Raw genomic sequence first — 241,975 nt, forward strand, 5'->3', positions numbered from 1 at the left:
AAAATACAGCTAGAATTAAAGAACCGCTGTTTCCTAGTTGGTGATAGAATTAATCTCTGTCTTTGGTGATTCTGGCCCCACAGGGGGTAATCTGCAGGATGCACACGAGAGTTGAAATCAGAATTCTGTAAAGATTTGGAAGGGAGCGTGAATCTTAGTATTTCCATGAATTCAGCTGTGCTATTTAGTTCCTATTCTATTTTAGATATCAGATATTTGGTTTGGATCCAACTTATTTATTTAAACTGGAACATTATCAACAACTATCCTTTTATTTCCACATTTGACTAGTAGTACCACAATTAAAAGCAGATTGTTTCCCCAGGTCATGCCCAGCAAAGTTTATGAAAACCTCAGGGATCAAATGTTCTGTTGTGAATCTGTCAAAATCCATGGTGTTCTGAACTGACTTTGATCAATGAAATAAAAGACAAAGACAAATGGACCATTAATCATTGTTAGTTTTATACAGCTTTTTTCCTGAATTCAAGATTCAGTGCCAATCCCATGACTCCAAGGAGGCACAAATTATACGATTTTTTGTCGGATTTACTCTTTCTGATATGCTTAGGAAGCAATCCATTAAAAGATGCCATCAGAATAAGAACATTGAAAGGATAAGTGACTGTCTGGCCACTGGATATCATCACCTCCTATTAGTATAATTCTAAATATTTTTACTCCATTATCAAACTTGCATTGTATTTTACAACCCAGCTAAAAAATTGATTATATACTTGACAGATAAACCTTCTAAACTTTAGTTTACCTAAATTAACTGTACCTCACAAAGACAGTCTACTTGTTTCATGGAACAGCCCAGAAATAGACTGGAAAAATCTGAAGAGCTCGTGTTATCAGTCACACAGATGGACTCAGAATATTATGCAGACAAATTACATGCTGCCTGCTCAGGTCAACAGATTGCCCATTAAGGATAGATAATCTGATAATGATTTAGTATGCATTTGTGGGCAGTTGGTAGCAGAAGTTCTGGCCAAAGTTGTTCGCACTGAGTTGGAATAATACCAGTGGACAGTAATTTATCACCTAGAGCTCATAGTACTGAACTGCAGCTAGCTGGTTGGATATACTACCTCAACCTACCATGCCAGAAATAGGCAACTGTATAAAAGCCACTGTTGAATTATACTCTGAGGATGCTTTGTGTTGGCTCTTTTCCACAGAGAGAATTGTGAAGGGCATGCAGTAAGTGTACCACACCCCTGTAAAGTTAGATTTGTACTTCTTTTAACTTTTCACTTTGACCTCTATTTTTTTCTGCAAACTAAAAACTAGCACTGATGCTGATGATGCTTGCATTCCGCTCCAGGTGGCTAATTTTTGGTTATTTCATGTTAGAGCCAAATAAAATATTGCCTTTTAAACACAGAAGGCACAAAACAAGGGAGCATTCCACTCTCTAGCTTTAAAATACAGTTCCAATTCTTACTCCAGCATCCTGACTTTAATCTGCATTCTTGATATTTAGCACTCGATCACATGGTTAGTAGGTTGCAATGAGCTAAGTAATTAAGTAGTAAAGGACTTCTCTTCAGCTCACTTTATTTTAGTGAATATCCTTATTTCTATTTTCTCTGCTTATTTCATTCTTATCTGAACTGACAAATGGAGATATGGTACTTTATGTTGTGTATTTCTAATGCGTGTAAGACCTTTGCACTAAACGAACTTATTTATGCATAATTATTTAATATGAATAGCTATTAAAGTCCTTTTCTGTGTCGATACTTCAGTTTCAACTGTATTTAGTTAAGTCATCATCCCAGAATGCTGTGCACCAACAGGTTTGCTACCATCATGGTGTTAGCTGTTGCTCACAGCATGTATTTAAAAAGACTATTAAACATGAATCCTGAAGGTGTTCCCCAAGCATGTACTCTATACCAGGGACAAAAGATGGTTTGGAAACTGCATTTCCTTTTGGTAAGCTATCTTGAAAAGGAAATAGGAAACTGCCAGAAATATTTTGATTTATATGCTATGACAGAAATGGGATGTATATTTGAGGTGTTTGAACAGGAGTTATGAACTGCAATAGGAATGCTGCACCACTGAACTATGCTAGGATTGGTAATAGATCAATGGGTCCTTTATTCTCTTTACTAATGACACTAAAATAACTGGGTCTGGTCAGTTTGGCCTTCTAAGACTGTTATCCTTTATACAAATTAACTAATAGTCAGCAGTTCCAAAATTTCAAAAAGATTCAGACATTATTTTATTATTCGTACAGCAATAATGCTTAAAAACCTCTGATTAGATCCAGATCCCTATGGGCTTGGTACTAGACTTCCTTCTTGCCTGTTAAGCTGGCAACTTAAATAAGAACAAAAATAGAAAAATATTGCCCTCTCATACTGTTCCATTGGTATAATCTGAAATATTTTAAAGTATTTCATATGCAAAAACATTTTAAAAACCCTATAAATCAAACAGGCATTAACATCTTAGTCTAGCTTGGAGACAATGAAACAAAGAGTGAAAGTAAAAAAGACTTTCTGGCAGCCAAGGAGTTGTGACCATCCTATGCAAAGATTCACTTGTCTAGACCTACTCTGGGTGTCTGGATCCTGTAAACATCCAGTGTAATTTAGATAAGAGAGCTGAACTAACACAGCTTCCTTTGTTTCTTAGGCTGTATTCAGATTCTGAGCAGGAGCAATTAGCCTGTGTCAAGCTCTGACTTACTATGGCTTGACACTTTCTGGAGGCAAGATAAGTTGTTTTCTGTACACTCAGTGGTGGAGTGCAGTGCAGATGTGATGCTGAGACCACAGGAATCCTTACCTCAAAATTCGTGCCAAGATTCTTGAGAGTCTAGTCGTACAATTAAAAATGATTGGTTCTGTTGTGGTTTCTACCTGCCTGCTGAAGGGTGCTGATGGACTTGATAACCAGCGTTAGGTGTCTGCAAGTGAGGAGTAAATTGCCATAATTTTATGACTAACAAGCCATAAACTGTTATGCTGCAGGAAAAAAAAATCACTGTTGTATATATAGCTTTAGCCAAGCTGTTATTTTTGCACATTGTATTTTTTTCAATATACACAATATGTCTGAGCAGAGCACACGATATAAGTGCCTATTTTTCAAAGTAGCACCTGTCCTCATTTTTTTAAAGTATTGATGCTTTAGAAAAAAAAATTAAAAAAATATAATGGTAACAGTTGCAGGGTTCTTTATAATGCATGAGACAAATCAGAAAATCTGTACAAGAGCCAGGTACATTCAGCCAGGAGACGCTCTTAGAAGCTTTGGGACTGGAAATTTAAGACACTAAACAGTTTCACATGAATTGTTTCTCTAAAGAAATCCCATCTTTGAGAATAAGGCAGACAGAAGACAGCATTTAGGCTGACCTTTCAAGAAAACAAATTTTGTTTTTATTATTTGAACAAGAGCTACAGATGTTTATCTGAACAACTGCTAAATTTACCCTGATTTTGAAGTTGGATACAACAAATGAATGCTCAGTACATTAATATGAATTATTAATAGGTTTTGAAAAATGAAAGGGCTGTTTTGACCCATCCTGGGTGGGCAGAGGCTGTAAACCCCTGACCTATGCTTCATCACATTGTGAATCCAAGAAAGCATTATTGTAATGTTAATGGAATTGCCTCAGTTTAAAATGGTAGTGCCTTGGTGATTTGGTTACTTATTTCATATTAGTGTAAAATTTGTAAATTGTGGCACCTTTCAAAAGCTCCATAAAAGTTAATCAGTGGCCTGGGGAATCATGCAGATGCTTGTAAATATGAGTCATTCTGGATCATAGTAACTGAGGCTATGAATAAATGAATGTTAACCATTTTTTTACAAAATGTGCCTGTTTAAAAAGGAAAAGGCCCTTCTGATTGCAGTCACAGCATTCCAGTCACCTTATAAATAAAATCCCAATCTACAATTACATTAAAATGCTACATATATTTTCTATAAAGCCATGCATTAGCTGGATGCATTTAGTTGTGAAACCCTGTGACTTGTTTTATCCAGAGCAAACATATTAATGAAATTCAGATGCCTTAGACATTTCTGTGTATGGTTTCCCTTGACTGTCCATGAACCTACTGAAAACTGCACAGGTCCCCAAGGGAGCAAGTACAGCAATGCTTGGGACAACTAATGAAATTATTGCCTCCAGTTGTCCTTCTGTCCCTGCTGCACAGAGGATGGGGCTGTTCACGGATTATCTCTGTCACTCTGTGTACTTTAAAGGTAAATCGGCTTCTTAATGCATGAGGCCAAGGAGCCTTCTCGCTGATGGAAGGGGCAATGAAGCTGGAAGCACTGACCTGGTCAATGCTGTTGTTCCTGCTTTCACCTCATCAGCTGGAGAACAAGGAATAATTTACCAGACCAGCATGGGGCTCATCTTTGTACAAGCAAACAGCCTCAGTACTTATCATGCTTCATGGTTGAGACTGTAACCTTCCTGATCTTACAGCCATTGTAGCATTTAGAAACATCTCTCATATATTTTTAAAATTGTACTCATCCTGTTGTACAAAGTGCATACTAATAGGCTCAGTGTCAGTTTTGTGGTTTTGTTTGTTTGCTTGTTTTGGATTTTGTTTGGTTGGTTTTTTTACTTTGATTTACCACTGGGAGTTTAGAGACTGTATAATTTCTTTTAAAAAAGGAAAAAGGGAGCAAAATAAAAAAATACACGTATGCCTAAAAATTCTATGGTTCGCACAGAAATGAATGGGAGTTCAAGGTCCCCGTCACTGTGGCCACTTGGTTCTGTCCTGAATGAATTCTGTCTCAGAAAAGTCTCAGATTCCAGAAACATGTGCAATTAGCACTCATAAAAGAGCATTCCAACAGTAGGAAAAGGCATAAGGGCAGATCGCCAGGTGACTAGTTGATGTATTCCTGCTCAGAATCTGCTGCAGGAACAGATCAACAGATCAACTCCATTTTTCTGTAAGAAAGGCTTTTGTTAATACCTATGTGAACAGTAGTCTTATAGTACTTTTCATGTGTAAGGGCTATACTGATTAGCTTTGTTTCTTTGTTTAGGAAAAATTTCTTCACATAAAGGGTTGTCAGGCATTGGAACAGGCTGCCCAGGGAAGTGATTGAGTCACCATCCCTGGAGGTGTTTAAAAGATGCGTAGATGAGGTTCTTAGAGACATGGTTTAGTGCCAGAGTTAGGTTATGGTTGGACTTGATCATCTTGAGGGTCTCATCCACCCAAAATGATTCTATGATTCTATGATTTGTTTCTGATTTTCCCTAGTTCAGAGCAAGGACTTTATAGCATCTGACAAGTGGTAGAGCACCATCTGGGTTGGGGTGGACGATGGAGGGCAACTGGTCAGCTTCCAGTGGACCTGAGCTATTGCACACATAGTTGGATAACATACTATATTTGTTGCTGAAGCTGAAGTTAAACTATTATTAATATGGGTCAGGAAATGTCTGCTCCTTCCCTGCTAAAAGACAGAAGTATTTAATTTGGGGATATGTTTGTTAGCTTCCCCCTTCCAAGGGATTTGTGATGGCTTTAGTGAAATACTAAATGTCTTGATTTATCCTCTGGGGTTAATTAAACTTAATTTCAAACACAGGTTTGAAGATGACAGGCCAGATCTCTGAAGGACACATGCCTTCCGTTCCCTTAGTTTGAATACATGTTAATTGGCATTTTGGTAATACCTCCTAGAACTGCTATTTTAAGGTGAAGCATAGAATTGTCTTTGCAATGTTGCCTGACAGGCCCTTTCAGCTTATCAACTCAATGTGTCTATTCCTGAGCTAGAACTTTGGGTTTTTTTCTTTATGGCACTTAGTGGCTGAACCTTAAAAATACGGATTAAGGATGGTAAAAATAGAATATTACTCAATTATTATATAACAAATATGACAAGTTCCAACTTCAGAGGATTCCAAAAAAGGGTGGGAACAAGCAGAAGAAAAATAAAGAATTTCAAGGAAATATAGTTTGGTTCACATCAGGCTTCTTCTTAAAAGCAAGGGAGATATTGAGAAGGAACGATTTCTGATTTTTAAATACCACAGGATAACCAGCCATAACTCTTAATTTAGAACCAAAGAAAAGTATTCATGTGTTAGTATGTCTGCGCACTGTAGGTTTATTAATCTGATTCATCAGTAGTTGTAGGAGCTAGTTTGAATTTCAAGGAACAAGTAAGATCAGAGGAGGCTTGGATGAGGTAGAATTTTTTCTCCTTTGCTGGGAAAGTTTTACTTTACAAATATGATGGGAGACCATGAATGTGCCTTGAACCAAAACAACTGTTGAAGCAATTTTTCCTTCTAGTCCCTTCTACTAGGTGACTTTGCAATATTAACAACATCCAGTTTTTAGTGAAATAAATTAAATTAAAAAAAAAAAAAATCCAGCCTGTCTCTCTGGAAAGAGTTCTGAAAGAAGTAAGCAAAGGAAAACATGAGAAATGCCTTCCAGAACCATGGGGTGCCAAACAGGCATACGTGGGCTTGTTTTTAAGACTGTTATTGACTTTTAAGGCCTGATAACTTCTGAAGGTTCCCCCTTGTATCTGAAAAAGAGTCACATTTACTGACCCTGTGCTCCTTATCTGAAAACTGAATCATTTGTGGGGATGTCTGCTTGGACAGAGGGGAGGTTTAGCCGATAAGGCCGAGATAGGACACGAGGAGTCTCACTGTGACCAGTCCAGAGGTGACATTCCCTGTTCCACCCCACACCAGCTCCCTGGAAATGTCCTCCTGCTGTTCACTATGTGCCGTTTTGAGAGCTCATCAGACTGAGCAAGGTCTGCTCTATAACTCCAGCATTTCGTGCGGGTCGATGTCATTTTTCCTGCCTTTAGTGAGTACCACCAGCTCATGGAGGACTCAGAAACGCGTGAGCACAAGGCAGCACTTGAGCGTAGAGGAGATGGGAGCCCTGACTGCTTCTTTCAACAGTCTCTGAGATTTGACTAGATGAGCTGTAGCACAATTCTGACTTTATAAATTAGCATATTCAAACAGCTACTGTATTTTCTTTAAAACCAAAACAATTTTGGAAAGCGATCAACAGAAGAGATGCGTCAGCTAGTCCAAATGTGAAAGTAATAATGACAAAACTGCATTTTTTCTACAGTCACCTTCATGTCTCTCTCATATTAATTAAGACTTCAACACTCTTGCCAGGTAACTGAGGTCTGAGAATATGAAGAATCTTGCCCAAGGTCACATAGCAAGGAACTACTGTCTTCCAGGAGTCTCTGCCTTGCAACAACAAACTTCCCTGCTGGAGTTAGAGGAAACAACAGTGCTGCTTAATTGACTTGGCATTCCGTGCCCCATTCTGTTCCCTGAAAGCTGCAGAAGTCTAGTATCGGTAAAGGCAAAATATTCCTGCTCTCTCATCCAGGATTTGATTTGTACCAGATGCCCCTTTTGGTCCCTAATGAAGGCTCATTCCCTTCACGAGTAACTCCTTGGCATATCAAAAATTCTTCTGGAGGAAAGGCTACTGTGCTTGGCTGGTCCCAAGAGGAAGCTAAAAAAGATAGAGAGTGCAAGGTGACGTTTCAAAGCAGAGCCAGAATATCTTGGGAACCTTTTCTACCCTGCTGCTGAAGCCTCCATCATCTGAAATTTGGCATCCTTGGGTACTGTTGCTGGTGTTTATTTATTTTTGATTGCTATTTTATGCTATAAATTGCAGAAATGGGGAGTACTTTGAAGATTATTCATGAGAAATTGCCTCTTTTCCCAGGCATTGCCCAAGAAGCAGGTTTGTTGTTCTGTTTTCTTTTTTGATGTGACTGTTGGCTGTCATTGTTGATTTTTCATTGGCGACCTTTCAGTCCCAGTACTCCCTCCAATCTGCAGTTAGTTAACTGTGAATATATTTAATTAAAGCTGTGTCTCACAGCAGGAGAATTATTAGCAGACTGTATATCATTAGAGGTTTTTTATTTTTATTAGTCTTAGAGTGTTTTTGGACTCTCACTATGAAAATATCATGACATCCCCATCTGCTTTCTCTTGACAAAGGCTGTAGCTAGCTACAAAATGTAAACTTTGTGCAGACTGTGAGCTGAAAGAAAACTGTTCTGTCATCAACCTTGTTTTAATTGTAAAGCACTGTGACTGCAGTCATACTTTTGGTTCACATTACCAGATTTTGTACTTCCTCACATAAAATACTTCAGTGATGAAAGTTACAGTAACACCTGTCAATGACTTGTGCCAGGGCAGTCAACAGAAACTGGGAAAGAGGGATTATGGAATAGAGAAAAAGACATATAGAGATACAGAGGCATCAATCAAAAAATGTCAAAGTTACTATATAAGCTAATAAGGAGAAAAAAGATTTTCTTTGGAGAGGTAATTACCTGACAGGACTTCATTTGCTTCTGACTCCTCTGCCCCTTTCTTTTCCGAACACACTCAAGCAGTTGTCATCTGCGTTACCTGGCTAGGAGTTGAATATCTACCCACTGGTTCAGGCCATGCTCTTCCACTTAAAAATCCCAGAATCCTTCAAAACCCAATATTCACTAACTGAGCCATTTTCTCTGATAAGATTTCTGAGTTTTTCTAAAGAAAGAAGATGCAATAAATTTCCCTTATCTGGGTTTCAGTAGAGAATTTCAAAACAACAAACACAATCCAATGATATATTGGACAACATATTTCCACCAGAGAGAAGAAACTATTAATGCTATTGACCCAGGCCCTGGAAACCTGTCTCTGATTGTGGTCTCTTCTCAGCAAGGAGTCATAACCCAGCCGTAGTATATATCTGAAATACAAGACTTCAGACCACCCCAGATAATAGCCCTGTTCCATGTTTGGCCTAGCAAAGCAGAGCTTCAGTGGGTAGGTCACAGCTCCTTGTAAATGAGCTGGGAAGGAATAACTGAGAAAAAGAGAAATTTCAGCTAAAAAGAACATTGGAACATTTTTAAAAATTATTTTTACATGAAAGTTTGGACCAGATGATTCTTGAGGTCCCTTCCAAGCTGGTATTCAATGATTCTACAAATCTATGAAATTCAGGGTTGATTTCAGAGAATGTAAATACATTTGTAAGGCTGGATAACAGTAGCAAGTACCTATGTATTTGAAGAATGAAGCTGTGTGATGATCATTCCATAGTAACAGGAGGATCAGAACTGAAATAGGAATACATTTTTAAGACAGACCTTAATCAGTTTATGAAATAAACCTCCCTGAGTGGTTCCTCAAAAGCCTGAGTACACTGACTGAAGAGGTTCCTCCCAACCATGTTATGACTTTTTCCAGTGGAGTAAGAATGGATTGATTTTGACAAAGAACAGGACTACTCAGCAACTCTGACAAGTGTCATTTCCACTTTATACTTGGATACTGTCTATTGCTTACTACCCCGTGCTTCACTTTCTCACAGAACATTTCAGATTCTTTAATCTTCTTCTGAATAACAAGAAAAAAAAAAAGTTATGCTGAATTAGCTGGTCCTGTATTGTTGGTTACTGGATGGCTTACAGAGACAGAGATCTCTTTCCATTATTGAGTGGTGGTAAGACTGTCCGCTCTGATATACAGAAAGTCAACACCAAGCAAAACAATATTCTCTTCTCCAAATAGATGATTGCACCTATTGTCACAGATGTTTATCTTAAAAATTCTTTCCTGCTTGCCACCTTCCTAGAAGGTTACAACTTGTGGTGCCTTCTTGCAGCCTGTGAAGAATTAGAGCAGCAATATACAGCCAAGACAATGATTTACTAAGAGCAAAACACTAACAGGCCCAAACGTCTCCTTTAAATACATATGCAAAGAAAAAAAAATTAACTTATGCTTTTCTACTAATGAGAACAACACCTCTTCAAGTACTAATACGAGCTATGATGGAGTGTGTCATAAACAAATCATCACAGGACAGATAAATGTTTCAAACCCTGAATGATCTGCTAAGTAGTTGCAGTTTTTCATGTTCAAGGACCTGACCTTTCTTTAAAAGTAAAGCCAAAAATATTTTTTTTTATTTCCATGTAATGAACAAATTAAGATCCACAAAACTGAAATAAGTTGTTTCACTGTCATACCAAGAATTAATGTCAGTATGTTGTGGTATATAGAGTTTTGACTAGTAAGCCTTGTGCTTAAGGAAGTTTTGCTTATCAACAGAACTTTCTGCATTTGAACTACTGTAAAGAAACAAACTTTAAAAGGTGTTTGAGATCTTTCCACTTACATTTTTTAGCCTATACTTGAACTGAACCGACAAACCAGTGATAGAGAGGATACCACAGAAATATCACTGCTCACAGGAATATTTCTTTTATTGTTAAGCCCTTAAAAGCAAATATAAACCCCCAGAGGGCTGCCAAGAACAGACCTATTAAATGTCCAATATTAACAAACTGACGTTTGTTTTGCTGAAGGGAAAGTAGAACCATGTTCATAGTCTCTAAAGCCTGAAAATGTAACAAAGGAAAGCTGAAGTACAGGAAAGTACCACATGAATTTACATGAAAACGTACATCACAGGCCCAAGGCGTCATTTTTTTGTAAATCCTGAGGATCTTACAGTTCTCCCAGAGTTGAGAAAATGTAGCTTGAACTCTCAGGACAACTTAGAGTTCATTATATCTTCCGGGGAGAAGAGTTATATTGAGGACAATGCAAAAGTGTCCTTTGGTATGTGTGAGGGAGTATCAGGGATGCAGAACAAGAGCGTTAATGGCCACGGGATCTGCCTGGTGGAGAAGGAGCAGTGGGGCTGGGAGCTGGAGCAGCGAGGGAAAGGCAAATTAACATCCTGCCCTAAGCACTAAAATGCCTTGGAATGGCTTTGCCAACTCTAAACTGAGGTATGATGCCTCCTTCTGAGGTATGATGCCACCTCCACAGAGAGGTGGAAATGATGCCATGCCCACTCTTACACCTTTGCAAGATGAGGGAGAGAGGGGAGCATCTCTGTGAAGCAACTGCTTATGATACAGAAATTCCTGGAAGGGTGTATCAAGGTGCCTGGCACTCTGCTGCTGAGGAGTGTATAGGAAGCAACAATCTCCCTCGCATTATACAATTAACTAATTATACTTCTCAGTAGAATTAATTATATATATAATTCACTCATTCATATTCACAATACTTGTGTCTCAACACGGTAGCTATGATTTTCCTCCATTACAGTTTGAATTATAGCAGACTAAATCTGCTCATTTTTCCACTTTTGAACACTTTTCATCCCTTCATGTCTTTGGCACAGCTGCTATTTCTGAAGCAAAGGCAAAAGGGAATGAAACACTTTCCTCCCTTCTGTGACTGCTCAGAACTGCTTTATTGCCCCATTGGGAAAAACATTTTAACAACGCTACACATTATGCATAAACTGTTCTGTCTTCTCTGGAGGAAACCATTGTGCTTTCTGCTTTATGGTCTAGCAGGTGATTCACTGTCGTTACTGAGCTCATGTAACTTAGAAACCTTATGTATAATGTAAACCTCTTCCATTACACACAGTATCTCATGGCTAAAGACCAGTTTTCACTATTAGATATGAGGATGTGCTGAAAAAGGTACTTAAAACTCTCAGGGAAAAAAAGCTTATAATTTGTCAGCTAGTTATGCAAGTACACTGAGGATTTGTCACATAAACTTTGGATCAGATTATGCAGCCTTTTTACCTTGAACTCAACTACTACCTTGTGGTAATCATAAGCCCTTTTTGCAAGAGGAAAGACATTTGGTTGTGCAAGTGTCTGTGTACGCTGCAAACATCACTTAGACATTTGAAACGAAGCTGAATTTCATTTACACTGCAGTAATCTAGAGAAACATGACTGAGTTTAATGAAATTGTTTTGGATTAGGCTTGAAGAATTGTCATCAGAATTTAGCTCCAATCTTCCAAATTTTTTCCCTAAATTTCTAACATTTTTTTCATTTGTAAAGAGACCACAAGATATTGTCTTGATTAAAAACAAACAAACAAACAAACCCCACAAAAAACAAACAACCAAAACCCCACAACCCAAAGCCCACAAATAAATCCCTCCAGGAACATAACTAAATTTTCATTTGTCTATTTGACAGAAAGTATGAACTGCAAACCTGAAATATTTTTGGGAACTATGTTTTGTTTGTTAGTGTTTTCTCTCAAAACATTGGAGAGAGATTATCTCTGTGTATGTGTACCTACGCCTCACTGCAACAAAGAGAGAGACGAGTAACCCCGTTGCAGTCTGGAATGCCTGTAGCTCTCGTTTCCTTTAAAAAACAAGAAATATATGTCCCCGCTTGGTGGGGAAAGAGATTTGTGCTGGAATCAACATGTGTGGGCAGATGAATTAGTTCTGGATGTGCATAACTACAACTTAGAAATCTGTTTCAGCTATTAATAGTATACTGTGTGGACTTCTCACAGTGTGCTTGAGAGGTACGCCTGATTAATCTGAGAAGGTTTTTACTGCGAAGCAGGAGAAGGATACAGCTTTTTTGCTAAAACTGAAGAAAGAGAAGGCCGATACATAAGCTAAGGCTTGGACCAATGTGACAAGATTGACTGTCAAGATATAACCAGTAAAGCTGAATGCTGTGTCGAGTTTCATGGATCTGGGATACCTATCTAAGCATGCTGGAGGACAAAAACCAAGAATATGAAGAGAGAACTTGCAGAGACACTCCCACCAGAAAATAACTTTTAGATTAGATCCTTTTCATTTTAGTTTCATTTTCTAAGTGAAAGCAGGTTTTTGTTTTGTTTTTCTTAGAAGAGAAATTAAAAGCACTATCCTTGCTAAACAGAGCCTTAAGAAGACTATGGCCATTCAGGAGTGGATTTATTTGATCTAATTAGTTCATAATTTTCCCTACTGCAAAAAAATGTCTTGGATAATTTATCTTACTGCTTACGGTACACACTGTGATACATTCCTTTATGATGTGGTTAATGTTTCTATGGAAAGACTAACTTTATAGTTAACTTTTGTGCATTTTAAACTTCCAAAATATCCATTATATTAACGTGGAGGAAGAGGAACTGCATTACACCTCTTAATGGTGTACCTGAGTCCTCCAAAGAATTACTGGAACAGATTCATGGCCGGCTCACTTCTTACAACCAGCCAAATCAGGCGAAAATAGGATGAGGTCATTTCTTTCCAGTGTCTGAACATTTTATGCTGTGCTACTGTTTTAAGTACATCTTCTTTTCCCCTAGGTTCATATGCATCTCTTTCCAGACAGGCAAATATTAAAAAAAATCAAAAAAAAAAATCAACAAGTTGGTCTAGCAAATTAAAAACAGAGAATCTTGCCAGGAAAAAAAGATACTAAAACTTAGTTATGCAGTCTCTGTTTATCTCAGCTGCAATGACCGATGGCTGTTTTTCTTCTGCTCTTTGGCTGTTTCCTCCTCTCCAACTTGAGTTTAAAAACTTCATAACAATATTTAAACTTCAAGTAATAGTAATATCTAAACATCCTAAATCTTGAAGTGCAGATACCTAAGTACTTAACTTAGTCTTCAAAATTGCTCAGTGGACAAGTTTATTAACTTCCAAAGACTGTCTCCAGGAAAGCAGTAATATTAGATATGTATAATCTATTAAAAAATTTTAATTGCTTAAGGGCTAGTTAAGAGACTACACTCATATGTGTATAAGTGTAGCATATATTGAATGATAAAAACATTACTCTTATTTTCCTAAAACAAAATAGCAAACATCTGATATTTCCTCTTGATGGTCTTGGCTTGATGCTTCTGAGCTGGTTATTAATTAATTCAAAAGAAAACATAAAATGAACACACTCAACATGCAAGTTGGAGGACAGGACAAATATAGGTTTCTACAGCTTGATAAGGAGCATATCGAATAATTTACTTCTTAATAAAGCCATAGGGAATGCCAAAGAAAAAAAGTCTATGCATGGGGTGATGAACTGTCTCCTGGAAAAATGATTCTGAGGTAAGAGCTGGGACATGATCCATAGCAAATCAAGTGCAAACCTCAAATGTGGTGGTGTAGTTGAAGGTAAAGAAAGTACTTGGATCTACCATCAGAGGAATTTCACCTGAAGAGGCAGTTTTTATAGTAATATGCAGAACAGAGAAGACCACTGCTGGAATATTTTGTCTAGATCTGGCTACTGTTTTCAAACAGAAGTATCAAGCAATTCGTAAGCATTCTGAAAATAAGTGAGAGAATTAAAGTTTGGCTTCAGGTGTGATACTTGAGCCTAATTAGTTACTGTTACCAATGGCTGTGGAAGATGTTTTTATCACTTGAATGTTTAAATGACAGTGGGTATCTTTAAGAAAAATAGCTTCGTCATAAAGTATTTCTTCTATATGCTCGCTGCAGAAATTGCTGGATAAAGTCCTTTAACCTGTGATGCTCAGAAAGTAAGGCAGGATGACCTTCTTTATATGTTGTCTTTAAAATTCTAACTGTGTTTGAAACCCCAAATTTATTGTATATCAGGTTTGACAGAATTTCTTAATTCGATCCCTGTAAATCATGATAGGCCAACTCATGGCATCTTCCTTTGGAGACTGGAATTTAAGATTTAAGCCTTCTCTCCTTCCAATTAAAAGCAAAGAATTCCAATACGTCACAGCAACTCCAAAAAGAATGGAGCTAGCTGTGGAAACAGAGTTGGAAAAGATCATTGAAACCCACCTCTTGAAGAATGTGAAAAAACAAATAATGATAGGAGTTTCCTCAAAAGCATGTTGTTGGGAAAAAAAAATGATGTGTCATAATTTGTAAGAATCTCCATTGACACCAAGAGTACTGATACGCAGCCAGTATCATTATCTGCCAAGTTTTTCTGAGTGTAAAGTGCATTATAACATCTTGAGGTGAGCATTATGGACAGTGTAAATGACGGTTGTTTGCTGGGTCTCCCTTAATGCATTCTATTTTAAAAAATGTTGTCACTTGCCTTCTGCCATATCCTGGCTCTATTCCTGCCACTTGTGCATTGATCATTTCCTCTGTCATCAAAAGAAAGATGTGACACACAGAGAGGATTACACAAAGTAGAGGAAGACTACACCTGTATTAATATTTTATCGCAATTGGTTGACCCATAAAAAGTAAGATGTCTTTTACTGCTCAGATTCATCCAAATTCACTTTAAAATTATCAAAATGCAAAGACTAAGTTGGATTTGTAGCAGAGCAAGAGATTCATTTCTTGGCTATGAAATTTCAAAAGAAAACCGCAGAAACAAGAAGGCATAGAATCACATGATAGAATCATAGAATAGTTTTGGTTGGAAAGGATCTTCAAAGCTCATCTAGCCCAGCCCCCAGCCATGAGCAGGGACATCTTCACCAGCTCAGGTTGCTCAGAGCCCCGTCCAGCCTGGCCTGGGATGTCTCCAGGGATGGGGCATCCACCACCTCTCTGGGCAACCTGGGCCAGGGTTTCACCACCCTCAGCATAAAGAATTTTTTCCTCATGTCCAGCCTGACTCTCCCCTCTTAGTTTAAAACCACTACCCCTTGTCCTATCACAACAGGCCCTGCTAAAATGTCTGTCCCCATCTTTCTTATAGGCCCCGTTTAAGTACTAAAAAGCTGCAATAAGGTCTCACAGCAGAGATGTGAGGACAAACCCGGTCTTTTTGTCTGGATCTGAACTGCATTTTGAAATACAGTGAGGCTTGGTTGTATTGCTTTCCAGCTCAGGTTGACCTTCCTGTTATGAATTAAATTGCATTACAGTCTTATCTGATTGTTTCCCATCCCAATGTGATTTGCTCTGTGAAACTTTGTATGGCTTCATAACGGCAGATCATAACACAAATATTTATCTGTAGACTTTGATAGTCTTACAATCCTTGACATATCTCTGGCTTTGCAAGAACCCTCATTCCAAGTTACTGATACAGAAGTCCAAGGCAGTCTTTAGGGCAGTTTTGCTGAAGTGTTTTAAAGTTTTTTCCTCCTGTCTCCAACATTTGGTTGATTTTAGGGGCCAGGCATCATGACGCACGTTATGAGCTTCTGCAGCAGTCTGATCCTTGTTTTCACAATTTCTGTGGATTGCTTGTTATGTTTGAATGTCTTACAGAATTAGACTTGACAAAATCCCATTTAATAAGGACAAGGACTGGGAGTTCTTCCTTTCTTTATTCCCATTCCTCATTTTTTAAAATGTTGTTTACCATTTTCCTTTGCTTCTTAGCAGCTTCACTTTTTTTTTTTTTTGTTAGATGACCTTTCTTCTATTTTTCTTCAGATGTGGCTAAAGTCAGCTCTGTTGAGATAATTAAATCATATCCATTTTCCTCTCTTTCCCAGTCCGCATGTAATTATCTTTCTTCTGTACAACTATGTGATTGGAGGTTGTCATACCGCAGCTTCTTCCAAGCTGGCAGTAACATTTCTTTCCCTGCTATCTTCTCACAAACTGTTTCTTCAGCATCTTCCAGGAGATCCTCAATGTACCAACCTTACTCAGTAATGTCTCTTTTCGCAGTTTGTTTATACTTTCAGATGCTTTTTGACACTGCTCATTATTTCTAAGGCTTCATTTTCTTTAGTTTTTCTTTAGTTTCTCCTTCTCTTAGAACACACTGTACCACCACTTAGTAAGTAGGATTTTTGATTGGATTTAGTAGGTAGCGAAGTGGCTCAGCACCATCCAAAATGTTTGTAACTTAGGACGCGGAATCTTTTAACAATTCTAAATCAGCTTTGTTCCATCACATCTAGTTCTTTGATGTTACTTAAATGTTGATGCAGTTTAGTCACCATTAAAAACATAAAAGCTTTTATTTTTTTTACTTCCAGTTCTTCGTTTTGTTTCATAACTTCAAGCTGGATTGTGACCACAAGACAGGGACTGAGAGGAGCAAAGTTCCTCCCACTGGAGGAGAAGATCAGGTTTGTGACCACTTGAGGAACCTGAACATACGTAAATCTATGGGACCTGATGAGATGCATCCCGGACTCCTGAGGGAATTTGCTGATGTAGTTGCCAAGCCACTCTCCATGATACTTGAGAAGTCATGGCAGTCAGGTGAATCCCCTGGTGGCTGGGAAAGAGGGAACATCACACCCGTTTTTAAGAAGGGTAGAAAAGAGGACCGTGGAAACAAGTGACCTGTCAGCCTCACATCTGTGCCTGGGAAGATCATGGAATAGATCCTCCTACAAGCTATGCTTCTACAGGAAAGACAAAATTGGTAGGTAAGTGGCCTTATGCAGGAGAATAAAATATTTGTTCATCTATAGTTCAGCCGTGGAATTTTCTACCAGTGGAGGTAGTGGACACTGAAAGTCTATGTGGTTCTTAAAGTGACGGACAACCAATGGAAGGAAAAATACCTCAAAAAAAAAAAAAAAAAGACTAACTCTCGGGTCCCTGGACCATGAATAGTGAGATGCTGGAAGATTATTCTGCAGAGGCATCCCTAAGACTCTCACTGTTTTCTTCTCTTTTTTTCTTAGGCATCTGACCCTAACTGCCCTCAGTGTATGAGGCCGTTTGCCTGACCCAGAATGGATATTGCACGCTAAAGCATTTTTTCAGGCTTTTATACTCCGAACTTGGATGTTTGGAATACAATAAATAATAATACAAACGACATGTTGTCTTTCTGCATTTTGGATCACTTAACATCGCACAGAGACTGGAGCCTCCAGGACAGTCAACTTTGAAAACTGAACTGGCTTTGCAGTGCTAGAGAGACATATCTCTTATGTTTAGACTACAGAAATACATGTATTTGTGGGCTGGAGAGCTGATAGTCCCTAAAGCAATTCCCTTATGAACTGAATCTGCCTGTGTGTTACATGGCCTGGACTGCGGAACTGTTTTGAAAAAGTGGAGGCAAAGAAAAGGTCCAAACTTTCTCTCTTCCCCAAACCATTGTTTAACTAACTAATACTTGACATGTGCCTGGCAAGATGGCCAGAACTGCAAATTCTTTCTCAATCTGTGTGGGAAAATATTGTCTTCTATCATTCTGCTTTGTTTATTGAGCACTGACAAGGCACAAAGCTGAGGAGGGCTATTGGTCTTGTAAAGTAACAAGCGGAACGTGAACATAAATGGAGATCAGAAGAGGGAAAAACCAAAGTATGTAGGAACTGTAGAACCTCAACCACTCAGAATCATTAAGCATTTTAGGGACAAATTACTCTAGTTTCTCATCTGTCAAATGAGGACATCTCGCAAGGCTGCACACAAATTTGTGGAAGTTAGAGGTGTTTATTTTCTGCAGTAATGAACACAATAAAAAAGCTCGCAAGGAAACAGAATATCCTGTGTACCATACAGCGCAGACAAGTGTGGGCCCACACACCAGGTGAAGAGGATAAGAAAAAAAGAAAAAAATGAATAAAAAGAAAATTCTGAATGGCAAGATGCTTCATTTGCTGAGCATTTTCCATCAAAGGATTTATGAAAAAAAAAAAAAAAACAAACAACAAAACAACAGCTAAAGAACAAGATTTATTAAGAGTAGGGAGACAGTCTTCTGAAGACAGGAGAAGCAGCCTGATTAGCACATCTTGTCCTATGGCAGGTCTGGGTTAATATGATAGGATGGCATGGTCAGTTTTGTTGTTGTTGTTGGTTTGGGGGATTTTTTCGGGGTTTTGTTTTTGTTTTGTGCAGGTTTTTTGGTTTCTTGGGATTTTTTCCTGAGAGACGAGAATTTTTTTTCCTTTTTCCCCCTTTTAAACTCTCTTAACTAGTCAGTCTGCCACCATATTTTTCCGACTCTCTGTCCTCTACAACCTTGTGAGGTTTCTAAAGTCTTTCTGGACCTTGTCACACAAATGTCTGTTCCCTGGAGCTGTCCCCAAACCACTAATTTTGTTGGTACTGTGTCAGTTTGCTCAGTCTTTGTGGTTATGGTTCTGGATGCCAAAGGTATTCACATGGCCCCAGTTAGCATGGTTCCTGACTCCTTCCCTGCACATTAACATGAATCTCCTATTTATCTGAGCTCAGTCACTACTTCATGCTCTTTTAGATGCATCATTTTAACACTGGCAATTCTCAAGCATCTTAAAGGTTGTGCTTCTACCTGGGCCTAGGCATCTCTTGCTCCCAGCAGCTATCAGGCTGCCCACTACATGTTCTCACCCAAGTCCTGTTCTCATCTGAAAATTTTAATTACAGTTGGGCTACAGTTGGTAGGTCTTCTCAGAACTCTTGACAAACCGGGAACTTTGTTAAATGCTACTGGATTTTTTTTTTTTTTCTTACAGAGCAAGTTGATATCTGTTTTCATTCAGTATCTTGATAGAGAGAGCATATGGGCAAGATGCAGGAAGATTAATGATGAATATACTCCTCAGCCTCAGGGAGGGCACACCGACCATAAGGCTGTCATGCAGGTCTGGGCTGGAGGCAAATTCTTCCCTTTGATGATGGCATGACACTCTGCTCTTCTACACACAGATTCATTGTAGGATTCTATAGGGTTGAAAACACTTCTCTGAGCAGAGGGGAAAAATACAGCAACCTGGTTTCCGGTCACTGCTCCAAAGTCTTTGAAGTCTAGACATCTGACTCGAAAAACGAGATTGAGGTTGTTGATTTTTGTTTAATAATTTTCTCTTTTAGTCAAAGTAGTGTTGTTTTTTTTAACTGTCTTTGACTGATAAATTAGTGAGATAAAGAACCAGAGTATTAATCTCATAGAAAAAAAAAACTTCTCAACTATCTTTTGCCTGTTTATCTATGTTTCCATGGCTCTGATCACTTCAGGAATAGTAAAAACAGTAATACTTCCCAGCGTAACATGAACGTTGAAATATTAGGGAATCTATCGCTGATCTCCCTTTACAGACAGCATGTGAAGATACTGCAGCTTGTCCCTGACACCTGTACTGAAGGTTTTGACAATAATTTGTGAACTGACCTTCTTCATTTGGAAAATTCCTCTTTAATTTTACTGGTCACGCCTTTCCAGTGACACATCAAACATAAAATACTTAGGCTATGAAGTACCTTGGTTATTAGCTCTCATTTGCTATCACAATGTTAATCACCAACCTTAATCAGCCAGTACTGTTGACCTTTCTGCTCCACTTACTAAATTAATCAGCAAACATAATCTGGAATTTTTCCCTTTTTGCTTTTTTTGCTAAAAGGAGCTTGCTGTAAAACTCTTGAAAACCACTTCATTGACCTCCTTCAAATTCATCAGCATCATGCTTACAAAAAAAACTTGACCATGCTGGTGGGCTTGTACCACCTATTATAGTTATTAATATCCTTGATATTAATTGCCTTGACTTCACTCCATCTTCTTGTGTCTGTCCCATCTTTGGAAAAGATGAAAAGTCACAGTCAAGGATGATATTAGCCAGTGGTGGTGATGTTCTTAACATGAGTAGTTACCTAGATATATAAAAAACACTTCTGTCATTCTCCTCGTGTATTCACTCATTGAAGATGTTTATTTTCAGTGTGTTTTTTAAACATAAACATGTGAATCTTGTTGTAAACCCATGATGCCTTTTTAGATACAATATTGCCCGACCTTTTCCGTATCATCTTAATTATCTCTGGAATGAAACCAATGCAAAAGCAAACTTTCCAGCCTCCAGGCTAGGTTACCCCAAGGAACTGACATTTCTAGGAAGTTTATTGTACTGTTCAGAATTACTTCATTTTAGTTCATTGAAATAACAGGAAGACAATTTTTAATGTAACAAACAGGTTAAATAACAGCTTTAAAAGTTATATTACAAAATGGTTTTGGTTTCTTTTCTTTTTTTATACGGCATGTTAAAGGCACTCATTCACCAGCTTATGACTCCCTTAGGTTTCCTTCATTTATATATATCGATAATCAAAGCATGAGAAATGTCCAGCTAAATTAGAATTGCACTGGTCACAGTTCAGTATGCATCTGATACTCCTTTGGAACATCACTATCTAGGCTAGCTTAAAATAATGCAAGTGATGGAAGTTGTGATTAGAAATATTATATAATGCCAATACTTTGTCAATTTTTCTTGCTTTCAGAAAGTACATGTACTATACAAGTTGTGTGAACTAATGTGGAGCAGTGTTGCAAATCTCCAAGTGTTTGGTATGGTGTTTGTTTTGTTTTGTTGTTTTGGTTTGGTTTTGTTTTTTTTTTAATTTTTGCGATTCTGCACAAGTCCGTCATTCTTGCTGCCTTTGTTCCTGCAGAAGGAAAGTCGTGGGAGCAAGCATGGTTCCTCAAAACACATGGCTATTTACGTTCTTTGAACAACAGGGTTTCCAAAGACAAGTTCTTCATTTCTACAGCAAAGACAAAGAATAAAGTTCAATGGGAAAGCTAAATTCAAATGTTGTCTTCACATTCAAAGGCAATTGTGAATTCTATCACTTAGAATTTATATGGAACAACAGGTAAACAATCAAAGCATTCCCCAGCAAGAATGACAGTTTCTCTGTAGTAGGTACAGATTCTTTGTTTGATGAGAACAACTTTATTCCAAAGCACTGGCAGTTCTTTATTTAAAAAGATGAACTGTACATATTTTTATAGCTACAGCAATGATAAAAAAGGAAATGGATGCAAAAAGTGTTCCTATTAAGTACTTAAAATTGAAAATAATGATGCTTACAAATATTGTGTAATACAAAACAAATGGATACAAATATAAAATGCTATCAGGCTCTTTAAGACGCATTTTCCAATTTATCATCACAATGGTTGTGGCTATAACAAAGAGATGTTACTTTCAGTAAATATATATTTGTTTTTAAACATATACAGGCACAAGTACTGTGGAATTTAGTTAAAAGGGACTGAAGTTTAGGATTGTGGCTGTACAAACAGCACCTATATCATGCACAAGTTTGCCTGCAAGATGAGATGAATTGTTGTATCACTCTTGTATTACCAGTGCTCAGTGAGTGATGTCTATTTTTGTGTCTTGCGGGGTGCGGTGACCACCCAGGGGCTCGGCACTCCCGTCCAGGTGTGACTGTTGCCCTTGCAGTGTATCTTACCTAACACCTGGCTGACTGGTGCATTGCAGATGATGATAACAAGCTAGTGGAATTCCAGCTTTCAGCTAAAGAGGTAAATAGTGCAACAGATGACAGTGTTCAAACTCCTTTGAGAGAGACACATATACTTATGTATTTACTAATCCTACTAAACCTCTTGGAAACAGTTCCATAGATTTTGAGGTCACTCTGGCTGTGGGCACTGTTCCCCTTCTCCTTCCTTTCTTCCTTCCCTGCCCAAACTTGCTGAGACACCAAAATCACAGAATCACAGAATGTCAGGGATTGGAAGGGACCTCGAAAGATCATCCAGTCCAATCCCCCTGCCAGGGCAGGAACACCCAGATGAGGTTACACAGGAAGGCGTCCAGGTGGGTTTGGAATGTCTCCAGAGAAGGAGAATCCACAGCCTCCCTGGGCAGCCTGTTCCAGTGTCTGTTACCCTCACTGTGAAGAAGTTTCTTCTCATATTTAAGTGGAACCTCCTATGTTCCAGTTTGTATCCATTGCCCCTTGTCCTATCATTGGTTGTCACCGAGAAGAGCCTGGCTCCATCCTCGTGACACCCACCCTTTATATATTTATAAACATTAATGAGGTCACCCCTCAGTCTCCTCTTCTCCAAGCTAAAGAGACTGAGCTCCCTCAGCCTTCAGAACTTTATCTCAGGGTAAGGGCTGCAGAAGCTTGCTGGACTCCCTGTTCCTCATCCACTTTCTTCATTTTCAGGACTGTCCCTGCTCTGCAAGCCTCTACCTTCCTCACTCACCTTCTGAGATTGCTCATCCCCAGTGCTCAGCAGTGCTGCTCTGGGGTGTGTTATCCCTCAGGGAGGAGAGAAGGGGTGTGTGGTTTGCTTCTAGTGCCATCTTCCTTCAGCTGCAGGATGAGGAAGCCTATGCAGAAACCAGAGAAGAATGGAAGGAGACAGACATGAAGCAAGGGCACTTGGTACAAACATGGGTTGGAAGTCATGGATTCTGCAGTAGACTTGGAACTTAGCTACATTGGTACAGGATCTACTACCAGTGCAGTGTTAACTTTATTGCCCATCACTGTGTTTTTTTGGAGGGAAGGGAAGGGAAGGGAAGGGAAGGGAAGAAAAGGGGAAAGGAAAGGAAAGGAAAGGAAAGGAAAGGAAAGGAAAGGAAAGGAAAGGAAAGGAAAGGAAAGGAAGGGAAAGGAAAGGAAAGGAAAGGAAAGGAAAGGAAAGGAAAGGAAAGGAAAGGAAAGGAAAGGAAAGGAAAGGAAGGGAAAGGAAAGGAAAGGAAGGGAAAGGAAAGGAAAGGAAAGGAAAGGAAAGGAAAGGAAAGGAAAGGAAAGGAAAGGAAAGGAAAGGAAAGGAAAGGAAAGGAAAGGAAGGGAAAGGGGAAAGGAAAGGTCTGTTTCACAGGAAACACTGGCATTTTGAATCACAATGAAAACTGTCTTCCAGATTTGTTCCAAAGTGGAAATTACAAAAATCTTTGTTTGGAAAAACATACAGGTGGTTTTAATTTTCATGGTTACAAATTGTAATGCCTTGTTAACATTTATCACATCTTCTTGAAACATAGCACAGCATGTCAGAAGAAACACTGTGAAATTCTGTATCTCAAATTACAACAGTCATTGAATACTAATACAAATATCTGATTTTCTGGATCCATCTGTTTCTACTGTAATAGTGTGACATGTCACACGAAAGAAGGTGGCAAGCACCTGGTGAACTAATTCAAGGAGCAGCTGTTTTCAACAAGTTGTATTAGTTTGTTAATGTGCTACTCAGCAGCAGTGCTAGGAGCTTGGACTGCAACTGCAAATTTATACTTTCTATTTGTGCTTTTCCACTTGTGGCAGAGTCAAGATGTGACTTGTGCTCTTCTTCCATTTTACTGCCTGATTTTTGTATAATTTAGCACACTGGATAGCATTTCAGTGGCTTATCCACACTCCAGCCTACCCTGGAAACTGGTGGTAGGGAAATAATGGTCTAAATCTCCTTGGACTGGGGACAAAATGTAAAAATTCAGTATCAGATGCCACTTGACAAACACCAGATCTAATGGCCATCCCCAGTGATCTGGGATTCATTCAATTATTTTCTTACTTGCTCCACTATCAACATGGACTACATTTTTGTTTCTTGGGGCAAACTGATAATCTGTTTCCAAAAAGAACCCTTCATGAAGGACCTACTTCCAAAAAGAGGTGAAATCTTTTACTGAGATCAGCCATTACAAACTGATCAAGTTGCTGCATGTCTGTAAATTTTAGATGGGTAGCTAAAGTCCTCAGTTTCCCACAAGAGAGCATGTCTTGGTAGAAGATGATGTATCCAGGACAGTCTAGATGACAGGTAGCTCAGCTTGCAGAGAAACCTGATGAGAATGCCTCTGTGCTTTTATTTACCAATGTGTAGTAAAACAAGGAAAGGAGAGAAATGTTGCGGATGAAAGTGAGCAGCAACCAGCTAATAAAAATAATTTTATGCTGAACTAGCTTTTTCCTATTAAAAGCATTAATACTCGTCAAATAAAATCTTAGAGATTTATGTACTTAAAAATGCCAGTACCTTAGTGTTCCAGCAATCTCCTTGTAGATGCTGGGGAATGTTATCTGATGAAAGACTCTGGCATTGAGCTGAAAAATTTATTTCCTTTGGGAAGCAATTTAATTACAGAAAAATGTTTTTCATTTTCACAGAGAATTGACTATATCCTGTTTGTTTATTTCTTTTTGTCTCTGATGTCAGTGGATTACCTTTACTGGCAGGAAAATGTAAATGCATTTCATTCCTGGCAAGCGTATTTCACCTTCCCCTCATGTCTCTTAATCAAATAGCAAAATTTGCTTTGTATTAAATTATTGAAAAATGATGCTTTTTACTGACCTTTAACCTTAACTAACCTTTACCTTTAACATCTTTATAAATCTCTCTGCTCTAAATTATTTAAAATTAATTAATAGTAAATGTTTAGTTGATACTGCAAATCATGTTTTTGGCTTCCAAAGCAGATGATGATAGCTTAAATTCCACTAAGGCTACAGGGCAATAAAAAGCACATCCAAAAAATATGCTTAAGAGTACTTGGTATATCATTCATCATTTAAATGATTTAATGTGCTCCAAATTATGTATGTGAGAGAAAAAACTTTTGCTTTTTAATAACATTCAAAGAGTGAAACTGCTTTTAGGCAACAAATTATCAACTAAGGAGGAATTACTGCAGTAATTCTAAAAGCCCAGCATAATTGAAAATAGATGTTATTCACCTATTCTAGTTTATAAAGCGTTCATAATACTTTAAACAAACAAGAAGGAATAACGATAGAAGAATTCTTACTTGGGGGGAACAAAAGCTTTTTTTTTTCCAAGTTAGTTATATCTTAATACTTTCCCTGAGATGGAAATTGGAATTACTGAACAATTAATTTTGAATATACATGAATTGAAGAAACCATGTCTTTATTCTCTACACTATTCCTTTATTTTTTTAATCAATCGAGCTAGACTTGCAGAAAGAAAAAATGGTTGAAGAAAATATGCATGAAGAACCCAAGCACTTCCTGATAGAATAAATATTTGCAAAAACTCTTGGTTCATAAAGAATGCACATTTCTATTTTCCTAGCAAGGGTCCTCATAAGAAAACAGATTATTTTTGTATGCACTCCATGTTTTTTTCATCAGCTACACATCTTGATATTCTTATTCAAGGTGCCGCATCTCTTTTATTTCTTCCATTTATTTCTTTTGTTTTTAATTTGCAATACTTTCACGTGAAAATGTAAACTTTGGTCCTCTTAAATCAATAAATAGCAAACTCTGCCCTGTAATAAACTCAGCTTTGGCACACTTGCCTTTTGGAGTAGTAAAGTGCCTCTTTTCTGGGGATATTTCTTTTCAACAACCTTTTTCATTGGTGGACCTGAGTGACTTCTTCTTATGGTTCTCTTAAATGAGAGAAATGATGGATGTGAGTTTGGTTACAACCCTTAGTTTCAATGAGGCTTAAACATAATCCACAGTGGCACTGCTCGCAGGGGGAGGCCTTTGGCAAACATATTTTGGACATGCAATACAGAAAGGTGAGTGCGGCAAATTTTTCAGAGGCACCACATAAATAAGGAAAAAGAGAATGGTGCTGTCATAAAAAACGGTCAGAGGATACTAAATTGTTGTGGAAATTGTTCACTTACTGCATAGCTGAGAGGTGTGACTGCCATCCAAGAGTATTTATTTCTGAGTTGTGGAATTGGTTGCACACAAACTCCAGACCCAGCTTTCATGATGCTCTTGGTTCAGTTTAAGTAGCCTCACCAGAAACTGTTTCATTAATTTTCAGGGGTTTGTGTAACGCTTGCGGCTCCAGAGGAAAGAAAAGCATTAACTCTAATATGTCCTTATTATACAATGAGGACACCTTCAGCTTCTCCCAGAAGACTGTCTAGTAAGAAAGCCCAAAATAGTTTCAGATAACTAAAGTCCTAACTTTCTACCTAGATACTTTGCAAAAGAATGACATGGTCTGAAAAAAAAAGTCATAGCATCAGTTACAAGCACATCTATCCACGCAAGCAAATCCTCTAGATATTCAATAACATTTAAATGTGTTATTAAACTTTAGATGCATTTAAAATGAAGGTTCTCAAGCCAGCAGCATTTTGTGTCAAGGGTCGTCAGAAAGGCTGTCTCAATAAAACTGGCTCTGCTTACTCTGAATACTGAGGGGAGAACAAGGAGAAATACCAGCCATATTTTATTCCTAGTCTAACTGACATAATTCCATGCACTTCCATGTTGCTTTACTCCTGTGCAAACCTTCGATTCAACAAAGCACTTAGATATATCCTGAAAGCTCTCACTGAGCAAAGAAATCCCTTTACTTCACTGTAAGCAGAGTCAGACTAGACCTCAGTGCTTGGTTTTTTTTCAAGTTAAATGCATGCCTAAGACCTTTACTGGATGAGAGCCTAATTGAATAAAATAGGGGATTCAAGTCTATCCCCTCCATAATGTTCACAATCTTTCTTCTCTAAACTATCTTACCTGATACTATTTACCTTGTCTTAGCACTAAATGCAACATGATCCGCAGAAAGTTCCCCATGTCGTTGGGCTTCATCAAACTGAACAGGGAGTGGGGATCCTCTGACATTGTGAGATTGGCTCTGTAAGTTGTATGAGTTGAGGAATGTGAGTTAAATTTGCAGTGCAGTTAATTGCCAAGTAAGAATGTTAAGCATTACTTCTGCAAAAATAGCTGAATTCTGGAGTAAGGCACAGTATTTGTGACAATAACAGGCACACCCTCAAGAAAGTTCAAGAGGATTTTAATTAAAAGAGAGAGAAACATTATACTAAATATTAAACTGAAAATAAATTTCTGACACCAAAAAAAATGCTACTAAAAAAGGAAGGAGTGGTGAAGTCAGGGCAGCGCCTGAATGTTGGGACTCCTGGGTGGCAGCCCCCAGTCACAGTAATGATTGCTGGAAAGTATGTTTGAACTGGAAGACATTTTCTGAAACTGGATCATTTAACAGTCTTCCACTTACTCTGGAACATATTATACAGTCCTTTTCATAAAACAATAGAGCCCTAACGTTTAACAAGTTCTCTTTTTTTCCCCACTGCTCTTACTGGAAAGCTGTTCCAGCACTTTGCTGCACCTCATCTAGTTTCCTGGCTAAATTTAATCACGAACAGGGTATAAATATTTATTCACATGCTGGTGTTCCCCTTTATTTAAAGAGTGGTAGAGTGCTTTCCCTCATTAGTGTTTACTCTTTTACTGCCAACTGTGGTTGCTTTGTCTGACTGAATCCCACACCACCATTTCTCTCCAAGCTAAGCAGACCTTGCTCTTTCACTATATTTGCATTACTCTTCAACCCCCTGGCCAGTGCTGCTGTATGGCATGGTCAACTTTTCTGCCTGAAGTTTGTACTGCTGGCCTGGTATGTTCCAGTCATTGCGTATGTGTTTTTGTGGTGGTGTTTTTTTCTGGTGCTGTCACAATGTCTCCAGCAACAGCATGTGTTGCACTTCATATTCCCTATCTGTGCAGGCAGCAAGACACATCTTGAAGGCAGCCTAAAGGCATCTTTCAGAAGGCAAACTTTTTGAGACAGAGTAATTAGGGAAGAAATATCCAAATAGCTCTTTTCTGCCTTCCCATGTGAATTTGTTTCTCAAGTGTGGAGACAGCAGTGAACTTCCATAGAAATAGACTACGTGAGTGATTTGAGCAAGGTTTACAAAGACAAATGTAACCCCAGATTAAATAAGAGTAATAAAGTTGGCCAAGGCACCTTTTTAAAGAGGATTCTGAGGTATGGCAATGTGAACAGACAAAGAATGAACTCTTCATCAGGTGGGAATTTCTAGTATCTTGGATATCTGACCAAAATTTGTTCACTTCTTATCTTGCTGTCTCTAAAGTGTTTTCCTGATTTTTCTTTTTTTTTTTTTTTCTCTTTGATCATGGATAAAAGTCAGCTTTAGTTCTCAGAGCTCCTTTGTTAACTTCATGCCCTCCTTTGCCCTTGCCTTTCCAATTTTCTTCCTGCTCCACTAACTTTGTAGTAAGAGCGCAAACAACAGTTTGGCAGAGTTACTGCAGAAGAACGTGCCAATCTCTCACATCTGCAGTCTTGAGGCTTTTAACTCTCCACTCTTCTGAGGAAAAAGTTTTCCAAGAATTGGGGAATTATGAGTGTTTACTCAATGTTGATATTTATGATGCTTGCATAAGTATGTTGTTGGATGTTGTACTGTAGAGTTTAAGAGTTTCTGTAAACTGTGCTCTGTAAACTGTAAGAGCTGTAGTTTGTACTGTAATTGTTTAAAATTTTTCAGTTAACTGGGACAGATGTATTCACGACGAGCCCCCTGGGAAACTTGGATACTGCAGGTTATTTGGCACTGACCTTTGCCTCCTGGCACCAAATCAGGATGCCCTGGCACAATGTTACCATGAGCTATGTCACTTTGGGATGCAGCTACCAGAGATGTAAAATAATGGTTTATTTCTTGTCTGAAATTGTTGCTGCACACTCTTAACCAGCTCTCCCTTTCTGCCTAAGAAGTGACTGTGCTGATATGAAGCATTTTATGCCCAGTTTTTGCTTATTTCATGGATTGTTCCAAGACTCAGTTATTAATGCTTTCGCTAAAGCTCTGGCCTCTCTTTGAAGGATATCACTTTTTTATTAAGTGCATATCACAAGGGAGTGTTATTCAGTCATAGTGTGTTAGTGTGATTGTTCAGTAACTTTTTTTCCACACCAGCTCCATTCACTAGCTTTTATTCATGGTTTGGAAGCGTTAATAATCTTCAGTGCAGTGCTATAGCTAAATTGGAAAACACAGTAACTTGACATATGAGCAGAGGAGTATCCTGTAATGTATTAAGATACTTGTACTCCTACCTACAAGATTAGTGAGCCTGTTTTTGGACTGTTGGATAAAGTGAAGGGGTTTCCTCTTTAGAAAGGAAGATTAAATACCTCCTAAAATGCCTGCAACTCTGGAAACCTTGTATTGGAAGGAAGAATTAAGAACAAAATGCACAGTCTGTTCAGTTAACCAGGAAAAGGGTACAAAGGTTATATGAAACTGAAAAGGAATTTCTGAGGGTAGATTCACTTCTGCGTAACAGCAAAATACATGATAATACCAGTGCTCCCAAAAATGGTTTTAGTCCTGTTTGGTCTAAAAATACAGTGCATCCACAAAGAAAAGAAAGCAAAGAATAATGTATTAAGGGATCATTTAGCTTGGTAGATTGTGTTTGTTTCCCTCTTCAAAAGTTTTAAAAAAAGGCTAGCAATATTTTTTTTATTTTTAATTGCTCAAGCTCAAACAGTTGATTGGCCCAATACAGAAATAATTGGTTGAGAATCTCTGGAATGCCAGTTTGGGGGAACATAATACTTCCTTTAACCTCTAAAATCAATGCAAGATATATTTTAACCCTTGTACTAGTCTCAGACGTGAATCCCACTCATAGGAAAATCAAGGAAAGGCCCATAAATTCTGTGGAAGGTGGACTGGACTTAAAACCTTTTGAAAGGTAGACAATGCTACGTGTTAATGATCCATAGATATGTGGTTCAATTCTGTAATAAGTGTTCAAGAAAATCTTACAAACAGTTGGAAAAATAAATATAACTGACATTTCTCTCAAATTGTCATGGAATGCACTCCAGCTGTATTTATTATACACATTTTCCCCGTGTGCTATGTGCTTGCATTCTTTCATGATAAACGATGTTGTCATGTGTTGGACTTGTCATGTTATCTTTCTTGTTTGAATCAAGATTGTGTAGGAGGTTATTTGAGGACAAAGTACTGTAGGATCTCCTGTCATATTCTTGAACTTGTAGCAGGGGCCAAATGGCTTGGTTTAGGAGAGACTTTCAGTGGAAGCAAAACACAGACCGCTCATTCTACCAGTGTATTCGTACCTCACTGCTCGTTTTGCTGTGCCTACAAGAACCGAGGATCAGATCTCCATCTGTTGTTGTCTGACTTTTCATTTGAAATCAGTGGCCATAAGTTTTACTTCTCTGGTAAGGTAAAGTGTGGGCCTGGGCCATGCCAAATGCTCCTAGACACTACAGCAGCAGTAAATAATGCATCACCATGAATCACTGCAGCTTCATTGAAATTAATAAACTTGGCTCTCACCCAAATCTCGAGAAGCATTTCACCCTAGGGAGGCCTCCGAGTCCATCAGGGAGCATAAAAGAAAGCAAGCTGATCTTGTGGTATGCAGCAAATGTAAAGATCCAGTTTCAAAAAGGAAAGAAAGGACACAACATGTAATGCCATAAAAGCCATATGCCATCGCACAGGATATTACTCACATGGCACAGATCTTAAGAGTGACATACATTGTGATTGCTATTTTACCCTTATATTGTGACTACAAGCTAGAGTTATAGATAAAAAGGCAAACAGCACACAGCTTAAGTTTAATGAGCAAGTTTCTAAGAAATACGAGAAGTTTGTTTGTGGGGAAACCTTTCTGTTTCTGATTTCTTCCGTGATTGCAGTTTTTTCCTGAATGTTTTGAATATTGAATTTTGCTCTGCATTTTTTCTTCCAATAGAAACAAAAAATGAACTAGCATCCCAAATCTCCTTTCTCTAGATGATCCTCCCCCTTCCTTCAATGCATGCTGTTACCGCTTGGCCAACATCCCTTTCTGATTTTCTTTGACCTCTCTCTCTTGCATTCCTGGCTGCACAGTGGCTCACTTGGAGATTGCTTCCTCTCTTGACCCCAGTGAAGGGCAGCAGTTAGGAAACTTTCTTGGGATGTGAATGCAATGGCTTCAGTTCTTTGAGAAAGGTCCAGCTCTCCCACTGTTGGGCAAATGCTCTAATCACTCAGCTATCGTGCAGCAACTCCACTTTTCCCATTCTCTGTAATGAAATTGGTGCCAATATTTCCTTTTCCTTCCATAAGCTCTGTGTTACGGGTAAATACTCCAAGAAGCAGACTAGATCAACTCCCTTAGCAATGCAGGCAGAATTTAAGGTCCTGTCTGCCTAAATCTAGATTGCGACAGAAGAGAAAACAAGGTAACCAGGTTGCTCTCCTGACTGTAAGGACACAGTGTTGTGCTCACAACATGTGTGGTCACCGCGGGAACTTGCAGGATGATCACAATATGCTGAGAGATGGAGACACCTAGGAGTGTTGGTGATTTGACTCTGGATCATTCTCTGGTATATAAGCAAAATTTAGGCACCAGAAACCTTTGAAGCTATGTATGTAACATTAACTACAACACTAAGCAAGCTGTTGTAAAGTACCTGAACAAGTTCCGGGAGAGTAGATTTGAGTGTAGCGGATGTCAATGGGAAGTAGACTTGGAAGGCGATTGTGCAGTCAGGGTGACTTTGCCGATGGAGTAGCAGCAACCTCATCAGAGAAAGTACGTGCTCAGTCCCTAAGAGGGACTGCCTGCCTTGACAGTGATCTGTCCAGCTGGTAGGATGAAGCACAAAGATTGTCATAATTGGAGGATGGATGTTCAGGAAGCAAAGAAGAGATGAGCTGGTGCTCAAATGATGTTTGAGAGTCATGTTATAACTGTTCTAATTATGCAGGTTATAACTAGCACCTACGGCCATTTCTGAGTGCTCTTACCAAGCAGTTTAAAACACACATTCACATACATATGGGATAATTTAAAACAGAGAAGGAAGACTGAAAAATTCCAGAGACCCCTGGGAAAACACAATTTAGTTGCCTGCAAACTCAGCCTTTTCTGCGGAGGAAGGATGCAATTGTATGAGTGCGGCACTGGTCTCTGCCAGCCTCTTCTTAGGATATTGATTCAAAACCCTCGCTAGTTTACAGGGAGAAAGAAAAAGGGAATGTTTTCTACAAAAACACACTCCTTGCTCTGTACCTAGATATGATGTAGGATCCGATGTCGACTGGAGCATGAGTCACGCACTCCACATGCATTATGGCGCTTGGTAAGTGGGCAGGGAAGAACAGTCGCTAGTGTGTGAGTCATCAGCTTCATGGGAGTGGGCAGCCAAATCCTGCATAAGCTGATTTTTCAGAGACATTTCTAAGGGTATTTTGAAGTACAGCATATGGCATGGGCAAATTATTTTGGTTTTGTTTGTGCTTGCTGCGGCTCCAGCTTTGGCCGAGGCCCCATATTATTAGGCATGACATACCCTACAAGTTTTATTTTCTGTCATTCCAGCTTTGACATTCTTGTCTAGAGAAGTTTCATCATCTGGTTCTCTGTAAGCGGCTTCCATTTCTCTTTACATTCCAACAGAAATGAGGAAATGAACGGAAACTGCAAACAAGATGAATAAACTATACTATTCCTTCTGCTGTTAGAGCTGCTTTGGCACCAAACTATGGTTCTGGAGAGTTTTAAATTCAAAATATGTATTTTTCCTTTCACTAGTTCTCCTTTTAGTGTCATTTGATGATATAAAATAGCTGCAAACTTCTGTCTTGCTGTTCCAAAACTTCACCTGGCACCTCATATAGCTGCTGAAATCTTGCCACTTTCTGAGACAGGGCTCCTGCCACAGCAAAAATACCCACACTGAGCTTCACAGGAGCCACGCCCTACTCATACTCTTTACATTTAGGGCCACATAATGGGTCATACACTCCCCCCATCTCTATATGGAACTGGAGAAAGATGGTAATTAGCTTCTACCTAATTTTCTCTGAACCCTTGGTATGTGGCTCATGAAGAACACAAAAAAATGGCAACTTTCTGAGTTGTAAGAGAAAGACATCCAGGTCAAGCTGGATTGGATGAGACTTCTTGGCACTGCACCTTGGACTTGGCATCTCCTGGAAAATCAGCCTTGCTCTGCTGCCAGCTGTCATTGCCGCTATCTCAAGGCACAGGCGTGTGCACCACAATGCCTGGTTTAGAGTGGAAGCTCCCCTGGTGACTCACGAGGGGGTTATATTTAAAAGCTGCTAGCAACAAGGGGTTTTAAGCTTTTTCTTAATATAAAAATCAGTATCTGGTGAAACTCTGCCGCCCCAAAAACTAAAAAAACAACACAACCCCAACCCAAATATGAAGACCGCCACAAAAAGTGGAGACGCTCTGGATGTGGAGGTGCCCATAGCACCTTTATCATGGCTGCAGTATCGTTACATACCCACTGTGCCTGCATCCTTGGTTGCTTTGTGCCGGGCACAGGACCCTGCCTCTTCCAGTGCCCCCCATGGCCACCTGATGGAGAAGGACCAAACTCCTAATGGCACAATCTCACCCTTCCTGGCTTCCGAGGACCTCACGTACAGGCCAACAGTAGTTTCTTGGACAGCCTCTTTGTTTTCCCCCCGAATTGCACTACACTTGCACACACGCCTGCTCCCCCGCTCCCTCCTGCTTTTTGTATCACATTTCAAAGCGGTGGGGAGAGGGGAGGTTGGCGCGGGGGGAACCCCACGGGCGGGTTTCTCCCAAGGGGAAAAGCGCTTTTCAAGGTGGGGGGATGCGAAGAGCCGGCCACATCGCTCCGCGACAGAGGCGCTGGCGACTCAAAGCCCCTTCGGGGGTGGCCCCTGCCGAACCCCCCCTGCTGCTCCGGCCGGCTCGGCTGTGGGTCCCGGGGGAGCCTCCGGGGCAGCGCGGCCGGCGGCAGACAAAGGGGCAGCGCCTGGTGGCCGCGGCGGAGCCCGGGGGGTGGCTGGAACCGGGGGGGGCGGGTGGCTGGAACTCGGCGCTACGGGGCCGGAAGACAGGGCGGGGGGTGAGGGGTGGGGAGAGGGGAGGACCGGCGCAGCCCAGCTGAAAAGGAGGGCTCGCCCGGCCGTCTCCCCCCCCACAACCCCCCCGAGTCCTGCCCCGCAGGCGTCCCGCACCATGGCTCCGTCCTGGAGGAGCTGGCTGGCCAATGAGGGGAGCAAACACCTCTTTCTGGTAGGGGGGTCCTGCGGGGGAGGCTTGGGAGGTGGCTGTAGGGGTGCTGATAGGCGGCCGGGGCCGGCCCGGGTGGCGGCTGGCTCGGGGGGGGACACACACACCGAGGAGCCCCGGAGGTCGGGGCGGTTCGCACGGTGCAGGAGGTGCTCGGCGTGCTCGGCGCAGGGCGCCGCTGGGGATGTCGGTGCACGGGTGGCGGGATGTGCCCCGATGTCCGCCGTGCCGGTGTGCGGTACACGCGTGTGCCACGGCCCGGGGACAGTGCGGGTCGGCGTCCCGCTGGGGCTCGGCGCACCTGGTACGTGTGTCCGCTCTCTGTTAGACCCTCTCTGGGAAAGTTTGGGGGAGAAGATGCATCTTCTTGGAGGTCAAGTTCTTCCTGCCTTTGTCTCTTTGTTGCTAGTTTCGATTCTCTGAGTCTTTAACTGCGATATCTGACTAAAGATTTGGAGGAGCGTTTTGTATGTGGCAGGTTTTGCCAGCTCTCAGTAGTCTAAAGTCACAAAAGTAAAGTTTCGTGAGGTTCAATGAAAGTGAAAACTGCTCACATAGGAGTTATTCCTTTTACTATTGTAAAGTATTTTATGCTGAATGCTTGAAGTTTGTTTTCCCATGCCATTTCCATATGTTTATGAAACTACAGGCATACAGGTTTTATGAATGAAGTTAACACTGAAAAATTTGCACGTGTAACTTTCACTTCCAATCTCTTGTTTCTGTTTCATTTTAGGTTTTCTGGCTCTCCCTCAATGTATGGTTCTTCTGGAAAACCTTCCTGCTCTATTATCAAGGGCCGCAGTATTATTATTTGCATCAGATGTTAGGGGTGAGTGACCCGGACATTACTTTTTGCCCTGGGAATTGGGATGCTGGGAGATGGGAAAAGGATAGAATGCAATTGCTAATCTGGGATGACACAAACTGCCTGTTAACTCTGCAAAGTGGGGAAAGATCAAGTAGGAAATTACTGAGATACTGGTGACAGTTATTTAGGAGTAGAAAGTGAACAGTGTTGAGAAGAAAAAGAGCCGGTGAAGTGTGAGACAGCGGTCCTTCCCGCTCCTCTCCCCACTCTGGGTGTTCCCGGCTGCAGACAGACTCACAAAAACACAAACATGCTCAACAGGTGACAGGAGCCTAAGTGTTTGTCATCAAAATGTTAGCCAAGTTCATGGGCTCTCAATGGCAAATCCTTTCTAATCCAGTTATTGTGATACATATTTGCTGAAGGAATTATTTTGGCATGCCTTAGTTCTTTTCAGTCTTTGTCATCCTCACAGATCCCGTGTTCTGTGTAAATCCTTGTGGCCTATGTATTTTTGGTTTTGTTTTCTGACAACGAATTCTTGGAATCTGAATGTTTTAATGAAGATTTTACTATTTTGATTTAACAAGGGTAACATCCACCATCACCAGAAGAATCCAAAAAAATGGTCTGCGCAAGTGCGATACGGGTCTGTCTTGTGAAGTTATCCACAGCTACACGATTGCAGTTGTTTGAAATGACTTCTAGCCAAAGGTATAGATTAAGGGTTAACAGTTTTCTGGAAAACACTCTAGGGCTGGTCAAAATTTGAGAATCCAGGAAAAAGTTAATGAATAACATGATGCTTTGTCATACTCTGAAATAGTTTTCAACGGAAAGCTGACATGGGACTAAAGCACAGGTGATGCACATCCTAACCTGCTGTAGAGCCTTGGGGTTTTATCTTTGTTAGATCCAGGATATATTTTTTCATATGGTTAGTATCATTGCCTTAACTAGCCAGTTCCATAAGCTTTTGTGAACTTGCTTGAAAGTAAGTTGACCTGATATTCTTTTCTCTTTTTTTTTTCTTCTTATGGCTGATTCAGATGCATTCAAGAAGCGAATCTTAGAAAAGGTAGTGCAAAAAGGAGGCAATGAAAATACTTAGATCCTTCATGATGATGACTTTCATGACAGAAAAAGCATAAAAACATGTTTAATTTTACCGTAATCTTTAATGGCTTTGCAGCCCAGTGCATCCATTTGAAAGTTGTGCTTGTTCCTAGCAGAACAAGTGGGTTTTTCATAAAGCAAATGTTCTTGGGTCAACATGTTGGGCCAGACTGTCAGCTGGTATCAATCAGCAAAGTTCCTCTCAATTCAGAAGACATATCTGCCTTGTACCAGCTCATCGTCTGGTCTTGCTTTGGTTTTCTTATACTTCAAAATGAAAGGCACATACAAAGTAATATAATGTGTGTTCAGAACCTGTGAGATAATTCAAGCAACGGATTCCTTGTCTTGGTCAGGAGATGAGAACCAGGAGGCCATGTGTTTGAGTTTGTCTAACTGTGTCTGCAACTATGGGAAAAATACCAAAGGAGTTTAGAGATTTTCTAAAATGAGGAGGAAAGTGAAGAGATAAGTCCAAAAGATACTTTTGGTCAAAGCTCTGAAACTAATTTAAAAATTTTGAGAGCATTAAAGACTGTAAAACATTCTTCCACAGTTTGTCTAAATATCATCCTTAGATGCCAAAGTTAGCTTTCTCCCTTCTGTTCAGTATATTTGTGTACGTGTGTAAATCATACAGATTGTTTTGCAAGGGTTGGGAAAACGGAAACCAGTTTTAGTCTCTTGAGGAAACAGGGAGTAAGCACATCCATAGTACTGCTGCTGTTACCTTCCATGGGGATTTTTGCTCCTCTCCTTTTTCTACTTTGTTTTGTGTAGCCACTGGCCACCTCATGGCCCATCTCCATGACGAGTCTCCTCTCTGTTCCATACATGGGTACCTCTGTGTGCCATTTCTTGATGTTGGAAAATTTTGAGGTTTAGATGAGAAGTCCTCATTGACTTTTATTTTGTCTTAACAGAAAGAACTTTTTAACGTCTGCTTTCACGAAAATCAATTCCCTTTTCCAGCCAGTTGTCAATAATAGCAAAAAGGAGTAGCATTTTTTGAATGAAAAAAAAATTCTCTTGTTTTTCAGTGACATCTCCTAAGGAGTTTTGTTCTCTCTCTGTATGCTACAATAGCCTCAAATCTCCTTAAAAACTTTTGCACTTGCAGCACTGAAAGATTTACCACAGGTAATTTTTGTTGTTTACCAAGTAACAGGACGGAAGGCAAGAAGAGTTGCTATAGGAAATCAGATTGTGATATGAAACAAAATCTTTGACTGGATATGCTAAATATATTCAGCTCTGCCACGCTTTCTTGCCATGTCTCTTCTTTCTGATGTGAAGGAGAAGGAATGAGGTTAGTTTTTCCTTCAGTGGTCACTGCAGTGGTTCACTTTCCTTAAGCCTTCTATGGAAGAAGGAGGCTCAGTTTTATTCTTTGCTGATTTCATCCTCCAGGACCTTGAACAAGATACTTAGCACAGGATTTTAAAATTATTTAAGTATCTAACTCTCACTCAGTCTTTCAATAACGATCTTTCTGATCCTTAATTCTATAAAAATTCTGTAAAAAAGCACTGAGCATGATGATGTCCTGGAAGTGCAAAGAGTCAAAGGCACTGATGAGCTGGGAGGAGGTTAATCACCCTATTTTGTGCTACAAAATTTAGTGGATAAATTTATGTTGTGTAAAATGTCACTGCTTTGCTCAGTTTGAGTCCTGTTGATGAGACCACGAACTCTTCACTGTGGAATCTCCATCCCTGGAGATTTTCAAAAACTAATTGGGTAAAGTCCTGAGCAAACATAGTCTGAGTTTGGTGTTGAACCTGCTTAGGGCAGAACGTTGGAATAGAGACAACCCAAGGTCCCTTCCAAAGAGAATAATTCTCTGATTATATGATTCCTGTGGTGTAAGTTCAACCAGAACCTAGTGGATGTAAACCCCTTTCTTTTTTTTTTTTTTTGCTTTTGCCTTGCTGAACCGTCCTTTTAGATACGTAATTGCTTGTAACACTGCAGATCATAATCTTGGCACATGAATACATTCATTCCCACTGGTTCAAGAACATGATCCAGATAAACAGTCTTCATTTTTCATAATTTAATAAATGTTAACTTGTGGCCTTATATTACTTAAAGAAGAGAAGCCTGGGAAACATCCAACAGGCACAGATTTCTTGTAAAAGAGTGTGACAAAGAGAAAAGGATTATTTTCATCTTCATAATAGATACTACAAGATGTAGTAGGCATGAATTACAGAAAGGAAGATTCATAAATTACTTGGCATGACTCCAAAACCTTCACTGTTGGAGTTTTCATGTCTGCTCAGTCAGATAAATTGTCCAATAGATTAATTTCTTTGCAGACTTCAAGATTCCTCCCTTGATATTAGCTTGGCTGTGTTTTTTTCCAACAAGTTTGCTTGCATCTCACCAACAAATTCAGTCCTAAAATCAGTACTGACCTTATTGTAGAACTCTGATATTGCTTTGAACAGCATTAAATGAAATACTTGTTTCTTGTTGCTTGAGTTCCCCATGAACAGAAAGAACATTGGGCTCAATTCGTTGTCACATAAAAGGCCTCTCTTTCCCTATTCCCTCTCTAGTCCCTGCTCAAATAGCTCTAATGTAGTCAAATGGATGTTAATGTAAGAGATAAGCTTCTGGGTTTCACACCAAAGTGGAGAAGATGGATTCTCAGAAGAGTGTCTATGGGAAAAGATTGAATAACTGAAAATGGGACTGCAAAGGAAAAGTGCTGCCTTACTTTTTTTAATCTATACTGTACTGCCTCCCTTGCAGTACTGTGCATCACATTTATGTAATCTTTATTCACTGCTTGAAAAATATTCCAGATGTTCCAGTAACTTACATATCTCTCCTTGTTAGTTTATCGTAATGATAGCCATTTTACTAATTCAAGCCAAATTCTACTTTCATTGATCCTTAGGTAACTGCGCTGTAGCCTGTGTCCCCCACACATCTAAGCACTGGAGCTGTGTATCTTGGCCCTTTATTTTCCTTAATGGAGTATGTTTTTGCTGTTTAATTGTCTTGTAACCAGGCTATTTGGGATTTGCTCTTTAAGGTATTACATGCAACAATAATAAGATTTATGTTGCTATGGAAGCTATACATATAGATGTATCTGCAGGATTCCCTAATGAAGACTGAGGGTGTTAATCCACAAGACTTTATTTTGATAGTCCCCTTGAATTAGCAAGTAAATCTCTTCTTGTATTCTCTATGCCTCATTCTTGATTTTTCTTTTGCCAAAACATTTTTTTCCTTCAACCCTTTGTCCTTCCTGGGCAGCCCACAGTTCAGCATCATTGCTGAGATTGTTCTCAGTTATGAGACATTGAGGAACTTGGGTTTTGCGCCATGTAGCTCTTTTGTTCCTTTTTTTTTTTTGTCTTCTTTCAAATGGCAGTAATCCTGTGAAGGACATCTATTTTATTAACTTTTATGGGAGAACTTCCACCTTTTCAGAACTTCCTGTGAAACTGTCAAAAGTGGAGGTTCAATTAGTAGAGGTACATATCAAATGATAAACTGAAATTTTTACTGTTGTATCATGTAGACTTGTATTAAAAATGGTCTTGTCATCATTGCTCCTCATTATAAGATGATTATGGCATAATACTCTGTGTCTAACAGAACTGAATTATGGCCAGAATATTTCTTTGGTTGATTATTCGTTATATTATGTATTATTGCAGGGTTCCCATGGTAGTCCAACAGTGGCAGGTATTAAAATAAAAATAGCACCATTACACTCTAGAAGACCAGTTTTACAGACCATATTACCTACCGTGTTGTGATAAGGGGAAATAATTCAACATAAAGGAAGCCCTTAGTAGCAGACATTGCATCACTTCTGTGGGACTGTGATTCAAATACGGAAATAAATAAATTCCTGCTATGGCCATGAGTTGCAGTGTGTTGTGAATCTCTTGGGGAGAGTTGGGTACCATTAATTCCTTGATTAATGACCAACCTTGTGGAGTTTAAATCACACTGCATTTTGTAGGTTCAACTGTTCAAGCTCTAATTGTTAATGAATATAAGATTCTGTCATGCTTTGATGTTGCTACAGAAGAAGGATGAGTCTGGAACACTCAAATCTGGAAGATAACTTGAGATCTCCTCCAGTCTGTGTGTGTTATCATTCTGCCCGGCACAAAAAGGAACTCGTAACTTATCAACAATGACAAAAGTATTTTTTACCATTGTATTTCTTGAGATCAGGATTATAACAGCTTAAATTAACTGATGTATAAATGAATGAAGATGAACATTTGATCTGAAATATTGTAAGTGAATATACTTTGTTTGGAGATTATCAGAGAAATTGGGAGCTAATACTGAATTTCAGATTAAGATAGTTGCTCTCTTCAGCTTGCATGACTCAGTCAACCAGGAGGAGTACATCAAACACAAAGGGACCGCATATAAAATAATAACACATAACCTAAGTATATGGACAGACAGACACTTCTTTTTTTTCTTTCTTAAGACAATGATAATCTTAGGAAGAAAAAAGGATTATATTTATCTCATTTCTTAGCTAGTTAATAAGGTTATGTATTCCCTTCTTGAACCAGCAAGTTGCCTTGGAGCAAAAATCATCTTTTATTCTACTATTGTTTAAAAACCCAACAATACACTGTGTTAATTTGTTACTATGCCACCCAGGCAATGCAAAGGAAGTCAAGAAGGAGACCACTTGGAAACCATTTGGAAGGGATTAGTTTCATGGAGATATTTTTAGCCTTTAGATATATGTTATCTTTCTGGGTCGTGAATGAATTGTGATTCTAAGCATTGCTAAATGTATTACTTTACCATTGTTTTCAAATTGGTCAGGGGCTTGTTGCAGCAAACATTGCCCAACTTTATTTATTCAGAATAAAACCTTAACTGAACCATTGGTGGAACTGTTTGAATCACACTTTTCTAGAAGTGTACTGCATATTTGGAGAAGTCATTTCTTCCTCCTTTTTTTTTTTTTCTCCTTTGTACACATGCTGGAAGCATTGCATTAGAATTAACGTAAGAGCATTCTTCCATAGTAATTGCATTATGAGTGAATATCTGCTGTTTGTTAAATAGTGGCATGGAAAAATACAATACAAGGTTAGTTGGGTAGCTTTTTCTACTCGTCATAGCTGACTCATATTTTTTATACCAGTTAAATTGTTTGTCATTTTACTTATTTCTCAGAATAAATTATTTCATTTATTTAGCATGATACAGTGTAGAATTAACTTTATTCTAGACTATTCCAAAATAAACTGCTTTATTGAAGTTTTGCAAAAAGAATAATTGTGCCTGATAGAGGAACTTCTGGATAACTGGTATCATGCCTGATTTATGTTTTAAACTCAAACACCACATAAATTCTTGAGAAACTAATGTTGTATCACATAGAATCATAGAATCATAGAATAGTTTGGTTTTGAAGGGACCTTCAAAGCTCACCCAGTGCCCCCCCTGCCATGAGCAGGGACATCTTTACCAGCTCAGGTTGCTCAGAGCCCCGTCCAGCCTGGCCTGGGATGTCTCCAGGGATGGGGCATCCACCACCTCTCTGGGCAACCTGGGCCAGGGTTTCACCACCCTCACTGTAAAAAAATTTCTTCCTCATGTCCAGCCTGAATCTCCCCTTCTTTAGTTTAAAACCATTACCCCTACTTTTATCATAAAGTAAAGTCTGCCCCCATCTTTCTTATAGGCCCATGTAATAGAAATTATTACAGTTCTCAAATTGCTTTACTTACTAGTTGTATTGCAAATTTTTTTCAGCTTTAGGCAATTAGTCAAGAGCTACAAAAATTGTTCTGTTTACTTCTGGGTTTTGTGGAATGTTAGTTCTACATAATTGTGTTTTTCAAATCACACTCGTTTAATCACTGAGATACTGTAGCACATCAGCAAGCTTTAATAAAAATAAAAAATAAACACATAAAAATATGTGTTTAATGACCATGTTTTTGAAGTTCTTGCTTTTATGAGGTGTATAGCTCATTTTTAATTTCCCTTTAGCAGAATAATAATTAATGAAAAGAGACACAATCTTGTATATGCAAACAACACATTATAGAGACATTTTACTTGCCATTAAGTCCAATCATTTCAAGGGTATTGCCATTTAATCTGATAGTCCAAAAATATTTTACGATGTTCTGAAGTCCCTTTAAGCTACTGTGGACAAGCATAGAGAAATATTTAGTGTGGTTGTTCACGTCCTTTTTTTTATCCTACCTCGAAGTGGAAAGTGTCATCAGCGTTCGGGAAAATCTGAGTTGCTGAGGTTGTGGTCATTGTAGCTGGTGCTCAGTCGTAGAACTTGCACTTGGGCTCTGAACCAACATGTAGGAGGAGATGATCTAAAGTCTGAAGCACATGACTTGTGAGGGAGAAGTAGCAAGAATAATCTCTCATTTTGCATGTGAACAGAGTGTGAAACAGCAGAAGAAATAGAAGCAAGGGAGGTTTTATGTAAGGAAAAAAAGGCCTAAGAGTGCATTGGAAGAAGTAGTGGGTGAGGTCTGGAGAGTGGGAAAGAACTAGCTGATGTGGTTTGTTCTAGTCTCATTTCCTATAATTCATAGAATCATTTTGGTTGGAAGAGACCCTCAGGATTGTCAAGTCCAACCACAACCTAACCTAACTCTAGTACTAATCCACGTCCCTAAGAGCCTCATCTATGTGTCTTTTAAACCACTCCAGAAACGGTGACTCCACCACTGCCCTGGGCAGCCTGTTCCAATGCCTGACAACCCTTTCTGTGAAGAAATTTTTCCTAATATCCAATATAAACCTCCCTTGGTGCAGCTTGAGGCCATTTCCTCTTGTCCTATCACTTGCTACTTGGGAGAAGAGACCAACCCCCTCCATGCTCCAACCTCCTTTCAGGCAGTTGCAGACAGCGATCAGCTCTCCCCTCAGCTCCTGTTCTCCAGGCTGAACAGCCCCAGTTTCTTCAGCCACTCCTCATTCGGTAGATTAGAGGTACCTCTGTTGAAAGTGTCCGACTCAGCGTAACTTCTGTGAGATCTGCTCCCGGGACATTTGCCAGGGATCCCTCATTTACATGGCAGAGGACAAAGCAGAGCACATTTTGTGGAGTGATGGCTCCCACTCCTCATGAGCAGCTTTGGAGAGAAGGTGCCTTATGATGCTTTGTTCTGTGGAAGCTGGGAATGTCTGGTGAGGAGGTCCCTAGTACTCAGATCTGACTATATAACGAAAAGTAGCCAGCAGAGAGGCAGGATTTAGGTGGAGAGCTTGATGCTTCAGGTAGATTGAACATCTTTACCCTCTGGAGAAGTCATTTCTTCCTCCTTTTTTTTTTTTTTTCTCCTTTGTACACATGCTGGAAGCATTGCATTAGAATTAACATAAGAGCATTCTTCCACAGTAATTGCATTATGAATGAATATCTGCTGTTTGTTAAATAGTGGCATGGAAAAATAAAATACAAGGTTAGTTGGGTAGCTTTTTCTACTCGTCATAGCTGACTCATATTTTTTATACCAGTTAAATTGTTTGTCATTTTACTTATTTCTCAGAATAAATTATTTCATTTATTTAACATGATACAGTGTAGAACTAACTTTATTCTAGACTATTCCAAAATAAACTGCTTTATTGAAGTTTTGCCTATGGGTTTGTGCCCAGAGGTACCACAGAGAAGGTGGGGTACGTAGGTGTTACTGACTATGGGAGTGGGGAGTTCTGACGTTTTGCGGTACTGAGGAGCTCCTGTCGTGTCATTGTGCTTGTGATCTTACTAGACACACTGAAGTCCAGTTATTTTGTTTATTTTTCCTAGTTTATATATTTGTCCATTTCTGTGACACATAAGTTTGTAAAAAAAACAACTAATACCAATTACAAGGTTTGAAATTACAAGGCTTTTCTGATAATTTTTGTAAAAAAATATTTTTCCAAATAAATTATCTTTGTTTCTCTCCAATTTTGTTTCTTCTTCTTGATAAGAAAGATATGAAAACAGTAAATGTTTCACTGATAAGATTTTTTTGACTGAGAAATAACAAATGTTATTTTTTAACAGAAATTTCATTTTTAAAAATAATAAATCTGTAGTAATTCTTATTGAATAATTTGTACCTGTTCAAGTCATTCACATACCTCTGCAGTACTTGAGTTATCTTAGAATAGTTTTTTATTAATTTCTTCAGGAGCTGAAAAACTTGGGGTTTAAAGAACATTGTAAGAAAAATCCTCCCAGAAATCTGTTGACAGTCTAAAAGTATCTTTTATATAAGTGAGTAAAATGGTAATTCAACCTAATAACTGGGAGAACAATGGCATTTTGTGAACTTTTTAAAAAATCATAAATGAATTAGAGAATATAATAAGATTAAAAAATACAGGGTTATGACATTAATGTGTGCTTTGTTCATTTATTTGACAAGTGTTTTTGTTCTAATTATGTAAGTTCCAAATATACCAGCGAAAGCATTAGTGAAATTAGATTTCATTATGATTCTCAGCTATTGAGTAGTTAAAATGAAGAAAACCTACTTTCTTTAGGTCCAAATATGGCACTGCATAGTGTGAATGGATAGGAAGTTCTGTGACAATTTCGTAATAGTCCTTGAAACAATATTATCGTTGCAGTTTAATTGAATCAATAATTTTTTACATATGTTTCTGGCTTGTTTACTAGAAAATCATTACACTTTACTTAAGTGGCTGTCTAGTATCTTCATATTATTTATCTCTCTTATTTAATTATGTCCGTTGAAGCTTTCAGGTAATTTCTCAGTGGACGCTTATTGTTGTCTGAGATACGTTTTGTTTCATGTGGCTTTGAGCACTGATGAAGATATTGGTTCAGTAGAAAGTTGTTGTTTGCTGACATTGTTGCGGACAAAAATAATTTTTCATAATTTTTTGATGCAAAGGTAAGAGCTGTTTCCATCAGAACAGGACAGCACGCTGTGTGTACAATACATGTGGAAAATCATGAAACTCTATTGTTCTGATGAGTTAAGAGAGCGTGGGAACCGTTCAGGTTCACAGCAAAGAAATGGAGGTTGAATACTGACACCTGAGCCATTAGAGCATCCTTTCTCCTTGTAATCTAACTCTTGCTGTATTTGTTCAGCTAGGATTGTGTGTTAGCAGAGCTTCAGCATCTGTCCTCAATCTCAACTGCTGCCTGGTCCTTCTACCAATGTGCCGTGTTCTCTTGGCCTTCCTGCGAGGATCTCAGAAGGTAAGTACTGTCCTCAGAGTGCAGCAGTTGAGATGAAGAGGGCCCTGGTCTCTCTTCAGTCTAAAATCAATAGGAGAAAACATCTTAAATCCCTGTTTATTATACATTATGTGCCTGCATTATGCAAGTATTGGACATTCAGCCTAAATTTCATGACCCCTGTGAAGAAAATGCCTTGGCTGGCATTGTCTAGTTTGATTGGACCTGTTGGGAGGAAGGTTTCTTCGATGCATTTTTGAAGGACAGGGACTTGCTGTGTAACTGTAACCAGATAAAATCTCCTCTTTCTTTCCCAACTCGAATATAAAATACGTCTGTGTTCTCTCTACTGCTTCCTGGTAGAATTCAACAAAGCAAAAAGAACTTCATCTCTGCATGGCCAGCACTGTCCTACTGGAGATGACAGAACTTTAAATACCCAACCTGATATATTTGTTATATCGGGTTTATCAGAAAAAGAAATTCTGGCAAAGCTTAGAGGGTTTGTTTTCTGTAGCAGTATTCAGTAAACAGTAGCTTAGCTTGTTTGTGATTCACCAGTTGCTTTAACAGAAATATAAGTAATGCTTTTGTGGAACATCTGTGTTTTCTAGATGGTTGCAAATTGAACCTATGAGTTCTGTTCATCACGTGACAGTACCTATAAGATCTGATCCCTGTGTGTGCATATATGTATGCAAATATATATAGATCTCTTTCCCACTGGTCCTGCTCACTAGTCAGTGATTCCTACAACAATTAGTGCTGGAATTCCTAAATTTTAAAGCCAGAGTGGCACTACTTTATGCTCTCTTGACATCTATCTAATACAGATCCAACTGTAATTTCTTCCTTAACACCTTAAAATTGGCTTGCTGACATAATCCTGTAGTTTTTAAATTTGGGTACTGTGCTTGCAAGGATGTTAAACCTAGTAAAAGCTGAAATTGCTATTAATTCATCCCAGTTGCTCTTAGTATTTTTCTTCTGTGCTTTGTTTTGGAAGAGATTGCTTGAATTCTTCTCTTATTAGGTTGCCAGCAAGAAAACCAGAAGGCTGTTAGATAAAAGCAAAACTTTCCATGTGACGTGCGGTGTTACAATATGTGTCTTTTCAGGTGAGATCTTACCGTGCTGAGCAGCAGCTTGTTTGGGAAACCCATTAAAGCAGTATTTTGTGGTTTTTCTCATGCAGTACATTTGGGGGTAGTCTTGCTCTGTGATTCCCTGCCTCAAATTGTGAATGCTTTCTCAGATGTGTGTGGGTTTTGGTTTATTTTTCATTTAAACATGTGCTTACGTTCTAATGTTTAGCCTTTCCTTAAAATTCCAGTTTCTTAAAGGACAGATATATGAGATCAGTTCAAAATCTGCCATTGTAAGTGACCTTTGATTTGATTGTGCCTGAGGAATTTGAGCGCAGAAGTGGGATGCTACAGGGTTATCTGCAGGAGAGGGAGAAGTTGAGGCAAATACCCAGTTCACTGAAGAAGAAACGTTCTTTGATGGACACCTTTGAATGTTGTCTCCCAGCTGAAGCATCGCAGTGTGGAAATGATTGCTGTAGTGTTGAAAGAAACTTAAAATGCATACTGCCTTTTGCCATGAATATCTATATCCTGATTTACTCTAGAAAAATAGCTTCCTAGTCCCTGGTGCATCTCATGCAGGTGATGTGATTAGAGCTTGACATTTGGGTAGCCACTTTACTTTAGAGGAACATCTACCTCTTTGTGGGTCTCAGCTTTACTCTGTTCTTTTCAGTCTTACATGTTGCTGCTCATCTGGTGAACGCTCTTAATTTTTCTGAGAACTTCAATGAAGACTTTCTGGCATTAAATGCAGCGAACTATCGCGGTGAGGTGAGCCAGCTGTGCTTGTATATTTTACTTTTTTAATAAAGTTTAAATATATGATTATTTATGTATTCAATTCCATTTTGTGATCCATCCGATGATCTATACAGTGCTGCTGATTTTGCGCCTTGAAAACTCACCATCTTGTGGATTTTTCTCTGGACAAAGCACATATCAAGCACTTTGTTTAAGCCAGCAGGATTCAGACATTTTTGATTATGAGGTGGAGAATGCTGTTGTCGAGTCCTTTCACCTTGCACCCTGTTCTGCTTCTCTATATCATGCTTAAACTTTTAGTCAGCCTTGAACTGGTCAGGCACTTGGACTAGATGGTCATTGTATGTTCCTTCCAACTGAAATAATCTATTCTGTTCTTCTGCTTCTCTCTGTTCCTTGGGTAGGCCTGGTTGAGATACCGCTGCTGCTGTTTAGAGAAAACACATTCTGCATTTGCAATGTTTAGAATATAGTACTACGTGACATGTACTGGGGATTTGAGAATAGTGAGATTCGAGCCTGATTTTTGGTTTTTTAAACTGCAGTGGGAACTTCAGTACATAAGCTAAGAGTGGAATTAGTTGTCTGCATGAATTGGGCTGGGAGCTGATTTCAACTTAGGAAATACTTTGTTTACATGACTTTTCTGACCGTGGGGCAGGTCTCCTGAAGTCATACCACAGTCCTAGTCCCTCCTCCAGGTGCTTCCTTGTGCATTTGGCGCTGGAGAGATGTTTGCAGATTGTAGGAGTAAGACCAGAGTCCAGGACTCTTTTGGGCTACAGTCAAGTTCTCTCTTGTTTATACTCATTCTAGTCTCAAGTCTGCATTTCTTTTCTACCAGCTTCATTAGGAAATATTTAGAATGACCCTGTCCCAGCTGTATCCTTTCCTGGAAAAAGAGAGCCTGACTCAGTGCAGGCTCATAAGGACCAACAACCAAGGTCTTCCACTCCCTGGGTGAATGATCTAATCACAGAGCTATTCTGTGGCAGCCAGACATGCCAATACCAACTACTGCGCAGAGGTTCTGGGTTGAGCTGAGTTCATGGGTCTGCATGTGTAAGGAGTGGGCTAATAGGTGTAACCTCATCAGCCCCGTTAGCAGGAGCTTGCTTCAGGTGAGAACGTGCCAGGGTGTGCATGGCAGCCTGTACTAAGCAGACTTGGGAATTTTGCAGTAGAAAATGGAGATAACAGAAAGTTTTTTTGTAATTCTAGGATCATAACCTTCCAGATTTTAGGTACGTCAGTAGTGCTTGAACCTTCGTGCTTGAATTCCACTTAGACTTGTTTTTTAGACACAATGGGCAGTCTGGATGCTACTGTCATCTTCTGTCCATGGGTGCGCACGTTTCGATGCAGACAAGATCACGGAAAGGGACACCTGATTTTTCCTGAACTGTATGAAAACTGCTCACCTCCTCTCACTGCATTTTACTGCAAGTTTAAAAAAAAAATGTTTTGCTCTGCAATGACAAGAAGACCTCACAAGGCATAGGGCTCAGGGGAGGTGAGGCAGTTTCCTGTGAGATTGAAATATCCCCTCTTCCTTTCACATGTGGTGAAGGACACAGGAACATCTGGCCTTGTATTGTCAGCTCCTTTCTGTTCAGTCCTGCTTCACTGGAGTTCACTGCAAATCTCTTGGTGATGTAACTGGCAGTAAAATGCTCACTGCTGGTCTTTGATTTAAATTCAAAATCTCTCTCTCTTCTGCTCCTCTCTGTCCTCTCAAAGGTATGAGGTAACTGAGTCAGACATTCAAAAAATAATTATTTGTAAAATTATCTGTATCCTAATTTTTCATAGCAGATCAGAACTATCTTCACTGGGAGAACGCAAAGGCTAAAGGTTTAGTTTATGTTGAATTGCAGTCACTGTAAACTGCTACCAAATACCAAAACCATTCCTGCATGCAGATTTAGAGACTGCCCATGCCATCGAGCACATCAGCTTTATGAGCTACTTATTATTATTACATTATTCATATCAATACAAAATCACATATCTTGACTTTTTTTTTTTTTTTGGCTTCTCTGTTTTTCAGGACCCAAGAAAACTTCTTTTTGCTACTGGTAAGTCTGTTGCAAAACTGAATGAGAAACCTTGCTTCTTCTCATCATCACTCTCCAGACAAGACATTTTGATCCTTTGTTTGCATGCTGCATTTGTTGTATCTCAGCTAGGTCGAGTTGTGTTATTTGTGTTAATATAACCTGGGTTTGCTTATCCAATAGTCAGGAGGGAGGAGTTACATAAGTCCTGTAGTAGGATAAGCAGCATCTTCAAAGCTGTTGTACAGATGAGTCAGTGGAAAATCATCAGTTTCAAACAGAGCTTCTGCATAATATTAAAATCAAATTCCTAAATGATCCAATTTCTAGAAAAAAAAGCTGTCTTCTTGCTTCAGCTAGTTTATTTAAAGGTTGGTTTGACTTCAGAGCCATCTAAACTGTTACACAGGAATCGGGCTTCAGCACTCATAAAGAATAAATAAGCAAAGACATTTTTGGCGCAGGGATTTAGAAGGGAGCAATGTTTGGATATGGAGGGCTAGGCACAAGCCTGAGCTATAGTGCCTCACAGGCAGGTAAAGGTCCTTTCTGAGGTCATCTCTCTTTCACTTTTGCAAAAATCCCACGTCGGTAACATTTAGGACAAGGTCCAAAGGAATTGGTCTGGACAGCAATAAATGGGGTTCTAGACCTGCCAATCCCAACACATTTACTAGAATTGGTAACCTGTGGGAAAGGACTTTCCAAAAACCCTCAGCAAAGTTTAGGTCAGTTGAGAAGTGAGAAAGTGACATGTTAGAAGTTGAGGTAGAAGGTAACTGTTAACTGGAAATGGGTTGGGTGCTGGTGTTGTTAGTGAATCAGTGGTAGAGGCTTGAAAGAAGGTAACTCGCAAAGGAGGAAATTAAAGACAGGGAGGGAGAATCAGAACAAGGAGCTAGTATATTTAATATTTTGGATAAAAGAGAAGGATTTGGGAAGAATGAGCATAGAGGCCCCATCAAATATTGTCCCAGCTTCTGGGGACACCTTGAGACCTCTCTGGTTGAGCAGAGGATGTGCAAGGTGGAAGTCCTTTTAGCCTCCAACAGCCAGGAAAAGATTGCATTTTCAAAAGTTTGAGCACATTGTTGCAAAAAGCAGTGATTCTAAGTCATCTTAAATTTAAAGTTACTCAGATCACTCCCCATCCTTACAAGTGGTAATTAACATTTTTTATTTGTGCCGTGGGAATGTCTAGACATGGACCAAGATTTTGCTCCACTGGGAGATGTACAAATATGCAAAAAAATGGTCTGTTCCCAAACATTCCAAAACTAGACTTACTGGCTGATTTTTTTAACATAATGAAGAGAAGGAATCAGGAGTTAGAAGGATTTACAGTGTGATGGCTTTTCAGATCAGTCCAGGAAAGAACCTCCTTGCTTAAGGGTGTGAGGCTAGCTCTGGGATGAGCAAGTATTCAAGATTACAGCTAGTGGAGGAAAACGCGCTGATGGATTGAGGGAAGGTTGTGAGTGATTTCATGTTTGCAGTTTGATGGAGAAGAGAATTGAAGAATTGGGTGTAAATGGTGACCTGTGACTTGAGTGACAGTGTAGGAAGCTGGATCAAGTGTTGTAGTGCAATTGGGTTGGAAGTATTTGTGTCAGAGGGGAGACTGATTGCACACTACCTATCGTGTTAGATTAAGAAAGAAGAAATGAAGGAGGAGGCAATGGAAAGCATGCAGATTTTTTATTGCAACTGCTTTTAATTGTAACCCTGACATGAAGGAGTGAAATTATGTTTCTTATGCAGTCCGTGACAAAACTTCCATTGGTTGCAGGACCAGGATTTTCCTACAGTTTGTAAAACTGAGGAGTGATTTGGGATGTACCAGATTTTGGGTATCAGGCTTTTCAACAAGTGGATATTGAGAATTTTATAAAAAGATAAGATTTGAAATTCTCTATCGCTGAAGAGTCCAAAATCACAATTATTTAAAAAGTTAGCTTGTTCTTATCATTAGAAAGTGATCCTGTTAAATATCTGAACCATTAAAATCTGTGGTTTGGCCATTTACATCCATGAAAGCTGGTTGAGATGCTTATATTCTGACACTGAACCAACACTTATTTAGCTTTGTCCTTGGTGACTGGCTTTGTTTAAACCCAAACACGTGGCTTTTAGAGTGACTAGAGACTATACTTAAAAACTATCATTCTTCAAGAAGTAAAAGGTTTTGAAGTAATGCTTCATGGATTTTAGGTTCTTCATTCAGATTTTTAATTCCCAGCATGGCAATTTTGAAGATAAGGTGCGCAGAAAAAGTGTTAACTTTGGTTGGGATTTTTCTAATCTATCTTTAGGTTGATGATTTACTGTACTTTATGGGCAGGATTCTACTTTAGGATGCGATGAATCATACTGTAGAAATACTTGTTTCACTCCTCTGACTTAAAAAAGAGCTGAGGATAGACTAGTCCTGACATGAGTCTGCATTTGAGTAGATGAATCCTATCTTAATGTTTTTAACTCTTCCTTCTCAAATGCTGGCTGTAGATCACCATCACAGGCCTTGCTCTATGGGCAACAATTTCAAGCATGATACAATGCCATGGAGAGTAATTTCAGGCTGTTTCTCATTCCAGGATGAAATGGATTGGCAAGCAATTGTAGTGACAGCTTGCACAGAAATTGATTTGCTTGAAATTCTGTCCCTGACCAGGTTTTTAATTGTCATGTTCAACAGAGTTTAGGGTTTGGAATAAAAAAGAGATATAGAAACTTATACAGTCAGTCTTACAGATAAACAAACAGACAGGATTTGTTCTTGATTACCTGCTTAGAGACAAATGTCATGAGCAAATGATTACAGGAGCAAAGATTAATAGGAAATTAGTGATGCATAGTGAAATGGAAGGAAAAGGGTCATTTTCTCTGAGAAGGTGGGAAATAACTCAACACCTCTTTTTTCCTGTCTAGTTTGATACAGGAATTGTCTTCAAGAGATAAATACATGGAAGAGTTTGATTGAATCATGATTTGTATGTCTAATAACTTCTACTTGCTTTAAAAGTCATAGAAGAAAAGTGTAAGTTATCTTATGTCTGTTTTAGTTCCAGGTCTGACTGGAGTAATTATGGTGTTAGTATTATTCCTAATGTGTACAGCTTCTACGTATGCCATCAGGTAAGACATAATCTGGTCATTATGTTGAAAAATCCCATTTGAGTGATCATATTCTCATACTGATGAGAGGGAATGAAGAGTAAATGCAGTATGAGGCAAGAAGTATTTAAGTTAGTGTTTAAAAAAATGCTGGTTTTCTTGCCCTATTTTTTTACTACCTTGCAGGTAATTTAGCACAGTGAATTTTGTATTCTGAAATTGCAAAACTTGATTAAATTACCTTCAGAGAAAATTATTGTGTGAGGAATTTGCTCAGTTAAAAATCTAGACCTTTAGAAATTCAGTTTTTTTCCTGTTTATACAGGGAGGCAGTAATCTAAGCATATGGTACGTTCTGTCCAATGCATAAATTAAATCCACTGGTAGTAAAATAGGATGACATCTTTATCTTAATTATTTTCACCAATTAATTGTAATGATAAACTGTAAAAAGACAGCAACAACAACAAAAAACCCCACCAGCAACCAAGCAAACTGAAACAGAATTGCGCTGCTTAAGTAGAATGTTGCTTTTTTAAGCTCTATTTCTGGTTGTCAGATATATTCTTTTTAACATCAATTATAATTTTGAAACAGCAACACAGTTTTGGCTCAGAGTAGCTCCTGGGATTTCTAAAGGTTTGGTTCTCCAATGGGTTCACATTCTGCACCAACATTATTGAACATATTATAGCAGGTTTGAGTGACCAGTGCCTTGGAGGATGTAGCTCAACATTGTAGCCATTTTAAGGCTTGGATTCTGCAATTGAAACATATTAAAAAAACCCTTGATTTTTTTATATCAGTCTCTGGTTAATTCAAATACTGATTATGTAACTACATCATCTCAATTCAGCACACACAGAAGGATATTTTAATTCCATGTCTTCAAACATTAATGGTGCTCCACTGATGTGAGCTAGATAAGTGAACTTTGTTGAACTAATCTGTCTTTCCTGAGTAACAATGTTGTCAGCTGCTGATTCAAAAAGGTAGTTCACCGAATACTTGTGCACTTTTTGTAGACAAAGATACTTATAGGGTTGAGACCTTTGTGATGCACCGTAGGCTACAGAAGTGCAGAACAAGTCTGCTACACACGATGTCAGACACGGCTGCACACGACATAGTCCATACAGATGGCTCTACTTGCAAAAGAAAGCCGGTTTGGGGAAGATGGAAAAATAAAACAATTACTTCACTCTGCAGCAGTGAGCCAGAACACAGTCCTGTTTTCTCCAAGGCTGTGATAAATTAGAAAGAAACCCCAACATTTTTTAATGATTGGGAAACTTAGGAAAATATACATAGTTGTAAACATATTTTTGGAAATAATAATTTTGGGGTTCATGCAAGAAAGATTTCCATGGTTTGAAGTTAAACGCTTGTTATGTCCTTCAGTTGCTGTAAGTGCAAGTGCTTTGCTGTCTTTCTGCCATCTAGCCAGCAAAATCGAAGCCCTCAAGAGATCCCCTGCATCTCCTGTTACTCTAGCAATAATTCCTATCTATAAATTTTATCCTGGCTTCTCCCTCAGGCATATGGCTCAAGCTTGTCTTTATAGTATGTTTTCCTAAGGAAACAAGCTTCCCTGTGCATCTTTCTGTCCTTTTTCCATCTTTTTCCTTGTGGATTCTCATGTGCCTTATGATGGCTAAGCTCATGTGATAGTCTTAGGAGAAGTAATTGTAAATGTTGACTGCTTATCAGAAACTAGGCTTTCTAAAAAGTATTTCAGAGACTACTATACTCTCTTGGATTTCAGCCTTAATCTGCTCTTGCACACTGACCTGCTTATTCATTTCTTCCTTCATATGTTCTTCCTGAATTTTTTCTGTGCATGATTATCATGCTATTTTCGTGCCTTTACTTATTCAGTAAACTGTGTGAATAAGTATTAGGTGGATTGAATTAACTCCTTGTGGTTTAAAGGAGGAAAGTGAATATTGTTTGAAAAATTTTCTAAATTTTTGCTGTGTCATACCTGAGAACTAGACCAATGTTTTCTGTTCAGTAGTTGTTTGTTGGAAGGCTTATGAAGTTATTAGAAAATGCAATAAATCCTGTGAATAAATGTTGATGTTTCTGCTAACTTTCAAATCAATATTGTTCAAGAATATTTCCATTGAACACAATTACTAGTGACTTTGGAAATCATGTATTTAAAGGAACATTATAATACAGGCTACTCCAATGTCATATCTTTTTGTAACGAAATATTCCAGTCCTTAATTTCATCTTCCAAACTACCACATATATGTTCTTTTTCAAAACTAGCTGTAACAGGGTTAAAAATATTTTTCCAAAACTGTGCTGCTTGCTGTGTGCCTTTAGAGCATGACAATCTCCCCTTACATTTCTCAGTATGTTAACTCTTGCAGGCCTTCACCTGCAAAATTATGAAGTAGGTTAACCAAAATTAAAATTAGATATTCAACTTGATCTCAAATTGTCAGGACTTTGAGTTCCTAAGAAATGCATTCATTCTGTGAATAGTGTCTATTTTAAGCCCTAAAAAGAAGATAAAGAAAGTAATAAATGTTCTGCAGAACTATAAAATATATATGTATCAGCAGGAAGAGTATTGAGTGTATTAGAATATTGTATATATCTGTAGGACACACAGTTTTAAAAGGATACAAGTCAGAAATATGTGATTATCAAAATGTTGGAAAATATGCTTTATGATAAGAGGTTAAAGGATCTCCATCCCTTTAGTTTAAGGAGGTGAAGCTGGGAGGATGTGATTACCTTTAGAGAAACTTGATATACGTGAGGAAGCAGGATTTCGTACTAGAAGTATCTGCAGGAATGCTGAAAGAAGAATAAATGTTCAGCTGAGTGGAAGCTGACGTTTAGACATATTCAAACAAGAAGTGTACAGTAATTTTAAACAGTAATAATAATTAGCTGTTGAAAAAAACACATCAGAAGCTGGGATTGACTTTCCATCACTGACATTTTGAAAAATTGGTGCATTCTGAAAAAAAATTGAATTAAAACCAGAACTCCAAGACCTGTTTTGGGTCTGGGGGTAAATGTTATTCTCTTTGTTTCCACTCACCACAGCATCATCCTTTACTTTCCTCTTACTGATGTTTACTCCCACAGCTCCTTAGAGATATTGATGAGTGGCTGCATGGACATGCCTACCAGGGTGTGGGTGGTTAGAAATGGTTTGAGGAGCCTCAAGGAGGAAAAAGTGTTCACGTGGAGATGAATGGGATGAAGGATGGCAGGATGAAGAAGAGTTTTCATAGGCACTTGCTCTCGTTGGTTCCTTAGAACTGTCCTTGCGTGGGTTTTCTTCTTGGTGGACCTCAGATCATCAAAATTATTTTTTTCTGTCTTGAGAAAGAAAACAAATAAATCCTGTATTGACAGAACCAAATGCAGTGTGCCTTTCAGATGTATCGAAGCAAGGGTGGTTAGCTGTTTATATAAAAGACTGTAGGAGGGGAGGAAATTCTGAAAAAAGTATTATCTGAGGAGTAACTTCTTAAAGTATGTTCTCAGAGTTTTTTATTTAATAATTATTTTGGCTTATGAATGGGGGTAGCTTTTTCAGTTTTGCAAGAGACTCTGCTACATGCTGTGTAGTGTGAGAGGTGTATTTGTGTGCTATGAAGTAGAATATTTTCTTAACCATTTGATTGTTGTTTTTTGGTGGCTGTTTTACTCAAGAAAAAACAAAGAAGCTGCTTGTATTTTCTTTGGTCTTGGTTCTTTTTACATTACCTAACAAATTACTGATGAAAGGAAGTCTTCTTTCCACTTCATCTCTTCTGATCCTCACAGTGGTAATGTTCTTCTTGTTCCTTCCAAGACTATCATTCCTAAAGCCCCACTGTATGTGGTCTCCTGCCCTGAAAGTTCTCCTACCTGTCCTCTTGTTGCCTCCTTGCTCTTGTTCCCCTTCCTTCTGTATCTCCTTCCACTCCACACCCTCAAAAGTTTATTTTACCTTTCCCGGCAGCCCTTCTGCTACTGTATGTGTTACCTGTTTGTATGTTATACCAGAAGTGACACATTAAAGACCTCATCCCTGTGTTGGGGCAGGGAGAACACAAGGAGGCACTCACTATAAAGAGGTTGAGTTTTGAGCCTGGAGACCGAAGAGTTGTTCTAGGTATGAGGCTCTGATAGGGGTTAAGTGGGACCTATGAAGGCAGTGAAGTTTCCTAATTTAGGAAGAGTTCTTCAGCTGACTCTGTACTTCTGTGTCCTTCATCTGTCTTTCTCAGCTTTTTACTTCTGTGCCAGTCGCCCGTTCTTCTCAGCACTTAATTGCTTGCAAGTGCAGTGTACCTGCAGGAATACATACTGGGCTTTAACTATTCTACATGACTATGGCATGTGTAACAATGTCCTATGTGCACAGCTCTGCTTTTAATTAGGAGTAATTCCATCTGAGTGATACAGCATTGAACCATGGTTTATTCTTTTCAGGGTTTCAAACTATGACATCTTCTGGTATACACACAACCTTTTCTTTGTCTTCTATATGCTGCTGATGCTGCACGTTTCTGGGTAAGTAAATGGAAAACACTGTCCCTTTTCCTGAAGCACGACCAGAAAGAGCAGCTCCCTTGATTGTGCTGTTCCTGAGCTCACTTGTTCACAGTGGGCTAACTTCTTGACAAGATGCTATCCTCCTCAGTTTTTCAACAAGTTATTGTTTAAATAAAGTCCAGACTGTACTTTGAAGAATTGTGAGTTACTACAGCCAGCTAACACATACTTCTTCACTTTCAAGTTTATTCCTTGTCCATGTTACCAATTTCTAGTGGGAAATCAAGAAAACATTACTGTTTCTTTTCTGTCCCCTTTTACCTAGCTGCTGAGATAAGAATGTGAAGCAAAGTTGCTCATCCCTTTCTCTTTCCTCTCTGCCTTCTGTTTTGACTCCTAAGGAGAGGGAACGAATAGTCTCTCCCTAATTATCTCTTTCTCACTGCTATTATACAAAATTTACTAGATTTTCTCCTGTTTTCGCAATATCAGACCAGTGTTCATGTGCTGTGAAGCTTATGGTCAGGTCTGTATCTGGCACAAACAAGCCCAGCTCTACGACAAGGTAAAGCAGCTTCTACAAGTTATGCTGCGTGAGAATCTGGTCCATTAATGTCTCTGAATTGTCCTTTGTGGATGTAGGTGAAGAGATCGGTGTAGGGAAGGGAAGGTGTTTTTGAATGAGGTTTGTTTCTCCATGTCATCAAGCATCTGAAACACGTGGTGCTGGAATGTCTGCACAACACTGAGCACCACTGCTTAAAGTAAACAGTGAAAGGTAATTAGGCTTAGCAAGATACGGTAGGAATATGTTGTTGAACAAAACAAACGCAGCTTGAGATCTGGTGAATTGAAATAATGAGTTCAAAACAATTTAAACTCTTGGACTCAATTCCAGTTCTCTGTGGCTTTTTGTTGTTTGAATCTTTTTTTTTTTTTTCTTTGACATAGCTCTTGTGCATAGCCAGGGAAGATGGATCTAACCTACTATCCCTGTCCTGGGACAGGATGAACTTTTGCTAAATTATTCTTGACAGGTGTTTGTCTAACTTCTTGAAAACATCTGGTGACTGAGATCCTCTAACCTCCCTAGGCAATCTGTTCCAGTGGTTGCCTTTGGAGTATTTTTCATGTCCATTTTAATTCATCTTCTTCACTGTATTGTCTTTTGCCCATTGTCTTAACAATGTTGCCACTTCATGAAGGAAGAAGTCTAGTTGGAGAAGTTTGCAAACCAAGGCTGCAGGAAAATAGCAAGCATTAAACAGGCTTCTTGTACACAGCCTCCTTAATATTGAATTGGAAAGCCTTTCAGTGTGAATCTAAAAGAACTGAGTGTCAGTTAAAAGTGGGAGAAGAATGAGTCATGGAGAGTGGGAGTCAGTGCAAGTTTAAGATGCTTAAATGTAGGTTTCTACATGTTTTCTAAGTGTTTATCTTCCATTATAGTCTAATGCGTTCTAAAATATACAGTCAATGGAGCCTTAAAAATGCTTCAGCTCACCTGCTGCTACAAAGACCTACATTCAAGTGAGCTGGATTGACTTCTGGGCTCCATTAGTGATATTGATTAGAAGATCTGAGAATAAAGTAAGCTTAGACACCCACGCTTAGGTGCCCAAGTTACTCCTACATGGCATGTCTTGGAGATTTTCAGACACAATGCCCTCACTGAGTGAGGCATTTCTTGTGGCTGGACTATGCAGACAGGTTGGGTGAGCATTTGTCTTGCTTGGGAGTCTCCTTTTGAGTATTTCCACAGTATTCCTGGATTCTTGTTTTGTTTCAAACTATCACAGGTATGTTCTTACTGTACCCTCTTCTTCAGGTTAGCCAAGCACTTCTCAGCAGTATATAAAGTGACATGGTTCATCTGCTATATGTTATTGGTTTGTTCTTTCATCTCTTCCCTAAGGGAGAGGAGAATCTTTCAGGGAATTATCCTTAAAGACTTTCGTTGCTCTTGTACTTATTGCAACGTGACTTTCAAATATTTTAGTGGATTAAGGCTTGATGCCTATCTACATTAATTTATTTATATTTTAAGTCAGTGATAGTGACAAAAAATAGTTTATGTAAAAACAGGAGCTTGATGTTTCTAGTACTAATGTAAGGAGCTATAAAACATACGAAACATTTGGAGCCAGATTCTCAGCTGATTCGAATTTGATATTACTGTGGAGTTAGATGGGTTATACTGGTTCATTGAAGCTGAGAATAAGAGTCACTTAGAGTTACCCAAGGGTTTGTCTTCTGAAAATTCTTAAGATTCTGCCCACAGATCGACCTTTAGCAGACCCCTCAAACAACTCACCTTGAGCAGAGCAGTGAAAGATGGACGAGAAAATAGGAGCAGTGTAGTTCCCTATGAAAACATTGAGAACCATTGACCTCAAGCTTATCATCATAAAAATCTGAAGAAACAGTGATATTTATTTTCCAGCTCCAGCCAGAAGTGATTGTTTTCTCTATTTTGGGAGTGAAAAATTGGGGCAGAGGTTGATGTATGCCCACACAAATAGACTGCATGCTGTGTTGCGCAGCCAGTAGGACACTTTCTTGTCCTTTTTGTCTCTGTTATGGTGTAACCCCAGCCGGCAACTAGGACCACACAGCTGCTCGCTCATTCCCCTCAACCCCAAGTTGGACAGGGGAGAGAATCGCAAAGGAAAACAAAAACTTGTGGGTTGAGACAAGACTAGTTTAATAGGACGTCAAAGGAAGATAAAATAATCAGAAGAATAGAATATACAAAACAAGCAATGCACACTGCAATTGCTCACCACCTGCGACACCAATAGCCTGTCTGTTCCCGAGCAGCAGTATTTGCCCCCTGACCAACTCCGCTTTTTATACTGAACATGACATCAAATGGTAAGGAATATCCCTTTGGCCAGCTTGGGTCAGCTGTCCTGGCTTTGCTCCCTCCCAGATTTTTGTGCACCTGGTAGAGCATGAGAAGCCAAAAAGTCCTTGACTTGACTACCCAGCAACAACCAAAACATCAGTGTATTATCGGCATTCTTCTTATGCTAAATTGGAAGCACAGCACTATACCACCTACTAGGAAGAAAATTAATGCTATCCCAGCTGAAGTCAGGACAGTCTCTCCCGTTTTTGTTTGCTAAAGATGTCTGTCTCCTACTTACTGACATCCACACATCGATTTTTATGCATTCAAGTGTTGTACTGAATAAATATATGACGATATATCTTGGGCTTCTTAGGAATAAGAATGGTGTAGCACTCAGCCTTTCTGGGAACAGATCTTGGGTGTGTAAGACAACTTGCCTTTCCCTGACAGCTTCAGAAATGGGAATCATTGCAGCTGCTGTTAACAGGCAGCTTTGTCATCCCAGTTTGCCGCTCAGCTAGCACGTTTGCAATAGTTTAAACAAACCAGAGATCACTGGAGGGGATGCTCATGTTTGCGGTTCAGCTCTTCATGTCTCAAGGAAAACTTTGAATCCTCTTTTGGGATGTTCTGAGAACAGAGAAGCTGTGAGAGCAGCTGGCAGTCATGCACACAAGGTCGATTGAAAAAATGTCACATGTGCTGCAACTTCCAGCTAAATCCATGAGGCACCATAATATTTATGGAGCAAGGAACTAGCCTAATGCTGGGGATATCTGTCACTTTGCAAATATGCGATGACCAACAGTGATGCCAGATGCCAGCGATAGGCACGATTGAGCAATAAATACAAACAAGCATGGGTGTGGACGCATGGACACTTCCCAAGTGATTCTCCCAGGGTCAGATGTGGAGTTTAGAGTGAGCAGGTTTAACTTCCAAGCTGTATATTATTCACTGGAACACATGGGAAACTTGTTACTATCCGTCAGGACTACATTTCAGTAGGGAAGATTACCAGTAGCCTGTCGGAGCCAGTTTAAGTTGGGAATATTGCATATGTCCTATTTCTCTCTTATGAATTAAACTCCGTGACTGCTGCTCCTGTCTGTGTGTGTTGGGGAGAGGAGAGGGGAGCGTGTGTCCTTATGTTTGATCATACACTTGAGATGAGCCTTCACTACATAGCCTAACACTCAGAGGGCATGTCTTACCAGACATGGTGTCGTGTGCCTTATTTCTCATCCAGCACAATTCTAGATAGCTGTCATGCAGCCCTTTGTATTTTCAGTAGTCCTCATTGTGGTTTTACTCTCATCAAACTCAGATTTGGAGGCAAGTAGTACTTCTGAGGAATTGTATTACTTGTATTATTGGTTCTTCCCTATTTTCAATTATTCATTCATGTGTTCAGATACCCCAGAGTGTTTCAGGTTTCTAGCTGCAGCTGCAAAGTTCTCACTTCATTTTACTATAAATTTAACTTTATCTTAAAACACAAGCATGGAACCCACAAAATAATTTGCCAAACAGGTTCCTTGGCTATTTCCTTTTGTCTGTTTGACAGGATGATTTTCAAAGGAGCAAATTATACTGTTGTTTGCAAACCTGATAAACACAAAGTAGTGGGAAAATTCCTGCAGTTTATGACTTGGCAACTCAGGCCACTTCTGCTACAGATTGCCTTAAAAAATGGGGCTTGCTGACTGTAGGGAGGATGAGTGAAAACAGCCTGGGTGTGATTGAACTGGAAATATGATTATTTAATTTTTTTTCAATAACTCCTCCTTTCAAGCAGTATTAATTTTTAGGTTGTTCAGTAGGGGAGTGCCAAGTGAGCTGGAAAAGTTAAACCTTCCTTCTAGTGACAGAGGGCTCTATTGTTGCAAAGCTTCAATTGCACTGAAAGTCCTGAAAACAAACGGAATAAGAATTCTTACAGAAGATGAGCTTGGTGACTGCTTTCTAAAACACTCTCCGAATTAAGATAAGTTGCTTGGTTTTGACTGTTAGTTCAATGTCTTCACTATTTTTTTTTTCCTTTAGGGGAGTGCTCAAGTACCAGATGAACTTAGAGGAACACCCTCCTGGTTGCTTTAATCCTAACAAAACACTCCGAGAGAATATGACAGTGCCAAAGGCTTTTGAAGAGACGTTTCCTGACTATGCTACTGAGCCTTTCCCAGAGGACTTATCAGTACCAGAACCCTTTGTACAAAATAACTTTATGAGAATTTGTTCTGAGGAACCCAAGTTCCAGTCACACTTCCCAGAGGTCTGTATGATCCGACATTTCAGGTATTACAAGCCAAGCCAAGTCTTTCAGTCAGCCATAACCACTAATTATTGCTTTTCCAGACCAGATGTTTTAATAATGGAAAATATTATTAAAACCTTTTCAGGCATTCAAAGATTTGGTGGGGAAAAAACAATCTGTATTAAACCTTGAACTGCATTACAATGCGATGCATAGAATAGGGTGGAAAACAGTCAAGAGATTGGCTGTAATGTTCTTTTTTTTGTATGGCATGATAAGAGATGTATTGGTCTTGCTATAAATGTGACTTTAAATTACACTTCAGAGCAAACATTTATCTAACATATTCATAAGGTCCCTTTGTAAGCATTGTGTGGCAGTAGTTAATTGAAATAATCAAACTCCATTTGTTCTCTTTTTCACTATGTGGACGCAAGTCCTAATACTAATTTCTGGGTTGCAGTTGGTTGTGGTTTGGATTTGTATAGTCTGTTTTTTGCAGATAGGCTTGTTTTGTATGTGGCATGGGTAAATGAGTATGACGACAGTGGGGTCAGAAAAGCCTTTTTATGTTTTCCATTTTCCTTTTGTTTCTTTATGTTTTGTGGCAGCAGTTTTTTCTTCATCCAAATTTTCTCTTTTCTCTTGAGAAAAGATGAGCTGGGCTATATTGGCAAGTAGCCTGATGAAGTTTGGGAATACAGAGTTCACAAGCCCAAGGCCCATCATTCAAGGTGGTCCCATAATAGACCTCACAGGACTTTCTTATTATTATTATAATTGTTTTCTGTAGAACACATGTGTCCCTTACTAGCTGCAGTGGGAACCCATTTTGCTATGGAGCATGTGATCATAATAAGAAACAGTCAATTCTACATTGAAGGTCTCCAACAAAGTTCTTCGGATTTGTATTTTGTTGTGGTAATAATCCTGAATTACAAGCATCAATGTATATCTGGCTCCATATGACCCACAGGACATCAAACAGTCTTCTTTGGGGCATAACGTGTCTGCTTTAGAGCCATTAATGGGAAAAAAAGAGCCATGGAAAGAAATGGCCAGTCAGTGTTCTCCTGGCAGCTCGTGACATTATTTTAGGACTTGTTTGGATTTGAAACTGGTTTATGCACTTAGTGATACCAAGTCTAAAAGAGGAAAAAAAAAAAGAGCCTTGGGTGTTGTGAGCTACTGAAGTTTTTATGGCCAAAGGTGTTTGAGGAAATTAAATACTCTGCTAGTTGCAAGAGATGCTGATGTATAACTTCAAAAATTGTGAAGAGAAGATGGATGAGGGTTGAGGGCACTTCAGTGCCATGGCTTGAATGACTGAGCAGATGTGGAATTAGTAGTTAGCTCTGCCATAAGCTGTTAGTAATTGACTCATAGGATGGGATTTAGCTGAGCAGCTGTAAATGTCTCTATCTGAGGTAGTCAGCCAGGCCTCCCATATAAACAGTGCAGAGAAATGCGCATTTCCAGGGCATTATTTGTCTAGCATACATGTCTTCCACAGGAGCAAATGAATCATGATTCAAAAGTGCCCATTTCTCTCCCTTGTCTATGATTTTACACTAGCTTAATATAAGCAAAAATTCTGTAGTACAAGAATCCTTCTTTCTTAGTTTTTTGCTTGTTCCTGAGATGATTAAAAGAAGGTAATAGTCAAATAATATTGCAAATCAGACAGTGTTTTTCTGTAAAGGTTATCCAGTTTCAGAATACTCTGGTATTTAGATTTTGAAACAGTGTATGTATTTATGTCATTAACTGCGGAAACCAATCTAACTACATAAAAGCAGAGTAACATGGTTGCAAATGAGGTCATTAGCATTTTGCTCCTGATGGGTTTTATGATTGAAATTATTTGTGCTTGTGGATGCTGCTGCTGGTTGGACTGATTAAGCCCCCATAATGCGCTTGGATTTCTGCACGTAGAGAGATGTGGAGGTCACTTGTGACCGAACCACTGTTCCACAAAAGATGTTAAATGAGATCCTGCAAGTACTCACATAGGTTTGAAATTAGAAAACAGAAAATGAGAAGTCCTTGAGGTAACGTGTTGCTGTTCTCCTGCAGACTTGGTTTTGGATTTCGGGACCTCTGTGCTTGTACTGTGTGGAAAGGCTGTACCGCTACATCCGCAGCAATAAGCCGGTCACAATAACTTCAGTGATAAGCCATCCCTCCAATGTCCTGGAAGTAAGGATGGTGAAAGATGACTTTAAAGCAAGGCCTGGTCAGGTGAGTTAATGTGCCCCTAAAAATATCCCTACTGTTCACATACCATTGCATATAGGGATGACTTTAACTTTGTATGTACTAACCCATCACTGAATGTTTTTAACATCTCTTTTCTCTCATTTTATTTTGTCTGGCTGATTTTTTTTCAGTATGTTATTCTACACTGTCCAAGAGTATCTGCACTGGAAAGCCATCCATTCACCCTTACAATGGTAAGAAATATGATTTCTTTACTGTACTTTTCCTTTTATATATATTTGGTAAACAAATGGACTTTATTGCCTTCAAGGTGAAAATTCCCTCCAGAAAAACTTATGTTTCATTTATGAGGATACCAATGAATATGAAATGAGTTGATTATTATGTATGACAGTACTCAATACATATTTAATTTTCTCCACTGTTGAGAAAATGATAATGGGAACTTTCTTCAAAGTCTTCCATAAGGGAAAACCAATAATAAATAAATAAATAAATAAATAAATAAACGTGATTTTGATCATTGTTTCATGAAAGAGGTTTCAGCCATTTTTGTAGGCCTTAATGCAGAATAAGCACAAATTATAATAAATTTTCTGTCATCTTTCCTATTCAATGAAAAAAACCCCAAACCCTGCAACTGCCTTTTCCAAAGAAAAATATCAAGTTTGAAAAAAGAAGTTTCTAAAATAGTCTTCTGCTTTATTTTTATATTAAGAGATATACGGATGACTTAATATTATACACCAGTGAAGTCATACAACATTGGGACTATTACTTACTCAGCTCAAGTGGTTTAGAATGGGAACTGGACCTGCTGGAGACAAACTGGAATAAAATGAAATTGTATATAAACATATCTGAAGTTCTCCAGGAGTGAGCAGTACAGAGGCTTGGGAGATGCCACCAAAAAAATCACTGTACTGCACTGGCTATTTTGTTGCAAAAAGCAGCGTCTAAGGTTGAATGTTAGTGGCAGCCTTTTCTTTCCCAAGATAATAATTTAGGATTGCCTGAAACTGGTATTCTTCTTCAAGAAGACCATGGAGATAAATATTTTATTCTTTTCTTTGGACGGATAACTGATACTTTATCTCCACTGAATTGTGCCTTGTTCTGTGGAACAGCTGAGATGTTTTACTGTTACCTGAGATTCAGAGGGCAGAACCAGGTCCTGTCCACTCCCAGCTCTTCAGTTTTGTGGGGTGTGTTGGGTTTTGTTTGTTTGTTTGTTTGTTTTTTAATTTATTTATCTATATGCTGAGCCAGGAGGCAAGTACTGTCACAGGGCAAGCCGTGCTGAATTCTACTCAAAATAAATTTTGTGCTATAAATCAGGGAGTGAATCTCACTTAGGGAAGCTGCCTCTGTATAGGTTGGTGAAGCAATGTTGCTACTTGCATAGCCTGATTTTTGGAAAGTTTTCTCGGCTATTCACTTTACCAATAGAAAGCAGACGCGTGTATTATTTATCTGTAGTTAACTCCAGTAGGCAATTCTTAAGGCTTTCCTCTGTATAGTGCGTGAAGATAACTAGATATGCACTGAGAAAAAATTATGTGCATTGCAGTACTGATGGAATGGTGGCTGGTTTTTTTTGTGCGGAATGATTCAGTCAGTATTTGTTTATATTTTTATTAGTTTAGTGATCAGAAGATAAATTTAAAGAACTCAGCACTTCTCAGATTGTTCTTTGCACTCATTTGGCCCTAGCATAGCTATATTTAATCAAGTTACACCTGTTCTATACCAGTGGACACATCTTATTTAAACATTAATCGCAAAACATCATGTTCTTGATTTCTGACTCTCCATCTCAGAGGAAATTAAAATAATGGCAGTAATTTGATCATTAGTAGTAATTGCACAGCTCAGAAGCTATCAAACTGCTATAAAGATTTATTGTTCTTATATTAGGACACTGCTAAAATAATGAATTGTGTGATTCTAATTTCCAGAAATAATGTCTTCAAAGAATATTAGGCCTGGTTCTGTAGCCTTTTCTTTGACAAGACTTCTTATTTGTTATGATGAGAGATTTGTCTGAAAAGAGACTGCTGAGGTGGGCCTACTGGATTAGATCATAGGTAAAGCTGAGTAGGATGCTTTATTGAAGTCGAATTCTTTATATAAGTTGAGGATTCCATCCAATATTTAGAATGACATACTATAATAATGCATGTTATGAAAAATGATTTTTGCATGAAAACTTCTAGAACTAGGCGCTATGGAAAACAGATCTCTTGTTGTGAGTCAGTTTTATTAGTGACTATAACTCATATATATTGAGATAATGCACAGTATATTTCAGATAAGTGTCTAGGTGATAAACTACAGTTTGTGTAATTTTTACAGTCACATATTAAATATGTAACATTAGAACTAACCATTTCCAGTCCTGCACAATGCGTTATATTTTAAGTATGTAGTACTAGACCAGGCAATTTCTGTTAATGCTCAGTGCTTTACGCTTTGAAGTACAGTGATATCCTTCAGCATAACAGCAAGATCGCATATGTGTTTTAGCTATTACAAGTTATAACGTTACCACTGAGTTACTGAGCTTCATTTTTATTGCCAGAAACATATTTCAGTAGAATGTTATCTGTGCTGGAGAAATGCTGTTATTGGGTAAATGGCCGTCTTACAGCGTAATGAGGCTTTGAAATGTCTAAGTTTATGACAATCTTTTTGCCCAGCCTAAGCAGGGGACAGTCATTTCCACATGTCTTTCTAGGTCACAGAATATGCCTTAGGCTGCTGTCCTGCTTAGAAAGCTTTTTGTTGTTGTTGTTTAATATGATGCCAGACATGGGACTGTGCTTACAGAGTGTGTAGGCAAGAGCTTAACTCAGTATTTTTTCCGCTCCCATCTGACCTACTTGTAGTTACCAAGCAAGCTGGAACACTGCTGCTGCTTCTTTTGTTGGATGGTGATAATCCCTGGCTTATTTTTCTAGACTGGTGTAGGAGTGTGGGGCCCAGAGCCACAGCACGAGAAGCACGAGGGGGAAAGGGGCTTGGGGTGCTGGAAGCGCAGCGATGGCTGCGGCAGAGCTGAGGGGAAGGCTACAGCCTTCTTCCTGCTGCTCTTAAAATCGTGGAACCATTTAGGTTGGAAGAGATCCTCAGGATCATTGAGTCCAACCGTTAACCTAGCACTGGCACTAAACCATGTCCCTAAGAACCTCATCTACACATCTTTTAAACCCCTCCAGGGATGGTGACTCAGCCACTTCCCTGGGCAGCCTGTTCCAATGCCTGACAACCCTTTCCGCCAAGACATTTTTCCTAATATCCAATCTAAACCTCCCCTGGTACAATTTTAGTCCACTTCCTCTTGTCCTATCGCTTGTTACTTGGAAGAAGAGACCAACACCCTCCATGCTACAACCTCCTTTCAGGTAATTGTAGAGGGTGATCAGGTCTTCCCTCAGCCTCTTCTACTCCAGGCTGAACAGCCCATATGATTCTATGATTCTATGACTGGTGCAGCAGAGCTGGGGAGAAGGCTGCAGCCTTCCTCCTGGTGCTCTTCTCCTGCTTAGACTCTGTGTGATGTGATGTCCTGTCTAAGCTGATGAAACATCTCACTGTGCCTGCAATATGCTTAAAAGACAAGAAGTGACCCGTTCAGGCGTATCGTTCTACTCCAAGCAAGGACTGTAAGCAAAAACGCAAAGGAAGGGGTGAGTCAGCGTGAAGGAGTCATGCGGATATTTTACTAGTCCCTTCCCTTTTCAAGGTTGTGTAATATTTACAGTTTAGCTCAGTTTCTTACATAATGCTGGGGTGGAGGAAAACACTAGGAGGCTGTGTAAAGAGCCTGAACCCACTCCCATTGCACTCTGGCAAAGCTCCCACATGTTTTACTGGGAGCCAGAGAGAGCTCTGAATTGTAACCAAGTGAGCATAAAGAGGTAGGCATTGTTCAGAAATGTGTGCGGTGATGTTTCTTCTATTTTCCTTTTCTATCTTTTGAAAGTGTACTTCCCCCTGCTGATGGAAGGAACGAGCAGAAGTAATTGGTGCAAAATGCACACGGGAATCTGGAGAGGCAAAACTCAATGTCGCTCTGAACTCTGACAGTCTGGTTTCTTTGCTAACGTGTCACCTGACTCTTCCATCAAAGGCTTCATGACACAGAATCACACACTGGCTGAGGTCAAAAGGGACCTTGGGAGGCCATCAGATCCAACATCCCTGCTCAAGCAGGGCCACCTAGACCCAGTTGCTAAGCATCAAGTCCAAACAGTTTCTGAATATCTCCAAGGATGTAGACCTCATAACCTCTCTTGGCAACCTGTGCCAGTGTTAGGTCACCCTCACAATAAAAATGTGTTTCCTGATGTTCAGAGGAAACCTCCTGTTTCGGTTTGTACCCATGGCCTCTGGTCCAGTCACGGGGCACCACTGAAAAGAGCCTGGCTCCATCCTCTTTGCACCCTCCCTTCAGGTATATATAAAGTATATATAAGGTCCCCTCAAGCCTTCTCTTCTGCATGCTGAACAGTCTCAGATCTCTCAGCCTTTCCTCACAGGAGAGGTGCTCCAGACGCTTAATCATCTTCATGACTCTCTCCAGAATATCCATGTCCCTCTTGTACTGGGGAGCCCAGAACTGGACACAGCAGTCCAGGTGTGGCCTCACCAGTGCTGAATAAATGGGACACCATCACCTGTCTTGACCTACTGACAATGTCATTTGTACACTCTGAAATTCAGGCACTCGGAGATACCAATTTTCTCTCATGGTCAATGTGAAAGCTGGCATTTTTAACTTTGTTTTTGATGCGTGCTTCCACTGTTTTTTATTCAGTGGTGTGACTTTGTATTTACTAGTGTGACTCCTTGACTTTGTAATCCATTGGAAATTCTGGAAATGGTAATGAAGGGATGACCCAACATTTGGGATTCCTGCAAGTGAGCTGCTGGCCAGTTCTAGGTAGTTCATAGTGGCCTACTGCCTTCATATTGTCTTCATTGCCCCATTATCTTTTATTTCACTTTAGCAAAATATTTTCTTTTTAATGTGTTTTACTGTGCTTTTTTCACTGGTTATGTACCCAACTGTTACTATGCTGTGTAAAACGGTGTCAGTAACATTTTCAGTCCTGAATGCCCTTGAGTCCAATTTACTTATTTTAGATACGATATTATTGCATCTTACAATTGAATCTGAGCAGAATACAGTCAGCTGCAAGGTATTTTGGTCTGTAATGAGATTAAATATTTTCGGTAAATAAATACCTTAGTTGAGGGTTTGTAAAGGGACAAATTATTTTCGTGTGTTTCCTCTTGATGAACTCTTGTAAGGAGATTTGTCTTTCAGACCAAGCACACAATGTGGTCTGGAGATCAGACCATCCAAAGAAACATCAGAAATCTTCTCTTTAGTGCTTTGCTTCCCAAGACTGACATTTCTTTACACTTCTGCGAAAGAAAGCATGGAACTCATCTGCTGTGAAGTACAGTTCAAATACCATTGTCTATAGCAATCTTTAAATCCCTTGGCAAAGAAAACAAGTGTCACCAATAGTAGCAATTTCTAGTAGTGGGGATGGTCCTTCATTACAATTCCTATATGCAAAACGTTACTTCCACTTTCTTTAGTATTGTGGTTGCTCTTCATTTTAACCTGTATGAACAAGAAGAAACTCAGGCTTGCAGCTTATGGTAGCATTGGCTTTCCTTCCATCTCCATCTTACATTTTCCACTTAGTGTTGATTTCTCTTCTCAGACACTTAATGATACTACTGATTATTTGCAGCATCATGAAAGCTTAGTACTGACCATTTATGGCTGTGCACTTACTTTTATTGCTAATGAATCACTTCAGAAGTAGATTCCCATTTAGAAAATATATTAGTGTCTTACAAGAGAATTCACCTTTTCTGCTATGTTTTTGGAATTTCTTGCATTGGCATGCAGTGATTGGCAGTAAACCTCATGGAAATAACCTTGCGTTTTGCAGATGTTAAGTTCTTCAGAAGATGTGCTGGGTCCTTTTATGTGGTCTCTGCTGAATCTACTACAGAGCCAATGCAAGCCACAAACTCCTTCAAGCTGCAATTCAGACAGTTTGGCTACCAAAACACTGGTGTCTACTCCTAACACCTCATAAAGCTTGGTAACCTTGTTGTTTTACTAGTGTTGATTCACTGGTGGCAGAAGAAGGTAGGAAACAATTACATCACTTTGTATGGAACTTAGATTGTGACAGACCTTCAAATAAGGACTAGACCAAGAGGTGAATTCTTCTAAATTTGGAGATGGCTCACACCTGAGGGTTGGTGGAAACTTCTGCTCTGCAACAAACATCCACAAATGCAGGATCAAATGATCTGTTATGTCAAATTTGTGACAGTTTTGGTTGTTACTGCCTGCTGTCATGCCCTTGTTTCCCCTTGGAACTGAAATCTATGTTGCACAAAGATAGGAGATACTGTTCTGCTTTTGTGGTGTGAATTCAGAGCTCACTTAAACTGCAGGCTGAATAGCTTGAAGTTTAAAATCCCCCTTTCTGGTGCATGCAAGGAACAGTGCAAACCATTCTAAACTGTTCTTCCAGTGGGTGCCACCTCTAAACTAGAAGTAGCACCTCTGAGAAGAGGAGAAAATTAGTCCCAGTGGTACATGCAGTTGAGAACGGAATCTTTCATCAAAGCTTCTTTACCGCTGCCCTTTACAGTGGTGGCCTTGGAGAAAAGCATAGCAGGTGCTGTGATGATTGAATGAGTTAGTTTACAGTATACTCTTTGTTGAAGGTGAACTGCTGATGGAAAAGCTTCATTAAGTTTTGTTTTATGGCAACAACAGAGATCTGATATTTGGAAGAATAATTTTTTCTTTTTTTTCAGCTAAAATGTTTGGTCTCAAGGGATTTTCCTCTTTCATTTCTGACAATTGTGTGTGTGTATAGCAGATTATCTTGTCAGGTATTTTGACACTTCACCATAACAAGATATCTGAAATATTACTTTAGCACTCAAGACATGAGACTTTAGAGTTTCATGCATTACATGTAGACACCGAGACAACACCTCCTCTGCACGGGCACTCTTGTCGTGCAAAACAGACAAAGGGGAGTGCTTTCGGCTAATCTGTACTTCTGTAGTATGAGGGCGAGGGACTCTTCCAAGAGACACTCAGGACAGGAGCCAAACTTAAATCCCCTGAATCGCATTATTGCATTGACTAGAGAAGGTGCTAGAGTCAGCCCTGGGGAATTGCTCTCTGGATGTTGTGGGTGCTGGAGAGGCGGGAGGCTTTAGGAGTTTCTGGGAACTGAATTCTGCACTCTCTAGTTCTTGTCTAGTGATTTCGGTCACTCAGGCAAATAATCCATATTGAATTTCTCTGAGGTTCAGGAAATCATTTTGTTGGAAGGGATGAAACGATAAATCTTTGCTCACTAAGATCAGGCTCTTCAAGCAGAGAAAAAGCATTGCCTGGTCTGCATAGGTCAACTGTCACTGACTGACTTTATGTAGAGGTTTCATTCCTTTCTCCATCATTCCTCCTGTCCCAGCACCATTGGTAGGATGTCCCCTCCCCTCTCGCAGTTCCCCTTTAAGCATCCAGAATACCTTTTGGAAACAGTTAAAACCCCACCTGTTATTAAGATAAAAGACTTAATGTGAAGATGTTAATCTGCATTGTCAGAAGTTGACTGTCAATGTAGAAGGAATATCACCTCTTCTGCTCCTGTGAACAGTGCAACCTTAAATATTTTGGATAAGTGCCTTCGTACTATACTCATATCTCTAAAGCTGTCCAGGGCCTCATTTGTCATTCCAAGAGAATATATCCTGAACTTGATGCTGTCTTTTCAGATCAATACTGTTTTAGCATCGAATTTGTCCCTCTTTGACTTTTTTTGATTAACACATACATGTATCCAGGATGCTCTTGTTGATACTCAGAGGGAACTTGCATAAATGCTCGTTGAGCTTTCTCTGCCTCGCTGTTTAAGACATACGCTGCATATCCACTGATTAGTAACTTCACGAGATAGAATTAATAGAGGCAGATGGCACTGAATTGGCAGATACAAAACAAAAAACCAAAGCAAACCCAAAGCAAAGATCTCAGCTTTATATTAGTATTAGTGGCTGCTTCTTCAGATCCTCCAAAGAGTTTTGGCTCTTCATTCAATGTCTAGATTCTAGTTCTGGCAGCAGCTAAGCAGAGATCAACTGCCCACAACAGGTAATTTGAAACTTTCTTTGAAACCAGAAACTTTCTCCTGTGTTATAATGTGCTCTGACCTTCCCTGCTTCGGTGCTGCATAACAAATCTGCTTTTAGATCCCATTGAAGTAGAAGCTGAATGACTATGTTAATAAAAAGCTCCAAAAAGTTCTGCCCTTTTGGTGGCTCTCCATCTTGTTGCATAGGTGGTTAATTTGAAGCAGATCACATCATGAAGAATTGTAGTGCGATGGAATCTTTTTATAGATTCGGTTTTCCTTGTTACATCCACACCTCTATTAAGTCCACTTGGTATCTGGATTTAAGCATGACAGGACTACAGGCTGATGGCCCTGACCTGTACATTTGAATTTTTGGGCTTGATGTCACATCAGAAAGGTCTCAGCAAATAATACACGAGTCTAAACAATGTCACAAGTAACGCATTTACTTTTGTAAGGGAGAACCAGTGTTTTGTAGAGCGAACGTTGTCTTTATCCCTGGATAATCCAGAGTTCATTTAAAATCAATGAGAGTATTAACAGTCTAGCAGTAAAATTTTAGCTCTGAGCTTATTTTAAGCAAGAAATTTTGTACTGCGCAAGGAGCATAACTGGAGATGATGGAGAAACACATGTCCTGTACTGTAAACTTGAGAAATAAACTATCCACAACTGGAGAAGCCTAGGGGCCAAATTCTGAAATACTTCATTAAAAAAAAAATTGAAAAGTTGTTGGAAGTTTGCCTGAGTAAAAAGTATCTAAGGACATCAAGAGCTAAGTTCATACTGACAGATAAATACAATAAAAACAAAATCTACTATGATGACATTCTAATAAGATTTGTAAATAACTTGTGCAAATGGTTATGAAACTTGGCTTTATGAAATGATTTACAGAGCATTTAGGGGAATGGAGATATTGTGAAGTATCTTGCTGGCAAACTGAAGAAATCCCTAGAGCTTGTCTGCTCTTCATAGAAGTAGAAAATCTAGCAGCTGGTTGACAAAGAATTTAAGTAAAACAAAAATGAATAGATTAATATTTCAGATGCCTTCAAGTACTTCCTTAGACTTGTTTGTTTGGTTTGGTCTTGGGCATGATAGTTTTGAGGTCTGTATAAAAACCTTAAGTAAACTTTCATTTTCATTTAAACTTATAAATCTGACTCTTCTGGATCAAGGGAACACAGACATTTAAGTTCAATAAATCCTGAGTCCTTCAGGAGATACTTTAAACAGAAACTGTCTCCCTCTCATGAACAGGTTTTTTTCTGATATTATGAAAGTAAATTTACAATATATAAAAAGTATCTACTTAGTTTTGCAGAGAAGGGTGTTTTCTCCCATCAGAGATAGTGCTTCTAGGTTAACTGCTAGGTCAGGTTAGGGAAAGGTCTAAAAAGTATAGGAGAAACTTCAAGATGAAAAAAACAGTCACCACTTTTAAGCATAAGTACAATTAAGACACAGACACAGTATTAAAGCAAATGAAGTGTCATGCTTCTTGCTATCTTAAAATTAAAACCAGCTGACTGGCTGGGATCTGTGCTTTAGCCTGGTAAAATACGGTGTGTGCTGGTAGGGTAGTTTGGAGAGACACGGCATTCCTTGAGATGTTGGTGATCCAACTAGAAAATCTATTGATCCTTTGATGGCCTTTTCCACCAGTGCCACACACCACTGGGAGAGAGTCTGTAGTTTCTGCTCAGGGATGATGGAGAAGGAGCCTTTTGTGCCCTTCAGTTTCCTTGGTTGTGCATTTGTCAACTCAGGGCAGTGTTGTTTGCCAACAACAGCCTGGCATGTATCAAGGGCAGTGTGGTCAGCAGGACTATGGAAGTGATCGTCCCCTGTACATGGTGCTGGTGAGGCCCCATCTCGAACACTGTGTTCAGTTTTGGGCCCCTCACTATAGGAAAAACAATGAGGTGCTGGAGAGAGTTCAGAGGAGGGCAACAAGGCTGGTGAGGGGTCTGGAGCACAAGTGTGATGGAAGCGGCTGAGGGAGCTGGGGCTGTTCAGCCTGGAGAACAGGAGCTGAGGGGAGAACTGATCGCTGTCTGCAACTGCCTGAAAGGAGGTTGTAGCATGGAGGGGTTGGTCTCTTCTCCCAAGTAACAAGGGATAGGACAAGAGGAAATGGCCTCAAGTTGCACCAAGGGAAGTTTAGATTAGATATTAGGAAAAACTTATTCACAGAAAGGGTTATTGGGCATTGGAACAGGCTGCCCAGGGAAGTGGTGGAGTCACCATCCCTGGAGATATTTAAAAGGCATTTAGACGAAGTTCTTAGGGACATGGTCTACTGCTAGATTTAGATTATGGTTGGACTCAATGATCTTGAGGGTCTCTTCCAAGCAAAATGATTCTATGATTATGTGTCTGCACACCTGCATGCCCTTGGAAGACTTGGAGAGGCAACCTTGGGCAGAAATATAGCTCTACTGACATTCACTCCTTCAGGGATGAAGGCTTGCATCCTGAGCATCCCATAAGGCTTTTTCCATCTAGCTAGCAACCTGAAATGCATAAATTATATGGACTGATTGTTGCTAGGATGCAACCATTTTTTCTATGTTATAGGGAATTGGATTCTATGATTCTTATGAGTGTCTTTCAACTTGAGTTATTCTATGATTCTATGAAACGTAATGTGTCTGCTGGGAATGAAAGGGTAGGCAGTAAGTTTTTTACCTTGGTTAAGGTGCAGAAGCAATGACATACTGACTAGTCTGTAGAAGTGTATCTTTGTAGTGCATCTGTTGCTGCAAAATTTTGTGGGATCAGGCTATTCCAGACTTACTAAAAACCAATGAAGTTATTTCATATTATTTGTTCAATATAAGCAACATTGTATGCATTCTATATTTGCAACTATTGGTTTATTTACAATCTTAAGGGACCTATTACAGTAAAGAGTCATGTTGTGGTGCAAGAGTGAAATCAAGGAACTTGATTGAGACTTTAAGAAAAAAGTTTTGAACACTGAGAGTAATTGAACAACTGAAGACTACAAGGAGTGAGGTACCAAGTGCTGAACTATGGACTCACGGGAGTTGATGGGTGTGGGTTTGTGGTTTATATTACAGAAGTTAGACCCCAGATGACCAGGATGACCCATCTTGTCACTGCAGCTGACCAGTGATGCATCTTGAGCATCTCACAGTGTTATGGTGTGTTTTTTTCCACTAGCAAGACTGCAGGTGTTTGGGGTTTTACAACAAGGAGTATAAGGGGCTGGAAAGTGAAAGGGAAAAGTGTTTGGCATATGTTTCTGCAGCTGGGCTGCTGGCGAGGAATTAGCACTGCAATGGGAGGGCTCTGGCTGAAGCAATGAATATTCAAGGCATGATGGCCTCAATTTGTTCATCCAGACACTCTTGATGCTTAAATTATGTTCCATGGTTAGGATTTCCCCACATTCAGAGATGTTATGATGTCTGCTGATGTCTGCCAGTTAAATTAGGATGGCTGTAAGGTCAAGTCTCTAACAGGGAAGGATTTTAGGCAAAATCCAATCTGTAAAGTAACCCAAAACAGAAAAATGAGTAGAGCCTTTTTAGACAATCTCCTATCCTTTGAGGCAGAGATGTGTTCAAAAGAGGAACTCCTCAGATCAACTTTTTTCCTCTGAAATTTGCTTCTGATGGGATTCATTAAGTTAAAAAGGGTGGCCCAGTGTAACAAAGTTCACCTCCTATGAGTAAGACTGAAGTCTAGCTACTACTTTTTGGCTACATTTATATAGCATGCCTATGTTTGTCATCACTCCTCTTCATTTTCTAATGTCAGGATGAATCATTTTAGGAATGTTTATATCAATTCTGTATGAAACCAGACAAGCTACAGCTTACCAAGCTTCTGAGGTTCACAATTTCTTGTCAGTTGACAAAGCTGAAAACCATTTTCTCTTTTTCATTTTCTTTTTCATTTTCTTTTTCCTTTTTCTTTTTCCTTTTTCTTTTTCATTTTCTTTTTCTATTTCTTTTTCTATTTCTTTTTCTTTTTCCTTTTTCTTTTTCCTTTTTCTTTTTCTTTTTCATTTTCTTTTTCTATTTATTTTTCTTTTTCCTTTTTCTTTTTCCTTTTTCTTTTTATTTTTCATTTTCTTTTTCTATTTCTTTTTCTTTTTCTTTCCCTTTCCCTTTTCCTTTTTTCCTTTTCCTTTTTTCCTTTTCCTTTTTTCCTTTTCTTGTTTTTCCTTTCTTTTTTATCTTTTTCTTCCCCTTTCTCCTCTTCCTCATCCCTTTTTTCTCTCTTTTCTCCCTTTTCTCTCTTCTTTCTCCATTCTCTTTTTTCTCTTTCCTTTCCTCTTTCTCTTTCCCTTCCCCTTTCTCTTTTCTTTTTTTTCTCTTTTCCTTTTCCCTTTTTGCTTTTTTCCCTCTACAGGAGGGTTAATAAGTTGCTTATGTTTAATTCTTTCCCCCTTTCCCCAGCTCTGTGTCTTTCCCACACCTGCTAAGTCTTCAATGTGTTTTTCTTGATCTGTGTAAGGGCTCATCTGAATCTGGATCAAGGCTGGGCTGACCAACTGGGTTCACGGTGCAGCTGGTTCATCCTGGCAGACTGGCAGGCATGCCTCATATCATGGTTTTTCCCCCAAAATGAAAGTCTTCTTTGAAGAAGTTTCTCTTTAAGCAAACTCCACAATGAGCTTTTAATTCATAAAATCAGACAATGGATGAGATTCGACTTTGTTCTTCCAGCTGTGGCACAGATCTTTGTAAGTTTGGGCACTATTCAGACCACCGAGTACAGCACCAACACAGATGTTGGTGTTTACTGTGGTGCATCAGCTGGAGAGCAATATCTCCACAGGAACTTGTAAGGAGCTTTACTTGCAGAGCCACATGGGAGCACGTAACTTGGGCATCCCTTTCATCTCATTTTTTCTGATAACAGATATTCTGCAGTGTTATCGTGGTGTATGCATCAGCGCTGTAGTCAAAACCCGACATCTCTCTAAAGATTCTTCACAGTTCTTATGGTCGAGATGTACAGAAGAACTGGAAACTTTCAGGAATTAACTATTTTCTTGCTAGTTTGCTGTGGACTCACCCCAGCTCCCTGCACCCCAAGGTCTAAAAAGAGCATTGCACAATATTTCAATAGTATTTAATAACATTAAAATTATTTCAATAAGGTTTGTCCTGTTTCTTGTTCTGGGCAGCATTCTTGACTGTAAGTAGGTACCAGTGATGCTAAATATTTGCAGTATTCTGAGCTGGAAACACAGATGCTGATAACATAATTTTCATTTTCTGTATGTTGTGCTCTCATATACACAGACTTCTCCACTGCTCATCACTTGCAGTAGATTTTTATACCATATAAAGTGGGTGTAAAAGATTACCACTATGATCTAACAGTAATTAGTTCACTCACTTTGTGTTCATATAAAAGCAAAGGATAGAGAACCATGGAAAATCACGTTCACTATGTAAAACTGATAAATAAAGTACATTTCAAGTATGTATTAATCTAGTAATGCATTAAACATTAATTAAAATATTTGGATTATTAAAATTATAATCTATATTTTATCTCATATAGAGATAAATAATAGACCTACAGCTATTGATGAGTAATTAATTTGATGGTTTATAAGCAGAAAGTTCTCCAGGGATATCTGCAAATTCCCTATGTGATAATTTGAATTTGTTCTTCAAGTTAGCTTGAAAAAAAGGAAAAAAATATAAGGAAAGGTGTTTTTTCATTAAGATATAGAATGATCTGTATTTCCTAAGTTTTATCTCTGTATAAAATACTATTCGCACTGCTTTGAATGTGAAAATACATACAAAAATAAGATAAAAATAGGCATTGTAAACTTGCTCACATGTGATTAACAGCTCTGAGGAAATCTTACAATCTTTCAAATGCTAAGAACATAGTTTTGTTTCTCCAGGGGTGTAAATCTGCACAGCTCTGTTAAATTTAACAGAATTCCTTTGGTTTTCAGTTGTTTTTGGAGGATGGCCAAATGCTGGCAGATAACCTTACTAGCATAGACAGCCCAACCTGTAAAATCTTTCACTTTTAAAGGTATAGATAGCTTCACATAATTACAATATCTGCCACAGTTAATTTGCATGCCATAGTATTTTAGTCAAATGAGTGTTGCAAATGGGATTCATTTAACTCTTCAAAATGCGGAAAGAACTACTGAAAAATTTACCACGTGTGAAATTTGTTTAACAAGACTAATGTGCCTTCTCATTACAGGCTATTCAAGTTAGTGATTTACCTGTTTGGAAAACATTATTTAAGGAAAAGGAACTAAGAAAAAGTATTTTTTTTATTTCAAGATTGGCTAATCTTTCAATTTGTACTTGGGCAGTGTACTGGACAATATGGAAAAAAAAAAAACAAAGGGCAGCATGCGTAGTACAGTTAATAGTCACTGGATTGTTTCTTAGGGCTCTCAGATCAAAAGGAGCAGAGGGAAATCCAAGTACTATTTGCCAAAACACATTCTAAAATCAGTTTTAATTGGTTTTGGTCACAGCTTCAGAGAGGACACCCTGCGTTGCTGAGGCCACTTTCACAGAATCACAGAATCACAGAATGTTAGGGACTGGAAGGGACCTCGAAAGATCATCCAGTCCAATCCCCCTGCCAGAGCAGGAACACCCAGATGAGGTCACACAGGAAGGTGTCCAGGTGGGTTTTGAATGTCTCCAGAGAAGGAGACTCCACAACCTCCCTGGGCAGCCTGGTCCAGGCTCTGGCACCCTCACCGTGAAGAAGTTTCTTCTCAAATTTAAGTGGAACCTCCTGTGTTGCAGTTTGTCCCCATTGCCCCTTGTCCTATCATTGGTTGTCACCGAGAAGAGCCTGGCTCCATCCTCCTGACACCCACCCTTTACATATTTATAAATATTAGTGAGGTCGCCCCTCAGTCTCCTCCAAGCTAAAGAGACCCAGCTCCTTTAGCCTTTCCTCATAAGGGAGATCCTCCACTTCCTTAATCATCTTCATGGCTCTGATATGCATTTAGTTGACCAAGGCTTATGTACTTATTGCCTTTCTTTCCAATTCAAGAGGGTGCTTCAGCGTGTTCTTGACTTCACAGAACATAAACATATATTAGTTTAAATGTGTGTATGAGCTGACTGTAAGAAAGATCGTAGAATCATAGTATCATAGAATCATTTTGGTCAGAAGAGACCCTCAAGATCGTTGAGTCCAACCATTAACCTAACTCAAGCAGTGAACCATGTCCCTAAGAACCTCATCTATATGTCTTTTAAACACCTCCAGGGATGATGACTCAGCCACTTCTCTGGGCAGATCTCAAAGCAGTTATTTAGCTGTATGGTGTTTTAAATATGAGTTATGGCAAATTGAAAGTAAAATAGATGATCAGAGACTTAGATATGTAAAATGGAAAAGAGTGTCATAATTCACAAGATTTTTGATACTGTTTCTCATAAAATCCTCATAGAGCAGTTGGTGAAGTACAGAGTAGATGAATGGGCAGCGAGGTGGGTGGAAAACTGGCTGAATTGATGGGCTGAAAGGATTGTGATCAGTAGCATAATGTCCAGCTGGCATAGTACCTCAGGGTTCAACAGTGCAAATGAAACAGAACTGGGAAGAGTGGTTGATACACTAGGTGTTTGTGCTGCCATTGGAGGGACCTTGAGAGGCTGGAAAAGTGGGCTGACAGTAACCTCCTGAAGATCGTGAAAGGGAATTGCCAAATCCTACCTCTGGTAAGGAATAACCCCAGGTACTAATACATGATGGAACTAACTGGCTGGAAAGCAGCACAGCACAGAATGACCTGGGATTCCTGGTGGACGCCAAGTTGACCATGAGCCAGCAATGTGCCCTTGCAGCAAAGAAGGCCAACTGTATCCTGGACTGTATTAGGCAGGGCATTGCCAGCAGGTTGAAGGAGGTCACTCTTCGCCTCTGCTCCACACTGGTGAAATACATCTGGAGCTGCATGTCCAGTTCTGGGTTCAAGAGAAATGTGGGTGTACTGGAGCACGAAGGGCCATGAAGATGATTGAGGAACTGGAGCATCTCTCAGATGAGGAGAGGCTGAGAGAGCTGGAACTGTTGGAGGAGCGAAGAAGTCAGAGCCAGACTCTTCTCAGTAGCGCCCAGTGATGAGACAACACAAACTGAAATACAGGAGATTCCATCTGAACTTAAGGAAAAAACCACTTTTTCTATGAGGGTGGTACAGGTTGCCCAGAAAGTCTGTGGAGTCTCCATCCTTGGAGATATTCAAAACTCAACTAGACACTGTCCTGGGCTACCTGCTCTTGCAGACCCCACTTGAGCAGGAGGATTGAAGTAGCCAGTCTCTAGAGATGCTTTCTAGTCTCAGCTATCCTACAGTTGTGTGATTTCATGAAGAAAGTTAAATATATAAGAGGATAATTTCTTTGCACTTCATTGCATGTGCCCAGTGGTCTGTTAATAACATGGGAAAATTTACTCACCTTTGTGATTAAACTTCTGAAAAACTGTCTTAGAATATTTCCTTAAGTTTCTGGAATATATTCTCTAACAGTCTGGAAAAAGCTACAATTCGGAGACTAAATTGTGTTTAGAGAGCTGAGATAAAATAAGTGTTTTGTGCAGTAAAAATGTAAATTCAATTTTCGAAGTTAAAATTACAAGTTCATAGGAGGGTCTTAAGTAGGAAGAGGCCTCTGGAGATCATCTGGTTCAAACTTCTGATGCAAGGGCTGTAGATTAGGTTATCTGAGGACCTGTGAAGCTGAGTTAGCAAGAGAAATTGCACCATTTCTCTCTCTACTTATTCCATGATGAAGAATATTTTCTTATGTCCAGATGAAATTTCTCCTGAAGCAGCTTGTGCCTCTGTCTCTTGTCCTGTCGCTATGCATGGTGGGGAAGAGAGCATCTTCATTTTCTCTATAGCTATTGTTTAGGTATTGGAAGACACCGATCTCCCTGAGCCTTCTCTTTTGTGGGTTACGCAAACACATTCCCTTTTGACTTCTCTTGTATGTCAAGTTCTCCAATCCTCTCATCATCTTCATGGCCTTTTGCTGGACCATCTACACTGTAGATTCTACAGTCTTTCTTTCTGCTGAACTGGGAGTAATTCACTTTGTGTAGCCTAGATGATGGGCATGTTTCTTCTGGTAAGACTTAGCAACACAATAAGATTTTTCCAGAACTCTCTGAGGAACTCTCATGCCCAGTTATAGGTATCAAAGTAGGCTTCCCAAATTCCAGAGAGAAGTAAAAGTCTTTGTTATTGGACAGTTTTTTAAAGTAGAGCAGAAAGGAGCTAGTCACAAGGGTAATGTGAAGGATAACAGGTTTAAACCTATTCTGACAGGAGACAATGTATATTCTGCCATTAACTTTAATGGAAGAAGGGAATGACAGACAATTTTATAGATGTGCTGAACTGGGACTGTGCATAGTTGGACTAAGGAAATCACTCAACTTCCTGTGAATCACAGAAAGGCCTGGGGCATCCCAGACTGATAAATAAACTCTGCTAAGGGCCCTTACAGAAGCCCACAGGAGAACAGATCTTTTTGCTGCCAGTATGCAACTTTCTAGCTGAGGGGCCACTTAGCTGCTCTTGTATGAAGAATTGGTCTTGATACCTTTGTTGGAAGACACTGCAACTAGCCGTGGCAAATACTGGCCTCGTTGTGTGAGGTTTGCCTCCCTTTATGCCTTTTTTCAGAAGGCTAAGACTTGCTGAAATAGTTCTGACTGTAAAGTTTATGTACCAAAATTTATAGGAAAACTTGAAAGGTGACAAGGAATTAAATACGAGTCTGTCGAGTAATCAGTACTCTTAGCAAGAATGCTCTTCCCCTTCAGGAAAGTGGAGTGGCTATCTAGGACATTGTATTTCCTCTTCTAGTTTTGCCAAGATGTAGTGAATACCAACCTTTTATCTGTGTCTGCTGCTACATAAGAAACTGATGGGAAATGATCCTTAGTCTTGAGGCCAATGGTTTCCCACTTCACTACAGACTATCTTGGGAACGCTAATGACAATGGTCCAGAACAGAGCCAAGAAGTGTCCTCACAAGCATTGTGGATGATTGAGTGTTTGGTGCTTGGATTCACTGCCTGGACCTCTTTTATTTATAATATAGATGTGCTCCTTGAATTTAAGCACTCTCCTCAGAATTCATATTGGTCTGTAGCAGTAGAAAAAAGAAAGACAGGAGTGTCATCTGTTGGATGTTGGATTTATGATGAAGCTTGGATCAATCATTAACAGGTTCTAAGAAAGGCGTCAAAACTCAGTAGTAATATATTCTATCAAAAAGAAACCAAAGGTGTTGGTTTATAGAAGGAAAGTGAAGAATCATTTTTCGAGGGATAGTTGCTTGTCCTGTTTATGTGTGAAACATTTGGTGTTTTTTAGATACCATGGTGTGGATAAAACTGTAAATAATATCATTCCTGTCTTCATAGTCACAAGTAAGTAGCCCTGAGGTGAGGGCATAGGTGCAGAGTGAGAGATTGGTGACTGCAAAGTGATTTTTATGATGTGCCATGCAATCTGGTGTTTTCCTTTTCAAACTCTAAGCTCTTGTGAAGTGCAGCAAAATCTAGCTTTCATTTGGAAGAAAGCAGAAGTTGAGTGAGAATGATTGGCTGGAAAGCATGTGCCCTGACATTCAAGAACCAGAAGTCTCTTAAATGCCTTGATTTAGGAGTGTATTGGTTCCTAGTTTTTGAATGTAGTGTCAATAGCGGAGGGAGTATTTCTGTAGTGTATCCTCAGTTGGTATCATTGCTGAGTAATGCTTAGTCAAGTGGCTGTTCCAAATCCCACTCCCAGACGAGCTGATCACAAGCTCCTCTGTGATTAGAAGAAATGGTTAAGACTGAATGTAGACCAGCTATGCTCAGCTTCCTGAACTCTACTGATGCTAGACTTGCTTTTTAAAAGGTATAGCTGCTGGTGTAGCTGGTCAGGAATGACCTATTTACACCAGGTTCTGTCTTAACAACTGTACTTTGAATGATTTTGTTATTTTCTTGTTACTCAGAAGTGGTCCTTAATATATTTAATATTTTTAGTGCCCTACAGATACCAAAGCAACGTTTGGGGTCCACCTTAAAGTAGTAGGAGACTGGACAGGTATGTAGAAAAACAATTCATTTTCAGAAACAAATACCTTTACTTGAACTGTTATCCCTTTCCAGCTTGAGCTCAATTGTACCTTTATTGTGGTATATTCTTACTAGAGATCGTACATGCTCGTTTTCCCAAAGTTGTTTTTATTACATTATTGATGCAAGTCTTGCTTTATTCAGATGAATATCTCTTCAGATTACATGTTTTTCCAGCTATTAATACTAACAGATCTTCTGATTGCAATGTAATAATTTTCAGTGTTCCTCAGTTTCTGCCTCTTTTTCTTATTTTTTCGGTAGCCTGCTGCCCTTGTGCAGTGCAGTGCCTCTGTGCGTGGCAGTGTCTGCAGAAATGCTGAAATGTGCAGCTCCCAGATAACGGGATTTTGATGCCAGCAGTTTGCATGGCTGCCAGGTTAATTAAGACCTATGGTAGAGTGAGATTACATGTTGCTTTCATGTTCTTCCATGCTCTTCCATTGCTCTTTGAATGTCCTCCAGACAGCGGTGTAAGCCAGGATTCCCCACAGAGGAGAATGGGAATTTGCTGCTCCCTGTGACAGTTGTATACTCAAGTGATAGTTGTCATTATTCCTTGTCGGCTGACTTTCTTCTTGCTTAGCACAGCATTTCCTTTTAAGGAAGACAAATACACAACACCGTTGTGTTCATTTCTTATGAAGCAATGTTTTCCATGTTAATTTGTATCAGCTCGTGCTTTTGTGGAACGGAGTCAGATGAGTTTGTTGCCCTAAAAGGGATTAGACCAGTTCAGGGAGGATAAATGCATGAACGTCTGTGGAACTTATTGATCTGGCAGCATACTTGGCCGTGGAAGTTGCTGAAACTTTAATAAGAAAGGTTGGGAGCGCAATACCATATGCACATATTCTCCATAATCACCCTGATTTTCTTTTTTTGCTTGAAATATGGGCCTAGTTATCCTCTGGTCTGCCCCAGTATGATGCCTCTTTTATTGTTAAGTTTCATTCCTACCTGGGAGAGGACAGTAGGCTGTTGGGATAAGTGGGGTGGAGAAGTGCTAAATGAGTTATCCAAAATAAGTGGCATCTCTGAAGTTTCGTGATTGCCTCTGTGGTGTGAATTACTCTGTGTTAGCGTTTAAATGTCGTTCTCCCAACTCAGTATATATATTCTCCACTGAGAGGCAAGTCTGCCTAGGTAGGACTGTATGAGATTGAGGACACTGCCACGTTACAGAGACCATTCGTGGTCTGAGTTTTGCTCAACAGGGATATCTCTCCGGGGTCAAATGTGCTGTTGAGAAGCAGGCATTTTACTCAAGCCCTTTATGCTGCATCTGTACCGTGGAGCCCTGTTCTCACTCAGTCCCTTAAGCTCTGTGACAATTAATGGTCTCTAATCCGCTGACTGTTTGAGGGAGGATTATTATATTTGCTACATTCCTTATAATCTTTCTTAAGTGTGCTCTAATGGCTGCTTCTGCAGCCAGGATATTGGGCTGGAGGAGTTTTTATGAGACATACTGTCGTTTGAGCTCTTTTCATGACCTGTTCTCTCAGCCTTTATCCTATTTATTCAGATTCTCTTTTTTTATCACGTTTTCACATTCCTGACAGATTATGCCTGACACCAAAGAGAGTTAACAATTTATTTCAGAAAACTTGATTACAAACCTAAATTTAAAAGGATGCAAGAAAAGCGCAGATATGCTGTGAAATGCAAAGAAGAACTGGTTAGTTTGAGACATTTTTCTTTGTGCTGGCTTCAGCTTCTGCTGCCTGCACTTGGGAGATGTGAGGGAACAATTTTCTGCCATTAGCTGTAAGGACTTGAGGGAGATACCACTGCTGGCAAAACAATTCTGCAAGTTATGTTTTGGGTCAAGTCTCTGACACCAAGTCTTATGTTTTGCAAATTCAATAGAATACCTCGTGGCCTTAGTGACTTTGTTTTGTAGGCTGGAAAAGCAATGCATGTCAAGAGAAAAGATAAGGGGTAATAGAATTGTCAGCTCCTGATGAGAGGTTGCTGTTAACAGAAAGTAATTTATTGTCCATATCCCAGTGCATATAATTTTAGATATCCAATAGAAGAAGCTGCAAGATCTGGCTTCTGAAAAAGGCAGCCACTCTAGAAATAGTTGTTTGCATAGGAGCAGATATTTAGTAGATTTTCAGGCAATACTTCTATTTGCTTTTTAAAGGAATTATTTGAATAATGAAAAACACAGGACAGAAAAAGTAGGGAAGAGGGGAAGAAACCTCAGAAACAGTAGCTCTGAGACCTTTGCACACCAAACAGTAATCCAGGCCCCTAAGTGATGTATTTCTCACTCCATTGAAATCGAATGGTGCTATCTGAGCTTAGATTTGCTGAGAACCTGCACTTGTCAGAAGCAGATTTGGATAAAGGCACAATATTCTCTCCCGTTATGTAGGCAGCAGCATTCCTTTAGACAAATTTCCAGTACAAATCTGAGCTCTTTCCTTTCTAATCTGTGTTGTGGTGGTATTAATAACTGTGTTTTGCTTAGATTTCATGTTCATCACAGAAAACAGAGACACACAGGCATGGGTATTGCTGTAATGTGCCCACAGATGCCTGTGTAGCAGATACTTTCACTGGCAATACTTCCCATGGCTCCCTTTCTGGACCTCTGACCTGTTCATGTGTTTAGTTTAGGACGAGATGAGCCAGGCCCCAATCACGCCTTTTTCTCTTCATTGTAAAGAGAGTCTAGATATATATGTCACTACCTCAGAGGTAGCTAGTTTAGTTAATTGACAATTAGTTGTGATTTTTCCCATGTAAAGGTCCTTAACATGATTTTTCCATCTTTTGCCATGTCTACCTCCTTAAAGTATGGCTTTGTGATTATGTAATTACTGTTCTTGTGCTGACGTGACTACTTAAGTCAGCACCTGTTGTATTAACAAAACATTTTGTGGCATTGGGGTGGTTCGTACTTTTAATGCAATTATTTTGTCATATTACAGATGTGAAACCTGTGGCTGTAGACCACAGCTCGATTAAGATGTCACGACTTAAACGCATGAGTTACGATGGGTTTACAGTGGCTGATGTATGGTAATTGCAAACATGAAGCCCTGCAGGTTGGGTTAGCCCTGTGGCTCAGCGCTAAGTTGTAGAATCATAGAATCATTTCAGCTGAAAGAGACCCTCAGGATCATCAAGTCCAACCATGAGCTAACCTAACTCTGACACTAAACCATGTCCCTAAGACCCTCATCTAAACGCCTTTTAAACACCTCCAGGGATAGTGACTCCACCACTTGCCTGGGCAGCCTGTTTCAATGCCTGACAACCCTTTCCATGAAGAATTTTTTCCTAATAGCCAATCTAAATCTCCAAGTCAGAGTGTCTTCTTCTGAGGCTGCCTGGCAGTTACTGCAGCTGAGCTGGTGGATGGCAACTTTAAATCCTACAGTAACACTGAAGTCCCTGCGATGGCTTGTGCACAGCTCAGAACAGTGAGATCCGTGGATTAGCTATTAATAATTAGCTGATCCTTTTACTAGCCTCTCCTCTAAACACTTATTTTGTTCTGCTTCTCTCATATCTCTGTGGTCACCTGCTTCTCCTTCAACTTTGAAAAAATTGTTGGTTTAGTATATACAAAAGGGTGTTTTGCAAGTTTTTTTGTCCCGCTTACTGCCTGCTTTGTCTTCAGCATTGTCATCTATCAGCCTTATGCTTCCTCTGTCCTTGCTGCTGCCCCAAGCACTGCTGCTAGTTTAGTTTTAAAGCTGACATTTCATCTGGCACCTCTGGAGGGAAAAACAGAGGCCAGAGGCCATGCCTGGTGTCCAACCACTTGACAGCAGTGAAAAAAACCACAGCAGTTTATCAGGACAATGTGTCTCATTCGCTAGACAAACTTCAGGGTGTGAGACAGAAAGTGATATTGATGATGTCAAAATAATAGACTTCTGAAGCCATACAGCATGTTTTTGTGGAAAACAAATACACAGCACTTCGAGGTGTTAAGGTGAACTGCGTGCCTTAAGGCAATAAAACACTGCTGTTATGTTGCAGTGTGTTGCTGGTACAAATTGATGTGGGACTGTGTTTAAAACATTGCTGCTGTCTGCGATCTATGGGAATTTTTATCTTGTAGTGACATCATCCTGCTGTGTAGTTACGTATAATCCTAGACACGTTCACAAGCCTTGTCCACCATTCTGAGCAGCGTGGTATTTATTGTGGGGATGCCATAGGAGCGCTTTAATACCACCCATTGAATCCGAGACCTCTGTCCTAGAGGTTACTAAATGTCATCGCAGCAGGAGGTGTTGATGTGTGTGGGAACTCTGCAGCTAGAACCAGAACAGACAGATCACAGGGTACCAATCTGCATCACCCTAGTAAACTCTAGGTTTCATCAGAAAATACCTGTCTTTGCTTAATTCTTCCCATTAGAGATGAGGATATAAACGGTCACCAGGTCATTTAGGTACTGAGTCTCTTATTTTGAATCTGACTTGGTATGATGTGATTTTTTGTCAGATATTGCCACAGTCCTTTTTCTGGAAGGTCCAGATTTGGAGCAGGAAGCTTCAGGGAAAGAGAAAAAAAAGGGCAAAACATTTTTCAGTTAAAAACAATAATTTTCCAGAACATGGCAAATTTATGAAAACACGTATGTTGCTTAACTCCCTATGGACTAAAACCTGAGATGGCAAGAAGTACACACCCCAGATTCCTTATTTTTCAACAGAAAAAAATTTAAGGCAGTTGTTAAGATTTTGGAAGCTGACTAAGTTTTTTTTGCATGCTCACAAGAAGTGCAAGCTCACCTTCTAAGGGGCTCTGAAGGAAGATTGCTCTAAACTTGCTGGGCTGGGAGTGTGTCAAATTGTTTAGTAGTATGTACGTGACCTTGTTAAGCTCTTGCAGCTCCTGGTTTATAGAAAGCCTGAAGCATCCCAAGGCTCGCTGTGCATTGCTGCACTTAGCTGAAGTTTATCAGCAAGTGTAGGAGCTAGCAAAGAAGCAATATTTTATTTTCAGTAACCCCAAGGACAGTTTCAGAAATATTGAAGTAGTGGATCATTCACTCAGTATCTACTATATTCTTAGTATATTTTGGTTCACACTGGAAGAATGTGTGAAGCAGAAGATGACAAGAAGGAATAATAACACTACAAAGTCTGCCCGCAGGGTGTGACAAGGTTGTCCCAGGATCACTGTAACTGCTACTGGGTTTCTTTAAAAATATTTAGTCATTGGTGATGAAGAGTTGGTCAACTCTTGCTTTTACCTCAAGCTCTGTTTGATTTAGGCCTTTTGCATTCCATAGTAACATGTACTTTGTTGTGTTTAGTTATTCCATGAGATTCCTGGCAGGCTGTAAAGGCGTTAATGTTGTGGTACTGTCAGTTGTTCCAGAAAAAATCGATGTGTAGTTTTGGAAGTAGAAGACAGAGATGAAAATAGATGTTATTTTCCCCTGTTAGATTTTATTACTACTGATTCTTACGTTGTCAGTGAATCCTACTTACACTTCTGAGGGAGATATCAGAATATAGTGCTAAAAAGGTTTAATCATGTTTCTTTATTATATAATATGACATTAGTAATAAAAGTAATACTGTTACATTACTGGGAGGTTAAAATGCCTAACAATATAATTAGCCAAAGTGTGCCATAAGAAATACTTGTTTTATTCTTTATTGCCATTAACATTCATTAATTATTAGATTTATGACTGCAAACAATCTCAGTAAAAGACAAAATTAAGAGAATGGAGAAAAGGAGAGAGAACAGATTTAGCTTCCTGGCTTGATGCTGAAAGCTCCTTTGCTCTTTTTAAAGAATTAATGCTGAAGATGAACACGTCTGAATTTTTGACGTTAGAGCTGGATTGGTTTACATTAGTTGAACTCCAGCTGACTTACTGTCAGAAAGAGTATAATTTGAGTCAACTCTGATTTGAACAGTTAATGAGTTTTACCTCTACAGGGAAAAAAGGTTTTTAGGTGAGAAGGTTGTCTTGGAAGAAATTTTCTCCTCTGGAGGAGGAGTTCTTGCTTCAAGCATCCAGTTATTTGTAGTCTTCCACCTTTTGTGTATCCCAGGCTCTTCTTAATAATGTAATAATTATAGAAAATTATATGGCTGAATGATGTAAATTATTTTTACCCTTGGATGTAATACACAAAGGATGTGTGGATGTTGCTGTAGTTAAGAACTGATCCAAGAATACAAGGTTGAAGCATTCCTTGCCCTGCCTCAGATGTTTTAAGTACCTTTATGAACTACAGGAATGAAGCCTGTGGAGCACATAAGCATGTATCAGCTGATGGGATCTAAATGAATGTAGTGAAAACAGCAAAAGGTGCTTTGGAAATGGAGTCACAAGATAGAAAGGCTCCAGGACATGTATTTCAGTGGATGTCCAGGCAAATTTCTGTATTTATAATCACTATTTATATGCTGTGTTTGCCTATTGAAGAAGGCAGAGTAGCTGTTCTGAAGATACCTGTGATTTACCCAATCTTGGCATAGTTTCAGCATTTTTCTGTCAATATTTACTTACGGATGCTTAGGAAACTCCCATTCTTTTACTTTCTGTGCAGAGGAACACAGTTGTTTCAAGTAATGAATATACAAAGTCTCAGTGGACTTTCGGGTTCCTTTGCGTGAGCAGCTTTAACAATCTCAGGTGCATGATGGTTTCCAGAGAAATGGGAGAGTTCACATCAAAATGCCAGCTCTTCATGCATGCCTACACTTCCCTGGGGGAAATAGTGGACTCCTTGAGATGCCATTCAAATTTTGTTGAAGAATCCCTACCAAAACATCTTCTTGCTTTTCTCCCAGTTCAATGAAACTTCTCCCTCAGGGACAGAAAGAAAATGGAGACACACTTCAGACTTGGAATTATGAGTTACCACAATTTAACTAACAATCGTGAGTTAAAATATCTTAAAAGTAGATTTGGAAGGTTTGTTTTTGGAATCCAGGTGGGTTTTTTTTGTAAAAATGCTCTAGTTTTCAGGGAAAAAAAATCAGATTTGGAACACTAAAAAAATAGGGAAAACTTCTGTAGAAACTGTTGATATTTATAAACTTTACAATCAGAACAGACAGTTATCTTTATGCACTCCCAACTTCCTCATGATGGTTTAGAATTTCTTAGAATAATTTCTACATAGAAGTTAACGTAAGTCAAAGCCAGACCTTGGGGTTAAATGAGTGTGCAGATTTTTCCACTTCAACCTTTGGATGTCTGTGGGCTCTTTAGGTGTTGTTTGTGCAAATGAAGCTCAACTTTTTGACGATGTCATAATTTAGTGGGTTTTTTCCTTTTTTTTTTTTCTTCACCTTTCCTCCTTCATTTAACGGCAAGAAGCACCACTGCAAAATGTGTGTGCATTTTCATTGTTGCCTCTTTGTGTGCAAATACTTACAGAAATTGAGTGTGGCACCTTTGAACCTTCTGTTTGTTTGATCTGTTGTGCTAAGTCCAGGTTTTGAGACCTTGCATTTGTCTGGCTCTTTGCTTTCTGCACCCTCTCCACTAATGTTCCTTTTAAATACAGAAGTGGGCTTGCTTTACATCGATTTGGCCTGTGGTATAATTTAAAGTATAGATCTCTTTTGCCATAAAGACCACCAGAACTGGTGCTTGCTGGGGTATTCAGAAGACTACCTGTCATGCTACCTTGTATTGCTCCATATTCCTTGGTCTCGCCTACCTGTCTACTTAATTCTACAGGTGCCTTGTCTAAGCTTGGTCAGGAGAGGGGACGTTATTTACTTGGAATTTGTTCTGTGCTCAGCACAGGACAGTGATAGTGCTTAATTAATATCCCACAACATTGCAAATGTCATCAGGATCAAAAAAACATGATCAAATGACATTTTCACCCTATTTACATATCTAATATTGTATAGTTCCTTGCTGGCATGATATTAGTGCTGAAGCTATCCTGTCTCCTTTATTGCATTATTTTTTTCTCCTTCATTCTGTAAGTGTATTTACCCACCACTTTTGCCAGCTGCAAGTCATGAAATCATAGAACAGTTTGGGTTGGAAAGGACCTTCAAAGCTCATCTAGTCCAACCCCCTGCAATGAGCAGGGACATCTTCACCCAGATCGGGTTGTTCAGAGCCTTGTCCAGCCTGATCTTGAATGTTTCCAGGGATCCTTACCCCAAACTTCAGACTTCCTTGAAACAGCAACTGGTCATTCCAAAATCTCTTCCTATTCCAAGATGCATTAAAATAAGTGAAGCAAATGCTGCACCCCAAATTTTAACACGATTTTCCTATGGCCCCTTCCAACCCAGCTTTCCATTGGTGTGCCACACACACCTTTGTGTAGCTCCATCCAGTCCTTTGACTTTTGTTTACGCATTGTTTCTCTGATTCATCAAGCTCTAGCTGGACAATTTGGGTTTTTCTATAAGGAAATACAGTCTCTTATCCATGAATTCTAGAGGTGCATCTTGTAGCTACAGCTCTTCTCTGCCCCAGTCCTCCCCTGGAAATCTGTGCCATTAAATCATAAAGGTTATTAAAAAAAAAATCTGTCACCATATGGTTATTGACTGCAAAAATAGGATCCCTGTGGAAAAAAAAAAGAGTATATGACAGCTGCAGAATTGTTGTATTGTAGTGTTGTGTTTTAATGTAGTCCAGTACTGGACTATGAACCTAGTGGTCCCATATCTCAAAAAGGTGGATACCCCAGTGCAAAACACAGATGTGGGAGCAAGTTCCTAATGGGAATGGAGTCAAACTGCCAGGGCAATCCATTTTTTGATATAAAGGCATCGTTTTGTGAGTGTCAGTTGACTAATTTTTAATTGAAACCCAATTTTAAAATTTTTATCAGGCTTTGAAATTCCCAAAGAAAGCAAGGCAGAAATGCTGTAAATACTCTATAAAGTTTAAGATGCTGCAAGGTAAATGAATTGCTAGAGTGCGTCCAAATTTTGAGTGAAATTTGGAATGATGGTTGCTACGTGCGGAACGTGGCATTTCTTAATGAGACAGATGACTCAATTATCTCAGTATTAACTAAATTGCTGTGAGGAGAGACTGTAGGAAGGAATTTTTAGGCTGGAAATCACTTTCCAAAATGTGAATGGGTTTGCAGCCTTGCCCATTGTGCTACGCGGAACAGAGTCATTGCTGTGACATTGCTGTGACAGCAATAAATGGCACTTTGGTATGAAGGGCAGCAGCTGATGGGCTGGGTGCAGCATGTATTTTGTTTCACTGACATTATAACCCATATTTCAGCTGCTCAGGCATGTTCTTGTTCTTCCTCTTTTTCTTTATTTAAAGCACTTTTTTTTTTCTCAGAATGGACATAAAGTGACAGAGCTTGTTTCCAAAAGGATATCATGATACTTCTTGTTTATATAGTTTGTGACACTTGTAGCAGATTAGATCAAAGTACACTAAAATGAAATAATATTCCATGAGGGGCAAGTTTTGCAGGAAGAGGTAATATCTTTTATTAGAGCAACTGAAACAGAAAATAAAAAAAAAATAACAGGCACTCTTGCAAGCATGCAATGCCTTTAATGGGTTTGACAAAGAGGCAGCAAAGTCAAAGCAAAGAGCAGGGAATGAAAAGTTTGTCCTTGAGAAATATAAACAATAAAATTGCTTGGTAAATGAATAGAAGATACCCCTTCCACCACTCCTCCCCCTCCAGCCCCCAGGTTTTTTCTTAGGTTGATTTACCTTTTACATGAGAAATGTTTATTTCTCAAAAGCTAATGTGGTCAAAAATACTGTCTGAAAGCCAAAAATATCACTTATAAATGCTCGCCCCGCTGCCTCTTAGGATTTGCACGTCTCTGGCTTGCTTTATCTTCTCATGGCTAGATTCCCAATTTAGGGTGTATTTGCCGTAGTATGCTGTGGTCTCACTCTCTCCTGGAGAGAAAAAGCACTTGAATCACAGCAGATACAGCCCAGCTGGCAACTAACTGGGAAAAGAGATGGGCATGCGAGAGAACACCACTGCGACTTGCATGAAGTGCTGCATTTTATTTATATATACGTGCCCACACACATCGCTAAACTTTAAGCATTTGAGTGTGTTTTTTACCTTTTTTTTAAATCCTAAAATCTCAGTATCCTATGTAAACCAGATTTTAATTTAAAGTGTTTGACCATCTATAGAGAGGAAAATTTAGACAATGCTTTGTGCAAAGCATCACTGTGTTTTTAGTAATTTGAAAGGACTCTGTCCTGTATGTAGGAGCTGATAAACAGTGGGTGGCTGCTTGGATTTGTAACTTACCTGACAACAGAAAATTTTAAGTTATGCTGTAATAAATACCATGCCCATGAGTAAGAGAGAATGCTTCTCTGCTGGGGAGAGAGCCTGGAAGGTCTGTGCATCCAAATATGCACATTTGTGTTTTTACGTATGTTGGACAAGAGAGGACTCAGTGGAAGGTGGCATTTACTGAGGGCTGCTGACACATTTTTCTGTGTTGAAGAGGGATTTTGGGGAGAGGAAGAGTTTCAGAGATTATTAGCTGGTTTGAATTTTGCTGAAATGGCTGCTGTGATAATTTTACGGTACTGTCATTGATAACTAGCACACCTACAGCCTCCAAGAAGCCTCCTTGCGTTACATAAAATGAAAATAAGTCAGTGGGCAGTTTGTGCACTTCATTGCAAGAAGCAGTTTTAAGGACTACCTCTTCCCATGAATTTAACATATTCCCTTATTCATTAAGCACACTGTAAGTGCCATTTCCTCAAGGAAAATGCCACAGACACCCACGCACATTTTCAAAGCCAAAGCTGTGATGCTTTGCTGTGCTTTGCCAAGTGGCTGGTGCCAGCCTGACGGCACAGGGCTTTCCCTCAAGGATTTCGCTTGCACTGTGTTAGCCGAGTGTCTCTTGAGCTTAGCTGTGACTGGTTTGAAAAAGGAAAGATTTATAATTAAAGGAAGGCATTTTTATAATTTCTGTTATTTGATGTTTGCATCTTTTTAATAGGTTGAGGGGATTATGCTAATTATGCCCTGTTATTTTTTCTCAGTGCAGTTTCCAAATAAAGCAGCGTTCCATTGATCCAAAAAATTGTTTCTTTAAAAGTCTCACATACTTCTCAACACATATGTACCAGCACATGCCATTTCTGCATGAAGAGGTTTTTATCATTTCTGTACTACTTTGTATTGCTGAATTTGTGGTGGTACATCAATGCATTGCTATATGCCAGGTCGTGGCTGGTAACTAGAAGAATCAAAAGACAGTTATCTAATGACAGTTTATAGTTGTAAGAACTGGCAAAATCACTTTTTCAGAAAAATACATGTCAAACCATTTCCTCACAATGGTGTGAGGAACTATGTGATCTAAATCACGTTAAACCACTGGTCTTTTGTTCTAGAAAATAGTTATCAATGGAGTGCAGTAACATTTTCAAGTTGTTCTCTCCCATTCAAGGCTGCGAATACTTCTTCTGTTGACTTGAGTAGTAACAGACTTTCTGTCATGTAAAAACATGTCTATTTAGTGTTTCGTTACATTCATATCATCATGATAGTTGAAAGATGGAGATGATGATCCAGTAGAAAATCCTGCAACACATTTTAAGGGAAGTCTACTCAGGAGCTAGTGCTAAGTCAGCAAATATATATATTTCTAAGAAATTGTTAATTAAGAGTAAATGAAAACTACCCGGACTAGGTTATATATAGTAACTTATGTTCAGGGAGTGGCATGGCTTAAATTCTGAAGAATTACTTCTCTAATTCAGATGTAAGAAGAAATAACAGAATTGCTCACAGCATGGTAAAATTCAACAAAACTTTTGATACACTTCTTCATACACTTGTGTGCATTACATTTTGTCACGTATCCAAAAAAAAAAGAGCAAAACAACATCTAATGGCTCATTTCATTTGCTAGTCATTCAAATGATTTCCTGCTAAGGTTTTGATATTGCCCTTTGAGAGATGTTATAAGAAATGGAGCCTCAGATGTGATTAGATCTTTGGAAAAAATGTACATTTCTTCCCAGTGGATCATCCCCAGTTGACTAGCAAAATTTATATAGAAAATAAGATCCAGCTGAGCTCTGATCGCTTTATCCTGTGTTATGCTCCAGTGCAACTAGTGCTAGGAGTGCTTTCAGAGAACTTGTGTGTGTTCTCTGAAAGACTCAGGCAGCTGAAAACACAAGAGAAATGATTTTTTAATATAAATGGAGTCCCTTAATACCCTTTTTCTTCTTTTGTTTCTTATTTGGAGCTTTGTTCCTATTATTTCTAGCATTTTAGTTTAGCTAAGGAGTTGGCTGGGCAGGCGTTACCCCACAGGGTGTATATCAGCGCCGTTTTCACAGAATCACAGAATCACAGAATCACAGAATCACAGAATGTTAGGGATTGGAAGGGACCTCAAAAGATCATCTAGTCCAATCCCCCTGCCAGAGCAGGAAAACTTAGGTGAGGTTACACAGGAAGGCGTCCAGGCGGGTTTTGAATGTCTCCAGAGAAGGAGAATCCACAACCCCCCTGGGCAGCCTGTTCCAGTGTTCCGTCACCCTCACTGAGAAGAAGTTTCTTCTCACATTTAAGTGGAACCTCTTGTGTTCCAGCTTGGACCCATTACCCCTTGTCTTACTGTTGGTTGTCACCGAGAAGAGCCTAGCTCCATCCTCGTGACACCCACCCTTTATATATTTATAAACATTAATGAGGTCACCCCTCAGTCTCCTCTTCTCCAAGCTAAAGAGACCCAGCTCCCTCAGCCTTTCCTCATAAGGGAGATGCTCCACTCCCTTAATCATCTTTGTGGCCCTGCGCTGGACTCTCTCCAGCAGTTCCCTGTCCTTCTTGAACTGAGGGGCCCAGAACTGGACACAATATTCCAGATGAGGTCTCACCAGGGCAGAGTAGAGGGGAAGGAGAACCTCTCTGGACCTACTAACCACCCCCCTTCTAATACACCCCAGGATGCCATTGGCCTTCTTGGCCACAAGGGCACAGTGCTGGCTCATGGTCATCCTGCTGTCCACCAGGACCCCCAGGTCCCTTTCCCCTACACTGCTCTCTAATAGGTCATTCCCCAACCTGTACTGGAACCTGGGGTTGTTCCTGCCCAGATGCAAGACTCTACATTTCCCCTTGTTATATTTCATTAAATTTTTCCCCGCCCAACTCTCTAGCCTGTCCAGGTCTCGCTGGATGGCAGCACAGCCCTCTGGCGTGTCAGCCACTCCTCCCAGCTTGGTGTCATCAGCAAACTTGCTGATAGTACACTCAATTCCCTCATCCAAGTCATTGATGAATATATTGAACAGTATTGGTCCCAGAACTGACCCTTGAGGCACTCCACTAGATACAGGCCTCCAACCAGACTCCGCCCCATTGATCACAACTCTCTGGCTTCTCTCCTTCAGCCAGTTTGCAGTCCACCTCACTACCCGATCATCCAGTCCACTCTTCCTCAGTTTTGCCATGAGGATGCTGTGGGAGACGGTGTCAAATGCTTTGCTGAAGTCGAGGTAGACCACATCCACTGCTCTGCCATCATCAATCCACCTTGTTACGTCTTCATAAAAGGCTATGAGGTTGGTCAAACACGACTTCCCCTTGGTGAAGCCATGTTGACTGTCCCTGATGACCCTCTTATCCTTGATATGTCTTAAGATGGCACCAAGGATAAGGTGTTCCATCACTTTCCCAGGGATGGAGGTGAGGCTGACCGGTCTATAGTTGCCCGGGTCCTCCTTCTTGCCCTTTTTGAAGACCGGAGTGATATTTGCTTTCCTCCAGTCCTCAGGCACCTCTCCCGTTTCCCAAGACTTGGCAAAGATGATGGAGAGCGGTCCAGCAATGACTTCAGCCAGCTCCCTCAGCACCCTCGGGTGCATCCCATCTGGACCCATGGATTTATGGATGTCCAGATTGCTTAATTGCTCCCTAACCCAGTCCTCATCAACTGAGGCAGACTCCTCCATTGCCCTGCCTTCCTCTGGGGCCTCAGGGGTACGGGGCTCCTCAGGACAGCCTCCGGCAGAGTAGACAGAGACAAAGAAGGCATTCAGTAATTCTGCCTTCTCTGTATCTTCTGTCACCAGGGCACCCACCCCGTTCATCAGTGGGCCTACATTGCCTCTGGTGTTAGTTTTATCTGCCATGTATTTGAAGAACCTCTTCCTGTTGTCCTTGACCCCTCTCGCCAGGTTTAACTCTAAGGAGGCCTTAGCTTTCCTAGTTGCCTCCCTACATCCTCTGACAACAGCCTTATATTCTTCCCAAGTCGCCAGCCCCTCCTTCCATGATTTGTAAACCCTCCTCTTCCACTTGAGTTTGCCCAGCAGTTCCCTGTTTAACCACGCAGGTCTCCTGGCTCCCTTCCTTGACTTCCTGCGCATCGGGATGCACTGATCTTGAGCTTGGTAGAAGCAGTCCCTGAAAGTTAACCAACTATCTTGGGCGCCTTTACCCTCAAGCAGCCTTGCCCACGGGATTTCCTCCAGCAACTGTTTGAAAAGGCCAAAGTCGGCCCTGCTGAAGTCCAGGGTTGCAATTCTGCTCGGTATTCTGCTCCCACCACAGGAGATTCTGAACTCCACCATCTCATGGTCACTGCAACCAAGGCAGCCCCCCACCTTTACTGCTTCAACCAGACCCTCCTTGTTAGCGAGGACGAGATCCAGCAGCGCACCTCTTCTAGTCGGCTCCTCCACCATTTGCATCAGAAAGTTATCGTCAATGCACTGGAGGAACCTCCTAGACTGAGGCTGGCTGGCTGAGTAGTCCTTCCAGCAAACATCAGGGTAGTTAAAATCCCCCATAACAACCAGAGCCTGTGACTGTGAGGCCACGCTCAGCTGCCCGTAGAAGGCCTCATCAACTTCCTCACCCTGATCTGGTGGCCTGTAATAGACTCCCACAACAGTGTCACCCCTGCCAGCCTGCCCCTTAATTCTCACCCACAGACTCTCAACTCGCTCCTCAACCGCACCTGGACAGTACTCTATACATTGCAGTTGCTCTCTCACATAAAGAGCAACTCCACCACCACGCTTGGCTGGCCTGTCTTTCCTGAAAAGGGCATAGCCATCCATGACCACATTCCAGTCATGTGAGCTGTCCCACCATGTCTCTGTAATTGCCACCAGATCATAATCTCCTGACCGAACGCAGGTTTCTAACTCCTCCTGCTTATTCCCCATGCTGCGCGCATTGGTGTACAGGCATTTCAGGGAGCGAGCCGAGTACACCGATTTCACCCTAGGGGCCTGGGGGGCCTCCCAGTCTTTATTGATTCCAGTGTGCTGCCCCACTGATGCAGGCCCAGCTACAACCCCATCCCCCTTCAAATCTAGTTTAAAGCCCTGCAAATGAGCCCTGCTAATTCCTGTCCCAGCATCTTTTTACCCCTGTGGGATAAACCTTTCCCACATATCACTGACCGGACTGGTGTCTTATAAAACCAGCCGTTATCAAAGAACCCAAGCGCTCTCTGTAAATATTCAGTGTATTTCAGGTTTTGGTCTGTCCCTCAGCACGGACCCCGAGGACAACTTAGCACCGTCGGTGTAGGTATTTGAACAACTCAGCTGTGAAGAGGTGAAAGCTGTTGTCAGTATTTTACAGATGCTGGACTGAGGTCAAGATGGCTTAGAGCTGTGATATGGTTAATGACCTCACTAACATCTGTTAAGCTCAGTGATTATCAACATGGTTCACAGCTGTGGTTGGAGAGAAGAGGGTAGATTGCAAGGGCTGAATGATCCCCCCGTACCTTAGATTACAAGGTGGGGAGTGAAGGTGAATTAACAAGGAAACGTTCTCTTTTGCAAAATCTTTTTTCTTTAGCATTTTTCCTTCCTCTCCCATCCCTGCCCCAACTAAGAGAAGCCAGTGTGCAACCTGCCCAGCATGTACAAAGCCCAGGGCAGGGCAGTGTCTTGATTGCGTGTTTATCAGCTCTGGGGACAGTTGCCTCCCAACCTGCTGTGTCCCCCTCCTTAAACAGGTCTGGGTTTGCAGTTTTATCCAAGGGTGACAATCAATGGAAGCAGCACAAAACATCAATATTCATTTTTTTTCCCATAAGCAGACCTGCTGATTATATCAGTTAGTGAAATTTAGGGTGAATTTTAAGAAAAGAGTTGGCACAAAGAACTAGAACATGTTTGGCAGTGATGTCTTTATCGGGTCATCCTTCGGTAGTCCAAAATTTGGTGGTGCTTCCCTCCTGTTCTGTTGTAATGGAGGAATACTTCGTCCAAGACTGGCCTGTTGTGTGTTTTGGTTATACAAAGCATTTTGTAGACACCCACCCTCAAAACCAGTGGCTGGAGATAAAGTATAATCTTATCAGCCTTAAATCACACCTTGTGTTGCACAGGGAATGGTTAATTAAATCTTGAATCTTATCTCATGTAACTGTTCCCTCCAAATTCTTTTGTCTTATCTGCTTTTACCTGGGAGGGAGTAAAGCAGATGGAGCCAGGCTCTCCTCAGTGGTGCCCAGTGACAGAACAAGAGGCAATGGGTGCAAATTGAAATACAGGAAATTCTTTTTAAGTGTAAGAAAAACTTTTCCACTGGGAGTGGTCAGGCAGAGGAACAGGTTGCTCAGGGAGGTTGTGGAGTCTCCATCCTTGGAGATATTAAAAAACTAACTGAACGTGGCCATGAGCAACCTTCTCTTGCTGACTCTGTTCAGAGCAGGGGACTGGACTAGATGATCTCCAGAGAGCCCTTCCACCCTCAACTATTCTGAGTTTCTGCAAAGTTATTATACAGTAATTTATTTGCGTGTTTGAGTATAATAATAAATCTGTGTCTGTATTAGTAAGAACGTGAAATGATCCCATGCTTATGGTCTAAACTAACACCAAATATGAATAGACAAAAGTCCACAAATGAGTTCCCAATGACTGGTGGTGTTTTTGTTATGGTATGGAATTTTAGCCTTGGATGGGATTAACTCCATCGTTTTGTGGCTGCCATTTAAATATGTTTGATGAAAAGTTCTTGTAGCTTGTTCAAATTTATAAAATATATTACATTTGTGAACCTATTTATAGACCTGACTAAAAATGCCAGTGCATGTATGCCTGAAGATACATACTGATGTCTGATAGATTTGGTGGCAAAATAATATACACAGCTGGAAATTATGTGACCATGACAGCCCAAGAATAACATTGTGGAGTCGTGATAATTATTTCCATGAAGACATCAGCTCAGTGCTCAGCAGCAATAAAGAGAAAAAGTATTAGGAGACTAGAGAATAAAGCAGAGGAGATGACTGTGCAGCTGGGTATTTCTGTGATGCTCCCAGGACTTCATTCCTGTGTGCAGGCCTGGTCTTCATCTCTCAGACAAGATCCTGGACAGGGTTCAGGAAGGAATGACAAAGATGGTCAAAAGCATGGAAAGCCTTCCAAACATGGGACAACTGAGTAGGCAGGGACTCTTTAGCCTGGAAAAGAGATAATTTAGGGGAATATAGCCATTGCCTACAAAGTCATGCATAACACTGGAAGAGTGAGTGGGTAGGGCCTGACTGTTCGTTCTTTCTAGCAGTATCAAAACGTTTGGCTATCAAATACGGTCAGTAAGACACTATTTCAGAACAAATGTAAGATGATGGATCTTTGTGTGTTATGTGAGAGACACATGGAAATCCTTGTCAGAGGGTGTGGAGTAGATTAGGAACTTCACATGGGGGACTGGGCAAATACTTTAAAGAGAAGTCAAGGCATTTCTTAATAGACAAATGACCTTCAGTGCAGGAAATCCGCTGAAACAGAAATTTTTGGAGACTGGGAAAGTGACAGCAGGAAGGTCTTACTCTGTGCTTATTATTCCATAGGCGACTGCATGTGAAGCAAGATATGAGGGTAGGAGAGCCCTTGGTGTGGATCAGTACAGCCTGATGAATTGTGGCTTTGCTCAGCTTTTTAGAGGCATAACCTCTGGAGTTTTGCAGTACTGGGTACTGGGTGCTATTGCCATAATTGCCCAGCTTCACTTCAGTCTTAAAATCCCATGTAGATTTTGAAAGGTTGGGCTTTCTCTAGTTTCTGTGTTAGATTACAAGTTACAAAGAGACAACAATATTAATCCCCGCCCCCAACCCCGCATAATTTGAGTCTTTTTTTTTAATGAATGTAAGGATTTTTTAGATGAAGTGTCACAACTTTACCTTAAAGCCAAAAAGGGATACACTGCTGCCTCATCATTTCTTCTGGCATGCTGTGAAAGACGCAAGTGCACCACTAGTGAAGAAAACGGCAGTGGCTCATGGGGAGTTCAAACAGCAAAGTACGGCCCTTCATGGCCAAAGGAACAATTGTAGAACTCAATGCTAAAAAAATCTTCATCAATAACATTTGCTTCAGAGCATGTATTCATTTTCTAAATGTAAAGTTACCATTTTGTGTTGATTCTAAACCTTGTTTTACTGTTGCACTTTGTAAGTGTCGAGCTGTGGAATGAACTCTACTGTCATGACAGAACTAGTCTTCAAGTGTAGTAAGTACCTCTGAGGAAAAAAAAAAAAAGTTTATTGATTAAGATGTTGGTTTTGAGCTCCAGCTCTGCCAGGGAGTTGCTGTATAACCTACAGAAGGATTTCTAACTCAGTGTTGAGTGTCAAGACTGGTTAACTGTGGGGTTGTGTCCGCTTCTCTTTACTGGCTGGCTGGGGAAGCCAGGTCTGGCAGCACAGCTGATGGGCAGTCTGGGTCACTCACTGCTGTCTTGTCAAGTTAGTCATACAAAACGCAGTCTAAATATGGTATTCAACATCTCTCTTTCCTGTTTTGAACCAAAGCAAGTGATGCTTTTTCCTTCCCATCATTCATCTTCCAACCTTTTAAGGTTCCTTGGGCAAGAACTGCCTTTTACTCAGTTCCTTTGTTGGCTGATATTTGGGCATACACATATAAATCATGCAATATGTGTGATTATAGTGTAAATGAAGGAGGTCTGTTTAGAAATAAACCTGTCTAAGCTAATTTTGACATAGTAGGTGGGATATTTTAAAGATATAAGAAAGCACTGAGAATTCCAGCAGGAAAAGGATAACCCGATGCCAGAATTGGGGAGGGAGAATGATTTCTAGCTGGTAAGCACAGAGCTAGAGAAAGAGAAGGAGCCGATTACTTTTTAGGAAGCAAATGCAGGTTAGGAGGGAAAGCAGGGTGTACAGACACGATCTTCAAAGAAAGGAGGACTATTCTGCAGGTTCGGAGTAACTGCAATGTTCACTGCTAACCTGTGTAATGATTAGTTATTTCCTTATTTTTTCTCCTTTGCTTAAATAAAATAAAATCCTGCAAAAGAAAATGTTGAACAGAAAGATGATCACTGTTTATTTACCTAGATTAGAAAATGAAGAGACTAGTCGCCTTTCTGTAAAAGCCTCTCTATTTTCCTTAAATAAAGACAAGCAGCAGGGTTTCTAATATAATTTCCAATTTTCTTGGTTTTTATTAGCTTTTAACTTTTTTTTTGTTAGTGGCTCTGTAAATGGTGGGCTCTAATTAGCCTTTCAGATGACTGATCAGGAGGGAAGGTAATGGTGGTGAAAAAAAACAGACTAATTAAACTCTGTGAGACTTAATGGACTGAGAATCATGGAAGTTCAAGCTGGTAAAAAAGCCTGTCTCGTGGTATCAGCAAAATATGTATGTTTTAGGGGAATTCTGAGGCTTATGATGTAATAATTTTGGAGCCTTTAGCTCATCAACATTACCTCATCATTGTTTTGTTTCCTGCCCTTTTAATCTGATGGGAGGATATTTGTAGCACTGACTATTCAAGAGGAGAGAAGTAACACTTCCTTAATTTCAGAAAATTTGGCCATTAATAAGCCACAGGTCAAACTAAAATATTGCATATTTGAGTTTTATGCCATCTTATTGCTCATCATAATTTTTTATAGCCCTTAACTGGCAAAAACTTCTTCCTAAATGCCTTTTCTTTTTACAAGGCACTAGGAACTACTTATGACAGCATTTCCAAATTTATGGAGCTTGAAAACAAGTCAGATTAGTGAGTCTCAAATCCTTTTAAATGTTCTCGGCAGTTTTAAGAAAGCTGACTTAATTTTTGTTTTATTTTTTAAAGTATTGCAAGGTGCTGAGGAGCAATTCATGACACAGAAGATGCTCCAGACCAGTCTTCATTTTGCATAACACTAGGCAGATTTTTTTAGTTTGAAATTGCAGGGCTTACAAGTGCCTATGTGGTGGAAGACAGAAATGAGGTTTGTGTCTCAATGAATGCAGAAGTCCTGTAGGTGATTACGGAAACATGATTGCAAAATATCCAAGTGCATTAGTGTCCCTGTGGAGAGACCTTTTGATAGACAGCTAAGCTTCTGGACCTCAATGTCCTGTACTGTATAACCGATGAGGCTATTCTGTTCTCCCATTCTCCGGTTGTTTTCCAGTCACATTTCTGTTTATATTCTTATGAACTTGGATTTAGAAAATAATCCATAAAACTCTCATTAAAACATCCTTGTTGCAATTACCATTAGTTTTACAGTGTTCTTAACTGAGTCGATTGTGTTCAATTCGACCTGCTTTTATTAGAGGTTCAGAGTGGTCTGAAGCTGCTGGGTAAAAGGTGGTTGGGATAAAAAAACCCCCGAGTATCTCAGACTTCAGTTATGTACTACCATGGCTTCATAGGTACAGACCCATCAAACTCTGAAAGAGGAAAGACCAGGAATTTGATTTTTCAAGACCCTTGGAACTCAATACGGTGACCTTGCTGTTATTTTCTGTTAAGTACTTTGTAACAAGGAGTAAGGAAACAAGGAGCCCAAGACCTGACTTTTAAAGTCAAACCTGACACAACTGCAGTGTGTGACATTTAGCAAGTCATTTTGGCATCATCTTTGAAGTGCTAAAGCAGTAAGAGCTTCAGGGGTGTGACAGCTTCAAAAAACAAGGCCAGTGCTCCCTGTGCCGTACTATCTCTGTCTACAGCATGTGAATAATAATGGGTTTTAATTCACAAGGATTTTCTGTACAAGTGATTTTTCTTTGGTTTGAGAGCCTCAGATATTAAAATATCATAGATTTTCCCCTTATTTCGCTTTCCACCTTTCTAATACTGTATCCTGGAAAAAAGGACACTTGATTTGGTAGCCAGTTTGAATGGGTTTCAGACCGTACACCCATTCTTGCTCACATTTTTCTGTCATTACCATTTACGTATTATACTGAGCACAACCTGATTCTTACTTGAGAACAACAATGACATGCATCTGAATATTTTAAAGGGAAAATGTCCTTTGAAATGCATCCTTCTGCCCTTGTAAATCAGCAATTGGTTTGTCAGAACAGATATTATAAAGAGGTTAGTGGGCATTTATACTGAGATTCCAGTATCTGACTTCTGAAAATGCTGAGCTGGCAGGGGGAAGGATGAACAAAGGGTGAAAAAGAGAGAAGAAGAATTAGATGAGAGACATGAAAGGGAGATTTATGCAAGAGAACAGATTAAATCTCTAAAGCTATCCACCACAAACTTTCTCTTCTCCTCTGTAGTCTACAGCCTCCCTGATTTAGGAGGACAGGACATAAAATTGTGTTATTACGTCCAACCTCTAGTCATCACAGGTAATCATGCGACACATTTAGCTAAGCATACATGATCCCAGTGAGACTGCCTAAATTTAACTGAGGACTTCTCATTGATCAAGGATTTGGAAGGAACTTTATAGTCAAAATGAAAACCAGAAGGAAATGGAGGCGCTTAGTATGTTGAAAAAATAAGTCTGAGCATAAGATGTGACTGTGCAACCATTCCTGATGTCTGTGAGGACTTGCTCCTGTGGGTAGACTTATGGGAGAGTCAGGGAGATGATGTCTGCAGTGTCACACTCAGCAGAGTGACAAAATAATCAATGGCATAATTGATCTCGGAACAATGTAAAAAGTCATCAGGAAACTAGCTAGTACATACACTAATGCAAATTGCATCAACAGAGAAGATAATTGCAGATTTTCAGAAGTAAGCCTTTTAAAATGCAAATGTTATTCAAGTGTTGTTAACAAACCAGACCAAGACCTAGCCAAAAAGCATCCCATTTCACAGAATCACAGAATGGTTGGGGTTGGAAGGGACCTCTGGGGATCATCCAGTCCAATCCACCTGCTAGAGCAGGTTCACCAGAGCAGATCACGCAGGAATGTGTCCAGGTGGGTTTGAATGTCTCCAGAGAGGGAGACTCCACAGCCTCTCTGGGCATGTTCTAGTCCTCTGTCACCCTCAAAGTCACCCTCTGTCACCCTCAAATTTTAGGTACTAAACTGTAGGAAGTGATGGAAAAGACTCAATTATTGGGAGATGCCTCTCTAAAATCATCCAAGTAATGATAAGATTGTCTGTGACTTGATTAATTTCTGTTGATTAACTAGTGATTCTAAATCAAAATAAGTTAAAAATGCTCTAAAAAAAAAAGCCTTTCATTTGTTGTTGTGGCATGGATTAGAAGAAAATCTTCATGTTTTTAAGAAATTCTGCCCTTTGGAAGGCATCGTGATATTTTCTTTCAAATTGAAAAGCCTTCTCTTGTCAAGCTTTAGGCTTCTGATATTCCCTTTGGTAAGAGCACCAGTATGTTCTGTCAGTAGCTGCCAAAGCTCTCGTCACCTCCCTCTTCGCCTTGCTGGATAGTCCTTAAAGGCAATAATGTCATCTGTACCAGTGTGACTTCTGTACTGTGCATGTGTATGTATAATGTGAGAATATCATAGACTTGAAGAGTGAAGCATGTACACAACAGTCCTATGGGACGAATTAATCCTGAAGACTTCTCTTCAGGGTCCCATTTCTCTTAAGAAGACTTAGAGGACGTGGAGGATACATGCGCTGGAGGAAGTTGTAGGAGATGTGTGCGAGATGAGGTGGAACGCTACCATATAGCTTAAGTGTTGCCATGGAAAAATGAGTAAAGTCATATGGTGAAAAGAAAATACATCTGCCTGGGAAATTTGCCATAGCGTGGGGAAAAAAATAAAAGTTGACTTTAACTAAGACAAGATCCAGCCGGGAAGCTGTTTAGGCCAATTTCAGATGCCATAACTTGGCTGTTTTCACTCCAGTCCTGGCCAGCCCTGTCACATTACTATTCAAAATATTTTCAAGATTGCGGCTTGTTGAATTGAGTCCTGGAGTGCAGCCAGGTGGCCTGGATCAATGGGAAAGGGCAGCAGCACAAGAAAAAGAGTCATGGAGGAGAGCTTAGAGATGGAATATGGCTGTCTGCCTGGGTGCTGTCCATCTCGGGCAGGACAATGGGAAGACACATGTCTGCACCCTCCCTGAGGTGTGTTTTTTCTCTCCCGGAGAGTCACAAGCCCTTTGCAAGGTCTGCCAAACCTGCCTCACTCACACGTAATCTGTTGTTGAACTGAAGAAGAGCCTGTCTCCCCACACTTTCAATTGCTGCTACACCTGGTTATAGACCCTAAAGAAATAAATAAATCAGACCACCTCAAAGACAAATCCTTAATCATGGTGACTTGCACCATGTTCTGGAGGTCAAGAATCTCAAGGCATGGAAGGAAGTGCTATTGTTCAGGGTTTGCCCTTCCTCTCATTCCCCCACCAGGCACACACAAAGGCTGTTGTTTTTCATATGAAGCCTTTTTACAGTGGCTTGAGTCATGTTGGGAGATTCCTGGGGTAGGGGTGGAAGTTAATGTTCTCGCTCTGACGCATACATAGTGGGATATTTTGCACCAGTGAAAGCTTTCTGAAACCTTTCAGTTCTTGTCCAGACACCTGAAGATCATATCTTCTCATCTTTAAGGATGACAGGGTACAACCAAGTACAGCATATTGCCATGTCACTAGAGGACTGCAAAAAAAAGTGTCTTCTTGAAAATTCAAGAAGTGGTCAAAAAGTAGCTGTAATGGCAAGCTTTTTGTCCAGACAGTGAGAGAGCTGTTCCCTGAAAGACTCTTATTGAGTTTCACTTCCCTCTTTACAGCATTGCATTTATTGTTGTTGACCACATCCGGTCTCTGTCCAGGTTAGGTACAGGGAAGGCTAAGTTACATTTTGAAGATGTGGTAAGAATTTTGGAGAATACAAGTGCTTAATTCTTCCAAAATTGAATCTGAAGAGTTGTAGAAATGAAGGAATGAATATACTCTGTACCAGCCCTTGTTTCTTCACTGGCAGATCTCAGAGATGTTTGCAATACATCTTATGCAGCAGATGAAAGACTGTATCAGACCGAGACAAATGACCTTTAAAACTGAGTTTTTCTTCTGAATTTGTTGTGCTTTCTTCAAAGTATTATATTATAACTTTATAAAGTTTGTTTGGTTTTTTGTTTGGTTGGTTGGTTTTGGTTTTTTGTATGTGTGCGGTGTTTTTGTCATGTTTTGGGTTTTTTTCCATTTTCAAGGCTACATAGCAGAATTATATCCAAATTAATGGAGTTTACTTATGATGACATGACAGTACATAAAACAATGTTAAGAAAGCCATCATACTAATCTGTAAGAAGCAAGAAAGCTACCATGGTTCCTTTTTCAGAGTTGGGAGATTCAGGTTTTTTCTTCACTAATTTTCCGTCGCTTGATTTCCTTATCTACAACCCCAGTGTTAGAGGATATTTTGAGATGCACAGGGATATAAGAGGAGGAAGGACTATACCTAGCATCAGGTTCAGTTCCCAGAATGAATAACTTATATGGAAAAGATAGCTAGTTCAGAGAAACCCATAGTACAGCTACTACACACGGCATAGGCTACCAGCTGTGGTTTAGCAAATGAAGGATAAAACCTGTAACCTAAGGCTTCAAGATACAGTAATAAGGTATTGTGAGAAGAGTAGGAGATGGGAAGGGCATCAGCAGTGTCCTACTTTTCTGTGCCACTGGAGGACTGGTTAAATAAAAGTTGCAGGTGATGAAAGGAAGGAAGGAAACGGAGCATGTCCCGTGCTATGGAGAGCTACAGGGTGTGATAAGGGGATTTGGCCTAGGTGGGAAATTCCCTTCTATCCCTGAATCTAGATATCAAGTGAATTTTGAAGAGGTTCCCATCTTCCAGAAACTGAGGAACTGATACTAGTAGAAGCTCCTACAGATCCCACTTAGGTATTGCATTTAACAACCTCTAGAGAAAGGCATCAGAGAAAGGCAGCCACATAAAACACAACCACCCCTTCGCTTGGTGGTCAGACAAAAACCTTACCTGCTGCAGATGATCCTGTAATGCAGGTTTTAAAATATATAGTAGTCAACAAAAAGCAATCATCCCAACCATCCTTGAAAATACCAATGAATCAGTTACCCAAGGATTCCTACTGCAGTTTAATGTAGAATCACAGAATCGTTCTAGATGGAAGATACCCTCAAGATCATCAAGTCCAGCCATAATCTGACTCTAGCACTAAACCATGTCCCTAAGAACCTCATCTACACGTCTTTTAAAAACCTCCAGGGATGGCGACTCAACCACTTCCCTGGGCAGCCTTTTCCAATGCCTGACAACCCTTTCTGTGAAGAAAAATTTAGATTAATTAATTAATCTATGGTTTTTTAGACTACTGTGATCCTTGAATGACTGTTGAATTCTTAGTCACTCCTCCTTTCTGTTTAGACTAAGCTCTTCAAGGCAGGGACTGTTCATGGCTCTCTGTGTACTATACCCAGAAGACCTGTATGCAGACCTCAGAAACTTGTCAGCACTACTAGAATTCAATATTGGATGAAAAAAAAAAATTAAAAATATTATTAAGAGTGTTTACAGGAAACAGTGGTTTCTTGTCTTAGCAGCAGTTTTGTATGAATATATAGATTTTATTCCCTATATATTTAGCTTTATCCTCTGGTAAATGTTGCTGGAGAAGAGAATTCACTGATATTACTGCTTGCTTGTGGCCTGAACTTATAATGCAGAGTCACAGTCTGGGTTTTTTTTTTTGTTGTTTTTTTCTTCTTTTTTTTTTCTTTGTCCTGACAGAAAGATTTCGGGATTTACTGCTTCTGCATTCAAATCAAGATACAGAGATTCTGCCCATCTTTCAGCAGAGGCGCTATCCCAAGTAAGTGAGATTGTCTTCTTGGGAGAAATAAAATCTTTTATCTATTTGCAGCGAGGGAGAGCGAAGCATTTATAGCACTGTACATGCTTTTGGTATGAAGTCCCAAGGCAGAGCTGTCGGGGAGCCACGTTGCACTGAGCTTTGCAGTTTTTCAGCAGTGTCAGGGAGAAGCAGCCGTGCTTTGCAAGTGTGCTCAGCTGTCAGTGGGGAGGTGGTGGTGGAAGTGCAGACGTTAAGTCTCCCGGATCAGTGTCTGGTGGAGCTTTGTTTCATGTGACATGGTGTTGACATAGGCAGATGTTTTGTCAGGCTAATCTCAACTCTTGTCTTGTGGGATTCCATCATTTATGGTGACAGATCCCCTTGGATTTTAACAGACTCCCCTCTGGAAGCCTCCAAGCACTAGAAAACATTTTTTTCCCCTTTTTATGGCAGGAAAACAGAAAGAGTAGTGTTGTGTGTTTAGGAGGTCTTGCATGTAGTGAGTATCCTGGATAAAACCTCTTCTCACAAGTGACATACCTGAACGAAACAGTAAATGCTCCTTGTTAATCACAGAATCACAGAATGTCAGGAATTGGAAGGGGCCTCAAAAGATCATCCGGTCCAATCCCCCCGCCGGAGCAGGAACACCCAGATGAGGCTACACAGGAAGGTGTCCAGGCGGGTTTTGAATATCTCCAGAGAAGGAGACTCCACAACTTCCCTGGGCAGCCTGTTCCAGTGTCTGTCACCCTCACTGAGAAGAAGTTTCTTCTCAAATTTAAGTGGAACCTCTTGTGTTCCAGCTTGAACCCATTACCCCTTGTCTTACTGTTGGTTATCACCGAGAAGAGCCTGGCTCCATCCTCGTGACACCCACCCTTCATGTATTTATAAACATTGATGAGGTCACCCCTCAGTCTCCTCTTCTCCAAGCTAAAGAGCCCCAGCTCCCTCAGCCTTTCCTCACACGGGAGATGCTCCACTCCCTTCAGCATCTTTGTTGCCCTGCACTGGACTCTTTCCAGCAGTTCCCTATCCTTCTTGAACTGAGGGGCCCAGAAATGGATGCAATATTCCAGATGTGGTCTCACTAGGGAAGAGTAGGGGGGAAGGAGAACCAGAATACACCCCAGGATGCCATTGGCCTTCTTGGCCACAAGGGCCCAGTGCTGGCTCATGGTCATTCTGCTGTCCACCAGGACCCCCAGGTCCCTTTCCCCTACACTGCTCTCAATGCTGTCTCTCTTAATATGTTGGTTAAAAGAAACAGTCACTTTCAGCTAAGTCTTGAAAAGACGCAGCGAAAGGGAAAAAGAAGAAATAGCCCTTGCGTTAACCATGGACAGAGTGAGCAATAGGATGGGCAGAGGGAGAAGAAGGGAAAAGAATGTCTGGAGCCAGTCTAGCAATGATGATGGAAATAAGCAAAGCTGTTTATTATAGTTAATTTGGAAACCTATTGAAGACTATTGATATGTCCTAATTTCCCTAGAGGTTGTCTTTCAAGTGAAACAGTTGTGTTCAGCAAGGTGGAAAATCTGTTCATCTTTATAATAGTCAGTTTTTTTGCTTCCCTATGCTCGTTTTTATTGGGAGGTCAGTTAACAGAAATGAAGATAATGAACAAGACAGATCTCATAAATCAGTGTTCCTTCATTGACTTCAGCTGAGCAATGGCTCGTTGTACTACATAAGGATCTGAGCAGTAAGGTCGTTTTAATGAGACATTGTCATGGGGCATGAGCTGGAGCTTGTAATGCTTAAGGAAATCCTAAGAATGTGGAAGGTCAAAACCAGAGAAATTTTAGTACTTACTTAGCTGAATAGCTTGACTAAGTGAGGCTTAGTAGGTAGAAAGTACAAAGTTTGCATATATTTAAAAGAAATATATCCGAAGGAAGGAGATTGGAAAGGAAGATGTTCAGCATCTCTCAGGATATTCAGTCATAGTAATAAATATTAAAGGTTAAATGAGCAAACTATAATCCATCACTTTTTGAAACACAGAAACCTTGACATTCTGTCTTGAGTTATGTTCTTATCCATTTGTTATATTAAGACCTGAACTCCTTCCCGTGGAACAGCAGGGGTACGTTCTTGTTCTCAGATAAGATGTCTGGCTGGAAGAAGTTTTCTAGAATATGCACGCACATTGTTCTGGATTTTCTGGCATAAATGCATCAAAGAAACACACTTTGCATTCCTGGTTGATAAAGAGAGAAATGCAGGATCTTTTCATGGTCCTTCTGTTTGCCTGAGTATATTCTGCTGGTCTTAGCCAAGGAGCAAGTAAGCACTCTGGAACATGGAGGAGATTATACAGAGGCCTGAATTTACAGAGACTCTGGCTTGTAAAGCCACACGGCACATGTCTTACTTGACTTATCACTGCATGTCCATAAGCAGCGTGGCATCATGAGTACCATTTCGCATCACGGCCTGTGGGCTGAGATGCAGTACTACACATTGGTACAGCATCCATCCAGTCAGCCTGACCTGCAGTCTGCATCCCCTCATGTTTCCTTATGAGGTTGCAGAGCAGAAGGATCTTGCCTTTATCTTATACTTCACTCACACAACAGTGTAGCGGTGTCTTGGAAAAGTTATAGTTATTGGGGAAGAAATGTAGAAGTTCTGCCATAAATTCCTACAGTAGAGTTTCTTAATGAAACATATTGCACAGCACTGCACAAGGTCACTGAACTAGCAAGACCAGTCTAATCCAGGCAAGTCTTTTTGAAACCTCAAGTGACTGTCAGAAAGCGAAATGCATCATGAAATCAGATGTCACTAGATTCCCCTCATCCACCTCAGCAGGAAAACATGTTTTGAGGAGAAAAATCTGTCTCCTAGCTGACATGGAGCCACCGCCATGTCCATGAGGATTTACATTCCTGAAACTAAGAATAAACCTGCAGCTGTGGGCAGGCGAATGGGCTGGGGTGCATAGCAGCCTCCGAGTGCACCTGCTTGCGAAGAGCTTCTGCACGTGAACCACATGACACACATACTTGCAGCTCATTCCTTCTCTCCTTCACTCCAAGAGCGTGCTGAAGGCACCGAGGTGAGTTACGCCAACATGATCAGGCCTGTCAACAAACTAAACTTGTTGGAATGAGTTGTACCACGAGTCATTCCCTCGACAAGGAGCTTTAGGGCTCTTATCTCTCATAAAAAACTTTTCAGAATTTCACTCCTAGCACATTTCTGCAGGAGCTTTTCTCACGTTGGTATCAAGCTTGTGCTTTCCTTGGTTGCCCACACTGATGATGTTCCTACTGTTTTATCACATGGATTCACTCATAAAAAGCAAGAACTGCTGAAGTTCTGACACAGGCTGCAGAGGATTGCTCCTGAAGAAGACACTATTAAGCTCATTAATTGGGCTGTAGAGTCCAGCATGTGATAGGGTGCTTGGTACCAACAGTGGGGTCCTAGGTCGCTCAATCCCACTGGGGTCTTTTGATCTTTTCCTGCTGACTCCGCTCTGACTACCCATCCTGTGTGTGTAAGGGAAGGATGCACGACTGCCCTGCAGTACTAGAGAGAAGCATCTCTTGTACCTGGGCCCGATAATGTCAAAAAAAGAAAAAATTATAAGGAAGTGATAGAAGAAGTGCAAGAGTGAGGAATTAGGTTGGTGGGCAAAAAAAGCAGGAGAGATGCTGACTGCACAAAACAGTGCTTGAGAGAGATATGCCAGAAAGGCTGCTGGTGTTACAGCATTTTAGCAAATTTCTCTATATACAAGTGACTTGAGAGTTCAGCTGTACTTTATAATATTTCCAAGATATTGCTGAAATCCTCAAATACGCATGTGGGTTTTTTAGAGGGATTATTTGGCTCTTTTTTTTTTTTTTCCTCTTCAGAAACATTTGCAGTCTTCATTCTTATCTTCTGTGGGTTTGGTAGAAGAGTTCTTCGATGATTCACAGATTTTAAGAACAGAAGGAGCCGTTATGTTCCAGCTAATTTGAGCCCTTTCTTAACATAAGCCATAGAGCATTACCCGATAATCCCTGCAGCAAGCTTCTGGTTCAAATGGAGCATGAATTTAGAAAGACATCCAGTCTTTAAATTGAGATGTTAGAAACTGGAAAATGCACAAGCCTTTAGATCAACTTATTTCAATTGTTAATTACTTCATATATGTATAATGTGAATTTCTTTAACTTCATTTTCCAGTTTCTGCTGTCTCACTATACCAGTGTCTGCTAAACAAGAAAGTCCTGTATCATCTGAAATGACACCTCCATACAAGAGGTTGGAGGTCATTTACAATTCTCTTCTCTTCTCTTCTCTTCTCTTCTCTTCTCTTCTCTTCTCTTCTCTTCTCTTGTCTTCTCTTGTCTCCTCTCCTCTCCTCTCCTCTCCTCTCCTCTCCTCTCTTTTCCCTTCCCCTTCCCCTTCCTTGGTGAAACATGGACAGGAATTAAGAGAGTATTTTAGTAGCTGTTTCCATATTGTACACATAAAGAAATAACAGCACTTCTTTGTAGTCAATTAGGGAGACAATGTAAATTGAGCTCTATTTTATCATTTATATGGACTGCAAAGTATTGAACTTTGGCGAAAAAAAAATGAGCCTAGAACCTAGCAGATGTGATGAAATAACAGAGTATTCCAAAAACATTTGCTTTCCATCAGCCATAAACTTTCAAACCTTTCTTTGGTGTATATTCTGAGTAAATTAGGGTAGACTTCTCGTGTGTGCACAGAAATATTGGTAATTTTCATGTCACAAAAATGCAAACAGAAAATACAGGCTCCTAGTTTATATATATGTGTTCAAATGTATTTCTTTGAAGGTCATCTTTGAAAAGCTGCTGAAAGTTTTAGCTCAAACAAAGCCAAATGATGTTATTTAATTCTCATCATGGAGTCGTCTAGACAAATAGGCGGCAGAAAGTTAGTGCCCTAAACCATTGTACCATCTGGTTCCCAATTGCTACTCATTGTAATGATAATGGATCTGTAATGGATCCATGCCAATTTACAACAGCTTGAGATCTCAGCCAAGAAACTGATAATATTTCATAAATAATACCCCAGGAATAAAACTTGTATCTTATTTGTAAGTGTCTTAAGAATATTTTTCTTTTTAGAGAAAAATAATTTGTGTCTAACTAAATGAAAGTAGTGAGTTGTGGCTTCTAGAAGTGACGACACTCAGACAGTGCATCACTGAAATTCCCCCTGAATCCCGGATTTAAGCACACACAAGAGCAGGTAGCAGGACCGTGGCCTAGAAACCCAATTCAGCTCGCATTAGAAACAAAGGCAACATCTGCCTTGGTGTTCAACAAGGGGAAGAATCGTGACCTGTGCGTTTGTCACTCAGTCTTCATTGTAAAGGCAAAGAGATTTTTAATTTTAAAGAGAGGTGGAGAACTTTCATGGAGTGCTTTTCTATGAAAGGCTTTCTGTGAAGTGCTTTACAAAAGATGTTCTCTTGTTACGGAGGAGAAATTGAGGCATGGAACTCTGATGTGAGTTACCAGTGTCACCCAGGAGCAATTCTCCTGGGGATGAGGCCAGAAATAGAAATCAGGTCTTCCATGGTTCTTTCAGTTGTATGCAATTTGCTCTCTTATCTAAAATAACATCTACCCTGTTTTGCACTGCAAAAACACGTGTCCTGCCCATATTGCTGAAATCAGATGGGAAAGTGCCAAGTGAAGGAGCTATTCAGAAGTGCCCACGCAAGCACTTTAAATGCTTTGTGTAGCATTGTACATTAAGCATAAAAATTACTGGTTTTGAAGCACTCCAAGATTTATTTCGAAATGCAGGCTAGAAGCTAACTATCTTGCCAGCAACACCGGGCCCTCAGAAAACCCGATTCTCAGAGAATTTTGATTACTGATACCTGCTTAAGGGATCTGTAATGACATTTAAAAGAGAATATGTAATGACATTTAAAAGAAAATCAAGCAGTTTATAGAGAAAAATGTTTATAGATTTTTTTAGTGGTTTGGTATTTTGTCTCTTTTTTTTTTTTTTTTTTTTTTTACGTGATACCAGGTTATCCTGTAAAGTTTGCAGAGAACTGCAGAGTTGAACTCCATGACAATAAAACCTCTGCTATAAGTAGAGGGCGTTTTCCCATCATTTAGGATTTTTACCAAATGGAAAGAACAACAGTGGCAATGGGGTAAAGGCTGGTAGCTATTTATAAAAAATAACAGTCATGTTATTGGAGTAATCATGTCACTAAAAATACAAGCATTTGATCTAGATTTTGTTGAAACCATAATGAAAATTGGAAGACAAGAGGACAGTAATTCATACTGTGGCCTACATGTTTGGGCTGAGATCCTGCAAAGACTCATGTGAACACATCCGCATAATATCAAACAATGCCAACTCAATATCTTGCAATATTTAGGACTGCACATTAAGCTCAAATGTGGGTCATAAATTCCTTGAGATAGAGGCTGTATTTGTTTAGAGTATCAGTACAATGCCCCAGTATCTTCTAGGGCAAAATAAAGACACTTTTGTTCTGTTTCCAAAGGCCTCAAGTACCAACAGCAGAGTTAACCAGTGCCCTTAAAGCCGAGGGGAACTTTGCTGCTCAGGGCTCAGACTTGAAATCTAAGAAACTTTGAAGAAACAAGTACAAATCTTTCAGATGTAGAGTGATCTGAGGAAAAACCTGTATCCTCTGAGAGATTTTTGCAGAAACATACATGCAAAATGGAAGCTCCATGTATATATATATATATTCTCTTTCAAGCACCAAGCAATCTAGAGTGCAAGTTTGACTTAGCTCTGTTTATCATAGCATAGTTCTGGCTCATTAGCAGTCTTGAACTGTTTTATGCAAAACATTGCAATACTCCCAATTGAGAAGGGGGAAAGGGCTCAGTAAAAATAAAAGATGCCTAAACCTTTCAAAATATTTGGGAGATGAAATCATTGCTTTGTTCATAGTGAATGATACAAGACAAAACATTACAGCTTTTTTCATTCTGTTATTTGGGAGCCTGGGCACAGTTTTTGATAAAGCCTGTTGATTTAATTGATATATACCTGCCTACTACTGAGCAGCAGTATGAGACCGTAGGGAATTATCTGCCACCAGATGTCTTTAAGGATGTTTCTTTAAATAGCTCAAACAGAAATTCTATGGTTCTATGAAATTAAGTAGTTTGATACAGAAATTATTAGTGAAGTTCTTTGATTCGTTATGCAAGAGAGAGTTACAGTGATCCCTTCTGGCCTTATACCCGGTTTTAACATTGTTTTAAAAATAATGGCTTATATTAGTTTAAAAATAGTTTCACAATTACCATAGTTACAGAAATCCAAGCACCACCAGCACTCTTGAAAAAGAAAAACAAGTGCTAAATAGTTGTGGTTGTTGACAGTAGTGACTTCCTCCTTCACTCTATGGATAAAAGGGAACAGCATCATTCATTCACTCCTACACGCCTACCTGAACATTAGCAATTTAATTTTTGACCCCATGCTTTCAGTGTGGGATGCTGGAGGCTGGTTTCTTTCATAGAACCTGTTAAAGGAGGTAGCATCTTTTGTTGGTGTTCTGTTACTGAGCCTGGGTGAAAAAGAGAGAAAAGATTCCAGCTATAGTAAAGGGAAAAATTAACAATATTGTACCCCTAAACATGTGAAAGAAACTGGGAGAGAAAAAGGAAATGCCTACCATGTCTTCTGTTATATTTCATGTAAGACATCATCAACCCCCATGTTTCCTGGTCTCTAAGGAAGGCAGAAGTCTAGCAACACTCATAACTGTTCTGGCCTTTCCCCAAACAAGGTGTAAAGAAGAAGGAAAACTGTTGGATAAACATCTGAGCTGTACTACAAGTCCCTCTTCATGCTGTTTTTAATACCTCTGAAAACAGCATACACCGCTGCTGCCCTTGGGGTAGAAGAGCAAGTGTGTGCTCTGTGTAAGAGCAGAGGGGAACATGAACCTTCATGCCAAAGGAGAAAGTCATGATGTTCCAGTTTTGTATAAAATGGGTAAGGATGGCTTGTTCTCATCAGGACATGAGGCTAGATTTCAGTTTAAGCAGCCTTGTGGTGGGTGGCACTGCTGGACTGGTTCATCTGAGTTCCAAGCTCTTCACTATATGTGAGAGAGACACTTCACATTTCTTTTTCCTGCAACAAATTGTACTTTAAGCTCTTGGTGATAATTAGGGGCAGCAAGAGGCCCATGTTGATCTAGCAGCTGTCCCCTGTCTCTCCTGAGAAATGGATAGGAGATCTGGGCTGTGGGATGCCAACTGGACCACCCTGAACTGAGCATCCCCAAATAAACATGTACATCAACCACATTTAATGGAGGAAGATGTCTCAGTATTGAGGCTAGAATGTAGCTCGGAAGTGACTATCAAGTCTTAAAAAGTGGCAATGGTAGAAAATCCATCTCATCCTATAGTACGTTATTCTAGCTGTTAATTATCACCAGTCACAGAGATGGGAGTTGGCTCCTGGGAGATTGTACCCAGTGTCCTGAGCTTTGCCCCAAGGAAAGTTCTATGACCATGTCAAGTGGTTTGTAAGAACGACAAGTGCTTTTGAACAGCCAGACAGCTAGCAGCTGGAAAACATTGTTAGCAGCTGCAGAACAGCAATGGCCCATGATATTAGCTGCCAAATCCCTTCTGAGTGTTGCCTAATCAGCCAGCTGAGGCTGTTCATGAGCAGAATTGGAGACTGAAGTAGATAAGTCCTAACACAAAAACTGTTTTAATAGAAGATATATCGTGTTGTTGGGTGGCAAAGATAAATTTGGTGATATTCAAAGTTCCTGGTTGTTGGGTTTTTTTAATAGAAGAATTTTGTAGGTCACAGATTTGTTAGAAAATTACTAGTCTAAGCGTCTGCACCTAAAGTGAGGCATTACATGCGTCAAGTGAGGTGACTAGCAATGCTTTTCCTTGGTATTGTGAATGTAGTGACATTTTTTTCCCCCCAAAGCAATGACAGAATCTGTGTTATAGGCACCAACCACGAAGAAAAAATACTAAAATAATTTGCTTTAGAGCCTAATAGCTTTCATGTAACACTTTGCTTTATGGCTTAATTATCCATTGCTGTCAAGGTATCTTTGTAATATGTGGTTTGAATTAAAGTTGTGTATGGTTCAAACTCATTTAGAAACAAACTTCAGGGAACTTTACTCATTCCTCTGGGAGCTTGGCTAAGGCAAAACTGCAGCATGCTCCAAAAAAGCACGTGAGAGTCTGTCCCCCTACCCCAAATCCACTTGACCTGTATGGAAATGGTAACTTATACTACAACCTATACAGTTGTCAGTGTAAGTAATCTCTGTACCCTCTCTGCTTTCAAAAAGTATTCAAAAGTGTCTAATGAAAGCCAAATCCCTGAGCACTTCTGAGGACTAGGGTCTTGCTTTCCTCTGCATGGTGCGATGTGATGTTACCTAAGGGTATCATAGCTTGTATTTCCCTTCTCTGTATACCATGTCTTTAAGTCATAAAATATTTTTTTAGATATATTACTGTTGGTGATTTCTAATATTGGAATGTTTAAGGTATAATTAATTCTTCTCTTAGACAACTCACAATAAGATTGAATTTACTTCTTATATTGATTTCACTCCTCTAAACCAACTCTGAAAGTCTTACAATAGATTAAATTGTCCTTTTTTGCATAGATAGCTAAAGCTTCCTAAACAATAGTTGAAACACAGGCATTTATTTCCAATGTTTTCTATAAAATAAAGGTATTTGCATCCCCTCAATAATCTCAAAAGACTTTGAAAGCAATTTGTAGTTTATTTTTTATGCCATATTTTTTGTGTTGTTAGGGAAAATAGAGCAATGGAACTTGCAAATGACAATTTTTCCGTCGTGTGGTACTATTATTACCAGAGCAGAGCCAAAGAAATGGCGGCAGAACTGAGCCATACATTTTGTTGTGCTCCATCCCCAGATGTATTTTCAACTTGGATGAGGCAAATCATGTAAATGCAATGTTATCTTGTGAAGGAGTCATAAACCTGATGTTCTGGGCACCTGGGCACTGTGAAGATGAAACTCTGTAATCTTAATAATATACCAAAACTATCTCCTACCACTATAGTTTTTAGGGGAAGCAGTTGTAGGATTTCAGCTAATTGCTCCATCAGTAAGAGTTTGAAGTGTGTTGGAGAGATCCCACTTGTATAAATATAGGAAACTGGCACTTTGTTCAAGCTGGTGTAAAATAAAATCTAGCAGAATTGTGAACCAAACTCAGGCTTTCCATATATTTTTTTGTTGTTTAAGCTGCAAGAAATACTAGAAAGTACCAAAATCCATTAGTTAGGGTGATACACTAGGCAATTCAGTTGCTGTGCCAGCATTTCTGAGTGGGAAGGGCAGGGGCTGCTGTCCTGAAGGATCACAGCTGATCTGAGGAGTATAAAAGCCATTGGTTACATATTTCAGTTAGGTCCCAGTGAAATGCTATGCTGCTTTCCCTCCAAAAGAGCAAACTTTCTGTGAAGGACAGTCATTTCGTGCCAGACTCCCTGTCAACTGTTTTGTTGCAAGGAGACAACCTGAAGTTTTGCTTCAGCAAAATTTGTGAAGTGTCGAAATTGCTGGTGAACTAAAGAAAAAGGAAAAACTCTGATTTGCTTTCTGAACAGCTTGAAAGGGAGCAGTGCTGCTGAATATTGTGTGGTCTGATTGAGAGGTTGGAGGGAGGGAAGGAGAACAGGGAGGAGGAAAAGACATGTAGCTTTCTGTTTTGTGCACAGCCCACATATTACCTGTAGAAAGATACCTTAATTCAAAATAATAGGTTTACCTTACGGGATGAAATGCACCTGTTCAGGTCTGATTGTAATGAAACCCTCTGGGCTCTGCTCTGCTGTGACAGGCGAGCGATGCTGGAATTGTCAGGCAACTTGAGCTCTGTCTTGTTTTGGGGAGGAAGGTGTAAGGAATGTCTTGCTAATTCATTTGCACATTGCTGTGTCCCCAGAAGAAAACGGACTGTGAGTTGGGCATCTCCAAGGCTTCTGTCACCCATGGTGCCATTCACATGCACTTAAGCATCTAATTCCAAGCTCTAAGTGCAGCAGAAGGGCTGTCCCTTGGGGCTCAGCCCCTGCTTCTCGCTTTCAGAGTCAGCACAAGCAGCACTACTGAGATGGGGAACTTCTCTAGCTTTCCCTGCCCCATCTGCAGCAGTACTTTGCTGTTTGAATGCATTTTGTGTGTGTCTATATGCATTTTGCCTGCATTTTACTAGATGGCAATAACTAGCTGTGTAGTGATTGATGGTTAACCTGTCTTTTTCTTGGTGTAGATTTGCTCTGCAGTTAAGAAACCCAGTCTGAGGGATTGGTGCAAACAGCAGTTACCAAAATTTGGGCTGGCTCTCTGAAGTCATTTGATAGCAAAATAGAGCAGGTTTCCTGCAAGCAGCTCTAAAGAACATCACTGGAGCTTAAGAAATCTATTTATCTCTGCATTGGATATGCCAGCTGTACATGGTCAGATGAACCCTTCTCACTGAATTAACACTGGTTTTAGGTATTTGGCCCTGCATGCAGATTCTGGCACCAGTGAATAGCATCTGCACCATGTGGAAATGTTTTGGCAATTAAAAACCAATTAAGTTTGGCTTATTTCCCTGTTGCATCCTTCTTATCATATCCAAGGAGAGGACTCATGACTGAAATATTCAGCATCTATTAAAAAAAAAAGGATGTCTTGATTTTGCTGAGTCTGGGGGTCTGTTTTTGTCTGCACTTGAAGGTCCCTTGATAGACGAAAGTTCAAGGGATACTGACCATAAAACTTGTTCACAGGAAAAAATATATCAAAAGTTCTCATGTATGGTTTTATTATCATTGGGTCACTGGTGGCAAAAAAAAAAAAAACACAAAAAAACAAAACCAAAAAAAACCAACCTAAAACCAAACCAAAACAAAAACACATGCTGTACACTCAAGTATTTGAAGACTGTCATGTAAGGTTAACCAAACTGTTGAAATAGAATTAGCAAGGAAATAACAGGGCTGGTGCCTTTATCTGCAGTCATCTTTACCCTCTACCCTTTCTTTCACTTGTCTGTGTTGACAAGGCTTCTCCAATGAGATATGAAGCTATCACTTACCCTTTTTTAAACTGTGTGTCAGTCAGTTGTGCAAATAAAAGCCATCAGACAGATAAAACCATAAAACAATGGATCTCTAGAAATACTCCTTTGTGCAATGTTGGCCCTCTTTTCCTTTTATTTGCTCATTAAGAACTGTAATCTGTAAATTAATGGGGTTTATGACTATCATTACAGATATATCTATGGGCCTCGCAGCCTTTTAATGAAGTTATCGTTGCAGTGCTCTTCTCTGAGAAATAGAACTATTCCTGTGTAACACGTAGGTGGTGTCACATGGTGTCCAGCTGAGTTGCCCACATTCTCTTAAGGAAGGTACAACTGAGAGCAGGTTGGATCCCAGCACAGCACCTGAGCTGCTGCATTTTTCCTTTCTCATTGTGCTCTTTGTAAAGTTCCTGCTCCAGAGGGCAAAATGCCTTTTGAATAGGTACCTTTGGGCACTTTCACAATAGCTGTAGCAGTGATAATGTCAGAAACGTGTGGTGGTGGTTTAGCACGTGGTTGATGAATGCAACCATTAGGAAAAACATAAATGCAGTTTCAGAATCTCAGAAAGCATCAACCAGAAAGTATTCACCTTTCAGTCCCATATTTGCTTTATAGTTTGTTTAAATTACAGTTGTTAAGAGAACCCTTAAACAGAAAGAAATTGCATGTGGAACACCTAAACCACTTATCATAGCTGCTGGATACAGAGTGAGCTCTTCAAAAAATGAGGTTTTGTAGATACACAAAGCCTAGAGAATTAGGATTTCATCCACTGTGTACTGCCCATTTCCTGGTGTATTTACTTGCAAATATAGGTGCCAAAGCAGCATAAAGAGTAAAATGTAGACTTGGTATTATATGCATTTGTATAGTGGATATCTACTTGTCAATGCATCTTTCAGTTCTGTGGAATTAAATCCTGATATTGTGGAATTCAGTGATGTTTTTGCCATTTGATTTGTCCTGGAATCAGATTTTTTTTTTTTTTTCTACAGAGAATTTAGCAAAATACTGTCTAAATAAGAATATAGCACAGTATATTAAGAAAACAAAAAGAAAAAAGAAAAAAGAAAAGAAGAAAAAATGAAAAACTCAGGGCTGACGGCTGTCAATCAGCAAATAGTTTTAAAGCAGACAGTTTTAAAAGGAGTGAGGTTATCAAATATGCAGTAATTTATCTCTGGATTTGTTCTTCTGAATGTATCAAGTAATGAATGACAAGGAGGGAGATGTAAACACCAAGATAATTAAATCCTCTCACGATATTGGGCCAGGGAGGATAGAATCTTTCATAACAGATGGATTGAAATTTCTGAATGATCTGGCAAATTTCAGGAGGTGGATTTAAGAAAAGGAAGATGAGTTGGAATAGGCAGAAATGTCAGTTCACCAAGAGACAAATTATCATCATCAAAGCAGAAACAGTGACATGGGTAGGGGAAATGTTAGGATCATACTTAGCACTTTGTAATAGCCTTTTGCCTGTGTGTATCAGAGCATTAAACCTATTAAATTAAGCATTGCCAATCTTGTCAAGTGGAGATCTGAGAAAGTGTTGCTGCCTGGTTTCACCAAAAGGAAGAGCATAGCTGAGAATGCAGATGACATTCTGGAAATGACAGTGGATCAGTGTGAGGGAGATAGAATTAAAACACCAGACTTCTCTTCCTCTCTGACCCATCAAAACTGGCATTTAAGGTCAGACCTGAGGAACAGTCCTGTGATCTGCATTTCACAATGACAATAAACATGATGGGGATCAGCTTGAGCAGTGGTGGAGCTGCAGGACGCTGATTTTGTGCAAGAAGTGTCACAAGTCAAGATTTGCCGTGTCTCTAGAGTGACAAGACCACTCACACGCAGTGTGGTTTTTCTGTGTATACACAGAACAACTTCAGAGTCCTGGTCAATAGGAACTGGTGTTGGACCTAAGCTTCGGCTTAGACCCTGACTCTGTGCCAGATGTGTTCTGCTGGGATGTCCAGCTTTTGTTCTCATCAGTGCCTTACAGTTACCTGACCCTACAGCAGTGTTTCACACCCAGTGGGTTGTAACCCTCAGGATATTTATGAAAAGTAAGGATGGGAAGGGTTATGAGAGGGATTAGATATTTAAATTACTAAAACACTAGTCTCCTCTGTCTCTCAGCAAGTCGTTTGCTAATCTGTCTTGTTCAGGGTCACCTGTTCTTTCTTGGCTTCTTAAAACTCATAGAAATGCTAAAAATAAGACTTCCTGTTATCATGGGTACTCTTACAGCACATAGGAAGTTAAGAGCTTGAAGGAATTTAAAAATTCAAGGGATAAAAAAGTCTTTGTTTTGAATAATTCAAGAGGACTGTACCGGGGCATCCTTGCATGTCTAGAAAGGTGGTAGTAATGATACTGCCACCTATGAATGATGATGCCACTCTATAGAGCCTTGGCAGGGCTGAAACTGGAACACTGCAGACAATAACGGGTCATTCACTCTAAAAACAGGACTTGAAATAAGAAGTTGGAGCATATGCAGAGAAAAACAATGAAGAAGTCAAGATGGTCAGGGCTGGATTGATCTCATCTATGATGCAATGCAGTATATTCTGTGGTAGCTTGATAAGCTTCTGCCCGTGAATCTGCCCAGCATTTCCTGTTGAAATTCCTTCTCCAAGTTGGATGATCTCATCCTTTATCTGCCATTTTACTGCAACTATGTATGGTTTACTCTAGCATTCAGCAGGTGTTCTTTCTTTCCATTTTGGACTTGCCAGCTTTCTATATCCCTTTGCAGATAAGAGGCTGTCTGCCTAAACAAATGAGCTTCTCTTACCATCACTGAACATCTGGAAGCCACATGAAGTTGCCGTCTCATTATCTTGCAGATGTCGCTCCTCAACTGTCAGCAATTTTTAGATAGTTTCTTTCTAGGCTTCCTGGCAGCTAAGTTCAAGCAAATATATTTTACAAACCCTCAAACCAGTAATTATTTGGTTTATGAAGCTGCCCTGAGGGGAACCTACTCCTATAGGCACATTCACCAGCCTGTATAGGACGTGAGGCTCATGGAGAGCATCTTTCCTTAAAAGAAGCTGTGAGAGACATTCCCTTACAAAGAGAGTTTTCCAGAGAAAAGATGGGCTTGCGACTGGACTAAGTCACTTTGCTTACCCAAACATACACCATAAGACAGAAAAGCGTCAACAATGATACATGACACATTTTTCCTGGGGGTTTATTACATTTTAGGTAGCATATTTGTGCTTAGGCTTGCTATATATTGAGGAGCCTATTTTATTACAGGATTGACTGCTTCGTTCCAGCTGCAGAATTTGCTGTGCAATTTGTCCTTCTTTGTTATTTTCTTCTTATTCTCTTCATTTTGAACTCCTCATCTCTACTTAGTCCAGTCCAAAGAGCCTGAGCATGCTACCTTTGGAGTGGATTGTGATATGCCTGGCCTTGTCTTCAGACTGATCTGCTGCCAACTACAGCTTCCAGCACTCGAGTTAGCTTCTTCTCTCCTCCCCTTTTGTTTCTGCAGATACCTAGCTAGGTCTTTAATTTCTTCACCTGTCATCCCTGGGTTTTGTCAGCAGGCACCACCTTTTCTTTCCCCAGCCCTAAGGTCTATTGGAGCTTGATCTGGAAAGCCTACTAGCAGTGTGGATGTCTAGTTAGAGTGGCCTTCTTCTTCCCCCAGCCTACTCTATCATAAAAAGTATTTTGACTTTTGGTGTAATATTCCCCCTGAGTATATTTGTAAGTGCAAAGCAGCTATTAGGGGTGGGTGATGACTACATCTCATATATGTATCAACTGTCAGGACTTCCTGAATCCTAAACTCCCATGTAGACTTTTTACTGAACTTGAAAATACCCAAGCTGTGGCTGAGGGAACTGTGTTAGACCTCCAGTGCTGGTTAATATGTCATAATTAGAGGTGTGAAAAACTTGATTCAGCATCTGGAATATGCAATCCAGTTGCATCAGTGCGCTTCAGCTGCTTCAGGTTTCCCATAGGAGCCTGAGGTACTGATGCTGCAGGTATTTACACTCACGTGGGGATGTAGGGTATCCTGCTTAGTGAATATAATTGACCAAGTGAGGAAGAGGACTCAGTGCTAATATCAGCACTACTTGTGAGAAGGACCCATGCCATCTGCTAGATGACAACTTGGAGATGACCACCAAAGGCAAAAAAAAGCTTTCTGTAAATATTGGAAGAGACAAAAGATCAAATATGGAAGTGGATTACTCTAAAGCAGAAACACTGTTTGTGGTGAGGTGCACAGATACCTACTGTGCCAGTGAATGAGTTGTGGAGAAACGCGGCCAACACACTCAACCTACTTGTCGTTGCTGGTCTGCAGCATCTTGGCACTTAATGATGTAATAAACTAAATTTTCAAAAGGCTAGTTACAATAGATGGTGCAGTCATTATAAATACTCTTTATTTTACTTTATTAGCTGGGTCAAAATTGGTAGGAGACAAGTTTACAGGGAGGTAAGGCACTTCACGAAATAGATACTGTAATTGGAAAAGAAATAAGTGGAAAATTGGATTTCTTGTTATAATAAAATTAAATCATGTGATCTTTAATCAAAGGAATACATTTTGGAAACATTTTATAAAAATGACAGTAAAAGGACTGCCGTGGACAAGAACTGATACAACATTAATTAAGAATATTGACCCAAAAATTTAGTACAGAAAGTACATGTACTTTCAGAGAACAAAGTTGTCAGAATACATAAATATACTTGATTGTAGTTCTCATAGTGTTTTTACAGACCTTTTTAATGAAGCGAATGGTCTAAACTGTTGGCTCTCTCCCATGATAGTCAGCAATGAGTAACAACAAACATGGGCTCTCCATAAATACTTTAGGCAATATTTAGACAGTTTTGTTCAATTCTGAGGAAAATGAACTTGGTCTGAGAGATTTCCTTCAAATTGCTTTAGGAGCCCTGAACAAGGAAGAGCAATGCTTACAATAGTGTCTGTCGGTTGTGCAAGTCTGTTTTCTTTTGCCTTTGGTGGAAGTTCTCTCTCTATGCTTTTTTGAAATTTTCATTCCTAGTTATGAGATTCTTTTCTCCTCCTCCACCATCCTCCTCACTCCTCTGTTACAAGTCCAGCTCCCCATAGGTAGTTGTACAGCTTTTCCAGCCTTCTCCAGTGGGATCTTCTCCTTGAACCTGCACTGTGTCTCGGACAACCGTGGATCTCAGTTCAGGGTTTACAGAAGGAGCCTTATCCATGAAAATGCATGTGCCTGCTCTACTTTTCCACTTTCTTGCCCTTGTCATCATGCCTTGAACATATTATCTCCTGCTAAGGGTGTTGTAGAAATGGAAATTCTTTTTCAGTCACCTCTAGGCCCTAAGAGTATAATAGGCTGAAGAATGGGTGATTTCATTTTTTTTTGCCCAACCAGGGAGATATAAATGGATCTGAGATGTACTTAACCAAAGTGCTTTTCTAGATATTTAAAAAGAATAATTTGGAATGTTTCTGTGAGGAGAAAATCCAATGCTAATTGATTCTATGGGATTTTGAGCCATCTACGTTGTTATAATTGAACGTTGTGCCAAGTGATAAAGGAAGCAACTTCTGTGGGAGGGAGAAGGAAACTTCTAGAAGCTCTAATACATATTGTAAGAGTATGTTTGAAGTTGAAAGGAGAAAATGTGAATAATCAATCAGAAATTAATCTCAGACTATTAAAAAAAAGCAGAGTATGTGTAATGAAGTCTGAATTAGAATAATAACACTCTGCAATCTTGTGCAAAATAGTATATAAAGTTAATTAGACCCACTGGGTTTTACAAGCTTACTTGTCTATGGGGCTGCTTTTCTCTTTAATGAAAACATCATCCTTCACAATGTCAGGAGAACACATGGGAATCTCTGATCTCACATGCCAGATGTCACATTTTATTACACTTTCAAACTCTAAAAGCCATTGTAGTTTTGGAAATCCATACAAACCAAGGATGACATGCATTGTTCAGTGGTGGTTCCTCGCCTGTAAAAGGCTGTTGGTACTGAAATGCTGTTAATAATCACAAGCCCTCTGGAAAAATATTGTTAGAGTGTACACTTCTTAATTGAGGTTTAAATAAGGACATCAAGTGTCATGTGTCAACTTCAAAAAATGAAGTGGCTGTCTTGATTTTTGCTGCAGAAATATTTCAAAGTCTTCAATAGTAGTAAGTGCAGCTTCTTTGAAAAATGAAATAATGTAATTTGTTGCAGCTAGGTTTTTACTGAAAATTGAATTGAGCCTTGTACTCCAAAGTGGTCCGGAACACTCCCGCAGTCAGTTTTGGTTTCTGCAGTTCTACCATATGAAAGATTGCCTCTGATGTAACTTTAAGATTTGGATGGTTTCCAGTAATTCTTCATTTATCTGTATTATCCTAGTGCCCTGAAGAATGAGTCATGCATCAGGGAACCATCTCGATACACACAATCACACAGCAGAGTGACTGTCCTGACCAAACCAACTTGAACTAGAAGAACAGGAGACAACAGATGGATATAATCAGACAGCAAAATTCAGGGAAACATTGAGACAGTATTGGGCCAGAATATGACTGAGCTAAGGCGAGCACATCAACGGGCTAACTGCTGTCAGTCTCTAGTTTATTGGGTTTTTTAGGTATTAAAAGAAAGAGGAGTCTTAAGAAGGAATTTTAACGGAGATAATGAAATAGCTCTGCAGATGTTTACAGAGGTTTCCTCCCAGGCATGAAGGGCAGTGTGGGAGGAACATGAAGGCACTTGTTTGAATATTTATCACATGGGGGTGGAGGCTGATGTCGTGGGCTATCAAAGGGAGGTGATGGCATCTTTCTGGTGCATAAGAGGTACAGCAGCAGAAGAGTGTAAAGAGACTGTTTTCAGCCATCAGACAGTTCGTTCCTTGGTGTTCTCAGGCTCTATGCATCATGGCAGTACTGAGCTGTGGTTTTGGTAGGACAAGTTAAAGAGAAGAATGAGTCTAGGAGAGTTGTTTAGTTTATTTTATTGTGATTTTGGAAAACTTTATCCAAAATCCCTTGAAGTCAATGACATGTACTTCTCACAGGGAATCGGGTGAGGAATTCAGCTCCAACCGAAGACATCTAAATGTAGGTGTCTGTGTGTGAACTAGGTATCAGCGCTCCAAATATATCAGTGGAAGTCTGGGTCTGGATTCAGGTGCCTCAGGCTGGGTGTCTAGTGTCACTTCTGTCCTGCTTGGCCTTCAGCTGCCTTTCAGAGGGACATAGATCTCCAAGGTCCTGTTGATCTGAGTCAGTACAGTCAGTACACATAGAGAGCAAGTCATCATGTCCTGAATCTCTCTTTAGGCCTCATTAACCATATTGACTGCATCTCTTTTGGCTGTATTGGGGACTTTGTGTCCTCATGCAAAGAAACCTGGGTCTTAGTAACAAACTAAATACTACTCTAAGGATATAAAATCTCATACTGCTGGGTGAAATCCTTACTCTGTTGACATTACTATGAGTTTTGACATAAACTTCAGTCAGGCTAGGGCTTCACTGTCTGTGCTCTATGCAGTACTTCATATCCAAGCATTTTGTTCAGCTTGCAAATGGTGGTTCTTCTTTAATTAACATTTCCTACAAGCTCTTGAATTAACTCCCCTATCCATCTGTTATTGCAGTAATATCCCAGATAATGTCTTACAGTAGCTCCCAAAGAGCCTGGTAAAAAATATAATATCAGCATTTACAGTTGGGTAATGAGGTACAATATAAGCATTAAACTTTTCTAAGGGCACCTACACCCTGCAATAAACCAGTGAGGTCCAGGTCCAACAGATATGTGGGCAGGTGTCTCCACACACCACTGTGCTGTTCCTTATGGAAGATAATAACTTGGGTCTCAAAAGCAGTATAATTGCATGTGTCCCTGAGACGATGTCTCTTGGTTTAGGGACAGCACCATGTTAGTGCAGTTACATTGCCCAGTGCTGGAACAAGCTGTCTTGTAGCTTGCTGGGATATTTCTGTACCGCTGTACTGTAGAATGTAAGTGTGCTTTAAATAGAAAATATATTTGCCAGCTATCTTTAACATGCTTTTTAATAACGTGCTCTGCTATTTTTTGTGATATATTCTCTTTTGAGGAGCTTTTTTTTCTGTTTGTGATCTAAGAAATCATGCCAGAATAACTGAGAGGACTCCTGAGACTGGAAATGACGAAATGTAAAAAGAACAATTTGTTATTTGAATAAGTTTGCCTGAAGGGGGAATTTCTAAACTTTTAGTAAAATTCCACTCCCTTCCATCATGTTAATTAAATTAAAACTGGGGGGATAGGAGAGCATAGCATGGGGCACAACTCAAGAAACAAAAAGTCATCTTACCCCCCTCGGCTTGTCTGTCTTGTTATTGAACGCTGTGTGATTTCATTTCCGATAATGAACTGCTTTTATGCAAAACTTTTCAGTACTACCAAACAAAAGGAGGAACATGTTAATAGGAAGTGAAAGTCGCATAATCTCTGCAAAAGTCCATGACTGAATTGCTGCTTTGTTCATCACTGCGCTGCTTGTTACGGCATCAGGAGGTTTCTTTATTCCACTGACTTAAATAAAAAGAAGGATCAATTCCTAAATGACCACTTCCATCAAGGCATCAGAGCCACATTTCTTTTTAGTTATAAATTATCCCATAGTAAAATGGGATTAAATAGTGCGTGTTTATGCCATCCAACAAAATCTTCCAGGGAGATCATGTTATCCTTGGAATCAGTCTTTGCAGGCAGTCTTGTGGAGAGGGTTAACGCAGTAGCAATATTTCTCCAACTTTTTCCCCATTTCTCTTTCTCACACTTGGAAGCGGTGACTTCTGGCTGTTCTGTGCTGGGCCACATGCGGGCACAGCAGGAGGCTCTTGGCTCCTCTGGCTGCGTTTGCTGTCCAAACAACTGTTCCTCTCTCCCTTGGAGGAAAATGCAGTGGGCAGATAGATAGAAATATTTTGCAGGCCAGATGGGGCTAATGGGCCACAAACTGGAGCAATCTGACCAAAATATGTATTTAATTTAAGGTAGTTTCTTGAATTTCTGGTATGGAATTATGCACCGTGATTGACTGTTTTGCGGTGACCACTTCTAGTTTTGCACGTTTTGACTCCTGATCATGTCAGTGGGATTCAGCAGCACTCAGACTTTCCAAGTGTTTCTTCTGAGGTCAGACAGACATACATATTTTAGATAGTCCTCAAGTAGGCTTAAGTGCAGTTCCACTAAGTGGCACCCCTACAGTATATGACTATTGTCACATCCAGTGTGGTAATATCTGGAAAAATCTCATTTGCTAGTTTGCTTTTGTTTTGTTTGTTTGTGTTTTTCCCCAAAAATGTTGGCTTTAAGTCTGTATATCCAAATAAAAGTTAGTGCTGCTTGTACAAAATGCAAGGAATTTCCCTCAGGCCTGTGCTTATGCCTTACATACCTTTAGGAGCAATTCTCCGGATTTCACCAACTAGGCAGGATCCTATTAGGGAAACATATGTATGAGTGGTATGCCAGGAATGACAGTGGACTTCAGTTGCTGGTCTTCGTTATCCAGTATTTTTTTTCTTTTTGCCTTACACTGATACCCCAGAATTAGATCTCTGCTGTGATACACATCTGAGACCCATAACATTTGTAGACTTTGCTCAAAATGTCCCCTGGACCAGATTTGTTTCAGAGTAATGACCTCCTTCTCTACATTTCCCTTGTGGCTTATTTAAATCAGAGATGCTTCTTTACCTCCTCAGTCAGTCAAATGATGGTCCAACATCTAAAGCAGCTGCTGTTGCACTCTGCACCAGCAGTGCTATCATTTCATTAGTGGAAAATAAACTCTTGTTAAGCAAATGGGGTATAAAGTGCTATGTAACAGGAAACATTTAATGAGAAGACACTTAAAGTTCTGTTTATATTGCATGCACATGTCCAGCTAAGTTTTTCTTGGCCCCATTGTGCAAAAGAACTCAAGGAGTGAAAACTGTTTTTCTAGAATTCTCACGATGCTGGTACTAACATATGTGACACTGAGAAGCCGAGATTCTCCACGAGAACATTTGTAGAATACCGTAGTGACTTCAGAATACAACGACAGAAACAAGAATAAGCGTATTTTCATTGCAGATTGATTAGTTATTAATATCAGTGAGGAATTTTGGTTATTTTAAAATATCTACTGCCAGCACTTCCAGTGCTTTCTGATGATGGTTGTGGCTGGCCCAGTGTCTTCTCCCTTTCTCTCCAGGTAGGACATCAAGAGACAAGAAAGGAGTTTATAAGACAGGGCATTGTTAAAGATTAGCCTGTTTGCCTCCAGATCCATCAGAAAGTAGGTACTTACCTGTGTTTAGATAAGACACTTGTAGAAGAAGGAGCTTAAGGTGAGACATCAAGATGTCAGCAATAGCAAAGGTCTGGAAGAAATTTGCTAGAAGGGACCATATTGACTAAAGACACCTAGACAAGATGTTGTCTTGACTAGTAAGATGCCAAGGGTCAGACCACAAAACTAAAAGAAATGAGATCAGACTGACATCTTAAGCTATGTCTAAGATGCAGCCCTCAAAAGGAAGGAATCAGATGAGGGTTGGAAGGTTTTATCTGGTAAAAGAGGCATCTCCTCTGCCTTTAGTTCTCTGGCTGATAGTATAAAGAAGAAGTTTATGCCCTTTTATTAGACAAATAGTATGCCTAGCTTAGTTGCATATTAATACTAGCATGTGTGTGTGCATAAAAACACATATGTTGGAACTTTTTTGTGGACTCAGGCCAAAGCCTGATGTCAGCCTCGCTGCCAGCAAATACCTAGCGACTGAGCTGCTGAATGCTGTGCTGTTCCCATCACACTTTGCTGTATTCACTCGTTACCTAAAATGTGGTGATCCAGTGAGCTGCTCGTACACAGAATGGACCTTGCCTAAAAGCACTGTTCAAGTTCTCTTCATGATAGTTTGTAAAAGGTGAATCTATTACTGAAGTAAGATACACAGTTGGTATTCCATCGGTAGAATAAGGATTATGTGAATCTTATTAGAAAAATTACAGTCCATAAATTTTGAGCTGTCTATGGATGACCTTTCCTGTAGGAAAGATTTGGAGGTCAAACCTTTGAAAATGCCTACAAGCTTATTGTTAAATTATAGTTCAACTGACTTTCCAGCAGTATCTGAAATATTTCAAAATGAGTTGGAAATGGGACTCAGTCTCCTAAACTATCTTTAAAAACAGGTGGATAAAACTGTTAAAATAACGATAGGCACGAGTGAAGGGGGTACAACTCAGCAATTTTTCTCCCTCTTCATATATCCTGTAAGATTGGGATCACTCACATTCCCAAGGGTCTGGACATGAAGTGAAGAAGTAGACAGATGTTAATTTGTTCTTTTGCACGTTGCAGGACGGGTATGTCCCCTCTTCTTTATTCCCTGGGGGCCCTTGAAAAGCATTATGAGAAGCCAGGAAAACTAGATTTTTTTCAACTCTTTGTCCATCACAGCTGTTTCTGATGTTCAAGAGATGAATCTCCTAGGGAAGACTAGCCAAACCCTTTGTCTTCCTGCATATGTCCCACCAAGTTGTTACTGTTTCCAGTGCAGCATTTTCTTTGCCCTCTAATACTAGAGAAATAGGGCAGTCATAATTCAGTCACCTCCACTTGTTTGATTAAGAAATGACTTGTCTTATCATAGAACGTGCCAAGAGTTTTTACACAACAGTTTTTCATACCACCTGTACATTGGTTTCTTTCCACATAAAGCTTTCCAGGAAAAAGGTTTTCATATTCTGCCTCCCAAGACTAATAAAAAATTTAAACAAATTCTTTATAGGGTTTTAATTCCAGCCTGCTTTCCTTTTTCTCTCTCCTCTGATTTTAGCAGCTTTCTCTAAAAGTGTTCTTTTTTGCTTTTTCTGCAGACTGTATGTGGATGGACCTTTTGGAAGTCCCTTTGAGGAATCCCTGAACTATGAGATCAGCCTTTGCGTGGCTGGAGGTATTGGAGTTACACCATTTGCATCCATACTCAACACACTGCTGTAAGTGAGCTCTTGAGCCTTTTAAAGACATTCTTCCCCCAGTTTACCATAGTAGCGCATGTCAGAAAGGCTTTCAGAGTACTTAAAAGCTTCCATTGCATAACATAAGTGAACGGTTCCTTGGAGAGAGGTAGGGAACGGGGATGTCCCCTGAAGAGCTTAAATCATTTCATAGAGGCTTTGTAACCCAGAGTTGTGGCAGAGCTGAGCCAGTAATTCACCTGAGCTGGGACAGTGTCACTGGCCTTTATAAACTGCCACCAGCCCAGCCTGTGATTAATGTAGCCACAACCCTTCACAGAATCACAGAATGGTTGGGTTTGGAAGGGACCTCTGAAGATCATCCAGTCCAACCCACCTGCTAAAGCAGGTTCACCCAGAGCGGATCACACAGGAATGTGTCCAGGTGGTTCTTGAATGTCTCCAGAGAAGGAGACTCCACAGCCTCTCTGGGCAGCCTGTTCCAGTACTTCTCTTCTGGATCTCTGCCTTCCCCACATGATAAACAGACTGAGCTTACAAAGGCTCTAATTCACAATCATCTTAGTTTCCCAAATGGCGTGGCTGTATGCAAGCATTCTCCTGAGAATGATCCCTGGAAAGGATCTGTTTGGGGGAGAGCCAGTCAATGCATACAAAATGTATGCCATAGAATCTCCTAAAATAGGTCTGATACAGTACCTGGGAATGCTTGAATTTACAGATATATACACAGCCTATATTATTCAGAGGACACAAATCAAGACTAAATTCAATACAACCAGCCCAGTAAGCCCAGGTAGTTGCTGGTTTGTAATGCCAAAATATCATAGAGCTGCTGCAGCTTGTATCTCTTTCACTTTCCATCAAACAACTGAAACTGCCCAGCCTTCATTAGGGATGTTGCTACAGAAATATACAGAATAAAGATAGATGTACACCAACAAGATCATAGGCTTCAGAGCCAGAAGTGACTATTACTATTGTCATTGTGGAGTGTGTCTGTGGAAGCCAATAGACCTTTGTCACTGTATTTTAGGCAATGTGGTAGTAATGAGCAAGAGACAAAAAAAGTCTAGAAGCTCTCAGTGTTAGAACAGCACAGCATCATTCAGCTGTATAAGAACATTCAGCTAGACCTGTTCCTCTAGTCTGAGCTTAGATGAGCTATGGGCTATGATAGTGAGTTTTTTAGAGTCAGAAAGTTGTCACACTCTTTCTACTAGAAATGCAGGGCCAGCTCTCCTGTTCTGTTTGACTTCTGTAAATGTGTAAGCTTTGTTAGCTCAAGGTTTTAAAGAAAAGGGATCAACTTGGATTCAGATACCATTTGGATGTTTAACTCCATTTGAAGTTTAGATTTTAGCTATGCCTTCTTCTTTACTCTTTTTTTTTTTTTTTTTTACGATTGCTATTTATTTTTTTATTGGGTCTTCTTCGCTAAAGTATTGGCTAAAAGCTCCTGTCACAGGTTAAGCACCCCTGTTTCATAGGCAGTGTATAAAGAGCCAGCCAAAGCAACCAAGCCTTCCCTGAAGTGTTGAAAAGGTTTGGGAGGGTTTTACAATGCACGACCGAAGCATTTATTGTAAGATGAGCATGCCAATGGCCAGCTCTAACTCCAAAGTGAAGTTAAAGCCTGGAATTTAGGTGCTGTGCACATTCTTCTGTCTTTGATCTAGGCTGGAGCTGACAATGCTGAGTGCTTTCAGAAAATTATCAGGCCCACCTCTCTTACAGTGCTGCAGCCCTCAAAGACCATCTTGGGCTCCCTTATTTTCTTTTCCTGAGGGTGTATTGATCATCCTCTCAAAAAGCAGGTACATTTTTGCTGAAAACCTGGGATGCAGGTGGATAAGATGACTGTTTTCCTTGTGATGGATTATCCTTTACAGTGCTTAGCAAAAATGTCACAGATGATAATGATGGGCCAACAGCAGGTAATGAGATGTTTGCCTCTACCGGTGTGTTATCAGAGGCTGTAGGAACTTGCACAGACATTGCCATAAAAGATTGGTGTCGAAAAACTTTTGCAATGTCCATTTATCTGGATAAAGTCATAAATTGGCTTCCAAACAGCGAATCCCATAACGTGCCGTTATAGCCAATCTTCCCTTTGTACACTGTACAACATACAGGCTCATCGTTCTGTGATTCTGGGAGAAAATAACAGTCTTACCGTACTTTCCTTCTCAGTATTTGAACATCAGTAAAGCACCGACTTAGTAGATGATCTGATTGTTGTCTATGCCCTGGCTTAGAAGCAGAAATTGGTAGGTGTGAACATGCAAAACTGCCTTACGATGCCAGCGCTGCAAAGCAGCCGGTCCTGTTGTGTCAAGGACATGCAGGTCTGGGGGAAATCAGAAGCCTTTTGATGCAGAGTCATTTGTTTCCTGCTCAGTTGTGGTCCTGTTGTATGTACACAATTTAATTCCTGCTCCTGCTCTTCCCTCCATTTAACTGTTGTACCCTATGCCCTGTTTTTTAAAAAACATAACTTACATTAAGGAAAGCAAGTGGCTTTCATGCAGAAGAGTCTATAAATAGTGGCTATTATTATGGGCAGTGGTAACATAGAAACACACAAGAAGTGTTATATATGTGTGGATTGTGTTGTAATGGGGGTTGCACCTGTATTGCATAATACACCCTGCTGGAGACAGACCCAAGCATATGTTATCTGAGGTGCTATTTTAAATCTATGCTTGACTCGTTTCATGAAGTCGTGCAGTCCAGCCTCTTTGTCCATCTGCAACGTTTCATCACCGCTTGGTGTTTTGTTACTGAGCTACAGCAGCTCGGTACAAAATGCCTTGCATTTTTCTCTTCTTTTATCCTTTTTTCATGGTGAAGGGCACTTATTTTCCTTGCTACTGCCCATAGTTATCTTGTCATGTCTGTACAGATTGTGACCCTTCCTAAGGGCTTATCTTAGTACAGGCAGTCAGAAAAAGATGGAGGAAATCCTGCTCCACAAGTCAACAGTTTACAAATAAAAAAGCTGAAACTAGGACTTGAAAGACACTGTACTCTCCAGTCTTAAAACACGTTTTTTTTCTCTCCGTGGGGAGTTTGCGTCAGGAGTGCTTAGCCCCTAAGTGCTGCTGAGAATGTCTCCATCCTTGCTCTTCAGTCTCGCAGTGGAGGTAGGGGGTCTGAGGAGGTAAAACAGTGATTGGAATAATGACTTATGTAGATTATTAATACAGTACCCTTGCTGGATATGCCAGCAACAGTAGAGTTTGAAATAATGCACAACGGGTATGATGAGGTGCACCATGAAACTTTTTGGCTGGGGTTGGCTCCTGGGGCTAGCATTTGAAGTTGACAGTCTATGGCCTTCTCTATCTGAAAATTATTTGAGGAGGAAACAATCTGTGCACTGACCATTTCAGTGATCAGAACAACAGAAAATAGTGTTGGCCAACTAAAAAGATACTTCTGGATATTTGCACTTTGTTTGAACTCATTAATCATCAGGATTTTTTTCACCCCTGTCTTCTATCCCAGTTCATTCCAACTCTTCCGTTGTGCTGTATTTGTGTTTTATTTACATTAGAAATCTGACAGGAGAGTCCTGTTTTTCTAAAGGCAATACCAGAATCTGCCCATGACTGCATGTTACCCAGCAGTATTTTCTGAGGACTATAATATATCACTCAGTTCCCTAACACAATGGAGCTCTGATTTGATTTAGTCTTTGTGATTTCACCGCAGTATTAATTATAATCAACCAGAGCCTTTCACATATAAAGGCAGAATTAAGTCCTGACATTATTGCATTTGTCAATATTCTCCTCTTATGGATCGCTTTGTAAACCTAATAAAGAATTGACATAATACACTTGAACTTAGAATGTCTGCTTTACTTTGAAATAAAAGTTTGATGATGATGCATGAGTTCATATTTGTTGCCCAAATAATCTGTAGAGCTGACAATTCCCTAATGTGGAAGCAGTATCTCTGAAGGGTGTTAGGTCTGTGCTAGAGATTTAATATTCTCAGCATCATCCTAATAGTTTGCATTGGTCATTTCAATGTCTGATGTATCATAGGATAAAGAACACCTTAGCAGTTAGCTTCTAATGGAAATTTACATTTCTACTGATAGATATAAAACATATTTCCTTTTTAAATTATAATTTTTAATTATCCAAACATTTTATTTTCAAGTGACGGCTGGAAATGCTACAAGCTCAGAAGACTCTACTTCATTTGGGTGTGCAGGGACATTGAATCTTTCCGCTGGTTTGCAGATCTGCTCTGTATGTTGCATAACAAGGTAATGAGCGTTGCTTAGAGGGATACTGCCAACTTAATAAATGCAAAGTACATCCACATCATGCAACTGGCATGCTATAGAGAAAGGCAACCTTGGTGAAAACAGGCAAGCTCCAGCAGTACTTGCACTTGGGCTGCCTGATCCAGACTCCATTTATTCTTGGAACTGCACAAACCAGTTTGAGTAGCTGTCACCAGTCTTTCATTGCACAGTGTTGCCGTGTGCCAGTAGTCTGGACACTTATCCGTGAAATTTATGAGAAGGAAGAAGAATGTGCAAGTTGAGGAGTCTGAGTGGCCTTTAGCCTTTTGGCTAGCAAACAGATTGAGAAAAGAGGGAGATTTACAACTTCAGGTAGATTTCAAGAGAAGTGTAGCTTCCTAAAATAATATTATGATTTGCAACATTCTGGAGTGCATAAAGGAGTGCTGTGCAAGCGTTTCTTCATTTGAAAGCTTACTTTGCTGATGCTGAAACCCAGATCCCTCAGGATAGTAGGCACAAGTGACTTTACACTTACATTAAGAGAAAGGATATTTTTTCACTAGCTGTTTTTATCAACCTCCCAGCTTTGGCAGGAAAATCGACCGGACTATATAAACATCCAGCTGTACCTCAGTCAAACAGATGGAATACAGGTATGTTGCTAAATGCTGTTTGTAAACTGAACTAGATCTTGGGGTAGTAGGCTATGCAAACTGTCAGTCAATTGCAAAAGGGAATTACTGCAGATGGTAAAAACAGGAAATGAGGCCGTGAACTCAAGTGACTGATTAATTTCTAGGGCAAAAGAGCAAGTGCATCCACACAGCATTAAGATAATCTAGTCTAGTAGCCTGAACTTGATTAGATGTGGGCAGAAATCCATATCTTCCTTTTCTAGGAAAGAGGTCCTTTCAGGCCAGGCCACAGACCAGACAGTTGGCTGTGTTTTATGGGAAATCTGCGTCATTTCTAGGCTAAGAATCAAAACAGAATAGTTATAGGAGCTTGCAAGCTCGTCTTCTTTTCAAATAAATATTTTGAGAGAAACTAGCTATTTTTAAAAGCTTTGGATTCCTTTACCTCAAATACAGACAAAAGTTACAAATCTCTTTATGTATAAGCCAGGAAATTATACCGAACTGTTGATTGTCATGTATTGCCAGCCCCAAAGCTGGGCTGATTCCTTAGATCTTGGCATCTCCTGTAGCTATTAACGCTTATGATCTTCATTTTACATTATTTAGCACATGAGCTAGGCCTGATTCTTTACCCTGCTGCATCTGGAAGCTGTCCAATGACTGCAGTGGGCCCAGAGCCAAGCTTAACCATTACTACAAAACATGAAATGAAGTGAGAAACCCTGCCCAAAGGATTTTGATCTGCCTGGTATCAGGTGGAGACAGCATAACATTCACAGCTCTGGTAGGAACACTATCCAATAGTCTAAATAATATGAGAGCTGCAGTAGTTATGAACCGTACTCCACAGATTTACTACCTGGATGATGTACATCAACTGGCTTGGGGTTCTTGAAAATACCTAATTGATGAACCTTGTATGCAATTGTTAGGTTAAAATAAAACCTGAAGCAGGACTGCATTGCAATGACACGGCAGGAGTGTAATAAGAGAAAATTCAAAGCAAGTTTTCTAATAATGTGTATCAAGCAGCTACTGAATTAAAGTCAACTTTGTTTTAAGTCTTTCTTTAAAGTCACTTTTCTTTTGTGGCTGTTGAACAAAACTGGCATGAAACATAATGCTGCTCGTGATGTCTCAAGGGGGTGTTAAACTCAGCTCTCCACTGCCATACAGCTTCTGTGTTCACTGATGTTAGTCCAAAGTGCTGACTGCTACCAAAATTAGGGCAGTTTTGCCTCATGTCCCTTCGCTCAGAAGTAGCATGTCTGTGTGACACCAGGGAGCCAACCTCATCCTTCAGCAAATGCCTCTTGAATATAAAAGGCCAACAGAGGATGTGTTGGCCAAGACTCTGTGTTTGCATTGGTGTGAGCAATGTTTCAGGTTGTTCAGCAGTGCAGTGAATGTGGAAGCCTCGATAAGATGTAACTTCTCTCTGCCTTTCTATCACATTAGGAGAGAAAACCGAGGAAGGGTAATGCCCTGCAATGGAAGGGCATTTGACCTTATCAAAATGCTGGTGAGTTAGCGTTGCTGGAATAGGTCAGGTTCCATTCAGGGAGCAATTTTGGCTGCTTTCTGCCATTAAGGCAGCTCAAAACAGCTGGCAAAATACTCTCACGGAGAAATGTAAGATTTCCCTTGTTACTTTTTCAGACCTAGTCATCTTAATAGTTACTTGTATAAAGTTAAAAAAAAAAAAAAGACTTCAGACAGAAATATGATTTTTGCATCAGCAGTGTTTCTTCCAGCTTAGCATTAAAAGCCAATGAGGGAATGAATAATAGGAGCATGGTTATTGTTTTATGGCTTAAATAAATTGGTTTAAAAGTAGTGGGGAAATTAATGAGCAGCTGCATGAGGAACAATGTATAATGAACACCAAGGAGAGCCATTGAAAAGGCAGTGAGCAGAGGTATCAGTGCATGAAATGGCTGCAGTTTTAATCACAACTGTCTGATACTTGTGACCAGGTTTTACACCTCAGCGATATGGTAAGTCAGCCAATGTCAGAAATGGGAGCCCTGGATGACATAAGGCAATTTGCAAATCAGGCAGAATGGAATTTTTTGTTTCTTGCAGAAAATAATTGGTGAAAAATATCAAGCCCTAAACTCAAGGCTTTTGATTGGACGACCCCGGTGGAAACTTCTTTTTGATGAAATAGCGAAGTGTAACAGGCGGTAAGTACCAGTCCGCTTGAAGGATACCACAATTTGAAGGCTAGGAATATTGTCTGTTTCTAGCTATGTTTGTATGAATATATTTTTGGGGTTTATATTAGAGTGTAATGTTTAAGCTACTGATGTCGAAGTTAGCTAATCTTTTGCTGTGAGAGCCTGTACAAACTGAAACTATTTTTTTTTTTTTTTACACTCAGAACAGTTCGTCTTTTAATGCAGCTAGGATGTTCAGTGGCCTAGAAAATAAAAGCAATAGATTTCCATCTCACTGCACAGAGATTGCATATGGTTTTGTCTGTGGCAGTATCTTGTTTGCAACATATGCTGGTTGTATATATAAAGTTGCATTTTCAAAAATTGTTGATTTCTCCTATAATATTCATGATTTATAGTGCTGGTTTACAAACAGAATGCACAAGGAAGAATCTGACTGTTCTGTATTGTTTTTATTCAGAGGATATATTATCTTTGGAGATTCCTGACACTTTTTATTCTTTGTTGAGACCTGGCAATGACTTTTTACTCTGCTAGACTAACATATTATGGTCTGAAACAAGACAGTTGTAAACCAGAGAAGGCATGCAATTAGACTATGGAATGTCTTTGTCCAGCTCCAGCCTAGTTGGTTGAGTATTTTACCCCCCACTGGCAGTTTTTCAGCCTCAGAAGCTGATCTGATAAAAGGGATTGTGTGAATCTTCCCTGATCAACTTCTGGCCAAGGCAGCAGGGTGGTAGCAAACCACCCTCAGTTGCCGTTGGTAGTAATCTGGGTGCACCACGTCAAGAGGTGCTCTCACAGTCACCTGCAGAACTTTCCCTCAAGAACTTTCTGTCCTCTGTTGCATTTGCAAAGTGAACATCTGCCTGCAGCTTATTGACTCTTGTCTTTGGAGGCTGGGCAGGACAAGGGGACACTGAGCCCTGGCTCTTGAGAGATATTGAGCATCAGTGTGCATCACTGTTGGCAGTGTAAGCTGCTGTCAATATGTAGCTTAGATTCAGGTCCTAGAGGATGTTGCGGACACGGTCCCTTGCCAGGATGCCCCAAAGCCTGCTACAGAGGGACATCCTAGTAGGATTCTCACACTGTGCAAATGATTATAATTTAACGAAGGATTTTGTAGTGAAGAACCATGGGGAAGAAAGGGAATTAGAGAGGTCAGAGAACCAAGTTGAGTCTTTGTCTCAGGCTCATGCATAGCGGACTGTTGACCTTTTGTGCTCTATTCTGATGTCTTTTTTGTTTAATTGTGTGACTCCAGTTTTAAAAGATGAAAATGATGAGATTTCTGCCACTTCCTTGCATGGCTTTAAGTGCACATAATACAGACGAAGCTGTTAGTGGCAGTCATACTCACTTTTTCTTTTGTGCTTTCCGTTGCATCACTCCTAATTAGACTTCAAGTACCATTTCCTCTGCGTTTTCACATCAGGTCTTTCAGTTGTGCCACCATTTCCAACCAAGACATCTTTTAGTACCTAAATAATCTTCTGACTCATTCAATTATCTTGCAGCTTGCTCTCATGTAGGCTTCCTTACCATTTCTCACTGCTTTAGCAGGGTTTAGAGATGTAGATCTGTATCTATAGATGTGATCACATGTAACGTGATAGATAGTAGTGCAACTTGTAACTCAGCTGTCACACAGAAACTTACCTGTTGTAGGTAAATATTCTCCCTATTTCCCTGGATGAGACTGGAACTTCAGTTTTTCTCTATAGTCCAGTTTGCTGGGCCTCTACTAATTTCATTTCGGTTCTTATTTCTCTGTTACTTTCCACCTAAACGACCCTGCTGAAATACAGAGACCAAAAAAATTTTTAAAAAAGTGGAGTAACGAAGTTGTTTCCAACATCTGGTGCCATTATTCAGGCTTTCACATGTATTTGCAGTCATCTCCTTGGGCTTGTTTATGTGCAGCCAAGATATTTTCCACTTTTTATCTTGTGATTTTTAGTAAAAGCTGCACATAAATAAACACACAGCTGGCAAAGTCTCATCAGTTTAGCCATCTGATTGGTTTGTGGTTTGTGAATTGTTGCTGTCGTCGCTGCTTGGATCCCAAATACGCAAAGTGTATTTGCAAGTGTCTGAGCTTTGCCAGACCTTCAGAGCCTGACATGGGACAACCCAGCATCAGGTTTCTGATTCTTTCCTTTGGACTAAGAAGAGCAGACGTATGCCATCTACTGTTGATATTTCATATGACACGTGCAGCCCCAAGGATGTGCATTTGGACAGTTTATGTAATAAATTGTTGGTCTTGTTTGTTGTGCTCCCTTTTTGAGGATGGAGCAGCAGCCTTGTTTCTGTTCAGTGGTCTCCTGGATGAAGAGCTTATACCATGCCTTGGCAGCCATACTTTCTCACTTTTGCTTAGTTCAAATGGACGTGTGCTTTCTTCCAGATGGAGGATGACCTAGAAAAAAACATGAATATCCGTAGGACAGAAGGGCATGGAGCACCATGGTATATTTCTCACACACTATAAAGGAGGAACCTCTCCCTAGGAATTAATGTGGGATTTAAAACTGAAGCATTTCAAGTCCTGACTCTGTCCTCTCTAGATAGCAAAGTATTTCACCTCTCCCTCACCTCCTGCTGTTCATAAAATGGATGTAAGAATAAGTGCTGACCTAGTCATCCCATAGGATATTCATCCCATGGGAACACTGAGGATTTATTTGCTTAGTGCTCTGAATGGGTAAAATCCTCTATTAATGTTTATGATTATTACAAAGAATGGCCCATAACATAGTTTCCCTAATTGTAAACATGTTGATGGTATTTATAAAGATTTTCAGACATAGCACTACTTAGCCGCCTGTTTTCATCTGAGCAACAAGGTGAGCCATTGACTCAAATGAGTGATAATGCAGGTAAAGCCCATCAGCTCAGAGTAGTAGCATGCTGCTCCATGTAGTAGCTACTTTCAGCTGCCTGCCTGTTTATGTCACAGCATCCAGGCAGGAGCGAAGCCCCTGCAAGCAGGGAAGTGGGGGGCATAGGTGAGCGGGGACTTTGGGTGTGAACTGTGAGAGGTAAATGGTACATGGAGGGATGTCCAAAATAGATGGTGGGTATCCAGGGAAGGAAGTTTGAGAGCATCTGGCTCACTGTACAGGACAGTGGTTCAACTGAGTTTCAGGAGACCTTAGTCAGCCATTGGTCTCTTGCATGACCTCAGGCAAATCATTTAACCTTTCTCTGATGTTGTTTGCTAGCCAAAAATTCTTTTTACCATGGACAAATGATGCTGGGATGAGAATATATTAGCAGTATGTGCTGCTTAGATGTCTGTGCTTCAGCAGCTAGATATATGTAATGAAAGGTACAGAGACAGATGAACTCTTGGGTTTTATTTATCAGTTGTCTGTACTAATTAGACTAATGAAAACAAACAACAACATTAATTCTGTCAATTAAACACATAGTAGAAAACAGATTCTTTCTGGCAGCTCATGCACCCTTTTTCTCTACTGTGCGCAGATGAGAGGGTGTTCAGAGTCTGCAAGTGCTGAGGAATCTTATTTGAGAGCAATAGTAATAGTGTTCTCGTTATTTCTGCAAATTCAACCACCAGCACAACACCCTTTGCCATTAAAAGGGGCATCGCCAGGACGAGAAAGTTTACTAGATATACATAAGGGCAAGAAAAGCATGAGTTATGAATGTTTGCCATAGATTGATATGAGAGATGATGCAATTGAAGGCAATTCAAGTCAGCATTGTAAGGTACCTGCACAAGAGCACTGTTGCAGTTACCTGCGTAACTCTGTGATGCTTTTTGGTGTTTGAGTCCTGAGTTGTGCTGTGCCGCTGTCGCTGTGCGCAGGTGCAGTGGGGACAGCCATGCTGCTTGAGCTGCTGACGAACACCAGGCACAGACACTTCACAGCATGCAGCAAAGATTTGTTCTTATACGCGTTAGTTCCCTTCTCTCTCCAAACACATATGCAGACAGTGTTAAACTGTGCGTGTGATTATCCTGCACGTGCTAAGATATTTTATATTAAATAGTTACTGGATAAAATACTGAAACAGACCTGGAGGCAGGGACCAGAACTCAAGTCTCCAGCCTCTTGGTGAGTGCTGTGGATCACAATAGTTAAAGCCATGTTCCCTCTTGGATGCTCTTTAAGATCTTTCTCTGTAGTGGCACAGTTTCAGCAGGAAGATGAGGACATTTTTTTTTTTTCCATGATACAGAAGAGACAGAACCACATCCTCTTTCCCTGCTCCTTCCATTCCCTTCTCCTCATCTTTCAGAAAAAGGGAGATGATGAATGTCGTGAGTGGCTCAGTCCCACTGTTGTGGATGTGCCCGGTTCTGATGCTGGCTCCTGTTCTGAGCCCTTAGGTGCTGTATGAGTCACCACTGTATGTCTGATGTACAGCCCATGTTTAAGGTGGCTGGAGAGCAAAGAGCTGTTGTCAGTGGAGTGGTGTGAAATAACCAGGTTAACTAATGAACCCAGGCTGATAGCTGCAGATGATGAACAAGGATCATATTCTGTGTTTGGCTTTTCATAAGACTGTTCGCTACAGCTGCTGAAGGAAAGATTACATGCTAATGTGAAACAAAAGTGGTAAAGTTATTCTGCTGCTGCCAGAAATAATCATGGGTTAGTAATGTTCTGTTTTCATTAGTGTAACTAATCACCGTTAGTGACTAGGTCTCCTGCCGGTGTAAATCACGAGTTACACTAATGAAGTCATTACAGTGAGACACATTTTCAACAAAAAAAAGAGATAAATCATGAAAAAAACTAGAGTAGGAAGTAGTAATTTTTTGTCACTTGGTGTCTTGAGACTAAGATGAGGTACTTTTTTCTAAGAGTTCTCTTAGTCAAATAAGTAATAGGACTCTTTGTGGGGATACTTGGGAGAGATCTAGTGGCTTCAGAAAGACTAACTACATGACCTAGTGAGTTGTTCTCACCTTAAAATCTATGCATAGATGGCTTATGTGTAATACAGTGAGGCCAGAATCCAATTTAGTCTATCATTGTAAGTTACTGCTTATTTGCAATGTCGTAACATCTTTCTTTTCTTTTAACAGGAAGACCATTGGAGTTTTCTGTTGTGGACCAAACACAATCTCTAAGATCCTTCATAAACTGAGCAACAGCAGCAATCCTTATGGGACAAGGTTTGAGTATAATAAAGAATCCTTCAGCTGAAAGTCTGTTGGACTAGCAAGACTCTCTGGAAGATAAAAGTGCAATTTTTTGTTTGTACAACGTAAAAGTTCAGCTGTGGTTTAAACAGACAGAAATGTACCAAAGAATAGCACAGATTTTCTTATTTATGTTTATTTAAGACTTTGGAAAATGATGGATGCAGCAGTATACCAACACATAATAAGTGCTTATACTCAAAGCCAAATGCGCTCACACAATATTTGTGGCAGTGGTGATTCTTTGGAGTTGTTTCTGTTAATTAAAAAGTACAGAAGCTGGGGAGAGACACAGTTGCTTTAAAAGCCAATGGAAGGACCATCTGTGGTGTGTTTGGTCTTCGTCCACTTCAGCCCTCTGAAGCTGGATCAGTAAACCAAACCCCAGGTTAATCCAAACAACAAAACATAGTGCATTACAAAGACCTATTGTTTTCGTTAGTATACAAATCTCATGCCTTTGGGGTGGAAACACTACGTAATAAAGATTTTATACATTGCAGAATTGGGATTCTGCATTTAAAATATAGAGTGTTACTCTATCTAGTCTACTTCTGTGATGGATGTGGACATTCCCACCTTGAATGGAAGAGATGGTAGAATATGGGGAAAGGTGTAAGTTAATCTGTGGAAAAGTGAGTACAACTGTGTAGCACCTGTGGGGAGACTCTCCCATGATGCAAATCACAGCTTTTTGGCAAGCAAACAGCTGTACATGGAGAACTTACTATCTTGCATCAATTCAGCATTCAGTGAGTTTGCAAAAGAAGTGTGATTTATGCAGCCAGAAAGATGGAGCAAGAAAAACGATTAAAGGGATCAGACAGGATATGATGTTTTATTATACCAGACGCTCAGTGTGGAAGTTGCACTCATTCTGCACTCACATGCCTTGAATGTCAAGTACTTCAAGCATTCAGATGCTCTTAGTGATTCTTTTACAATGCATGTACTGATGCCACTGAAAGCAGGATCAGGCCAGATCTACAGCAGAGTAAGAACGAAGCCCTCATTACTGTGATTCTTTGCCTCACATGTGCAGACAGAAACTGCAGGAGCTACCAGGTGGTTTCAGTGTGTTCCAAAGGGAAGGATCTGAACCATCCAAATTTAAGCTCTCCTTCCCTTCTTCTTCCTGCAGCTGTTTTCCAGTCTGCTGATAGTTGCCATGTAAGGGCTGGAAGGTAAAACAGGCACTTTATAACTTCTTCATTCTGAGAAGCAACTTTTTTTCCTCCATCCAATAGCCGATCCAACTTCCTTTATTTCTTTACCCCCTTTACCTTATTTTGCTGGGAAAAAGACATTTAAGCAGGAGTCAGACAGCTGGCATAAATAGGGATCATTCTGGTGCACCTTAAAAGAGCAGCATCACTTTACACATGCCCAAAACCTGTCCCTTAATCTCCAACAGAAGCTTGGGAGCAATACCCTGTAGTAATTGCAGCACACACAGACATGAAGATGGCTCAGCATCTCTCATGCCCATAGTTTACCTGTATTTAGCAGAATGCATTAGATTTGGTTTCTATCTTTCCAATGAAGACCTTTTTTATCTTAGTTGGAAAGACACTAATTTTCACCTCACAACACAAACTCTGCACAGGGCTCTACAAGTATCAGTATCAGCATTGAGAGGGAAGCATTTTTCTAGTAGGTGGTGTAAAGGCCTGTTGCATGTGTAACTAGTGAAAATGAGTTTGGTCTTTGCCTTGGGAGCTTCTCCTCGGGAGTTGCCCTCAGTGGAGCAGCAGTTGAGGTGCAGCAGCGAAGCCACGTGGGGACACGTTTCTTAGTATCTGGACTTGGCACTGAAGTTTCTACCTCTGGCTCTGCCCAATTTGAAATTCAGGGGGGATGAAAGAGACGAAGATGGACTTAGTCCTACTGATGAGAATTCTCAAAGTAGCCTAGAGGAGAAGCCAAAATAGAAATGCAATGGGAGATGGAAGCCTACATTGCAGATAGTGATTTTTTTTTTTTTTGGAGGCTGGAAGGATCATTATTTTCCCATTGGGTCTCATTCATCTGTCACTCTAAAACTGGAGGTATGCAGAAAATGATTAGAGCTTTTTTAATCATTAAGATTTATTTCTAATACTGCCTGCATGGATTTTTTTTTATAATAAACATAAAATTGATGGCAAAATACAAAGATTATCAGGTATTCCTGATGCTTCAGGCTTTTTTTCTGTGTTGGCAGTTAGCTTAAAGCATGATTGAAGTCATGACTGCATCTATTAACCACAAGCAGACAGGGATCTTTTTCCTCTTGTTTTAGGATCTAGTATCTAATGTTTTCTAAATACCATTTAGAGTCATCTGATCACAATGTTGTTTCTGGTTTCATATCTCTCTGATAGATGTCGGTTCCATTACCGTATAGTGAGCAGCTAGTTTTGTAGTTAGCTCTGTGCTAAAACAGATTATATTTTCTGGCTCAGCTCCTCTATAGGTAGTGCTTTATAATTAAAATGATAATATTAGTACTATGCTCTTGTTCTGCACTGTAGCAGGAGCTGATGCTGTGTGTAGGCACATTAAATGCCTGTCGTTGCATTAGGCAGTGCTGTCAGAGCAAGATGCAAGCAGAGCTACGGTCTCCTCTTTCTGTCCTTGTCCTGTACCAATCTCAACTGACCCACATGTAAACCAGGCTTGGGACTCTCTACCTTTCTGGAGTGTTGTGAGGCTTAATTAACGTTTCAGGATCACTTCAGTGCACCTGCAGTGAAGAGGTCTGTCTGATTGCTGTGCAACTGTATTTGTGTTTTGTTTTGTGTAAAGCTTTGTCTTACCAAACCTCTCTGTTGCTGATGTGAGTAGTTACTTAACCAGGCAAGGGTGAGTTTGGAGAAAGGCTAAAAGCCTCGGTTGCTTTTTTCCTTTTCCTTGAGCTATGCTTTTCAGAAGAGCAAAAGGTTTTAAGGGTTAGTGACTGTGACTTGGCTTCAGGAGTGGCAGGCGTTATGATAGACTTGGTCTTTCTACAGGCTGCATTGTCCTTGCTGCTCCCGCATGTGTAACACCAGCTTGCAAAACCAAGCCGACCCCTCTTTTAAACTCTGTAGCTTCTTTTATCTGTAAGCCAAGTGTACATGAAAATATAACTCTGTGCCAGGCAAGTAAGTGAAGGCTGACAGCACTTAATTCCACATTTACAGATCAGCCAGATTTACGTAATTGAACCTCTCTTTACGCTTTAAATTGAGTCCTGTAAGTGGGTCTGTCATAAGCGTCCTGCTGGCAGGGGAAGGATCCCACCATGTATTCTGCTGCTTCTTGCTCAGTCTGTCACAAAACTGCAGACAACCTCAGTGTTTGCTCAGCGGGATCTTGGTGTTTTATTCATCATAAATGTTTCAGGACTTAAAAACCAGGAGCGTTTTCATGCCCTGATGGAAACCAAGCCCTTTCTCTGCAATGGGAATCCAGCCCTCGTACAGCAGTGTGAGACTTGGGGCTTTACACAGCTAACAGCTGGATTAACCAGATTTACCCAGGCAATTCTATTCCCATAGCACTGAGGTTACTTGTGTGAGCAAATGGTCACTGCTGTAGCAAAGGGCTGTGGAAGTGAGCCCTGATGGAACGTGGGAAGGGCCCACGAGGACTGAGCTTCCACTCTGAAGTCTGCAGGGCAGCCCATCCCTGCATGATGATTATTCCAGCCCTGAGTTCAGAGCGACGCTTCCCTATTTCAGCATATGGTACTAATAGCACGTGAGTTCTTCCATGGTCTTTCATCTGCTCTTCTAGGAGGCGGGACTGAAAGGCGTATGAGAGATCACTGCATACAGCCTTGAACCTGGGCTGGGGCGAGGACACCAGTGCGTACCACGGACAGCCAATGACTGCACTGCTTAGGGTAGAAAGTTTAAGTCAAATCCATTTTTCTGCAAAATGCTGATGGTTTGGCCACAGCAGACTGGAGAACAGTTGCTGTAAAGGGAAAAGAGATAAACCCTCTCTCTGTTTGAAGACTCCAGCCCACACAAGCCTGATGTGAAGTTGTGTATGAAAGCACTGCGCACATTCAGCTTCCACTATTGCTGTGGTGCACACACTGTGTCCCGATTGTGGGCTGACTCCTTCAGCACAGAATCTTCATCTTTCTCCTTGGTTGCAGATCTTCACCTATCATGTTAGCAGACATGACTGCAAGTGAGAGAAATACTGCATGTGAGCACACTTTGCAGCCAGTGCAAGCAAGTACAGTCACCCCTTTGCTTCTAATGCTTCCAGCATACAGGTGAGAAAGTGATTTGGAGCTGGCTGAGAAGGGGCAGATAATACGAGTGGCAAACCAGCTGCATTGGGAACAGTAATTCAGCTATAACAGCCTAACAGAGCACAGAAGTAATGATTTGGTAAGAAATTTGCTTTTAGAACAGCTGCCTAAGAGAAAAGCCTCCACTCAACACTAACGCACCAGGCTATAGTTCCAAACTACAAGATGTTGCTTGGAGAAGTAGGCGGGAGTCTAACTAGTCATTGCCTATAGCAGTTCAAGCCCCGCAAGTCAGAGAAGAGACATCGTTATCAAAATGCAATGTTTACTTGTTTAAAAAATAAAAGGGCTTCTAGGGACATTAATTTTCACTTCAGCCTGGCAATCATTTCATAAACATGCCAGAGTGATTTAAGAAAAGCTGGAGCTGTCCTTCTCTGGATTATGCATCTGATTTGTCTGCTGATTTCCCAGCCCTCACAAATAAAACCAGTTTTTATTGTTTTGACAAAGATAATCTAACAGCAAGGTTTAATCAAAATGTCACTGGTGCCTGGGCCGAACTAAGCTTTTCTGTAATGAATGTACATTTTTCAGAGATATATTGAACACAGCTGAGGACTCAGAACAGTGATTTGGGGTTTGCATCATTTGTGCTGCTGGCGTATTTCATTAAAGCCACTATAGTGATGCACTGGTGAAACACATGGAGCTGAAATGGGACTCTTCATTCCCCTAAAGAGCCTGATATTATAGTGCCTGTGCTAATCATACTGAGTCCCAGAAACTCCAGAATTTCCTTTGTAGGTACAGTAGGTCAATTAGCCAGCATCTTTTAGGGTTGAACCCTGAGTCCTCTGCTGGGCTGACACAAATGCTGCGCCTTAAAGGGCTGGATTGGCATTTGTGAAGGTCTAGTATCTTGCTAGTTGTACCATCCGTCTTGCAATGTGGATGGTACTGTGGAATGCATTGCATTTCCTGAGGTTAAAATATTTCCAAGCCTGCAGTGGATGCTCGAGGTTTGCTATGCCTGAAGTGTTATATTCTCTAGAAGAACTGTATTTGTAAGAGACAGCTGATGTACCAGCAGGGGATCTGCTCCATTATTACAGGGGCACGGAGAGACAGCTGGAGAAGGCCACCCATCCCAATTGTAGGTTGCGTCTTAACAAAGCCTCTGTATTTCTGAGAATGTCAGACCTTGCAAAAAATATTTACATGCTGTCTGCTTCTTCCTGACAAAGTCTGTCCATCCCACAGTCCAAAATCTGCACTTTCTTCCTAATGATCTATACTCTTTTGCCAGGAGGGGGAAGCCAAGAGCAGCTCCTGAAGCTTCAGGTAAACTGCTGTCAACTGAGGAGCAACCCAAGGAGGGCAGGAGAGCATGATGAATGCCAGCAATGAACAGGGTGAAGTGTTTAGAACCTGGGAGCAAAAGGGAAGGAGTGAGATATTTTTCCTGGCTCCTCAACTCTAGAAATTACAAGCAAGCCCCATTGGATGTGGGTGTGAAGTCTCTGTGGGGTTTGAGAGCTAACATATGCAAAGACATTGCTTTTCTATGCACAACTCAGTGCTAAAACGAAGAAGAAAACTAGTATAGTTTAGTAAACACCTTGGAAGTAAGCAATTTGTTTGAAATCTACCATTGACTCTTCCTAGCTAACCTATTTAAAACAAACAAACAAACAAACAAACAAACAAAAACCCCACATCTACTACTGTTTTGCACCTCTGAGAATGGGAATGGCTTTACCTATTATCTCCTCTTCAGCAAAATGCTGGTGTGTGTAGTTCACCGTGCTAGCTGTAAGTAGCTTTGGCAGTTGACTAAATAAATTCTGTGTTCATTGCTGCTGACCCTAGGTAAGGACAGCCTTGAGGATGAGAAGCAGTGTTACATAAATGTTTAGTGCACATAGCAACACTGAGAAGAGAGACGCTGCTGCATTGCTGTTGGTGCACCAGTCACACATTAAAATTCTGTCACTGCAAGGTCACGTTGCTCATCTCATACTCTGCAACCCTGGGGAAGAAACTTAGATGAGAGGTGGGGGAGGAAAAGCAAAAACTTCCTCCTTGTGCTGTAACCAAGAAGACATTCATCAACAGCAGGGCATTTCTTTTGATTTCAAAAGAGCATGTCATTTCTTTTTCAGGGATAGCGGATTCTCTCCTGGTGCTGTGTAGTTGTGTTTGTGTGTTAGAAATGTAACATAGTGATAACGGGTTGCTTCTGAATTGAATAAATAATGCCTCCGAGCATTTTCTTCTCCCTTTAATCTGAGAGAAATGCAAAATACCAGCGAGCATACAGAGTGGACTGTGTCCTGAGCTGCACCCGGTGCAGCCTGGTTAGGAATGCAGCACAGGAACTCTGCAAGCTGCTGGGAAGAAGCGAGGTTTAAGGCAAAGAGGAAAACAACTGTTTTAAGGAGAAACACGGCAGTGATACATGATCTGTAGTCAGAAGCAGCCCATGTCCCATTGGCCGTCATGTCTTTGAATGGTGCTAAGGCAGAGTCTGTCCTAAAGGTACAGTTTGGCAGCAGAGAACCGTGAGAGCTCTTGGATTGAGTCTGCAGCATGAGATGAAAGCAGGTTTAAATGCAGCCACCTGTGTGCACTTTCCAGCTTGGAGCTCAGACCTGTCTTATCTAAAGGTGAATTGTGTAGACCATGAGCTGGTCTGACTCTTGAGTGCAGTCGCAGTTGTGTGGTTAGCCGAGGGTTTAGACACACCCTTTGTATTTCTGTAGCTTTGTAGAGGTATGTTGTTCAGGGCTTGGGGAGCAGAGCATGCTAATATACCTAATCGTTAGGTGTTAGGTGCTTGAAAGTATGTGCTGTCCAGAACAGATGAGAAAGGCGAATGCCAGCTTCCACTGAAAACTGCATACACCCTGCCTATATTTGCACTAGTGTTCATGGGGAGTAAATGGCAAAATCTCTGCAGAGAAGACACAAGTGTTGTGATTTTCCTTTATAGTGTCAGAAAAACATAAATAACTGTTAAAAAATATTTGCTAAGAATGTGAAGATTCACCTATGGCATTATTCTTTTTGATTGCTTAAGCACTTGTTACTGTTTGATATATGCTTTTCGAGAAAAACATAATATCCCCAAGCAGAGCTTAAAAACGTGGCTGAGATGCAACTTGGCAAAGGGTCTCAACCTGATAGTGAAGTATCATTGTCTGTTGGAGCTGGATGCATTGGTGCTTTCATTAATCTCAGTCTACTTCTTCTCTGTGGAAGATTAGTGGGAGCGGAGATTTCAGATCCAGCTCTTCCTCTCTGTAAACCTTCAGCCTTTATCTAGAGATGTTCCAACCTTCGCATCACTGGAAACAGCCTCATCCATGTGTCACATAGTCCTCCTTTTCTGCTCTTTCTCTCTATAGTACCTGTTATGTCAAGAGGCTTTTCCCACCCTCTCCTTCCCTTAACTCAGGAAAATGCCACTTTGGGAAATGCAGAGGTCTTCAATTTTAATCATAGCATACACCAGCTTTTATAGCACTCCTAATGTACACAAATGAATGGGCCTCCTGTAGTCACATTGATTAGCTTTAGGAAAGTGATATGTTCCAGCAAGCTAGTCTTGGAGATGCTTTTTAGAATGAGAGGAGGGGCACTGCCACAAGGAAAACTGTATAGAAAATGGGGAAAACTCATAATAGCAAAGATTATGGCATCTTCTGGATGAGACTCAGGGATCTGGTCTTGTGAAAGCTGGCTTGTTTGTGGCCATCACTGAATTTAAGTCATGTTTCTGCTTTCACATACAGACATTTCAGGACAGCGGGCAGTGATGGAAAGGGTTGCTTTTTTTCAGTTACATTCTCTATTTCCATACAGCCCCTAGTTTATCAACTGCATATAAATTTCTCCTTTCACTGATTAAATATTTCCTTGCCTGGTTTCTTTGCTTCAGGGAGCTTGAGAGCTCCTTGTTTATAAAGGGAAAGATGAAGGATTGTGCTGTTAAGCAGAGAACTCCCAACACATATGTTCTGCTCTGCATCTTTGAGAAGGAGTCGCTGATGCTGCTGCGGGTGCAGAAGGGCAGAGCTTTCTCTGAAATTCAGATGTGGCCAGGAGCCTCTTCCATGATTCGTATGTTGATGAAGCTCTGAGCTTATTAATCAGCTTTTACTGAAACAAGAAGCCTTAGCCCATACATGCCAGGTTGCAAAACACTAATCCTTCTGCGTTTTTCTCTCCCTGTGTTCCTTCTAAGCACTTGCAAGAACAAATTTGATGGAGCATATTTGGGTAAGAAATGGTTCCCTTGGTCCGTGATAGTTTAGGAGAAAAGTCATATTTGTGACATTTTTCTTCAAACTGTTGTCTAAAAAGATATTTTGACTAGGCCAGCTATATTAGTTCCATAATGTACATATGTGTTTTTTCGTTTGTTTTTTTTTTTTTTTTCAGATTCTATGGTTCTATATTGTTTATATAGATGTATTTTCATTTCAGAACAAAAAAAGCAGAAGGAAAAAACCCAAAAATTTTTTTTACTTGGGAAACGGTAGCATGTCCAAAACTTGTCTGCAAAGATGCTTAGAGAGAGAGTGGAAACTAGCTGGAAAAACTATTATTTTCTAACGGCAAAGCGTCCTTAGAGTTTTCTTTTCAACCTTCATTAGTGGAAAGTACTGTCCAAACTAAGCAATACTACCACAGTCTGAGCTTCAACAAGTGAGTATCTCTCCTTTAAAGCAAAACATCTCTCTAGGATCATGTCTAAACTGCCATCTGAATCTTAAGGCAATGTCTGTGGCACATCTAGACTTGGGTTGCTCCAGAGCTTGAGCCCAGAGCACGTTGGGCATTTAGCCGTCTTTAGCCTCAGCTCGTGTCTCATAACGGTTTCTGAGTTACAAGTTATCTTGGAAAGGAAGAAGACAAATGATCCATTTTTATCTCACTTTGGACGGTTATTTGGGGTTCATAAGCCATGTGAGAGTTTGACATAGTAAATGTCCAAGAACTGGCCACAATGGTACAAGTGTGGGTATCCTGAAAAGACCTCAGCATGTGATCCCACTTGTCAAAGGACTTTGAACCAGAGTGCTACACAGACAGAAAATAATTAATCAAAATCCAGTCTCAGTAAGGAAGATACAGACCCCAGATGAAATTGTTGCCATCCTTGAAATTTGGAAAAAGCAATAAACTAAGTTCAACTTTCCATTTTTTTAAGAAATAAGCCTTGGAAGTAGTTATTTCCAGTTATTGTGTATAGTGTGGTAGAAAAAATGAACGGCCCTGTCTTTTCCGTAGTTGCAGGTCTTGACTTTTTCACTACTGACCACATTCTTCCATCACTGTCTCCTGTCTGAAGAGTCCAGAAAATTTGTGCTGATTTTCCAATTCTGTAATTATGTATTTTTTCCACTAGAGCTGAAATGAAAATAATGTATTAGAAAGGAAAGTGGCCTTTGCTTTTTTATCTTTATACAATATTTGAGATAACTGTTTTGGAAAGTACTAACATAAATGTCCACAATTTTGAGTACTCAATGTTCCTTTCAGGGATGCCTGTTTACATTAACGTAATTCCAATCTGTTCTTATGTTTTTATAGTTCAGGATGTGGTACAGTTCTTTGAAGATAAATGCCTGCATAGTTTCCAAGTGGAACAGAAAACAAAATTTGGTCCTGAACCCTCATTTTTAATTTTTTCCCTCAGGCTTGACTTTAAGAACAAGAATAATACTTAGTGAGTTCCTGCCCATACCAAGTCATACTCTCATCATGTGAAACAGCCCATTTTGTCGCTTCAGCTTGCTGCCCCCCAACACAACAGAGGGACTATGTTTCATTGACTGGAAGGATTTAAATAGGTCACTATTGTAAATGCCTCATAAACCTTCGAAGAGTAAGCAGTAACCTTTCAGGTTCTGTCGTGGTTCCCATCAAATGAAGCATTTAACTGTATAATAAGGCAGAGCTGGAAAATTTGTCATAAAAAAGACTTTGTGGTTAGCTTTTTTTTGGTTTGGTTTGGTTTGGTTTTTTCCTGCTCTTTCCTAAGTCCTTTGGAGTTTTTTTCTTCTCTTTTTCATGTGCAGAAATCTTTTCCCAGTGTCCATTTCTTAATTATACAGTGTCATGAGGGTAGGTGCAAACTATTGGCTAAAAAGGGATCAGACAGGGAAAAATCCTGGGCTCTATCCCATCATCTTACAGAATTTCCTTACAAACCAGTCACTCTGCTTATGATTTTCAGAGTAACGTAAAGAATCCAAGTTAACTGAAGTTTTGATACCCAACTGCATTAAGCTTCTTTCTAAATACCATGTTATTTTTGCCTACCTGTAAAATGGGGACAGTCACACCTGAAAATAGTTTTACGGATTTGCTTGGAAAGTAGTCTTTCATTTCAAATTTGTTTAGTTAAATTGCAGAATCCTGGTTACAGTATGTAACGTCTTACCAAAGATACCAGACTGAGTTAACCATTTTATCTTAATGGCAATCCTCACAGGTGAAATATTTGACTGCTGAGTTCTGTTGCTGTTGAGATGTTATTTTTGCATTCTGTTATATTAGCAGGACACCCTAATGTGAGTTTATGTCTCTTATTGTATTTGACAAAGCACCATACATTTATTCATCATGTAATTATGGCACTGTACTCTCAAAGTATTTACTTTACAGGAAGCTTCATGACTTTGGAATAAACAACCATTCCAAGACTGAGCAAAATGTGGTTGAGTTGCAGTTTGTGACCTGGTTTTAATTAATGACATACTGCTTTAATCGTGGAAGCTTTGTGTATGTGCATATGTGCGTGTATATTGCTGCTGGCAGGGAAGCTGGGACTTCACTGCATAAACAGAGGCTGTCATACTGTTTGAGATGCCCTGAACTAGCTGAAACACCCACATAGGGTTGGCAGATATGCTACAGGAGACCTAGGATCCTCTGGAACAACAGCAGGAAGCTGGATAGGACACCTGAAGCACCAAAATTGTGACAGGCACCCTCATTTAGCCACCCAGAGTCGTTTTCTGACTTAAAACACTAGGCACATGCTTCTTGAAATTTCCGAGAAGTCCAGACCATTCGAAATGGACAGTGCCAAATACATTGGTTTTGTATCTGCAGCTATGAGACCATCTCAGAAGCAGAATATATTATCTCATTCTCATACACAGTCATCCCACCACTGGAACTTAGAAGAACACCCATTCTTTATGCTCTTTAGAGCACAGTGGGAACAGAAAACAGCACCGTAACCTACCAGAATCAGTGATGAACAAAGTTCCCTTCCATCCCAGGAGTGTATGGAAATCCTTCCCACTTAAAGATGAGCACCTGAGAACCTGAGTGAGTGAAACGTGATCTGAGCATTTGCTTTAGTCTCCTCAGTCTAGTAGAGTACAAGGTGTTTCAAAAAGATGGACTCAATTTGAAATCACTAAATCTCTGTAACCATAAACCACCCATGAATGAAACTCTTATAGTCCATAGAGCAGGTGGAGGGAACATACAGCATTTATAAAAAGGTTCCTAAAATTTGTTAACTTGTTAAACCATTTGTAATTTTTTGTGCAGTTGTAACATGTTGGGTCCATCATTTTGAAACACCCCGTATTTCACAGCGTGTTATTTAAGCACTTGCCCAGACTGTACTGCTTTTGACAGATCTTAATGGAGAGCTGATATTTTATTGTGATCTTCAAGACACTGCTGATTCTACAGCAAATCTGAAACAATTGGTTTAAAACTCCTAATCCACTTCCCCGTAATGCGGTTGGGCTCTTTCTGGTGCACTGCAGACCAAAGCACCCACTCAATCTTCCTGCAAGTCATTAAATGTCCTGTTAGCTGTCCACATAATCACTTCTGCATTTGGCAGGGTTGTGGTTTTTTTAGGAAAGTTATGTGTGAAACATGAATTAATACAAGTGTGCAGACTTCTCTGAGATTTTTCAGAACAGCTGTCAAAAGTTCTGGCTAATTATTTATTTTTAGGAAGTAAGGATAGACAATTATACTGCATAAATTGATTTCAATGTTGTATTTTTTGCTTTCTCATTCCAGAGTGGTGTTGATATAGTAATGGGAAAAGGTGCCATTTCTCTGGAATGAGGAGTTTAACTGCAGCAGCAACGTGAAAACAGACAAACAAAACCCAACAAGCAAACCTACATATTCCTTATTTATTTTTAGTCATTAAGTTAAAAAACTCTACAGAAAGTTAAAGTCTCCAGAGAAGATCCTGAGCTGTGGAAATATAAAAGGTGTTTATTTATACTTTGTGCAGGTTCAGTGACACACTGGGCAGAGCTATCAGAGGAAAAATGTCCTTCTCTGGAGACTTTCAAAACCCACCTGGACACATTCCTGTGTACCCTCATCTAGGTGTTCTTGCTCCGCCAGGGGGATTGGACTAGACGATCTTTCGAGGTCCCTTCCAATCTCTAACATTCTGTGATTCTGTGATTCTGTGAAAAACTGATACTTTCAAAAATTATTATGGTGGTTTTCATTAAGAAGAATATCCTTTCCCACTCACCTTCCCCTGGCCAAGTAACGAGGTTTGGCCAAACATGTTTTGGCTCATGAGCTTTGATTTTTTGTCTGATGTTCAGAGAGGTTTTATGAGAAACAATACATTTCACAAATTCATCTGATCAGGAGGGAAATCTAATTGTCTATTCCAGAAGAGTAGGGGAAAGGGAGGACAAAAATCGGGAGGCTTTTTATTTTGACAAAACCTGGCTAAAAATGCTGCAGCAAAGAAGAAACTCCTTACACTGGGATCGAGGAAAGTGTTGCAGTCTGCTGATTTCGTAGCAGAACAGATAAACTGTGCTTCCTCCTCCTCACTTCAGCGCTATGTAGGCATCACTGATCATGATAAATTCTTGATAACAAGGGAAGCAGGAGGGCGGGCAGTGGCAGGCAAAGACTGCTCCCGCTACCAGATGAGCCCTTCTAGAGAGAAAAACAGCAGCTGTGGGCTGAGCAGCAACTGTCCACCCAATTCAGGCACCAACCTCTCATGAATTTCAGTTATTTAATGAACCAAATCTCCTCAAGTGAACGAACACCTTTCTCATGTAATCAGTGTGGAGACGTGAAAGCCTTTAGAGACTTCCACGGAGATCCAATTCACCTGACTTGGATTTTTGCATTTCAGCACACAAAATCTATTTCAAAAGCTTCTTTTATCCTCCATTGATGTTATAGGGAACATAGTCATTTATTTGGAGAACACAGCACATTATGGGCTGCAAATGCGGGTACTGGTTAGGTATGAACTGGCTGCCCTGTCCTAGAGTATCTCAGCTGGAGAACCACCCAAAAATGTGTGTTTTACAAAACTGAGACCATCTGAGGAGCACACATAGATGTTTTCTTACCTGGTTCTGATTCTGAATTTTGGGGTAAAAGGGATAGATACGCCATTGCTGGTCCCATCAGCCACCTGAAAGCTGGAGAGCAGCTGTACAATCCAGTCAGAGCTTTGTTCACTGCAGGGAACCTGATGCTTTGCTTTAAATGTGCCATAAAGTGCATTACAGCCACATGGATGTTACAGGAGGGCTGAAGAGTAGCACATTGGAATAATTCTTGATAATGTAACTTCCATTGTTGCTCCTAAAAACCCCTCATCATTTTTGTATATGAGATGACTTCAAATAATCTGCCCTTCTCATCCATTTCCCTTTTCCAACTCCTCACAAATTTAATTCTCATGAATTTAATGGCTCCATGATTTTTCGTTACTCTTTCTGCTGTCTTGTTTAGCATATGCATAAGCATTAGACTGAGTTTAAGAACAATGCTCTTTCTAATCTGAAATTGTGTGTTGTGAACTGATGACTGATGGTCTTAATAACCAGCAACTCATACTGTCTCCCTTTCCTGGAAATTATTTTTGTTAGTCCAAAGTTCCTGATCTCTCTACAGATTAATTTTCCAAATGAGCCTTCCTGTAACTTTTTACAGTAGCATGTCTCCTTGTAGGAGAATGCCGCCTTAATTATGATGACTGCAGTAGTTCCCTGATCTGTCTTCTGTATCCAGACCTCTAAACACAATTTCTAAAATGACAGCCTCCCTGCAGCCATCCCTGTTTGGTACTCTAGAGTGCCATGGCTGCTAGGATGAGACAAGAGGCCATAATTTTTAAGTCTTGGTATCTAGACTTGTGAATTTAAGCATATTTGTTCCACTGAAAGGGAAAAGTCTAGAAGTGATCTGATTTTCTGAAGTGACACGCACCTTTTCTGATTGCAGTAGGGAAGACAGAAATGCCTCATTTTCATTTAGGCTCTTAAATGAGAGTTGTCAAGAGCCTGATTCTTCTTGAATGTTAATAGGAAGGTTGATGCTTTGAAAGTCATCTATCTGGATTAAATAATTGAGACCAGAGGCTATAGAATTAAAAGACTAAAATGCATTAAAAGACTAAAAGTGGCATCTCAAGTCCATGATGCTGTAAAAGAGGACATGGAGCCTGAATTCTCTGGTGATCTGTATCTTCCAGGGTCACTGTGGCATTTACTGAAAAGATCAAAGTTAAAACAATTTGCTGCTGTTCTGATTTGACAAATCTATTAACTTGCTCTCAATATAAATGTCTGTAATATCATCCATATGAAAGGAGAACAGGAAAAAAGGGTCCTAATAGGGCTTGTCTACACAAATATGTACACACGTTGTACAACTTTTACTACTATAGTAAGAATACAATTATATAGCACCTCCCTGTTGCTATGAGTATTTGTATTTTGCTATCAGCTAATGGCTGTATCTCTGTCTCTCTGAGATGTTTGTTGTGTTTCAGTTTAAAAAAATCATGTTTTCTCATAATAACACTGATAAATACTTCTCTGTACAGATACTGTCATGATCTTGGTCATTTGATATTTTTCCAACTATCTAACCATGTATATATTTCATTCTATACAGACAGGTCATCTGACAATGCAATCAGTCCACAGTAAATTTAGCAGACCATCATTAAGAGACCAGTATTTTCCACCCTGCCAATCTCTCAGTAAATTTGTGAGATGACAGTCCAGGCCTTGTAGTCCTTATTAGCTGATCTTCCTGACATGTTCAGCTCTGTGACAAAATATCCAGCACATTTTTGCAGTGTTCTTCTCTTTGCATGAAGGGGTCACATGCAAAGAACTTAAGCTTTTAGTACTTCTCCCAGAAATGTTTTCTTATGTGACGAGTATGCACTATTTGTTCGCAATAGCTTGCACAGAGGAATGAAGGTAGTAATGACATTAATGTTGCAAAAAAGCTCATCAGTACCAGTCACAGGTGGAGAAAAACTGACTACAAGAAAGGCTGTATTGATATGCAAGACGAGGCAAGCCTGGTGCGTGGCTCTGCCCTAGGAGTTAAGAGGTTCTGCAGACTACTTTTCTTTATTCATATTTATGACACTGTTGTCAGAAACCCTTGGAAAGATGTGCAGCAGTTTGGAAATGTAGCACAGTGAAATGGTTACGTGTAAATTTTTCAACAAGCTATTCATACCAGGGACATTTTAACATTGTCATGGTTGCAGGAAAATGCATGAAAATTTGTCCACAACATGTAATTGACCTGAAAATACCTTATTTGCTTTTTATTGCCAGAGCATGTTTCTTTTACTAGAAAACAATGAGGAAGATCAGGGAGGTGTTTTTATACAGTCAAGTTCCTTTAAAATCTGTATGACGCACTCAGGCAGCAAAAGGTTAGGTACCACCCCTGTGGGCTATTTTGCATCGCCATCATCACACCAGCCTCTATATCGTGGGACAAACACACTGCTGAGCCCTCAATGGGCCCTTTTCCTGAGGGATAAAACAGCGCAGTGCGGGGTGGTAGGAGAGGGAAATCATGTGAGGCTTGATTCAAGTTGCATGAAGGAAAATGATCCAAAGTGCCAAGCCACAGTTAGGGTCCAGAACTAATGTTTATTGCTGAGCTCCTGTTTCAAAGGGGCTTTTGTCTGTATGCAGAAAAAGAGCTAGTTTCTCTGCATATTTTACTAATCCAGCAGTTTTCTAGAACTTTTTGGCAACGTGTAAATTCTGCGTGCCTGATGCCCTCAAGAGAAGGAGGTAACAAGCAGACTCCTGGGGAAATGTCTGTATATAAAGTGGGGCATCAGAAAGCCTAATGGATACAAGATGTATGTGCAGAAATAAGTTGGTTTTCTGTAGTTATAATAGCTACTTCATATCTAATTCAGAGCTTATTACAGAAATTACAGTAAAAGGCCATTTTTAATGACAAGGTCTCATTGCTGCCAATTTTCAGCTCTTTATAGAGACTGATTCAAAATGACTTGCATCCCTACACACGTGTATACACAGATGGTGAATTACAGATTTAACTCAATGGAGAGGACAGGTGCTAAAAATACAAATTTGGGGAAAATGTGGAAGGGAGAACAGAGTGAAAAAGAGACTGACATCTGCCCATTGTCCTGCCTTGACTAAATGTGTCCCTTAACAGTCCAGGGAAGAAAGAGACCAGGCTAGGAAATTAGAGTTCGCAAAAGTAACAGTCTCCTGCAAAGGCCAGAGACATACACTACTCAGTACATTATAAAAAGCTGCCAGGTATCCTGTAGATTTCTGAACACGGTCTGAATACGATCTTTTTTTTCATTATGTGAAACAAATGGTGTTGGTACTGCAAATACATCCCTGGGTGCTGAAGTTGGTGGGATCATCATCTAGCAAGTAATTTCATATGAGCCTAACTTCAATGCTCACTAGGGTCAAGGTTTATGTGATTGCATAGTTGACATACAAAGGATCTAGATTTTTATGGCACCAAGCATTGTAATGCCCCGTTTTTGGCATTAATCCTGCCAGGATGGACTCCCCAAGTCTGAGCCAATTGCCTAGTGCCAGTGGGACATTTCTTGTTTCAAGTGTTAGGTTAACAGTTGGACTTGATGACCTTGAGGGTCTCTTCCAACCAAAATGATTCTATGATTCTAAGTCACCTTGGCCAGGCAGAGGAAAAGGCAAAATCAGGGTTGCGTTCAAGTTCTGCCCACTCTGATTCAGTGAGATTATGTGGCAAGCACAGCCTCATGGTATTACATTATTCCCAATAGATAAAAATGCAGGATCTCCAGCTCATCTCAGGGAAGCATCTATGAAGAAAAGAGGTCCTTCAACACTTAACTTACATATGTCCAAACACAGGAGTTAGCACAACCCTGAACATGACTATGGAAAGAAAAATGATGTGCCATTGCGTTTGTAGCCTGCAGACAGAAAGCATGTTGTCTCCTGTCAGTGCAAGTGAAGTGTGCCAAGAAAACATTTAGTGCTGTAGTACTGAAAGAGTCCGCTCCCTCATTCTGACCCATGTAAAAAATAGGTGGCTGGTCCAGGCTAACATGTGGGGTCCCCAAAAAATCAATGAGAAGGATTAGGCATGTCTGCAGGACAATTGCTCCTGTCCCAAAATAGTTGCTTTAAGATTGGTGCAGTCAATCCCCACCTGGCAGTGGTGTTCAATTCCCACTATGGAGGAATCCAAGCAACTTGGTCAGAAAAGAGGACCAGCTGGGTTTTCGTATGCTCAGAGTCAGATACATTTCTGAAGAGTTTTAATTCCAAACTATCATCAGGCCAGTGGTCTAAGCAGAAAATCATAATGTTGGAGAGAACCAGCATGTGTTGCTTGTATCAATTTTGTCCTAGTTACTAAGATTAATATACAGTGTACTATTATTCCTTACCACAGATCATGCTGACTGTTTGAAACAGGGCTACTGTGTTCTTTGCTCCCTCTCAAAGCAGATGTGGTCTCTAAGTCATATGATGAATGGGAATTAAAGGGCAAAAATTCTTGGGGCTATTCCTACAAATATGAAGAGGATACAAATTCCCTTTCACCAGTTAGAGCTAGGTTGAGTTTTCTGTGATGAAACTTCTAGTGGAAGGAAACAGGCTGCTAGATCTTTCACTGAAGAAAAGGGAATGTTCAAGGTTAGGTTGTTCAATGCCAGGTTGGATGGGGCTTTGAGAAACCTGATCTTGTGGAAGGTGTCCCTGGCCATGGCAGGGGGGTTGGAACTAGGTGATCTTTAAGGTCCCTTCCAACCCAAAGTGTTCTATGATTCTACAGTAATTCTTCTATGAAAAAGCTTGCCTGGGAATGGGTAGGTGATCTGAGTAGAACATGAAGAGACTTCCAGTAATAGGTCACACATTTGGTCACGAGGTATGAATTATGCATTCCATGCTTTTGGGGAAGGAGGAATGATCAAGAGCTGGCAAAGAGTAGGATTTAGAAGACCCGATGAGCCAAAGCTCCACTTTCATCCTCCCATGCATGGTGACTTGCCATGACCAAAGAGGGGAGGCCCAGGAAACACTGGTGAAGATCTTCTGTGGCAAAGACATCAACAGCTGAGGACTTGAATCAGAAATTACTTGTTGCCCGTGTGCTTTGCAAGAGCATGACATTTGGTAAAAATTACCTTGACCAATGTGAAAATGAAACTCTGTCACCGTGCAATATTGCAAAGGCTGAGATAAATTTGCTTAATATAGTTAGGATTTTTCTATCAGGAAAACTTTTCAAAGGATAACATCACTTCAGTGACATGGAAATATTTTGCATAAAGTCATTTCCTTCAACGAATTCCCAGTGAAACACAGGAGTTATCTTCCTGCCAGGGTATCCACCCAACCAGGGATCACAGCTCTTTTGAAGTCTGTCTCAGATTGACACAGCCATTCAGACTGTCTCAGAGATGGACATTTGGCATTTATAAGGTGCACGGCTCCAACATATTCCTGTCACGTTTTAACTTCAGGACTTGGGACCCTCCAAAGCTTACCAGCTCCAGACCCCCTCAGGAGACACCTCTCTGCCTGGGAAGCCCCTGGTAGCTCCTGGGATTTCCACTCTCCCCCTACAGATTTAATGGGTCTTTATATCTTCAGCTCCACTGTGACTTCCCACTGTTTGTGTGTTCCCATAGTAGATTTAAACATTTTTGTCAACCCACAGTTACTGAATACAACGAGTAATGTTTTTAGAAAAATCACTGAGCACCAGAGTGTTTTTCATTGTGTGTGTATCAGAAGCTTTTTCCTCACATTTTAATCGGATGAAGTTCATGGAGAACTGTCTCCTGTGGGAAAGACCCCATGCTGGAGCAGGGGAAGAGTGTGAGGAGTTCTCCTCTGAGGAGGAAGGAGCAGCAGAGACGACATGTGATGAACTGACCACAACCCCCATTCCCCATCGCCCTGCACTTCTTGGGGGTAAAAGGTAGAGGAATCGGGAGTGAAGTTGAGCCCGGGAAGAAGGGAGGGGTGGGGGGAAGGTGTTTTAAGATTTGGTTTTATTTCTCATTATCTTACTCTGACTTTCAATTGTCAATAAATTAAGTTAATATTCCCAGGTCGAGTTTGTTTTGCCCATGGCAGTAATTGCTGAGTGATCTCGATGTCCTTATTTTGAACCATGAGCCTTTTGTTGTATTTTTTCTCCCCTGTCCAGCTGAGAAACGTAATGATAAAGCAGCTTTGGTGGGCACCTGGCATCCAGCCAAGGTCAACCCACCACACCTCGTTTTGTTATGTATCCGTTATCTGTGTGGAATACATGAATACTGAGCAACCAAAATTCAACTATAATATGAGCAATGAGAGGTGGACATGGTTAGACTGGGTTTCATCTTCTAAAAAACACTCAGCTCCCCAGAGAAATGTAAGATGGTATAGAAGACAACAAACTAGAGCATTTGAGACAAGAGAGAAGCGGTATCTGAGAGCCTGCTTTCTGCTGCTGATGGCATTTAATCAAGGATAAACAGGACATTACAGGAGCTGGAGGGAAAACATTTCCATCCTAGAAGAAAAAACGTACCTATGGGTCATTTACTCTGCTCAGAGGCACCACATCTTTTGCACACTAAAGAGCTCTTTCTGCCGTTACATTCAAACACAGACTGAATGCAGCACCGATGGTGCAGTCAGGCACCTCTTACTAAGTCCATGCACTGAACACATGGACTGGGCTGCAGGTTTAGAGCCTGCAGTTGTAAAAGACCAAATAAAAGAGCAGAGAATTCTACATCAAAGCCACCAACATACAAGCTGGTCTAGTTTCACAGCAGCATTATTTAACCAAGCACAGGAAATACATAGTGTTCTTTGGGTGGTGTGGTTGGATCTGGGAGATTTTTGCAGGAGTGTATCTGATAAGATGCTACAACACTGGAGGTTACAAGAGACTTGAGGAGCATGACTGCCCATCCTGCTTATGCAGCACACCTCAACAAGACATCTGTAAACGTGAATCAAACACTGCATGCTTGATTAGCACCTTAGTAAATCACTTAGTTACTGGAGGCCTCTAGAAATTGGACTGATAACACATATTGTTGTAATCTTCTCTTTCTATGAGCAAGGGCTGTATCTCTGAAGAAGTTCTTTGTCTTTTCTTCCGGCAGACCAGAATGAGCCCTGTGAGCAGAGCAGTAATGATGGCTCCAATCACAGCTGCTCCAACCAACCAAGTCCAGATCTGACGGGCTTGCTCAAGGTAGGGTATTAAAAACTCCTGGAAAGAGCCAAGTGCTGGGGAAAAAAAATTAACAGAAAAATAAAGGTCTTTTTACATGATGCAATGAACTGTCAGTTTATAGAAGTTTTATAACAGGTAATACTGGAAGGATGAATGAAAAAAGAGACTACATTGGTAAAAGTCGTCTGAAGGTCACAAAAAGTATTAAACAAATCTCTTCGATCCTTGTAGTCTGTTTCTCAAACATTCTGTTAAAGGCAAGAATAGAGTTCACTGTTCCCAGTGCTCTTCATGGTTTTGTCAAAACTGTAAGACTATAACGCAAAAAGTTTGATACAGTATGTCCAAAGTTCTTGCTAGCTCAGCATCCTGTTGGCAACAATAACCAAAGTAGAGTACTAGGAAGAGTTTAAGAACAGGTCAAGCCTATTATGATCCTGTCAGAAAAATACTTACCCGATCTCCAACAATTTGCAGCTCCAGAATTTCCTGAACCAGAGGTGGTGTCATTGTGTATAACAGTTATTAGAGATTTTCTTTTCCCTTCCATCAGCTTTTCTAGCTGCTCTTTGAACTTTCATCACAGTTTCTTGTAGCAAGGAGATCCTTGCCTTAACCACATGTTGGGTGGGAAAAAATTGTTTCCTTTCACTAATTTCAAACCTGCCACCTGCTCGATAGTTCTTGTGTGAGGTGAGGCAGTAGACAATTATTTTCTGATCACTCTCTGCACAAGAAATCCTTAAAGAAAGAATTGGAGAATTCTTTCTTTGATGAATCCAGGGCAGCTTCTCACAGGTTAGATATTGAGTTGCCTTCTTGCTTTGTCATATGAATCTGTATGTCTGTGTCTCTGTTTCTCTCACTGTGGCACTTTTCTAGCTGCCATACAGGGCTCGCACTTGAGAAATAAGAATACCTGTCCTCTTGGGCCAAGGAGTGTTTGGAATCCACTTCTCCCAATTATTGTCTGGTGTTACTATTAGTAGCTGTAATTGCTATCTATTAGGGAAAGAAAAGGGGACGCCTATGGAGGGACGCCCTAACATGGTTTATTTTATATACTGTTCATGCATCCGGACTGATTTAGGCGCACTCAACCATATTTAGTATGGTATACCCCCCCACAAAGGTTATAAATATCTTCCTGCCATCTTGCATTTTCGCTGGTGCCCAGAAAAGTAATCCCATATATCTTCTTGGATCATGGTGCTTCTGAGTTTGTGCTGTTATGTGCACTGTACTCTGAAAAGATTGTTTTGGTTTGCAGCACCTTTAAGGTTAAGCTAGCCTTAGCACTCGATGTCTGAAGCACTTTCTGAGATGTAATTCAAATTTAGGCTGAATTTAGGCTGAATATAGCTTGTTTGTCCCTCCAATTCATCTTCACTTTGGGGAATGTTTAGTTGCTTGTTTTTCTGGTCCTTATTTTCCAGTTAATCCAACTTTGTATTCTGAGATTGTATTTGCAAGAGTCTGCATGTTCAGCCTTCTGCTTCTGATCTCATTAGACATATAAATGCTATATAACACTAAGAATTACAAAAAAAATTAGGTTCTTGATGTTTCAGAGTCAACCCCGCAAACCTCTGGGTATGAGGTACATTATCTCTTTAATCTTTCATTTCTCATCTGTCAAATGAGTATAGTACCATTCACTAAATCCTTTGTATTGTGAATATAAATTAGTATTTCTGCAGGATGCAGCTGCTATAGTGATCAGCACTAAAAAAAAATGTTAGAGGAAGCTTCTTCAGGGTAGCAATTTAAAAGTGTGCAATAAATCGTACATCAGGCTACATGCTGCTTAACTGAGAAAACAAAAATCATAAGTAAAAAAGGATTGGGCATCTGGTTCTTAATGAATACTGTCTCTTCTGTGTAGTGAATGAGGTGGGAGTATGGCGAAAAATAGTGTGCAATTAAAGATAATGCATACATGTAGAGGTGGAGCATGAGTTATGGCTATAGAGACAACTTTTAATGCTGGCATTTCTTAACTTGGTGTGCTTGACTTTGTAACTCCTATGTTTTTTTAACTCAACTCTTGTATATTTATATTGAAAAAATGCTTCAATTAGAAACAATCTGGCTATTTAAACTGCAGTATGCAGATGGTAAAGGAAAACTGATACATAACAAGAACTAGATACTGTTTTAATGCTATGGAAAAAAGAGCATTATCACAAAGTTCTTTTCCTTGCAGAATATATCTGGGATATGAGGGTTTTCTAAGCGACATCTTAAATTCATAATTTGTCCTTGAACCATCTCCTCCAGCAATATTTGTTGGAGGTCTGAGCTGTCTTGTCCCTGGTAAAACTTAACATGACTTTGAGATTATGAAGTGTCACAATTCACATCAGGCCCTTTCAGAAGGGATTGATATATTTTATTGTATCCTGATAATCAATGAAACATGCCCTTCTGTTGCTTTCAGCCTCAGTCTGTACAGTTTCCGTAATGAGCCCAAAGTCAAAAGCCACCTCCTGGCATCTACTGTGCATCCTTTGCTGCACAAAAGGTGTTTGACATAGCTATCATGGAGTTGTCATGGCAATTCTTGGGTGTCAGAGGATGGAGCACCCCAGGACACCCTGTAATTTGTTAACCTGTGAATGTAACACAACAGTGAACTATGACTGGACTGGCTGTCCAGCCAAAATAATGCAAACTGGGATTTCAAGTATTCCTTCACCATAGTTCTTCAATCTCTAACTGTGCAAGGCCCAAGAGTGCAGTAACTGTGGAAAAAAGTGTCAACAGAGTGGTGGTGGTGGGGACAACACACGTCTGCTTTGTGGGAGACATTAGACAATACCAACTGCCTTCCTTTTATAGCAGTGCTTGATTGGAGTTATAATCCTCCCTGGAAACGGCCATGAACATCAATTAAAACTGCCCTTTCAGTCAATAGGTTCATGACAAAACAAGAAGAAGCCAGGTCAGGCTGTTGCTTGATATCTACCCTCCCATTAGTCACTAATACCAGTATCTCCTCATCTTGCTCTTTCTGTTAAGAAAATATGAGTGATTAACCTTAGCCATGGTCTTAGAGTTCAACTCTTGAGATACTCTTTCTTCTCAAAGAGAGTGTTAGCTCTAGCTAGTAGCAACAGATAATTCCTTGCTCTTATTACATCACATATATATTTTTAATGCAATTTTAAAATATCAAGAAATCCATTTTGTGGGGCTTGCTGGATGTCATTGAGAGGGTAGGAAGCAACAACAGTGTAATTTTAAGGTGAAACAGTGTGTGTCTCCTCTATTTAGGGTAATAATGTGGACTTTCCTTGATGGCTGAAGAAATGTATTATGGCAAATCTATTGCTGGGCATCCTGAGAGCTTCCTTTTATGGAAATGTCAAACTGCATTATTGATATCATGGATCCCAAGGATGAAAAAAGCCTCATAGTATTAAAAAAAATTTAAAAAAAAAATAAATAAAAAAGTATGTTTATGTATTTTAGATATTCCTTCTATGTAAACTAGAGGATGACAAAGTTTTTCCAAGATTAATTCCACAAATTAGAAATAAAAAACTCTGGCCAGTCAAGAAATAAACAAACCAAATTTTCTGTCATTTATCTTCTGCCATAGCCCCACTGATACTTTGGCAGACTTGCTATTTGATTTTACATGGTTTTTTATCCCTAACGTGGTTGGTGAATGGGAACCAGATTTTAAAGCAAACCTTGAGTCAGCACAAACGTATTTTACTAGGTCAAGGTTGCAATTTTTTCTTATCCTGGTGGGCAAGTAATTTCTATTTGGTTTCTGCCATTTCTTGTGTGTGTATGCTCCACTACTGGGTGGTGAAAGGAAATACCAGTGAGACTTCCACAATCAAAAACTAGGAAGATGAACTAGGAGGGATCCAAGTTATTGAGCCCCTTCGTCTGTCTTAAGGCAGGATCACTTTTCTCTGCAGTGTTTAAAGTTCACAGCTCCCACTAACTTAATCAAGGGTTCCTCATTATTACACCTTGGAAAGTCTTTTGTAATGTTGTCTTCTGAGAAGAATGAGAGAAAGTCTGGAGAAGACTGTCAGCCATAGTGCACTATCTCTGAACTGCAATGGGTGGTAGTGCATTGTTTATGGTAGAACTACAGTATCTACTGGTGTAAACTCAAGCTGCTCCCTTTCAGTTCTGCCTTTTGCCCAAGGTGGGTAAATCAGGAAACTATGACACACGCTTCATCATGTGACTGTCTCTGGAAACAGTGAGAACCAGACTATTCCTGCATGGCTAACAACAGCTTTATAATACATTTTTCAGTGCTGAAGTTGATTAGAGTTGTCTCTGTCTGTTACTTTCTGTGCAGTAACATTGCTGTGAAGTCCTGCCCACTCACGGGCAATGAGAGCACATCTGCAGAGCAGATAACTAGCAAAAATTGATTACTTTGGGCTATTGAAAGGAGATAAATCAAATATTCCTGAGTATATTTATAGGGCATTACTGTTTACTTTTTGTTTGACAACTTCAGTTAACACTTGCACTTCATAAGCACTCTTTCACAGTTTGCTTATATAAATTTCTCAAAAGAAGAGGTGAGATCTGGCTATAGGATGCCTGATATCACCACAGTGTATGCTACTAGGGTGTTAACAACTCACCAAAATATAGTCTCCCAACCCTAAATGGCTCCCAGGAAAACAAAACACCTCCGTTTTTAAAATCCATATTTCTGTTCCTCCATTAAACACCACTATATAATTGTCAAAATATCTGCTTATACTCTTCTTCCTGAGAAATATATTTTTGCATCCTGTTTTCTCTCCTCCTGTTTTAATTAACCTTAATCTACACCTCCTTATCTTCGCCTGAAGAAAACCCAGGGAAAAAAATGCTCCCTTCTCTTCTTTCATTTAATTCATAGATGTAATCCACTTTCCAAGGCAGCATTTCTCAAGTATTGTCACCTTTAATTACTTTCTATTGTCCCAACATCCACATTTTATTGTGCATGTCACTATTTTATTGTTACTATTTATTGCTTTTACATGCATAACATTGCCCTTTCACATTGTGGCCAACAATGTGTGCTCCTAAGTTGGGAGACTCAGCAGAGTCCCTCCATGGTGGAACCATATTTGTACATAAATGGATGTGATTTTGTAAACAAATTGCTGGAAAAAACAGAAATAAAAATGAGCTACTGTCAGACTCTGGGTCTGAGCTCTCCTTCTGCAACACACCCATGAGCAACCTGGCGTTCTGCATTGTAATCACAATGCTCTTATCCTTTCTTTGCCCTGAGTGTCAAAGATCCCCAGTTAAGGTGTTCAAAAATTGCAACTGATGGTTAGATTCCTGGGTGTATAATTGTGTAGCTGTCTGCTTTTCAAAAAAAACATGTGAATCACCCAGGTACACATGTAGTGGTCGTCAAATTGTTCCCACTGACAGAGGAAGATTTTCTGGGGAAAAGTCAAGGCTGTATCTATGAATTTATCTATTCCTATTTCTGGAAGGAAAAAAGAATAGAAAATACTTAGTCCAGGCCCTGAAATGCAAGTGCTTGGAACAGCTCTTTCCATCGAAAATTGTTTTGACAGCTATTGCTAGGTGGTGCCATTAGTCTTCCCAATCTTTTTTATTGATGCTAGCAAATGTTTGCTTTCGGTAAGCCGTGCGGGTTGTGGTATTTTTACAGTTCACGGCTCTCGTGTCAAGGAAAGCTGGGTGTCTGCTCCAGTTTCTGCTCAGATCAGCTCTGCAGTAACTAGATTCTGACATGTGTCTTTGATTCCTGAGGGATGGATTTCTATGCACACTGTTTGTGACCACTTCTGCTTCAGGGCTGTCATATGTATAAAAATAAATGAAGCTGCAATTAAAATAACCACTTACTGTCACACGCTGATTTGCTTTCCAGTGGAAAGCAGGGCTCCAGGCATCAGCTTTTCCTCCGGAGAACAGCAATGATATAATTTAGCATTAAAATGCCATTTTGTCATTGGATTATTTCCAAGGTTTATTTCTTATAACCAGCCTCAGTGTGCTCTGCATAGTCCTGCTTCATCTCTACTAGGTTGCTGGTGGTGTAACTCAGAACTCCTGCCCTTGATGCTTTCCTCCAGCTCCTTCCTCTATAAGCAAACAAGATCTGGCTAGTGTGCTCATTCCTCACTCTGTCCTGTCCTTTTCCTCTGCCTTTCCTCTTCCTTTTCATTTGGAAGATCTGCAGACATGCTGCTTCTTCTCAACCACCCAGATCTTCACTGCTATGGTTTATTTTTTTTCCTTTTGTAACTTTTTCTTATTTGTCCATTAACTCCTGGCTGCCAGTCACAGACTTTACCTTGAGTACACGGGAGCTTTCAGGAAGAATTGGCAGGTTTTCCTGCATCAGCTCCTCTATCAAGAAGTTCCCATTTACTCCTGTGTTGCTCTGAACAGGGACCCATCATTCCTATCTGGAGAAAATTCTGGGTTTAAACACTTGGAGTACTGAGAAAATCTGCTTTTTGAGATTCCAGCCCATTTCCATTTGTAACGAGTTCTTCCCTTCAGATAAGAAATAGCTTAAGCTCTCTTCTCAGTGAGATTAACAAGGAGTTGAGTGATTTCCGAGGGTTATCTGGGCTTTCTAAACGAGGCTGAATTTCACTCTTTGTGTTGATCTTTCAAAATAATTAAGGAACTACCTTCCTAACCTCTGTGTTCTATGTGGGCAGAATTTAGTAAGAGTTTTGTTTTCTGAGGACTGTGTGCTCCCCTGGGAAAAGGGAAGACACCAGGACTCAACAGAAGTGAATCGTTAGATGGTAAATGGTTTACCACTTGCTTCGTTTTGCAATACCAATTCAGGACCCAATATTTCTGAAGATGTGGTGTTTTGCACTTTTTAAAGTGTTACAATTCTAGGAATAATATTATTTTAGTAAACTAGCGGCTTTCATTAAACATATTTGTGAATATTTCTGGGTTTGATCAGGAATTAAATTATGGAAACATGAACAAAAAGGCAAAACTGCTACTAATCAGACCAAAATAATTTTGAGAATATATTTGATGCATTTATTAGATTATTTTCTTTCTGAATAATTGGGGTTGACCAAATTATTTATGGTATATTAGGAGAAATATTGACTTCTGTCTCTGGGTTATAGCACTAAAATGACCTTAACAATTATAGAAGATTTACAGCTTCTTTTCATTACACATAAAATAGTCCAAAAAAGTGTTTTCTGGATGACTGTAAATCACTAGCTAGATTTTACTGGAGAGGTAAATGCACAAGATAAATGCATGACTGGACAGTTTATTAAGTATGCATAAATGTTACACCCCCATTAGTAATCGAAGTCTATCTGAAAAGCAGGAATGCCCTGAGAACTGATATTGTTTTGATAAAGATAAAAAGGCAAGCTATGAGAATGCTAGCGTTGCCAAAAAGTCCCTGGTGCTTTTCCTAGATAGTTATTGGACTTGCAGCTCTTAATTGTCTTTTAATAAAAGAGGCACGTTCGCAGAAAGTTTTCTGCCTCAAACAGGGAAAGCAAACATGTCCAGTAACCTACTTGTTCAGTGGCCAATGCTCTGCATTGGATAACTGCATCCCACATCCTGGCTAGCTTTTGGCAGTGGTGGACGTAAGAGATCTGATCATTCTAATGGCCCAGATTTGTAAAGGATTGGGCCAAAATATCTGAGCAATCAGTTCCAAGTAATGTTTTATCTTTAACAGAATTTAAACCTTCCCTAAACTATAAGGAAACTGGTACTACTCAAGCAAAACTATGAGGTTCACTAGTATGAGCATGAGACCTGGTCTACCTGATGTTCCACGTTAGCTACAGTCCCAAGGGCCTGTCCTCCTTGTGCCTGTGGGTGGCCAAGATGCCCAAGTCAAAACTACCTCTGAACAGCAATGCAAGTCAAAGCCATCACTAAATAGTGCAAAATTCATCTGATTAAATGAATGATTCACTTGCATTCTGTGTGAATAAACATAGGGCAAGTACAAAGTCAATGGAACAGTTTTAAATGCTGCAGAGACCTTGAGGTGAATTTTACTCTGGGTATTTAAGTCATCAGATTACATTTGTAAACCAGAAATGAGCTTGCATCTGTCCTCCTTTAAACCATATCCAGAAATTGGAAAATCCCACTGATTCCCACTTGTGTTGCACAGCAACAGCTGAACTGGGCAAATGGCAGACTCAAATTCCAGCACTTTTTCTCTCCAATTTTGATCATGAGCTGAGCATTTGGGTCAGATTCTGCCCTTAATAGGCTAGGATAGGTAGGATTGATGTCGGTTACTGATTTTTGATTAGACATGGTTTAAAGGTGGACTTGGCAGTGCTAGGTTAGCGATTGGACTCCACGATCTTAAAGGTCTTTTCCAATCACAACGGTTCTGTGTTGGCTCTACATCAGACCAGAAATATGAAAACAAGCAGCTACAATTTGTGACTCTATTCAGGGAAAAATTTCGAATATAAAGATTTTTTAATATCTTCTCATATAACAGACGTATTCCAGGTTATAGGCAAAAAAATGGTATTTACCCCAAACAGTAACATTACCTGGTTCTTGCAGATACTCGTAGTCATACCCCAGCTCCCTTGAGGATTTAAAAAATTCTCCATTTCTGTAAAGGGGTATAAAGGGGACCATGTAATTTTCTCGATTGTGCCCAATGGGTGCGTTGGCTGCTGGGTAAACTTCTAGCATGGGCCTGTGTCTTCTTAACCATCGCTCAAAAATGCTGTAGAAGAAGAAATATGTCTATTAATGGCGGAAATTGCCAGAACTTTTCTTCCTGAAGATTAAAAAAGAAGTGTTGATTTTTTTTCATGAACCCTGGGGACAGAATTGCATGCAATGACTTGTGTTTATTTGTGCATAGTGTTTTCCGAATCATTCAGGGTTAGCTACTTCAGTCCTGAGTTCCTACACAAACCTACAAAAAGCGAAGGCCTGCAGAGCTGCAAAAAGGCTAAATATGCTTTTAAATTCCATAAATGCGATTCAATGTCTCATTGTGACCTGACTGCAATTTCTGCTCGGTAATTCACATGTTTGTGAAGGATAGAGAGAAAGATTAAAGATCTCAGTCTTTCCTCCTCAGAAACGTTTATGGCTAGTTTTGGATGGTCTTGTTGCCAGCTGGTCAGTCCTCTATCTTCTATCCACTGTTACCAAGGGTGGAACAGGCTGCCCAGGGAACTGGTGGAGTCACCATCCCTAGAGGTGTTTAAAAAGCATTTAGATGAAGTACTTATGGACATGGTTATGGTTGGACTCGATGATCCTGAGGGTCTCTTCCAACCAAAACGATTCTATGATTCTCTGATTAAAGTATGGCTACACCATGGTTGTTTGACATCACCAAAGAGGTAAAAACATCTGAGGAAGAAGTGATAAGCTATATGAGCCCAAAAACTTCATGAAGCAGGTCACCTGTCAGGAAAGAGTCTTTCCCCAGCTATAGCTTCTTCACTAATCTTGATGTCTGCACAGTTGTTTTACATATTCTCTCTCCTCTCAGCTACTGTTGCACAGATTTGTTTTTTTACTCTTTCTTAAATATATTTTCATAGAGGAGCTACCACTGTCACTGATGGACTCAGCTTTGGCCAATGGGTCTGTCTTGGAGCCAACTGGCATTGACTCTGTCTGAGATGAGGGCAGATTCTGTCATCTTCTCACAGAAGCCACACCTGCAGCCCACTTGCTACCAAAAACTTGCCACATAAACCCCATAGCAGCTGTTAACCATACCTCTGACCTCAGCTGCTCCTTTCATTTTTCTCTGCCAAAGTTTCTCCCATTAGCTGTCTGTCAGTGCGGGGCTGTATGTCTGTTCTATAACTTGGAGGCAGAATGCTCAAAGGCTGCAGTATGGGAAGAGTTGATATCGACATTTTCAAGTCAACTACTGCATGTGTTTGGAAAGCAAAATTAATCCTCCAAAACATTCTCAGTTCTCCTGCTTTGTGTCTGGGCTTTGTCTGTTCAACTCTTCACTTTGTTTCAATCCTTAGATCCTTCGCCTGATCCCTTGCTGTTTACAGGGCGACCTTGGCTTGTCAGCAGATACTTGATGTGCCAGGTTGGAAAAGAGGAGGTGGGAAGATGCTGTAAGGAGAGCAGATGCAGGTGCATGAAGAAAGGTGATCCCATGCTTGATCAGAAGATATTGGTAGGAGGGATCAAGCTCAGGGAGTCATCACTGAATTCATTTATCAGTTACAAGAGGTGGAAATGGTCTAAAGAGACCTGTAAATTGTACTTTAACTGAGATCTTGGCTCAAGAGTTGCTGCTCCCTGACACTCATCTCTGAATGGAGGACACAGACTTTCCCCCCATCTTGGATTTAATAACCAGCTGTTCAGGGACTCAGGTTTTCTCAGAAACACATACCCTAAGTGCAAGTACTCAGCAGTATCAGGATCTCTGCAGAGCATCGAGGGATTCTGCTGGTAGAATTTTACCTCCTATCTTTGGACAGAAATGTTGAGAAATGCTTACCCCATTAAATTAAAGCCCTCTCACACTCATCAAAACAGAGGTAGGGACAAAGCCTTGGTTCTTCTTTTAAGATCAAAAGATTTAATAGATGAAAGCATCACTATGTTCATACACCTTGTCAGCCCTTAACAATGCAGGTATTAATCTTGATTAAAATCTTCATTTGTGGCTCTCATCTTCAGTTAATTTCATCAGCCCTGTCTAGAAAAATTCTTGTCAGAATAATAATGTTCAGCTGAAGCTTTCAGATGGATAAATTTAAACAATGATATCAAGGCTTCAGCTGCAGTTATCACAAGAAAGTTTGAATAGAAACTCTGTAATCAGATTACATCTTTGGAAAACAACAGAGGGAAATTCAGTAATATTTTTAAAAAGACATAGAATAAAAAGGAAACCAGGGCATTAATGTAGCTTGTAGGGAGTAGGGGTGTGTGTTGGAACCCAGTCCTTTCCCTGCCTGGCTTTTACTCATGTCTTGGGCAAGGCACCCCTACTGTCGGTGTCTTGTTTTCCCAGCACTTGTAGATGTGAGCTCAGGTAGTTCTCCTCTGCAGTACAGGGCCGTTAGAGGTACAGAGATACTTTGGTTATGGGGACATGGTAATATTTTTAGAAGAAGGCAGATACAGGACCTGGATCAGACTTTCAAAATCTTGTGACCATCCATACACTAACCTTTGAATGTTTAAAGGTACTTCTTGGGGTCTGATTTTTTAGAAGATGCTGAGAAGCCACATTCTGAAAATCTGGAGGGCTGATGAACACATGGTTCAGAGCTGCAAGTCGTCATTTGCCTGAAATAGCTTCGTATGGCATGCCCTGAAATGCAGCATCCTCTCTGGATGACTTAAATGTTGCAGTTTCATAAGCAGTTTCAAGAAGAATCCTTAGGCCAGTAATATTTCAAACAGAATGCAAATGCAAAGCATTTCCATGGAAATGAACATACGTACTTTTGCATTCCCTCTTTTGCTGTTTGGTTCCTATATTAGATATTGAGCTTTCCTTAGCAGTAGTAGGAGCATTGAATTGTCTATCCTTGCAGCTGATCTTTAGATTTAGATGCAATCGTATGCCTCTGATACCGATATGATGAGTTGTGCTGATGTACAAGATATGTTGCACAATTCATTGGGTTGTTTATGAACAATTCTCTCCTTTAGCCAGCATAAAGTCATGTAATCTTTACTGAAATCTCTTTCTTCTAACATATCTGTATGCCACTGTAGAAATCTCAGAAACATCTGTTAAGGTTTTAAAGAGTCACACTTTCTACTACTCCCTTTAGAAGAGCTGGCCCTGTGCATTTATCTCGTCTTTTTATTTGGACACTTTGAAAGTTTAGAATCATATTCTGCATGCTATTAAAGCAGTCGGATGAAGTTACGTTTGTTCTTTTCATTTAAAATCTTGTTCCCAGCTTGTTCAGTAAGATGGGTTCACAATGCTCATTTTGCCTTGGCAAGATAATGCACGATGGTGATATTCATGTTTTTCTTCTTTTGCCTGAGAAAACTGACAAATTTAATATATCAGCAGTACTTTTTTACATTCTCACCTGTTTGTATTTCTCCTTTTAAAAGGGAGGCACTGCCATTTCCCTGCCTTGCTCATATTTTGTAAGCAAAGTTATTTCAGGAGAAGTTTCACAGCTGAGTGGAAGAAGAAACCTCCCAGTTGCATCCAATTGGGGAGAAAATCCATGGAAAGGGTATGACTTAAGCTACATCTCTTCTTTGAAGTACAAATAGTTCTTGTTGGGCACCATAAACCATTTCATATCAGACAGTTACATTTTATGACTCCCCAGCTGAGGCTGTTAACTCCCTTCATACATTTTTAAAGGAAAACTGAAATCCTCAAGTAGCCTATGGCTTTTGCTATCAGCCAGGTAGTGACATTAGCACAGTGCTCCCATCCTTGGGGATTTTCCTTAACTGAAAAACTTGGGCCAAAAGGGAAAGGTATATCTGGAGAAAATAATCACACTCTCTTTTGTTTCAGAGTGCTGGGACCACTGAAATACACAGTGTAGGATACTTTTTCTCTCAAATAAGGTGCTTTCTCAATCTCTCGCTACAGTTAAGGCAGTTATCATCAAATATGCTCTCCTTCATGCAGTGCTACTTTCTCCTGCAGGCAAAGAGAAACATCTGAACAGCTATGATGGATCATCTGACAATTCTTTCATGTGCCTTGGTCTACAGAAATGGTTGCTTTATCTGATAATGGGCACGTGATTTCCGTGACAGAGAGCAATCAGTACTCCCATCAATAGCTGCTGATCGACTTACTGTTGAGAGAAGTTTTTCTTCTATTTCCTGAGAAGCAGCCATGTTGTAAGTTATTTGCTTTCAATACCTGGAAAATACAGACTTCTATGCTTTGCTCAGTAGCTGCAAACTTGGAAGAGCTTAAGGCTGCAGAATTAAAGATACATGCAGAGAGACAAAATGCTGATGCAATTAGTTGATTGCCTCGTGGAATGACAAAGTTCCTGGTAGAAAAGCCAGGTTTGCGGCAGAGCAGCAGACCTGAACTCCCTAGAATTGTTGGTTATCTTGGCAAACCACTGCTATTTTGTTCTCTTCATATGAACCTCCACGTCCTACCCCAGCCCTCAGAGCCTGGACTATGAATTAAATAGCAAATGAAGGGTCATTTTACTCCACTTTGTCTCCCTTTCTTGATGTAATGAGACTGAAGGTAACAAAAAGACATCTGAAGAACCAGATTAGGGTTTTGTGATATCCAATCCCCATATTTCTTCTGTGTAAAAGAAGTACTGGGCAGAAGTTCAGAGAGTGAGAAATCTATCCGACTCCTACAGCAGTCTGGTTGGTTACTTTCCTACTCAGCATGTAGATAAAGAGGGAAAGCAGATAATTAGTTATTTGTATAGGTAGGAGTGACATTTTCCAGACACAGACACTTTTTAGTATAGCAATCCCAGCTAGAGTGGCGTCATTTGGGAAAGGTTGGCAGAGCTGAAGAGAGCAGATGGGATGCAAGCGTGGTGGAGAATACAAGGAGTGACAAAGGAAAGAAGACCTAATCAAAAGTCATCAGGAATTTTATTTAGGGAATGGAAATGGGAAGAACTGAATCTGGGATACATCAAGAATAAACCATAAATCCTTCAGGATGACAACACTTACCTAGAAGGATCATGGTCAATCAGGACTCAACAAACAAATTTAAAATATGGAAATGGACTAACTGCAATGGAGATCAGTCTCCTTACAGCCCTAATGCCCTTTGTATTTCTTCAGCAGCAAGCAAGAGTGACTCAGAAGAAGCAGCTTTTATTTAAAGGCCTCGGACAGATTAAAAATTAATTGTATCTACATTGGAGCAAAGACTGTTTCCATCTGGAACCTTTCTTTCTTTGCTTGAAGAAATCAAAATTGCATGCCCCAAATAGGAGCCTAAGGAACCAAAAGAGATAGGAGAATAATTTGAATTTTGAAAGATGCCCTGTCTCACATTTAGAACTCAGAAAGGCTCAATCTCTCTATATTGCACTTCTGAAGTAGAAACTATATTGTAGTGGTTTTTTTACCAAGGTAAATATTGAAGGTTTTAAAATTACTAGATTATAATAATCAACAGTCTATGCAGATATTCTTTTTGTGGAAAGAAACAGTATTTTAATATTGTAGAGTGGGTTGAATTTAGACAAATTTAGCTAAAATAAGGCTCAGTGTTTGTAGTTAAACAATGGAAAAGCTTATTTAGGGACATGATAAATTCACTATCACTTAAACTCTCTGGTTCAGTCAGGAGCCACGTGCTTGATGCAGAAAAAGCTAAAGGAGATCATCTGGTCAGAGGGATCCCCATAAAGGCAAAGAATATTCTTTCTGCACATTAGAGGAATTTTAGAAAGTATTAGAGGCCCCATTTTACTTTAGAGAAAATAGGCACAGAGTAAAAATTACTTACCTAAGTTCACACTAGACATGCTGTGGTGGAGTGGGACCTCAACTATGGGGCCACTTTGTGCCTACCAAACTATGATAGCTCTTGGAGTCAGGTTATACCATTGCAAAACATACAGTCTCAATTTTATTTAAGTTTTTTGCTATGTATCTGCATACAAATCTCTCTAACTGTTAGTGAGCTTAACACTTGTGTGTATCAGCACTGATAGGTCTAAAGAGCTGGTATGTGGTAAAAAGTAATAAAGACTCCCACCTGGTATATTGATGCTTTGGTAGTTTAAATTTTCATTCTGGGGAAATATGTTTCACTTTTGCAAAGACTTGTAGTGTGGTAAGGTGCTTTTACAGAGAAAATTAAAGCCATCTATAAAAGAAATGGATATATCACTTCCATTTAATTGCATATAAATAGACATGAATATTTTCCTTGTTCTGTGGCATACATACCAGATTATACAAAGTGAAATGAAATGAGCCTTAGTGGAAAATTAATTTGATAAAAACCCCCTTGGTTTAAAGAATGGAGGGGAAAATAAGATTGATTTGAAGATGATATAAGAAAGGCCACCAATACGTATTTCTGAATTCATATTATTCTATGAATAATAAATGCAATGGGATTATAGCTAGCAAAAGGATGAGTCAAGAAATGAATGGGTGTATGTTGCCAGTGGGAAATATCAAGCAGAGTATGAGAGCACTGTTGTATATAAGCTGGATAACTTCATACTGTTCCAGATAGTGTTGTGTACTCTGAAAAAAGATGCCGCTCACAGGAAAGAAATCTTAAAACCTGGAAAAAGTAGAGTAAAACAATGAAAGTAGGCATTTTCATTATCATTTTGAAGAGTTTCTCCTAAAAGCCGTTTCCCAACAGCGTGCCTTCCCCCCTCATGAGCAGACCTGCACTTGACCAATTGCAGTGCAGGAGGAGAAACCAGACCTTAAATATCTGCTATTAAAGATTCCCTTGTATTGAACTACTGCAGAGACACTGACACATTATGTAAACCTATGGCCCTTCAGGAAGATTTTCTAGGAGAAGTTTAATCTGGTGCATTTTACTTTGCTATTAAGGACAGCTGGAGAGAGGGAAAGGGGGCAGAAGAGTGTTCGGTACCTCCATATGAATTCCTCTGCCAGGCGACCAGGAACATGTGTGACACTGCAGGTGTCCCCAGTGGGAGGACTACTGTCCCCTTATGGTCATGGTCAGTCTAGGCCTGTACCACTAGAGAAAGCACAGTCCTGCTTTTCTCCTACCTTGTCCCCACTTTCCTTGTAAGCATTTGCACAATCATGCCATAACCAAGATTAAGGAACTGATTTAGCTTAAAACCAAACATCTCATTTATTTTCATTTGTTCTGGGATAGCCGAGGTGAGATAAAGTCATGGACCTGAGTCATTATGCTTTTGTGTGATGGACAGTACCAGCACAAGGGAGGAACAGAGGTGAGCACCTCTGGGTAGCACTAATCAGTGAGCAGGACTGATTCTTCTTTTTAACCTTTGTGCCATGTTAAGCTGACTTAAAGCAGCAGTGAAACTCTGCCCTTTGTTTCTAGCAGCCTGATAAATCCATGCCTCAGCAGAGCCTGCACACAGACAATACTAATGGTTCAGCTGCTAGGTGGCAATTTTGAAAGCCACTAATAACTTCATCACGTTCACATATGAAGCCATGTCACTAGATGTGCGAAATTTGACAGAGACTTTCATCCCTCATCTACAGTTGTGAGACTGAGCCTAGATCAGGATAACTATGGCACAAGGAAGGCAGAGTATTGTTGCTTAGAAGTCATTTATATGATTTATTTCAGTAACAAGAGATCTGAGATCCTGTAAAAGAAATCTGGCAAGCAACATGTATTTGCATTTGGAAAGAAAGGGAAAAGGAAACAAACTGAGGAAAGCTGAAGTGCCAGTCCAAGGACTGTGATTACACAGTAGTCATCACTTTAAAAGTTGGCACTAGTCAGCTGGTATTACAAAGTCACCTTAGGTAATTCCCATCCCAAACATTTGGGAGAAACATCAGTGCTTCAGTCCTGGAAGAGCTGCTGCTGCTGAGGTTGTAAAGTCAAGGCACTGTGCTGTTTGCCAATGTATGCGGTTATATTGCAGTGCCCTTTTTTTTCTTTTTAAGTTGGCTAAAAACACTACAGGGACTGTCAGGCAGGTTGTAAACAAATTGCACTGGTCTTAAACCAAATGTTTGATTAAAAATTAAGATGTTGCCCTCAATTGTTGTGAGAAACCCATCCAAGGCCTCTGAGGCTATGTCTCTCCCCTGCTGCTGAATCACTGCTGAGGACTGTCCTGGCTTACAGAGCTTGCTCTGTGTCCAGTGTCAGCTCCTGGGGAACACCCAGGCTTCCACCATCACTTCCAAGCTGCAGCATGCAGCAAGCATCCTTGGGCACAATGCCTCTTCCGCAGACCTTCGCAGTACCACTGTCAAGTTACTTCTGGGCCACTCGCTGGACCAGCTGCTGGAGAGACCTGTTTGTGCATGTGTATGTCTGCCTGTGGGTGAGGCAACTGGGAGACCAGGAGTTCCAGGGCCAGTTAATGGTCTTAGGCCAGTTACTAGTGAATCCAGACTGTGAATATATATATATATGTGTGTGTGTGTGTGTGTACTTCCCCATAATAGGCTTTCATCCTGGTCAGCCAAAGAGGGCAAGAGGATGAGGTTGTTGATGCTGTTGGAATTTGTGTGGGTGCTGCATTTTTTGTGTCAATCTGTGTAGCCAGTCAACCCCATGTGCATATATTCATACACATATATATAACTATTATGTTTATGTGTGCCTACTGGGAACACCTGCTCAGCTTCCCTACTGGTTAAACCTGAGACCTTGGAGCTGTGGTAGCCATACCTCTGTTGTGCTACCAGATTTGGCAACATCTAACACTTTAAAAACAGACTTGCACAAAACAGACAAATAAAGATGCTTTAGCCCAGAGGAGCTGTTCCCTCATATAAGGTTGTGCTCCTTATTTTTTTCTTGGAGTATATAATTTCTTGAGATTCTGTGATCACTTAGGGCTAGACATGAGGAAGAAATTTTTTACAATGAAGGTGGCGAAACCCTGGCCCAGGTTGCCCAGATTGGTGGTGCATGCCCCATCCCTGGAGACATCCCAGGCCAGGCTGGACGGGGCTCTGAGCAACCTGAGCTGGTGCAGATGTCCCTGCTCATGGCGGAGGGGTCGGACTAGATGAGCTTTGAAGATCCTTTCCAACCCAAACCATTCTATGATTCTGTGTATATCAATTATATGTCTCTGAAGCATGAATATTCTTTTTCAGGAAAGGTCTGGCCTACATTGTTGTTTTCCTCTACTTCACCTTCTGAACAAAAAGGTTGTTTTTGTGGACCCCAGTGGACTAGACCATCTGCAACACTGAGGGACAATGTGCAGATGACCTGAAGTCCCTTACTTTTCCAGCCAGATTGACGTTGGCTGCAAGCTGCCCCCTAAAGAACCGTTTTCTGGATGAGGCATAATAATGTGCACCATGCTGACACCTTCCCATCCATTACAAAGTACCACCAGAGCTGGAGAGGCATGTGGTGCCTGAGGATCTTGGCACAGCTCTTCTTCACCATCCCACTACAAGCATCTGTACTTCCTTCCATCTCCTTTGTTCTCATTTATGGTACTGCTCAAACTGGGTGCTTAGAAACTGTCAGATAAAGGAAACAAAAGGGAAGGAGACAGTAAAGGTATAGTCCTACACAACCAATCCCATCTAAGAGACAACCAATGCCACTTTCTTTGCCCATGTCTCACTTTGTTGAAAGCTTCAAGGTTACTGCAGCTGATGAAGTTATTTTTAATATTCCTTCTACCAATGTGATTTAGAGCAGTTTCCCCCCATGTCTTTAAAATGCCCTAAACACCTGTGTAGAATTAGGGGAAGAGAAAGGGTCTTCAGCCTTTCCAGCTGAAACCCTTCCTCTTTATGTCAAAAAATTTAAACATCTGTAGCCGTTTGGAGAAGGCACAGTTGGATCTTTCATTGCTGCTCAGCATGCTCACTTGGGTGCAGAGGGCTACACAGCTTCCAGTCATTGCTCCAGTAATCATGTACTGCTCCAAGTGTTTCTCCTCTAGAAAAAAAATGGCATCAGCTTCTCCACCCTCCATTGTGAGAAAAAGCTGCTGAGGCACCAGGGTCCTGCAGAGGATTCAGACATAACAATCCTGAGCAGAGATCACTGCGGGTGGTGTAGGACCAAGTGCTGCTCTTAGAGAGAGCTGCTGAAGTCCTGGATTTCTATTCTCCCTTTGCTATGCTGATTTCTGTGAGTCACACAGCAAAATGCCTAACTCTTCCCAGAAAATCCATATAGCTGCTTGCAGTTTCAAACCCTTTGAGTGTAAGTCTGGGACATGGCTCTTGTACCGTGAAGTGCAACCTGCTGGGCAGCCCTGTAACTCACTTTCCCAGTCAATGAACCTCACAGAAATATTCTCGTTTTCTGCCTTCTTGGAAAATTAGGTAGGATGAACAAACAAGTGCTGAGCCCAGCTTATGTTTGCTCAGTTGCTGATGGATTACAACATAAAGAGCTTTATTCCTACTGGAGAAGGAGATAATGGATAAGCTGAGCATGACACATTGCTCACGACACTAAAGGGAGGAGCCGAGTGTTGGAAATTTTGTAGGAATCTGTGCAGAGGAATGTGAATATTCTCTAGTGTAGGACTGGGTAGTGCCTCATGGTAACGCAGCTATTGACAAAGCAAGCCAAGTCCCATGGAATCTTATTCTGCATCTCTGCTGGAAAGAAATGATGAGTTTATGTGAGGCTTCACTGGGCTGAGATTCAGTCAGATATCTGACCTAAACTCTTCACTTTTCTTAGTCAAGTTAGCCCCTGTTTTACACCAATCAAACCTGGCAATGCTTCTACCTACGTGCAGGGAAGAAATTCTTGTTCCGTAAAATGGTTGTCATCATGTGTATTGTTTCACCACTTGCTGTCAAACCATGGAACTTTTTGGCTAGAAATATTTATTTAGATTTAGGTCTTCATTGCTGTCCAACACTGCAAGAGCCAAGATATAGATGAGACATGATGGTGTGGCCTGTGTGCTTTGTAAATAAGCAAATGCAAAGGCAGTGTTGCATGGATACAAAAAAAAGTTAACATTTGCTTGAGTGCATATCCTGTGTTAAATTTCTCAGGTTCATCTTCATCAGGGCTTGCAGCTAACAGGAAAACATCACTTGAAGTAAGAGATAACACAAACGCCAGCTGCTCCAAAGTTTAATAACTAGTTTCCCCTGAAGAGAAAGATAACCAGCAGATTAAAATGGGCTGCTGTGGAGGTAGCTGGACTGATTCTCTGTAACCCACTCCTGTGCTCTGTAATTCAATTCTTTTGAGACTGAGAAATTGTCATTATTGAGGTTCACAAGGGCATGTAATATATAAATCACATCTATGGTAGCAAAGTGATAATTTCTTTTGATGAATAGAAGGTGGCTACATGTGGGTGAGAAAAGTACCATGTTTTCCTGCGATTTGTTACGATTTGGACAATTACAGCAGCTATTACTGCAGAAGTGCTGCAGGAAGGAAATTCAATGCTATGCTAGCTGTCTGCATCAGGGCTTGTCTTGATCGCTGTGTCACAGAGAGAGCTTTCTCCTCCTCCAGCGTTAAGAGAATAGGTGAAGACTAACTATGCAGGTTTTGCCAAGTTTCAGGGCAAAGTAACCTTTCCTTTTAAAAGCCACTAATCGCTTGCATAATATGCAGTGTACGAAGTGATCCATTTTAATAACTGTGTTGGCTGAACTAAAATCTTGCAGTAAGAGTGATATGAAACATACACTTTAAATGGGACTATTTGAACTGAACCTCCTATACTATTGATTTTTAAGAGCAGAATGGGTCATTACAAACATCTAGCCTGAAAAATGACATGGCAGGTGAGATTTCCAACTACAGTATTTCACATATAACCCAGAAGAGGTCTGTTTAACCTTCCTCTTGCCATTCCCCTAAAGCAAGATGGATCAGCAGCATTATAGGTTTTATATATGCTTAATCAACAAAAAGAACATTTCTCTCCAAAGCCTATTCCTTGTCCTTATTTCTCTCTGTCTCTGATTCTGTATGGTCTATCTGTGCATTGCTAGAGAACTTATTTAAGAGTGTGGGTTACTTCAGGTGCAGCTGCAACCTCAAGTGTACTATGTAGAGAGACAGCCCCTGTCTGTCCAATAGGCAAAGCAGGCAGGTCTTCTGGAGGAGGGTTCCTTTAAACCAATACTCCTTTGCTTTTGCTTCTGGCCACCACTATAGCCATGATACAGGTTAGATGGACCTTGGTGTAACCTTCTAGGGCTGTTCCTGCATTTCTTCGGTTGGTATGCAATTGCAGTAGAAGGAACTGCCCACCCTTGCTGACATAGATGCTGGGAATCCAGCTTCAGTATGTGCAGGTATTATTTGCCTTTCAGCCCCAGACATGGGGGTATCAGAGGAAAGATACTGGGGAGCTGTGTTTCTCAGCAACACCCCAACCTTCCCACTTACACTCTATTTTCCATGGATATATTTATGTGGTATTTTGCAGTAGATGTGAACTCACTCTACCCACATACTGAGCCCACTTTGAGTGAGTCATCTCCATCAAACAAGCTGAGTAGCTCTGGTTAACATGCTACTAAGCCTGAGAGGTTAAATGGGGAAGGTTAGCAGCTCCGGTTCAGTGCCAACTGAGGGCTTGTGACAACAGAGGGAGTGTGTGTTCTCCTGCACATTTGTGTCCATCCCCAAGGAGAAAAAAAATTAAGACAAATTCTTCCCTGTTTAATTTCTAAAAATTTCCATGCTTGAATTTCCCATCCCTTCAGTGCTGATCTGCTCTGTATCTCATACTGTGTGCCAATCAATCTTGTGACCAAAGTCACTCTTGGCCCACCCTCCTATGAAATGCTTTGCTGGAGAGCAGCTTTCTTTCTCTGATGTTCCTCCTGATGAAACAGAGTTGGTTTCTGTGATATGGTAGCCTCCAGCACAGCAGTTGCTGGTAACGAGGTGATTTTATTAAGCATCAGAGAAGGCTGAGAGCTAGGCTGCCTTGCTGCTGTGCCACAGAGACTGCTGGTGGGACATAGCTGTGGATGCTGATCAGAGATCTCTTCCAGGTAGGAGCCGTGTAATACTCATAAGGAAGGAAGAAGAGGACTGATAGGCAACTGCCACCCAGGATGCAAGGCAAAAATGTAATTAACTCCCCCAAGAGCTTTGGAGGTGGACTGACAGTTTTCTCAGACTTGGTCTTACTATATACACAAGTAATGGGTTATACACACATTACATGTATTGTGGGTGTTTGTGTTTATAGTGTTTTCTGAACATGGATTTAAATGAACCCTCTGTGCTACCTATTGTGCAGAGATAAAAAGAAGTATTTTGGTAGTTTCATCCAATCAAAAGACAAAAAGGTGCCTCAGCAGAGCTGTTTGCAGCTGAGCTGGTCACTGGTCAATGAGTCTTTGACTATAGTCTCTACTGACTAGAAGTGGGGCTCAAAAAGAGATGCCTGCACTTTTGCTGGGGAAGAACACAGCTTAACCAATGCTGAAGGTGTGTTTACTCACAGGGAGAAAACAGCAGTTTTGCCAGCTATGGCTCTGATGCAGGCCTGCATGTTAACAGGTAGTTAAACTGTGAGCAAGTCATCAGCTCCAGTGCTGGTGCCCTCACTTGCCCAGTTGCCAGGGGACAAAGGATCTCTCTCATACAGGAGGGCCAAGGTAATCTCCTATGCAGTGATCCTCACTACTCATAGCCCTACAGATAAAATGTCTTATAGGGGCTTCTTTGGATACTGTGCTACTCCTCCACAATGATCACATTTAAGTTCTCCAGCTGTCCTTGGCTTCCTTCTGCCTTCCCTGTCTGCTTCTGAAGTGGTTGGCTTTTTCCCCTCTTCATCCACCTTGCATGCATACAGACTTTTTAACAGTGCCTGTTACGATTGGACAAGGGATAATGGTTTTAAACTAAAAGAGGGAAGAATCAGGCTAGACATGAGGAAGAAATTTTTTACACTGAGGGTGGTGAAACCCTGGCCCAGGTTGCCCAGAGAGGTGGTAGATGCCCCATCCCTGGAGACATCCCAGGCCAGGCTGGACGGGGCTCTGAGCAACCTGAGCTGGGTGAAGATGCCCCTGCTCATGGCAGGGTTTGGACTAGGTGAGATTTGAAGGTCCCTTCTAACCCAAATTATTCTGTGATTCTAAGATTCTGATATGTGTACAGTCCCACTGAAACCAAACAGCTCCCACTGATATCGTCCTACCACTCCCATTTCTGCCACACCATTAATGTGGTTCTTTTTTCTTTTTGGTGCAGTAGAATTTTTATAATCCAGATGTTTAACTGCAAAACACAACCTAAAGGTTATGGACGTGTATCCCAAGTAAGAAATTATTGTAACATCCACCAGCTTCCACAAGATTTCACTCAGCTGCCAGATATCAAAAGATAATTAACAAAATGTGAAAACTTTCAGCAGGCAAAGTAGTATTTGGGAGCACTAGGGATCGTCCTGCTACACACCATCATCTCAGTTCTGTTCTGGAAGTGCTGCAAAACACCCATAGGTCAGGAGCAAATCCGTGGGTCTTTGCTCATAGAAGCTGTACTTGCTTACCCCTGGGCATAGCAGTAGCCCAGTGATGTTATGGTTTCACTGAGCTGATGGACTTTAATCATGTTTCACCTCCATACCAAAGACAATTTATGGTGATGACTTCACCTCATGCACTACCTTTATATAGGCAGTTGGGAGGGTACAGTGCTGGGTATAGACTGTAAGATCCTGAGCTGACACCATGAAGAAGGACTGTAAGTTTATTGTTACTGCAGAAAGAGGTATAATGCTACTGGCAGCCTCCTGACCTGCCTTTGTCTAACAGGTTTCATGTGGCTCCAAGCCATATTTTATTCAGCTTCAGAAAAATGTGACTTTTAGCCTGCATCATCATTTTTTGCAAAGATACCTCAGAAAGCAGTAAGACTCTTATTGTGCCCATATCAAGGAATAAAATTAATCATACGCTTCATGTTTATGCAGTGATTTCTCCATTTTCACATTGCTTTATTATTAGCTAATATGTCATTGTATTACAATATCCATCTCAGCTGTGCTTAAGTCACTTATTTTGGTGTCTTTAAGTTTCCGTGTACCAAATGGGGATAATACCTCCTTGGTCTCATGCTATGTCTGTGTTGCCTCCCACTGGAGAGAGTTCAGGGTAAGGAATGGCTCTTATTTCATGTATTAAACAAGTCTGGAAACCTAGTGTTGCCTTACAAGAATTTCTAATGATTCTTTTTGAATGCTTTCACTCCAAATGTTCCAAATTCTTGAAGCAAATAGTTTTGAACTGCTAAAAAAAGTTCTTGTTATCTGTCAACATTTCAAAACAAGAGAACAACTTGGTTTTTCTCGTGCCATTTTTGGGTTTAAAAAACCTGAGATGACATTTACGAGTAAGTGTTCTGTTTGAAAATCAGAGTAAAAATAAGAAGCTTTTATTTTGACATCTCCTGGGAGTGAAAATCAAATTTCCTCTTGTTAAAGTATTTTCCAAGAAAATAACTTTTAACATAATGCTTTTTTATTTTTTTTTTCTTGAGTGGAAGGAGAAGGGACTGTCATGAAGGTGAGTATATTGAGTCCACAGGGACTGAAGCGTCCACAATGTTGGTGTAGGGAATGGGGTGTTGCTGGCATGAAAATCAGGATGTGTAGATTTTGGGCTGTAATATATTTTTGAACAAATTACCGCATACATGCTTTTCAGTTTGGCACTTTACTGATAAACAATACAATAACGAACATTTTATTGTTAGATCCTCAGATAAGCCAGAGTCTGGCATTTCCTAAAGTTCCCAGCTCCAGCCTACTGCTAAAGCAAAAGGGGTCATTTTAGCAGCCTGCAGAGGAGTCTATGGCAGCTGATGTTGCTGAACAGCACGGAGATGTTTGCCTTGATCAGACAGAATTAGTGACATTTTCACGGAGGTCTGAAGATGATGCATAGGGCAGTTTCTCCTGCACCTGCTTGGAAGCGTGCATGCATGTATGTGGCTGTAAATGAGAGTGTCTCCATTCCTTATGCGACCTTGTGCTTGACTTGGATTACTTATGGCAGAGTGTGTGTGCACACACACAAATACGCACACAGCCCCCAAAAAACTTTTGTGGTTTTGATGCAAGATATTAGTCCTGTGTGACAGCAAGCAAAAGAGTAACTGAAGCAACAAGATCAGCATAGGGATGTCCAACAGTCCCTTGTCATTACCATTTCATATAATTATAAATGAAGAAATCGCTATCTCCTATTGCTCACGTTGCTTTGATACCCGAGAGTTGTAATCAGAAGCTAAGAATTTGTCAGACATTGCACAGGCCATGGCAATTAGACAGTCCCTTAACGGCAGAGCTTATAATTTACACATAGGACAAGGACCAACAGATGGATACAAACAGATGTGAGGAGGACTAGGCAACCATGCAGTGGGACCGCAGCAGTCCACCCACTAAGCAAAGGTTTCGGCTTACCAACGTCTGAGCTTTTTTGCAAGTGTCATGTCTAAGAGAAGTACAGTGATTGAATCTATGGATGTGTAGGGTGAACAAATCCCAACAAGGAGGATTACGGAGAGACCCGTCTGAATGCCAAACAGATGTACGACAGATACTAATATCACAAACTTATTGGAGGGGTGAGTGAATTACTTAGCAATGAATAGGGGGTGATTTGGAGTTGGGCAGTGGAGAGTCTTGAAAATAGAGACCAGCAGTTCATCTGAAGTGACAGAGGGCAAAGAAATGGTAGAAGGGTATGAACAGAGAGGAACACCTGGGCAGAGCATTAGGTTAATGCAATGATGGTTGCAGCAGTATTCTGAGCTGTGTGGTTACTCAGGAAAGCTGGAGAAAAAGGTCCTGTAGTAGTGGAACCACTAGAACTGACAATCTGGGTCTAGCTGTACAACCAGTCTAACAAGACTGGACTCTAGAGATGCAAGAGACTGGAAGCCTACACCTTGTTGTGTTTCTCTAGAAAATCAGTTCTAAATTGCTTGTAAAATCAGGGCCTTTGAAAGTCATCCATATTATTTAATAAACTCTCTCCATTACCGCAGAACTCACAAACAAGGTAAGACTAGTGTCCCTATTGCATTAGCTGATGTATAGGGATAAAGTATTACGAAGATCTTGAATGGCAACTTATTTTCCACATTGTTATTTAGTTTTTCTTGTGATTTACAAGGGGAACTGTTAGGATGGGATGTGGTAGGCAAGGAGAGGGGAGGTAGTGAACAAATGAGAAGAAAGATGAAAGAAATATTTAAAGGACAAGTGTGGGGAGAACAGAAGATACTATGTGGCTATAGGGATGGAGGGTCTGAAAAAGTCAACAGAGAGGAAAGAGTTCCTTTCCAGAGCAAATAAAACACCCTAGTGAGCTCAAGTGGGACTGTGGGTCCTTGCTTTCACTGCTTCTGCAGCTGCTCCTTCCAGCTTGAGTGGGTTGACTCCTCCCTTGTTATTCCCTTGTGCTGACTGTAGAGCATATCTGAATAGCAGAGATTTGCAATTAAGAGAAATGCTTCAGAGAGCTAAAAAAGCTGTCATTTTTGCTGAATGTATGTTTTGTTGCTTTGCCTTTTTTTTTTTTTTAGCTCTTCAATTAACAATTAATATTTTTCAGGGTGGTCAGCTGTTTTGCCAAACACTGAGGTTTGATCCCTACATCTTCTAGGTAGCAAACGAGAAGGCGAGGAGCCTGATTTATCATTCCTAAGAAAGCTGTTGCCTGGGTGCTTTCATACTTCTGCACTACCGAAAGAGAATATCCTAAAAAAAAAAAAAAAAAAAGGGGGAAAAGTTTGTAAGCAAATTCTTTGCTTTTCACCTGAGAAATATCAAATACACCTCTGCTCAGTCCATCCTTCCCTCATTTTGTGCATCAGGCCTGGGTAAGAAAGGCAGGGGAATAGCAGATGGGAGGCTGACTGTTGCTCAGTTTGGAAAGCAGCTCCTAACATTTGGCTCACACCTGTCAACAGACTCCATATACACTTGTTTATCCTCCTCTGTACCATATGTTTCTATGTAAAATGAGTTCCAATGATCTATTGCCTTACTTCTATCACTCCTATTATGGTCATAACTGAGCATTTCACAGTCGTTAATGCATTTACCCTGACAGCATCCCTGTTGTGTAGGCATCTAATATCACCCACTTTACAGGTGGGTTAGCTGAAGCTCAGATCAACAGCTCCTCAAAAGTCTTTCAGCACCTCTTGTTGAAATCAAGGGGAAGGAAACACATCTACAGGAGATGTGAGTTTGGGACAGCAAACTACATACTCAGTTTCACTCAAGGAGTTTGCAGTGGAGTCAGGAATCCCTCTTCTGGGTCCTACATGGATGCTTGAAATGTATCCACTCTTGATTTCTTGACACAGAGCTGATCCCTGCCTTTGCAACACCCAGCAAACCTATGTTTGGTGGTGTCCAGTCTTTTTACACCTTTTACCAGTAAATCCCCATCTCACAACTCTCGATGTCCTCACCAAGGCCTGGAAGAAATGCTCTCCTTGGCAGAATATTTAGTCAAAAAGTTAGTAAAAGGCCAATGGCCCAAGATAGTGACAGCAATCAGGTCAAAAGTGTTCTGCCCAAAAGAGAATGGTTGATAAGGTCCAAAAAAAGTGCTTCTGCGGCTGTGGAGACTGTTTCTCCCATTTACTCTGTTATTTGTATCCTTGCTTGCCTCTCAGAAAAGAACTTCTTCACAGCCCTTCAGATTTTAAGCCTATGTAGGAGAGGAACAGGGTTTTTTTAAAGGTACTGTATGTACCTATCAGTCACCTACTTATTAATTATAACTAAAAGCATGATTAATCTGTCATGGATAAGGCTGCTAAGTAACCCTAATCATGTTAATGCATTTCTGTCACTTATACAAAAGGCAGCATTATTATCAGTTTTTACATCCATGTGTACCAAAGCCCATATACACAGCAGCTGCAGAGCACTTGTAATATTCTTTCTGCCGCAGATGGGATGAGATTGCATCATGGATATCTGTTTTGCCCCCACAGTGCCTGTGCAGTGATTTTTTCCCGCAACACTAGTAGGTTTTAATGATGTTATCTTTTGCAATTAATTTTGCCTTCTAAAAGGGATAACAGCTACAGCTATGAAAAGTATTTCCAGGCGCTCATAATGCCTATGACTGAAATGTCTCTGTGGGAGGGGTCAGCATGGAGACCAAGGTGCTACTTAAGCCCTGCAATGAGTGGGAGCTAAGAGATGCGTGGGTCGTATACAAATGTGAGTGTCTAAGCAAAACGATTCTTTTGATATTGCAGAGCATAATGCTTTCTCTTCTGTGTTCTTTTTCTCTGAATTTTCAAATGATCCATTTTTTAATAGCATAGATGTTGGAAAGTTAATTTCCAGGTGCCAAACTCAAAATTTGTAACCACACCTGAAATCCTTGTACATCCATCCTGTCAAGCAGTCAGTGGGTTGAGATGCTAAATCGCAGCTAAGGTACATTGTCCAACTTTCAAAATGTTCTGAAAAAAGGCTTTTCACAGAGAAGAATTACAAAACTGACACCTCCAGAATGCTAAATACAATAAAGAAAACATTTTGGTTTTCATCTCAATAAGCACCTTGCTGTGTACGGGCAGGTCTCAGTCAGTAGGTTTCTGAGTGTTTATGAAAAAGTTCTGGAAGTTTGTCAAGAGTGATAGTTCTTTTGTTCTAAGCATTGCAGTAACGAAGTCATGGTCAGTACATGTGGGAACATAGAGGAAGATGGGTAAGAAAATATAACTGCTCCAGAACAAGTGGTGTTTCTGTAATTTTACAGTCCTTTGCTTAGCTAACTTTTTTTATAGCTCTTTAGTCATCACAGTTTAGTGTAATGCACTTTACAGTAGATTGTTTGTAGCTGTTTGCATATATTATAGTGACACAGAAATTTTTAAGGTCACCATTAAATCTTGGTCATGCTGTTCTTAACATAACAATTTCACTCTTGTCTTGCAAAACTGTGTTCTACCCTTTCTTATTAATAAACATGATATCCTTCTGTTTGCTTTCCTTTCAGTCTGCACAGCTGTACTCTTCTCTTTCATCAAAAGACAGTCACAATTTTGTTTGTTACACTGAAATACAGATTTTTTGCTTCCTTATTTACGAATAACGCACTCAGATCTTCCTTATGGAATAGAAATTAAAACAGCACTGACATTTAGAATGTAAAGGAATTGCTCCAAATGATTATTGTCGTGTGAAAATGAGTCACACATTTTTGGTCCAAACTTCCTGACATGTACATCCATATATATTAATCATTATGACATCACTGAAGAACTATTTTTACCTTGGTAATAAAAGCTGAATGCATTTGTCAACTTCTCAAATTATATTTAATCCAGTGAGCATACAGACAGGTTAGGAAAGACACTTGTTCTCAAATAAGAGTAGAGCTCAATTGTACACATCTGAAAATGCTGTGCATGTAAAAACATCTAAAATATTTGTAGTTTTGAAATGTAGATGAAAAGCACACTGTAAAAACACAAAATAAATTAGGTTTACTAAGAAGAATTAAACTCACCTGTCAACAAATGCATGGTGTAGTACAAAGACAGGATCATTTGCAGAACCTTGTACTTGGGACATGGAGCCATTCATGTAGATGTGAAGTGCATTATGCAAACCGCTTTGAGATATGTTTGATATTGCAGTTCGTGGATCAGCAAAGCCTGTGTATTTAAGAGGAAATCACATGCTGATGTGACAATGCATTTCATTCTTTTTCCAGTAAGACCGAAGATCAAAGTACCTACTTTCACGTCATTTACGTTCAGCTTTTTAGACAAGGGCTTAGGAAAACACATAAAGGAGTGCTAATATATTTCAAAGGCATAGCAAAGATGAAATTAGAATAAGCTAAATTAAAACTCCTGCCATGTAGCTAATGCCGCATGTCAGCAAATGTACTGCTTAATTGCTTTATATTTTTAAATTTCTTTGTCCATTGTGTCTGGCTGTTAAAAGGCAACGTAATCCCTGCAAACATTTATGTGCGTACATTTACTCATGTTAAGAAAATTTATTCACTTTATTTTCATTTTTGATTTCTGTATTTATACGCTCCTAAGATAAAACAGGCTATTATATCTCATTATATAATCAGTCACGTTATATTGTTTGTCACTATAGAACACACTATTTTATTGATAGGAGCCAACACAATACAAGCCGTAATCTTTACAAAAAGATTTGGTAAATAATCAATAATCTTTCACAGTCAGACTTGCAGGATGAGAGTCTGTGGATTTCTGTTATATTAGAGGGCACTTAAAATATGGGCTTTGAGAAGAGGTCACAAAAGCCAGCCTCAAAATAGGAAATACTGGAAGATGAATCTCTCCGTTAGTTTTTATTTTGGTAGCCTGTCCATACCTCAGCTCTGATGCTGGTAGCCCTTCTCAGTCTACTGACAACAAAGCTTACTCCTGACTTGTAAGGACTCCTAATAAAAGTCAGCTCAACCAGCTGATCCATCTCTGGGATTTTCCAGAAGAATAAAAGCAGAAAAATACGTTGTCCTCCCAGTCTATTTCTTAACCTAATGCTAGTTCTACTATTTAACCCACACTGCAAAACCTCTCTGCTCTCTCTCTTTGATTTGATTCCTGGAGATGTCTTGTTCTCACAGCTTCTGTAAGCTGTAGGATGGGGGAGGGATGAGGGAGCATAATTAAGACATATTAAAACATCTTTACAACTTAATAATAATAAAAAAAAAGGGCTGTGAACAATATGTTTGTTGTGCTGATCCTCAGTGTTTTCCCAATATCATTTCAGTTTATCAGGTGTGCAAGATGGAGAAAATTCTTAGCCCTTCTCTTTGGGAAATGCCTCACACATTTTGAAAACTTGCTTTATTTATTTATTTGGATCAAGAACTAGCATTTGAAGAAGGATTAGCAATATACTTTTAAAGTGAATCTCCCAACAGTCTTTCTGCTTCATGCTGTGAGTCACATCACAGGACAATTTCTGACTTTGCAAGCTGAATTCCTTTTGGAGGAAATCTAAAACGTACCAACCATCAGTGGGTATTCAGTTCACAGGACTGAACCGGAGCTAATGTGAAAGAAGCCCTTCCATGTCAAAACCCACATGCATAACATGAAAGTCAGGTCTTCAGCACCAACTGTTTTGCTCTTTGGATTTGCTCCTCTTTGAGTCACACAAAGTATTAATTGAGATGTGGCTAGAGATGCCTTATGAGTATAGTCATGCTTTGTGAACTTGGAAACTTGAGTTTTAGACCCCTCTGAGACTCTGATCTTCTGTGTGAAATGATTGCACTTTGTCACTCTAAATTCCCTCATTGGGCTTTGCCTTTTCTGTTACTTCAAACAAGGGAAAAGCATCTGGCATAAAACCACTGATAATTATAATAAGGATCAAATCATAGCTGTGGCATCTAGGAACCAATACAACATAATAGCCATCCATCTTTCTAATTGTAATAGTATGGCAAAAAATTTTGAGAAATTAAAGGAAAGTCAGAGTAGAAAACATAATCGGTACAGTTGGAGAAGGCAGAGCTGGCTTATGATGAAAATTGTAAGACTTCAAGGTGGAGTGAGTCTGGATTTAGGAGAGAAAGAGGAACATGTTAATGCCTACGGATAACTTCAGATTTTCAGTACATCAGATGTAGACCAGGATTATTGAAGATGCTGCATGGTGACATAAACAGCAATGAGTTCTCAAAGGGAAAATCTTGCCCACTGAAATTTGCCTAATTGTGAATGCTGTATTACCTAGCTGTCAATCAGGAGAGCAGAGTAAAATATTAACTATGAAGAATGATGTACATTGACAGTCTGGCCAGAACTCACAGGAACAGATGGCAAAAATTTTGGCCTTCTTTGCTGATGGCCATAGCACGTGATCATTGAGATTAGTTGATGTAGCAATAATAGGAAATTTCTGTGAATATTAAATGGAAAAGATCTATCTGTATATAATTTTGAATAAACTCTTTCAGTTATATTCAGCAGCATTATAAGCATGTTTAAGGGAAGATAAACTTTATGCAGAATCTAGGCAGATGTTTTATATCAGACTTTGGATGCTTCTTAACATTTCTTAATGGACTGCAAACACTTGATCTAATCATTCAATGAAAAAATATGCAAAGTACTCATTTTGGCTCTGGACAACTTTTCATGGAACATCTGAACACAAGCAATTTATCTTAATAATCAAAAGCACTGTAACTGGGACAGCTTTAGCAAGCCCACCCTCCAGTTCCCAGTTAACTGGGGTGCATTCAGTCAATGTCAAAGGTGACCTCATATTTAACCATGCACATGAGAAGTTCTAATATCTGATTTCTAGTTATGATAACTCCAAATAAATAGTAAAGTTAGCAGGAATAAAACCACAACGTGGCATCATTCTATTTTATTAGCCTGGGTCTTATTCTTTTCTCTCAGACTTTAAAAAATACTTTAGTACAATCAGCTATTCAGGATGACATACTGTGAAAAGGAGTAGAGCCAAGCAAAAAGAATATGTGAAAACATGAGGAGTTTTGCAGAGTACAGGAAATTTTGGTGAGGTGACTGCAGCATTTACATCACCTCTACAGTAAATGTGAGGCTAGAGATCTACAAGTGCAGAGAGCTGAAATAAGAGCTCTCCACCTCTAGAAAGGGGAACTCCATTTCCTCCACCTGCCTTCCCCACGCTGTGCCTTCCTCTCCCAAGCATTAAGTGCCCCTCATCAATCCTTCTGTGAACTGATTTAAACTAACCTGGAGTGTGGGATGTCATTTTTTTTCCCAGGCTACTGAGATACAGTACATCATGTAAGGTTACGATGAAAACCAGTGGTGGTACCAAAAAAGGAGGGAGAGCGCCTGGCTGTTTGATGGAGGAGGTTACATAGAGAAGCAGAACTGTCCCTGATGGCAGTGAGCTGTTAAATTGTTGGGCCTACATAGGAAGCTGTAGCTATTAGACTTCCTTTTAAACCCTCATTTAATTACTGTGCATTAGAAATAGCCATCAGGGCATACATCACTGAAGCGAATGGAAGTTCTACCAGTGATTTCAAGAAGAGAAAAATCACATTTTCAAGAGATTGTAAACCTGAGTCTGCTTCTGCTCAGAGCACTGCAAATCAGCAACAGTAATTCAGTGGATTTGAAGTAGCTTCACTGGAGCCAAGCCAAATTAAATCAGATAGGTATTTAGCCTGAAGTTTTCTACAGGAGGAGCTGAAGATACCTCTCAAAATTAAGGCTGCTTGACAGTTTTTAGGATTATAATAGGGTATTGAATTATATTAACTGTGAATTTTACAATCTAATAAAGAGGACCACAGAAGCCCATGTACAATCACTCAAGTGCAAAGCTTTATATTTTGAAAGCAGGTAGTGTTTTCCTCAGTTGCTCATTTGCCACTGACTAAGAGCTGTGAGTACGGTGAGTGCAGGGATGCAGGGAGTGCTGAGCTCAGAGAGCATTAGCAGCCTCCAGTGCTACAGGAATGGAGGAACCACCTCAACAAGCCTATCTCCTCTGGTTGTTTTAGTGGCTTGCTTGACATCTGTGGCACCCCTAACATCACTGACATATTCATAATAGTTTTGCAGGTGTTGCTTTTTTTTTTTTAACTGAAAAACTGTATTACAAAATAAATTTTAATTTTGTACAACTTTACAGACCAGTGGTTAAGACAGCAGGGACTTTCAAGGTCAAATTCTGCTTTGTATGTTGTGTGTTGAGGGGATCGAGTGCACCTTTAATAAGTTTGCAGACAACACCAAGTTGGATGGAAGTGTTGGTTTGCTCAAGGGTAGGAAGGCTCTACAGAGGGACCTGGACCAGCTGGATCATTGGGCTGAGGCCACTTGTATGAGATTCAACAGGCCAAGTGCCAGGTCCTGCACTTGGGTCACAACAACCCCAGGCAGCGCTACAGGCTGGGGAAGAGTGGCTGGAAAGTGCCTGGAGGACAAGGATCCGGGGGGTGTTGATTGACAGCAGCTGAACATGAGCCGGTATGTGCCCAGGTGGCCAAGAAGACCAACAGCATCCTTGTATCAGAAGGCTTGTATCAGACATAATGTGGTCAGCAGGACCAGGGCAGTGATCATCCCACTGTACTCAGCACTGGTGAGGCCACACCTTGAAGCCTGTATTCAGTTTTGGGCTCCTCACTACAAGAAAGACATTGAGGTGCTGGAGCGAGTTCAGAGAAGGGCAACAAAGCTAGAGAAGGGTCTGGAGCACAAGTGTGATGAGGAGCAGCAGAGGGAACTGGGGCTGTTTAGCCTGACGAAAAGGAGCCTGAGGGGAGACCTTATTGTTGTCTGCAACTACCTGAAAGGAGGTTTTAGTGAGGTGGGGATTCGTCTCTTTTCCCAAGTGACAAGAGGAAATGGTCTGAAGTTGCATCAGAGGAAGGCTAGATTCAGTATGTGGAAAAATTTCTTCACGGAAAGGGTTGTCAATCATGAGAACAGGCTGCCCAGGGCAGTGGTGGAGTCACCATCTCTGGAGGTTTTGAAAAGACATGTAGATGTGGTTCTTAGAGACACGGTTTAGTGGTGGACTTGGCACGGTTACGTTAACACTTGGACTTGACAATCATAAAGGTCTTTTCCAACTAAAATTATTCTATAATCCTATGTCTGAGTCCAACTGGCTGATAAACTTAGTCCCACTCTCCCTGAGGATGATTTTTTCTTTAATAAGGATTTCATGTTTCAGAGAAAGTCAGGTCAGATAGAAGTATTTACTTTAAAATAAGAAGGAAGATACAGATATAAGAATTTTAAAGCCATATCCTTGCTGGTCTTTGAAGTTAGTGATGTTATTCTGACTTATGTTTGTGGAGTTTTTTTGCCACTGGCAATCTCACAATAAGTTTTTCAGGGTTCAATCTTTCATATTTTATCAAGCTATATTATCACTGTAATCTCTTTAGAATGAGGTAGCTGCAAGATCTGCAGAATTCGGCCTAGGGGGCTGTAGTAAATGACCATTTGTGACTATCTAATTTAGACCATGTCACTATCTAGTTTTTTTCTTAAAATGACTCTTGCAGAGCTTCACTGTGGTCTGGGCTGAACAGTTTTTCTAGTTCTCTGATAATGACCCTCTGCAGCTTGACAGTCCTTTCTCAGTGTGCAGAGGTTGAGAGTTTGAGCAGATTGAGAAATATTGGCTGTGGGCTAAAACTTTTTTAATTAGAATTTTTCTGTTGGCAAACTTCATTTTGAGAAATCATTTTTCGCTAGCTATATGGATCGCAGTGAAAATACTGAGAAAAAATTTCCAGATGAAGATCTCTCATTTCAGAAAAAAGGGAAAATGTCCTATTAAAATGAAATTACGTTTTGAAGTGTTTGATGTTTTATTCCATTATTTCATGACAGAACAGCAGTAACAATATGTAATTGTGATAGGCAGTGGAATGCTATGACATGGCTTCACTTGATACCATGTGTCATGAGTTAATTCACAAATAATGAAAGGCATATAGAGATTTAGAATTTTTTTAAAATGTTACTTTGGCACTTTGTGCAAAACTTGGGAGGCATTGATTTTCATTTGAAGCTTCCATGAATAAAATAATTACAAAAGTGGAATTTGCTCATAAAGAAAAAAAGATTCTACATTTTTCAGCCATCTCTTTTTCGCAGGAGGTAGTATTCAAGGTGTCACACGAAAACTGAACTGCATGAAGAAGAAACCCAACTATTTAATTTCCAGTCAGCTAATCCACTTCTGATCTCACCTGCTGCTTATAAATGAGGCTGACTTTCTGTTGTCTTCTTGTGTCCATGTAGTGTTTAGTGAAGTCAACAGTATTTCCCAGTTAGAGCCACTATTCAAAAAGTCCGATTTAAAATAATTGCTTTCACTTCAAGAAGAAACGTGCAAACTGCTTTTAACATGTTGCTTTTGAGTCAAAGCAGAAACTAGCTTGTCCCAGGGTGAGAGGGGCTCAGCCTCAGAGCATGTTGTTTTATTGGACAATATTGATCATTGCTGTTTATCACTGTTGTGGTTACTCTTCAGTTATGTAAGTTCGGTCTCTATAGAAGCTTTTTCTATTAGTCAAACACAGATTCAGCCTGTGTTGTTGGTGTCTGCTCATAGTGATGCTGATATAATACCTACCCCTTCAAAGGGTAAAAAGATTTTGTCTTCATTCTAGTACACCCAAGCATGGAAGAGCATAAAATTTTGCCCAGAAGTAGTTCTTCGATGTGATTTATTCTTCTAAGTTATCACAGTTGTTTTCCATTAGAGAACTAAAACTGAGGAGTAAATCTCATATTGGTGTGATTCAGAAGCCACTTCATTACAGTCAGTGGCTTGGTTCTGGTCATCTTTTGTAAATTTAGAGTAACCCCAGTAAAGTTAAGGAACTTACTTTGGATTTACTTTGGATCTAAAAGAGATTAGAATATGACCTTAGGTGTATTCACACAAACTTGTGTAAACAACTAAAGAAGGATTCAAAAGTTTTTGCTTAGAAAAAGAAGTAAATGTTAGGAACTATAGAGTGTTAACAGGTTTGTAAGAATGCCATTGCACAGTAAAGCTACTTTAAAAACTTTCCATCGTATTTTCCAACATTACTCATGTATTCTTGGCTTTGCATTGCAGGGCACTGTCTTGTTAGCTAAATAAATTAGTTGACAGAAACATCTGTGTTCCTGTGGTATAAAGATGAGTGTAGAAATAATTCAGGTTAAAAAATAAAATATCCTCAAGGAAAAAAAAAAGAAAAGAAAAAAGATGTCTCAGAATAACACTATGGATGATGGAATAAGCTCTATCTCCATAGTAATATCAATAAATGCCTACTGAACTATATCTGGCTCACATTTAGACAGACTCATCACCAAAAAAGCCACTTATCATGGAATGCTGTGGCCGCAGTTTCACTCTAGTGATCTCTGGCTCTAATGAAATGTTCTTATGGAAAGAAAGGTAACATCACCCTGTTGACCTTTACTCTCCTCCATACAAGGTCCTGCATGCTGTAGATCTCCGTTAGCTAGGTTATAAAAGTTAGACAACAGTATAGCATATGGTAATTGCCCGAGGAGTTGGGCTATGAGCAAACATGGTAGCTTTCTTAACAGGATTTCCCCTAAAGATGATCTAATATTAGGCGGGTGGTCGGTTTTCTATGTTTGATTGTGTTTGTTTGTATTTTGGTTTTGTTTGTTTGTTGGGTTTTGTTTGTTTGTTTTTTGTTTTGTTTTGTGTCTATAGAGCTTCTAAGGAGGGAACATTCATTGCCTCAGTCTTACCCTAATGAGCTTTTCCTCACTGTTCTACAGATCGCCAGGATCCCTCTACATGGATCCTAGGACTTGTAAAGGTCCACCTTCACTTCCAGGAGAAAAGGAACTGCTCAGTCTCTTTTCTTACCTTTTAGAATCACATAAGAAGGATCCTACGGATGCTCTGAAAGGGCTGCGGTGCATGTCAGGGAGGGCACATCTGGATGGACTGATGAAACAGACATGCTCTGCCCCTGTGTTGAGCTAACTGAATGTGTCCAGAAGCCATGCAGCACTATGACCAAGATAATATATGCAGTTTCTGTAGCTACCTAAAATGTATGGCTTCTGAATAATATCTGACTTGCTTATATCCTCAAGAACATCTAATTTTTTCCCCAGTCTATTGGAAGAACTATCTAAACCACATGAAGTCCATTAGAATCTATTGGTGGCAAACATGACATGCCTTATGTGGCATTTGTAGGGCTCCAAATGACCACAGTGATGGGCTGAATCTTCATAACCTCAGTTGGGTGCAAGATGAACAGTCTTGAGCTTCTGAAGAGTTGTTATGGAGAACAAAAGAACTCACTTGGAGCAAAATTTGATCCAGAAGAGCTACTTTCAGATGCAGTTACACTGCTGTTATTCAGATTAAAGCTTGACCCTCTTCAAGTGTGATTGGCAGATGACACTATGATATTAAGAAACACCAGCTGTGACTGTGCTTGCTAGCCATGAAATTAATGTGACAAAGAGACAGCAATATAGACTTTGATTTTGAACAAAACCAGGACAGTTAATCAGACAAAAACTGATTCTGACTTTAGAGTTAAAATAACTTCTTCCAGGCTCTTTGAGAACCACAGGTACCTTCCTGATCATTGTGAAATTATGTTGAATATCTATGTTGTCGCTTTTTTTTCAAATAGCTACTGTTTTTTTCAGTAGGAAAATGTATCCATTTCTATCAAATAGTTATACTTGATCTATGACTCTGTGTAGCTGTCGATTTAGACCAAGCATTGACAAAAAGTGGGTTTTGCCCTTTCTCTGCAAGTACTCAGTGAATTATTGTTACTTAATGAGCAGTCATGATACTGAAATCTAGGTTTTATAAATGAGCGGTTCGCTTTGACTCTGCTTCGCAGTAAACCCATATGTGACTGTATACTTTCCTCAGACTGTGCTTTTGCTTTTGTTCACAATACAAGCCATGTGATGGTAGACCCTTATTATTTCATGACTTGTTTACTTCTGTTCCCTTTTATCTACTCTTCCAATTCCACCCTTTGCATCTATTCAATTACTCTACGGAGAAAAATGTGAGCAAACTTCTACTCAGTTAAGTCACTTTTTTCTTTCCCATACTTCATGTGTTTCCTGTTTTCGAAGGTAGAAAGCACATCTGCGTCCAGAGCTGGAGTCATAGAATCATAGAGTAGTTTGGCTTGGAAGAGACCTTCAAAGCTCATCCAATCCAACCCCTGCCATGAGCAGGGACATCTTCACCAGATCAGGTTGCTTAGAGCCCCGTCCAGCCTGGGCTGGGATGTCTCCAGGGATGGAGCATCCCCTGCCTCTCTGGGCCAATGTCTCAAGTCAGTTAATGCCTGGATTCTTTATTGGCTTCAGCAGAGAAATTCCACTTTTTTTTTTTTTTCCCCCAGTGAAAGCTTTATGGCATTCCACACTGCATTAAGAGGAACACTGAGCATATTAACAGCTTTAGTTTCTTATCCTCACACCAATTCCTGTGTCACATTTTTTTGGCCCTTGCGAAGTTCCATGCAAGCAAAAAATCTTGGAGGACATCAATAAAAGTACATCCCGTTTGATTCAGTTGTTACATGTTACTGCAACAATATTTATTGCTACATACATAATGTGCTATCCTTGTTTATTAGCAATTCAATAATATTCAAAAGAGACTGGGTAGACAGATAATTAATAATAACTATTCCTTTTAGCAAAGAACTCTTGCTTATTACCAAATTCAGAAGATTCAAAACAGGTCGGATAGCTAGGTAATTAATGTAAATAACAAAATCCTTTTGGAAAAGATACTAAGGGTCACTTTTGAGGTATAACTTAATCCCTGCTCTTTAGATTTTGGGGAGAAGACTGCTATTGAGTTCACAGTAGGCCTGTCGACATAATGTGCCATCTGGCAGCATTCTCTTTCTCTTTTACTGTCTATCCTGGCCTCTGGGAGACAGTGGATTCCAGGGCAAACCTGTAACCCACAGGGATGTGGTCACAATCATGTTTGAGTAGATTATTAGATGACCTCTTTTTTATGCAGTGCTACATTTATTTGCTGTGCCTGGCACTGACTATAGCAGCAAACAAAATGTCTCCTAATAAATGGATTTATGGTCTGATCTATTCTACAGTTTCTATTTTCTTATAAAATGCCTTTAATGTGGTTCTTTCTGTCTGTTGCTTTTCCAGGAGAAAGCATAACTTTTTTTTTTTCTCCAGTGGTGTTTGGTGAGATTAGCTCAAACTGCCCAGAACTGAAGGATTCTAACCCCAGAGAGGATCAGTTTACAGATGGAAATAGCATAATAGAATAAAACATATTACCTTCCAAAGTATTTCGAAAACTGTAATTCGCCATTTTATCCATGGGTTCAGATTCATACTGAGTCAGTGACAGGCAAAATTCAACTTCAGCCGAAGATGGGAGCCTTGGGGTCCTTGATTTATCATTGTTCCCAGGATTTCGCAGTATAGGCCCTTCGCTTGTGGCATTGCATAAAGTCTGTTGGCTGTTGTACTCTTCAGATCGAGTACAAATTACCTGTATAAAACACTTTCTGTTAGCAGAGTCACAGTTGTTAACAAAAGAGGTACTTCAATTATTTTTTTTTTAAAGGGTCAAAGAAAATGTACAATGTAATATGTTTGTTGCAAAACCATACATTAATTTTAAAATTTTCTATGTGTGATTTTAATATAAACTGGGTTATTTTGTAGAAGACACCTCTCTGCCACAGTACATATTTTGAAATGGTACACTAGTCTGTACCTGAAACTACCCATGTCGACTAAAGCATCAGTTCTCATTTATGTCCTTGAAAACTCACTGACACTAAATTCAGTGTCACCTACCAATGCAGCAGGACACAAATGGAGTTAAATCTGCTGCTACAGTTGCTAAATGGAGGTTTTTCAGCTTCAGCAGACTGCTGAACAAAGCCATAATCACAGATTTTTCTTGCCACACAGTAAAAGGGGGAATTGTTGACTTGGAATATGAAAAAAAAATCTTTTATTCTGAAAATATCTGTCTGTGCTTTGTCATACTAAATGGGCATTTAGTTTAGGCATGTCTTGAGGATGCTACCTGTACAAAATGGGAAATGGCACTGCTTTACTTCAGAGGAATGTTGTGGGGATGAACATATACCACAAGCTGAGATACCATAGTGAAACATATTGAGAAAGGACCTTAAACAGACAGATGGATGCAGATATTAAATACTGTCAGAAACCAGCATCATTTATATAAATATTTTGGACTCACAGGCAAAGTCCAGCTACCATGGTATAACAGGTCATTACTTGTCAGATGAGCTATAGAAGCTGCCAGTCCAGTTTGAGATTCCTGAAAGAGCAAGGTAGTTCAAGCTAATTTTGGCTGAGTCAAACTCCTTCACATTTGCCATGGGTTAAAAGTGCCCACATAGACTGTGTCACTAAGGTGCTGTTCAGTATCTTTTTAAGCCACAATAACTTATTTGTTGCCTAAAGACGTGGGTGCTTTGATAATGATGAGCTTCTATAGCAGGTCTCACTGAATCCCGTGCTTGGCCAGAGAAGTGATCAGAATGAGAGCGAGAATTTTTTTTCATATTCTGATACAGTAAACCTACAGGGAGTTAGTACAAGCACCAAATCGTATTTCTACTTTATGTTCAGGAACCTGCCTGACATGTAGTCAGGATAGAGGATGGAGAGAAATATAATGGCACAATGACCAGTAGGTCAGAGTAGGGGGTTTGGTGGGTGTGTATAGTGGTACAGCTGATGGATCTACGAAAACAAGACAGAGCAAAAGTGGCTCAAAACTTCCAGGAGTTGTTTTGTGTCTCTTTCAGGTGAGGCTGAGGCTCTGAATCTAAACTGCTTATTGTTGTGGTGGTGGGTTTTTTTGTTGTTTTGTTGTTAGTGGTGGTGGGTTTTTTGTTTGTTTATTTGGTTGGTTGGGGGTTTTTTTGTTCATTTCTTTGTTTTTTTTCTGAAAAAAACACCAAAAGAGATAAAACTCCAAGCCATCAGAGGGCCGTTCAAAATACACTGTGGCTAGCAGGTAATCAACATGGTTAATGAGAACATCATGTAGAGAAAGAACAGGTCTCATTATTGTGTGAGGCACCACAAAAGAAAACACTGATAATGTCGATTCAGATAACACTGAAATCTGCAGATTTCTTTCATCCTGGAGTTGTGTTTGTATTTCATTTGTATTTGTGTAGAGAAGGAACAGGTCTCATTATTGTGTGAGGCATCACAGAAGAAAACACTGATAACACTGATTCAGATAACACTGAAACCTCCAGATTTCTTTCATCCTGGAGACATACTTGTATTTCATGGACCGAAACGATGAACAACAAGGTGAGTGAAAACAAGCATCTCTGCTGCGAATAGGATGGAAGAACATTGAATTCTATCTAATGAAGGGAGTGTGAAATTCATTTCACCAGCACTTGCTGTGTACAAATTGCCAGACTGAAGCCACACTTTAGGACAACCTCTGCAGTCAATAGAGAGAGAGGTATCTCCTGAGTGTAATTCAGCCCTCCTAAGCCAGTAGGTGAGATGTACTTACCTCTAGGGGTGCCTAACTCTCTCCATTGACTTAGTTAATGAAAGAAAATTTGTAAAAAAATCAATGCAGAAACTGTCTAAGACTGCAGTTAGCAAGGGAAACAAAATTAGGAGTGTTCAACTTAATACTCTGCTTCTGCATTAGGATGGAATGAATCGCACCCTGGAGGCACGGATGTGCCTCTGAAGTGCCTAAAGACAGAGACAAAGGCAAGTTACTTTGCTGCCTAACTAACTTTTGAACGAGTGGAAGGAGATGAGATGAATCCTTTTCTAAGTGATTTGACCATAAATTCACAGAAAATGTGTGACAGAGCTGGTGATATAACCTAGATTTCTTAAGAATCCGGAGTTCTTCAGTGATAAATTTCCTATTAATATGAGTCTCATGAATAAATTATTCTTTTGTTTTGAGGAGATAAGAAAGCTTGTCAGAGAAATTTATCCTTAGAGACTGTTCTATTAATTGCAATCTGCCCTAGTCTATTAAACTACCAAGGTGCCCTTGGAGGCTGGAGGTAGTTGTCCAGCAGAGAGTTTCATGTGCACTTCCCCCAGAAACTCACTGAGTGGGTCAGGATTGTGCCTCTGAGAAGGACCAAGGTCAGGACTGTGCCTCTAAGAAGTTGCTTTTAAGAATCCTCGTTGAGATGGGAGAGGTAGTGACAGGGATAGACCTACAGGTTTAAACACAGAGGGTAGCTGCAGTGCTGTTTTTATGATTGTTTTGTGTTAGTGAGAGAGTTTATTCCCATTAGAAGGAAAAAGGGGGATGATTCAGGCTGAGGGAGATGCTTTAGTAATTTATTTGCCTAAAAATGCAGTCCTATGACCCTAGAAGTGCATTAGAGAAGAAGACCCGTTTCTCAGTTGGCACTTGGCTCGGAAAATACATACATGTGGATTTTCTGTTTAGCTGTGTTTCCTATGAACCTTCTCTAGGTCCATATCTTCTTTTGGTTTCCCTGCTTTGCCCTCTCTTATATTTTCATCCTCTCCACATTGCCCTGGGGAGATAGCCCTGCTGAGTCCTAAAGATGAAGCATGTGCTGCCTTCAAGGCTGGCTTTTCAGATATCCAGACAGGGAGTCTTCAAGCATGAGCTCCAATATATCTAAATAAAGAAACATTTCCCCTTTGCTATGTGTATCTATTTCAGTGGGATTCAATACAACTATTAATGTTGTAAGACTTATAAATGGTTAGAGTGCTATTTGTTTTTTCCAGTTATGTCTCAGTGTAGCACTCATTTACTGTCTGACTAACAGAATTCATCTTAAAAAGAAGCCAGATGGTATCTGGTAACTCATGGTCAAGACATGCCAGCATAAGGTGCAGGGATGAAAATGCTACCTGTGACCTTCTGCTACTATTTGTTCTGAGTTAAAAATTAAAGTCTGGCTATAAAATTAGCCAAGATGCTTTTCCAAAAAGGTGTAACTTAGGTAATATAAATTATGGGTCTATCCTGAAACTATAATTTGCTGTTTTATCAGTCATGTGATGTGTAAGTGGTAACAGAACATAGGTCAGTTAAATGATTCTTTTTGGATGTAATCTGCATAAAACACACCCAAAATAGGTCACATCATTGCCTTCTTTTCATTAAACAGGAGGACTTTCTACTAGGAGCATGCTGTTTCAACACATGATTTTTTGTTTTCTTTTCAGAACAGTCCCTGGACAAAGCTTCATATTCAAACTGCACCCAATGCCTGCTTTCCTGCATCTGTAAATTCACTGGCTCCAGGGAAACTGTCAGGAAGATACTCCGAGGAAAAGCTTATGTAAGTATTAATGTTAGCAGAGCAACTGCCAGTAGATGGCAGTCCAGAATACACAGCATCGCTCCTGGACCCTGTAGCACCCAGCAAAAAATGAATCCCTGCGGGCACTGCAGTTGAGATATTTCGTACTGCTCTTTGTATCATTTCTTAGAAAACAGACTGTAAGTGTGCAGAAGCGTTGCTGCTGTCTCACACCTTTTCACAAATGGAAAAGCCTTTTGTCTTTTAGTTTGCAACTGCTTGCACAGACCAGCCCCTGTGCCTAAATAAAGTGAATTGCATTACCAGAGTCTTCGGTCATTTGTCTGCTATTTTAAAATGCAAAGCTTTGGGGGTTTTGGTGACAAATCCTTTGTAATTTCTTTGGTCTTATTAAATCTGTACTCACAGGGGCATGCAAAAGAGGTAATATATACCTAAACACTTGGAAAGAGGTGCTTTTGTATGCTATTGAAATAGCTGCTCACCAGCAAAGTGATCTGAAGTTCCTCAGTTTGCTGGGGAAGTACAGCCATTCAAAGAGGTAATCCTCACCTCTGCTCCTTTTAGACCTGGTCTCTTGCTCTGCTCCTCTTCTGACCTCACTGAGCAGGAGCCCACCTCCATCCAGAACCAATATCAGCACGTTTTCATAGCGTTATTCTCCAGGTTAAAATAGCCTAAAAGAACCACTTCAGACGACAGCCAGGGAAACCACATGCCTTGCTTCTCTGTGTTGCCCATGCCAGCTCTCCCAAGGGGGTCATGTGGGAACTTCCTGGCTCCTTGACACATCCCCCTGTCTCCGTTTGTTCTACGTGAAGTCCAGACTCCTGAACTGGAGCCTTGGGTCCCACTATGCGGCCAAAAGAGATTTTGCACTGATTCATTGCCTTTCTCTGTCTTTCTCCAATTATTCTCACACCCTTGCTTGGGAACAGCATTAAAGTGCAGCCCTCACACTAGATTTTAAAACATTTGGCAATTGTAAAGAGCTTTAATTTTTTCTTTTTTTTGGCTGCATTGGGGCTTGGCATAATCTAATCCTAATTAAGTGGCATCCAGAAAGCGTTTACTCACCAAAATGAGAAAATTGAAGGAAATCCCCAAATAACCCACAACAGAACAAACCGTACTTTGGGAGCTTTCTTTTATAGGCAGAATTTAAAAGGTGCTCTATCTACAGCAGACCAAAAAGTTTTTAAGAGGTTGTGTATATTTATACCTGATTCTTCATGTATTCCTGAATATTAGCAGGAAAGGTAAAATAGGCAGAAGACTGAATAAAAAGAAGAAAATTTGGAAAGCAAAGCTTCAAAGAAATTCTGAGAAACATCTTTGAGCAAGAATAAGGTCATTAATTATCTTTCTGTGTATGCATTAACTGGAGGAGCTGTGAAACTCAAGCTAAAAGCAAATGAGACAAACATGAAGTGACAGCACTGAAACAAACCCAGAGCCTTCAAGGTATTTTCTCAGCCTTCAGTAAAAGCTGACTGAGTTTCGTCTCTTTGCTCAGAGGCAGCCCAGAACTGGAAGTAACATACACCCCATTCAGGACCTTAAAATGGTGCTGGAATGGAGTAGGAAACTCTGTTACCAATTACTGCTGAAATATTCCTGCTCTCGGGCTGTCTCTATGCTGTTGTATTGTTAGTGTTGCTGTCTCCATGTCTACCGCAAATTCACTAAGACACATCTCTCTACAGACAGGCTTCCTTTTCTGGTGAATTATTAACAAAATCCAATTTTTAGTGAAATTCCTTAGCTATTAATTTATACACCTCTGAAGATGCTTATCTTTTACACTGCATGACTCTGAGAAAGCAGGGCTATATACTAGAGAACAGCCCAGCAACATCTCTGCTGTCACCCACTCGTGATCCTGTGGAAGAAGGGGTATCACTTTGAGGTTACAGTGACACAAAGAGGCTGAGGATACCGGAGTGGCTGCTCCTGCTGTGCACAGATCCTGATTCCCTCAGGCTGTGGTACTGAGATGTGGCATAGGGAAAATCATCTCTGTAATAGGACATGTTTAAAATTTATAATCCATGTAAGCATATCATTAGGAGACTAGTCTTGATAGACTCCAATTTTACAGTTACCATTTGGGCTACTGTTGTTTTTGTTTGTTCGTTTGTTTCAATTTATCAGCCTGTAGCTGGCACCAAAATCTATTAAGTTGCAATGTAAAATAAAGTAATTGAGTTCACGAGATACGCAGACATCCACAAGCAGATGCATGTAAGTCTTTGACTGATTTAAGAATCAGAACTGTTGGCTTATGGTGTTTGTATTTTTGAAAATTTCTTGCAGTGTTTAAAGGTGCACAGAAAATACTGTTCCAAATGGTCTCAGACTATCCAGCTAACAATACAGCTCCCTGATAAACTGTGCTTAGAATCAAATGTGTCTGAATAGCTAAATTTTATATTTGTTATGAAGTCATATTTTCAGGTAATGATTCTAAAGTACCGTCATTATTAGTTCAGGAGCATTATATCCGTTTTCTATTTGTGTAACTTGTTTCTCCTTTTCAGTAGCTTTGCACTTGTGTAAGTGACACAGAGTGAACTGCTGAGGGAAATTCTTGATGCTTGCAACAAAGAATTGGCTGCAGGCTTACACCAGCACATCTGAGAGCAGATAGCTCTCCACGTTATGCAATTACTTCTCTCAAGTCACTCTTCTTTTAGGAGAGACAAAATACAGGGGACTAAAGTTGGTGGTATAGCCTGCTTGCCACAATTACAAGACTAAAACAGCACTTACATTCTGCTGCTTTATTTTCTTCATCGTCTGCCTAGCACACTGTGGGGATCTCCAAATTCTAATGTTAACTACCAGCATAAAGATTCTGCTTTCATTTGCAGAAGGCTTTTTATGCATTTGTAACTCCACTGACTTCAGTTATTTCTCCAAATTAGTTCTGGTGTGGAGGAGAGCAGAATTTCACCTAAGTGAGGCATGATAATAATTTTTTTAGCAAATCCATTGTCTTGAATAATTATAGAAATGGGCACTAAAATAAAAAACTCTCAAAATGTCATGGAAGATCTCCATTTCCCATATAGCTTGTTGTTAAGTCAATATAGAATTACAAAAATTGGTTAAGTATTAGTAGGTTTCATGCAGTCCTAATTCTGAATGTAATGCTTGAATCATAGCAAACAAGTAACTGAAAACATGAGAAAATCCTTCCCACCTACCCTAAAACATGAGCCAAGCAAACAAATAAAAACACTAAAGATTCCTGATAACCTTGCTGGCAAAACCAGAGGCAGGAATCAGAAGTTTCACTTAGATAATAAAGATGGGAAAAATGTGGACAGATAATTCACTCAGCTAAGTGATGACAGCAGCATGTTGTAGAAAAAGTAAGGCAAAAGCAAGAATTTCAGCATGTATTCATGGATATCCATGTTGCCATGGCAACTTCTCAATGGAATAAAGTATTTTCTCCTTTCTTTAGGGATTAAAAAAAAAAAAAAAAAAGAAAAAAAGAGAGAGATGCTGTTCTGCAAATAGGCACTTTTTTCCCCCTTTTTTTTTTTTAAATGTATCTATAACTGTTTATTAACATAGCAGGCTTTGGAAAGAGAATTAAACTTCTAAATAGGACACCGTATTATGGAATATTATTCAAAAGGTCTCTCTCACCCTCTTTTTATTTTGAGTGTTTATTAAAAGCCTAAATTCCTTCACATTTCTGGATCCTTTTTTTTTTTTTTTCTTGCTGTTTAGCTACAGGGCTTGGATAATCAGCATATTCTACAGCAGATCTGTGGCTGTTTTCCGGTTCCAGATAAGGCTATTTTTGTTCCCTTTTGATTTTCTGGAGTGAGATTCTGAATTCTTACTTTGTGCTACTTGAAGGAACTGTATTTACTGTTATTCCATCATGAGCCACTGTTTAAATTTGGATTCAAGGCTAATAAGGAAATATCAATTTGTATTGTACCTTCATCCTAAACCACTGACTGAAAATGCAGATCTGTTCAATCTTTCATTCTTTGTCTAGATAAGACAGCAGAGATATACATAGATAGAAGGTGTTAAAGTGGAATAATACCTTTGAAGATAAAGTTATTTTGGAAATTTTGATGAGTATGTAAAATGTCCAGAAGCAGCTGAAAAATATAAGTGATAAGGACCCATTTGCAGAAATTACTTGGAAAACTTCAGCATACACTGACATTCAATGTGTTCTAAATATAGCAATTTTTTTATTGTTGTTTATTGTTTTATACATAAATATCTTTTAAAACAACTTGTTTCGTTAAAAATGTATTTATTTTTAGCATATATTTGTGGGACTTGACCTTAAATGAGAAGTTATAAACCTGACTGTTTCTTAAATATATTCATTGCTACTCATAAATTTTCTGGGTACTTATTGACAGGATGGAAAAATTCTAATAATCTGCATATCATTAATAATAGCTTTGAAAAAACTGAGCTAAACATAACTATCTGACCCCTCCAGGTCTTTTAGAAAATTCTGCTAACAACTTGCTGATCCTTTTGTACTACCTGCCTCCTGCTACCTTGGTGATCTTATCCAATATACTGTATTGATAGCTCCACTTGACACGTGTAACCAGTGTAATTCTAGTCTCATTTAATCCACTTTAACGCTTGTACCATTTTCACAAAACTATTCAGCTCAGCGCAGAACAGATACAGATCCACTTCGTTCTTGTAATACAGTCTAATTAAGTTAGTAGAGTTCATCTAGATTAATACTGTTAGAAATGAGCAGAATCGTAGAAAAATGGGATGAAAATACATGTTTGTAGCAATATTTATTTTATGGCTATGCTTACACTAGTAAATTAAATGTGGTCAGGAAATTTCTTTGGCATTGAGGCCAAATGGCATGAAATAATCCACCTCTATGCCAGTAAAATTACCTTAACTTCTCAAACAGGGTGGCTGTATCCAGGCATTCTCCTGAGAATGGTCCATGAAAACTACTTGTTTGGGGGAGAACTAGTCAATGCATACAAAATGTATGCCAGAGAATCTCCTAAAATAGGCCTGACACAGTACCTGGGAATGCTTGAATTTACAGATATATACACAGCCTATATTATTCAAAGGGCACAAATCAAGACTGAACTCAATACAACCAGCCCAGTAAGCCCAGGTAGTTGCTGGTTTATAATGCCAGAATTTCACAGAGCTGCTGCAGCTTGTATCTCTTTCACTTTCCATCAAACCACTGAAACTGCCCAGCCTTCATTAGGGCTGTTGCTACAGAAATATATAGAACAAAGATAGATTTACACCACCATAATCACAGACTTCAGAGCCAGAAGTGACTGCTGCTATTGTCAGGATGGAGTGTGTCTGTGGAAGCCAAGAGACCTTTGTCACTGTATTTTAGATGATGTGGTAGTAATGAGCAAGACATAAAATAAGTCTAGAAGTTCTCAGTGTTAAAACACCACAACATAATTGAGCTATATAAGACCATGCCAACTATGTAAATATGTAAATTTACTTTGGTTTACGGCTAATTTGCAGTGCTTTTAATTGGCAGGAATAGCTACTGAGTTTACTTCTTGGTTCCTTTGAGTGACAGAGATTGTTTCTTATATTTCTTTTGAAATACTAATGTGAATTACACATCTGGTTCTTCTGTGCTCTAAAGATTTATTTTATTTGTTTATTTATTTTAAAGATGAAAACAGATTAGCTTAATTCAATAGTTTTTAACTCTTGAATATAGGAATGCACTGGGAGAGAAGTAACATCTGAAAAATCTTTGCTTCTATTGCCATAATTCAGTCTTGCAACGGTTGTGTGCTTGCAATTTGTGTACATAAATCTTGCTTTTTCTCACCTGACTGCTGCAGCAGACCCAAGCCTGTTTAGCCTGCTAAAGGCCATGTTTGGACACAAAGGTGTAACTTTCCTCCTTCCCACTTGACTTTAGGTTCTTAATTAAGCAGCCTAAATCCTACAGTCAGAGACAGGAGACACAGAGACAAATAGCTCTAAATGACTATCAAGTCCATACAAAATCTAGTTTTCTCTCTGGTAGTGCTTACTTTGTCTCCAGGAATGTCTAAGGAAATGCAGTATGGTTAAAAGCCCAGCTTGTGCACCTCACTTAAGTGCCTGAAGTCAGGCAGGATAATTCCCTTCCCCTTCCCCTTGGCCTGTCCTTACCTGCCATGAGGAGAAGAATGATGCTGGGCTGAGTAGATTAGGGTTGGTGGGATGTCTGCCGCCCATGTATTCATCAGTGCAGACCACACAGTCCTCTGCATCTCGCCAGTCCCAGTAGGGAATGGTGAAGTTCTCATCTCCTGTTATCTTCTGAATCTCACGTTCCCACATCAGCAGAAAGACCCGATGCCAAGGCAGAAAACCAGGGGCTTCATGGGCAAAATCGATGTCCCGCCACACATTGGACCCACCTAAGAGTGTGTCTCGAGAGGCATAATAATGCATCCACACAAAGAGATCATACACGTTGATGTTTCTGAACATGGGATTGGAGCCATTTTTCATCTGAGTATAAGTGCCAGTAGCAATAACATAGTCCTGGCTAGGAATGTTCTTTGCCAAATTAAGGTAGGCAAGAAACTTGTTTTTCTCAGCGGTGGTGAGCTGGAAGATGTTTCTTCTTGTTCTCAGTCGCCTTTCAGTGCAGTTGAGTCCTGAGAAACCAAACTTGCACTCCCCACAGTTGAATCCCATGAAGTTGCCTTCGCATTTACATGTTCGGTTGTAAAATACAGAAGGCCAGTCCTCTCTGTCATCCACTCCTGAGAAAGGGAACTGTGGTCCCAGCGGAGCCTGAGAGAGAAGGATGTTCTGGCAGGACCCTCTGTTGGAAAGCTCCCCACAAGGGGACCCATCTCCATCCCAGGGGGGACAGCACTCTTTCCTCAGCAAGTTCTGTGTGTTGGCACAGACTTTGGGGAACTGCCCGGTGGACGGCTGGAAGATGACTAGCAGAAAACCCATGGCAAAGAGCAACATTCTCACAGAGCAGCAGGAGAGCATCGACGTTATGCTTCAGTGCATGGAGCACTCTCTCTGACCCCTCTGAAGTCCTGGATGTGAAAGAAATTCCTTCCCTCCACCAGGAATCCTTCACTGCTGACTTCTGCTACAGTGCACCCTCCAATGCACCCTCATTCCTACCCTGGATGCATTTACACACAGAATACTCTTCAGGGTTAATCTGATTATCACATGTTCTGGGTGAAAAGCAAGTGACTTTTTTCCCCACCCCCTACAGGTTTCAAAATACAGGCAATTATTATAAACTTTCGTCTTCTGCCTAGCACATGATTGCTTTCCTCTGGCAATTCAAGAGGAAGTAAAATCAAAAACTGGACACAGAAACAATTGTCAGCTCTTCGAATTCTTTATTTTACAATATGCTTCATTGTAAATGGTTCTAAAAAAGACACGGAAGAGTCTGATCAATTAAATAAGAGCAGTGAACCTCACAATGAGAAAATACACAGTTTGGGGGTACAGTTTTTAAGAGGAAACAAACATAAAATATGGTCAGTTTAAGTGTGAACAAAGGATAGAACCAGAGTAAATGGTTTGGCCTGGCACTTCTATATTTCAGTGTAAGCTACCTGTCTTGGGCCAGCATACAGCAAAGTAACTTCACAAGGGAAGAGATAAACTTTTCAGAAAAAAAAATTCCTTTTTTCTCTAGAATTCATAACCCTTTGAAAATTAATGACACACTGAAATTTGCACCCAAATCTTCCCTGAATTTTTTTGGGGAATACAGGCAATCTGCCAACAGATTTTCAGAAAGCACTTCAAGCAGTCATCTCCAGACTTGAAAAACAAACCTCAGCTCCTGTTTTTCTGCTATCAGACATTTTGCAAACACCATGTTCTTTACTCAACAAGTTACTGGGCAGCCTCCAGACTACGCATCCCTTTCTTCTTATACATCAATCTGATCAGAACTAACAGAGCTCTATGGGTGGCATTTACATCCTTTGAAGTTACCCCTTGAAGCAAAGGGACAGCAGTTATTTTATAGCTGGTCAAATTGCACATGACTTATCCACAGGTTTCTTCAGCTAGCACTGTTATTAGTAAGAGTGGTTTTGTTGGTTTTATTTTTTTACTAATAGCATTGTGAATTATTTCCTTATGCTTTGGGAGAATCCCAGTGGGGTAGGAGCAACATATAGGCAGAGGAAGTGAGAACTTTGCTGTGAAATGATGCGTTTTGCTGGCATCAGCAGGTCATCACATGACTGTGCTGAGGAGCACGAGGCGCTTTAATCCTGTCGGCTTCTACGCGTCAGGTATTCCAGGAGATTATCCCCAAGTCCTGCTGCCAGGGAGCCTGTGACGGGGGAGCTTGGAGAAAAAACTGCAAAGGAAAAAGTGTTGCTTTTTCAGAAAATATTTCTAACCACAGACTGATGTTTACTATTGTTTGATTGATTCTCCTGCTTTCCATACTAGGTTTGTAAACCAGGTTTAATCATAGAAATGTTACTTGTTTGATTTTATTTTCTCTGTGTCTGGCTGTTTGGGAAACCTTTGCAATTCATTTCATTTACTGTTCCTCCCATGAAGGGTAGTTCAAAACTACACAGGGAAGCTGCAGGGATTGGGAAAGGCTTGAGGTAGACTCAGAGCGAACCAGAAAAGTCCTCAAATATATATTTAGACAGATGGTCATACACACAAATACATTCAATATTCTAATTTTATATTCAAATGAGATTTTATGTTCAACATTAAAAATATAAATCCAAGCCTTGACAGTTGTCATACGACAAGTTTCTGAAGCAGCTGGTTAACAGAAGTCTCCCCTGTGAAATGGTATGAATGAGAAACTCTGGATGAGGAGTGTGACTGAGGATCAGCACACGCCCTTCTTGACCTACTATTGAGCAGAGTCCTGTTTTGAACAACTGTCGGTGACTCAGATACTATTTGAGAAATCAACCTTTTCATGTATCAATAACCATAAGCATTAAACAAGTAAGAAAACATGTGTTCCTATTCCCATGCATGACTGTAGCGTCACCAAAACAGGAGACAGTCATTCCTTACATGCTTCATCTGGGCAAAATTCTCTTCATTAAAAGGCCTCATGGGGCTTTCCATCTCTGTTGTGCTTCAACCCAGCACTCTTTATTTCATTGTTCATCTAACAAAGCGATCATATCTGCATGAAGTTTGTGCATAAGTCAACTTTAGTCTTTTTGACTGAGAACACTTTCCCTTGCATTCTACCAATGGGTTGGCATCATCTTGCCGTGTACTCTGAGAGACCCATTTCTCACACCTGGATCCTCGCATTTGTATATAGGTCAAGACTTATTCATTTAAGGCCTGAAAATGCTAGGTGGACCATAAGATCTGCATGGCTAAGGCAAAACACTTTCTGTATCCGAGAACAGGAAAGACAGGGATTTGGTGGCCATGTGCAAATTTACTTGATTCCAGAGCATAAATGACCAATAATCACTTCACAGTTGCGTTTCATAGAGGCAACATGCAACAACAAATCATCATGGGGCTCAGTCTCATGTCCCTAAATCTCAACTCCACTCTAAAGTTTGCAACTGGATCAGTTAAAGTATTGGTTTCGGTCTGGTAGAGTAACACTGTAATGACAACATTTAAAATCAAACTTGCATTTTCATTACGAGGTCCTTAAGTGCTTTATAAAGACAGCAGTAGTTATTGGAAGGAAAAACCCCAGACACAGAGTAGTGAGATGTCTTCCTGAAGTTCACATGCTGGCTTGCTTGTGGCCTTAGGATCAGATTTTCAGCACCATGCTGCAATGCTAAACCATGTACATGACCTGCTGCTTTCCAATGTGGTTATGGAAAAAAAAAGCAACAATCCAAATAGAAAACCATGGCATTGAATAGGGGTTCATTTTACCTTGTAAAAATAACTCTTGGTCTCCTCAGATCTGACTGGGCTGATGTTCAAAAGATTATTTCTTCCTTTTTGGAAGATGTTACAGAAAATTTCAATTCTGGGATGCTGATACTGAAGCAATCAAAGTTTCAAGTAATATTAGCGGGTTTAAAAAAATTCTCGTAGCTGGATAACACCAAGAAGATAGTACCTCTCAATATCGCTTGATAGAACTCTTTAGAAATTCTGTGGGGATTTTGAGGTACAGTTACCTATGTTGAGCGGGGAAAAAAATGAAATCTGGGGTGGGAATGTGGAAAATAATGTTATTGTAATTATTTTAAAGGGAAAGTGTGAAACTATAAAGGAACAAGATCTAGATATAAAAAGTTGGTGCCACTCAGTTTCAGTGGAACAAAAAATTGTCAAGAGAAAAAGTGAAAAAAAAATACATGGTTGTTTGAGGTGGATAAGTACAAAGACCTTTTGACTAAGAGAGAGCACTGACAAATTGAAGGGAAGACAGTCTATTAACCAGCCAGGAAATGCATTCTGACAAACCAGTAGGTTCAGATTGTGCTCTCTCTGATGCTTACGTGTTACTTGCTGTTCAGCATCAGCATCCTTATGCACTGCACAAAGCATGTGGTTTCAGGTGATTTCCTGAGCTCCTGCTGAGCTCGCATTTCACGTAGCAGAAGGACAAAGCATCACTGTTTTCCCTTGCTCCATGACCCATGTGCCAGATGGAGCTATCAGACTCCTCAGCGATTTGCCAGTGAGCCAAATTTGGCTCCTAGCCTCCAGGAGAAAGAAAACAGGAGTGGATGCAGGATGTTGATACGTCATAGATACTATTTTGTGGTCAGAATGGAAAATCTGTCTCTCGATTACTAATAAAAGGGGAGGAGAAGTTCGGGAAGAGTCCTGCTTATCATTAAAAGCCATGAAGCATCTATGTATTCAAACACAGAAGAAAGAGGAAAATATTCAATTTCTATTTATAATCAACATTTTATCCTTAGGTGGAAAAAAAATCAAGTTTCTGTTTAGAAAGAATTTTACTAAGTTCGTTCTTACTAATAAAATCTTTTTACTAAGAAACAGACTAGAAGTTCCCAGAAGCTTTTTTGTCTAAGCTGAAGACCTCCACAACTTTTGGTATGATATTTAAAGATAAGGTTTAAAAACGCTTTTAGATGTACTAAAGTAGCACAGCTCCAGGCTGAAAAATGATTTTGAATGCTGTATGTAATCAACTTTTAACTCAGAAACAGCATAACTAATCTGAAGTCCACACAGCTGATGGTCTGACAGACGCAACCATGGGCATATTCAGCCATGAGTAGAATATTGAGCCCCTAACCTGAAATCCAGTGCAAGGTTCAGTTAAGCTTGGCTTGTGCAGTGGTTCAAAGCGCTCCTGTCACCCCAGCCAGCCTTAGCCCTGAACTCTTGCAGAAAGAATTCACAGGTGTAGTTGGTTTCCCAGGCTAAAGTTGTGTTCTCATGGTTATGGGTAACAATCTTTGCAATGGTGAATCAATCCCCTTCCTGATCCTAATGTAACCTGGTCCATGCACAAATCTCCAGTCCCAGCATTCTTGAATCAGTCAAAGGCCACTGCTACAGTTTTATGGGTTTTGTCCTGCCTGTAAAGAGGAGCAATACCTGTTCTAGCAAAAACATAAAGGTGTGAACAGATAATATTTGATCAGTTACAAATCCTGCTGGCACAAAGTTAGCCTATCCATTTTAACAACATTGAACCAGTGAGTTTTACTGGATCAGCGCTTATATTATGAGGCCATGTTATTTTTGACCTGATACTAGGAGCATAGAGACAGACTTAGTGCACCAGAAAACAGATATTGAAACTGGTCTAAAAACACAGGCTAACACCTAAAAGCATGAAAAAGTCATTGATCTGCAGTCCAAAGCAAGAGAGAAGAGGCACTGATGCAATCAGAGCAATAAAAGTATGTAAGCAGCAGCAAAAGACAAAAGGCAGTTTTATCTTGTGTCCTGGCTTTGGCTCAGATAGAGTTAATTTTCTTCCTAGTAGCTGGTATAGTGCTGTGTTTTGGATTTAGTATGAGAATAATGTTGATAATACACTGATGTTTCGGTTGGTGCTACGTAGTCAACGGCTTTTCAGTGTCTCATGTCATTCCAGGTGCACAAGAAGCTGGGAGGCAGCACAGCCAGGACAACTGACCCAACCCGGCCAAAGGGATATTCCATACCATATGATGTCATGCTCAGTATATATTTTTGGGGAAGATTATATTAAAGTAGTTACCGACTTATCCATCTACAATCTGGGTTTTTACTGCAGGTGACGCAATGCCTATCTGATGTCTCTCAGTCTTGATGACAGAAGAACATCTAAGGGGGATGCAGAAGCAATAATTTCTGTAGTTCTGTTACACTCTATCTATGCTTCACCTCTGCTTTCAGGTATTTGCTGAAAGGCAGCCTGGCTTCTGGCTCTTGGGATCACGCTGAACAGAGTAGAAATTTTGGTAAATGGTTCTGAATGCTTTCCTGTCAGCTTTCAGAGGAAAAGTACCGTACAATATTTTACTACTGTGTGGCTGATATGTAAATTTGGCCTTGATAGCAGTCTAGGACTCAGGTTTAACCAGGTGGATAATAGTGTGCTGGTTGGGGAAATCCCTGTCTCATCTAACAGCTCACTGAGGCTGAAAGCACATAAAGTTTTTCAGCAACCTGCAAGGAAACTATTCATAGTTTTTGCTGGGTTAATGTTCTGCTCATTTTTCAAAGGGAACTGGCCTGCTCAGGGGTCAGAAGAGCACTCTTACTCATGCAAAACGAGTGGTGACAACAATTAGGGGAGAAGCAAGGCTGGTCTTTGTTCTGTTGGAGACCTCTTGGACTGTCACCCATTTTGCAACACCATGTCCTGAGTCCTTGTGGCAGGTACCCCGCAGCTGTGTCTCAATCAACTGCAGAGTCTTACTCTTGTATTTAAAAACCTATAATCTTCCTCCTTTCCAGTGTCCTCTGATAAACCTAACTCTCTGCAGCTTGACTGGAAGGGGTGGACCTTCCTCCAGAGCTGCCCACTGTGTTTGGCTCCTCTTCAGAAACAGCTGTGTCTAATGAGTGCCTCTAGGCCCTTCTCACAGACTTGTCCTGCTCCATTTATCCAGCTCTTCAGACACAGAAGAATAATAACAACTCCTAGTAGCTGCCTGTAGGTTTTCTGTGTGTGAATGCTTTGGAAAACAGATAATCAAATAGTGTATTAAAAAACATGAGAGTGACATTTAGCACCGAGTGGGTCACAGAAGATCCTGATGGTAAGGCAAACACAGCTTTGCAGTGTCAAAAACTAAATTTGCAAAAGGAATGAGAGAGTCAGTTTGGACAGGTGTGTGTATATAAACCAGCTGGGACCCTCTGAGGCTGAGGTCACCTCATGTAATCACTTCTGAGCCAAGAGCAGCTGGATTTCCATAAAACCTTCCTTTGCTCGTAGACAGAAGGGGATATCTGTATCAGATAAGCAGTTCACATGCATATTTTTCTCTTAAGTTTAAGAACACATTATTTTAGTCATGAATTGGTCCTTTTAACATACTACTAAAAATGCCTTTCCATGCTCAAAAATGGTGAGGAGAATGCTACAGCTTTTCTAAAGTGTATCCCATCTGCTAAGGTAAATCAAAACTTTGTGGATGAGGAAAGATAGCTGATGTTTTCATATCTATAGAAGAAATTTTAGCACAAAAAAGAACATGAAAAATGTGATTAAATGTGGATAGTTCTGTCAGAAAAACATGTACAGAAGTAAGCTTTACCTCCTTTGAGTCTGAAAAGCAGCTTGGCTGGCTAGACTTTCAGATACCTCAGAGAACCCCTTAAATGCCATGACTTTTTATTGCTGATGGGTTCTTAAAGTCTGCAGCTTTTGCTTTGCCTGAGACAACCTTATCTTGGTTACTCTGGTAGAAGGAGCAAATCAGATAAAACCAGGCTAACGGAGACTATTATATATAGACATTTTCCATAAGACATGGTGGGAGAAGGAAAGCTGTGGAAAGCAAATGTTCCCTAATCTCCCAGACTGCTACCTGTGTATCTGCTTATTATTGTACCTTTTTCAAGAAAGGTCCTCCTGTGTTTCAATGGATGGTAAAGACATGCAAGTCCGAAACACCCACAGGAGAAGGACACACATCTTCCTTTTGCTTCCCCCACTCTGCAGAGTGGAGAACATCACGCAGTTCTTCAGTCCCAGCTCATTGCAGGCAAAAAATGCAGATAATAAAGTAGGCAATTATAATAGCTCCACTCACATTTCTATTAATTTAAACCTCTCGACAGCAAACGAAAGATAAGGGTAAAAGACATACATTGTTTAGAATTCAAAAACCCTTATTAACCTTCCATAACTGTCTGACAATACTCAAAGGCCCAGCTACACAAAAGACTCAGCTATCAGATGTAGTCTCTGATTCTCCCCCCTCTTCCAAATAATGACTGTCATGAAGAATCTAATTGTACTGAATTTGACTTTCTCTGTAGAACTTTGCTAATTAATCCACAGCTAAATAAATATATAAATAAGACCTTGACATTCAATTTCACTTCAATGCAACTCAAGGATAGGAAACTCAGTTTCTCATGCTGCAAACTCTGAATAAAGAACAAAATGTCTTGGTAAGACACTAAGCATCTGGGAAAATTGGGAAAAAATCCTTCCAAAGTAATGTACGACGATTCTGATAATAGCTGACAGTTTTGAATAACACAGAGAAAGTGAAATAAAAACTATTTTTCTCATTTTTCTCCTTATTTTTTGCCATTAGGATGCAGTAAGTTTGAAAGAAGCAAAAAGATATTTTTCTTCCTACAAGTCACTCTTAAGGTGCTAGATCCCTTGTGGTTAAAAATTTTAATAGGTTCAAAAACTGACCAGACAAATTCAGGAAGCAAAACTATCAAAGCCTGTTCAGTATGAACACACTGTCTCTGGCTCCAGAAGTCTCTGAACCCTAAATTACTTGAGGATGAGAGATCACTCTAGGGAAATGTCTCTATAGACATGTTCTGTTTGCAGACCTGTAAGTACATCTGCCATGGCACATTTTGAGGGCAGGATACTGGACAACATGTTCTTTTGGTTTGACCATTCCTAAGACAAAAGCAGATTAAATATTGCTCCATTGCAACCAGTGATATGTTTAGCACAGATGTCACCAGGCAGTCCCTGGTCTCTACTGTTGAGCTTGCAAATATTATAACACTTCTTTGATATTCAACAGCAAGGATCCCAGAGTAATTAGAAAGGAAAATGCAAAAGATTTTGGGTTTATTTTACAAATTAAGAATTAAGCCTGTTTTCAACCATTAAGAAGAAAAAAATCAAAATAGATTTTGTGGCCAACAACATAGATTTCTTCAAGGTTATTCACATGGATACTGTAAACATTATCTATGCACCCTTTGTCCTGGGAGAGCTCATGTACCTAGAAAGACAGTTGAAATAAGTGAATGGCCAAGTATGTTCCTGGAAGTCCTTTCTTCTCCCCAAGCCTGAGAACATACATGTAAATGTTACCAAAAATAAATAGTTTGAAAAGCAAGTAATGTGTTAGTTGTGCAGAGTACTAAGGTATTAACTAAGACAAATTAAAGAGATTTATTTATGAACAAATACGGTTTGTATTTCTGACAAAAGTGAAAGGGATTCTTGTGTCTAGAATGTTTAAATGAAGCTTCAGTTATTCTTAGTCACATCGGATGGACTTGGTCTAAGCAATTTTATAAATAGAATCTTTTTGTCAAGGTATGCTTTCATCGAAAAAACAAATCCAGTAAATGTCAAAAGACTTGAGGGGAAAGATAATTTCATAAAGTGTGAAGGACTGACTGGGTTCTGAGGGCAGAAATTTGGCAGATCACTTGGGAAGTGGGAGATGCAAAGGCTTCAGAGTGAGTTCCCAAAGGGAACTTTATACAATTCCTTACATTTTTTATAAGAACACATAAAAATGCCAAAAGCCCTCATGCTTATGCCAGGATTTTTGTGTCACCCACTTGCCTGTCTTCAGATACAATAACACAATGTACCTATCTCCCTACAATAAATATTTATCTACATTATAAATGTACAGGTGTTACTTTGTGTGTGTGTGTCTGTGTATGCTGGCTGGTTACGGAAAACAAGCGAGTACGATGTGGTGTCATATGGTAAAAGGATATTGTTTCAGTGACAGTGAAATTTTAGCGGTTGGCACTGATGCAAAGCTGGGCATTTAGAGAGATTTGGACTGACACACCAACAACAATGAATTGCTACACTTTTAAAATAAATTCAGTGTCAGACACAAAAAAGGCTTTGCTAGAAGAAGCTTTGTGTGTGTTAGTAAATGTTAATGTGATCTAGCATTAAACACAGATGAGTTTATTTTGAACTTGGTCTTCCACTCACAAAAACCAAAGCCACATATTATGTTAGGTAAAATGCTTTTAAATATGTGGAAACTGCAGGAAAGTATTGTTCATCCTGATGGCATGTGCCTACCAATGTGACCAAAGATGGGTTCATCACTAAGGAGTGATGACGACAGCATGAGAAAAGTACTGAAAATGGGTCACAGTGTGAAAATTACTGACAATGTGTATATGGTTAATCTTAATTGTCCCTTACACCAAAAATGAGCAAATAGAAATGAAGAGAGAATTGGACCTCAACCGCTTTTATACGAATTCTTTCTTGAGGAATATACTTTTCGATTATTTTATTTTGCACATTGTGCTTAAAAGCAAACACTGCCCCAATGCCATGAGCTGATATCAGATTCCTCCATGGAAAAGATATAAAGCACAGAAATTCCTGAAAACATTTGCCTGTAGCTTTTCTATATGGAGTGATGTCTCAAGTTTTCTAGGTCTGATATTTTGGGATCTCCCAGAACTAGAAGGAAGTGTCAGTTCTGCTCTACTTTTGGGAATGTTTTTATTTCATGGGGACAAAGCTCTTGTTTTCTCTTTCAGTGACTGAAAAACTCTGGACTTCACCCTTATTATTTGGGTAAGAGGCATTTTGCAGGGAGGTTGCTTTTATGGATTACTTTATTTTCTGATTTTTCTATTTGTATTGCATGTTAAAAGATGAATGGATAGAATTCAACTGCTCAAAGAAGTGTATCAGTTCTGAAACTGTATTTAGCACACAGGCTTCTTAAGATGGGGTTTCAGGAGAATAAAGGGCCGTATCCTTCCTTCCTTTCACTATATGTGTCCCCATGCCCCATGCAAGCTCCTTCTCCTGGGACATAGGTAGTAACAGCAGTGAGGTGGTAGCACAGATACCTTGCTCTCACTGTGGCCGCTTTCTTCCTTCTCATCATCAGCGTCACGTACGCAGGTTGTGAAATTGCTATGAGAAACGGTCAATGCCATGGGGAAAACCTCATAGCTCCTTCATTTTAGAGACTAAAGTAGTGATAAAGTCTCTGTCTACTCTGACCTTTTCACTCATGTAGGCCATGACACCTTGATTCTTGTATCATGTTTAACAACTTGGGGCTGAACTCTGCTAGTCCTTTCACCCTGACATGTTGAATCAGTTTGCACCTCTAAGGAACTCCAATTAACTGCAGTGGAATTGGGCCAAAGATAATTCTTGTAAATATGCAATAAATAAAAACCCCATAGGAACAGTACCTATTTGATTCCCGAAATACGTCTAGTAGTTTACAATACACTGCAAGTCCGTCCCAATGAACTTCTACGGAACCTTGGTAACAAAAATTCTTTCTGTTTTGGCCAAAGTTGGTATTAGCTAAATTATTAATAGACTTATTTAAATGAACAGGACAAGGAACCAAACTGATCTGTTGGCATGCCACACTTTTTAACTGTCCTTGCATGCATTTGATTTCAGTGTGATCGATATGTTTCTGTGTGGAACATCTTGTGCTTTGAGTACTTTATGTTGCCCGGAGAACTGCAAATGGTTCATGTGTTGGTATGACATATAATTAAGTATTTTGCCTTTATTTACAGGTAAAGAAAATAAGGTCAAGAGAGATGACATAGCCTGTTCTGAGGCCACACAAAGCCTATTTTAATGTGTTTGAGAATTTGTAGCAAAACTAACAACAATAACATAATTAAATAAAGAACATAAATCAGAAGTACCATTGCCAGTTTCTCTGTCTCTTCATTTAGTTTAGCTTAAGAGTTAAGAAAAGTTCATGTCACATATGAACCTGCCATATTTGCAGCAAGTATCTATCTTTGTCTTTATTCAGTCAATAAGTTGTCTTTGTCCTATATACAGGAAAGGCCTTTGCCTTCACTGGTGGACTAAACTATGATGAAGCAAAAATCTTCCAAGGAAAAGGATATAGATAAACCTCGTTGTTGTCAATGGAGAGCCCACCCTACATGTTGAATTATTCTGATCAAATGTAACTACCTGAATCTGAGCTACTCATCTGGGCTGATTTACAGTTACTGGAGAGAAGTTACTTGAAGATCCTTTACCTTTTACTCAGCACAGGTGAGGCCACACCTGGAGTAGTGTGTCCAGCTCTGGGCTCCTCACTACAAGAGAAACATGGACATACTGGAGAGAGTTTGGCAAAGGGCCAAGAAGATGATGAAGGGGTTGGAGAATCTCTCTTACGAGGAAAGGCTGAGAGAGCTGGGACTGCTCAGCCTGGAGAAGAGAAGGCTCTAGGGGGATTTCTTTAATGTGTATAAATACCTGCAGTGACGGCACAAAGAGGATGGAGGCAGGCTCTTTTCAGTGATGCCCAGTGGCAGGACTAGGAGCAATGGGGACAAACTGAAACACAGGAGATTCCCTCTAAAAATCAGGAAACACGTTTTCACTGCAAGGCTGACTGAGCAGTGGAACAGTTTGCCCAGGGAGGCTGTGGACCCTCCATTTTTGCAGACGTTCAAAAGCTGTCTGGACATGATCCTGGGCTACTGGTTCTAGGTCGCCCTGGTTGAGCAGAGAGACTGGAACAGATGACATCCAAAGGTCCATTCCAGCCTCAACCATCCTGTGATTCTGTGAATTGGAAAATTTTAGGATGTAAATTACCTCATCCTAAAGCAAAGCAAATACCTAAAATAGTCTAAATGAAGTATTTATTCCTTTCCATTTATTATTGTGGGAGTTTAGTTTACTCAGTTGTACAATATCCACATTGTAGAAATCTAAAATTTGGTGAGATGTGGCTGACACTGGATGTTTTATCTTAAGTATTCAAATATTTTGTGTTTGACAGCTTTTTTTATTCTTTTCTGTATAGTCTAAACACACAGATATTGACTCATGGCTGAAAAATTGGGGGATACTTGCTGCTCTGCTTCCTGCCAGTAGTGAAACAGCACATATCACAGGCAGAGCTTTATATAGCAGATGTGATAAATGAGTAAATACAAATGAATGAAACTCCAAGTGGAACTCATCTACCCTAACCTCAGTTTTATACACTTGAGCTACTAACAGTGGGTTTCCTTCAGAGGAAATTCCAGCAGGTCTTGAGTACAGTCATTTCACTCTGAAATAGAGGACCAAGATAGTTCAGTTCAATCACTTGCAGAAAGTGCCATTTTCTCTTCATTACTACAAAGAAAAGACAAGGTGACCAGCCCAGATGCAGACATCTGAAGCAGAGTGAGATGTAAGCAAGGTGATTCTAACCTTGCATTTGACCGTGCATTGCCTCACCAGAGTAAGCCTGAGTGGTCCTTGAACCCAGCAGAGATGCCATGTGGTACCCGCCAGCATGGCACTGGTTTGTATTAAGCCTCACCGAAACATTTTTTGATTTCTTCAAAGCAACATAAATAAAAACAGCCTTGAATGAGTTGCCAAAGACATGTATCTACAAAAATGAACTTGCCTATGCATTTTTTCAGCTGTACTGATAAGTTTGCATTAATTCTGTACAAACTGTCCTTACAAAGAGATGGGCTAGATGAATGCTCTCACCTTTAAATGTGACCTGTGTCACCTATATACTTTTAAGTATCCATAAATTGGAGGAGATAGATTCCTGCAGTATCGGTTGTTTTGTAATCTTTATTATACTTCTAGACAACCTTCTGAAATAGAAATAATATTAAGAGATAAGTAGCTTTTCCTCGAACAGTGAACAGTATATTTTCTACAAACGGAAAGAAAAGTTCAATGTTATCAGATTTATAAGCAAATGTATGACATGGAGTGTTTCTCCATTTCTAGAAAAATATTACTGAAGATGTAAAGCAGAATGATTTAAAATGAAATGTCCAATTCTGAATAAAGGAGGCTATATATATGTTGACTTTGGAATGCAATTACTATGGAAACAGCAAACAAAGAGGGTATCTCAGAGTGTGCCAAGCTGAAAATCATGCCTGGACTGATTTCAAATCTTTTCCTTGCTGAGACCTGCAGCTGAAGGCTTTCAGGCTGAATTCTGTAGGAAAAGTCTTCTAGCATGTTATTTTCATTTCTCAGCTTCTCCCTCCTCCTCTTTGATAACAAGTCATGAATAACCCAGATTTTTTTCCTAAAGACTAATAATTTTGAATGCTCAAATTTTGGGGGCATCTACTCACTAAAACCTTTTTTCACTTTCAAAAATTACCAAGTAAAAATAGCACTGTAGGTGTATGCATCTGAATATGTCACTCCAGGTTTTTACAATCAAGGGAGAAAAATGGACAATTTTAGTTGCAATCCATATGACCTTTTTAGATATCTGCCTCATAATGATCTGAATTGCATACTATAAGCAGCTATTTCTTACTATTTGCTGTAAAGGGAGTCTGCAGCACATTAAAATTTGTATATATTAACATATAGCTAAACATAACCGTATTATCATGTGTTATATCATATATAGTAGGTACACATAAAGGACAATCTGTACTTCCCAGATTATTTCCCCATTGACAAACATTCCACTTTAAAAAAAATTATGAAAGGTGAAAACAAAAATCCTGAGAAACTTGGAAACTAGTTAGCATTTTGAGAAATAATGAAAATGAAATCTTCCAGAGGGTTTATTTCTTTTATTGATCAGCTTGAATGTGTATTTCAAGCCTTTTATTAACCAAAATGTTTTTTCCAGTTACTGGAAATGCACATTTAAAAATGTATTTTTAGCAGAAATAAAAACATATCACAGAAATTTCAAATTTTAATGTAGTAAAAATTATATTTTGAAAGATAGTGTTGGGAGAAAATATTAAAGCTTGCAGCATATAGAATATGTCATACTGGTTGGCATAAAAATTTTGCAAATGAAAAGATGTAATTTTCATTAAACAATGTGAGAAAAAATATGTCTAGTAAAATTTTTTTTAAATGTATGTCTTTGCAAAGAACCAAGGAGCAATCAGGAATTTTGAGAAGGATTTTGCAGCTGCTATATACTTCTTGGAAATGCAGGAGATGAAATAATAGCCGTATTACCATTTTTTGAAGCATAGAACCATTACGTTTTCAGAGCTTAATTACTATTACTGCATATATTGTCTGGCAATGAAGAAAGGATTTGAGTACAAATAAAATGAGGGAAGAAGAAAGAGTCTCATCTGAAAATCTAGCAATAAAGAGAAGACTGAGGATCCCCATTCTTGACCCTATTTTAATATATATTAAAGTTTTGGGTTTGGGTAATAGGAATTACTACAGTTTTCTTCAGTACAGTTTTCTTCTTCTGTTTTTACCAAAGTGGAAAAAAATAACTGTGCATTAAAAGAATCTAAAAAAAATCATTTTCTCACATAAATATCCAAATATTTAGTTACATTTTGAGTATACAACATGATTTATCTAAAGGTTTTAATTTTTGTTGTATTTTAGCTTACTGAAATTTAACCTGAAATGCCATTTTTAAATGAAAAATCCATGTATTTTATTAAAATTACTCAAAGTAAATCTTTATCTATCTTAATTTCCTCTTATGCTTTTAGCTGAATTGAAGCTGAATTTGCTTCTGGTTTGGAGTGATCAAACCTATAGTTATTAATGAAAAAATGGTTGCTTTCTTTTAAATATCTGTTCAAAGATCTGAAAACACACAACCTGTCTTCAGAACTAACACTCACACACACAGGAAAACTCATATGTGCAAAATATTTTATAAATTGCTACACTGAAAAATAAACCAGCTTTATTTTGATGTTTTCTTTCAATATTTGTTTTTTAGAATATAAAGGCTTTATGTGGCCTCATGAAAAGCAAAAAACTAATTCAAAATCAAATTGTATCTGACAGACACAATTTCTTTGGGGAGTTAAGATGCATTAATTTAGATACCTGCATGCAGGTATCTCCATGGAGGTGTCACAGGTGAGTTAGGGACTTAGTTTAGGTCTCTGAACATAGATATTTAAGCCAATGCAGATGGAAAGGTCTAGATTCTAGTTGACCAAACAGACTGGCACCTTCTGGACAAGGCAGATGGAAACCTGGCCAAATAGCCTTAGGCATCTCGAATGGCTCTAGATGCCATTTATCTGAGCAACTGAAGAAGTGTAGGAATGCACCTGGAGGATTTGTGTCTCCAGGTGCCACCAGTCATGTTGACTAGGAGAGGGATTCAGCCATTGAAGTGTAGGCACCTAGTGACATTTGAGTCTTGAGGATATCCCCAGAGTGTCCCACCTCAGAATCCTAAAAGCTGCAAGTCTCCCTCAGCTCCCATGCTGTTTTGTCAGCTCAGTGCAGTCTCAAATGTCCCATTGCATCCCAGATGTCAGCAGGTATCTGTATTGAGACAAGTGTTTCCTGCCCTACATCTCCACAGCAGAAGTGGAAAACACTTAGACACTCATCTTCTGTGTCAATACCTCTGTAGTGATACCTGAACAAGTGAGTTCTGATCTGAAACAGAATCTTGCGGAATAAGCTCATGATCACTTTTATGCAATTAGTCAGAAAAAACCCCACCCAAACCCAAATTGTGCTTATAAAGAGTGCAAAATAAAATCAGTGTTCAAAAGTCATTTGGAAGTATTAATATGTTGTGATACCTACATAGGTCAAATGTCATATTTACATGTACACTGAACTGGAGTTTAGCTACATGAAAGAGTGGTTCACAGCAGAGTTTGAAAACCGTTAAGGATGCGGGCTGAATTTCTTTACCTGTGTGGATTTGAAGCAACATTATGAGCAATAAGCATCACCATTTGTGAACTCAAATTTCCCTCTGCTTGTCCATGTCCTCAATGCTTTTAGCTTGTGCTCTGCAGGAGGATGCCCTTGGGTGGGATGAGTCTGAGCACAGCTAGGTGCAATGTTATGAGTAAGGCAAAGGACATCTAAACCTGTGCTCTGTCTTCAGAGACCTACGAAACAGAATTAACACATTGGGAATTCAGGCTGTTATTCTTATTTTGACAATGTTCTTATTATTTTATCCTGCTAATCTGATTTTCAAAGATTTATACATTAATTTTTCATACATTAATCCCTGAAACTATGCTTTGAAAGCCCATGCTATAAATACCACATGTCTAATGCACCTGCCAGTGGCAGACAAAATTTACAAGAAACAGACAAACCTCAGAATAATAATTTCATTATATCACCCTTATAAATCTTCCCAGCTGTTCTGACACTTTAATTACAAAGTGACACTTTCAGTCTTAACATATTGTGGCCTGTGTAATCAATCATTTCACTTAATACTTGTTATGAGTCTGGCTGTTGTAGAGGCTTCATTTTACAATCCATCTCCTTTACAAAGGCAGAAAGTCAACAAGAGATTAAATATTATAACTATTAAACTCAATAAGAAATTGAGGCAGTCCTGAACTTATTACAGCACACATACCTGCAAAATATGTAGTGTGTCCCACATGCTCTCCCTTCCCAGTATGCCACACAAGCTTCTTCGTGGAATGCAGGTGTGGGCTGAACAGCTTGGAGGTGAGAAGCAGGTGGTCGGTTCTGGAGCTATTGTACCCAAAAAGTGATCTTAACAGAATTGCAGTAAGGCAGTTTGAAAACTGCAAAAAACACGGGAGAGATAAGACAGTTTACTGTAAACAGAGACTTCAGTATGTCAAAATGAAAATGAACAAAATCCAGTAACTATAGGACCAAGTGCAGTCCTAGCATCAGACTTCTGGGGTCTGCTCTTCACTTAGACACATAGAGCAATTCACAGTAATGCTAATGAAGGCTACAGAGATGGACAGTTTAGCTGTGATCCAGTTAAGCACATCTACATCTCTTAAAATTTACCTACAGAGCTCATTTTTTGTCCTGTAGCCTTTACATCATAAGAAGTCATTGTTGTCCAAGTAAAAATACCATCTTACATCTTCACTTTGCAGCACCTTTCACTACAGACCCAGTTTTGAAGCAACTGGACTGCCAGCAACCATGCTGTACAGCCTCTCTGGAGAGTTGTTTTCAAAAATAGATGTTTTGGAGGGAGGTCAAGCTGTTTTAAATGGACAGAGTCTTCCAAAGTAGTGGCTTAGATGCCAGAAATATTTTGCTTTCTTATCAGTTGATCCTTATTTCAGCTCCATCTTGCTACATTCCCTTTGCTGATTTCAGCTTTGTTGCTGTCATCAGGCTTTAAAGGCATTTGACTAAGTCAGAAATATGAATGTGGCAATTAACACCAATTTGTGTGCATTCTCCTTTGCAAAGATGAAATAATTTTGCAGATGTCTCAGGACATGGAATTTTCAGATGATCATTTTAACCTCAGCCTACCAAGCAGTAGTTTATAAGCTATGAAACATCATCAGACTGAGATAGAGCTATCCACGATTTTACTAAAACCCAGAAGCATCCCACCCCCCACAAGATCATTTTTTTAAACTATTAATTCTATTAGCATGTATCTTTGTTATAGTGCTAACATTGTGTGACACAAAGTGATATCCAGAATCAACAAGCAACTCAAGTCTAGGCAGTCATGATTTTTAATTTCTGTGTGGCTGATATTTTCTTTATTTTTAATAGGTGAAATTTGAAAGGAAAAAGAATATTGTCGCCTCTGGCCATCAGCTTTTCTTTTTGCTTCTCTACTTATTTTCCTTATTGAAAGGTTCATCTTTTCTATTGATGAACTCATAAGGTTCTGCACATAAAGGAACCCATTCTGAAATCAGCTCCATATGGACAGACCATATGTGCACACTGAGTTCCACTGAAGTGAACTATGGTTAACATTTCTTATTTCTGCTATAGTAACATGCATGTGCCCCTAACCATGGACCCTGTTGTGCAAGACCCTGTACAGACAAAAAGAAACACTTAATCTTAGTGCTAGAAAGGGACCATCACAGCACAAATAAGATGAACGCTACAAGCCATAATGGTGGCAGGCTAGATTGTTAAATGACACATATTACTCTGTCAGATTTAATGAAACCATCATATTTCTATGATTCCATTTAATGTGCAGCCCTTTAGAAGAGGTCATTCTCATTTCCTTCCTGGGTATAAATCACAAGTGATCTTTCCTGCTGCCTATGAGGTTGCACATATGTGTGTTAAGATTAGAACAAGACATCAGTTTGCACTCTGGGTTTGTCTACAGAGGGAGGCAACTGTGAAATAAGGTGTAAAGTGAACTTGTAGTGTATTAATGATCTTGCAGGAGCTCATTTTTTTTAAATTGAAGTTAATCACCTTTTTGTTAATATGTAGTAAACAAATCCATGTGGAGAGGTAGTATAAAGTATCAATTTCTGTATAAATGCATGCTCAGTATTGCTTTGCAGACATTCCCCTTTTAGGAGAACTTTGTGTAATGACACCAGAATCAAACCAAAGGTTTATTTTTGAAAAGCTACATCTTCCCAGCAAATATTGTCATGTAACAGAGGCAAAGAATAATGCTGATCCATAGAATAAAGATAAGGACTGCCTGTCTGTCTTAGGAATGTCATAGAGGTGGCTTTTCAGGGAGAGGGAAAAAAGAGGGAAAGGCAATTGTGCGTACATACCTTGTGATTGACAAAGCTGCATAAGATTTCACAATCAAGCTCTTTCCAAGTAGGTCACAGTTACATTGCAAGCTGCTTGCATGAAAAATAGGATAAAAATCTGGAAACTGAAAATTAACAATAAGATGCAAAACCCTAAGAGTTATGATGATGCCCCATTAAGCTATTTATCTAGGGCTGTGGTGGATGCTCTATTATTTAAAGTCTTTAAATCAAGTTTGGAAGGCTTTCAGGAAGAGATGCTTTTGCTTAATCTAAAGTTATGGGCTTTACTTACAGAATTTCTGGGTGAGAGCCTCTGACCTCTACTATGCAAGCAGTCAGGTTAGATGATCATAATGGTCCCTTCTGGCCTTAAAATCTATCAATTTATTAAGCAACCCGCTGTAATGCTGTGATACAGAGGCAATTCACATCAAGATCTGAAGAGCACTTAAATTAATTGTTTCATTAAAATCCATTTGAATGCTTTTACATCTTGATGCATGCTGCTTCTGGGTGCCTTGCAGATTTTATTTGGAGATCTTCAGTCCCGAAGAACCTCTTCTGATAGTCTGCCCTGACTTGTGCATTACACCAGTCGTAACAGAGCGCTCCTGGGAGGTGCATGCGGTGAGGAGGTCCAGCATCACGTCTAGTGCTCGTGGGTGGTTCTCTGGCTACCTCGAGGAGGTGCTTCCCAGCGGCTCCGCTCATTACTCTTGCTGGCATCATGAGGAATGAGTTCAACGCTGTGTGGGAGCGTATTTCAGATCTTTCGTACACCTACAACCTTATGCCAAAAATAAGATGCAATCATTTGTTTCCTAGGTGACAACTGCACTGAGCATGCGCAGTCCTTGCTGCTGTAAAATGGTGAAGTATGTTATCAGCCTTTCTTGTAGTGCTTTTGAGGCAACGTATCAAACAGCTTTTAGCGCAGAACAAGCAGCTTGTTGATTATATACACATGGGGATAAAAACGTATTGAAGTTTGCATCTCAGTACTCATTCTGGGCAAAAGTAATTTTATTCTGTTTGTTTGCTTTTTCTGTGCTAAGTGAAGGGAAGAGAGAGCAGGAAATGTCAGTTCCTAGCTTTCTAAATACTAGAAGACCTTTTAGATGTTATTTTTTGGTACTCTATCTGCATCTGTATCTGTATAGAGGTGTAGAAATTCTAGTTACCACCTTGTTTTCTCATGCAGGCATCGAAAGCTCGTCAAAGCAGAATATCATCCAAGTGTGTCTCCTATCTCTGGAGTATCTGAATGCCAAAAATCCATCATTTGCTTCACACTGCTGTCTTTTGCAGGAGATGATAAAGAGTAATAAAAGAAGAATAAACAGACATTTACTATTTTGCTAGAATTTTTAGTTCATTTTTTTATTTCCAATATTTAAAGTGTCTGAAAGTTTTGAAAACATGCAGAGTTTCTGAATTCTTGAAGTGCTATATTTCATTTATTAACTTGTATTTCATTTTTGTGTAGTTACTATATATATAGGCTTTTATTAAAAAACAGTATTTTATTGGAAAGTTTATAAAAACCTATACGTTGTCAGAAATTCTTGACTTCTTTCACATCATGTTCACTAAAGGGCCAATCAGTGGTAATTCTTGCTGTGTATTCTATGCCAATTAAGTCAAAAATTTAAGTAAAGTTAATTTTTAATAGTGCTAAGCATCATGGAAGAACTGATAGGATTTCAATATACAGGCATTTTTATAGTCTTAGTTTGAGAAGATGAAGTTTACTGATTTAATTTATGGATATTTTCATCCTGATTATAAGCAAAATCCTAAATCAGAAGTTTCATGTTCTCTTGTCTAATAAGTCTCCAGGTTTACATGAAGGTTGGAGCAATCTCTGTTCTATACTGGTAAAGTGAGGTGGGAATTCCTGAGTCCACGAACTGAAGATGTGCTAACTGCTTCTTCCTCTTGGTGTCCATGGGGATTGTTATCTGCACTTGACACATCTCGGTGGTGTGTGGAGCGGGAGGGGCAGAGGATTTCTTTGAGAGTCCATTTGAATGTTTTGCATTTAATACTTTCCTTGTAAACTGATTTCAGTACACACACCCCCCCAAAAAACCAAAAAAACCCCAAAAGAAAATAAAATAAAAGGTAAATTGACTGCTCAACTTCTCTTTCACATAAAAATGACAGAGAACTGACATGAAACTGAGGAAAAGGCGAGCTCTAAAACATGTGGAGCTAACTATTTCTCATCTTCTTTTTCTACTTGTATCAAAATCTTGATTATTTTAACAGGTTCAGGAGAAGATCATACAGCAAGATGGTAATCTGCAGAGCTTTGGAATGGTAGCAAACCCATAAAACTTAATTTACATGGACAGTTGAGATATTAAAACCCTGGAGAGCTGCAGTTTACAGGACTGCAACAGAGCAAAGTTCTGTGTCTTAGAGGGCATAATTTTTGAAAACAGAATGTGGTTTGTTAAATTTCCCTTTGACTTTACATCTTGGCATGAATGGAGTTGTAGAAAATAACAGTGAATCTATATGACAGAAGTCCAAAATGAATTGAGATGAATACTGCCTATCACATCAATTGATCTGATAGCATGCATAGGTACTTTAATGAATTGTAAGGACAAAGGCCTGAATATTTTGATGGCTAGGGTGATGTTAATGATATTCCTAATGTTATTTTAAAACTCTTTTATCTGTTACATGAACAATCTTTGAATAATTTTCTTCTGACTACAGGAGTAATCAGTCAAGACCAGCAACAAACTTGTTAACTTTGGAAATAATTTCTTGAATATGATCACAAAGAAAACATGGCAATGTACATTCTCTAACTCTTCTCTAAATTAACAAATCATTACCTAATTGATTGTACTCTCTGCAATTTCTTCACAGTCTTCCTCCATACTTAACTTCTGTTCTTCAGATTAATTTATTGACTGAAATTTTAAAAGGTATTTCTGGAGAATTCACTTGTGTCCTCTCACTGCTGAAAGACTGTCAGTAGTGTCAGTCTCAAAGACAGGCTGCAAATCTTTGTGTCCAAAACTCAAAAAACAAACAAACAAAAATCTAGGCTGATATGTCTTATGCAATTGGTTCCCTCAAAGCTCTTATTTCCTTGTTTTCAAAGATGTTAAACTCCATGTAAGCAAAACCACCTTACTTCATTTGTAAAGAAAACAATAGTCTCAAGAAAACAGAATTAGTACAAGTACTTCTAAACAGCTTGAAAAACTGCAACTCTTTACTGGGAAAACACTAGCAACTCCTCAGAAGAGAGATGTCTGCTCAGACATGGGTCTAACAAACTAATTGACCATATTATGAGAGTTTTGTTTCTCTCCCTCTATTGTGATCAATAGATCAGTGGACAATGCAAAGTTTTGAGGCCAGTTTATATATGAACTTTGACTTGGTGAGAGCTGTGGGTTATTTATTTCTTCTGTACAGCACAAGGTTTTATCTCTGCTTAAAACTATATGTCTTTGCCTTTCTTGAGTAACATTTGGATAGACGTTGCTACAGTTTTGACATTACATATAACCACTGGTCTTCTCCTATATTAGGTCCTCCAGCCTCTCAGTAGATCAAGCTGTTTCTCTCTCTTAGGTCTGGACTTTATTTCATGTTTTTTTCATTTATGGTCTTCATTCAGTGGGTACTGCCCAAGACCAATCAATCCATCATCCATCAATATAGGAATAAGTAATATTTTTTTAGTAGTGCAGGCTTTGGATATTATATGGTTTTTACCAGACCTGCATTCCTCTCATTCCAGCTTCACATCCAGTAAGTAGGGAATGGCAGATTTTTACTACTTCCTATTTATTTATTTATTTATTAACAAGAAAACACCACCCTCAAGAAAAGTGTGAGAAGCAAGCAGTGCAAAAAGCTATTTCCCTCATACAACTGTATACACATGGCCTTATACCAGGGTCCAGTAATTTTGGTAAACTTTAGTCACTAAATGCAAAAAACGTCATTCCAGATTAATGACGATTTTGTTTTCAAATGATAGAGAATTGTAAATGTAAATGATGAACATTTTTGTTGACTTGGCATGTTCAGTCTTTTCCAGTTACCCTCCTCAGCATGCCCTCATCTGCCTGAAGCAAACATCTGGCCTTCTCTAGAGATGTACTAGAAACATGGAGAAGTTACTGCAGTTTTCTAATATCAGGAGAGTAGCTCCATACTGGTATTCTTAGCTGGGGAAAAAAAAAAAAAGGGAGCTTCACTGTTCCTTACTCATTATTTATCATTTTTTTTACTTCTGTGGCTCTCAGAGTTGATCCCAGTGCTTATCCATCAGGTCTTCTTCAGAGACAGAATTCTAGCCTATTTTTTTTTTTGCTTAGTTCTTTTTTCTTATTTCCTATTTATGTCTGAAATTATCTTTCAGAACTTCTTTGGGTTACAATGGGATTTTTCACATGGCTTGTTAAGGTCAGAATTCATATTGGGAATCTCAGTGGAGCTGCACTGTGATAAGCATTTCTGTCAGCTCTATGCTGTGGGAGTAGCTGCATTAGAAATATGTACAATAGGGTAGGTTTGACAAATGAATAGCACTGAGTGTTCTTGAGCACACGTTGTCTCTGAGCTGCTTTAATGCACAGCCTAATGTTTAAACATAAAAAAACTGGAGAAGTGAACATCTAATCTTCATACTCAGCTAGTGACCCATACCAGGAGAAACAGCCAGTTGTTCCCCTCACTCCCGAAAAATAAGATTACACCTGGATCTTGACAATTACTTAAATGGACACTTTTTAAAAAAGCTGTTTTTCCTGTTTAATGAAAACTGTGTTATGTGTCCATCCCGCTAACTGTAAGAGTTCACAAAGTGGGTATCTGCCCCTCAACTAGGTAGTCTTGTTTCCATGTTTCCATAAATTTGTCAATCTTAAGGTAAACTCTCTTGAAGCCTTCTTAGGGACGACCCTGATTGCATCACCCAATTGTCAGTTCCTCTCCAGTGGTTATGGAGTATAGATGACCAGAGGTGGATATCTCCTTACAGTGGATATCTCATTACAGTGGATATCACATTACAGTGGATATCACATTACAGTAATCTATGTCTAATGAGGACAATCTCACGGTGTACCTACTCACAATACCTAAGCCTTTCATGCTAGTGCATTACTGAAAATAATTTTGATCCATTAGCAGTGAGATTATTCAGCCAGCACACCACCATGGCACAATTCTTCTGACTTTCAGTGAAGAAGTCGGAAAAGATATTGGGGAAGCCCAAACTATAAATGAAATATGGCTGTTCAACTATTTTTTTTGTCTTAATAAGGCAGTCTTAGACATCAGTGTCATACAGTTTCCAACAACCAAGTTGCTTTTCTTTTAGTTGTATTTTTTTAGTGGGCATTGATAGTCAAAGAAAAAAAAAATCTGTCTTACTGTATAAGGAAAGATTGGCTATTGTAAGAAAGATACAGTTTGACAGAGCAAACTTTTTGGGTGTTTGTGTAGATAGATTTACCCAAAGGAAAAAGAGAGCATATGTAAGTAAAGGCAACTGCAATTGGTATTTAACTATAGTTCAAAGTAATTTATCTACTAATTTTCTTAATCAACCTCTTCCATATCTGGAAAGAAAACAATCAATTTCACAAACTCAAGAGCTTGCTTACTGCTTGAAGTCATGCAAAGAAAAAATTGAGGTGCACCTGCTTCTTCAATAGGCCATGCAAAAACTTAATTTGACAGAAACTATAAATTTGTGAACAATCTCCATTCTCATTGTCGAGTCTTAAAAAGTAGTCATCTT

The 241,975-nt window shown here is 39.8% G+C and overlaps 2 protein-coding genes across 5 annotated transcripts; one reads left to right on the plus strand and one right to left on the minus strand.

Moving 5' to 3' along the window:
- The first annotated feature begins 34,214 nt into the window (after nt 1-34,214).
- On the plus strand, nt 34,215-148,138 carry NOX4 (NADPH oxidase 4). 4 transcript variants are annotated; one of them, XM_065632560.1, is made up of 18 exons: nt 34,215-34,370; nt 35,104-35,199; nt 45,395-45,505; nt 46,518-46,602; nt 47,249-47,346; nt 49,388-49,415; nt 52,457-52,529; nt 56,958-57,038; nt 61,921-62,149; nt 64,208-64,372; nt 64,522-64,584; nt 83,596-83,656; nt 109,624-109,705; nt 133,722-133,841; nt 137,997-138,105; nt 138,675-138,743; nt 140,814-140,914; nt 145,980-148,138. In XM_065632560.1, the coding sequence occupies exons 1-18, from the start codon at nt 34,314-34,316 to the stop codon at nt 146,098-146,100; spliced, it is 1,749 nt and encodes a 582-aa protein (XP_065488632.1). In that variant the 5' UTR covers nt 34,215-34,313; the 3' UTR covers nt 146,101-148,138. The 4 variants fall into 4 exon arrangements, with proteins under 4 accessions (XP_065488632.1, XP_065488640.1, XP_065488657.1 ...); XM_065632568.1 differs by having other exon boundaries at nt 45,399-45,505; XM_065632585.1 differs by lacking the exon at nt 34,215-34,370 and adding an exon at nt 34,634-34,671.
- Nucleotides 148,139-166,704: 18,566 nt separating this feature from the next.
- On the minus strand, nt 166,705-217,368 carry TYR (tyrosinase). Its single transcript, XM_065656005.1, has 5 exons — nt 216,526-217,368; nt 206,330-206,546; nt 196,015-196,162; nt 175,422-175,603; nt 166,705-166,928 (listed from the first exon to the last, which is right to left on the minus strand). The coding sequence occupies exons 1-5, from the start codon at nt 217,366-217,368 to the stop codon at nt 166,705-166,707; spliced, it is 1,614 nt and encodes a 537-aa protein (XP_065512077.1).
- Nucleotides 217,369-241,975: the final 24,607 nt, after the last annotated feature.

The sequence above is a fragment of the Caloenas nicobarica genome, chromosome 1, assembly GCF_036013445.1.
Source record: "Caloenas nicobarica isolate bCalNic1 chromosome 1, bCalNic1.hap1, whole genome shotgun sequence".
NCBI lineage: Eukaryota > Metazoa > Chordata > Aves > Columbiformes > Columbidae > Caloenas > Caloenas nicobarica.

What these genes read in the sequence shown, in the direction of transcription:
- TYR (XM_065656005.1), bottom strand. Translation starts at nt 217,368, where the DNA reads ATGCTCTCCTGCTGCTCTGTGAGAATGTTGCTCTTTGCCATGGGTTTT. An exon ending in CATTCTTCTCCTCATGGCAG is followed by an intron (nt 206,547 to 216,525) that starts GTAAGGACAGGC and finishes TGTTTTATACAG; the next exon opens with GTAATTTGTACTCGATCTGA. An exon ending in TTTTCGAAATACTTTGGAAG is followed by an intron (nt 196,163 to 206,329) that starts GTAATATGTTTT and finishes TTAAATACACAG; the next exon opens with GCTTTGCTGATCCACGAACT.
- NOX4 (XM_065632560.1), top strand. Translation starts at nt 34,314, where the DNA reads ATGGCTCCGTCCTGGAGGAGCTGGCTGGCCAATGAGGGGAGCAAACAC. An exon ending in GGAGCAAACACCTCTTTCTG is followed by an intron (nt 34,371 to 35,103) that starts GTAGGGGGGTCC and finishes GTTTCATTTTAG; the next exon opens with GTTTTCTGGCTCTCCCTCAA. An exon ending in CTGATGCTGCACGTTTCTGG is followed by an intron (nt 57,039 to 61,920) that starts GTAAGTAAATGG and finishes TTTTTCCTTTAG; the next exon opens with GGGAGTGCTCAAGTACCAGA.